The 253107-nt window shown below is 38.4% G+C and overlaps 8 protein-coding genes and 1 pseudogene across 14 annotated transcripts; 4 read left to right on the forward strand and 5 right to left on the reverse strand.

Moving 5' to 3' along the window:
• Positions 1-248: 248 nt before the first annotated feature.
• Positions 249-7935, forward strand: rab4a (RAB4a, member RAS oncogene family). Its single transcript, XM_052090212.1, has 8 exons — positions 249-396; positions 955-1035; positions 1111-1225; positions 2340-2402; positions 2600-2754; positions 4816-4911; positions 5001-5145; positions 7265-7935. The coding sequence occupies exons 1-7, from the start codon at positions 381-383 to the stop codon at positions 5114-5116; spliced, it is 642 nt and encodes a 213-aa protein (XP_051946172.1). The 5' UTR covers positions 249-380; the 3' UTR covers positions 5117-5145; positions 7265-7935.
• Positions 7936-8161: 226 nt separating this feature from the next.
• On the reverse strand, positions 8162-24153 carry ccsapb (centriole, cilia and spindle-associated protein b). Of its 3 annotated transcripts, none has more exons than XM_052090209.1 (4): positions 24079-24153; positions 22812-23116; positions 20223-20518; positions 8162-10635 (listed from the first exon to the last, which is right to left on the reverse strand). In XM_052090209.1, the coding sequence occupies exons 2-4, from the start codon at positions 23104-23106 to the stop codon at positions 10459-10461; spliced, it is 768 nt and encodes a 255-aa protein (XP_051946169.1). In that variant the 5' UTR covers positions 23107-23116; positions 24079-24153; the 3' UTR covers positions 8162-10458. The 3 variants fall into 3 exon arrangements, with proteins under 3 accessions (XP_051946169.1, XP_051946170.1, XP_051946171.1); XM_052090210.1 differs by lacking the exon at positions 8162-10635 and adding an exon at positions 18368-18751; XM_052090211.1 differs by lacking the exon at positions 8162-10635 and adding an exon at positions 18369-18603.
• A 1051-nt stretch (positions 24154-25204) lies between these two features.
• LOC127617549 (actin, alpha skeletal muscle-like) lies at positions 25205-28457 on the reverse strand. Its single transcript, XM_052089513.1, has 7 exons — positions 28303-28457; positions 27362-27501; positions 26936-27260; positions 26581-26742; positions 25960-26151; positions 25693-25874; positions 25205-25584 (listed from the first exon to the last, which is right to left on the reverse strand). The coding sequence occupies exons 2-7, from the start codon at positions 27488-27490 to the stop codon at positions 25441-25443; spliced, it is 1134 nt and encodes a 377-aa protein (XP_051945473.1). The 5' UTR covers positions 27491-27501; positions 28303-28457; the 3' UTR covers positions 25205-25440.
• A 3937-nt stretch (positions 28458-32394) lies between these two features.
• On the reverse strand, positions 32395-41736 carry abcb10 (ATP-binding cassette, sub-family B (MDR/TAP), member 10). Of its 5 annotated transcripts, none has more exons than XM_052090580.1 (14): positions 41532-41736; positions 40471-40658; positions 38548-38748; positions 38140-38342; positions 37691-37825; positions 37368-37514; positions 37108-37243; positions 36327-36422; positions 36002-36211; positions 35787-35866; positions 35519-35699; positions 35338-35381; positions 35205-35239; positions 32395-32650 (listed from the first exon to the last, which is right to left on the reverse strand). In XM_052090580.1, the coding sequence occupies exons 2-14, from the start codon at positions 40505-40507 to the stop codon at positions 32395-32397; spliced, it is 1761 nt and encodes a 586-aa protein (XP_051946540.1). In that variant the 5' UTR covers positions 40508-40658; positions 41532-41736. The 5 variants fall into 5 exon arrangements, with proteins under 5 accessions (XP_051946540.1, XP_051946539.1, XP_051946538.1 ...); XM_052090579.1 differs by having other exon boundaries at positions 40471-41205; XM_052090578.1 differs by having other exon boundaries at positions 40471-41205; positions 41503-41736.
• Positions 41737-45006: 3270 nt separating this feature from the next.
• Positions 45007-55685, forward strand: urb2 (URB2 ribosome biogenesis homolog). The gene is given in 15 exon segments (XM_052089485.1): positions 45007-45023; positions 45177-45292; positions 45295-45360; positions 46437-46795; positions 46798-47266; positions 47269-47351; positions 47662-47838; positions 47840-48146; positions 48282-48291; positions 48293-48422; positions 48621-48731; positions 54612-54648; positions 54651-54737; positions 54740-54852; positions 55584-55685. Coding segments are annotated over 15 exon segments (2184 nt in total).
• A 3622-nt stretch (positions 55686-59307) lies between these two features.
• On the forward strand, positions 59308-185750 carry galnt2 (UDP-N-acetyl-alpha-D-galactosamine:polypeptide N-acetylgalactosaminyltransferase 2). The gene is made up of 16 exons (XM_052090287.1): positions 59308-59532; positions 111764-111851; positions 132590-132743; positions 160164-160262; positions 162052-162119; positions 162973-163038; positions 163903-164024; positions 169142-169229; positions 171472-171559; positions 173761-173864; positions 174794-174920; positions 177493-177585; positions 178081-178164; positions 178455-178581; positions 181736-181855; positions 182326-185750. Exons 1-16 carry the CDS (start codon positions 59437-59439, stop codon positions 182476-182478), a joined length of 1677 nt encoding a protein of 558 aa, XP_051946247.1. The 5' UTR covers positions 59308-59436; the 3' UTR covers positions 182479-185750.
• A 2988-nt stretch (positions 185751-188738) lies between these two features.
• Positions 188739-227837, reverse strand: LOC127617964 (piggyBac transposable element-derived protein 5-like). Its single transcript, XM_052090155.1, has 7 exons — positions 227141-227837; positions 206990-207420; positions 203449-203583; positions 197065-197245; positions 194712-194909; positions 193548-193653; positions 188739-190977 (listed from the first exon to the last, which is right to left on the reverse strand). Exons 1-7 carry the CDS (start codon positions 227445-227447, stop codon positions 190782-190784), a joined length of 1554 nt encoding a protein of 517 aa, XP_051946115.1. The 5' UTR covers positions 227448-227837; the 3' UTR covers positions 188739-190781.
• Positions 227838-228171: 334 nt separating this feature from the next.
• Positions 228172-238364, forward strand: cog2 (component of oligomeric golgi complex 2). Its single transcript, XM_052090072.1, has 18 exons — positions 228172-228353; positions 230378-230539; positions 230671-230736; positions 230826-230906; positions 231037-231137; positions 231346-231454; positions 231741-231920; positions 232127-232251; positions 232350-232476; positions 234417-234556; positions 235396-235457; positions 235607-235758; positions 236145-236327; positions 236416-236488; positions 236588-236730; positions 236965-237104; positions 237202-237382; positions 237656-238364. Exons 1-18 carry the CDS (start codon positions 228294-228296, stop codon positions 237761-237763), a joined length of 2193 nt encoding a protein of 730 aa, XP_051946032.1. The 5' UTR covers positions 228172-228293; the 3' UTR covers positions 237764-238364.
• Positions 238365-241265: 2901 nt separating this feature from the next.
• On the reverse strand, positions 241266-249609 carry LOC127617525 (angiotensinogen-like; annotated as a pseudogene).
• Positions 249610-253107: the final 3498 nt, after the last annotated feature.

A 253107-nucleotide genomic window follows, 5' to 3' on the forward strand; every position in this document is an offset into this window, starting at 1 on the left:
GTAGCGGGCAGACACTATGGAGTCACTCCACTCAAAGCAGTAACACTCAAAACAATATAATACAAACATCACAACCCGCATCAAAGTAAGTAATAACCTCTATCCATATATGCAATGTGAATACATTCATTTTTGGCCACAGTCATTTAATATTGCAGAACCTCTGACCTTCATTACATACTGAACTCAATTATACATCTTTGGGGGGAAACTCCCTAACTTTTATTTTGAAATTTTCAACCGGAAAAGTCTGATCCACAAATGTCCGACAGGGATGCGCGTACCCTCTGAAGGATTTCCCTTTATTTGTTATCCTTGTTGATTGCTTTGACAGCGAAAACCCCCCACAGTAATAACAGACAAGAATCGCATTGCCAGCCATGTCAGAGACATACGGTAGGGTAACTAATTTCCTTTATTCCTCGCCACAGTTCTTGTAAACAGCATAGCATCAATTTTAGCTGTTGTCTCGAGCTCATTCATCACAATATTTGTTTACGAGCTCTCTTCAGTACCAGCTAGAGAGCAGCTATCTGCCTGCAATCTGTTTCAGCTGTCGACGCTATTTCAAAGTGTTTATTTATTTTTTTGTTACTCAATAAAAGTAGTTTTGACAAAAATAATTAATATATACAGTAGAAAGACCGTTATTTGCTTGGATTTTGCTTGTGTTTATGACAAATCTCTTCATCCTATCTTGCATATACTGTATATAAATGTCAGTCGGATTGTTATGACTCGGATTGATGCAGGGAGTGGGCATCACAATATATCTGCACAGCCCACACCCCAGTGCACTTCGAAGTAAAGCTTAAATGATATTCTAACATTCTTACACTGCTGGGTTGGGTGGTTGATCTACACATTGCACAGACTATTCCACAGATTATAAAGCATTTTTGAGAAACAGTATTTGTCTGCCATGTCTTAATGTTTTTTGTTTCCCCCCTCTAGATTTTCTGTTTAAGTTTCTTGTGATTGGGAATGCAGGAACTGGAAAATCATGTCTTCTGCATCAGTTTATAGAAAAAAGATGTATGTATGTCATCTGATTTCAAACCTATTCAGTGTCACTGTTCTGTTGCTAATGTGTTTTCCCCGTTCTTCTAGTCAAAGATGACTCGAATCACACTATTGGGGTTGAATTTGGCTCAAAGATTATCAGTGTGATCAACAAGTTTGTCAAGCTCCAAATCTGGGATACAGCAGGACAGGAGCGTTTCAGGTGTGTTCACATGTTTGTGTCATGTCTGCAAAAGTATTTGCCTCTCAGGTTGGGCATGTTCGTAATGACCAGAGAGAGACATGGTGATAATATCCAGATTTCTTCTTATGTGTTCTCGGTCACATGGTTTGGAGAGGGAGTGCTTCAACACCAGATTGCATGTAGGAGTTTAAAGTACTTTTCACAGATTCATTTCTTTGTGCGATCAACATGGACATAAGTTGCATTGAATATGTGCCATCATCTTCCTGTTAGAGCCAGAATAGCCGGAAAATATGAAATATGCTAATTTCAAACAAAGAGTCTTTTGTGGATTTAGCCCCACCCCCCCCCCTCCACTTATTTAAAAAAAAAATTACCCTTGAGACTGATTAAAATCAACAGTGATTTTTTATTGTTCTTTGATAGGAAAAAACACTGGAAGCCATTTCTTTCATTTGTAAAGTAGAAACAGTTTATTGTTCAATACAGTCAAATAATAACAATCAAATCATACATTTTAAACACAACACAAGATTGCTTAAAGCAAAACATTATTGCTATTTTTCTCTTCAACAAACAGCATTTAGAAAAGCTTTTGGCACTGGAGGTTATGCTTGTATTTTGTTTGTAGCTGCAAGCCATTTTATTATGCATTAAAGTGCCCCTTTGATTAATTAAATTTGGGCTGTCTTTGCAGTAAAATATTGTCCTACATGTTCATTTCAGAATTACGAGACCTAATATCTCAAAGATAACATGATCATTTCAGTAACAAATTCAACAGAATAGGAAAGTGTAAATCTGGCTGATGTTGATGGATGTCTGAACTATGGTATTAGTAACTGTTATGGTTATTATTTGCCAAACAATCCAGCTATTGTGAGCATATGTGATTTGACTTGTGGTCAAAAGATATAGATTTGTAAATGGCTTGTAGTAATTGTTGATGTAATGCCAAATACTGATAACTGATAATAATTGAAATGCAGCTAATTTTCAAATCATCCAATATTATCTGCAATTAATTGGCTTGTTTAATATATTGGTCTAGCACTAAATTTGACAATCTGTTGTTATAAACTGTTGCAGATGCTCTAAAGGTTTTAATGTTAGAAATTATTTTTCTCCTCAGGTCTGTTACACGCAGTTACTACAGGGGAGCAGCAGGGGCTCTTCTGGTGTATGACATCACTAGGTAAAATTATAATTGCATATTTAGTCCCATAAATACAATTTATTATGTATATTGATCTCTTTTCTTTCTTTTTATTTAATCAATTATGTCTGGAAGTTTGTCTAGACTTAAATACATTTGGATTCTGGAGTGCCTCCAGATGTTTAGACTGTATCGATTTATCACACTCTCTAACTCTGTCTCTGTCTGGATGTTAGTCGAGAAACGTACAATGCTCTGACCAACTGGCTGACAGATGCCAGGATGCTGGCCAGCCAGAACATCGTGATCATATTGTGTGGCAACAAGAAGGATCTGGATGCTGATCGTGAAGTCACCTTCCTGGAAGCCTCACGCTTCGCTCAAGAGAATGGTTCGTATGTCAGGCCAGCAGTTACCTGTTGTTTTAATCTACCATTGTAGATAAATGAAGACATGTTTATAGATCAAAACAGTCTGCTTTTAATCGAGCTGAATGCATATTGTGACCAGGGTTCCCATGGTCATGGAAAACCTGGAAATATCAGGGAATTTTAAAACTGTGATTTCCAGGCCTGGAAAAGTCATGTAAATTAATAAAATCTTCAAAGTCATTGAAGGAATTTTTTAAAGTAAGACTGTAAATCCATCTCTGTCTTTGCATTTTTCTCTCATCTCTCCATGCAACGTAGACACTGTTTAACGTGCACACACTCTCAAACGGGAGAGAGTATTGTTCCCACAGTAACCAAAAAGCGCAGATTCTCTCATTTCGCGTTTAGAGATGAAGCGCTGAATAAAACATAATAATCTTTGTTAAACACTGGTTATACATGTAGCTGGAAATCTGAGCTGCTCAGTATCCAAAATGCAAGTAGGCCTATACATTTAGTGATGTTTTTCAAAATGTAAACATTAATTCGACATGCTAATGGCCTTTGATCACTATGGTATCACTATGGTTTTTATTTATTTATTTTCAGAGCTGTTCAGCTTCAGGTCTTTTCTCATTTCTGGATTGTACAGATACTTTCTTTCTGTGCTTTGTGTATCAGTCAGTGTTGGTCTTGTTTGGGTTGTCTAATTTTAAATTTATATCCATACTCTCAATTTATAGATTAAGCTACTTACTGTATATACTGTACACATCACAACCGATTTAGTAGCATGGTCTACTCATTCAGGGATTCATATGTTTATATTATTCAGCCAATAATCACATTTTTAACTCGGTGACTAAATCTTTGGTCCTGCTTGTGAAAACTACACAGTTTAAAAGTTGTCAGCAAGACTAAACGGGTGATGGAAAACCCATAATTTGCTCCACAGAATTCTTCACTTAAAAACATACTGGATGATGGCTGGATGGCTGAGGTTAATATGATGAATTTATGAATTGATATATGTAAAGCGCTGATATGGGTTTACATAAGGCATAAATCATATATTGCAAATTATAAATATGATACAATTTTGGGGGAAATCGTAAATTAATTTCTTGCTTCAGACACATTTTTATAAGCCATGATGATAAAAACAGCTATTTTTCATTTTTGTGTTAGGGCCTGTGAAAATTTGGATGGGCAAGTAAAAATCCGATCCACTGGCCTAACAGGGCCAGTAGAAACAATCCTTAGCGTTGAGCCCTGCGTGACCATTTAGAGATGCAATATGTTTGTATGGATTACATTTCAAACTTGTATCAAACAATGTTGTGGCTTTATTTATATCTTACTAAATTACGTTTGTGATTTTGGTGCCATTTTCAGAATGAAATGCTAAATGTTTGGGCATGGAAATTAGCTTTCAAATCATGGAAAAGTCATGGAAAAGTCATGGAAATTCATTGGTTGAAAAGTGTGGAAACCCTGTTTGACTGTGCCACAAGAGGTCACTGTGGGATAGCATTACTAACAGCAGCATGAAGACTGGTCATCAGTGAGACAGTACAGACTCAGAACTGGCTCCATTGAGATCTAAACCATGATGAGTTATTTTTGCACTGGACTGTTTATGGGATCTTTATCAATGAAAGCAGTATCTTTAAAGCAGAATCATGTCATTTCTGCACCACTTGCGTCACCAAACAGAATTACAAAAATAATGATTGTTTTCAAACAGGTGTCCCGAATGCTTCCACCTTTTTTCCATTGGCCGGCCAAACAGATAGTCCCGGCCACAGATTAGCACCATTGGCTGAGCAAATTTTTGATGTATCAGGCTGGTCAGGATGCTCAAATAAACAAAGCAATGTTCACACTGCTGTAGGGCTGCTATCTTTGCCCTTTTTAGCAACCTACAAATGGCTTACTATATATTTGTCTCTGCATTTTAAGCTGGTAAATTTAAAGCTGGAAGTATTTAATTAATGAACAAATTACGCACTTCAGCTTGAAGTCGTTTATAGAAAGTTATTAATATCACAAAATTAAGGAACAGTATCTCTACTTTCCAGAGCTCATGTTTTTGGAGACAAGTGCACTAACAGGGGAGAATGTGGAGGAAGCCTTTGTCCAATGTGCTCGGAAAATCCTAAACAAAATAGAGTCAGGTACAAAACTAACAGGTCATTTTATTAATATTATAAGCTTCTTAAAAACAATTCACTCAAGCTACTGTGCTTGTCATTTTGTTTTGTAGGAGAACTGGACCCAGAGCGGATGGGTTCTGGAATCCAGTATGGAGATGCAGCGTTGCGGCAGCTGCGTTCTCCCAGACGGGCTCAGGCAGAGAGCGTGCAGGAGTGTGGCTGTTAGCACAGATCTCCAGACAGCTGACCAACCAGGTGAATGATCAGAGGGTTTACTGCATATTTCTGCTTCCTAATTTAGTCAACCAAAAAACAGGCATTATTTTTTTTAGAACTGAGGTTTGAAGTTTGTCACAATCCAAACTCTATCCTGAGGGGATTATATATACCCTTTACATTGGTATGTGCAATACTTATGTTGTAACTATTTATGTTGTGTTTTTTGTTATTACCGGTATTTATCTACATGTTGCAATATGAAATACTTGATGGTGATGTCATATAGAAAGAGTTCTCAATTGAATGAGTTGACTGACAAGTGAACACCCCCCACATTTTGAATGTTTGTGCATGGAACCGCAATCTCTTTTTTGCTTGCCCTCTGTAACACTCACAAATGGCAACATACACTAAAAATAGCAGAGCTGCATTCAGATTTAATCAGATACAGTTATTCACTTTACCCAAGACATCATTCCCTGCATAATAGATGTATGTCACTTGTTCAGTGTAGTTAGTGGTTGCTTTCTTTTCACAGTGTTCTTGTCCTTATTCAATTATTTAATAACATTTTAAACTTTCAGTCTTTATTGTGGACTTTGATTTTAATGAATTAATACAGCTGGAAAAGAGAGTTGAGAAAAGGTTACTTGTCTTAAAATATCAACAATGCAAGATACATACTACTGTATCTAATATGATAGAGGACTGAAAAATAAGTACTCCAAGGGCATAAGTTTTAGCATATGTGGTCAGTTATATTCAATTTATTAGTATAGCGCTTTTCACAATTCATTTTGTTCCAAAGCAACATTACAAAAAAACTTACTTTAAAGTCTAAAAGTTAAAGCACGAGTTGTGCAGTAGTGCCATGTTTTTTAGACAGCATGTCAAGTTAAAAAGTGCATCTAGAGACACCTGTATTCTGTTTTGTTGTACTACATCTAGCTTTTTTTAGCACAAGAAAGCATTCGATCTGAATGGCCCCTTACAACCCGAGCCATCTCATAAAATAGTGCCTTTCCTTTTACTGTTGTCTGTAAAAGGAGCTTGGTTGGAGCTCCACAGCATCTGTACTGTATTTGGCATGCCTTAGTGGGGAGGAGCTCTCTTCAAGACGACGTGCTATTTTTGTCATTCACACCCCCCAAACTCTCCTCAAGTTTACTTCTGCATGCCTTACTTATTACTGAAGATGACACAGCACCCGTGATCAACACACACACACACACACACACACACAGTTCACCTTCTTGAATCTACCCCCTCTGGGAGACAAACAAGTGTTCCAAGTCCCTTCACCCTCTGCTAAGGCTGATCAGTCAAATGCCACACACCCACATGAGAAACAGGGTAATGGATATATTTAACTCCACATACTCCTCGTCCCTCCCAGAGTCTTAGTATGTCAGGTTTCTGAGGGCCCTTATTTGGTTTCCCTAGAATGCAAGCTAGAAATAGAGTTTCAAGGTGTCTGTGCAAGATTCACTGAAGTTTCCCATTTAGACCATCTATATAATTACCTGATCTTGGGCCTGCTGACTTTTAAGTCAATGTTGTTCCTTCGGCATATTGCACAATCAGTATGCTATATCCTACATCGCTTAAAGGAATAGCTCAATCAACATAAAACTTAAAACAAAATGAAAAATGTTCATATCATTTTCTCACCCTTATGCCATCTCAGATGTGTATGAATTTCTCTCTTCTGCTGAACACAGATGAATATTTTTAGAAGAATATCTCCATACAATGCAAGTGAATGGTGATCAGACATTTGTAGCTCCAAAAATAACATAAAGGAAGCATAAAAGTAATCCTTATAACTCCAGTGGTTAAATCAATATCTTCAAAAGTGATATGATAGATGTGGGTGAGAAACAGAACAATATTTGAGTCCTTTTTTTTTTACTATTCTAAAAATCTTTGTTTGTGTTCTGCTGAAGAAAGAAATTCATACACATCAGTGATGGCATGGGGGGTGATGAGACTTCTGTTCAAGTAAAACTAGCGATATGATGCATTTGAATGGCATACCCAAAGTTTGCTTATTTCATTACCTGTTTACTGGAATTTAGCTTGTTTGACTGCATACCTCCAAACACATGTTCTACATGGCTCAAAGAACCCTTTATCTGTGTTTTGTCCAACGCAGGTTTTGTGAATACAAGGACTTAAGACTCATCATGGTGGAGTGACTTTTCCCTCACCTTACTTTCTGTTCAGACATGTCAGGGGTCTCCCTGCACTCCAGAAGACTCCGGAAAATGTTTACTGTCCCTTCGGGCCCAGGCAAAGAAAACTTAAGAGGGTAGTTAAGAGACTTGGCCCTTGAACCTGAGAATACTGCACTGAGCCCCTGCCCCCATCTTTCCCTCTTATGTACAGTAGATCTTGTGTAGAGAAGAGATTATATTATCACCATGGAGCATGTTTCATGTTTGCAGTACTATATCATTATCATGAATTACTATATACAGCACACATATAGCTTGGGCATACTGCAATACTGCTCTTTACCTGTATATATAATCAATTAAATTGATCGTGCATTGGCAACACATAATGTGCTTTTAAAATATATATAGTTAAGGGTATTTTATTTTGTTTCTCTCTGTCCTTTTTTAATGTTAGTATGGTTTGTAGGAAAACATACTAGAACATATGTTTTATAAAAGTGGCTTTTGACGAACATGTTTTATTAAACGTTTGACATCTGTTAAGTTTCACACTCAATCATTTACATTCAAAATATTTTGTAAATAGCCACAACGAACTTACCTACATATCATGCTGTAATAAAGTGTCAGTATGATCAGCTTCAAAGACACAGTGTTACATATATTTATTGTAAAGCAATTTTAGTGCTACTTTCCAAATTATGAGATATTTGTTGGAATGATACCAGTGTGTTTAAAGCAATTCATTGTTTTCAAAACAACATTGTATTGTCCTTTTTTTGTTTTGGAGATTATATATTGAATTCTCTATTATCCCTTATCTAATCTTACAGGTTTTAAATATTTCAAACAACAGTGCATCAAAAGGTCTATGCCATTATATCAAGCATTGTTGTTGTAAGAATTTGAGATGGGACAGATTCCAAATAGTTGTGTTTTACACTGGATTGAATGGCATTTGATTCCTTCCAAGTTCATCTTTAATCCAACAATCTCCACTTTACATTGACCACCACAAACAAATTTGAATTGGGCTAATTCTGTGTAGTAGTGATCACAGGAAGTGTTTACTTAGAATCAAGATGAAAAAGAGACTCACAATTGGAGCAAAGGCTTCTTTATTATGAAAGATGTTTTTAATGAACGGTATGGAAAAACATTTTGTGGTAACAGAAAGTTTCATTTAGTCAGAAAAGAACACAAACCTGGCTTCTAAATGTTAAATAATTGAGTAATCAGGTGTAATGCACTTGACAGTTTGTGAACCAATGACAAACTTCCAAGCTTATGCTGGACAGTCAAAAGTATTTTTTATGAAAATGAAACATAGTTTTTAAAATCTGTTCCATGTGGGCTAATAAGGGAGGTATTGCCAGACCTTCACATTTCTCCTAGTTTGTTAAAACAGAAGATTCACCCCTGGCTCTAACACATGGTTTAGGCTTGCCAGTTTCCACCAACTTTTTCCAGTAATGTAATGGAAATAACCTTGGCAGGCTTGGAGAATTTTGATGTCCAGGAACAGAATACTGTAATGAGTTAATAGATATTGCTTGAATTCACCTTGTGTTGATATGTATTTGTGAGCTTTATACTTATATTAATGGTATGCCCTTTTAAAAATGTAAAGAACTACAATCAATCCTTGAATGCAAGGATAAACATATGCAAACATAAGTATTTCCAGACATAATTTGGCTCTAAATTTTGTTATACTTTATTATATATTTTTTTTAAGCCAAGCCAGTTCACAACTATTAAACCAACCAATAATATCTCCCTTTATACAGTAAAATCTGTTAAATATATTAGGACATAACACTATGAAACATTTAGAAACTACCAAATTGCCTCTTTAAAGGGGTTTCTCATCACACTAATCCCATTAGTGTAGTGGACGTGTAACACCAGTCTACTGTTAATGTTACACATTCAAACATACCTCAAGTTTAACAGGCAGACTAAGCACTTAAACCATTTCTAAACACCCTTCAAACTAGCTTCCACGTATCATAAATCAGACAGTGGAATTGATATTTATTATCTTAATGTATGAGTGTTTAATAAACATTATGGCTTCATTACTCTTGCAGTATAAAGAACACCATTCACATAATACATTGCTATATGGAAATATGCTAAATTTCCATTGACATTGGAAAAGCTGTGGAAAATATAACCTGTACAAAATCTGTAATTTGTTTATATAACACATGCATTGTTCAATTAAAGATACTGAACCAAATATAATAATACCTTACATCAATTTTCAAATGAGTTCAATACCGTAGTATAAATAATTGTCATCTTTGCATCATTCCAGAATAAAATACCTGAGTGCCACTAAATACTAAATGACATCACACTGAATGAAAGTTATGCTTGATGATGAAAACGTTATAAGACTGAACTACTGGAATTTTGTTTTCCTTGTGTATGTAAAACGTTTTTAGAGATGATATCCTTAAACATGATTACATCATGTACATTACATGCTACAGAAAACATTGACAGCTTCTACATTGTAATGATATTAACTACTGTTCAGCTTGAACACCCTGTGAAATGCACCATGATTGTACACAGACAACAAACCAAATCTAATATATCTCAGGAAGTAAATATTCGTTTTACTGTTGGACTGCCAGTGTGAGGCAGCCAGTTTAAAAAAAAATGTGACTTGATTTACACAGGAAAGTACAAAACAGTTTTCCTTACACTGACCCTAAATATTAATCAGTATAACACAAATAATTTAGTTAATTTATAATTCACATTACAACATTTGCTAGTAACGGTCTAACAATTACTCAACACTTAAATAATCGTTCATAATTTACTTCAACAGTATGGCTAAGAGTGTAAAGACAATAAATCTCATGGCCTGTACATCCATGTAACTTATTAATACAAAATCAAGCAACAAGGCCTGCGATTGTTTGACAATTTGCCCTGCAGCATCAATGGATTGTGATATCATGTTTTATGCAATAAATGTAACCTGTCCATTGTTGTAAATAAACCCTTCAAAACCCCAGTGTCGAATTCATTGTGACTAATTTTGGAGACGGCAAGTTAGCTGTCATCACCAGGAATGTTTCAGGGTTTTAAGCCTGAGTGGTTTAGATAGTCACAGACATTTTCTTCCAAAGTATTAATGAAATCTATTCTACCGAGACCTAGCAGAGAAACAGCGCATGTACTCTGTCATCCAGGGGTTGTATTCAGGGACAACCTTGCTTCTGTTAATTTCTATGTCAGCAGATATTGCTCTCTGTTTGTCAACGCTGTTTATCTGCTTTTCCACCTCCCGTCTGGTTTTTGCTCGCAAAGCTGATTCATGGATCTAGACAGAATAAAAGTTAGATGAAACAAGAAGTACTTAAAGGGTTAGTTAAACCAGAAATGCTTTAATCACCCTCATGTTGTTCCAAATCTGAATACATTTTCTATAGAAAACAAAAGGTGAATTTTGAAGAATTTTCTTGCTGCCCTTTTTTTCCTTATGAGAGTGAATGGGGACTGGGTATGTCAAGCTACAAAATAACAAAAAATAAAGCACCATTTAAGAATAAAAAAATTGGTCCATGTGACTTGTGTGCTATATTCCATGTCTTCTAGACAAGCCATACTATTGATTTTTAGAGGAACAGACTGACATTCACCCCTCAGTTACTGTTCGGGTCATTTTTGAGACCATTTGTTTTTTACCATAAATAAATACCAATAAATGTTAAATATTTCCCTGCATTTTAAAATGACAGGAACATTATATTAAAATTACAAGAATAAACGGTGCATAGAAATGAGTCACCTGATTTAACAAAATATTTCTTCAACAGCTTTTAAATGACAATTTTAACAAAACTAACTGTAAAAATATACAAAAATATACTTTATACTTTAAAAAATAACTTTTGTTATGCCGATATATGACTGTCAAATACATAAAAAATACTGTTAATAACACATTTCAAAAAGTATAACTACAAGAAAATATATGACAAGACATATTGTCATTTTGCATAACTTAACTTTATGTACAGTGCATCCGGAAAGTATTCAGCCTTATTCCAAAATGTAATAAATTATTTATTTTCCTCAAAATTCTACAAACAATACCCCATAATGATAATGTGAAAGAAGTTTGTTTTAAATCTTTGTACACAAATATTCATAGCCTTTGCTCAATACTTTGTTGAAGCACCTTTGGCACCAATTACAGCCTCCAGTCTTTTTGTGTATGATGCGACAAGCTTGGCACACCTATTTTTGGGCAGTTTCTCCCATTCTTCTTTGCAGGACCTCTCAAGCTCCATCAGGTTGGATGGGGAGCGTCGGTGCACAGCCATTTTCAGATCTCTCCAGAGATGTTCAATCAGGTTCAAGTCTGGGCTCTGGCTGGTTGTCCCATAGCCACTCCTTTGTTATCTTGGCTGTGTGCTTAGGGTCGTTGTCCTGTTGGAAGATGAACCTTCAACCAATCTTTCCCTTGATCCTGACTAGTCTCCCAGTTCCTGCTGCTGAAAAACATCCCCACAGCATGATGCTGCCACCACCATGCTTCACTGTAGGGTTGTATTGGCCAGGTAATGAGCGGTGCCTGGTTTCCTCCAGACATACCGCTTACCACTCAGGCCAAAGAGATCAATCTTTGTTTCATCAAACCAGAGAATTTTGTTTCTCATGGTCTGGGAGTCCTTCAGGTGCCTTTTGGCAAACTCCAGGTGGGCTGTCATGAGGACTGGCTTCCGTGTGGCCACTCTAGCATACAGGCCTGATTGATGAATGCAGCAGAGATGGTTGTTCTTCTGGAAGGTTCTCCTCTCTCCACAGAGAAACGCTGGAGCTCTGTCAGAGTGACCATGAGGTTCTTGGTCAACTCCCTGACTAAGGCCCTTCTCCCCCGATCGCTCAGTTTGGCCAGGCGGCCAGCTCTAGGAAGAGTCCTGGTGGTTCCAAACTTCTTCCATTTACGGATGATGGAAATGTTTCTGTACCCTTCCCCAGATCTGTGCCGACATAATCCTGTCTCAGAGGTCTACAGACAATTCCTTGGACTTCATGGCTTGGTTTGTGCTCTGACATGCAGTTAACTGTGAGACATTATATAGACAGGTGTGTGCCTTTCCAAATCAAGTCCAATCAACTGAATTTACCACAGGTCGACTCCAATCAAGTTGTAGAAACATCAAGGATGATCAGTGGAAACAGGATGCACCTGAGCTCAATTGTGAGTGTCATGGCAAAGGCTGTGAATACTTATGCACATGTGATTTTTTTTTAATGAACTTATAAAGATTTCAAAACAAACTCTTACACGTTGTCATCATGGGGTATTGTTAATAGAATTTTGAGGAAAATAATTAATTTAATACATTTTGGAATAAGGCTGTAATATACAAAATGTGGAAAAAGTGAAGCGCTGTGAATACTTTCCGGATGTACTGTACATTAACTGAAAAAACACAGGTATTGACTATCCTATGAGACATCATATTTTGACTTTCACTTTCTCACTACATTTGTATTAATTTAAAGATTTTATTGTTAAATAAGTGCATTTCATGTTATAAAAACCTGTGTAAAACCTTTTTTTAACAATTAAAAAAAGTTAATAATTGTGTTTTATGCTTCCTTACATTTATATGACATGTAAATCAAGCATAAACTACCCATCACAACTTTCCCCTATCACAATCATTCCAAAATACAATGTATAACGCCAATAAAAACGATTTCGCCTGAATTAACTAAATTAACTTACTGTGTGTTTAAAGAATCAATTAACATTTATGTGATGTGCAAAGCAAATACATTACAAACGTAAAAATATTGAGCTGGAAAAGACACCTTTTATTGTTGTGCATATTAATTTGGACATATTATCTACTTTCGTACCATATGCAAAAAAATGGGTTTAAGGTTTAAATGCATGCAGCTTCTAATTAGAGGCATTTTCATTTGGAGAAGAAAAATACTTCTGTTCAAACACATGCTGTCTCGGAGCGCTCTTTTCCTCCATCAAGATGTTTGCTGCTGTCCGAGTGGTCATTTCAAGTTCATAAATTCTGTTATTATTTTTGTAATATGGGAACTACACAAATATTAAATTGAGATTTACATAAATATCCCAAACAGTCCTTAATGTTGGAAGGAGACATACAGCAAGTTGCTGGTTTAGGTAACTGAAGTAACCTCTTAGGTTAACTTCAGTTAAATGAAGATATTTTAGGATATGTAGAATACAAAACGAACAGAAACGGTTATCAAAAGAGCATTTTGTCCATCTACAGGATAGTATTTTAAACAATGCAGCGTGTGCTTAACTAAAGCTCCTCGGTGGATTGACAGAGGTACAATTTCTACATTTTACAAACATTTTAACATTGAGGAATTTTTGTTTAGTGGAGTTAGCCTGTGATTCTTTAGATTCAGATGTTTTTTTAAGGTTACTGTTGTGTAATTTAACTAATAGTCATATATGCAATTCGTTTTCTTCCCATTCTAAAGAATATTGAGAGCTTAAAGGACTTGTTTGGACTAGTTTCACATCCTAGTTTGAACAAGGTGGATGTATTTTGTTGTTCGCATGGTACATGTTTCCGAGGTAAGTAACAAGTGTGTGTGTGTGTGTGTGTGTGTGTGTGTGTGTGTGTGTGTGTGTGTGTGTGTGTTTACTGTAAAATAGCCATATTTATGGACAAACTTGTACATGCACAAGTTTGAAAATTTGTATGGATGTCTTTCAATCCATTGTGAATTGCATTTCTTATCTCTGTTTCAGGTGTTTGCCGAGTAGCGCTTTACAAACCAGAATCTACCAAACACTCATGACTTCAAATCTCATCAGAAGACATTGGAGTCGGAAAAGACTTCTGGTGAAATTGATTTGTTACTTAAAAGGTATTATGGTCTTAGTTGTTTATTATTGTTCTGTGGTTCAACAGATCTTGATTTTACACAGAATAATTTGAGCCTGTAACAAACATAAAGGGATAGTCCACTCAAAAATAAAACCTTTAATTTACTGACCCTCATGTCATCCCAGATGTGTATGACTTTTTTCTCCTGAACACAAGATTTTTAGAAGAATATTTCACCTCTGTTGATCCATTCAAATCAAGTGAATGATAGTTGATAAAAGTAATCCATTCGACTCGAGTGGTTTAATCAATGCCTTCTGAGGTGATCCAGTTGGTTTTGGGTGAGAACAGACCAAAATAAAAACCCCTTTTCACTGTACATCTTGCCATTGCAATCTCTAGGCACAATGATTTGAAGCTCAATTACACATCCTGGTTCTTAAGGCATTTGTACAGCACTAGATAGCACTATAGGAAGTGAAATCAAGCTTGAAACCATGATCACCAAGGAGATTTATAGTGAAAAATTCATTATATTTTGGTCTGTTCTCACCTACAATATAACCAACTGGATTCCTTCAAAAGATATAGATTTAACTACTGGAGTTGTATGTATTACCTATTATGTTGCCTTACTGTGCTTTTTGGAGCTTAGGTTTTGGTCCCCATTCACTTGCATTGAATTAGCCTACAGAGCTGAAATATTCTTCAAATAATCTTTGATTGTGCTCAGCAGAAGTCATACACATCAATGATGAGAGAATTTTAATTTTTGGGTGAACTATCCCTTTAATGGTGAGTGTACTGAAAAGTTGTTTTCACATGTTATGTTAGAATATGTTTAAGTTATAAGCCCAGACAAAATCTGTGCATGCAGAAAACATTTCTAATTTCTAAAATGTTCTACAAATTCCCCATCACTTGCATGGGGTTTGTGAAATAGTTTGGCTAATTGTGTGATGCTTACTCTTAGGTTCATTTAACACATTTTACCATCTTTATCCTTTTAAAGATTATGATTTATAAAAAAAAACATAAAAACAAAGCTTTTGTGTTCCATGGAAGAAATAAGTCATACAGGTCTGAAACAAGCGAGTAAATAATGACAGAATTTGAGTGAACTATTATTTTATAGAAGTGTGTATTTTGAAATATATAATATAAATTAAATATAAATTGTTCTTTAATTTTGCCACTTTTTTCTATTTCTGCATTTCAGGGCTGAAGATTCACCAGTCGCCCTGTTAACAGCGGTCAGAGAACTCATAGATGCTGCAATACACTACAGTCTGGTCAGAAGTTTAATTGTTCTTGAAAGTAAAGTCATCACACACCTGCCCAGGCTTTTCAGATTTATTTTACATTTGGACTGATTTATGCATCAGGTCTGATTTACCCAAGAGAGTTTTAAAGACAGGCTTTATAAGGATTTAACACTGAAGGATATTCAACACTAATGCAGCTGTAGACAATTTACCCTGTCAAATGTGGGGTTTTCTTCCAGTGTTGTGCCTCATGTTTTGTCTATAATTGTACCTTGTCTTTTTATATTAAATATGTTTACTACATGCAGTTTATTTATATTTTTATGTTTAAGTTGAAAACTGTTCACATTTAAGTTAAGGAAACTTAAATTGCAGTTGCAAAACATTTTTACGTAATACTACAACCACATTTTAAGTCACCTAAAATTATATTGTTTAATTATTAAGTTAACAATTAATGATAATAGTTAACATGGCTTAAAAAATAAGGTAATACAAAGCATATTCATGATTTCAAAAACATGTGTTTTTCAAGTTGTATAAATAAATATAGTAAAATGCAGAACTTTACATTTTGAGTTGTGGTTAATTAAAATAAACATCAGTAATTGCATATTTTGATTGGGCCAAAATCATTTCTTTTAATTTATAGTTTCTAAGAAAAACAAGTTATGCTTACTTGAGACTTAAGTTTTGATACTTGTAAATGTAAAGGCAATAAGTTGCCTCAAAATATTTTAGTAGAACATATACAGGTTTACAGTGTTTTAAACCCTCCAAAAATTGTCCACATTTACTTCCATTGTAAGTGCCTTACTTAAAGTAAAGCAAGGATGAGTCAAAATAGTTTTGTGGTAATCAACACTGAAACAAATGCTTTCGATTGAGTTTAACTTGTATTGAGCCTGTATTCCCTTATGCTTTGAATGTGGTATGTATAACAGACTTCAGAACTTATTTTTCATTAAATGGATTAGTTTCATACCGTGTGTTGCCTCTGTAGTCTCATTTGACAGTCACTGAAGAATGACAAATTAGAATTGACATTTATAACTGGTATTACACATATTTCTAGTAACGTGACATAATCATTCTAGTAACTTGACATAATCAACAAGACAAGAAGGCTTACATGTAGGAGAACAGAACTGATTCAAGTTAAATGAAAACCACTCATTCATATTACATGAACACCATTCATTCAAGTTAGTTTTACATGGTCCCTTTTATTGGGTATAAATGTATTCAGTTTTGTTAAGAGAACTTGTTTCAATCATGTGGATCCACTACGTGTATGTGTGTGTTTGATTGTTTTATTTCATATTATGTTTAGGCAAAAAGGCCATAGTATTTTTGTTCAGGGTCTGAAAATAAAAACTGTTGTTCCCACAGCAAAAACATTTTAGAGATTGGTTTGTCAGCTTTAAAAAATTATGAACCAGTGAAAAATATGTTTAAGCATTTAAAGCCGTTGCAACCTAGTTATCGTAATATGCCGAACAATAGAACTTATATGTTGTTTTTGCAAATAAAAATAAAATAAAACTATTCAATGAGTGGTATATTTTTTAATTAGTATTGTGAACAATTTTCCAAAATGTTGCTACAGGCATAAAGTTTTAATTCTATAGCACAACCTTTATGTAAGAATTTTTATTTTTTTGGGCAACTACTGCAAAACTGTCAATATTTCAGTGATTTTAAAGTATTATGCGGACAGATCATATCCTGCTTCAATAACAATTCATTTTTTGCTGTTTAAATTTTTTTAAATGAAGAATGACACAATTAAAAAGTACAGTTAACCTAGAGAAAGAAAATGCATTTATTTTGACAGTTTATTAATGTATTTGAATAATAATAATAATAAAACATAAATAAATGGACAGATTTATTTTGCAACACCTTGGAAAAAACCTGGACTTTTGCAAAGTAAAATTATATGTTTTGTATGTGATTTATATATAAACGGTCTTAGATTTACAGTATTTTTTGTAATAACAATAGTAATTATCAGTACTAAAGGTTTTCTTTATCATTCTTTTAAAAGATTATTATTCTGTGATTAGAGGTGTATGACTCTATTCTAACAATTAATATATGTTAACAGTAAAAGATTTCAAGGAATTATAGGGAGATTCATTGTAGAATTACAGTAATAGATGTTAATTATGATAAAGCTAATTACGTTTTTTTTTTTTTTTTTTTTTACAGTTTATATGTTTTTAATCTGACAGTACTTTTCTGACTGCCAGAAAATTCATTCTTTTTTTTTTTCACAGTGTAAATGGTTTCCTTCATCGGAGCAGTACAAGGCTTGGTGACTTTTCCTCCACTTGCCATATGAACACACACATACAAAAACTAGACTTGATTTGATGACTTTAAGTGGTCTAAAAATATATTTTTTTAAAAGGGAGACTCTTAATGTTCCCAGTCAAATTTGACCCGCCATAGGAAATGAATGGGTGACACTTTTTTATTATATTTTATATATTTGTTATTTTATAAAACAATTTTTTTACACACCAACACAGAAATTATGGGGTGAAATGATCCAATTGCTTTCCAATACGCATCCATGAGGGGACCCATTTCATGCTGTGCTGGCATGTTCAAATTAAAGCAAAACCAATAAAGCTTGTGAACAGCATTCTCTTGTAAACAAACGAGCTTAAGAACTGTGTCCCCTCATAGCCACACAATGGAGAGCAACCAAACTATGGAATAGTCTCACTAACAGTGTTCGGGATGCAGACACACTCTTTCAGTTTAGGTCTAGACTAAAGACTCATCTATTTAGCTTAAAATGTAATGGCATTTAAGCTAATGTTATTCTATTTGTTTACATGTCTCAACCCCAGAGGTTACCAGAGCCAGCCAGATCCAGCTCCGTTCCTGCTTGGTGTCGGACTCCACTGCTACATGTCACTGAGTGATGGCGACAAACTACAGCCGATGCTAGCCAGACTTAAATTTTTTTTTTTCCTTCAGAGGATGAATTGATGACAACTCCAACTGTAAGACATCGGATACTTCATATGTCACAGCCTGAACCTTGGACTTAGTATGGACCTCACTTCGTTGAACTGCGATGCACCTCATCATATATCTCTGCCTGCATCACCTTTGTCTATTGATGGAGTGGTGGTGGTGTAGTGGTCTAAGCACATAACTGGTAATCTGGTAATCAGAAGTACACTGGTTCAAACCCCACAGCATTGTGTCCTTGAGCAAGGCACTTAACTCCAGGTTGCTCCGGGGGGGATTGTCCCCATTCTCCCAATGCTATTTTTCTCCCATTACCAACTTGATCTTGCTCACTGGGGTTCTAAATACAATTAATATTTAATTATTTAATTTCTATACACAATTTACAAATCACATTTAATCAAACTACACAATGATCACTGTAAGACATAATAGATATTAAGATTTTGTTTGTTGTTTTGTTTATGCATGATTTCCTGTAAAGCTGCTTTGAAACTATGTGTTGTGAAAAGCGCTATACAAATAAAAATTACTTGAAAAACAACTATAGTGAAAAGTAGTTTCTTGTTTGTTTCTCCCCCAAAATGATCGTATCACTTTAGAAGACATTAATTTAACACTGGAATCATATGGATTACTACAAATGTCTGTGCTTTTTGGAGCTTTTAAGTGCTGATCACTATCCACTTGCACTGTATGGACCTACAGAGCTGAAATATTCTTCTAAAAATCTTGGTTTGTGTTCTGCATAAAAAAGAAAGTCATACACATCTGGGATGGCATGAGGGTGAGTAAATGATGAGAGAATCTTCATTTTTGGGTGTACTATCCCTTTAAACTGCTTTGGAATAATAATTACTGTAAATTACTGTGTGTGTATATATATATATATATATATATTAGTATAATATACTATACTAAAAAATTTATAATAATTGTCTAATATTGTAATATTGGGTAGAAAGTAATATTTGGAAAAAAACAACATTTTCTACATGACAATTTTAATAATGTTTTGGCTTCAGTTTTTATTTTTTCAAAAATAAAAACTACTTATTTAATTACAGAAACAACACTGTCTTTATATCACTATCACCCTCAGAGAGTATAAATGGGTCGTTTACATAAAAATCTATACTGTAGCTGCAGTATATATATTAGGAAAGGAGTCCCTCACATGGGAAATATATTTGGGGGTTGTGGCATAAAGTTTGAAAACCCCTGATACAGACAACAAATATGATATTGCATATTGATGCCATTTGACTGGCCAGTTATGGTGAACAATGTTGATTCTCACGTCTCTAATGCCTTCATATTTGATTTGAGAGCTACAGTTGTGGGTAAAAATTTACTTTAATGTTGGTATAAATTTACTTTAATGTTGGTATTTTCGGTCACTTGGCCAGTTTTATGGTGTTTTATTTTTTTTTAGAATAACAAGCCCAGTCTCCTTTCACTTTTATTGTATTAGTTAATATACTGTATAATGGCCACTGGATAGAACATTCTTCAAAAATTCCCTTTTTGTGTTCCACCAAAGAAATAAAGTCACATTGCTTTGGAATGACATGAGGGTAAGTAAAAGGTGACAGAGTTTTCGTTATTGTGTGAGTGTTCTATTAAAGTCACAACAATCATCTGCTTGGTAAAGCCAATTGTTTCTTTTAAACTTAAAAATACAATATAGAATGTATAAACCAAACCATAAAATCTTTATACTAGCAACAATTTTTTTCAGTTGTTTTCTGACTATTCAAGAGCCTCTTATGATTTACATACAGTAAAATGCTCCGTGAAAGGATACTCACCTCTGAGGTTGATGCTGCTGGACCAACGTTATGGGTTTTCTTGGAGGCCATATCTGTATGCCTCTCACCTGAGCCATATAAGGCAAAAGGGTGACGATTTTCTTTGTCAGTGTCTTTGGTGGCATGAGGCTTGACCTTTGTACTTGTGCACTTGTGTGAGGAGCGTTGTTTGCTCTTTGGTTTGTTCAGTGTATGTGTATCAATTTCTAGGTCTGGGTTGAGAGCAGGAGAGCATTCTCTGTTTTTCTCTTCCCCCTTGCCTTGAGGACTCTGCTCAGTATCTCGGGTAACTAGCTCTGTTGATAAAAGACGGAGAGTTTGAATCTATTTTGTACAGTTATTTTAGAAAGGTTCCATATACCCTGGCAGCCAAAAGTTGTGAATAATGTACAGATTTTGCGGTTTCGGAAGGAAATTGGTACTTAATTCACCAGTGGCATTCAACTGATCACAAAGTATAGTCTGCACATTACTGATGTAAAAAACAGCACCATCACTATTTGAAAAAAGTCATTTTTGATCAAATCTAGACAGGCCCCATATCCAGCAACCATCACTACAACAGCTTATCCTTGAGTAATCATGCTAAATTGCTAATTTAGTACTTGAAAATCACTTGACATTATAATCACACACAGTTGAAAGCTATTTGGTTCGTTAAATGAAGCTTAACAATGTCTTTGTTTTTGAGTTGCCACAGTATGCAATAGACTGACATATCTTAAGGTCAATATTAGGTCAAAAATTGCAAAAAAGAGGTAAATCATTGTTTTGAGGAATGAAGGCTATACATTGCTTGAAATTGCCAAAAGAAAACTGAAGATTTCATACAAAGGTGTACACTATAGTTTTCAAAGATAAAGGACAAACTGACTCAAACAAGGACAGAAAGAGATGTGGAAGGCCCAGATATACAACTAAACGAGGATAAGTACATCAGAGTCACTAGTTTGAGAAATAGATGCCTCACATGTCCTCAGCTGGAAGCTTCATTGAATTTTACCCACTCAACACCAGTTTCATGTACAACAATAAAGAGAAGAGCAGGTGTGCAGGCCTTATGGTATGAATTGCAAAGAAAAAGTCACTTTTGAAACAAAAAGAAAATGTTAGAGTGGGCGAAGAAACATAGACATTGGACAGCAGATAATTGGAAAAGAGTGTTATAAATCTTAATCCTATTGAGCGTTTGTGGGATCAGCTAGACTGTAAGGTGTTTGAGAGGTGCCCGACAAGACAGCCACATCTATGGCAAGTGCTACAGGAAGTGTGGGGTAAAATGTCACCGGAGTATCTGGACAAACTGACAGCTAGAATGCCAAGAACCTGCAAAGCTGTCATCGCTGCAAATGGATGATTTTTTATGAGAACTCGAAGTAGTTTAAAAAGTTCTGAATTTGTTCAAATTTTTATAGTAATTTTTCACGTTATTAATGTCCTGACTATACATTATGGTCAGCTGAATGCCACTTTGGTGAATAAAAGTACCAATTTCTTTCCATAAGAGCAAAATCTGTACATTATTCCAAACGTTTGGCTGCCAGTGTTTACCGGTAATTGTTAATTTATATGATGATTTCAGAAATGGTCTGCGTGGCCAGTTTTTGACTACTTCGACAAAACAACTTCAGCAATTTGTAACTATGTATAATTTGTTCAAAAATAAAACTTAACATCTATTTACATAGTGCATATTATTGTTGCACATCTTTACCTTTGCGTCCAGTTTCTTAAATGGTTAGTTCGCCCAAAAAAATCAAATTATATCACCATTGGGGCCTGGGTAGCTCAGCAAGGTAGGACGCTGACAACCACACCTGGAGTTGCAAGTTCGAATCCTGGGCATGATGAATGACTCCAGTCAGGCTTCCTAAGCAACTAATTGACTCGGTTGCTAGTGTGGGTAGAGTCACGTTGGGTTAACCTCCTCGTGGTCACTATAATGTGGCTCTCGCTCTCGGTGGGGTGCGTGGCGAGTTGTGCGTGGATGCCGCTGAGAATAGTGTGAGCCTCCACACACGCTAGGTCTCCGCGGTAACGCGCTCAACAAGCCATGTGATAAGATGCATGTATTGACACTCAGACATGGAGGCAACTGATATTCGTCCTCCTCATCAGGATTGAGGCGAGTCACTACACCACCACGAGGACTTAGAGCATTGGGAATTGGGAATGCCAAAATTGGGTAGAAAAGGGGAGAAAATCAACAATTTTCTCACCCTCATGTTGTCCCAAACACTTTTGACTTTCTTCCTTGGTACCAAAAGGATCATGTCTCGGTCATCGTTCACGTTCATTGCATCTATTTTTCCTATACATTGAAAGTGATTGATGACTGAAGCTGCCACTCTGTGTAACATTTCCTTTTGTTCCACAGAGGAAATAAGGTCATAAAGGTCTGGAACCTGATGGCAAGTTCATGATGGCAGAATTTTCATTTTTGGATGAACTATCACTTTAAGTAAACAATAGTAGCACTTCAGGTACACATTAGAACAGTATACATGAATTAGATGCATTATTTAAGATAAATCTTTATATTACTTTGGAATGTGACTCTTTTGAACATTTCTATAGCTTAAGACTCACTGGTTTCAACAGTTTTTCTGTCTTGTACTTCTTGTGGTTCTGGTTCAGCTGCTGGCTCTGCTGTCTCATCATGGGTCTTCAGAGGTTCGACTTTATTCCGACAAAGAGGAGTAGATTTACCACTGGACGCTGTGTCACTTCCCCATTCTCCCCAAAACCAGGGGTTGTGTGCTTGCTCCAACAGTCGTCTTGACAATCTGTACTTCAGCAAATCCTCATAACATTTTGCGTACGTTTCCCATTTAGGGTCCTTAAATTTCTTCATGTATTCAGACCTTATTCGCTTAATCACCATATTTCACTGGCTGCACAGGAATATAAAATATGTTACGTTGTAGCAAAGTCTGGTTGACAGAGTTTTGCAAATGCATTATGGAATTCTGACTCGTTTTGACCAACTCTCGCGCCAGATATTTAAACCAAATCACAAAGGAAACAGAATTCTAGGGCGCAAGAGTAAACCAATCGCTGGAGAGCTGTACGCCCCCTTACTGTACACGTCTACTTAAACTATGGCGTCATCTCGGAGCTCTCTAAACCTCTTGGCCTAATTAGCGTTTATTGGGTAACGATACATTTATCTGCTGATTTCAATCATAAAATACTTATTTTACTATCAACGACAGATAAAGAAAAACAAAACATTGTTTCGTAAAGTATCATACGTATCACATATTATGTATTGCCATCGAAAGTAAGGGGCAGTTCACATCGAACGAGTCATTTTGTTAAAAAGCCTAGATGCAGCCAAGATGCAGCGCAAAGAATGGAACAGAACGCAGGTGTATCGAGAAGTGCTTTTTAATTTGACACGGCGTCTAAAAAACGCGGCACTCCTGCGCGAGACGCTTAAAACATGTGACGTCCGTCGTGTCTAGCACATGTTTACCTACAAAAATATATATATATATAATAATTAAAAAATAACGCATTCGGTGTTAACATCTCCTAAAACTGAAAAGAGAGACGAAACGTAAGAGCTTATATTTACATGCTGAAAATTGGGATGTCTTGTTAAATATCATTGGTTAACTGAAATACTATGTAAATGCACTAACGCGACAGCTCTGGGGGCGTCATCAAATGCATGTTAGTTCTTTGTTGATTAGAAGAACGTCGCCTTCTACTAGTATTTATAAGCAAGTGTTCATGTGACTCAACAGTCATTGGATCTGATAGCAGTCTGAAATTATGATTTACATATTGTAACATAAGCTGACACTAACCTGAGACGTCTTTTGATATGGTAGGGGACATATTTACTTACAATTTCTGGTTAAGACGCGAAGGTAAACAGATGGCTCAGACGTCAACCTTGTAAAACAGAATGCTTCGCTTTAGCTCCGCCCTGTGGTAAAGGCGTTCGAAATCACTCGAATGGATCAACAGGCGTTGACTACGTTTAAAACTTGAATTGCATATTTACAATAGAACGCTACATTTTGTTTAAACATTATTTAACTTATAAGCATCATATACATTTGTAAAAATAGTAATAGGTCTATATATATATATATATATATATATATATCTCCGGACACAATTGGGATAACTTATGTGTATAAATATTTTTGATATATATATATATATATATATATATATATATATATATATATATATATATATATATATATATATATATATATATATATATATACTTAATTATATTTGTTGCCTAATTTATTGGGATATGAATAGTAATCTTAAACAAAATGTTTAAGGTATTTTTTTAAATTCCTGAAACAATAATAATAGTTAAGTATGTATAAATTAATTGGTATGTGTGAGGTATGGTGTTTTATCATTCCAAAGTCTACCCACCCCACCCCACCTATTTCTAGTCTTTGCTGGTGATCAAATGTCAGAAACCCAACCGGGTTCTTGAGAATGCAAACGTAGCACAATCCATTGGGGTCACACTGAGTTCAGCCTTCACTTTTCTCAAGGACATGGGAAGTGATAAAAGACCATTTTGCCCAAAAAGAACAAGGACATTTAATTAGCCAAAACCATTTAAATAGGATTTTTGATAGGATGGATGGTGTACTATATTGCCTTGATCTTCTTATTAAGCTGATTGCATATCTTATCATATTTTATCTTATGGACTATTAGAAGTTCAATAGCAAACTGCACTGTGGATTTTACTTAAATAATTTATAGAGCTGGTGTCAATTTACTTATCATTTGGCCTACTAGTAGTTCAATAGCAAACTAGTTGCTAGTACTGAGGACTTTCCTAAAATTAACTATGTATAGGAAAAACTTCTGAAAAACTGCTTCTAGAACATACCTTGTCCTCCTAAAATATGCTGCTTATTTTATTCGAGATAAGCTATAGTTTTCAGTTTCCAGTGAAATAATTTATTAACAAATAAGTCTCACAAACCAAATACCAAATAATGTACTTTAATAAATTAATGACTTTTTATGTACATATTACAGTTTCATGTTAGATAACATGGTATAATGGTCTTCTGGGTCTTGATTGTGTTTGCTTATCCTTGCCGCATGTTCATCGAGTAACACATGGGTACAAAATACATTTGTACCAGCGCTGTCCCGCCATGATAAATTACATTATTGCGGGATCCACAGCAGACAGATGCAGATGAAGGCGATGGAGGATTTAGAAGCACTTGCGGTGGACAATGCTGGGACCTGCCTCATCGTATTCCTGCTTGGTGATCCACATCTGCTGGAAGGTGGATAGGGAAGCCAAGATGGAGCCACCAATCCATACAGAGTACTTACGCTCAGGTGGGGCAATGATCTGTCAAAATGAGAAGAAAGATCTTTGAGCTGGGTAGGTTATGGAAATAATTGTTTTTATATTAATGGGAAATGGGAACATGTGTGAGGATAGCCATTGCTGCATTACCTTGATTTTCATTGTGCTGGGAGCCAGGGCGGTGATCTCCTTCTGCATACGGTCAGCAATACCTGGGTACATAGTGGTACCACCTGAGAGGACATTGTTGGCATACAGGTCCTTCCTGATGTCAATGTCGCATTTCATGATGCTGTTGTAGGCGGTCTCATGGATTCCAGCAGACTCCATACCTGTTCAGAAACAGATCCATTGTTATTAGACTAAAAGCTGTATGGATAAATACAATCATTTTGAACAGTGTTTGTCTGTACGCACCAATGAAGGAAGGCTGGAAGAGGGTCTCTGGGCAACGGAAACGCTCGTTACCAATGGTGATGACTTGGCCGTCGGGCAACTCGTAGCTTTTCTCCAGGGAAGAGGAGGAGGCAGCGGTGGCCATCTCATTCTCAAAGTCCAGAGCCACATAGCACAGCTTCTCCTTGATGTCACGGACAATCTCACGCTCAGCTATAAAGAGATTATTGAGTGAGTCATTGTTTGTAACATAACAACATTAACAACCAAACCAATTGCAAATTGCAAACAAATACAGTGGGGTCAAAAAGTCAGAGATCACCAGTGAAAATGCTTCAATTTTTAATTCTTGCAGTGGTTGACGCCATTATCTATTTTTTTAAATTTTTTATTATATCATCAGTACGGCATGCAGTGGAGCTGGTACGTACTCCATAAATCTTTTCAAAACCTGCTAATCCATGTTATCCCAATACAGATTTGTATGATCTAGAAATACAGAATTCCAAATATTAAATGTGATCTTAGACTTTTGCATCCCACGCTGTGAAGACCAGACTTGAGTTGAAGGGCACATCGGAAGAGAATTTTATCTGTTATAAACAGGAAAACAAAAGAGTAATGACTGGCAAGTAAAATTACCAGTTGTGACGAAGGAATAGCCACGCTCAGTAAGGATCTTCATGAGGTAGTCGGTCAGATCACGACCAGCCAGATCCAAACGCATGATGGCATGGGGCAGAGCGTAACCCTCATATACAGGGACATTGTGGGAGACACCATCACCAGAGTCCAGCACAATACCTTAAATATAGAACAACTTGTTAGAAAGGGCCTCCATATGTTGGCATGTATTGTGTGGATATGCGCATGTGAAAAACTAGTGATATTCCATAAAATTATTACAAAATACATATTTTGAATTAAAAAATAATTATATATATATATATATATATATATATATATATATATATATAAAGCAAGCTCCATGTCTCACCGGTGGTACGGCCAGAAGCGTACAGGGACAGCACAGCCTGAATTGCCACATACATGGCTGGGACGTTGAAGGTCTCAAACATGATTTGGGTCATCTTCTCACGGTTAGCCTTGGGGTTAAGGGGAGCCTCAGTGAGCAGAGTTGGGTGTTCCTCAGGGGCAACGCGGAGCTCATTGTAGAAGGTGTGGTGCCAGATCTTCTCCATATCGTCCCAGTTGGTAATGATGCCGTGCTCAATAGGGTACTTCAGAGTGAGGATACCCCTCTTGCTCTGAGCTTCATCTCCTACATAGGAGTCCTTCTGACCCATACCCACCATGACACCCTGAAAAAGAAAAATGGCAGTTTAAAAACGTTGCAATGGTTATAGATTGTGCATGTGATTGCTATTAACAAAAGTGAAACATAAAATGCTGTTGGGCATACCTGGTGACGGGGGCGACCAACGATGGAGGGGAAGACAGCTCTGGGGGCGTCATCACCGGCAAAGCCAGCCTTGACCAGGCCTGAACCATTGTCACACACAAGGGCGGTAACCTCTTCGTCGTCACACATCTTGGTGGGTTCTAATGAGGAACATGATGAGAAATATTGGATTACGCGCCAGATAATGCATGCACTGATCGAGACTTAAAGTGAACTGAATGAAGTAGATCTACAACAGTGTGCTAATTTGCATAAAAAACATCAATAATTTTATCTAAAGTTGTGGATATGCTTACATTAATGAGTAAATAAAAAAATAATAATAATTTTGATGAATGAGTGCGTCAAAAGTATTATTCTGAGTAAACCATGACCATCTGTTATAAATACATATATAACTTTTAAAGATGTGATATTTGTAAAAAAAAAAAACATATTTTTGCCTATTTTTAAGATTTACGCTTTTCAGTTTCATAACAAAATTCTGTCTGATTAAATTGTGTAATTTTCAACTAAATTAAATTAATAAAACTTAAAATATTCAATTTTAATTAAAAAAAATGTGGTGGTGTTAAAGATTACTCAATTAAATTTGATGGAATTTTGTTATGAAATTGCAAATCTTAAAATATTTCTTCTAAACGTTCTAATATTTTGTTAGGTGTGTTTTGTAATTACTAAATCCTGTCTCGCATGATGTACGTATAGGCTCATATGTGTCACATGTATGTAAGTATGTAAGTATAATCAATAACATTCTCATTCACAACTTAAACGTATACAAATAATGCATTTTGAAGTAATTAAAACAAAATTAAGAAAAGACGAAAGTCTTTTGAGCTGATCACTTAATGCTAGCCCTGTATCCAGTTGGCATCACTTTTAAACTTTAATACTACAAGCTACATTTGCAGCATATGGCTTTGTTGCAGTTTGCTTACCGTTATCTGATGAAGCTCAGAAGTGTAGGAGACAACCACGGCTTAATCCAGCTACGGACTGACTGAAACCCGAATGCCTTATATACTCTTCGCATTCGCATTCTCACCATTGAGGATATCTGTACGTTCATTTTCCCCCCAAACTTCAACCATATTAGGCTGTCGCGGGGTAAGCGAGGGGTGACTTCGTAGTGAAGCCGCGTGTCTCCCCACTATCCCCAAGTTCGAAGTGTGCAGGACTGTCCTTATATGGCTTGAAAGTCATCATTCCCTGCACGCTACTCGAGGCGAACATGGGCTGGGGGCGGTATGGATTTGTTACCAGCCACTTCCCACATGGGGCATAGTATATTTCTGTAAATTGTAAGACAGCACGTTGAGAGATTTGTGTACCGTGAATTTTTGACCTCATTATTCTTATATAGACCTACTTTGCGCAGTGTAAGGGAAGTAGATTCGGAATTAAATCTGGACCAAAGAGACTTGTTATAGGACACAAAAAATTTGTCATTTTAAAATGTCTATTTTCGTAATGTCTTTTCAGGTAAGACGTTTTCATTGTGAAACTCTCATTATGACACTTTGTATGGAAATAATACACCATCCTGTTTTTCCCTTAACTGTTCAATAGCTAGATATGATAAAACATATATTTACACAAGTGTTCAAAATTATTAGTAGTATTATTATTATTAAACGCTTTACACCAAAGTTTTATTCGTTTACATTAGTTAATGCATTTGATATCATGAACTAACAATGAACAATATATTTTACAGCATTTGTTAATCTATGTTCATGTTAATTTATAATGACAAAATTGTTCATTTTTAGTTCATGTTACTTCATATAGCATCAACTAATGTTAAAGTATACAACTTTTAATGTATTAAATGTACTGATTAATTATTATAATTTTTTCAAACATATTTTACTAATAATTAGTAATAACAATAATTATTAAATTATCTATTAGAAATGAACATAAACCAAGATTAATAAGTGTTCAAAATGTATTGTTCGTTGCCAACTTATATTAAATATTGACAACAACCTTAAAAAGTAAAGCGTTATTATTATTGATGAATACTGTTTATTGATGGCACCCTGAATCATCTGATCACCTAATGATCAAGTGATTAATTGCTTGTCTTAAATGTTTGTACATTAAAAAAGCATCTTCCCCACCAAACAACCACTCACACACATTTGCAATAACAGCAAACCAAATCATAAAGATGAATTGTAAGTGTAGTGTGTCCTTTTAAGGACTTGCATCTTCTATTTTAGACACTTGAGAGCATTTGGACCATCTGTTCACAACTCTGCAGGAAATTTTCTAAGCAAATGGACTGGAGGGTGTTTAAGACAGCCTACTGAATATTTACCTGTATTTGATCACTAATAAGCTGATTATCAGACTGTACTGTTTCTTACTTGCACTGTTGTGAGATTTTGAGGTTGTATAAGATTCAAGTTAATGTAATGTGAAATTTGTGTAAATCACTGCAATGGTATATTTCTATTGTTTGTATTAAGATTTGTATTTAAGTATTTAATAAGTTGTAATGACTAAGCAACTACAATGTATTAGTATAATTACTGTGAATAAGATACAGAGCTACAATATTACAGGTTACAAGTTTTTCCACTGCTCTTGTTCTTGCATATGCTTTACTCAAAATGTGGCCAGTCTCTGTGAGCTTATGTTGAGCTGAATGAATCAATGAGCTCTGAGTTCAGTGAGTCAAGTCAGTCACCGGTCAAGGGGTATGCAGCTTATTGCTGCTTGGCCAAATCAAACAAGTCTAAGCTAGAGCTTTAATTGAACAGAATCTGCCTGCTTGGACTTGGACTTAATAGTTCACCCAAAAAGGTACATTTTCATGAGAATCATTATTTACTCACCATCGTGCCAACCCAGATGTGTTTGACTTTCTTTCTTCAGCAGAACACAAACAAAGATTTTTAGAAGACATTTTCAGCTCTGTTGGCCAATACAATGCAACTGAATGGAGATCAGACCTTTGTTGCTCTAAAAATTACATAAAGGAAACATAAAAGAAATCTAAGATTACAATGTTTAAATCTGTATCTTCAGACGTGATATAATAGGTGTGTGTGTGAGATAAACAAATAAAAATGTTAGTACTTTTTTTACTCTAAGTCTCAATATTCACTTACATCTGAAAGTCACATGCGTTTTCACTAGAGTATAAGAGTATTAGAGTAAAAAAGTATTAAATATTGTTCTGTTTCTCAGCCACACCTATTATATTGCTTCTGAAGATACAGATTTAAACACTGTTTTATAGATTACTTTTATGATTCCTTTATGTGATTTTTGGAGCTACAAAGGTCTGATCTCCATTCAGATGCATTGTATTGGCCAACAGAGCTGAGATTTTCTTCTAAAAATCTTTGTTTGTATTCTGCTGAAGAAAGAAAGTCATACACATCTGGATGGCATGTAAGATCATTTTTAATTTTTGGTTGAGCTAACCCTTTAATCAGACTTGGTGGCTTGGTTTCCGTGATCAGTTAATAAAATCACATTATTGCCGAGGTGTACATGAGTTCTCACTAATGTAGTAGCCAAAACTAATTAGTTTCATCTCCTTCCTTTAACCCTTTCCCCTCTATCTGTCCCTCTTTATCTGATTTCTAAACATATTGTAACTGGTTATGAATTGTGCCATTGTTAACTACTGTTTAAAATAGTCAACAGCGCCCTCTTTTGGCGCTTCATTATGCTCTCAAAAACAGGCTTTTAGACAGGTCAGGATTGTTCATTAAATAATCAATGTTCAAAGCTATTTATTGAGTGCAGATAGAACAATGGAAAATAAACAAACAACAGACAATTTTTTTTTCACATACTGAAATCTAACAAGTTAGCACACTAAACATTCAAATTTCCTACAATTCTGAATAAATGTTATGTTTCACAATGGCTGTGAGTAAAAGTTACATTAAAATATCTGTTGTTTAGTGTTTGTTCTCAAAAACAACTGCAACTATAATTCATCCTTTTTTACAATGCTCGATACATATGCTCCTCCAAAAACATTATCTGGCAAAAGATAGTGGCACAGTAGTTGGGTTAGAATTGGAGTTGGTTTACTTCCTAGTAAAAGCTTTGTGGTTTATGATCTAGGCACAATACATTCACATCAGTGTCATTATCAAAGGTGATAAAGAGATTATTAAAACACATGTTGCTGTAATCTGAGAAAAACTATGCTTCATTAGAAAAAAACTTAATTTAGTTTTAATCTTCTATGGACAGGTGTATTTCAAGAGAGGTGATATTTAGAATAACAGCACTGGGATACGTCACTATTGTTAGTTCTTTACTTTGTTTGGAACCATGTCCATTAGCAGAACAAAAACAGGCAAGCTAACTGGCCATACATGTGTCTAAAATGTAAGTTACACAGTATTAACTCCTTGTTAATAAAAGTGTTGTATAAAATCGTGCTGACGTACACTCTTGCTTAGGTAAAACTGCTTAATTATCCATTTGTTCATTATGAACACTGATGTATAACAATAAATTAATTATCATCCGTTTCTTCATCTGAACCTGCATAATTTGCACACATTAAGTAAACCGACTACTTGGTTGTGCTAATTCATCTTTTAAATCTACCTCATATCACTGTCAAGTCTAATCATTCAATGGTATTTATATGGTATTTATGTATTTTTAACTATCAAAGCATTAAAAAAAAAAAAAAAATTAATGTTCAGTGGCAAGGTTTGTTACATCTCTGCAGACATGTGATTTATGTCTGCCGAGAGTGTAAAATCATGTCCACAGCCGCAATGATTGCCATTTATGCTGTGACTGTCTACCATTTAATAAAAATAACAGCACAGCTGCACCTTGTAATTAACAATGATCAGAATACAACTGGTTTCCAGTTACTTGGCAGTTTGTGATACTGCAAATGCTGAATAGCTACATTTCAGTCTTCAGTCATGTAGGAGTGCTCAAAGACACAGTAAAACCTCATATGAGCAGCATTTTAAATATGTTTGTATCTATCAAAGTGTGCACTTTTTTCTCTTTAAGTTACTAGGTTTCTCCTATTTGAAGAGAGCCTGTTTCTGCTCAGCCTGCAGGAAGGCCTGCTTCTCCATCAGTTTACGGAAGAGCCCCTGGTTGTTGGCAAGGAGCTGAGCATGGCTGCCGATCTCCACTACATGGTGCTGATCCAGCACAGCCACAGCATCAGCGCTTTGGATGGTGGAGAGACGGTGAGCGATGATCATCACAGTGCGACCATGCATCAGCCGCTCCAACGCCTCCTGTACCAGGAACTCATTCTCGGCATCCAGGGCACTGAAAAAGGGACCGGGGGAAATCATAGTTACACATGACTGAAATGCCATTTAGGAATTTGGAATGATATTTCAGAAGAATATTTATTTATGTATACTGTGTAATGTATGTTTTGAATACATTTTGAAATTATTGCCACTGGCCGACAACTGTGCTTATTAACAGAAGTGGTCATTACACCTAGGGTCAAAATGGATAAAGCACATTTTCTGTGTCTAAATATTTTTTTTAAATGTTTGTTAATTTTGTGTAAAATAGGTGTTAATTTCAATAAAAAACCTATTTGCAATTATTAAAGGAATAGTTCACCTAAAAATGAAGATTCTGTCATTATTTTGTACGCTGCTGCTGCATCAAAATCAGCATCACAACATTTGGGAACACTTTCTATGAAGCCCATTTTTATAATGCATTGTAAAGGCATTATACATGCATTCTACTGCATCCATAATGTCTCAGAATATTTTGTTTTATAAGTTATTACTTATTATCTACAGTTATAATACATTATAAGACTTCCCCTGTCTTAAGTTGTACTTAAAGGTGGGGTATGTGATTTGCAAAACGGCCGGCAGATTTTGAAAATACACAACTCATAAGGTCCTACCTTCTCTCCTCCAACACTGGCCCTGACTCCACCCATTCGAAAAACATGGACGCGCAATCATGCACGAGCGAAAACTCAGATGCGCGAGAGCGAGCCAGGCTAGCATAGGTTGGAGTTTCTGCATGACGTCACCATTTACCTGCTAAAACCGTCAACATGGCACAACATTCAGCGGTAAGTTGCACCAGCTATTATTAACATTCAACAGTCACATAAATCATTAGTATTGTTAGAAAATTGATGTTTTTGAAATGTAAATATATATTGTATAAATATAAAATATATAAAAATATATTGGACGTCCTGGTTGTCACCGAAGTTTATGGCTAAATATAGGGCTGACCGATATAACGTTATCAGATGAGATTGTTATGCGCATCTCGTCAGTAAAGCACATAACATAAAGTGCATTCATTGATTAGTAAATCGCCATCAGCTGCTTTCAGATGGAGCGGCGTATACTACACAGAGCCGTAGTTCACTAACAAGCTGGGCCGTGATAATGAAGGGTAAATTGCCCAGCTTGTCAGTGATGAACTACAGCTCTGTGTAGTAAATGCCGCTCCATCTGAAAGCAGCTGATGACGAACGGGACACGCGCGCCAGGGTGGTCGGGGGAGGGGGGCATGGTACGACCGTTTGATTGACACATTTTCTGTCCAATGATTCTAGATGGTCTTGAAAATGATCGGCTGGAATTTTTCGAGTCCTGCCCGTTCCACAGATGATTAAATTGCTTAATTTTCATTTCAGTGCTTCTAATTTACAGCCAGTAAGTGGGTTAGGAATAGGATTTCAAGTTATTTTGAAAAAATGGTCAAAAAAGAAAATCACATACCCCACCTTTAAGAATATAATGCATTATAACACAAGCAACATGCAATTTTAACACAGCAGAATCTAATAAAGTTAATCTTATATGCGCTTTCATGCAAAAGCAGCATAGTGTAAACAGTCAAAAGTCTTTGACATGATCATATTATAAGTGGTATTTGCCTGCTTTAAGTTATAAAGCTATATCTTCTTATAAACAGCCATAACATAAACTTGTAACATACAATGCAGCACAAGTCAAACTTATACAATGGAAGTTATTCATAAAATAAATCTCCAAAGAAGATTCACAAACATTGAATTCAGAGTCCAGAATGGAATCAGTTTTTTTTAATTCTTGGATGTGTTTATACCCAAGAAGATTGGCTACATGTGTGACCAACATACATATTGTTTTCTCTTTCTCTTATTTGAGAGAGAGTGTGTTTCGGATATGTTTTAACCTTGTAGCTTTACAAGTGTTTTTCCTAATATCTCAAAATTCACATTGAATGAGTGTTAATTTGTATTTTGTGCATTTGTAATGTATATAAATTCCAGCATGAGTTTTAATGTCATATAACCACACATATCTCATGGATGTTTATAAGACATTGCTTTTGTCACTTTACTTAAAGCATACCTATAATATATATTACAAATATACTCTATATAATACATAAAATTGGATGTTGCTGGTGTTATAATGCATTATACTCTAAGGTATAACTATGAATAGGTAAGTATTATAATATATTATAATTGTGGTTACAATTATTAATGAAAAGTTAAAACATATTATAAGTTTTATGAAACATTACTATTGCATTATAATGACTTAACAATGCATTATAAATATGGGCTTCATAGAAAGTGTTACCCAACATTCTTTAAAAATACATCCTTTTGTGTTCTGCAGAGGAAAGAAAGTCATATAGGTTTGGAATGTCATGAGGGTGGGTGAATAATTACTTTTTGGGGTGCACTTTTTTTCTTTTTTTTTTGTATTACATGTATCAACATTATATCAGCCACTCTGATATATTCAACAGATCGGTCGTTGAAATAAATCTGAACACATTGGTCAACCACTAATAACAACAGGTTGATTTTCAAGTATTCAAACACTCTCACCTTGTGGCTTCATCCAATAAAAGTATCTTGGGATTCTATGAAAATGAGAACATGGATATGAGATAAATTGAATATTCCATTGGCAAGCAACACATAATTAAAATTCAACAGGATGATGAAGAGGAAAGATCACCTTTAGCAGGGCTCGTGCTATAGCAACTCTTTGTTTTTGTCCACCTGTTTATGCAACAAATTGAATGCAATTCAGGTGAATTACACACCCACACAATACAGCCTCGAATAATAATTTTGTCGCATGCAAACACCAGATTGGCCGTTTAAATGGGGAGTATCAGATGTGTATTTCATCATACCTGACAGCAGTACACCCTTTTCTCCTACCACTGTATCATAGCCCTTAGGGAAGCCCTGGATGAAGTCATGAGCATTGGCGTTCTGTGCTGCTCTGTAGATGTCTTGTGCTGTGACTTGACTTGAGTCTGTTGCTCCGTAAGCAATGTTCTCAGCAATGGAACAGGAGAAAAGAACCGGCTCCTATAAACAAACAAATGTAAACAGGCGAATGAGTAAAGTGGGGCCAGGAGATTGTTCGGTTCTGTTATTGCAAGAGGCTTTCCTTACCTGGCTTACTATACCAATATGACTCCTCAGCCAATAAGGATTCAAGTCTCGTACATCACGGCCATCAACTGTGACCATACCTGTATGTGAATCAACCCAAGTATTACATTGATTAAATAGGCATTTATCACTACACATTTAGCAATGTCTTATTTTTAATTATTAATGTACAAAGAATCCAAATTTTCCAAGATATTCGCACTCTCTGTCCTCACCAGAGTCAGGGTCGTACAGGCGGACTAAAAGTGACACCAGAGTGGATTTGCCCGAGCCACTGGGTCCCACAACTGCCATTATTGACCCTGCTGGTATAGACAGACTTAGATCCTGAAAGATGGGTGAATCCTTCCTCGTTGGGTAAGCAAACGTCACATTACGAAACTCCAGTTCTCCTTTTAACTGCTCTGGTCTTAACACAAGCCCTTCTGAAAGAGAAGATGGAGAAAGAAAAGAGTTGCATTAGATAAAAACCATAAAGCATAGTTTATTCTTGTGTGTATTTTAGGCTAATCTAGGCAAAAAGAGGGAATTAATACATACCATTGAGGGGAAATTCAGGCTTTCTGTCCATGAGTTCCCACAGACGAGTCCCAGCACCAAGCCCCTTCATCAGCTCTGAGTAGAATGAGCTGAAACCTTGAAAAATTATTAAGAAGTTTTATTTTAATGACATTATCTTTTCATCTTTCATGGTAGCAAAGTGCAATTACAGCAAAACAGTTTACACAAACCGGTTTCTATCTATAATAAAAACTGTGTGCAAGATGTCCAACTCTCACAAGAGTGGTTTTGTTGCGAAATTTCACTGTTAAGGAGTGAAATGTCTTTAGAAAGAAACCTATTGTTTGTCTACTCTAATGTTGCACTGTAGCTACAAAAGTATAAATGCCCATCTTGAGACCTGATGACATTAAGTGAATTCCATGTAAACCAGCCAATGAGAAAGCTGACAAATCACACACCAGATCTTTTATTGAATCTATTTTATGACATTAAATATTTGGACACTTAAATATGTATGAATCTCTTTGCATTAGATAACAAAATATCAAATCAAGTGGCATTTATATTAAAGAAATATAGCACAAAGAGACTTTTCAGGCATAACATTTCTCAAAAAGCTATTTGTGGGATTTATAATTATATCAATAGATATAATGTTCAAATATAAGACTTTCTGATTCTCAAACCTTGTGGAACTTTTGTGACTACAATTAATGTAGTGAACTACATATTCTGCTAGGACACCTGTGTAATCTTGAGGGGAACCAACTTCCACTAAACAATTAAGTTAGATGTTACTCTGAGTCTATGTCCTAACCTGCAATGCTGATGCCCACCCAGAAGGAATACATAAGGAAAGAGGAGAGCTGCCCAACACTCATGGCTTCACTGGCCATCAGCAGACCGCCCTTATACAACACACTCAGAATGATGACGTTGCCACTCAGTCCCGTCTGCATAAAGACACAAAGTTGAATCACGAGACTGGAATTTGAGACTGAGGCATCAAAGCAGCATACAGTACATCAACACAACTTAAAAATGTTTACAAGTTTTTAGAATCAACATTTATCTCACCACTCCATAAAATCCAGCGGAAAGCACAGCCTCTTTCTTTGCTAGTTCAAAAACATGGTCGACCTTTTCTGCATACTTCTGCACCTCAGTCAGCTCTTTTCCAAATGCTCGAACTGTCCGCATGTTGCTAATCCTCTCTTCTGCCAACTAGGAGATGCAGAGCAGCTACAGAGTAAAAGGATGCCTTGGCCACTTGGCTTCATTAAACTTACAGTAGAACAATGCAAACAAGTCAATGGCTTATTTTCCAATAAGCAATAAAACATGCAATAAAGCATAATCATATCCCCATTGAAAAAGAAAATCTGCAGAAAACAAATTACCTGTGTGGCCTCAGCTAATGCATCCTGTGTGCGTCTGGATATGGCACGCAGGTATCTACCAAAAATTACAGCCAGGCAGGCAATGGGAGGAACAACCATCAGCACAAATGCTGCCAGACTGGGTGAAACATATAACTTGAAAAAGAGAAAGTTCAAGAGTTGATTTGAAGGCAGAAGCATTCATGAGATCAAACAGACATCATGCAAACATCTTGCATCAATGAGGAACCAAAAAACAAAGTGCATTCATGCAATGAGAACAGAATCACTGAAGTTTAATTAGACATTTTCCATGAAATGAGGAAGTAATGCCTAGAGTCAGATGTTTGTACATATAGAATCAAAAAGGTGTTTCTAAACAAATTGTGATATGTGATGATGGCTTTAAGAGGTCAATGAAATTAGCTGCTAAAATGTCTAACTATCACAAGACTTAACATCTGGCTCACCATCATGCCTACTCCAGCCCCTGCCTGGGCAAAAGACCGAAGCCCATCAGACAGGTTGTCAGTGAGGCAGCGTCCAACGATGGCCGTGTCTGCCGAAAGCCGGTTAATGAGCTCACCAGTTCTGGTCTTATCAAAGAATCCCACCTCCTGCTTCAAAATTGAGGAGAAAAGGGATTCACGCATGTTTCGCACAATCTGCTGCCCTGTGAAAGTTGTGAAATACTTATTAGAGAGAGAGCACAGTAATGCATGCTGTTCAACTCAATTAATCAGTTAGAATGGTTCTAATCAATAGATCTAGACATAAGCATTCAAAATGAATACATTTGAACTACGAAGTAAGCCACTACTCCATACTGGACTATGAAGCATCTTGATTGTTTACTGTGACCTGGGTTGAGACTTCACCTGAGATTTGCATGAGGTAGACACGAGCAGCATTTGCAGCCCCTCCGCAGAGGAAGACCCCCGCAAGCATGATACAGAGGGAGGTAAGGGAGGCAGTGAAGTCTTCTGTGGAGCTGGTGTAAATAGTGTCAATCACTTTTCCCAGAAAAAATGGTGCAGACATGGTGACAGTGCTGGCGACCACCAGAAAGCCCAAGCCAGCTATGAGGAGAGCAATACAGAGACACATATTATAAACACGTGTATGTGTTTAATAAACCTTTAAAAGAGGTCTAGTTCACCCAAAAATGAAAAATCTCTCATCATTTACTCACCCTCATGCCATCCTTGATGCGTATGACTTTCTTTCTTCTGCAGAACACAAGCAGAGATTTTTAGAAGAATATTTCAGCTCTGTAGGTCCTCACAATGCAAATAAATGGAGATCAGAACTCATAAAGACAGCATAAAAGTAATTCATACAACTCCAATGACTTAATAAATGTCTTCTGAAATGATCTAATTGGATTTGGGTGAGAACAAACCAAAATATAATTCCCTTTTCACTATAAATCTTGACATCAGCAGTCTTAGCGATCCTGATTTCAAGCTTGATTACACATTCTATAGTGCCATCTAATGCTCCGCACATGCGTCAGGCACTAGGAAGTGTAATCGAGCTTGAAATCATGATCATGTCAAGAGTGGCAAGATGTACAGTGAAAAAGGAGTTAAATTTTGGTCTGTTCTCATCCAAAACCAACTGGATTGCTTCAGAAGACCACTGGATTAAACCACTGGAGTCATATGGATTACTGTTGATGCTTTTATGTGCATTTGGACTTTCAAAGTGTTAGTCACCATTCACTTGCATTGTATGGACCTACAGAGCTGAAATATTAATCTAAAAGTCTTCTTTGTGTTCTGCAGAAGAAAGAATGTCATACACATCTGGGATGGCATGAGGGAGAGTAAATGTGAGAATTTTTTTTTTTTTGTTGAACTATCCCTTTAATTTATTTTTGATGACAGTAGTGGCTAATGCAATGTGACTAATTTTATTGTAGTATTAATAACCATGCTAAATGTGGTATTTGATTAGAAACTATATTAACAAAAAAGAAAAATATCAGTATCACCATGTTTTTAGGACATGGTACCATGGTATTACCAAAACATTATTTGAAGTACTTTGGAGCACCATGTAAAATACCATGGACTGTGAATAAAGTAAACATTAAGTATCATGGTATACAACATACCACGGTATTTATTACCATCTAATAACCACATAGTGCCATGGTACATCAACAATTTTTGTTCTCAAAAAACCTGTCAAGAAAATGTCCTGGTCTTGTTTTACTCCAAAATCAAAAGAAATAAGAAATGTTATTTTGCTAAAGAAAATTAAGCTTTTTATCGGGTCATTAAGATTTTAATATATTTTTTTTATGAAAAACATTATTTTCATGTTACGCACATTTTACCCCAATTTTCATTACCGCAAAGTGAAAAAATTGTCATTATGATTATTCTTTTATATTATAAATTATACAATTTACACATCACAGTAGTTCTCCCTTGGTGCTGCTGTTCATTTTCTCTGATTTTTATTATAATAAATAAAAAAAACTGTACATTACAAACAGCATCTTATTTTTTTACTCTACTAGTAAAAGTAAATGTCCAAATGTGTTACAAATAATGTCACAAGGCCAAAAACCCTAATTGTCCTAAGTGTTGGCTTAATTTTCTATATGCAAATGCAAATGTTTTTGTTTGTTTTTGTATTAATTTGGGGTTAAATATGACCTGGACATTTTCTTGAAAGGTTAAGTGAGATGTTTCACCACATATGTCTTAAAGTCAAACAACATGATGTTAATACCAATCAAGTGTCTTCAACTAACACTAAATGCAGAAGATCCGAGAGGTTTGACTTGCCTGTCAGTCTCCATCGCTGAGGATAAGCCAGTTGCATCAACTTCTTGACATCTTCTGAGAGTAGCCATAATGAGTTTTCTGAGGGCTTAACTTTACTCTCCTGATTTCCCACAGGCTTTGAGGATTGTTTGGAGTCAGTAGATGTGCTATAGAGAGCAATCGAGAGTCTGGAGTGTGTCCACACACACCTGGGTAAAAACAACCCTCCAGTTCTGACACAAGAAAGCTGAGACATATTCCTTCCATACACAGGCAACTTAAGGACATCAATTGCTCCATTCTTACACACTTGCCCTGTCCATAGTATTCTTGATGTCCTATCAGGCAAATGGTAAAAACGTTCTGAACGAGAGCACTGCAGCAGTTTACTTATAGTAAATCTTGTCATTCGCAACATTGTCCCATATATTAGGAGAGCAAGACGACCAAAAAAAAAAAAAAAAAGGTTACGAGCCTCGTCCTTATCTAATTTTCATCAGTTGAAAATTACACTTTAAAGCCAGATTTCATGAGTTCATGTAAGAGTTTAGCAGTTAACCAAAAGGGTTGCAAAAAACAGGAGTATGTGGACACTCCTTAGACTGCATGACACTGAAACACGTGATCTCTTCAGTGAAAATGGCCTATTGTAGAGCAGGAACGACGGTTACTGAGCATTATCTGTTCATGACAGTTTTCATATCCAGCTCTTGTTTATCTTCATAAACACGCCCAGTGCATTCACCCGGCAGCGCCCTGTCAATAAAACCTGTCAGACAGCATATGTCATTCTTTACTGAGCACAACGACAATTACTGATGCGATAACAGAAAATTAAAGTGATAAATGGATTGTTTTAAAAAAATGAGTGAATTAAAAAGGTGACCCCGTCTTCCTTGACGTTCGAGGAAGCGAAGCTCAAATACACCTTTCAAAGACTGTGATGACGCGTTTCCGCCTTATTTAGTTGTATAAGTCTTGCAATTTCTTTATATTATAATTTTTTTAAATAATTAGTGTAAATTTATAACATTAAACTTTGTGTTATATTACCTTGGAATTAGTTGTAAAAAATGAATTACCAGAGCTGCGAAGGGGTTTTCTGCTGGGAGAGTGACAGTAAATTTGCCACCTTCTATTTTTTACCTCTTCTGAAAGTCATTCAAACGTAATAATGTATTTTTAATTAACTCTTGGAGCAAATGGGTAAGTGAAAATAATATTTGCTGTGGACTCCCATTAACCGCGGTCGATGTTTACCCTGCAAACATTTACTTCCGTGTTCCAAAACCCGTAGTGTGAAAAAGGTCTATGGAGGCTTTCTGCAACACATGTTCAGACATGATCAGTCAAACACTTTGAATTGATTGAAGAGCAACTGATCTTTAAAAAATGCCGCTTGTATATACAAATGTGTATATATATATATAGGGAAATTACCAGAAAAATACAAAAAGGAAAGAAAGAAAAAGAAAATACATTAAATGAAAATTTTAAGCATAGTAAGCATTTGTATATTTCGTATTGCTTTCAAATTTCTACTTTTGGAGATAGTTTCCAGATATTTTTCTATGTAAATTTTAAATTGTTCAAATACAGGTATTTTTTTCAATCAATTTGTCTATATGTATATAATAACGAGCCATAATTATTATTAAATCACATATCACAAGAATTTTTAACACTTTAACATCACATTACTTTCTTCAAAATTAACAACAATATTAGCTTCTTTTCAGAAATAATTTTCTACCTCCCTCCAAAATACTTGTACCTTAGGACACTCCCAAAATAAATGATTATTAGTCTCAGGGGGCACTTTTACAAAATGTACAATTATCTTCCACTCGTCTTGCGTTTTAACACAAGTGTCTTGACTGGGTATACTCGATGTAAAATTGTATATGAAACCTCCTTTACTTTGTTTGTAATACAATACTTGTGAGGAGTCAACCATATTGTACTCCAATCAAATTGTTTTTTAAACAGAAAGTTTAATTTAGCTGTAGCAGCAAGGATATCTTTTGTCTGAAAAAGGGAACGTATAAGAAAAAACTATTACACCCAAAACTTAAATAATCCTTGCCGTGCATAATGCAGGAAGTAAACTCTTAAATTGATTCTAACAAACGACTATTGTCATTCCCTAAAAGTCTCAAAATTTATCTGGGAATTGCATACAATACCTTTAAGTACTGGGTAGGTTCAACTGGGAAGATATACATATTGATAAATTCGGTATAACTATATAATATACCCTCATTTTTAATCAGTTGCTTAACCCAAATAATTCCCTTTTCAAACCAATTATCCAAAAAAAAAAAAAGGAAAAAAAGAACAGGTGTTTTGTTTCTCACTTATATATCTATTATTCCAATTTGTGCATTTGTGGGGAAATTAATTATGATTGTACATTAGCGTCCAAAAAAGTAAAACCTGTTTATGGAAACTTGCAAGTTTTATGGGAATCTTATTAATATCAAAATCACATTTCAATAAAAACTCTATACTACCTACTTTGTGAAATAATCTGTTTAACCTAATATTTAGTAGAGAGGGGTCACTTCTATTTAAATGAATAGGAGAACTTGGAACGTCCAACCAAGAAGCTCTCGCGCCCATCAATCAACGAATATAGAAAATAAGTCACGCCTTACATGTAAAAGAGCCAATAACCTTTCAGATACAGACATCGCCTGTCAATCAACTCGCTAACGCGCATGCGCATAAGCTATACAACCCGGGAAAAGTGCTTGTTTTAGCGTAATATGAGGTCAACAAGCGCAATTTAAGATTCCATTATTATCCAATTTTATTGCTGATTTGACATATGTTCTTTGATCGTAATATTGACCAACCGTTTTTGAGATTTAGGTGTCCCGCCATTCAAGTCTATTGGCGCTGCACTAGCATGACTGGAAATAGCCTCCTGTGAGCGTTCCAAAGATGGCCGATAGTGGACAGACTTGCTAGAAAGACTTTGGTCTATTAATTGGAAACTCGATATAGATATAAAATTGGGTGGGACAGATACAATGATATATGTAAATGACTGTGGGATAGAAAAGGATAAAGCATATATCATTCAATTTCTAGTTTTATTGGGGAAGTTTCATATACATAAAATGAAGTGGTCTGGTGATAAACCAAATTCTTTTTTTTTTTTTTTCATTTTATAAATTATTTTAAACTATACAGTAATATTTTGTATAAGTGTAAAAATAAAAAACTTCCAGAGCTTGTAATATTGTTTGAAAATTCAAAATTGTTAGATAAATCATCGTATCCCTTTTTTATTTATTTATTTGTTTTATAATACTCTGGCATTATTATTTTTATTTGTTTCATTTTTATATATCTTATTATTTGAATAACTGAATCCTTTGTACCTGAGATGGAAATTACTTAATGTTGATTATGTGGAATTGTCTCTTGCTGTTATGTATGTTAATATGCAGTTTAAAACAAAAGAAGAAGAAAAAGAAAGACTTTGGTTTAAACACAGAAATGTAAAGCATTTAATTCTGTAAAATCACTTGCGTTAATTTTTCTGTTAAAACGTGTGTATTATTTGAACTGTTAATTTGTTTAAATAGTCATTTTTTACGGTCGTTTTAGGATTTGTTGACGTTACATCGTATTGGTATAACTTTACACAGAAAAGGTTAGTAAGTGATCACACTAAAATCATGTTTACACGCATATCCTTTATATCTTGAGTATTTTAACGTTCAAAAATTGGCCACATTCTCTTCCAAAATTGTAAGTGCCACACTGTAACCTCGATTTTATGTTTGTTTTTAAGAAAAGAGGGGACGAGTCTAAATTATTTTTATGGTAATCAACATTATGCCATAATGCTGTCGATTGAGCGTATTGAACCCGAAATGTTCCTTTAAGGACATCTTGAAATGTATGGCTATCTTTCTCCTATATTAATTTATATCTGCACGATAGTAAACCAACTTTCTCGATACTATGTAAAACTGTTCTTAACGCAATGTTGTGCAATGTCAATTTCAGATCCTTCTTCCTCAAGCGTTTGAGCTCTTCTTGATTATTGCTGTCTGGGGTTAAAGTGTAGAGGTTATAGGTCTTTCTGCCTCCGTAACGAAAACACATGTGTGATGCGATTGTTAGTATTTTCAAAGTTGTACTTAAATATAAACAGTTGCTGATTATTATTCTATTAAACTATAGTCCATTGCTTTCTTGAGCTTGTTTTGCTATGCGATTAGATTGGGGCTGACAGGCTGGCAGGCAAACTTGCTTGTTAAAATAATTACACAGCCTACAGAATGAGTTCAGTCTCTGGAATTTAGTTAGTGTTGCGTTGAACCTGGATTTGCAATTTAACTGCAATTGTTGTCACATTATCCTGCAGTGTTACACAGTACCTTTTTTAAAATGGCAGTTTAAGTCGTGCCTGTTAATTTAATTATTGCCTTCATAATGTTTTTGAAGCACAAAACTCTATCTGCCTAAGAACTAATAATGATTTGCTTCTGCTTTATACTTTCTAGTTGGCTAGAATCACACTAGCTTAGTGTGACTTTAATGTCACTTGTGGCATGGTAAAGAATAAAATGGATAAACACAGTTCCTTCTTCCTATAAAGAGCAGGTCAATTAAATCTTCTATATGAAAATATAGATTCAAGACCGTATTTTAACTGGAGATATCTAGCAAATGTTTTGTTATATTTTTTTGTCTCCTTTATTTGTGAGCAAATTATTTTTTGTTTTCTCATCGTGGGTTCTTTTTGACTGGACAAGTCATGCTCTCACTGGTTTTTACAAAAACAAAGCAGAGGTGGAGGAGGGTTTATGGACCTACCTAGATGATATCTTCACAGCAGGAAGCTTCATAATGTGTTAAGTCAGGGAAAGACCATCAGCCTTCATCTCACAGGTAAATTTAATAGCACAGGTAAATTCAATTTTACATTCAAATTACAATTACATTTGTAAACAATCTCAACTAACATGTCCCTTTGTGGTTGAATGAATTTTCAACCTTTACCCGAAAAACGGAATTCATGACATGAGAAATAAAATTTTTCTTTGTCTTTTAACATCTAAGAGGTCATTGTACTATAAAACGTATAGTATGTTTCAGAACTCAAAACGTCCTCCTCACTGCAAAATGAGCATTTGTTGAAACCAAGCTGCCAAAATGACACATTCTCGACTTCCTCTACATTGTGGCGGTGGTCAGATGCAAGTGTATACCACAAAGGGACATCAGTCACATTGTGGTATACACTTGCATCTGACCACCACCTCAGCAACACATCAACACCTACTTTACCTTATTACTTCCGTAGCCCTGCCCAGTAGTGGTGAGCAGTGAGATGGCAAGGAAAGAGCAGGTCAGTGAAGAGCAGAGAACCAATCATAACTGTGGCCATTTACAGTCAAGTCTTAAAAGGAGAAGCAGCACCAAAGCCGACCATTTCTGACAGAGGGTCAGAATGAGGGTGTAAAATGATATTAAATAAAGGAACCTATTAAAATAATTAAAAAGGCATGTCATGAAACCTTTGAAACAATGAAAGACACACCTCTTCCAAGTGCACTTGATTAACACGGCTGATTTATTTCACATATAAATTGGCAAAGATGATAAAAACATGATTAAAAAAACAAAACCTTCCCACTGTTCTTTCTCCACTTCTACTTAATCATTCTACTCTATTGAATTTATATTTGGTATGGCAGCAGTTCTTGTATTGTTTTTTTCACCTTGGATTTATCACTTCTGTTTGTATTATTCTCTTTTGTTTCCTCTTTAAATTAAATAGTAACAAACTGCAATGATACAGAAAGCATTGTTATAAAGTCATTGAACTAAAATAGGGGTATTCATCCAAAAGTCCAAACTTATTTATTTTATTATCTCATAAACACAACCATACCAAATTTACTGCAATTTACAGGTATTGAAAAATGTTAAACACCATTGCATTTATTTTATTCATTTAATTTTATCTCAGATTATCAATGAAAGAATTTTGAAATGTACTTCAGGGCTGAACTCTGTGACTCTCCACACTGTTCTGAGTTGTTGCCATGGCATCTTGACCTCTCCAGTCCTCCCTGTGACCTACACTGCTAAGTATTAATTGTTGGTGGAGCTCTTAGCTCAACTCTCTAACCTGGCCAGCACTCAGCTCAGGGAACAAATATCTGATGAGCCTCTCTCACTCTATGTCTTTGAGGTTCTCCTCCTTGATCTCAGCACTTACCTTACTAAACAGCAGGCCAACTCCAACTGAGCGTTTTCCCAGGTAATGGCAAACGTTCTTCAGCCTCTGTTCCTGCTTAAGACACCTACCGAACATGAGCGATTTGGACTGAGAAGGAAGATGTTAAGATTAGACAGAATCTGAACAAGGAAATCCGAAGCAAAGTAGATGGAAGAAAGGAAGAAGTTTTGCCATCAGAAGATGAATCTTGTGTCAAAAAGAGCCATACGGGCAAGTCATCAAAACTTTGTGTCCCAAGAGATAATGATGAGGAGGCAGCATTATTTTATGGTGTTAAAATGAACTCTGTTGCTGTGTTCTTTACATTTTCCCTTGATTCATTTTGCAATAGGGGAGAGAACACGCAAGTGGAACTCCATCTCATGACTAAGCTCATTATCGCTTTAGGCTTCACAGTTGAGCTTGATATCAAGGAGGCGTTCAGTGCATCCAACTGGCGTCTCGCTTTACTCACTCTGGAGAATCTTCTGAACTCCTGTTTGGCTGGCAATATCTATAATGTGGCTATAGACAGAATACAACATGGAGAAGTGCAGTTCAATTTCTACAGGATCTGACTCTGCTTTTATTTAACAGTACGCAGATGGGCATCCCAGCCTAGTACCATTGTCTCAGATCTGGGATCTCCAGCTTTGTAGTGTTAAGACAGAGACTTATATGGCAGCTCACTGGTTTCTTATAACCTCCAACCTTCCAATAATCATCCCTTATCTTGAACAGAACAACATATCTGATTTAGCAGACTTCATATTGAAGTTTTTGCTTCAGAGCTTGCATACTTTAATGTCTCCTCAATATCCAGACATCTACTTGAGACTCCAGTTCTTTTCAAGCTCCCTGAAATGTTCTCAGCAATGGTAAAGTGTATCAATCTCAATCTCAAACTCAGTCTGGACAAGTTTACCTCTTTCATGGTTACCGGAGTCACAGTGGGGTAATCTAAGGGGGATCTCTGCTGATTACAAATCCATCTGGTAACTTTGAGCACACTTTGCAATGAAATGATCGCAACCCTGGGGAAGAACAAACAGTTGGATGAAACTATGACTTATTTGATAGAAGAGGCCACTTCTGTGATGGAGCCATCCATCCAGGCTGTGCTTATTGGCAAAGGAAGTGTATGGTCTTCTCAGGCGGTCCTTCTCTATTGAAATGATGACAGTCATGATCAGGAGTGTGCTAGCAAGAGTTTCCCACCTGTTTCAGAGTGGTTCTGAGGACCACGGGAAGGAGAGAATATCCCGCATGTCATTCTACCGGAGCTTTTGCCAGCAGATCTTAAAGGAACTGTATCCATCACCTCACCCAATGTACTTCCTTATTTCCTCAATCTGCTATCTCTCTGTATTCTATATGACTGCTGAAAGGACCAAAGCAGCTGATCTGAGAGATTTGATGAGATTTTGCAGTGTCCGTGCTCTGCTATCAGGTACGATCACTTTGGACTTTAAAACTTCAATTTAACATTTGTTTAACATTTAATAAATTGATGGCAGATTAGCTAGCAATTTTGTGAATCCTCTGCTTACTTGTTCTGAAAACAGTCTGTCAATCATTTCTTCAGGGATTTGGATGTCTGTCAGAGGTGAAGAAGCTTGAGGGGCCAGTAAAGAAGCTTCTTGATCAGCTGGTAGCCAACTGTTCTCAAGAGCAGTTCCATCTATTACTGCTGATGCTCAGAGAGGGGCTTTTGGCATTGAAGGTGGTCACCACACTGTAATATTCCCTATCTTATACATTAATAAATCTGTAGATTGTTTTGATTTTTTTTCATAGATTGTTAGATTTGTGGTCAACAATATTGTTTTCCATTTTCACTTTCTATTATGCTGCTGTTTCTCTTAGCATATTGTATTGTGCACTGATGACATCTTGTTTTTGTTTAACCTCTTGTTCTTCACAGGAGGTTCTGTTAGCTGTGACTGTAACAAAGCTTCTCACCTGCTGTCAGTTTCCAGAGCATTGCTCAAAAGCATTTTGGCTCATCGCTCCGCAATTCATATCTACTCTCATTGTATTTCAATACCTGCTTTCAGTTTGAATTAATTTATTTCATGCTTGCTTTTCTGTTGTGCTAGTTTTTTTTTTATTGCATTTTGCTTTTCAATCTTAAAGTGGATGGAATATCATAATATCCTATTTTGTCATGAGCATCTGCATTAGCATTGTTATTTCGGTGTCTCAGAGCACAGGACTTCAACTGGAATAATTCGAATAGGATGCTTGACAGCTAATACCTCCTTCAATTTGTCTCCACAAGAACTTTCAATGATCTAGGTCAGGGCTGCCCACACTTTTTTGCATGATGTTCTACTTTTAAATGGCCAACTCAATAAGATCTACTTACTAAAAAAAAAATCACAGTTTAATTTTTTTTTTAAATGCTTGTTGGGACTACTGCATGTATCCCTACATGGAATTAATCTTGTAATTAATAAAAAAAATATATATATATATGTAATAATGTTCAATGTTGATATCATTCTAACACTAAACCCAAAAACACCTACAGCACAATAGATTACAATAGCCAGGGCATTTACCTTGTTCTGATAATTTGCACTGAATGGAATCAGACAGTTTTGCATAATCCGGGCAGTAGCTGCTGGTAGCTAGTCTCAAACACTGCTAGCTTCGCAATTTCACGCTCTGTTCTCAGAAGCCCTGAACCTAGTTGTCATGGCAACTGAATAAACAAAAATCTCGCCTGGTCAAAATGTACTCGTCAAGTGCATGTCAGACAGAAACTAAAAGAAGGAAAGACATTATATATTTATTTATTTTAATTAAAATTTAACGAAAGCACATTTAAATTTCGTGCGATCTACCAGCATTGCCTTTGCGGTCGACTGGTAGATCGCGATCGACGTATTGGTGTTATGATGAGCTGGAAGGCAGACGAGGGGCGAGGATCTAGTTGCAGGTTCTTTATTGAAAGAAACAAAAACACGGAAAAACATACGAAGGTTTAACAGACAGGATAAACATCAAAGGGCACGGAAACAAGCATCCAAAAACATCGACGATCGACAAGGGACTGGAGAACAAACAGGGTTTATATACACTGGAGACATGATGAAGACAAACTACAATCAGGTGAGCACAATGACACAGGGCTGGCAGTGATGAGGGCCGAGGATCATGGGAAGTGTAGTTCCTGACAAAGACAAGTGAGACCCAGGCAGACAACAAGGGAATCGTTACATAACCCCCCCTCAAAGGAGTGGCTAAAGAGGAGACAAGGGGCAAACAGACAGACCAAGGAAGCACAAGGGGCAAACAGACAGACCAAGGGAGCACAAGGGGCAAACAGACAGACCAAGGGAGCACAAGGGGCAAACAGACAGACCAAAGTGGCACAAGACAGGCAGTCCAAGGGGGCACAGAGAGCAGACAGGCCGTCCAAGGAGACACAGAGAGCAGACAGGCAGTCCAAGGAGACACAGAGAGCAGACAGGCAGTCCAAGGAGTTACGGGGGGCAGACAGGCAGTCCAAGGAGGCACGGGGGGCAGACAGGCAGTCCAAGGAGGCACGGGGGGTAGGTTCAGGAGGCCTGGGAGGCGGCCACAGGATGGGGACAGGTTCAGGAGGCCTGGGAGGCGACCACAGGACAGGGACAGGAAGCCTGGGAGGTGGCCCTAGGACAGGGACAGGTTCAGGAGGCCTGGGAGCTGGCCACAGGGCAAGGACAGGTTCAGGAGGCCTGGAAGGTGGCCACAGGGCAAGGACAGGGTCAGGAGGACGAACCGTGGGAGGTGGAGCCGTTGCAGGCGGAGGCGTGGAAGTAGGCGCCGTAGGAGGCTCTAGAGGCAGAGACCTGGAAGGCTCTGGAAGCGGAGTCGATGGAGGTGGCACCGTAGGAGGCTCTAGAGGCGGAGCCGATGGAGGTGGCGCCGTAGGAGGCTCTAGAGGCAGAGACCTGGAAGGCTCTGGAAGCGGAGTCGATGGAGGTGGCACCGTAGGAGGCTCTAGAGGCGGAGCCGATGGAGGTGGCGCCGTAGGAGGCTCTAGAGGCGGAGGTCTGGAAGGCTCTGGAGGCGGAGCTGATGGAGGTGGCACCGTGGGATGCTCTAGAGGCAGAGGTCTGGAAGGTTCTGGAGGTGGAGCCGAGGGAGGTGGCGCCGTAGGACGCTCCAGAAGCGAAGCCCTGGAAGGCTCGAGAGGCGGAGCCCTGGAAGGCTCGAGAGGCTTGCGAGGCGGAGCCAAGGGAGGCTCAGGGGGCGGAGCCGCAGGAGGCTCTGGGGGTAGAGCTCTGGAAAGCTCGGGAGGCGGAGCTCTGGAAAGCTCGGGAGGCGGAGCTCTGGGAAGATCGGGAGGCGGAGCTCTGGGAAGCTCGGGAGGCGGAGCTCTGGGAAGCTCGGGAGGTACTGGCTGTTGGACGGTCGAGGCCACAGGCGCTGGCTTAGGGACGGTCGAGGCCACAGGCGCTGGCTCAGGGACGGTCGAGGCCACAGGCGCTGGCTCAGGGACGGTCGAGGCCACAGGCGCTGGCTCAGGGACGGTCGAGGCCACAGGCGCTGGCTCAGGGACGGTCGAGGCCACAGGCGCTGGCTCAGGGACGGTCGAGGCCACAGGCGCTGGCTCAGGGACATCGGAGGCTACAGGTGCTGGCTCAGGGACATCGGAGGCTACAGGTGCTGGCTCAGGGACATCGGAGGCTACAGGCATTGGCTCACTGACATCGGAGGCTACAGGCATTGGCTGGTTGGCCGTGGTTAGCGGAGGCTGGAGAGCAGAGGCCTTTCTTCTCCTCCTCCTCCTCCGGGCGGATAAAGTTAGCAGCGCTGGTTCATTGACCACGGCAGGCGTGGGGGTTGGCTCACTCACCGTGGTTGGCGAGGAAAGCCCTGAGGCGGGAGCTGGGATCTGGAGAGGTGGTTCCCCGGCAGCGAACTCCTCCAAGATGAGTCCCATGTACTCCCGCCAGGTGCAGTCTCCGGTCTCCGGAAGTTCCCACCATCGGTGTTTGGGTACACCGAACCGGTACACCACCTTTAAAGTGTGGTCATCCCAGCCGGTGTAACTGGCCACGCTGGTGAAAAAGTGTGAGAACTCCCGGACAGACAGGTCCGCCTGTGTCAGCTCCGTGAGGAACCCTGCTAGATCCATTGTTGGTCGATCGTTCTGTTATGATGAGCTGGAAGGCAGACGAGGGGCGAGGATCTAGTTGCAGGTTCTTTATTGAAAGAAACAAAAACACGGAAAAACATACGAAGGTTTAACAGACAGGATAAACATCAAAGGGCACGGAAACAAGCATCCAAAAACATCGACGATCGACAAGGGAATGGAGAACAAACAGGGTTTATATACACTGGAGACATGATGAAGACAAACTACAATCAGGTGAGCACAATGACACAGGGCTGGCAGTGATGAGGGCCGAGGATCATGGGAAGTGTAGTTCCTGACAAAGACAAGTGAGACCCAGGGCAGACAACAAGGGAATCGTGACAATTGGGCACCCCTGATCTAGGTTCATTGTGAGTTAAACATTATGTGTATTAAAGGAATAGTTCACCCAAAAATGAATATTCATTCTTTCTTCTGCTGTACACAAGCAAAGATTTATAGAAGAATATTTCAGCTCTGTAGGTCCATACAATGCAAGTAAATGTGACCAAAATTTTTGATAGGTATGGTTTAGAAACGGGTACATTTTTAAGTCCTTCTTTACTATCAATCTCTACTTTCACTTTCACATTCTTCTTTTGTTTTCGTGATTCACACATATCACCACCTACTGGGCAAGGAGGATAATGTATAGTAAAAAAGGGCTTAAAATATATCTGATTCTCACCCACACCTATCATATCACTTCTGAAGATATAGATTTAACCACTGGAGTCTTATGGATTACTTTTATGCTGTCTTTATGTGCTTTATATAAATTTTGGTACCCATTCACTTGCATTTTGGGGACCTACTGAGTTGTGTTCAACAGAAGAAAGAAATTCATACATATCTGGGATGGAATTTGGGTGAGTAAATGATTAATTTAAAATTTTGGGTGAACTATACCTTTAATATGAGACTAGTGTGATAGTATCGCTCACTTAACCTTGTGTGTGTAAAGATATACCCAATAGTACTCCTGTCATGACAATGTAAATTTGGTTAACTTTCTAACTTTTGCATAGTGTGCGTAAGGATGCAATAAAAGGATGTTTTACACAGTAGAAAAAAATCCAAACACTTGAATAATTGTGAAGAATATTTACAAGATCCTAGAACAGTATTCCCAATGCTAAAATGTTCCTTTAAACAATTTACAGCTCAAATGATACACCTTTTTAATTAACATTTTAGGCGGTCTTTATTTAAATGCTATCTCTCCTTAAAACATTTAGACACTCATTTTGGTGTTAATATATCACACTTGTGTTACCACGTTGAGATCTGGTGGAAAAAATGTAAATGCTGTTAAAAGATACGCAAGTTGTGACTGATTTAATTGACTTGATCATATCACTTATGTCAGGTAAAAATATTGTTGGGCAGACTATTATTCTTGCAACTTTTAAATTTACCAGCCAAAGATTAATCTTGCGCTCTAATTTTAGACAAAAAAAAATAAAAAATAGCAAAAATAATAATAATTAAAAATAAATAAATAAATAAATATATATATATATATTCACACTCACAAAATGATTAAAAAAATGTTTTGGCTCTGGCCACTCACCCCCCAAACTCTTTGACAACTAGCCTTGTAAAGCATGTACCTCGCTGAATGGTCTGACACTCTTGTCTTCTATTAAATTCATCTTTCTGGAAAAGCCAAGTTACTGAGTCTTGTTTATGTTTGTCACTGAGTTCAGTCAGTAAAGGACTTTGTGTGTTCCTGTCAGGTTACACTTATCATTGCACCTTTTTTCTCTTTGTCAGAACTTGACATAAAAGAGCTTACCACCAGCGCTGTTCAAAAAGGCGACTAAAAGATTGTTTGCCTGATGCTGCTAACACCAATACACACCTAAACTGTCTTTAGTACACAAATAACACAAGCTCTGTAATCTTCACTTTTGTCATTAATATTTTGTCAGTGGTCTCAAGGTTTGATGTGCAGTTTGTAAGAGATGTGCAATGCATATTTAAACCTTTAAAGGTGTACTAAATAGTACTTTTTCCACTTAAAGGGATAGTTCACCTAAAACTGTATATGCTGTCATCATTTACTCAACCTCATGTTGTTCCAAACCTGTATGACTGACTTTTTTCTGTAGAACACAAAAGATGTTTAGTAGAATGTCAGAAACAGACAGCCTTAGTCAAATTTCACTTTCATTGTGTGTTTGTGTTTTTTTCCCCATGCAATGAAAGTGAATGGTGATTGAGGCTGTCAGTCCTTTTATTTAATGCATAATGTGACTTTACATATTGGAAAGCTGTGTTTGCACCAAAGTGTACCATTGTGTGCAGCAACTGCAGGTTTTGAACTATTGGCCAACATTTGGCCTAACATGTCCTTGTGTGTTCCATGAAAGTAAGTGAAACCTGTTTGGAACAATATGAGGGTCAGTAAATGACAACATAATTAAATGTTTTTGCTGAGCTAATGCTTTAAAAAGATTTTTACATCTAATGAAATTAATACTACTTTATTTTGGTAAACCACTTGAAATCAGACACTCACTTGTGTACATGGTATTTCTACAATGACATAGGTAACTAAAGACTTGCTTTTGTGTGATTTTTTTAGCCATGTCCCTAGGTGGCTGTATAAAGTCCAAGATCACTCATTGTCATCCTTTTTTTCATATTTTATGTTTTTAAATGATATGTTACTAGCCAAAATGCAAGCAGGTAGATATGAGTTGGCAGTTTCGATTTGATAGTCATTAAAAAAGAGAAAGTCAGAAAATTACCCTTGAATTTCAAACTCATTTTCAGTTTTCAATAAAGCAGTCCAGCAAGATGCGTTCCCTGACCTGTGTTTGACTGTACCAACCCCCAAAGCTCTGATTTTCCTGCTCCGACAGAGTGAAACATACCGCTCAAATCCACACCATGTCATTATGCTTTACATACTCTACAGTTTGTGCCTCTTGACAGTTATTCTCTGGAGGACTACCATGCTGCTTTTGAGGCCATCCATGAAGCTCTGTTTGCAATTATCTTGTGCTACCCTCAGGTGAGTATAGTGGGATTGGGATAAATAATTGTTTAAAGCTGATAATACTTATGCATTTGATGTGTTACACTTTTCTCAAGTTGAATTATATCTTCATCTTAAATTTATTTTACAAATCACGCAAGGGTTGTGGAATTAGAAACAATTCCAGATGTTATCAGATTTTTCAATGGGGGCCTGACATTTGTTTATCTGCAGTTGCTTTGGAAAAATGTTTTATTAATGTGGCTTTGAGTGTATTGTTTCACGAACACACCCAGCATACCATGACTAGTGAAAGCAAAATTAATCTTGTTGCCTAGATCAAGAAAATAATATATCCTTAATTGAACAATATGAACACACAATGACTGAAATCTTGTAAAGATTTAAATAAAAATCATTATGTAATCAGAGTGACTATTTTCCATAACAAATGTAAAAATGTTATTCTTTTTTTTTTGGCCTCATTTTGCACCATTATCATGTTCGAAGTCATGGTGAAAGAGTAACACTCAGTTACTGCTCTGTGATGCTTTTATTAATGCTCATGTTAATAGGAATATATTTATAGGTTTATGCATATAGGTGTGCGTTAAAGGGTAATCCAGTTCTCTAATGTATTTTATGAGATAACATGAAAGTGCCCTGGAGAGGTGTTTAATTTGTGCTTAATAAGAGTGAAAATGTACTGTATATGGAAAGTTGCTTTGGTACTTTCTATTAAATCCATGATAACATTGGCTGTCCAGGTAGTGGTTAGTTCCTACCAAAAGTGGTCCAAGGAAGGACAACCGGTGAACTGGCGACAGAGTCATGGGCGCTTAAGGCTCATTGATCCACGTGGGGAGTGAAGGCTAGCCCGTCTGGTCCGATCCCACAGAAGAACTACTATAGCACAAATTGTTGAAAAACGTAATGCTGGCCATGATAGAAATGTGTCAGAACACGGTCAGAGTGCCCATGTTGACCCCCGTCCACTGCTGAAAGTGCCTACAATGGGCATGTGAGTGTCAGAACTGGACAATGGAGCAATGGAAGAAGGTGGCCTGGTCTGATGCATCACATTTTCTTTTAGAATATGTGTACAGCCGGGTGTGTGTGTGTGTGTGTGTGTGTGTGTGTGTGTGTTGTTAACCTGGGGAAAAGATGGCAGCAGGATACACTATGAGAAGGCAGGCCAGCGGAGGCAATGTGATACTCTGGCTAATGTTCTGCTTTGAAAACTTGGGTCCTGGCATTCATGTGGATGTTAATTTGACATGTACCACCTATCTAATGATTTTTGCAGACCACGTACACCCCTTCATGGCAATATAATTCCCTGATGGCAGTGACCTCTTTCAACAGGATAATGCACCCCGCCACACTGCAAAAATTGTTTAGGAATGGTTTTAAGAACATGACAAAGAGTTCAAGGAGTTGACTTGTCTTCCAAATTCTCCAGATCTCAATCCGATTGAGCATCTATGGGATTTGCTGGGCCAACAAATCTGATCCATGGAGGCCCCACCTCGCAACTTACATGATTTAAAGGATCTGCTGATAACGTCTTGGTGCCAGATACCACAGATGTCATGTGGAGTCCATGCCTCAATGGGTCAGAGCTGTTTTGGCAGCACGAGGGGGGCCTACACAGGGCAGGTGGTTTTAATGTTGTGTCTGATCGGTATATATGCACTCACACATACAACGATAAATTGCTATCCAATGAATCTAGATAATAATACATTGGCCAAAAGGACAAATTGTACTAACACTATTGACACATTATTGTGGTTGGTTCTCTGTTTTAGTAGTATGTTAATTTATACTGACAGGTCATAAGTATCACTAATATAAGCTGGAACCAGTCCTATTTCCCTTCATAGCACAAGGCTTGCTGTCTGATTTTTTTGGTTATCAATGACAATAATAGTTATAAAGTTATAATAACATTTGTCAATGTGTATTCATTATAGACACCACATTGGAAGGATGTGATATTCTAGCACAGTTCATGCTGTTAAAGTAAGCACTTTTCTGGCTCCCATCCCACTCATTGCTTCAATGGCAGTCATCATCACTACAACCAGAATTAAAACAATTACCTTCTCCCCAAATGGCTGAATGTCCACTGGGTGTTTATGCTCAGAAGCTCAACAATAATGTTTGAATGAGCCCTCATCTAGCTTTGTGACATAAGTGAATGAACATATTTTAGTCAATGAAATTAAAAAACAAAACAAAAGGCAGGCCATTGAAGAATTTACTCATGTTCCCTGCTAAAATACGTCAGTTGAGTGAGCAGAGCTAAAAGTGCAGATGCTATTTAACCCTTCTTTCTTGATCCCCCCAGGTGCACAGTCTCATGGGATCATGACTTTCGAGGAAGGCCTTTCAATTATATGTTAGGAGGAGATGGTAGGATGGGGGAACAATACAGCATAACAGACTGTATGCACACAATAAGGAAATTACATGCATTCTCCAATAGTACTGTAGACTGAGCCACATTGTAAACCAAATGTTCCCATAGTAAAGAGGTTTCCAATTCCAAGTTTATGAGCAGGAAATGCAGAATTACTGTTACAGAATAGTAATGTGAAGCTGGATGACATGCTTGAGGCTTCTTGTGTTATCTATTTGACAGCACAAGACTGCAATGTAAAACCATTCAATGTAGTCTTTAAATCCAGCTTTCTTTTTTAAGCAGGTATTTAAAGGCATTGCAATGAATTTATGGTGTTTATAATAATGAAATGAGGTAAACCCTACACATTCACTATTTGCAGATGATGCAGTCCATTGGCATTCATAGATGACTTTTGCTAACCTTTAAAGATTTCACCTTCTGCCACCAAAAATGTTATTTCACATGTATGTATTTGGGTATATTTGGCACTTTGAATTAAAGAGTTGTTATGGGGCAACTTCACAAAACCAATATGGTGCTTGAAAAAGACAAAATTATGGTGAAACGTAAAAACCAGCAACACTTGTTGAACAGAGAAAAAATAATACATATATATAAAAAACAATCTTTCAGATATCAAGTTTAGATCACTGAATTTTTAAAAGTCATTACCTATATGTTCCATTTGAGGGGTCTGAATCATGGCACATGTCATGGCACATGTCATGATTGTATCATTTGGCTATTTGTTATACTGCAGGTTATAAAAGAAACCCAGAGGACCCATTTTGATAAATATGTTAATGTCACTATCAAAATGACTGTCTGAATTCAGTCCTCAGACAGCTATTGCAGTGACCATTGTAGCTCATCCTGAAATCTCCAAAGGTCTCTTTCAAACCTCCTCAAGATTCCAGCAGCCATCAAACATCAGCGTGTAAAACTGCTTGCATTCCAATGAGAAAAGAACATATGCACTTTTAACTGCAGAAACCTCTCTGCATAAACTGCTTTTATTACACTTGATCTGAGCAATGGCCATGTACATTACTGGCACATACATTAGAATTAGTGCATCTTATGAAAGATGATCTTCGCACATATGAAACAAATTAAGGCATACTGGAAAATCATGTTTTGTTGTTTCAAAAGTATAGCCACAAGATGTAAGATGTATAGAGCTTTATTTTCATGACAACAATGTTGTAATATGGGATATAACTTTACACAGATAAGGTCAGATTTTTTCACACTAAAATGAAATAATGTTCACATGAATATTGTTTACATCTTGTGGCTATCCCTTGGAAATAATGTGTATTTGAATGTTTTTGAACTAGCCCCATTCACTTCCATTATAAGTGGCTTACTGTAACTGCAAATTTTGGATTTTAATTTTTTATAAAATGCCACCAATGTGGTGACACTTTACAATGTTAACAAATTAAACTTGATTGTAAAGTGTTACCACAAATGCTGTTAATTGAGTTTAACTTTTGATTGAACCATCGCAAAACTTTAATTTAATTTCATCTGATATGTTTTTAGTTGCATAGCAATTATGATTACCTTTAAGGTAGATATCTATTTGCAAATTATGAAGTCATTAGTATGCAAATTCAAACAAAAGTTACATTGCACAGGGAACAGTGGTTGAATATCTTGTTACATAAATGTGTGCATTAGCTGAAAATGATAGAGAGGCTGCACCTATTTCATATTTCTATAGTGAGATGTGTGCAAAACTAACAATTAATGTACAGATTTCTCATCTTTTGAGAGGCTTTCATCCACGGATACAAATAAACGCAGATTTTTTTGGGGTGCACACGAAATGTTTACGTCAGCATTTGATTTAAGTTATCTAACATGCGCTCCAGCATGAGGATTAATATTTTTCTTCAACATGTAGAGTAAACCAAACAATGATTACTCTGTGCATCTTGGGGTACAAGCTAACGTGCCCACCCCTCCTCCGTCCCAGTCTCTGCGGAGCGTGATTGGATTAAAGTCGGTTACCCTTTCCCCTCTAACCCGGTGATGCTGGCTGTTTCCTGCTTCTTCTTCTGTCCAACCACTGCTGCTGCTGGTGCATTCGCTCGCTAGTAGAGCGCTGTAGCCTCGGCGAGACGCTGAAAGTGGACGTCCGTGCCTTTTCACGGCACAAATCCCAAGCCAGCCGCTGTATTATCCCATGCAAAATCACAGCAATGCGCCGGAAATCTAGGATATTACTATGTTTCGCTGTGCTCTGGGTCCTAGGCATAGCATATTATTTCTACTCGGGGACAACGCTGAGTCGAAAGGTAGGTTCTTCTGGTCGCTGGTTTGTTCATGTTGAAAAATCGAAGTTGGTTTGAGGGCTGTCGCTTTGAAATTGTCCTTTTTTCGGGTGAATGTGAACAGCCGAATAGAGGACGACGAGAGAAACCCTGCCGTTTAACCAGCATTTATATTTGGCATTTGTATTTGGACTCACAAATATTGTATTATCGGTCTGAGACTCTTTGCTGTGAATTTACTGAGACACTGTTAAATAGCCACATTTGTTTTCACCTACGACAGTGTTCCCCAATTGGTTTTCACCAAGGGCCAAATTCTGTCAACAATACAAATTCAAGGGCCACTGCCATCGATGTTATATTTATTTTTTTTTTTGTGGCTGCTGCTATTATTATTATTGTTGTTGTTGTTGTTGTTGTTGTTGTTGTTGTTGTTTTTATTATTAGAGTCACACATACATATTCAGATTTTTTTTCTCAGTATTAGTAAGTTGCCTATTTTATTTATTCAAACAATTTTTGTTTGAACATTTTGTTGTATACAGATACACAAAACTAAACCGCTTTGCCTGCTGAAAAAAAAAAAAAAAAAAAAACTTTAACAATCTGGATCTCCATGTCCCCCATGCGAGTCAAATATTCCTGCTCATCTCCACATGGGATCTACTCCCTGCAATTTCACTAACAGCAGATTAAATTATTAGACATATCATTAATATTGTTATTGTTCTTAAGAACAATATAACACTGTATTGCAATAATTTCAATAAAGAAAAGACCGTGAACTAATGTTTTCTTATAAATTATTTATCATAAATCATATTTTTTTCTGTGCAATGTTATTATTAATGTGCACTATTCCACGTGTATTTGTACCACAGTACCTTGTGTTATATCATCCAGGCATTAAGCCGGGCATTATAAAAAAAATATTTGGCTTTGTGAGTCTGATTGGAATATACACAAAAAATACATGTGCAAATATAAATAGGACGTATATTTATGAACATTTACACATCTCAATCACATAAAACACAGATAATATACTCCTCAGAATTTATCAACACCATGGAAAAACATAATGAAACAGTTATGCCTTATTAGGTAAATGAATGATTTAACAGCGTTCAGTATATTAATCTCTAACAGCTGATGGTGCGGGCATGAGACTGGTATAAATGTTTATAGAACAGCAACGCGCCTGTACTTTTCTCCCCAATTTGGCATGCCCAATTCCCAATGCACTCTAGGTCCTCATGGTGGCGTAGTGACTCGCCTCAATCTGGGTTGTGGAGGACGAATCTCAGTTGCCTCTGTGTCTGAGACCATCAATACACGCATCTAATCACGTGGCTTGATGAGCACGTTACAGTGAAGACCTAGCCCATGTAGAGGCTTCGTGCTATTTTCCTTTACTGATTGTACAGCATAAAAAAAGTTTTACCAGTGTTTTTAATTCCCAATCGAACGAGACTTGAGCCGGCTCTTTTCACAGCACAAAATATGGTGCTTCCGGTATAGTCCGATCTCGAAAGAACCATTCTAATGAGTTGGTTTTTTTGAATCTCCAGCATGAAACTTACAGCGCTTCCAGTATACAAGTAATTTTATACCGATGTGCAAGTTATGAATGTCCAACTCGAAATTAAATAAGAACTGTTGAAGTTCAACATAAGGCTACAAAACACCTGTGTCTCTATTAAATCAAGCAGTGCATTTACTGACTGTTTGTTCATATGACAATGTATAATTAAAGATACACAAGTTTTGTTGTAATAAGTGGAATTTTATAACATAATAAATGAATTGATGAAATATGCCATCACATTTTGTGTTGGATTAGATTTCTTTATTTAAAATAGAGTAAGGATATATATTTGGATTGTATTTATGTCTCAAAATCTGCAAACCCACCTTTTACAAGAACTGTATTCAATTTATTTCTGCTTTGTTATATCTGCTTTGTACAAATCTGAAATGATCTCATTATTTGGTAACAGACAGCAGAGGGTAGTAAATGCAAAAATTATTGCATTTCTCATTTCTAAACAATTCTTAAAAAAAACAAAAAAAAAAACTAAAAGTATTACTGGAATCGTCAAGAGGATTCTGAATCGGAAAATTCCTTACGATTCCCAACCCTATTCCTTATTCACTCATTCCTCTGCCAAATAAAGAGCATTTAAACTGGGCTTATTAGGGCAATCAAAATGCATTTTAAGCATATCAATTTAATCACTACTTAAACAAGTATAAACTGAATTGACAATGGAATATTGAAAAGGTTCAAAATCCATGCAACATCGATAAAGGTTCTTTTCCTATAAAGATCCAATGTTAAGTGCATAAAGTGTATTGAGTCAGACAAAGGCTGGAGTGAGTAGTTTGATGAATAACAACGTTTGTCTGTATTGTGTTTGAACTTTTGTTCGCTGTGACCTGGATGTCTAAATTCCATTAATTATCACTTGACAGTGTGTAAACATTGCACTGTCAGTTTTGAGAGAAGGGTGGTGCAGAGGTGGTGTAACATGCAACCACATGTTTTAGTGAGACACCATTTGTCTAGAAATGTTTGCAGAAATTCCTTTGCTCTCAGGCAAATGCTTCACTTATGTTTATCTTTACTTCCCTTTATGTTAAGTGACAGAATGTCTTGAGGTTTTGGTTTGTTTCATACATTGTTTCCATGGCTGTCCATCCGCCCCAGTCCACCAACTCATTTTCTATTGTGTGTGCATTTGATATTCTGATTAAGGCACAAGGAGGTAAATGGACTGCTTCACATTTGAGATTTGCTCCATTGTGGCATTGTGAATTTAGGCTGAGAGTTTAAAGATGCCCTCCAATGAAAATCAAGTTTTTAACCTTGTTTACATGTCCATGTGGTGTTTTTTATATGCTAGAAGACATACCATGAGTGAAATCAGCAGTCAACGCCATGGCTGAGCATTTTCGCCTTGGAACTGCAGTGTACCAAAGACAGTGTCAAAAATAAGGATTCAGATAGCCAGGGATTCATTCGTCACAAACCTAAGGAACCAATCCCGTCAACTTTTGGCTGGGGCTTTCCATATCAATAGCATACATTACTGAAAGTCAGGTGTAGCTACGTATCAGTATTTTGCAAGACACGTTCTGTTTTTGGATGCAAAGTTGCAAAAGGACAAATTGTGGGCCTTCAAGTATTACCAAAGGATCTGAAAATCCGAGATAAATGGGTGCAGTTTATTTGGAAAAATCGTAATGCCCCAGCAAAACTTTCAGAGAAAACTCGGGTTTGCAGTAGTAATTTTCCAAATAACTGTTTTGAAATTTTTCCAAAAAAACAGATGGGTTTTTTCACTAAACTTATATTGAAACCCAATGCGGTTCCATCAATTTATCCTGGGGGCACAGCAGTACGAGCCAACATGTTGGTCAACCGGTAAGACTCTTTTTCTTGTGTTTTATCTGTTGACCGTGTCCAACAAATCTGCAGTGTGCTAGATAAATTTAGACAACATTAGCATGCCAAGTTGCATGTTGATTCATGTCACATTTTGACAGGTTAGCTGATTGGGTAGGATGATGAAGAAATGCATGGCCAACTTTACTCAAAACATATACATTGTTTTTACGATGTTAGTTATGATGAACTGAATGCCTTTCTCCAGAGACTTTCTATGCTGCAGGGTTTAGTGGAGATGGAGGTGGGGACTAATTTGCATGTTCATAATCCAGGCATACTAAATGAGGCAAAGGTGTAGAGTTATTTCCAAGCCATTTTAAGGCATGAATGATTCATTTTCATGGATTTTTTTTTTAATAAAAATGTAATTTCGATTTACAAAGATGAATTTTTAGGGGCTAAACCAGTGACTGGAGAGGGACTAAGGTATTTACACTTGATTACCTTATGCGTTTTTTCTGATCGGATTGCTAGTATTAATGCCCTCCAAGACCGATACAAGATGGATATAAATCAGATCTGGAGGTGATTTGAGATGCATTCCATTTGTAACTTGGTCAAGTTACAAATGGCATATGACTGTTCAAGCCACATATGTAAACTTTACTCAACCCAAAAATCTATACGTTGGCGTAGAGAAAATGCTAAATATAACGGATGTAACTGAGTATTTGCATAGGGCTAGCATCGAGCAATAAATAGTAACAAATGAATACATGAATGCACGCTATTGTGGGAGAGACTAATTGAAACTAAACAGTGACCATGAGCGAAGCTGACACAAATGATGCATCTTATGTATGAGAACCCCAAGGGCAAAACTAGGAATCAAATATTAAATCAGAGCCTTTTTAAAATATTAAAACGGAGCTTTTTTAAATCACTGCCTGGCATTAGCGTAATCCCGGGAAGTGAAATTTGTTTTATTTGCATATAGTGCGGGAATTAAAGATTGGATTTTATATCCGTTTGATGGAGACGCATTGATGTGGCCAAGTGTAAATGGCATGAGCTTATTCAATCTGATAGGAATCCGATCAGTAAAAATGCACGAAGAGACCAAGTGTAAATACCACTAAAACTTTGGCTTTGAGAAGCTTGCAGACTTTGGTGCGTAGTCCTAGACCACCAATTTCTTTGCTGGCAGTAGGTTACAGCTTCTTTTATCATTGAACTATTGTAACGTATCAAGACTGCTGCTCGTGCATCTATTGGAGAAACTTCACCATGTGCTGTAGCATAGGCACGAGGCTAAACAGCTGGCCAGCACTCCTTCATTTGGCTTAGGGCAATTTACACTGAATCCCTCTCTTTGAACAGAACATTGATGCTGCTGATTGGTGCAGCTTGTGTTCCTTAACAGCTTTGGGGAGAAAGTAGTTTATCCTCAAAATTACACTGCATTGTTTATTGAAGAACTTAAATAGATGTTACCTGTGCATTTGTCTTTTTGCATTTTATTTCTGCAGGAACAGTGTTAGTTACACAATAGATTTTAAACAGATGTTAAAGATTGTGTTTCAGTCAGGAAATTAGTTCAAAACATGCTCAGCGAGGTTGGACGAAAGCCTCGGGAGAGCGGTAGGGATGCATGGATGCTCATCACTGATTCTAGTACCTCAGTTATGCAAGGGTCAGACTATGAATATTTTCCCCATCTGCGATGAAAGTATCAGATTGGTTTTGGAGCCACAGCTGCCCTTGGATGCAGGCAGGATGGGGAAATGGGCAGCTTTTATCTCCACCGAGAAATGGGTTTGATCTGATATTCGCTCCACAACACAATTATTGACATGCTGATTGTTCTGCCCCTGTTGGAAGGATTATAGTGTAGCGGTGCTGCTTGTTCAAATCAAAGCTTGTTAACATCACGATGAACCAGACTGCATGACTGATTTGCCCATCTCTCACAAAGCCGTATGTGTTGCCCTTTGATAACAGAGAGCAAATGAAGTAATCTCTGTCTTATGACTGTCATACAGCAATGAATTAGCAAGGGCCCTAAATTTATGATTCCTGGAAATGGAATTTCTCCTTTTTTGATATTGGGAAGATACTTAGCTAAATGCCACTGTGCAGTGAATTTTGAGGAAGACTAATCTTTAATACTAGTGAATGCCAAAGAGCTCAAATGCAGCATCTTTGCATGCCTTTATATATTTTCTGGAATTAATTTTACATTTTACTTGCTAGAGAGTAAACTGAACTTTAAATTTGAAAGGGCAGAATTTGCAGGGTTCTTATGCCTGTTATCTCTTCCCCAAGATGGTGTCCGCTAAAACTCGTCCCAACCTTGGAAATATAAAGCTTGTGTCGCTCTTTGCCATGAGATGTTTTTCTTCCTCATGTCTAACAGCTGAGCTTCAAAAGACCTTGATATTTTTCGGCTGTGTGAAGTTGGCAACTGGAATAATCAAGATTATGTTTTCTCATCTTGTTGAATCAGCAGTTTAATTCCAGAGATTGAATCAATGCTTCTTTTTTTTTTTTTTTAAACAGTGCTAAGTTTGAAACTTAATAGTTACACTGTACAAAAGTTCTCCCACAATTCTCCCTCCTTTTTTCCTTTGATAAAAACAGGCATTTATATAGGAAGCACAACGCTTTTTTACAACCTGACCTTTGACTGGAGAGTGATTATATATGTATCCATAAAGGGTTTTAAAGACATGTTGACTGAAAAGAAACCCCTCTGTCCTGTGTTATAACTTAGGAACCAATGGATAACTGAGTGACCTGAGTGAGCAAAGTTCACTGAGCAGGGTTTGTGAGCATGGAGTTCCTCTTTCTCGGGCCTCCATTTTTACCAGAAGGAAATAAGTTGAAATAGCAAGTATACGCACAAGACTTAAGACAAGAATTTTTGTCGTTTGCAAACTAGCAGGGAAAGTTTGATCTTTTCCCAATAAGGAAAGGTGAGATGAGTTTTTAGAGTTGGGGTACCCAAGTTAGGACTCAGACTCCGGTCCGTCACCAAACGAAAATGGTGCATTTTGTACAAAGATACAAAAATATGTTTTCAAACTGGTTTCTTGAACAACTTTCCCCATCTGCACTGAAAACCTTAAGATGACTTTACTGAGTTGATTGAGTATGCTCGTTCTGAATTGAGAAATAGCATCTCCAAAACTTGTGTAATTAAATTCCCTTAACTTGGTCTTCATATAGAATTAATTTGACTATTTAAGTTAAGGGAACTAGATGCAAGTACACGTTACTCAGATTTGCTGTATAAACATTGTTGTTTCTACTTAATTTCACTTAAATTGACTCAAATTTAGGCCATACAATAACTACTTAAATAAAGATTATAACTGATTCTAAGTCAATCATTTAAAAAACATAATTATTTACAGAATAATTACTGTACTTCCAGTACAACTTGACCAAAGAGGACACCGATCACCCTAATGGTGACATCCACAACTATTTGCAACAAAATATTACTGCAAAAAAGCTAAAACCACTATCAGTTCTTAAAACTATTTAAATGCCCCCATATGTTCCCTTTGACCAAGGAAAAATAATTATAATAATTCAAGGACAAGGCATCTTAATTTTGTACTTTAAGGTTCTATTTGTAATATTTTTACTGTACTAAATCATAAAATGACCATAATATGCCATTAGAGATATAGGAAACATGCTAAGCTGAACTACTGGCTTCCCCGATAACAATGCTGCAGCCAGTATATTTTACTTTGAAGATTCTATTCTGGGCCAGAATTTCTTTTTATGTTTTGGCCAGTGTGATCCCGCACACTGCCCACTCACTAATAGTATTTCGACACTGCTAGATTGCTAGATTTGAACAAGTTTGCAGACAAACACTGCTTGCTGAAGGCAGCAAACGAACTGGATCAGAGATGGCAGATTCCACCAACCTAATATGCATCGCCATCCATCTAAAACCACCATGACCAGAGGCGTAGTAAAACAAGGATAAATATTGGCGATGCCTTTGGAAGATGGAGACAGCTTAAAGCCTGGAAATCCTATAAAACGGATGCTGAGTTGGCTAATTTGCATGTCAATATTCTTGCAACCCACATGAGCTTCGAGTCTGGGGCAGGGCAGACAACTCTCCAATATTTAGAATTTGGACTGCAATACTCATTTCAAACACTTGTTATCAATCTTACATAGCACCTTGATAGCCTCGATTGAGTTATTAACACTTACAATCTTAATTCTATGGATTTTTAAGAAAACTAAGTTCAAGAAACAAAGATATTTGAGTAATGAGCCCCAAAATTTATACTTTAGGAAATGTTGATTTTAAGAATACTGGAGAAATCAAGTTATGACAACATTAGGTCTAGGGTTTGTAGTTTGCCCAAAAAGAAAAACAAATCACTTTATAGAACGCATGAATGGCATATTTTCTTTTATTATGCTTGTTACACTGATTTCTTTTGACATGCTGTAATTTTATTTTTGAAATATTGTCGTACAAACATTCAACATTTTTAGGTATTTTGCAAAAGAGATGAATGTTCTGTATTTGGTAAGATAAAGGTCAATGTGGATTTGCAGATATCCTCTCCAGTGCTCCCATAACTCCCTGCCTGTTCAGTTAGGGAGTGATATTTGATAAAATGTTTAATACATCCCTGCTTAAGACTTCAGCTATGTTATCAGAGACAATTTCTCTGAATCCATTCATTAGTTATAGACTAAACTTGAAGTGGTTTCTAATGTTACTGTGCAGTTTTTCAATAAAGATCTATTTACTGTGTGTTTTGGAAGAACAATGTGATTGAATCTGTCTCTGTGAACAGTGGTAAAGTAAGACCCATTTGGGTTGCATTGTTAACTCAAATGCTTGTCAACACATTGGCTGCAAGCCAGGAGGCAATGGCATGTGGACGTGAAACTTGAATGGCAAAATGCAGAAGAATAGCATTGCAAAATGCAGATTTGCTCATACTATAGTGGCTGAATAAGATGTCTGATTCAAATTTTTTTTCATGATTTGCTCAAGCTTTCACTTGTATTCGTCCCCTCTCATCAAATGCCTGATTTGAAATGCACTTGCAGGAGGATATTTACCAGAGAGACTTTAAAGTAATAGTTCACCCAAAATGTACTCAACCTCATGATATCCCAGGTTTGTATGACTTTATTTCATCACCTAAGCACATTTGAAGAAAAGTATCTTAGCTCAGTAGTTAAATTTAAGTGAATGGAGATTTTTGAAGCTCCAAAAATCACAGACAGTCAGCATAAATGTCATTGATATGACTCCAGCAGTTAAACTAATGTGTTCTAAAACGACACAATATCTTCTTTGAATATAATCAAATGCTTCTGGTAAGCTTCGTGAGAGGGTGGAGTCCAAGTGGTCTCATGTGACGTATTCGCGTTGCAATGATACCAACGTAATCTCACGCTCTCCACTTGGTTGAGACATCCTGGATAAGCACACAAATCACCATTGTGAGTAAAGAAACAGATCAATACAGATCTAAACCAAAACCAAAAGCTTCTGTGTGGTGTTACTCACTTGTAAACAGCGCTGCTCTTCCTGCTGTGACTCGCATGTGTCAGTTCTAGCGTGTTTCAAATGCAGTGCGATTGTCACATACGCATTACACTCCTGACTGGATGCATGATTTAGAGTTTAGAAAAAGTACTTCAACCGGTTTCCTGCAGATCCTGAAGTCTTAAAATTTCTTAAATTCAGTTTTCAAAAATGTAAGGTCATAAAAAGTCTTAAATATATTGGATGATACAACAAAAGTCTTAATTTTTTATTTAAACATGTCTTACATTTTGGGGCGGAAAGACAAGAATTATGATATGACCTAATGTGATGATCAAACTTCAAAAGAATATGATTTAATTAAATAAATGATGCATCCTTCAAAGTGAAAACGCAGCACTGTGGGGGCTTGTGAGTGTTTCCAGCTGTTGCAGAGCAGTTCTGAAACATTAAGCCATATCGGAAATGTACTGTTGATGATGATGATATAGTGTTGATGAAATATGAAAATGTACTTTTAATTGTGTTTTACACAATTAAAATACGTTTTAGATTGTTGTTGGAGCACACATTGTAATTCTCTTATGTTTGAATGAGCAGCTGGAAGCAGTGAAGTGCAACCATTTCAAAATAAGAGTCTCTGTGTATTTCAAAATTAAAGTGCCTTTAAAGTTAAAAGTGCCTCTGGAATTTAATTAAATTTGGACAGATATACATTCTCATGTAGCCTCTGTCTGGCCCTCCCCATCGGAGGAAGAAAAGACTAAGAACTTTTATTATAGACTACAAATTTAAAATAAACTGCAGATTAATTGCCTTTCAACAAATTATTGAATCAGCACAGTCCAATATCGGTTGACCTTTAATTTGTATTTATTTATTTAATGGTACATAAACTCATTTTAATATGATATACATGTATAAAACATGTCTTATGTATTTTAAACTTGCATATAGCCTACCCTGTTTTACTGATAAGCATTGTTAAGAACATGTTGAATGTGTGCCCCTGGCTGTTTAAGTAAGGAGTTGGTTTGTTTGGTATGGGGATACAGTAATTGTATATGTTCAGGTCTTGAAATGGGTCTTAAGTCTTAAATTCTACCTTTTTTTTTATGCTGATTTTTGGAGCTTCTAAAGAGAAATCTCCATTCACTTGTATTTTACGAGCCTACTGAGCTAAAATATTTTTCTTCAAACAAGTTCTGGTGAAGAAAGAAAGTCATACTCGTCTGGGATATCATGAGAATTTTCATTTTTGAGTGAACTATGCCTTTAAATATTACATGTAGAGGTAGAGAGCAGCCTGCATGTTTATTCAAAGGACCAATATCTTGGGAAATGTATCTTCTGCTGAATTTGTTATTTCACATAATCTATTAACCTTTGCTTTGTAGTCATCTTTTTGAATTTTTCACATTTCTCAAGCATTTAGATCAGTCTCAGATCTCTCTATGATGTATGTTTTAGCTAATGCAAAGCGTATATTAGTGTAATGCAAAGCGATTTCCTCTGCAGCTCAGTTAATTGTAGATTCTTGAGAAGAAATTAGCTTTTGATGTTAAGGGTCATTCCGTTTTCAATAGAGTTTAGGCTGTGAGATCTCTATGACATCACCCTGTGATGAATATTTGCTTTGTCTGGTTTTTTAATCATCAACACAGTTAACCAATTTATTAGTTCATAGAGAGGCATGGATGAAAAAGACTGTCATCAATATTTTTTTGGGCTGGAACATAGCCGAGTTTTTTTTCTAAAGCGATAGCACAGGCTCATATAAAAATATGCTATAATAATTATAAATACTTATATGGATTATTAATTTACAAATACATTTGTGTTTTGCATTTTTTTGGTAAATCAGTGATGTCTATATCATAATTGATTGCTCTATCATTTGACTTCAATGTAATTATTTAATATCATTTTCAAAAGACCCCATAAAAATCAAAGTGAGAATTTTGTGGCATTGCTTAAGAGGTCATCTACTGAATATGTTTGTGTACTACTAAACACTGACCAAATTCTCTTCTGGGAAAATGAACCAAAAATATTATTGACTCTTGCAGTACTTCACAGATTTTTGTCCAATCAAATGCTCTCTAAAACGAGATCCTGGGACAGACCAACCAGCCCAGTAGCAAATCATAGTTCATGGCGGTGACTAACTAAAGACTGTAGTCTTTAAAAAAAAAAAGAAGGATCCTTCAATATGTCCTACCCAAACCTCCTGTGTTATTTGGGCTTGCGTCAACACATGACAGAAGTGCATTATCAAAATATTTCATGAAGACTAACTTGAATCTTCATCTGCTGTATCATAGCTTGATCACTTCTTCTCCATCGACAAAACAAAACAGTGTGTTTGTTTTTGATAAGCTCCAACTTGCTTGCACTCTTCATGATGATTGGCCAGAGTAGTTCAGACTTGTTTATAAACCTGGACTCATGAACATTACATGACTGTTGCATAATGTTTTCAAAATTAAATTATGTGCTTTTTATTATAGCGCTGGACTGGTAATCTGACATACCGGACATTTTCCCGGTGGGCCAATGCACTTTGGGGCCGATCAGGGGCGTAATGTCTATCTGGAGCCCTGAGCTATCTGTCAATGCTTGTGTCTGATTCACTGTTTGTTCAGAGGCGTGCAGCGCAAGCCTGTCTCGTGGAACAAGCGCATGTAAAGTTTTCACTTTGTTTTTTTTCCCCTCTTTTATTTGTCTGAAAACTGTTTGCAAGAATAATGTTGTCAATGAGAATGCTGCAAATTATACACCCATTTGGAAGCATTATTTTAGGAACACAAGGGAATCCATTAAGCTTGTTCATTTTGATTATTATTGCCTTTACATTTATAATTGCCTTTTAGTTCTTAATCTATAGGCTGTTAGTAATTTTCCACCTGGTGTCATTGACACTGATACTGGCATGATAGCAAAAAATGTGTTGTTGTTTTTCTTGTTTCAATAAATGAATACATTTTTTAAATCAAATCCAATAAAGCCCCCCTCCCATATCTGGAGATAAAGTCAGCCACAACCATCTGCGCCCCAGTCTGTGGATCACCTCGAATTTAAAGGGCTGATGAGCCAGATACCAACGGGTGAGGAGACAGTCCTGGTGCCTGCTGGACACTCTGGGACATACTCAAGCCTTCTTCACTGCAGTTGAATCTCTCTGCTTGAAGTTCTTGATGATCCGGTAAATGATTCTTTCAGGTGCAATATTCTTTGCAGCGATTTCCTTGGATGCAAGGCTATTTTGATGCAAAGCGATGATGGATGCACATCTTTTTTTAGAGGTAACCATTGCTAACAAGAACACAATGATTGGAAGCACTTCTTCCCTCCTTTTATAGCAAACAGTCTACTCTTATAATCCAATCAGAATGACAGAGCGATTTCACCTGACTAGTACTCATTCACACTTCCCCAGGTGCTGCTGATATGATTAGTGAAAGGATGTTAGCTGGTCATTTTGTGCCAGGGCCAAAAAAGAGTGAAATTTGGGTTTTTGTGATCAAGTAAATTTTTTTGGCCAATGAAGCTTTTTGCAATTATTTAAAATGCATCTGATCCCTCTGCACAATAATCTAGAAACAATGTGAATCAACACCACAAAAACTGAAGCAGAAAACTTTGTGAAACACAAAATTTATGGCACTGCCAATACTTTTGGCCATGGCTGTAGGTGACATGAATGTTGTGCCTTGATCAGTGAGGATTTCCTTTGGAATCCCCACTCGGGAGATAGTTTTAAAGAGTGCCTACGCAACACTACATGCCGAGATGTTGCGCAGGGGGAATGCTTCCGGATATCGTGTTGCATAGTCCACCAGCACAAGTGGGAGTAGGTGGGACAGACAAGCGGAGGGGTCCCCTTGTCTGGGGTTGTGGGCGGGGCTCCTCCCCACTTCCGGTGAGCCGGAACTGGGTGGGACTGGGATGGATGATGTGGGGCATGAGACACAGGGTGGAGAGAGCAAAGTGAGAGTAGGAGAAGAAAACGCTGCTTTGTTGCCTCCTGCAAACGCCACAATGTCCTGTTCTGACGCTCTGGCGTGCCGTATTAGGTCTCCCTCCGCCATCACTATAATGAGAGACAGGTGTTAGAGTAATTGGAGCCCAGGTGATGAGCCTAAACTGCTTTCCCTCTTCCGCAGACAGACACATGATCAATAGTGTTCTAAAATCAAATGAGGGGCACATTTGCTGAAGCATCCACATCATCTTGTGACACTTTTATGACACTGTCATCACATGTCAACTTGCACACTTGAATGGTCTTGAACCACTTACTTCAATGTCGAAAGTTCAACACTTTGTCAGGTGAGCTATCGTGGAAGCTAATCACATTGGAATAAGTGTGTAAATGTAGTTGAGTTTGCAATACAATCGTTAAAATGAATTTTTCAAATTAGGCGTTCTAGTAAGTGTTTCTATATCATAACATAGCAGTGTGTAAGTAGTGTGAACATGAAGTGTTTATAAAGCCATAATCCACCATTGCAGTTGTGATTTGGATGAAAGTGAATAAAACACACAGTTGTTGTTTCCTCCTCCTTTTATTGTTAATTTCACCAGGAAACCGCAAATAATGTAGAATTCGGCACGTAAAAGTCACTTTGCAGAAATGCGGTTATAGTAACGTTCATTCTATGAGGTCGTTTATAAACCCAGTTTAACTTGACAGTTAAAAGTGATGGGCACAGTTTTGTTATCTCAAATTATCTTTCTGCTTTTGTAGACATAATGAATGTACAGTAACAGCCTAACCTGGGGATCGATTTTAAAATCTGGGTAAAATTACCTGGCTATTTAGAAGATTTTGTTTCAAGGCAGGCATAATCCTTATCCATTGAAATTTAGATGAACATCGAATGCAGTCAAGTGTGTCTCATTTTTCCCTTTGTTAAAGACTAGAGGCAACTCTCCCATGGCAACAACGTGAAGACTTCTAAAGGACACATGCAAAAATATTCAAAAGTCAGTTAATTATTAGTATCAGGGAAAAGAATGTTCCCTTATTTCATTGCTTTTCTTCAAATGGCACTGTGAATGTATATCTGTCTAAAATTTGTAAATCAACATCTGTAATCTGTGCCCCAAAATTTTTGCCCAACATCTTGCCAACATCTTCTAAAATCTTTGCCATTTGCAAAATTATCAATGACAATCCTAAATCATAACAATTAACTATTTTCAAATACAAGTCCTTTTCATGGAAACCAGTTGTGCATTAGTATTAACATTTGCTTTTTTTGTCTATGGCAGATGTCTGATCTTTCAGCCTGTGTTTGAAATATTTTATGTGAGCGAAGACACATGGATTAAACTAAGATCCTTGTACTGTATAAGAGCCGAGCAGTCAGAGTTGTTTCGCAGATATGCAATAGGCCCAGTTCTTCATGTATCCAGACATCTACACTAATGGGAAAACACCGCCTGAGGCCATGAACGAGTTTAAGATGTAGTTTTCTTAGCTAAATGCTTCTAGGTTGTTTGCTGCCTCAGCCACTCGAAGACCAACCGACCAATGAAGTTATAGCCATATAATTTTAATGAGCTCCATTTTTGAATAGCCTCCAGTGGTGTATCATCATATCAGCAAAATACTTTACAATGCTGCTGATCAAAAGCTACTTTTGTGCCATGAAAAACTACAGGGGAAATGTATCACACCTTGCACTCAAAAAGCACTTTGCTACATAGCCGTAGAGTGAAAACCTCTATATTTCTCCTTACAAAAATGGATACTGTCATAATAATTTTGATGTTCAGCTGCGCTTTTACACATAACTTTCAGACACCAAAGCAGCGCGTACACAAAGCTGCAAGTAACTACTGCGTAACTACAACAGCTGACTTGCTATGGTCTTTTACACTGGAAGCATTTTTACTTTGTAGCCTGACAGCTGCGGCTTCAAATAGAAAATGGTGATTTATGTCAGAAATAAGGTTTGTGTAATATATGGTGTTTATAATAGTGTATAATTTATTTTTGTTTGTTTAACCCTATTACTTGTTTAAACTTATAGCCATAGTATAGTGTAGCTTTTAAATGCTAAAACCATATTTCCAAAACTTTTGCTCACACTGCTTCTGCTTGCTTTTCAGCTGTGAATACTGTACCATGGGTGCTGGAATAAATGTGCTGCTACGGTTGTGAATGAAAATGACCTTGTAGTATTATTGCGCTTATTGGTACTTATTAGTTAATTGCCATTCATAGGATGATTTCCCCCAAATTATTTTTAGATGTCGCTTGTTGATGCAGATATTACACACTTCAGCTTTATATGCTGTAGCAATCAAGTAAAGATTGAGGATGTCTCATGATATAAAAAAAAAACAAAAACTCAGCCAGTGGAAAAATGTAATAAAACTTGCAATGCCAAGTACGTGACTGCTGAGCTGGTATAGTTCATTCTTACCAGCTGTTTTGTCTATTTAACAATGTAACTGCTAGCCTTATAAGAGTGTTCACTTCATTTATTTGCTCCACCGCTTCAGTTTGGCCTCAAGGGCATTTAGTAGAAGACAATGAGAGGAGTTAATGTCCAAGACACCATAAACAAGATTGAGCCACAGGAAGGCCTTGATTGTCACTATAACTCTGACTGACATAAACCGTTTGCAAAGGTGCTGTGTCCAGACTTGATGCTGTGAAGCAGAGCTATAAAAGGCTTGCAAGAATTTTTGTCCGGTTGTACATGAATCTGAAACAGCCTTGCTTCCTTCACGAATTGAAAGCGTTTATCAGAATTGCTATCCATTTTCAGAGCACTCCCTCAATTTATTTAGCATGAAATTGAGAAATTGCCTTTACTAAAGTCAGAATGTGTAATTTAACCCATGCAATTTAGACTAAGATTTGTCTCAACCAGATTTGAAACTAAATCAAGAATGCTCCAGTGTAATCATTCTTGTGGCTTTGTAAATCTCAGAAACATCAATTACATCAGGGGTGGGGAACGTTAAGCCTCAGGGCCATATAAGGCCCATGAGACATTACCTGACCCGTGAGGCTATTTGAGAAATAATTTGAATAGCAAAAAATGGCCATGATTCAATTAACCTGAAAAAAAATTAGACAGACCTTTTAGTGTTTTTGGTTTGTGAACACGTAACTGAATGCGTACATTAATTTCAACCCACAATCAGAAATTGCAAGCAATTGTATGGTCCGCGAAGAATGTCATAAATACTCAAATGGCCCTTAATGGAAAAAAGGTTCCCCACACCTGAATTACATGCTAATCAGAAGTGGGTAGAGTAGGCAAAAACTGTACTCAATTAAAAGTACAATTACTTAAAAAGAAATTCTGAAGTAACAGTGCTAACATAAATAATTACTTAAAGAGTAAGAAATTATCCAATTAAAAGAGTCCAACAAGTAGTTTTATTATTATTATTAATGGAAATTCTGTCGTCATTCATCATGTTGTTCCAAACCTGTATTTACATTTATGCATTTGGCAGACGCTTTTATCCAAAGCGACTTAGAGCACTTATTACAGGGATAATCCCCCGGAGCAACCTGGAGTTAAGTGCCTTGCTCAAGGACATAATGGTGGTGGCCGTGGGGATCGAACCAGTGACCTTCTGATTAACATTTATGTGCTTTAGCCCACTATGCCACCATCACATCACTGTATGATGTTCTTTTTTCCATGCAATACAATAAGGAGATTTTAGTCTGAATTTTGAGGCCAAACATACTTCATGCAAGTACGTGAACGCAGACGCACTTTGCTATGCAAGCTCGATTCCACGTGTCGTTGAATAGTGAAATGCAGTGCTCAATTCATAACCCAACTCATATGTGCTCATTTTGGACTTGTTGCGATGGCTTTTTGACTTCCTAAAACACCAAACCACAGAGTTAGGTTTTTGGCGCTTAAAAAAACTAAATCTATTGCCCCCTTTTGGTGTGAGGTTTGTAACCGCCAGAGCAACCCAAGAGCGCACCTAAAGTATGTAAAACGGGGCCATGCATGAAGTATGTTTTGGTCTTTAGCCTTGGTCACCATTTACATTCAGTGAATTTTTTATTTTTTTCTCTATATTTTGAAAGTGAATGGTGACCGAGACTGTCAGTCTCTAACATTCTGTCTAACATATTTTGTGTTCCACAGAATACAAAAGGTCAGAAGGGTTTGGAACAACATGAGTGTAGGGTAATGATGACGTAATATTAAATTATGGGTGAGCTATCACTTTAAATGGATATGTCACCCAAAAATGAAAATTCTCTCATCATTTACTCACCCTCATGCCATCCCAGATATGTATGACTTTCTTTCTTCTGTAGAATGCAAATTGTGATTTTTATAAGAATATTTAAGGTCTGTAGGTCAGTACAATGCAAGTGAATGGATGCCAAAATTGTGATGCTCCAGAAAGCACATAAAGGAAACATAAAAGTAATCCATACGACTCCAGCAGTTAAATCCATATCTTCAGAAGTTATATGACAGGTGTTGTTGAGAAACAGATAATTAAGTTATTTTTTGCTAGAATTTCTTCTCCCAGCCCAGCAGGGGGCGATATGCAGAGAAGAATGTGAATCACCAAAAACAAAATTGGATCACATGGAAAAAAAAAATTCTTAAACTGAGAAATTCTTAAAATCTTAAAGTCGTACACATCTGGCATGAGGGCAAGTGATTTTTTTCACTGTGCGGAAGGAAGAAAGTGTTTCACTTAGTAAGAAGTGTATGATGCTGCAGCAGTTATAGAGTTGGCTTGAGTGACTGTGACAGCACGCGCAGCTGTGTGAACTTCTGCTGGTGTAAAAGTCCCATTCAATAATCTCTCAATAAATTGCGCATTAATTAAAATTAAACCCTGTAATGTAACGACAGGAATGCCGCCCATTTTAACGAAGGAGAATTTTTTTTTCATTAGAAATTTACTTGAGTGGGAGTAAAAAGTTCTCCCCAATTTGGCATGCCCGATTCCCAATGCGCTCTAGGTCCTCATAGTGCATAGTGACTCTCCTCAATAGGGGTGGTGGAGAATGAATCTCCATGTTGTGTCTGAGACCGTCAATCCGTGCATCTTATCACGTGGCATGTTGAGCGTGTTACCGCGGAGATCTAGTGCATGTGGAGGCTTCACGCTAAACTCACCACGCCCCCACCGAGAGTGAGAACCACATTATAGCAACTAGGAGGAGGTCAACCCAATGTGACTCTACCCACGCTAACAACCAGGCCAATTGGTTGCTTAGAAAGCCTGACTGGAGTCAATCAGCACACCCTGGATTCAAACTTGCGACCCCAGGTGTGGTAGTCAGCATCTTTTCTTGCTGAGCTACCCAGGCCCCCTGAAAGTACCCACATTTTAAACATCGAGTACATTTTCCCCCCAAAAGTTACTCAATTAAATGTAACTGAGTAAATGCAGCTTGTTACCACCCACCTCTGATGCTAATTAACATGCATTGTAGGGCAGACAGTGCTCAAGAACTTCTGACTGCAGTGCCTTATCTTTCGGCCTAATGTTACCTTTCATGCTTATGCAATCAGAGACTCCTAAGAGAATATTACCCCTGTCATTTCAAAGAGTGAAGACACTTTGGAGCAGATTGTTTTCTGTATTATCCATTACAATTATCCAAGGTAATTTAAAGGTGTTTTTTCTAACTTCTGCACCAAACGGAATTGTGAAAATGACAAGCTGATAAAAATGACACAGATCATCTTTAATTGGAATTCTTTATTGTAACCTCAATAGTCCTTTAACTGTTAAATCCTCATATGCACACTTTGACTTTGCACTAAGGGTTTGTAACTACAGACTAACTTTGGTAGACCTATTTGCATACACCTCTAATCATTTTAATGGCCAACCTTTTATTTAGATTTAGCTAACACTTTCCAGGCCACACCAACTTTGCTATTAGGAGTTGTTGTGTCTGCCAGAGGTTCACTGCTTATCTAATTCTTTGCAGGTACAGTAAGATCCTGTGCCAGGTCTGTGGCCTCCATAAATGCTGTGCATCATCATTGTCATTTCAGACAAACTGCTAATCAGTTTGGCTTTGTCTGTCTGGTCATTCCTACTCTGTTTGTTTTACCTCCACTATGCCTGAGGTTTCTGCTTGTCCTTCGCACCTTTTCTGTTAAGCCAGTTTACATACCTCACATTGAAATTTGAGCATGGTAAGGTGAGTCATCAGATCCAGAGCGCAGTTTTCCTTATACCGTTTAAGGAATTAAAAAGGTGTTTAACACACAGCTGGGTTTCTTTTGAAGAACACTGTTTATGTGGTGGCTATGTAAATGCACAAGCGGCATTCTTACAGGTTTTTGAAGAGTGTGCGTGAACAGACGGGATAACAAGTGTAAACTGCCCCTTGTGTTAGTGTATGTTCACTAGTACATTGGGGAAGTTTTACAAAGGAGGAAAACCCCACTATTGCAGAGCTATTCTGTTGCAAGTTGCAAAAGAATGTTAAGGAAACAAACACAACAACAACTCTGGAATATCTGGAAATAATGTGAAGCAGTGGAGAATAAAACAGCAAAGTCTTCCTCGGATGCAGTGTTTGTTCATTACTCAAACATGCAGGGAAATTCTCTTGCTGTGAAGTTCTGACCGAGCCGCATATTTACAGGAGTAAAGAGTATGCCACTTTCTCTCAATAAGCTGCTTTCAAGTGTCCATGTAAACATAGTCACTTTAAAAGAAAAGCTAGGTCATTGTTGTTTGCCAGGCACTGAATTTAAAGGCCCTGATGCATTATAGAAGTTTGTTTCTGTTAAATTATCACCAAACTGACACTACTTTTGCTGTCATGATTTAGTGCAGTGCTACAAAGTTTAGATTTTTACTTGCCCTGCCGAAATGTTTTACTGACCAAAAAATTCATAAATGCTCTTTTGGCAGAAAATTATGGCATGTGTGCCAAACATTACTGATAGGTTGATTATTTTCAATCCGTGCTAACTGATGCTTCCAAAACAATCACAAGGTATTTGATCGCAATTTTGAGAAAAAATAAACAATATCTTAATTATAAATCTTCAGTAGATCACAGAAACCAAATGTTTACGTTTTCAAGACCGTTCGATAGGGCAATTGACCGTTTCGTAAGCCAAGCAGGCCTAATTATTGTCAAGACCTAATGCATCATAGTGGAGGCAGTTTCAAGGATTTTGCAGAGTGATTCATACCATAAGCAAAACCAGTGGAATGAGTGGATAAAACTTATGATAGCTGATTTGTTTTGTAAAAGGTCATTGTGTAACCGCTGAAGCATACTCCCTCTGTCAATGTTGTAACTGATCTTTAATAACTCCTCAGCTGTTGCTAATGAAACCCTAGCATAGGACATGATGGGGACTCGCACAGATGGGTGAAGGACAACGCGAGATGGCAAACTGATCTCAGTGGCCTCTAGATTGACATGCTGGGTCTGCAGGGCAGCTAATTTGCACTTGTCTCCATATAAAAAGTGACTGCATCTGGATGGCCAATGCAAATTCACAGTCGACATCTTCTCACCTTTGCTGAAGCAGTTCTCTGACATGTCAGTAAGAGCTAGTCTGATTCTCTAATGGGATGGCTGATTTTGTTTGGCATAATGTTACTCTTTGCATAACACATAACACACTTTATATAAGGGCCACTGCTAAAAAAATAATTGCGCTAGTTCCATTTGAAAGTGAGCAGCGCTATGCTCTACTCATTCTGAAGGGTAGACCACTTGAAGTGAGTACTTTGAGGGGAGCATGGTGGGGCTCAACAGTAAGGTTTTTTTTTTATGTGCCACAAAAATATTAATATTTTTATTTAAATGTTAAGTTTGTCACAATAAAATGACTAGGTTTTTAGAAATAATAGCTGTGAAATTATAGCCATTTCACTGTTTTCACATAATGTAACTCCAAGTTTTGCTGAAAAAAGATGCAAGTAACATCTATAAAACATGACTTATTGGTTAATAATAAATATTTATACATTTACTTGCTTTAATTTGGTTGCTTTCATTTGGAACTATCCTACAAGTTGTACCCCTCTCCCGCAGGGTGTAAACATTTAATTTAGAATTTGCTCAGTTTTGGTTGTGTTACTCTAACCGAGCATTTGGCAACAGCTGTGCATTTGTCACTATTTATTAAAGGAATTAAAGAAAATCTATCATCATTTACTCACCCTTATGCCTTCTCAAACATGTTTGACTTTCTTTCTTCTATGGATCACAAACTAAGATATTTTGATGGTGAAAAAAATATAAATATTCAATAAGTCAATGAGGTCCAACGCTTTTAAGAAGTTCCAAAAAGGACATAAAGCCAGCATAAAGGTAATCCATACAATTTGAGTGGGTTAATCCTTGTCTTCTAAAGCAATACGTTTGGTTTTGTGTGAGAACAGACCAACATTTTTTTTTGTTTCTTTTTCACTAAATCTTGCTATCTGCAGTCTCCTTGGCATAATCATGATTCAAAGCTTGATTACTTTGTTTGATGCATGTACAAAGCAAGTGTACTTAAGGGTGAGTGGATGATGGGAGAATTATCATTTTTATGATATATATACTGTATTTTGGGCCAAGGCTGTTGCAACAAAGACTATGTATTCTTGTGACCTTTTTTCACTTTATTCATGTGATATTGGCCTGCAAGTCCGCTTCATTCATTCTCTAGATGTGAGTTTCAAGCTAATTAAGTGAAACATTATATTTAGGCAGATAATCAGGCCTCTATGTAAAGGTTTGTTTGTATTTCAGTTGTTTTTCTCAATAGTTCCACATGCAATCATTGGGTATTGTACTGTGCCACACTGCTGCCGTACTTTTAATGCCAGATTTGGTTCTCTCCTAAGCTTTAGATGCACACTGTTCTATAAAATTACCCCCAATATTTCCAAGCACTTTACAGAACTGTCCGTAAAATGCATTGATAAAATCATTCAGCATCTGCCATACAGATGTATTTTTAATTTTGTTATAAAATTGAACTGCTGTGGTACATTTAAGCCATTTATTTGCTGCCAACATTGATGCGCAGCACCACCTGTCCATGCACAAAACTCTCCACATTCCTCCTCATGTTTCAGCTTGTTGTAAAGATTTTGCTCCCTTAAGACATAGATTTTTAAAAGTCTACCAGAAATAGTACATTTTGAAGTAGACTTGATGCTTTTATCACAGATAAGGGAGGTGTGGGTTTTGGGCTTTGCATGAGATCTGCTTGCTTGCTTATTTTTATTACATTATCACAACAAGATTCAGGGCCTGTTTGCAATAGGAAACCAAAGGAAGTGTTTAGCAGTTGAAGTGTTGTTTTTTTGTTCCAAAAACTAAGAAACTTGGCACAGAACCCTTTTAAACGTTTTTCCATGTATGGGAAGAATGTATTTTTAGCCTTCAGTTTCCCCATCCTGAAGGCTTGGAGTAGGTGCCCCACTCCTGGGGAATGAGGTAATCATCCTTTAATCTAACAAGTGAGTTTACAAGAATGAGACACAGGCAAGCAACTTGTTTTATCCTTCTCTGGTGCCACTGCTTTCCAACATCCCTTTTTCTCAACCCTAATGGCAAGAGGATATTCCGATATATATATATATATATATATATATATATATATATATATATATATATATATATATATAAAACTCAAAAAGGAGAGATGATTTTATTTTTTTAGTGCAATATGCCCTTGATCTCAAGAATTATTATGCAGTAACACAAAATTTTTATCAGATGGGACAACACCATGCCCACGCCATGACAGAGGTTTTTTTTTATATTCACCCGGCTGCCCTCCCTTGCTGGAAAGGCATTGTTTACCTTGCCAAGCCTCTGACAAGTGTTTCAGTGTTTTGCTGTGCTTTTTTTTTACAATTCTCCAGATTCCGGTCACATTAAAATTTTGTCTTCATTGCAATTAAGGGGCTTTACCAAAACCGTTAATAATATCAGGTCATTTTTAGTTTGCTTTTCACAACACGTATAATTTCACAGCAGCTTTACAGAAACCATACTGGAACAGAAAATTAAACTAATATCTATCAAGTCTTAGTCATCATTTTGTATAAAAAATAAATAATTAAATGGTTAAATAATAATTGTATTTAGAGCCCCAGTGAGCAAACCAAAGGTGACTGTGGCAAGGAAAATAAAACTCCGTAAAATGTTGGTTAATGGAGAAAAATTACTTTGGGAGAATCCAGACTCACTGTGGGGGCCAGTTCCCCTCTGAATAAACAGCGTGAATATAATGCCAATCTTAGTTATTTGTGTACAGTGCAAGTCATGTAAACTGAGTGTTAAGGGCCAGTGTCATGTAAACTGAATGTTAAGGGTCAGTGTTTAAACAAGGATTTTGTATGAACTGTAAGATTAATGACTAATGTCTTTTGAAGTCCATCCTGGATTAACTGCAGATGTTCACATAGATGCATTGTCAGTGAGGTTGAAGTAAAGGTTTTGGTGCTACTCAAGGACAGGATATATGTTTAAATCTTTTGAACGAATACTGCTTAATGTGACACTGTCAGATATAAATCATCTGTCATCTTTTGCCCTTGTTACAGTGTATAGATCACCTGGGCCGAACTCTGTTTTCCTTGGTGAATTTGCTTATTAATTATTAGATCTAGTAGTTAATGTAGATAGAGCTTTAATTGTTGGTGACTTCAATATTCACATAGATAATGAAAATGACACATTTGGGATTAGTATTTATTGATATTCTCAACTATCTTGTGTCAGACAAAATGTGACTGGACCAACATATCTCCATAATCATATGCTAGATTTCATTCTGTAATATGGAGTTGATGTTGATGGTATAGAAATTCTACCGCAGAGCGATGACATCTAAGATCATCACCTTGTCTCTTGTTTGCTGCGATCAGCTAATGTCACTCAATCTACACCATGCTATTGTTCAGGTTTAACAATTTTTTCGACCACTAAAGATGTCTTCACTGTAATCTTCCAGAATTGTCTCACATACTCAGTAGCCAAAAAACATCTAGAAGAACTTGATGTAATAAGAAATATAAATACAGTCTTCTTTAGCACTCTTGATAGTAGAGCAGCTTGGAAAATGGAGCGTAAGTGTAAGAATACAAAATTAGAGGTATTTCGTGGTGCATGGGAAGGATAGTGTCTGTAGCTACAGACAGTCACTAAAAGCTGCCAGGTCAGCGTACTGATATAAAATAACCACATCAATCCTAGGTGTTTATTCAGTACTGTGGCTAAATTCTAAATTGTGGCTAAAAACTAATTCTGTCAGGATTTATGGCCCAACACAGTACAGAGACTGCACTTTTCAGATGTTTATCATGCGATACATATTTCGGACCCGTTTCAGGTACTAATGCAGTACCAACTCTCCTCCCTAAACAATGGTGGCCAGAGTAAATTGCACACAAGCAGCGTTACTAACCTTGTCCATGCGGCTGGGATAAATAGAGAAATTTCCCGCCTTTTCTATTTGGACCATACCATTCATTTAAATAAAATTAACCCTCACCCCTCCAGTTTTCAGTACAATATGGAATAAAGACATAAGACCAAGAGATAAATGAGAGTTTAAAAACAAATAAATACAGTAAGTAGGACAGATAAAACATTTGCACAACAAACCCATTACATTTCAAAATGGTGAGTAAAATAATAAATAAGTCTTTGGAACACATTCAAATCCTGTGATGGAGGCTGATTCACTCGATAGGCAGACTCCGGTCCGTATTTGGACTGATGGACAATTCAGTCCAGATCGAGATCAAAATCTTTATATATTTGTGCTAGTTATCTGACACGTGGCTAAGTGATTGTGTAAGCATATGTGTATATGCGTGCAAAGCGGGAATTATGCCTAGAGCTAAATATTTCGCTCTAGAGCGGGAATAAAGGATGTACAACATTACTCGCTTTATTCCTGCTCCATGCGCGTTGGCTCTCTAACCGCTAGAGACATGAGGCGCCACATAAATCCTGAATTTTACTGTACGTAGCGTTGTTGGCGCGGTTATTTTAACAACAGTAGCAGCAGAAACCAAAACCAAAAATATAGCTAAGTGAAATACCTTCATCTGTCTGATGAGTGATTAAGACTGTTCAGCTAAGCCAGGTTTGTGTTGGTGACAGGACAAGTTAACGTGCCGCCTTCAGATCATACGTTTTTTTTTTTTCGTCTAAATTTAGCTTTATTAATCAGCATGTTATGAGCTTTCATAATAAACTGATTTTTTTTTTAAGTTTGTGAGAATTAATCAAAGATATCATCATGGCATGTATGGCAAGGAAAGCGTATTTATACTTAAATTAAGCAAATTTAAGATATTTAATGCTTCACTGGTGTTATGTAAATTGTTTGCTTTGTTGTTATGTTATGAATTACATTTCAATAGAATTGATTCAAAAACTTGATAACTAATGAAAAAATAACTTATAATTGAATGAGTGAAAGTGACTTAAATTTGTAATATGTGGATTTTTGTTTTCTTCTAACATATACTTCATTTAATTGTATATTCCAGGCTATAGTTTATTCCCAACTCTGCTTTAAAAATGTAAATTTTTTGTTGCTTTATGAGTCAACCATCAAGACTCATCCCTACTTCAGGCAACTATTCAATTAAAACTTGTATCAGGGTTGTTTTGACTCTTCAGAATCAATTAATGAGAATTAAGATGGGACAAACGCATTGATCCACATTCTTCTCAGAATCACCATTTTAGGTTTAATATACTTAGGTTCTTACTCTCCCGCAACAGCTCTCTCTCTTCCCTTTGCTCTCTCAATCTGTGTACTGTTTCATCATCTCTGCTCTGAGAGAGGTATGTTGTCACATGTTGTTTACAGCTCTGATGTTTCTGGTCCGACCTTTCCAATGTTCCTAAAAGGAGTCTTTTGGTCAGACCCATCATGCTTATGTTTACTGACGGGGGGCTTTGGTTCACAGATGTTTCTGAGAGAAATGAAGACTGCAGCCATTAATGCTATTCTTGTGACTGAACAATAATGCTTAGTGAATCATTGATTGATCTGTCCACTCCTCCTGCATTTGGTTGCACAATGAGCTCAATGATCTCCCTCAACTAAAGCTGAAGTGTGAAATTTCAAATGAATTTGACACAGATCTCCCAGTTAAATGTTTTCAAGGTTAATGAAGTTATGGTTTGTGAAATGCTTCTGTCACCAGTTTGTGGTTTCTAAAATAATATAGCTGAAAGAAAATAATAAAGGTATTATACAGTAAGTGAAAACTTGAAAGTTCATGGTGCTGCCAGTAGTGTCATGCCAAACTCACAAGCACTGTGAGAACTTCGCAGGAGGCAATTTGTGGCCTGGCCAGTCTGTCATTACACGTCCTTGGGTTTCCTCTGAAGAATTGTTAATTATGATCAGCTGGCCTCTGAGGTTTCAGTCAGCATACAAGGTTTGAGTTGCAGCCTGGTTTCATGAGTGCTGTTTTAACTAGACCCTGATTTTCTCTAAATTCTCTCTGGGATGAGAGATGGCTGCATGTAATGTTTGCCATGTGTGCCCAGTATGAATACAAAATGATCAACTTTCTGGTGTTGGGATGAGAGAAAGCAGTTAGGGTGTTTTGGAACCAGGGCTGTAATTTAATCGACAAAATAAAGCCTGAATAAACTGCATGCGTTTTTATGGCCAAAAGAGTCTTTGGTTTAAGGGAAAACTGACCCATAAATGAAAATTCTGTAATTATTTACTCATCTTCATGTCATTACAAACCAGTATGTGGTAGATCTTTTCCATACAGTTCATAATGACAACGGTCTGTCAAGCTCCAAAAAGAATAAAAGTACCATAATAGTAGTTCACATGATTCTTGTGCTATATTCCAAATCTTGTGAAGTCCTATGATAGCTTTGTGCGTAATAATAAACTGTACATTTTAGTAATTATTCACTGGTAATTTTCACCTCTGCAGCAGCTCTATAATAAAAATAAAGAAATAACAAGGAAGATTTGAACAACATGCGGAATACATAACAATAGAACTTACATGTCTGGGCTAACTGTTCTTTTTAATGGACAATCAATAGGATACCTTATGATATTTTTAATGATTTTAGTATCTGCAAATTGGATAAATTCATAAACTGCATAAAATATAGCATTAAAACATGAAATAGTGTACTGTATTTTAAGATCCGACACAATGGTGCCTGTTATTAGAATAACTTGCATACTGTATGGAGTATCACTTTAAGCCTATATCCAAGTATTATTCAATCCAGGATGTTTTGTTTTAACTCTGCCTGTGACCTGATTGTGGCAGCTTGAAGCAGAGCATGTCAGACCTCCAGTTCCTTTCACACCTCAGAGACCTTGACAGTGGACAAACACAGAGGAGGCTAAAGGCTAAACAATTGTCTCATTGAATGTCCTTTGCTCTGCTTGCACACCACCGTGACTTCTCACAGTTTGTTCTGTGCAAATTTTACCCTCAGCCTGACAGTGTAGACCACTGCTAATCGATTCAATTCAGTTCAGGGCAAGATCCCATGAAACTTAAGAGCAGCGCTCCTAATTACAGTAATTGTAATTATACTTACTAATTATAGTCATCCATCCATCCATCCATCCATCGTCAACCGCTTATCCTGTGTACAGGGTCGCGGGGGGCTGGAGCCTATCCCAGCTAACATTGGGCGAAAGGCGGGGGACACCCTGGACAGGTCGCCAGTCACTAATTATAGTCATTCTTTTATATTAATAAGGTGACCAATATCATGGTGTGAGTAACTTTTGTTATTTCATATATTAAATAACCATGTAGTAATTCATATTATTTTAGATATGGCAAATTAAATGATTAACAAATTAATGGTAGTCTCTCATTTTATTTACACTGGACGTCGCACTGTGTCAACTAAATTCCTCCCTTTTGTAATAAATAAAATTGTCTTCACTCTAATCACTCATCTATGACCGTTTTTAGAGTTGACCATAGTTTTCTGTTTTATATCAGATTTTTAAAAGAATAGTTCACCCAAAAGATAATTCTGTCATTTACTCACCCTTATGCTGTCTCAAACTCATATGACTTTCTTCTGTGGAACACAAACAAACATTTTTTTATGAAGATTTGATGTTAATAATTTCATTCAATGCAATTCAATGGGGGCCAAACTTTGAAGCTTCAAAATGGACATAAAGGCAGCATAAAGTTAGTCCGTATTTTCTGAAGCGATACGATACATTTTGGGTGAGAACAGACCAAAATGTAACACTATTTTTTTTTTATATCACAAAGTCTTGACATCTGCATTATATCCACCGCTATACCACTGTTCCCTGCTCCTTTTTACATGGCAAGATAATATATTTGTGAAAAAGGCAGTTATCACAACAATGACATTACACAGGCTACAAAAAAATTTGTTAATGCACAATGAGTTGTGCTTTTTCCAGTCTGTGCTATGCGAAGGAAGCGCCCAAACCGACAACTGCTTGGTTCTATTTGCCAGTTTTAGCCTGTTCTCCCCCTTGAATTCTACAACTCAAAACAGACCGTGAGAGGATTAAAAATGGGACTTTAGAACATTTGTATTCTCAGGCTCTTGTCAAATCTACAGTGGCATCTGATAGCCACAGCTGCAGTGTAGAACAAAAGCTTTCTTTCACAGCCGAAGCTCGCTCATTTATACAAGCCCAATGTAAAAACATTCTGCTAAAGGTTTTATCCACTGTTATTTGACAATGCCGATATTTTGCACACAATGTCGCAGCATATTTGTGGAGGATGACCTACTGAAGTGCAGTGGTGAGTGTTAGGAAAAAAATGACGGGGTTGGTTGTATTAACTATTTCTTTCATAAAAATATGCCCATGCTCCACTGAAGCCATTAAACGAAATGCTTGCTTATAATAATTTGTGTACCTTGAACTTACAACGACATTGTCATCTTTAATTTTGGGTTGAGAAATACCTGGCCTGCTAGGACTTCTATGTGTTGCTTGTGGTCATTATGTCTGCTCACATTGACCCTAACAGGCTCACGGTATAATTTAGACATACGTTGATGTCTCTGTTTGTACTTTGGGTTGGCCAACCTGCAAACATGAATTCATTCATGATGTATTTTTTAATACTTTGTGTAACCATTTGTTGACGCTATGGTGGTTTAGTCATGTGCAGAAAAAAGTGATGAACACAAAAGGCATGGAAATACAAAGAACCTAGTCCTTTTCATCCTGTAACTAACATCGAGCAAATCAAATATGATAAAATACACCAGTGTTTGACAATAAAAATACACCTTTTGGAAATGTATACTAATTGTAGTACAGTGCACTTTTTGGTAATGTATAAATGGATATTATGATTTCTGATGAGAATGTGCTGTGATTGATGTGGTGTTGCTATACAGTCTGTAAGCTCTCTGGGGTCCTTAAAGGGTAACTAAACCCTAAACCAACTTTTTTTAGTTAATGATCTGTAAGCATGGGGCTTTATTAGTACTGGTCATTGATTCAAGTAATTTTTTTGACATTTGTGTATAAAGTGTTTTAATTCTACAATATATGGTGTAAAAACGTCTGAGTGCTGCCCTCTTCAGGTTGAACGGTGGCTACTGCAGTTGCATTTTCCTATTGGCTGTTGCGGTACTTCGTGACGTAAGCGGTGACAGCTGACGTAAGCAGGTTCCAGCTCACCACGCCAGATTCATGTACATGTCGTCTTGCGACCGTGTGAGGAATAATAATAACATAGAGTCTGACAGCAGCTGTCAATTAATCCGTCACTACGAGTCTCAGGTGCCCCCGCTCAGCCCCACACTGGGTTCATTCCCTCTAGCCCCGCCGGGGTCTGCCCACTTTTCCTGCATTTTCAAATATTTCTAGTGGGTGGAGTCAGACTCTGAGCAGGTGTTTAGTTACCCTTTAAGGCAAATGGAATGTTCTAGTTACTGTACCTTGCAAACTGTTTCTTTACCATATTTAGCAGCCCAGCTAGACTGCTTTATGCAGTAATATGCTTGTAATTTGTATGGACCAAACCTCGTTATATGAATAATCACATCAATATATTTATTCTAAGGTTTTCCAGTTGCCAGATCTTGTATGAAATGCATCCTACTCACACAATTGACACATACAAATTTCAACCCATTTGTGACCTCAACCTGGCAACCTACAACCCAGTTGCGCTGTTGATATCTGTGCAGGTAGTAGACGTGGGAAGTTTCAGACCGCTCAGAGGTCTCCCGCATTTTGGTACCCAAATGTTGACGGGTATGGTATTGAATGGATTGTATGATGTCTTAAATTGCTGCATCCATCAGCTCACTAGGTTTTGGAACAGACCAATAGCTTTCCTTTCAGTCTCTTAATGATTTAAGTCATCACTTGGAATATGTGGGAAGTTTAACAAGGCCAGTTTTCCCCTTCCATAATTAGAGAACATTATAACTGCAAAATAAGCTTCCAACTGCATTATACTCCCATATAAAAGTGCGGAACACGAGACACAATCGTCTTGGGGAAAAATTGCATTCAATCATATTAAAGTGTTTTCCAAGTATTTGATCATGCTAATTTGAGCATCTCATGAGTAAGGCCATAGGCACAAGTCTAATAATAGCATGAGCAACATTTTGGCTCTTGTCTGCGTGAGTCTGATTCAAGTGGTTAATCTTCACTTAAAATGATTTTTTAGAAGAGTAGAGTTGCTCATTACTAGGGCTGCAACTTACGATTATTTTTATAATAGACTAATCGAACGATTATTAGAATGATTATTCGGGAAATTATTGCAACGATTAATCATTAGCTCTTAACTGACTATTCAGCTTGTGCCCCGACTTAAAAGGTTGTATTTAATGTGCTTACTAACAATAAAGAGGACAAAATCATCTTTTACAAATGACATTCACTGAATTAAAGGGGAAAAACTACTTGGATTTTTGTTTAATAAAACATTTCACTGCAAAAAATCTTATTTTTATTAAGTGTATTTAAACACTTTTCCATTTAAAATTGTCTAAAAATCCTTAAAACAAGATAAATTTACTTGAGAAGCAACATATAAGATATTTAGACTTGCTTTTAGAGAATGTATCTTAAATATAAGTGTATTTTTATGTATATTTTCACATGTTCATACTTCTGTCAGTGCAGTAAATAAGAACAATTCTCATATTCAAGATATTTGCTCTAAAAGCAAGTCTAAATATCTTATGTTGCTTCTCAGGTAAATGTATCTTGTTTTTTCGATATATTAAAATAAATGAAATATTATATTCAAAATTATCCAATAACAATTTTTCTTCTGCAGTATAGCAGCTAAAGTAAATGTAAATAAGTAGTTTAAGATATTTATATTGGAAAACAAACCAAAAAACTCAAATAAAAAAAAAATAATTGTTTTATGGGGTAAGACTACACCCTCTCACCTTTATGTTCACTTGATTTCGATCCATATTTAACTCACAAAAAAGAAACTATTTCTTCTTTATAGAGCGGTGTATCGCTGATTTCCTTCATAAGATACACACTCGTATTATATTTCACTATGTCTCGAGCAATCACGATAAAGTAAATCTAAAACCTAATTCAGCAAGCTTGCGCCAGTGATGAGCGTCTCTGCGCGAGACAGTGTATCAGCCGGGAGAAGTTTGAAACTCTCTTGCGCTGTTTTTCACGCGACTCATATAAGCGGCTCTGAACGCACAGACAAAAGCCAGTTTCGTAGTTTGTGCTTATTTATACAGCCCACTTCCTTATTATTTGAACTTGAATAAAGGATGCATTAAATGCTAATGGCACAGTGTTTCCTTTAGATGCTCTGACAGGCAAGTTTTGCTCGAGCAGAACACCAGGTACGGCTCCGCTTTATTTCACAAAGACACGGCTTCTGTATTTACTTATTTAGCATTTTTGAGATATTAGAATACTCTTCGATCTACATCACCTTAATCTGTTTAGAAAGTTTGTAGTGCGTCTGGAATGTGACCTGTTCTTTCTTCCTCTCCTCAATCAAGTGCGAGCTGAAGTGCATGTCTCCCGCATCATCATTAGCATGTCAAAAGATCTCATGTTGTGTTAAATGAAATCAGATGACTATTCGACAACGAAATGTTTAGTCAACAATTATTTATTGCTAATCGTTTCAGCCCTACTCATTACTTGCCATCAGTTGTCCAACTTGCTATAACTTGCTCCTCTGACAAATCAAGAGGAATTAAAAATAATAATTATTATATTGATGTTTTGATCCAGGCTTTTGCTTGTTGATTTGTTGGTTGTGGATGTGGTCTATATGTAATATAAAACTACTTAATGGTAACAATGCACACAGCACTGTATCTTTATGTATATTTTGGCTAACGTTTTGATTGCATGGCTGCTCTTAAAAGAGCAGTTAAACCAACACTCCAAATGAGCAGGTGTTGCTACTCAGCAGATACAGTAGACTAATTGCTTGGACAGCCAACATTCAGAAACTTGAAGTTAACAGCTCACTTTGAGCTCTTAGCTTCTACTGAAATCACAATCATGCACTTGAGTTAGCACTATACTTTTTGTTTAGCCAGAAAGTTTTTTGTTACTGGCTAGATCTGTATTCATTGGCTTGCACCAGCATGCATGTAACATTGAATAATTCGGTGTTGAGAGTCTGGTAGAATTCAGTCTGGAATCAGTAGAGGTTCTGTAAAGGCACTTCCCACCGTAAAGACAATTTTCTCTTTCAGTAATATGTTCATGCCCTCCCTGATCAACACTTCGAACTGACTTCAGTCTTCAAGCAGAGTGGCTTCTCCAGTCCTTTTTAATAGGATATAGTTCTCTTGATGCCCCATAAACTTCAAGACTCTTTGAAATTGTAAATTATGTTTGTCTTGTGTTGACATATTTCCAATAGAAAGAGGAGGTTTGGACACAGCGTGTTTAAAATAGGGGTGTAACGGTTCAAATTTCTCACGGTTTGCTTTGAATCACGGTTTTAGGGTCACTGTTTTGAATCGGTATTTTCAATGATCAGAATTGTTTTTTATTGCCAAATCTAAAGTAATAATACACTATGTGGCAAAAACTTTACAAAACCTTACAAAAATCAAGGTTTTACTACAGTAACAATAGTTCAATTGTGGTATTTGGAGTTAAATAATTTTAACCGCAAAACCAACATGGTTACAGTCATGGTTACTTTATGGAAACTACAGTATTACTGTTGTAAAACCATGGTTAATTTGATTAAAACCATGATATCTGCATAAACATAACTTAACTTGGGACCTTAAAAAAACTCTTCTCTCATTATTAAATCAACATTTTAACATAATACCTGCACTATTGTGCTACATGCATCAACATAAAGTGCATTTGAAACTCAATTCAAAATGTATTCAACATTCAGTTGACAAGTTGTTTATCACTATAGAAGGAATAACCTTGCTATTCAAATGGATAGCAAGAAGGGCTGTCGTAATGGGCCTCGAGTGTTTTAATCATATGCAAAAATCCCACATCCTTATCACTGGAGTAGGGCAAAATAACTGGCAATGAACACCCCAAGCCCTTAAGTTATTGTTTCATGTCCGAATTAGCACTGAGTGTCTGCTTAACAACAAAAGGGAGTGTGTGCAGTTTCTGGCTCACCTGCAGCTCAGATCTTTCCCTGGGTGATGTCGGTGTAAATGATTAATCCTATATCAATATATTACCAGTATACGACACTTGCCTCGAGCAATGTCTGCATACAGTGCTGTTTTGTAAACGTTCTTTGACCATCGCTGTTGTAATTGAATACAAAAAGAAAACATTCCAGACAGGAGATTTGAATAACCCATGGGGCTTTATCAGTGGCTTCTCTGCTTGCCATTTTCAACTACACAACAACGAGTGCAGAACTGTGATGTCATCAAGTTGACCCACCTGAAATACAGGCAGAGCATATCCATTCAGCTGCATTAACAGAGGTTGGAACTGTGTGTGTCTATTGGGCACTTGGTTTTCTTCACCAAACCTTGTGCACCAAATCCAGATGCATCATTAAACTTGAGGTGAACCATGGTGCCAATGCGTACTGAACTGTAGGTGGCGAACTGTACGTTTTTTCTTTTTTTTAACGAGAACCATTACACTCCTAGTTTAAAAGGCATATACAGGTGAAACTCTAAAAATTAGAATATCGTGCAAAAGTTCATTAATTTCAGTAATTCAACTTAAAGGTGAAACTAATATATTATATAGACTCATTACAAGCAAAGTAAGATATTTCAAGCCTTTATTTGATATAATTTTGATGATTATGGCTTACAGCTTATGAAAACCCCAAATTCAGAATCTCAGAAAATTAGAATATTACATGAAATCAATAAAAAAAAAGGATTTTAAATACAGAAATGTCGGCCCTCTGAAAAGTATAATCATGCATATGTACTCAGTATTTGGTTTGAGCCCCTTTTGCATTAATTACTGCCTCAATGCGGCGTGGCATGGATGCTATCAGCCTGTGGCACTGCTGAGGTGTTATGGAAGACCAAGATGCTTCAATAGCGGCCTTTAGCTCTTCTGCATTGTTTGGTCTCATGTCTCTCATCTTTCTCTTGGCAATGCCCCATAGATTCTCTATGGGGTTCAGGTCAGGCGAGTTTGCTGGCCAATCAAGCACAGTAATACCATGGTCATTGAACCAGGTTTTGGTACTTTTGGCAGTGTGGGCAGGTGCCAAGTCCTGCTGGAAAATGAAGTCAGCATCTCCATAAAGCTTGTCTGCTGAAGGAAGCATGAAGTGCTCTAAAATGTCCCGGTAGACGGCTGCGTTGACTCTGGACTTAATAAAGCACAGTGGACCAACACCAGCCGATGACATGGCTCCCCAAACCAACACAGACTGTGGAAACTTCACACTGGACTTCAAGCATCTTGGATTGTGTGCCTCTCCATTCTTCCTCCAGACTCTGGGACCTTGGTTTCCAAATGAGATGCAAAATTTGCTCTCATCAGAAAAGAGGACTTTGGACCACTGAGCAACAGACCAGTTCTTTTTTTCTTTAGCCCAGGTAAGACGTTTGACATTTGAAGCCCATGTCCAGGACCCGTCTGTGTGTGGTGGCTCTTGATGCAGTAACTCCAGCCTCAGTCCACTCCTTGTGAAGCTCCCCACACATTTGAATGGCCTTTTCCTGACAATCCTCTCCAGGCTACGGTCATCCCTGCTGCTTGTGCACCTTTTTCTTCCACACTTTTCCCTTCCACTTAACTTTCTATTAATGTGCTTTGATACAGCACTTTGAGAACATCCAACTTCTTTTGCAATTACCTTTTGAGGCTTTCCCTCCTTGTGGAGGGTGTCAATGATGGTTTTCTGCACAACTGTCAGGTCAGCAGACTTCCCCATGATTGTGAATTCAACTGAACCAGACTGAGAGACCATTTAAAGGCTCAGGAACCTTTAAACACCCTTTGCAGGTGTTTAGCTGATTAGAGTGTGACACTTTGAATCTACAATACTGAACCTTTTCACAATATTCTAATTTTCTGAGATTCTGAATTTGGGGTTTTCATAAGCTGTAAGCCATAATCATCAAAATTATATCAAATAAAAGCTTGAAATATCTTACTTTGCTTGTATTGAGTCTATATAATATATTAGTTTCACCTTTTAAGTTGAATTACTGAAATTAATGAACTTTTGCAAGATATTCTAATTTTTCGAGTTTCACCTGTATGTGCTAAATTGTATAAACTTTTAGTTGTACTCATGCATATACTCTGTAGATGTTTTCAAAGTTAATGGGCACGTACATTTTTATATTATTACATTTTTAAGCAAGCGGAGTTGTCTGGATTTCTCTGGTCAGAAGTTTATGTACTCCATCTCTGGCACTTATTTTTAGGCTTTGTGTGAGGAACAATTTGTGCTCATTCAGCTGTACTAACCTGACAGGAACTGTATTGGTCAAATCGACTGTCAGGTCTTGAGCAGCTCTCCTGCAGTGGGGTGGTGGAAATGAGGCTATGGCCATGAGCTGTCAGTGCACGCAGGGTTCCATGCTTGATCTCTTGGCAGGTAATTGCAGTAATTCTATGATGCTGGGCTTGATTAGCAAGCAGTCTGTGGGTGGGGGAATGGAGCTTTTGGCTCTTCAAAGCCTCTGTGCTCTGGCCAGGTGCTCTTCATGTGTTATACAAGCCCTGGGCAACATGCTAATGGTTTTTTCTCATTCCATCAATGTACAAAGCAAGAAAGCAAGGTCATTTAGCTCTGTTTGACTTGTGCTGCTGCAACGTGAGCTGTAGCTTATTTATCCTGTTATTCCGGTAGAGCATAGGGCAAACAACAACAAGGTCAAGGGTCCAATTCCCAGCTGCACACAATTGTAACACAAACTGTCAAAAATGTGCCACTTAAGATACTTAAAGTATTGTTCACCCCAAAATGAAAACTGTCATCATTTACTCACCCACTTGTTTTCCAAAGCTGTATGACTTCCCATGGAACACAAAAAGATATGCAGAATTACATGTCTCAAGTCACCATATTGTATGGAAAAAAAGATACAACAAGTGAATGGTGACTGAGGTTGCATTCTTTCTAATGTATATTCTTTGTATTTTATGGGAATTCATACGGTTTTGGAAGAACAGGAAGGGTGTGGACATTTTGACAGATTTTTCATTTTTGGTTCAACTACCTTTAAGCATCTATGAAAGGCGGGCATTTAAATGTAAATAACTGCCTACATGTAAATATAAATATTGTAACTTTCTTTATTAGCTCGGTAAGTTGGGTTAAGCTTTCAGCACACATTTGACTGTTTTGAATCCCTTCTTTCAAGCTTTATCTCAACTATAATGTCTAATTGCATATTTGTAAGCATATGCTGGAGAAGTAATCTTTAATCTTTTAGTAATCTTTAGGTCCACCACACCTAAGCTAATGTTGTAAATTCAGTACAATGTAGTCATTAGACCTCACATCCAACTTCTCAGCCAGTGTGCAAAGGGTTGGATTGGCTTCAAAAACATGAGGCCATGACTTGTGCCAAGGATGCAAATTTTGTAAGTTAAAGTTTCAAAATGTAATCCATTGACTTCAACATACAGATGGTAAAAGATTTACAGACTGCTCAGATGAAGCAGCCAGGGCTTTATTATCTGACAAGGAGAGTAGAGAAGTCTGTTTTTACTTTATGAAACACCTCCATCATATCCTAATCACTGCTGTATGACAGTGCCAGTCTTGGCCATAAACATAATGTAATGAAATGGAAGTGACATGACTAAACTTGTTGAGCCTTATTTATCAATAGACATATGTTTAACTTTAACTATCTTGGGCTATATTCATATTATCCAGAATGCTGTGTCAAAATTACAATATTTTTGTGTTCTGTGCCGGATTTAAGATAAAAAATTAAACTCTAAGGCGGTAGTATGTAAAACTCGAGTCTAAGTAGTGCTCTGTAGAATGCACCAAATAGAAGACCAATGCCCTCACTCATAACATGAAAAATTGTATAATGTATTGCACCATAAACACAGTTTGTTTATAAAACGGATAATTTCAACCCTAAACTCTGATTGAATGAAGTTTGTTTGAAGCTGTTGAAAAACACAGACCAGGACCAACAGTTTTTCTTTAAGAACTGAAACGGTATAGTTTTGCTTATGTCTATTGTTATATTTGATTTATGATTCACTAATGGTCAGCGCTAAATACAGGTGTAAACAAGGTCTAAAACATTTTGTGATTGCATCACATTAACCATGTATGGTGGTAGACAAAAATGCATGTGACCACATCGCATTTGTGGTGTAAACGCTCTGTCTTGAATGTGTACCGGGCAGCAGTGAAGCACCACCCCTCACATGTCAATCAACCGCTGCACTAAAAGAAACAGTTCAAATCCAGGGTGTGCTGAAATGCACTATGTTGATGCATGTAGTACAATAGTGCAGGTATTAAGGAGCCAGGTCTCCTAAGCAACAAATTGGCCACGGAACTAATTCAAGGCAATGTGCAGGGACATAGATGAGAAGCACAAACTTCTGAAGCTCTTTTAAAAGGTTGATCCACTACGTTCTGCTAGAAATTTTGTGTTTGTGTTTCAGTTCAATTTCAGATGCATCTGGGAGAAAGAGTGTGCCGTTTTTTGCACTCTTTGTCTTTTCTGAATTTGTTGCGCTTTAATGTCATTCAGTAACACACTGACAGTGATTTGATGGATGCCATTGTGAAATCAGAGACACTTCCCTCAAAATCTGAACACAAGTAATCATAGGAGACACATTTAGGGTGTGTTCACACTTGGCAGGTTTGGTTAGATTAAAACAAACTCTAGTGCGATTGCTCTGTTAGTGCGGCCATTCGAACCTTGGTGCGCACCAAACAAGTGGACCGAGACCGTCTGAATAGTGGGTCTCGGTCTGCTTCCAAATGAACTCCTGGTGCAGTTCAATTGATATATGAATGCAACATGGACCAAAAACAGGAAGTAATTTGCCTAAACTGACCTCAAGCATACCTGGTTCTTCTCATTATAGGAACTTTGTTGACCATTATAGTTCGGTACAGGTGTCGGAACCCCTGTCAGCTTTCCTTGCAGCAAATCTTTGTTTGTGTGCAACGGAGGAAGAGTTTTGACTCCTTTACACATTTTATTAGCTCATTGTTTTTTCTCAGCTGGTAAAAATACAACCATATATACATATATAAATCCAACGAGCGCATTTCTCCCAGCAGCCAGCATTGTGTTGGATGTTCGGCAAAATATACGTCATAAAAGCTGTCCAATCAGGTTGTGACTTTTTCTTGATGCCTTTTGTTTTTCGTATCTTTAGGTTCAGTGTTAAAACTGCCAGTGTGAACGCTAAGCGAACCAGGACTAAATGTATCATTTTCTTTTTTGGTCCAGACCAAGGGAACCGAACGACAAGTGTGAGCACACCCTTAATCTACCAGCTGTAAACTGCTATGTCTTGTCTGACTGTGTGAACGTATCACCCAAGACGCATTTTTAAATCAGGTGTAAATGGGGTCCATAAGTCATCAAAGAATCACAAAACACTTCCTCAGCTGTTATTTTTAATCGATCCGATACAAGAATTGATCTGGTTTCAGTGGCTTGGAGATAATCTAGATATTATTAAAATGTTTTAAAATAAATTCCCTTCATATTCCAATTCTTGGTGACTGATTCCCATTAAATCAAATTGAATCTTTAATTAAGCTCTGTTATATCTGCTTTAAGTAAGAGACGAGCTTGTGACTCATTTCAGTGCCCAGTTCACAGCAGGACTGCGGATTTCTGTGTGACTGAGTTGAATAATAGTCCCTACAGACAGGTGAGACTGAGCCCTCTCTAGATTTTTCCATCTGTGGGGAGTTGAGTGCCATGCCATGTCAGGTGGTAACTGGCAGTTTGAACACACACTCAGAGACATGATGGAATCCTTTGCCACAATAACCACCAGTGTTGGGCAAGTTACTTCCAAAATGTAATACATTATAGATTACTAGTTACTGTCATTTGAGAGTAATTAGTTATATTACAATATTACTGTATCTGAATTGTCATGCTTTACTCTACTTTTGCGTTACTTTTTAGTTACTTTCACCAAAATAACCATGGAAGTATGACTTGGCATTCTAAAATGCCAAAATTGAGTTTATTGAAGCTCATTATAAATCAAGTGGAGGGCAATGTGGCATAGCATAATGACTGTAGGCTCCTAAGGTTTCTAACAACTTAATATTATGTGAAGTGAGGTCTGATGGCGCAATTCAATAAGTAACGATCACTGTCAGAATCACAAAAGCAGACAAAGGATCAAAGTCTGGTAAATTATTATAGAGAAATTGTAAATATTTATAGTCTAGGCCTATTCATATGAAACACAACAGAGCTAGAACCCACTATTATGTAACATATCACCTAATGACATGACAAGATGCACAATCTTTTTTTTTTTTTCATTTCAATTATTTTATTCTCTTTTAATTCAAGTTCAAAGCACAAAGTTGGCATGCATTGGACGGACATAGCTTATCCTTTATCAAGAATCAAAAAGTGCTCATGGAGAATTAGGCCTCCAGGAATATGACTCATTTCAGTCCAACTTCACATTTAACATGTAGGCTAAACAGCCTACAACTGCTATGAAAAAAAAAAATGCAGGCCAAACAGTGGAACCCTGCTATTTGCAAAAACAAATTACTAAAACATAGGCTAAGGCTACCAAATAAAGGTTGGTGAAATGTAATCACTTCTAGCTAGACCTATAGCTAATGGCTCTGTGAGGCTAGCCACATTTTGCAAGAATACAAAAAAATAAAGTAAATGTGCTTGGGCCTATTACACTCATAAGAAATACAACTCAGTTATATTTAAGTCCAACTTCATGAAAAAATGTAATCTTGGCTAAACACCGGAAATTTTAAAATAAAAAGATAAAGTCTAAACAGGAAACCTGTTACTGCCAAATATACAGCAGAGGTAGCATGCAGCCAAACAAGGCAGGTACAATAAATATAACTACGAAGGCACTTATGGCCTAGACCTATATAGCCTACTTATGGTTCTATGCTGGTGGGACTAGCCTATTCCACAACCCACTTGACAGAAATATCTGTTGAAGCGCACCAGGACAAGACGCTGAAAGCGTCCGTCACCAACAGTTGCGTTTTGGGGTGAGCACAAGACTCCCGAGACTGAAAAGTCTTTCTACTGGTGCACTGAATGGAGTTGAGGCGTTATAGCGGAGTGCGAATTTTTAAAAAAATTTTTATTTTTTTTTATTTTTTTATTCTTGGAAACTGGTGCAGGCTTTCCATCACAGGGGCAGAACTGAAATAAGACATTACCTCCGTTTCCACTGACATGGGCGCATCAGCTGTGGCACTGGGCAGTGCTTCAAAGGAAAAAAAGTCATCCTCGCTTGAGGCGACAGCAGCAGGTTGAGGGGTCATCAGGCATCAGGGCTGCAGGGTCTTCTGTTGTTAGGGAGCGGCACTCCGTCGTGAGGAGGAAATTGATGTGGTCTCTTCTGGCTTCTTCCTTTACCCAGCGCAGCTTGAACTTGGGCAGTGAGACGGCGGCCAATAGCGCAATTGACGGCGAGTCAATTGTTGCGGCAAATCGAGTTTTAATTGCTCCCACAATAACCTCAGGCAGCCCAGTGGTCATTTGCGATAGACCATTTTTCGTTGCTAAGGTTTTGGCCGTTAGAACTACTAGCGTTGGTGGAAGCATTCCATAAAAACAAGTGTCCTCACCCTGTAGGATGTCCAGTGCAACTCTGAAAGGCTTCATAATGGAACGTATTCCTTGAGAAACAGGTACTATCGTTCATAATCTGAAGTTGTGTGTCATCATCTCAAACATCATATTACGGCAACAGGAAATAACGTTACTCTTTTACTCACTGATTTTTTTCTCTGGTGCCGAAATGTTTCACGATGTTGGTGAAAACAAAACACCACTTAATATCAAGTTAAAATACGTTGTAACACGCGTTACTGAGATTGTAACGGGTATAATATTACCAAAATTGTATTAGTAATGCGTTATATTACTGCGTTACTGCAAAAAGCAATACATTATTGTAATTGCGTTACTTTTGTAACGCGTTACTCCCAACACTGATAACCACCATGTAAGTTTGGAGCTCAGACTTGTTGGATGGCTCAAGCAGTCAATGTGTTTGGATTTTTCAGTCTTACCATTACAAGTATTTACATCCTGTCATTACATTTGTCCTTTTACAGAGCTTGCTTTAAAAGGGAAAATAATCTCCTCTCATCTGATCTATGTGAATGTAGCTGTATTTAGCACTAAAACAGGACTGACAACAGTGTTCTGCTGCTAGGTGAACATGGCCAATAGGTTACTCACTCAATAGTCAGTAGCTTATGCAGTGCACTGTTTTGTTTCCCTTGCTAAATATATTATATTTTGATGTAAATGAAAGATACCTGTTAATTACTTCACTCTGTTCCCTTCTTGACAGCACAGAGTTGACTTAATGAGATAATTTTTTTTAGAAGTGTCAAGCAGCATTTATGGCCAAAGCAGTTTTTACCACATTGAATATTCAGCCCCCACATACGAGTTAGTCAACACACATGACATTGAGCATTGAGCTCTGATGAAAAATGGTTTTGATTTGTTTTGACACCCAACCATGGATTGCGATTGTGTGTCACGCTTCTGTAGTAACAGTCCTAGAAACTAATTTGTTCCACCCTGTAGCACACTGTAATGAAGGGATAAATAGTCCTTTCATTTTGTGCTGAGGTGAATTACATCTCCAACCCATTCCTGGCAACTGGTTATGACATTGGAGGCTATGGTGCCTCCTGTTCTTTGATTTCAAAAACTTGATATACTCCATCAAAATGAACCTGTCATCATGCCACATTGTAAAGAATGCATTTCTGGATTGCACACTCTTGACATGTTCCTTTGCATTTTTACAACCTTGCTCCGATTTTGGGGTAACCGCCGAATACAGCGAAAAGTCACACGAGAGGAGACATTGTCTCTGAATAGTGCTGATTTGTTCAATATGCTGTCAACAACTACCTGACACCGACAACCGCACTTTTGGTCTTGAAGTCTGAAATGGTATTTGATTGACATGCTTTTTAATGAGCACTCACTCTTAAAGGTACAGATCTGTGTCATCACGAATTTTGTGTTTTCCAAGGAGTAGATGATGGATAATTAAAAAATAAGATGATTATAAAAATAATAGTCGAACAGATGCAATATACATGAAATATGCTTGTTGCTGTATTCTTGTAGGTATTGTTTTTGAGGCAATGAAAAAATTATAATTAGAAAACAATTCATAGACTTAAGTCTTTGATTTTATTTATTAAATCAATGTGTTAATATCAACTTACAACAATAAGAATTTCATGCTTATTTACGTCGTAAGTTAAAAGGTATTTCATATGCCTTCCTGTACAGAAATCTTATGGTAATTAACACACAATATGATTTACAAAACCGGGACAATTAAAATCTCTCTCTCTCTCACCACCATCCGCAGTCGGCCTTTATCCCTCTCGGAGGCTTGATTAGCCTGATATCGGGCCGGGTGTATAGAATCACGACCTGGCCCCGCCCTATGCCCAGTCACATTCTCATAATTTACATGCATGTACTTACACCAATGATGCCTAAGCCCAAAACGTGTAAGGTCAAGTAAGCCTTAAACTGAAACGGGTTTCTATTATCTGGTTAGGGTCATAAACTGTTTAATCCTAACCCAAATTGCACAGATTTGCTCTGATTTCCAGTTGCTTAAAAACCTTTACTTTCGTTCTTACCAACTTATTTATTGTGCCCCTGTTGTGTTGTGCGCATTACTCTATTGACGTCAAAAGCATAGAATAGCTCAAAAAATGACCGGATATTTTTTTTAAATAAGATGCTTGTTGGTCTTTATCAGGATATTGGTGTGCGTGTAAACATACTTAATGGCATGTCAATTGTGATAGTACTTTGCAGGGTTATGGAAGTTGCCAACTTTATATTGATTTTACAAGGTCACTGTCAGTATGGTTACAGCTGTTTCACAACTACCGTGTGAATAGAAAAGGGGCTTGTCTTTGGTTATTAGTTCATACAGACAGCATTTAGGCTGCTCCTGTAAGCTGTTGTTTGAACAGTAGTCAGGAATATTGGAGAGTCACACCGGTTTGTAAATATGCTTGTCTATACCAAATAATAACTGTGGGAACGGAGCCCTTGTTTATCTAAGGGGCTTTTGAATCCTGAACCAAAGCCTCAGTGATGACATTTATTTGCAGCAGTACCCTTTGAGAAGGAAAGTAAAATATATGTTTAAGTTAGTGCTAAGAGTGTATAAAATGGTCAGAATTGATTATGGAACCTTTGAGGTTGTGATCATCAAAGGCATGTTTTCCTAGTCTCTGGGACTCTCTGGGAGAGTGCTTTGGAAGTGGCTTTCAAGCATATTCTGCCCTGCCGGTCCAGACTGCACATTTATTTACTACTAGTCTTGGCAAAGGGTCAGCTGTAAATTATTACTAGCTCTGTGTTTTGTTGTGTACTTTTCTAGTGATTGTTTTGAACTCTTGGGCTTGGCCTTGACGCGACTGTCAGAATACCCAGATCTTCCGATCTTTGTTATCAAGGGAGGTAAAATGAAGAAACTGCTGTTTTGCTGATGTTCAAAGCCTCCTGTAGATTGGGTAATCTTTACCAGCTTTCTGGTAGCTTGAGGCCTTGGTATGCCCTGGTTCTGTGAGAATAGTGTCTGATCAAGTTTTCTTGTATTAGAGTAATTTCACAATAACTAAAGTGCAGTCATCGACATTCTACACCAGGGGTTTTCAATTAATGTTCCAAGTGGTCCGGTCTCTAGATTTCCTTCCCTGCAAAGGTCTGGACAATAACTTGGACAGTGTTAGTCAGTATACATTACCGGTCAAAAGTTTTGAAACACTTACTCAATCTTTATTAGAATTTTATTTAGATTAATAGTAAAGTTATCAAAACTATGGAATAACATAAATTGAACTATGGGAATTATGTTGTGACTAAACAAAATCCCAAATAAATCAAATCATTGTTATTTTTTAGCATCTTTAAAGTAGTCACCCATTACCTAGAATATGCTCTTGACATTTTCTCAACCAACTTCTTGAGGTATCACCCTGGGATGATGTTTAAACTGTATTGAAGGAGTTCCCATCTATGTTGGGCACTTATCGGCTGCTTTTCTTTATTATTTGGTCATCAATTTCAAAAACATTTTTTTAATTAAACTTTAGTTTTATAATGAAATTAATTATTATGGTAGCACAGTTATTTTTGTGTCTACAAAATTAATTTCAATCATTTAAGTATATACCTTCAGATCAAAGATTTTTAAGATAATGAGAAACATTCCAGTCAAGTGTTTCTAAAGTTTTGACTAGTAGTGTAGCTATGAAATTACATAAGGAATACTACTTTTTTAAAATAGTAAGCCTAATTGTACTTTTCCAAGTTGGCAGTAATAGTACTTTGTAAAAACCCTATCAAAGTCAAAACAGCCTCTTTAAAACTGGGCAAGGATTAGGACATTGGGGCTCCAGAGACCAAGTCAAAATAGTGGGGTTTGGGGGATCTTCTGCCAAAAGATTAAAATATTTCAATGAGTTCATCAATCTAAAGCACTTTTTTTTTTTATAAATAAGATCTTTTTGAAGTTGAATGATAACAGTCCAGTATTTGTGTTTTGAATATTTTTAGATACTCAAGGGGCATAGGAGGCCTTGATACTATTGAGGAAATATATTGTTTGGGGGTTCAGGGGTATACTTCATTTTGAAGTTGAATGATAACAGTCCAGTATTTGTGTTTGAATATTTTTAGATACTCAAGGGGCATAGGAGTCCTTGATACTATTAAGGAAATATATTGTTTGGGGGTTCAGGGGTATCGCCTGAAGAGACAATTTTGAAAATGTAAAGCCTGAATGGACATTTTTATATTTTCCACTTAAATGAAAATCTGCTAACAACAAATAATGTACAGCACAAAAGTGAAGCTTTAAAAATATTGTTAGCTAAAGTTAAGTAGGCCTATAAATGGTAAATAATGAAAATGATCTCATGAGAACTCCACTGTGCTACTAGTAAAATCATATTTTTGGTTGTTTATCCTTGCCATTTATGAGAGCGATAATCTTTGATTAAATTTCACAAAAATAATCTGTTTGTGAAAGGCTCTAAACTTGCAGAGTAATAAACAAAATTTTTGATGGAAAAAAAAGTTCTAGTTTAAAGGTGCTCTAGAAGCACATTGTCCTGTCACAAATCTGATTTAGCTGAACGGTCAGATTAATTTCAGACACATGATGTTGAATATACTTTGTTCATTCTCATTTTCTGCAGTGTGTTTTACAAAAGATGCCAGTATCCATCTGTATTGCTGCTCACTGTATTTTGCCTCTATAGTCTACTGTCATTAAAATAACTGCGTCTGCATAAATGAAGCGTGCTCTGTACAAGAGAAAAGTATTCAAGGAGACATTGCTGAAATATCAGTGCTATCTGTACCCAAGCGCTTGCGCTGTACACAACTCCTTTGTTTTGTCGTGCTGATCACTTAAAGTATAGAAACGGTGAGATGGGGCAGCAAATGTCAAGACGTCTCATCCGGATGGTACCAAGCCAAGGTCTAGACCTGGACTGTGGTCTGCTAATTGGTGACCGCTGTTCTACACCAATACCAGTGAAATTGGATGATTCTTGTCACCAAATTAGATATCTCAGCAAAAACTAAAATGCTAAAAGACACTAATTTATTTTAAAACTTCTGTATTAATATAAACATATTTATAACAAGTTATAATTAAATACCAATTTATATGTAATTTAGTTTATTTAATATACAATGAGTTCCATAAAACAGATGGATAGATTTTTTTAATGATGGAACATCATTGAGAGTCACGTGACGCCATGCGAGGGTCAGACGTGTGAATGGCGAGTTCTGCACACTTTGCTAGTTTTTCATTCTTTTTGTGTCATAAACCGGTGAGATTTCATACACCCTGTTCCATAACTGTTCTGTGAGGTCAATATATCAAACAAATCAAAATCCTCGGGCTGTGGAGACATTAAAAGACACTTACATGCTCTAGCTGATAACCCTGACAGGGCCTCAGACCAGGGACTTGGTTTGGACGGTGCAGCGGGAGAGATTCAGCGGCAACTGTCCAGCATGTCTGTGATGCTGCCGAAGGTTGTAGCAGACTTGGAGGATCTTGCTGTAATACGCCGATCGATCACATCCATGGACACGAAATTCACTGAGATGGTTACATGAGAAACATATTGATTATCTGGAGTCATCGGAGAGAGAATTAGCTGCTAATCCGCAAGCTACCAAAGTAGATTTGGAACATGTTTGGGAAAAACTGGAAGCCCATGAGAATCGTAGCCAGAGAAACAACGTGCAAATTGCTAAAAATCCTGAGAACATGTTGGTGGTGTTAGGGAGTGGTGGTGGTGTAGCGGGCTAAAGCACATAACTGTCAATCAGAAGGTCCCTGGTTTGATCCCCACAGGCACCACCATTTTGTCCTTGAGCAAGGCACTTAACTCCAGGTTGCTCTGTAATAAGTGCACTGTAAGTCTCTTTGGATAAATGTAAATGTAAGTCAGAGATATGGTGAAATTCCTAGATGAGCTCTTCCTGAGTCTGCTTGACATAACAGTACATAAGATGGAAATAGAGCAAGCTCACAGAGTTCCAGCTCGGAGATCCGTGGCGAGAGACAGGCACGATGAATTTTGGCAAAATTTCTGAGATAATCAGATTAAGATCTTGTGTTACGCGAGGAGTAAAGGAAGGCTTTCTAGGAAGATCCGCAGCATTTTCTTGTTTCCAGACTTTGCAAAATCAACAAGAGAAATGTGATCGATTCAAGGAATTCAAGAAACTCTTACATCAATGGAAGGTCACTTTTGGACTGATGTTCCCGGCCAAATTGAGAGTAGATAATAAGGATGACCGCAAAATATTTACATGCCCACAACAAGCGATGTCTTTCATAAAATCACTCGACTGAGGAATTAATGGTGTGTTTATCACGTTGCTGTCAAGTGAGCTTGACTCACTGATCATTCACTTGACCATCTGAGGAAATTGGGTGCATGTTTTGTTTCTTTTTGTGCTGGTTCTGTTTTGCAGAGCTTTTTTGGAATAACACTCCTTCGAGAAACTTTTGCATCGACGGAGTAACTGCACTGAAGCAATCTGATGGCAAAGTTGTCACGGGGACTCTCCTATCATACTATCATACTTTATACTGTATAAAAAATCCAGCTGAAGTGCCGAATGCCACCTGATGGTCTCAGAGAATTGACCTGATTTGAAATACTGATATAAAACTATTTTGTCTTGTAAGGTGGAGTTTTGACTATTCAGGGCAAGACAGTCATACTTTGAGTCGGGGGAAAAATCAGGGACGCTTTTGGCTAGATATATAAAGCAGAGAGAGTCTTTTTTTAACCATTCCCTCAGTGAAATCTGCTGGTGGTGAAATTTTTACCTCGGCCATTTATATTAATAATGCTCTATAGTTCCACATCTTCGTCTACTGATGAAGATATTAGAAACTTTGTGGAACATATTTTCCCTGCCTACAGGCAAGGCTCCGTGGCCAGATTTTTTTTTATTTTATGCTACAGAACTGGCTCCACTTTTGTTAGAAGTTAATATGGAATCATTAAAGAATGAAAGCTTCCGCCAACCGTGACACAAGCCTGGATCAGTCTGATTCTTAAAAAGGACAAAGATCCAAGCGAGTGTAAGAGTTACCGTCCAATTCCCTGATCCCGCTAGATGTTGAAATATTGTCAAAGATTTTGGTTAAATTATTAAGTAATGTTGTGATATCTCTTATACATATAGATCAGGTGGGGTTTATTTGGAGCCACAGCTCTCTGATAACATTAGGCGTTTCATCAATATCATGTGGTCAGTGGCGAATGTTCAGACTCTGGTCACTGCCATCTCACTTGTCACCGAAAAGGCATTTGATATGGAAGAATGGGATTATCTTTTTAAGATTTTGGAAATGTATGGGTTTGGGATTACATTTACTAGATGAATTAAGTTGCTTTACAGACACCCAGTAGCAGTGGTACAAACAAATGTACTTAATTTCAAATTATTTTACTATAGATAGGGGCACCCAGCATGGTTCCCTTCTTTCCCATTATTGTTCTCTCTCGCTCTGGAAACATTAGCAGCCACGATAAGAAAGGAGGATGATTTATTTATTATTCGTCTCCAACGCTCCTAGATCTATGTCTTGCCTCCACAGGATTATTAATTTCTAAATTCTCAGAATACAAAGTAAATTGGTCTAAATCCGAAGCTTTGGCTCTGACAACGTACTTCCCAGTAATGGCTTTCCAGATGGGCGCCTTCCAGAGGCCCAAACAGGACACGACGTATTTGGGTATTTTATTCAAAGCACATTTGTGTGATTCAATTAGTTAATTTTGACCCCTTAATAAAAAGGATTTCGAGCGATGTGGGCAGGTGGGCTTAATTACATTTAGCAATGATTGGGAAGGTTAATGTTATTAAAATGATTTGTATTCCAAAATTCAACTACCTGCTACATTCTCTCCCTGTAGATTTCTCCTCTTATTTCAAACAATTTGATAGCATAGCAAAGTCTTTAATTTGGAATGGTAAGCATCCCAGATTACATTTCAGTTAGCTGCATAGGCCGATCGACAAAGGTGGGCTACCTAAGATTTTGTTTTATTATTATGTGTTCGTTCTCAGACATTTGGCTCAATGGTCGTTTCCACCTGAAAGAGCCCCTCCATGGTTTTGTGTCGAACAGGAAGTTCTTGCCCCTATTTGCCATTGCAAAGCCTTTCTATCAAAAGATAATTTACACCCCATTATCTCGCATTTGCACTCTGTATGAACAAAAGTGTCCAGAGTGTTGAATTTGGATATTTATCTAAATGTTGCCTCAAGCTTATGAATGAACGCTAAATTATGTATTAATAACTCCCCTGCTGCTGGTCGGAGTGGATTGTGAGGGGAGTTACTACACTCAGTGACTTATATGAGAGTAGTGTGTTGAGATCCTTTGAAAATTTGGTTCAACATTTTGGGATCCCCAGATCTCAGTTTTTTTAAGGTATTTACAACTGCACCACTTGCTGTGTACTATTTTTGGGAATAGCATACATCCCATGTAAGTGGCAGATACTATCTATGGGAGTGGTGATTACTGCTCATGTAATTACTGAATTACATGATGCATCAGTACATTGCTTTCTGCTAATTCAGAGTCTGGGGGATGGAGCTTCAACTTCTCTCAAGAGGTTATGGGAGAAAGATTTAAACTTGGAATTGGGGGAGGAAGAGTGGGCTAAGATTCTAAAAAACATCAAGTCTGCATCTAGAGACGCAAGGGTGTGCCTTACGCAATTCAGGATTTTACATTGGTTATATTGGACCCCCTCTAGATTGTATAGGCTTGGTCTTAAAGACGCACCCACCTGCTGGCGATGCCAATCAGAGGATGGAGATATAACCCATGTCTTTTTGGGGTTTGTTAAGATCCAGGAATTTTGGTTGAAGGTTCAGAGTTTTGCACTGAAAACACCTAAAAAATAATTTGTACAAAGGGAACCTAATGAGGGAATGGAAGGCAGGTGAGGATGGCGATGAACAGATGGAAGTGATTGGGGCAGTGAATTCTGGGAAACGTAGTGCAGAGAAAATTTCAAAATAAGAGTCCTTCAAGAAGATGAGGGAGATAGACTGTCACGGCCAGTTACGAGCAGCTTTAAAAGCAAGGTCATGCAGAAACACAGGTGAAAAACACGTAAATATAAAGCTCCTTTAAAACAGGTACTCCACTAGAATAACAGATAAATTATTCTGCTTGAAATTTAGCATTTGTGTTTGGATTCAATTTCAGCTGCATCTGGGATAAACAGTGGGCCGTTTTATTTTGTTTGTTTTTTTTTTATTTGCACTTTACCATTTGTTACTTTTTTGCCTGCTGTTATTATGGAATAACATACTGACATGGTATATGATGTGTGTCCTCATGAAATCCCCCTCCCTTCGAAATCCAAGCACAAGTGTTCACAGGAGATGCATTTAAGTGACCAGGTGTAAACAGCGGTGTGTCTCACCTGAAGTACATCTTAAAATCAGGCGTGAATTGGATCTGAGGGTTAAACAAGCTATTTGTTATTTGCTGCTAATTCATATGTGTGTGATTAAAGGCAGAATATGTGAAAGCCTATCAGAAAAAAAAAAAAAAAATATATATATATATATATATAATTATTATTATTTTTTTTTTTTTTTTGCTCTTCCTGGATATTGTCATTTTTTTTAATAGGCACACAGCAGTATTTCCATTGTTACTTTCTTGACCCTGGTTTCTGTTTTTTCCCCCATCTTTTCTACTGAAGTACCGGAACTTTTAAATGATGTAGTCATAGTAAAAAAAGAATTGTTGTGGGTATTTTTATTTATTCATTTTTATTTTGCTTATACATCAAGTCATTCATTTCATCCATATTTAACAGCTTTCCTTTGATATTTAGGCATAGTGTGTTCTTTGGAAGCAGATTATTGATGTATTTTGTTTCTTCTGCACTTCGGTTGATTTGAGATTTCTCAGATATTGTCTGCTAGAATTTCCCTTGAAAGAAAATGATTCGTTTTGCTTAAATTCATGAGGAGAGAGATACAAAAAAAACCCCACAAGTACCTGATGATGAGATCTGTGTTTACTACAGCAACTAGACTGAAACGAGGAGCCTATATTAAATTTATCTTTATATAAAAATTACACTTATTTAATTGGAGAGTAAATTAGATTTAAGTCATCTGAATCGTTAGTTGAACTTTTTTACTCTTTATAATAAAAAACTAAAAATCTCTTCCTCTCTCCTAGGAATTTCTATAAAACAAAAAAAAAGAAAGATGACAGTCAGTGGGCTATTACTCTTGTGTAATTACTTTACTATATTACTAGGGGCAGTATGCTGTTGTAGCACAGACTTACTGCAAATGCAGTAACTGTTTGCTCTATACCAGTTACCTCGACTAATGTTAGTATTTGTTGAATCATCCCTTAATGGTTCTGTAAGAGTTGTTTTTTTAAATGACACTCAAATTGTGCTTTATGGGCAGATACTTTAAGCCAATCAGATGACTTTGAGGAACTTTTTCACTGTCAATCTTTTTGCATGTTTTTAGGGCAACCCATATATGGGAAGAAGCACGCTGAGAGCATTGCTGTTAAAGCTGATCATTCAAGATAACTGTTTATTCATAAACCGTTATACATTTGTCAGTTATAAGGTTGTTGCACAAGAACTCTATTTTTCTTTGCTTTTGACAGCAACACGGAGATGTTGTGCTGCTGCTCTCTTGCTCCATATCTGATTATGTGTTTTGAAAGAGTTGGCATTTAATTCTGTGGCTAAGTCTGTCAGAAGTTCCAGAATGGCTAACATTGTTTCCAGCAACTTCTTTTAAGCTGGTTTGTGTCTAGAAGGGAACCTTCGATCCTCTCACACTCTCGTGAGAATCACATGCGACATTGTGTTTATTTGGAGTCAGAAAATCTACATCTACCCCTAATTCTACTAATAAACCTGATCCTAATACAAACCATAACCATAGTAGCAGCAAATGCAACTCTTGGTAAATTTTCCCAGATTAGCATAATAATAGCATTTCCCAGCATACCTTCTAGACACAACCTTTAAGCTGCTGTTTTTAACCTACATAATATGCCTTTATGCTCATGATTTTTCCCTCTCTTTGGCAGGATGACTGGAGTGGCATTAATTCAAACAGAATTCAATCACACAGCAATGCAGATGACAAAGCCCAAAGCCTAGAGACCCTTCCTCCAGGTAAGAGGCAACCTGACAACCCATGTGCATAATCAGCTCATGTCAGGATTAGCCTGCTCTCATAAATCACTTTTCTTTTTTCAGTCCCGGATGTATAGTGGACAGTGTCTTCATCTTGCAAAAAACAGGGTCTCAGGTTTTTCTTTATCTGATAACCTAAGGTTACGTCCTGTTTACAGGGAAAGTAGGTGTGGAAAAACTCACTCAAGAGCTTCTAAAAATGCACATGAGTGATTTGAAAGTAATTTCTGTCTTCAGGCCAATCACCCAGCTAATGTCTTTACTCTTTGTTGTACCCTTTTGGAAATGTACTCCGCTATACTGTGATCTAATTTAACTGGGCTTCTTAATACATTATGCCTTATGTCAACATACACTGTCTACTTGTAGACTTCCTGTGTTTAAAAGCAGGTTTAATCAGTAGAGTTTTTATGCATTATATATTTTGGTTGTTAGTTAGTTTGGCATGCATTATCTGTCCACAGAAATCTGTTTAATTTAAATTGATCAGAAACATAAGATTATGTTTTGGACTTGTGTCATTGCATGCCACACTGTGCATTTCCTGTCTGTTGCCAAACTCCCAGGGAATTATCAGTAGTTGCTTGTGTCCCTATGTTACTCATGTAATATAGCACTGTAAATTGTAATAAGTTGGCTTTACTTAAAAGAAGTGAGGAGGAGTCACATGACGCTATGCAAGGAGCAGACGTGTGAATGGCGATCTCTGTGCACTTTGCTTTTTATTGTGTCATAAACCGGTGAGATTCAATACACCCTGATTCTTAACTGTAGAAGACAATATGTTAATAAATTAAAAATCCTCAGGCTCTGGAGACATTAATAGACACTTTCGTGCTCAAGCTGATTCCCCGCAGCGACAGGTCGAAAGCCCCGGACTCAATTCGGACGGTGAACTGAAAGAAATCCGGCGTGAATTGATGAATGTGTCAGCAATGCTGACAAAGGTCATTGTAGACTTGGAGGATCTTGCTGTGATACATCGATTGATCACTTCCATGGAGCTGAAATTCTCTGAGTTGGTTACGAGATTGTCAGACGTCGAGAAACCGATCGATTATCCGGAGTCATCGGAGGGGGAATTAGCTGCAAATCCGCTAGCATCCAAGGATGTTTGTAACTCATTTGGGAAAAAATGGATGATTTGGAGAATCGTAATCGATGAAACAACATCCGAATTGTTGGAAATTCTGAGCACGAGGAAGGCCGAGATATGGTGAAATTCCTAGACGAGCTCTTCCCAAGTCTGCTTGACATAACAGGCCATAAGCTGGAAATCGAGTGAACTCAAAGAATCCCGGCTCGCAGATCCGTGGAAGGAGACCACTTTCTGAGATCATCCGATAAAGATCTAGTGTTAGACGAGGAGTAAAGGAAAGCTTTCTTGGAAGAACCACAACATTTTCTTCCCAGATTTTGCAAATTTGACGAGAGAAACATAAACAATTCAGGGAATGCAAGAAACTCTTACATCAACGGAAGGTCGATTTTGCTCTGTTTCCGGCCAAACTGAGAATAGATATTGAAGATGGCCGTAGAGAATTTGCATGCCCCCACAGCAAGCACTGTCCTACATAAAGACAATAGAGTAAGCCATTTGGTGAATTTCATGTTGCTGCCTAGTGGAACATTCACTCACACTCACTAAACATTCACTTGACTGTTCGAAGAAACTGCCTTTTTTCATTTCGTTTTGTACTGGTTCCGCTAGCGGCTGGAGCTTGTTTTGTGGAGGCACACCTTCGAAATGGATGAATCTACATGCTGTTTTATTTGTATTTATTCCGCTTATTGGCTGGAGTTGTTTTATAGATTATTTTCTATGTAATTCTGTTTTACAATTACACTTGAGCAAAGTTGTCGCGGGAGCTCTCGTAGGACTGTTTGAGTTTAGAGGGATGGAGGCCTGTTTGGTGCTGTCATGCGCGGGGTTAATGCACATGTTTTTCTTTTTTCTGTTTGTTTTGTTCTGGGGAAATTTGGGGGTTGATTGTTGCACCAATGTAGAATGTGGTCTTTATCATTTTTAATTTTTGACACGCAATCTATTTTTTCTCTTATGTCAAAATGTGAAATGTTAATATGAGTGGATTGTCTCTCTCCACGTGGAATGTGAATGGTTGGGCCACCCCATTAAAAAGAAGGAAGGTTATTTATTTTCTTAAACGTAAGAAATATGATATAGTGTTTCTTCAAGAAACGCATCTTTCCCCGCAGGAAGCTGAAAATTATTTGGAAGATATGGGGTGGATATGTTTTCTTTGGTGCTGGCCCAAGTAAGAGCAGGGGAGTCATTACAATGGTTATTAAACATCTACAGTTGAGATTAAAGATAAATTAGGAAGAGACATTATTGTTTTAGCAGAAATTTAGGGGCAAGGGTTGATTTTGGCTAATATTTTCGCTCTTAACACTGATGATCAGGGCTTATTTATAGATCTTAAAGGGATGTTGCAAGCCGTTGGCACCACTCATGATAGATTATAGGGAGGAGACTTTAATCTATTGATCGATTCAGTCCTTGATCATAGTGAAGCAAAAGTGTGTAAGCCCCATAGTGCAACAATGACGCTTCACAGGATGTGTAAAAATCTTGGTCTTGCAGATATTTGGAGACTTTTGAACCCATCTTGAAGGGACTATAAAACAATTTTTATCAGTCCATAAGATTTATTATAGAATAGATTAAAAAGTTGGAAGGGAATTTGAAAAGTGCCAAGGCAGAGATGAAGCACCGAATGTTGTCTGATGGCTTTAGAGAATTGACCCGATTGAAATAGATATAATAATATTTTATGGCAGAAGGTCGACATTTGGCTATTCAGGGCAAGGCAGTAATACTTTTGAGTCAGGATCAAAGTAGAGAAGCTTTTGTCTAGATACTTAAAGCAGAGAGTGTCTTTTTCTACCATTCTCTCAGTGAAATCTGCTGGTGGTGAAATATTTTTTATTTTTTTTATTTGCCATTGATATTAATAATACTTGATCTTGATCTCTATAGTTCCACATCTTCGTCTACTGATGAAGATATTAGAAACTTCGTGGAACCATTAGAACTTCCTAAACTGATGACTGAGTAAAAAATTCTCTTGATTCTGAGATAACCTTGGAGGAGCTTGGCAAGGTAGTTAAGGTCTTACCTACAGGCAAGGCTCTGGGGCCAGATGGCTTTGCTGCAGATTTTGTTAGATCTTATGCTACAGAATTGGCTCCAATTTTGTTAGAAGTATATACAGAATCATTAAAGAATGGAAAGCTTCCACGAACCGGATCAGTCTGATTCTTAATTAGGACAAAGATCCTAGCCTATGTAAAAGTTACCGTCCAATTTCCTTGATCCAGCTAGGCGTAAAGATATTGTCAAATTCTGGCTAAACGATTAAGTGAAGTTATGACATCTCTAATACATATAGATCAGGTGGGGTTTATTTGGGGCCACAGGTCTTCTGAAAATATTAGGCTTTTCATCAATATCATGTGGTCAGTGGCGAATACCATAAAGTTCTCAGGATACAGAGTCAATTGGTCTAAATCCGAAGCTTTGGCTCTGACAGCATACTGCCCAATAACGGCCTTCCAGTGGCCCAAACAGGGGATTACGTATTTGGGCATTTTATTCAAAGCAAATATGTGATTTTGTTTGTTAATTTTGACCCCTATGTAAAAAAGTTATCGAGCAATGTGAGCAGGTGGGCTTCATTACTTTTATCTATGATTGGGAAGGTTAATGTTATTAAAATGAATTGTTTTCCAAAATTCAACTACCTGCTACAGTCTCTCCCTGTAGATTTCCCCAACTCTTATTTCAAGCAGTTTGATAGCATAGCAAAGTCCTACATTTGAAATAGCATCCTAGATTACATTTTAATAAGTTACATAGGCCGATCAACAAATTTGGGCTAGGCCTACCCAAGATTTTGTTTTATTATTATGCATTCGATCTTAGACATTTGGCTCATTGGTCGCTTCCACCTGAGAGAGCCCCTCCCTCAGTTTTCCCCCCATTTTGCCATTGTAAAGGATTTATATCAAACTAATTGGAGAAGTTAATTTACACCCCGTTATCTCGCATTGAATTCTGACATTTATTTACAACCCCAACTCCAAAAAAGTTGGGACAATATGAAAAATGCTAATAAAAACAAAAATAAGTGATTTGTAAATTATTTTCACAATTTTCTATTTTGAAAGCACTACATATACAAATATGATGTTTTTCCTTGTGAATTTCATTGTATTTTGAAAATGTACAGTCATTTCAAATCAGATGATTGCAACACACTCCACAAAATGTGGGACATTTGAGTGTTTACTACTGTGAAACATCACTATTTCTTCTAATAACACTTATTAATCATTTTAGAAAGTGGAATTTTCTCCCAATCATCCATTATGCAGATCTTCATCTGCACAATTGTACAGGGGCTTAATAATGCACCACATACCTAAATTGGAGACAGGTCAGGACTGCAGACAGGCCAATCTAGCACCCGCACTCTGTGCTTACACAGTCATGCACTTGAAATCCGGGCAGTATGTGGTTTGAAGTTGTTCTGCTGGAAAATGCAGGGACGTCCCTGGAAAAGACTGTGCTGGATGGCAGTATATGCTGCTCCAAATATATGTATATATACATGTCTGCATTCATGGTGTTCTCGCAGATGTGCGAGTTACCCATGCCATGGGCACTGACACACCCCTGGCCCAAACAGACACTGGCTTTTGGATCTGATGCTGATAACATCTTGGATGGACCTTTTCCTCTTTGGCCTGGATAACACGACGGCTTTGTTTTTCAAAAACATTTTGAAATGTGGACTCTTCAGACCAAAAAAAATCACAGTTCCACTTTTCTGCTTTTCATCTAAGATGAGACCAAACCCAGAGAAGTCTTCTGGACTGTGTTGATGTATGGCTTCTGCTTTGCATAGTAAAGTCGTAACTTGCATCTGTGGATGCAGCGATGAGTGGTGTTGACTAACAAAGGTTTACTAAAGTTATCCCAAAGCCATGTTCATGATATCCATTACAGATTAATGATGTTTTTTAAGTGTAAATAATTTGGTAACCAAATTATTTGTTGTATGGAAAAGTACTTTTACATCTTTGTTGTATGGAAGAAAAAGATTCTTCGGTTTTGGAATGACATGAAAGTGAATAATTTACAGATTTATTTTTTTTGTGTGTGTGTGTGAAATCTGTCCTTTTTCAAATCATATAAAAGAGGCTTGTGGTAAAATGTTTCTGGTGGTTACAAAGGCATTAGATTGCAGTTATGTAATGGTAATTTAGGGCCATGCTTGAAAGTTTGTTCTAAGGAGTATGGGGACATCTTCTTTAATATGCAATTTGCTCTGGTTTGAAAAAGAATAATGCTATCTATTTTTTATATGATTTCAGATTTCTTTGGACTTAATTAAGTATAAGTCATCAACACAACATTAGTTTTTCTTAGCTCCAGATATGAAGGGGCCTCTGACTAATTGTTTTTCTTACAAATCATGAAGGAACATATTTAATCGGCATAATCAATTGATAGACTACTTGTTAGGTGCTGCAAGTAGGCCTGGCTACATTCCTCTAGAATTTTTAGTAGTATTACATGTATATAAAATTTTTCAACCAAGCAGGAAGTATGTGCTTGCTCTGGGTAAGAAAAAGGAATAGTTAATGTTGCCATGTAGTTTTTTGCCCTGGAAAGCGGAGATGTTCACATTCTTTCTCCTGCTGTCTGGTGTGTGTGCATGCAATGTGTCGGAAAGTACTTTGTCTAAAATCTCGCAGTCAAGCGAAATGTGGAAGTCGCAGCTGAGACGTTCCATTCTCCTTTTGAACAGCTAATTAGTTTGACAGCCCCTACGGTCCTCTTCTGTGGGACAAGCTATCGACGTCGCACAAGGAGAGCTTGTGTTTTCTGGGGTGTTGTACGTGTAATGGAGATTCCAGGCATTTATTCTTTAGCTTTCCTTGAGCTTCTATTTGACCTCAAGCACTGATATGCCAATGTAAGCATGAACAATTGAGATATATTGTGCCAGGGATGTAATAAATGTGACTGACACTTTGGTGGATTGGTGCATTTGGTGCATTGCAGCTCAGTGATGTAATTGATCTCAGCTGTATAGCGTTTAGTTTTTCAGTCCCTGAGTGCATTCCTGTCTCTGTCACACTAATGCAGTTTTTTCCAACCTTTATTGTTTTATGTACCCCAAGAGTCCCATCATTATATCTCAAGTACAACTTAATTGGCACCAAACCAGAAATATTCCTTTTAAGGAATATTTCCTATTGTACTAGATAGAATTTGATATTACAATTAATAATTATCCAAACAATTTGACAACACTTAATAACACACAAATATATATATATATATATGCCCAATTTCTCTTTTATAGGCTTTTAAGCAAACAAAGCAAGATCTAAATCTCTCCAAGTACCCCTAGTTGGAAATAACTGCTCTTGCCAAGCCAAACTTGACTGACAAAATGTGTGGTGCAGATTGAAACCTATTCTGGCCAAGAACCATCCAGTTAAAAAGGAAAAGATTGTCTGACAGACATGTAAAATAGGGATGCACCGATCGATTTGCCATCTATCTTTATTGGCCCTTCTGTCTTAAGGCCACTTGTAGATTAATGGCTGATATTTATTTTTAAATAGCAGCACTAACAAAATCACACTCGCACTGCTCAGCACTTGAAGCATGACATTGTGGCCACTGGAGGGCAAGTTATTGGGAATTCTAAGCATTCACAAATTTTTATTTTCAGACATGCAGTTACTCAAGAATATGCCGGTTTGCAGTGCGTTTTCATGCAATTGCTAAATAATTAGTGATTTGCGAAACAACAAAATGCCAATGACAGTAAATAAATTATAGGTACTAATGATTTCTCACTGGAGCAGTTTTGGAGCTTGTGATGGATATACCTATTATTTTTGAATGCATCTCTCAATCTCTGCTGTCTGTGATGCTTTTAATGTGTTTACTGGTTGCCAGTATGTCAAAATGATATTTGATAGTGACAGCAGAACTATTCATAAACTTTTTCAATATAATAAAGGTTAGCGTTTCACAATTTCTGTAAATTGATTTGAATTTTCAGTGTGGATCATTAACATGTAACTTCACCATATAACTTGTAGAATTGTGGCAAGCGGGACTTTAAAAATAAATATCAGTGTACCGCTAATTTAAAGTCACCAACCACAGATTGTTTTGTTTTTACATGTCATTTAGGGGTGAGTTTATCTTAATTGATTGAGATGTGTGTGTGTGTGTGTGTGTGTGTGTGTGTGTGTGTGTGTGTGTGTGTGTGTGTGTGTGTGTGTGTATGTATATATATATATATATATATATATATATATATATATATATATATATATATATATATACACTGTTCAGCCTAGAGGTCGACCGATTAATCGGCCGATTTTTTTTTTTTGTTTTGTTTTTTTGTGTGCATTTTTTAACATAATCGGCATCGGCCAATATCCAAGTATATCAAGCCGATTATTAAGCAGGCGCATCTGTGGGCAGCCTAGTGTTGTTGTTGAACACGTGTTCAACGCACGCTGCCCCTAGAGTCATTTTCCAGCAGAGTGAGCAGACCTCATCCAGTGCCTAAGGAAGGAGCTAAGTTCCTTGGAGAAAACGGTAAGGATTAAATTCGTATAACTCCTTTATATTTAATTAAAAACGTTTGCTATGTTACTGCCAACTTCAAGAAAAAAACGCGATAGTTGACATGACGTTCGGCTATTTTGGATATTGATAGCGTAGTTGAAGTTGCATTATCACAGCAGAAGGGTTGCTATCATGTCACAATAAATAAGCAAGAATTTTGCAATTACAGACAGTGAATCTGAGACTTTTATTTGTTCTGTTTGTGTGTCTTATATTTGAGAGGGTTGTCACTCAATGCAGATAAATAAGTAATAAAAATATACCAACGCAGTATAGGCTATTGAAGGACTGGCTTTGGTAAACTCTGACGTTATCGGTTCTGCTGTCGGTACTGGAGAAATTAAGAAAATACATTTATTATTGCTATAAAGAGAAAGTTATTTTATCTCCCCAGCCATTTCTATGTATAATAATATGAAACCATTTGTCTGTGATGCAATTTAGCTATTCGCAGTCAGAGAGGGAGAGAGATCTCTCACGCAGTGCCACAGCGAGCACAACACGAGCCCTGCTTAATGAGTGACAGAACTAAACATTCAAACATAGCCTGGTTACACTTTAGATCTGTGATCTTAGTCTGATTTTATTTTAGATTTCGCCTTCCAAAGATTATAAAAATAATATTTATACATAAGCCGCATTCTGTCTAGCACAACTTCCCTTCACAGCGGTGCACTGACATTTCTCCCTAAAACTCAAACTTAACGTCAGAATCAGCACGATCGGTGATTGTTGTAAAATGCAGTCTAGCTACTGTTGCTAAATTGCGGGACGTGTTTAATAATAAAAAGAGCAAGCGATACTGTTCCCAAGGTGGCGCGCGCTCCGAAACAGACCGCAATGAGACAAGCAAAGTATAGGCTACTTTGGGTTTCATGTGCGCGTGCGTCTAAACGATCAACTATACACAAAAATATGTCAAAACGATCTGCTTGGAGATTCACTTAAACACAGTTTATGTCTTAAATGGACGTAGTTATGGAAATAGTTGGGAGAAAATATGCTGCATCAGGAGCCTATTAGATCTGCACTCGGTCTTAAAGGGGAAGCAGTCTAATAAACATGCTGACGATTGAGCAACTACTGCGAATCAAACAACAAAAGTCAAAGAGAACATCACTTACAGCTCTTGAATGAATAACTTCTGCTTTAATAAGCATGAATCTATCTATGATAAACTATGCAGTGTTATTTTACAATTGATTACTTTATTAGATTTCTTTTTAGATCACGCCTGAACAGTAATGTTAGTAGACCTTCCTGAAATTGAATCACTGTGCCTATATAACGTTTAACCGTTAAGAATACCGTTAAAGTACTGGATCGATAAGCAGTATTGGTAAGAGTAGTAATACCATTAAAACCTTAACGATACCCATCCCTAGTTATGCCAGTGCTTCTCTTGGATGCTCTGAATATTGGATTACGTGTCTGGATTGCCCCTTAATTAAAGCTGCATTTGGATCTCAACCTTCGTGTCTCGGAGCAGTTCGTAACACCTGCTTTGTTTATTTAATATATTTGTTATACATTATTTATACAATATGTTTTTACGTTATACATTTTTAATTTAAGTGTAGAAGTGCAGATTGGTCAAGTGTTCAATAAATGTATTTGTTGAGAAATTATTATACAGGTGAAACTCGAAAAATTAGAATATCGTGCAAAAGTTCATTAATTTCAGTAATTCAACTTAAAAGGTGAAACTAATATATTATATAGACTCATTACAAGCAAAGTAAGATATTTCAAGCCTTTATTTGATATAATTTTGATGATTATGGCTTACAGCTTATGAAAACCCCAAATTCAGAATCTCAGAAAATTAGAATATTACATGAAATCAATAAAAAAAAGGATTTTAAATACAGAAATGTCAGCCCTCTGAAAAGTATAATCATGCATATGTACTCAGTACTTGGTTTGGGCCCCTTTTGCATTAATTACTGCCTCAATGCGGCGTGGCATGGATGCTATCAGTCTGTGGCACTGCTGAGGTGTTATGGAAGACCAAGATGCTTCAATAGCGGCCTTTAGCTCTTCTGCATTGTTTGGTCTCATGTCTCTCATCTTTCTCTTGGCAATGCCCCATAGATTCTGTATGGGGTTCAGGTCAGGCGAGTTTGCTGGCCAATCAAGCACAGTAATACCATGGTCATTGAACCAGGTTTTGGTACTTTTGGCAGTGTGGGCAGGTGCCAAGTCCTGCTGGAAAATGAAGTCAGCATCTCCATAAAGCTTGTCTGCTGAAGGAAGCATGAAGTGCTCTAAAATGTCCCGGTAGGCGGCTGCGTTGACTCTGGACTTAATAAAGCACAGTGGACCAACACCAGCCGATGACATGGCTCCCCAAACCAACACAGACTGTGGAAACTTCACACTGGACTTCAAGCATCTTGGATTGTGTGTCTCTCCATTCTTCCTCCAGACTCTGGGACCTTGGTTTCCAAATGAGATGCAAAATTTGCTCTCATCAGAAAAGAGGACTTTGGACCACTGAGCAACAGACCAGTTCTTTTTTTCTTTAGCCCAGGTAAGGCGTTTGACATTTGAAGCCCATGTCCAGGAAGCCCGTCTGTGTGTGGTGGCTCTTGATGCAGTAACTCCAGCCTCAGTCCACTCCTTGTGAAGCTCCCCACACATTTGAATGGCCTTTTCCTGACAATCCTCTCCAGGCTCACGGTCATCCCTGCTGCTTGTGCACCTTTTTCTTCCACACTTTTCCCTTCCACTTAACTTTCTATTAATGTGCTTTGATACAGCACTTTGAGAACATCCAACTTCTTTTGCAATTACCTTTTGAGTCTTTCCCTCCTTGTGGAGGGTGTCAATGATGGTTTTCTGCACAACTGTCAGGTCAGCAGTCTTCCCCATGATTGTGAATTCAACTGAACCAGACTGAGAGACCATTTAAAGGCTCAGGAACCCTTTGCAGGTGTTTAGCTGATTAGAGTGTGACACTTTGAGCCTACAATACTGAACCTTTTCACAATATTCTAATTTTCTGAGATTCTGAATTTGGGGTTTTCATAAGCTGTAAGCCATAATCATCAAAATTATATCAAATAAAGGCTTGAAATATCTTACTTTGCTTGTTATGAGTCTATATAATATATTAGTTTCACCTTTTAAGTTGAATTACTGAAATTAATGAACTTTTGCACGATATTCTAATTTTTCGAGTTTCACCTGTAAATTATATCTTAAGTAATTATTTGTGTTACATTTTATCTTTCAAATAAAGTAGTTATTTGTGTTACATTTTATCTTTCAAATAAAAGGTTCAAATAAGAGGTTAAAAACAAGCACACATCGGCCAAATATCGGCAAAAATAAATCGGCAGCACTAATCGGCCATCGGCCGACCCGGATTTCAAAAGATCGGCATCAGCCTGAAAAAACCCATTTCGGTCGACCTCTAGTTCAGCCACAACATTAAACGCACTGAAAGTTTAGTGAATAACATTTATCTCGTTAAAATGGCACCTGTCAAGGGGTGGGATATATTAGGCAGCAAATGAACAGTCAGTTCTTGAATATTATGTGTTGGAAGCAGGAAAAATATGCAAGCATAAGGAGCTGAGTGACTTTTACCAGGGCCTAATTGTGATGGCTAGACGACTGAGTCAGCGCATCTCCTAAATGGTGTGGGGCAGCATAGCCGCAGACTGGTCAGAGTGCCCATGCTGACCCCTGTTCACCGCCGAAAGCGGCTACAATGGGCATGTGAGCATCAAAACTGGACCATGTAACAATGGAAGACAGTGGCCTGATCTCATGAATCACATTTTCCTTTAGATAATGTGCACAGCCGGTGCATGTGCATCGTTTAACTGGGGAAGAGATGGCAACAGGATGAGAAGGTGGAAGGCCGGCGGAGGCAGTGTGATACTCTGGCCAATGTTCTGCTGGGAAACCTGGGGTCCTGGCATTCATGTGGATGTTACTTTGACACGTACCACCTACCTAAAGATTGTTGCAGACCACACACACCCCTTCATGGCAATGGTATTCCCTGATGGTAGTGGCCTCTTTCAGCAGGATAATGCACCCTGCCACACTGCAAAAATTGTTCAGGAATGGTTTGAGGAACATGACAGTGTACAAGGTGTTGACTTGGCCTCCAAATTCCCCAGATCTCAATCCGATTGAGCATCTATGGGATGTGCTGGATCCATGGAGGCTCCACCTGGCAACTTACAGGACATATCTGCTTCTAACGTCTTGGTGCCAGATACCACAGGACACCTTCAGAGGTCTTGTGGAGTCCATGCCTCGGTGGCTCAGAGCTGTTTTGGCAACACGATGGGGACCTATATGATATTAAGCATGTGGTTTTAATGTTGTGGCTGATCGGTGTATATATAAATTGATTATATTATAATAATACACTTGAAGTTGAAGATTATTCAAATTGGAATGCCACGGTATGAGTTATGACTGTTAGATTACCATCTGAGAATAAATCACTGGTAATTGGTTTAACGATTATTGGCAAATCTTATTTTGCAACAGCATTGTGGCAAAAAAAATATTGATATCACAATTTAACATGTTAGTGGACATGTCTTAGGAATTTATGGATGCTAAGTGCACATATACAATAGTAAAACTGATAAATACACAATAAATGTATAGGATATATATAATAAGAGACACACAACACCACTTTGCTGCATCCTGGGTGCAGAATGATGCACTTCAGTGTAACCAAAGTGCTTGGAGTAACTTCAAATGTGCAGAACTGTAAGATTAGTATGTGCGCGTAACATGTACTGTACTTCACAGAATACAATTATTTTTTTTTTCTTCTGCAGCAGTTTATTAAAGCAATCAGTTGTCTGTCAGACACCCTACCATAAAGAATTGGCAACAGATTCGATAATATCTTTAATCTGTCCACAACACCTCATAAATAAACCTGTGGACTGTTAACGGGATCATTGCTTACAGCAGATGATTTATAGTTCAATAATGACTAAAATTGAAAGTTACTGTTGAATGCAGTGAATTTATTACACTAGCAATAGGGGTGGACGATATGACCAAAATCTCATATCGTGATATCACTAATGTTATATGATATAATGATTATATATATATATTAGGGCTGTCAATCGATAAAAATGTTTAATCTAATTAATTACATGATGTCCCGATTAATTAATCGCAAAATATTAAAATATTTGCTGAGGAAGCCCCTCATATAACAATAATTCAATATATAATAATGAAATAATTATACATAGTTATCTTTAAATATTATATATATATATATATATATATATATATATATATATATATATGTGTGTATATGTGTGTGTGTTAATTAAAATGCATTACATTCTTGTGGCAGAAGAGTTAATCATTGATAAGATAATACAAAAAGTGGCTTTAGAATACAATGTATTGTTTACTACCATATTATTGATCATAAGTCAATCATTGGCATACAGTTCACAGCAATCCATTTCACAAGTGAATTTGTCAATCAGTTTGAGATTTATTATGAGGGCTTGTTTAAGGACACGTCACACTTGCGTCAGACATGTTTGTGTAGTGTCTCGGGTGCGTTGCATCTTAAACATAAATTTTTTGTTCACTGTGTCAAGTTAAATATCTAATACTTACAACACATCTTGAGAGCTCTTAGTCCGAATTTGCACTCCAAGTGTTTTGACCGCAAGAACGTAACGCATGTTTGTGTTGTGCTGCTGCTGGATGGTTGTTTTGTTCACTGTATAAATGGTGTGTTGCCCATATAGCTGAAGTTTCACTTACTGCCCTCTGGAGTAAACAGGTGGTACTACAAATTTGCGTTTCTCAGGAATCTTCCTTATTACGGTCCGGGGCCGTAATAACGTGTTATTTTTTTATTAAATGAATCACACAGTGATGTGTTAAATCAACAGCTCTAATAAATAAATAAATTATATATATGTAACGATCTCAGGAAAATATATAAAAAATTAAATCAATAAAATTTGGTTTATATATTAAATATCCATGATTATAATACCTTTTTTCCTTTTTAATCCAGTCATTGAATTAAATCATTTATAAATGAAAACTAATTCCTCATATAATTTTCTCTTTATTTGGAACTTGACAGTAAAAAACTAAGTGGTAGTCAATGTTACCACAATGCTAAATTTCACATTTCTGTCTGATGTTGTTGACTATTATTATTGTTATTATTAAAACTTTCCTCAAGTGACTTGACATCTTCTGAAAGCAATGCAACAAAGGAAATAATTCATGAGTAAAAAAGTAATCCTTCCTATCCTTGATAATAAACACTTCATTAAGCTCTTTTTTTTTTTTTTATGAACTGTTTTTATTGTACAGACAAAACAAAAGTGTACATTGAATCATTAAAGAGACAGGCATAAAAGAGAAAACATTGTCTGCACATTTATCTTTTATACATTCCCTAACAACATATAACTAAATAAAGAAAGGAAAAAGAAAAGGAACCACCACCCCACACCCCACCCCACCCCACCCAAGAGGATTAGAAATATCGGCAGTCTCTACATGCGATTATACTATACAATAATAAAAAAAATAATAATAATTTAAAAAAAATAATAAAAAATTTTTTTTAATCTTGTATACCCATGATATATTTAGTCAGAATCTAGTGAGGATAGAGAGTCATAAAGATTTAAAATAGGGTTCCATAATTTATAAAACTTATCAGTTGAGCCCCGGGTCGAGTATTTCAACTTTTCAAGAGAGAGAAATGACATCAGATCCTTTAACCAAGATGTAGTTGGAGGGGGGGTTGGACACTTCCAGTGTAACAAAATACACCTAGCAATAAGAGAAGCAAAAGCAATAACCTCTGCTTTCTGTCTCGTGATGGATGAAGAGTGAGACACGCCAAAAATGGCGACTAGATGGCATGGAGATAGAGAAACGTGGAGAGCTCTAGACATGAAGTCAAAAAAAGAAGCCCAATACGAGTCCAGTTTTGGGCAGCTAAAAAATGTGTGGGTGTAATCGGCAGGAGAAAAGGAGCATCTGTTACAGTAGTCCCCTGTTTCTGGAAACAATTTATGAAGTTTAGCCTTGGTAAGATGAATTACCATGCACATATAGAAGTAGAATTAACTCTAGCAAGGGCCTCAGACCATAGCTCCTCCGATAACTTGATTTGCAGCTCATTTTCCCAAGTCATCTTTAGGCAGGAGAGAGAGGACGTATTAGAAGAAAGTAACATGGAGTAAATAGAGGATATACGACTACCACCTGTAGAAGCTGACAATAATTTCTCAACCAGAGATTTTTCTGGTAATTGAGGGAAACTAGGGAAGTTCGTCTTAACAAAACCGCAGAGTTGAAAATACCTGAATAAGCCTGTAGTATGCAGGTTAAATTTGGACAAAAGATTGATGAATGAAGCAAAAGAATTATCAATAAAAAGATCTGAAAAACAGGCCATCCCCTTATCTTTCCATCTTTTAAAAGTGTGATCAATAGCTGGAGGTAAAAACAGGTGATTATTGCAAATAGGACTCTTCATTAAGCTCTTAACGATTTAAGTAATCTCTGTAGATAATATTTGAATATCTGAAAGCAAAGCTGGTTTGCTGTCTAATATCAAACATCATTCAAACTGAATTTTATTAAGGATGATGATGAAAAAATCCTCATGACAAATGACACATAATTGTTGGTGCATTACACATTGTTTTAGCGGTTTTCCTCGTCAGTGTTTGTTAGAATTTCAGGCTCTCTCGCCATTTGAGATGTATGATCTCCTCCATAGAGCTTTAAGTAAAAAAAAAAACTCATCCAAGAATTCAAATAGTTTAGCGATAGTGAGAAACCAGACTGAGTAGCGCACGTGATCACACATTCTGCCTTCTCCTGTCTGTGGAGCACAAACTGGAAGCCTGCTGGACTCCAGACAGGGCTCGTGACAATCACGTGAAACACAGCTGTATGTGTGAGACAAGAAGCATATTTAGATCATGAGAAGAATGCCATTAAATTTGCTTTGGCGGCCCAAACTTTTGCTTGGATGGCCACCGAAAAATTTCAATGCACCTGGAAAATCCCTGTTTCTTCAGTTCTCTCAGTCTCACATGAATCCTCCTTGCCATCCTTCTCCATTTCTCCGAATGGAGAATGTGTACCGCGTACATGTTACGTCAATAGAATGAGGTGCACATTTCTTGCCACATATCCCTAACTAGCAATGCTTTAAATAATGAGGATGATTTAAAATGTGACTTCTCAAAGTTTACCACACTGAATCTAACCGCACGCAAATGCACCATGCACTGTCCGCACATTTAAAAATTTCAAAAAGTTACATCTCTCAATTCATTCTTTTAAAAGCACCACAGCTAAAAATATTAAACTCACTAGTTGGTTGTTGAATGACTAGTGGAGCATCCTGTCACATTTGTAAGATGTGTACCTTATGACATCTGTGACTGTCTGTATTACATCCATCGTCTTCAGTAACTATCATTTAAATGCTCCCCAACAGCATATTTAACCCTCTGGGGTCTGAGGGTGTTTTGGGCCCTGGAGAAGTTTTGACATGCCTTAACATTTGTGCTTTTTTCAGTTGCTTAAAATCATATTTATGTCTAAACTATTCAGCACAAACTGGACTACAATAATATGTGAGCAACATGCTTGTATTTTTGAGAAAATAAAGTTTATGCGTGGTCTTTGAAAAAACTAAAATGAAGTCATTGAAATAAGGTCATATATCACATACTAAACATTTGTCCACAGGACTTTTGAGAATCTCGTAGCCTAGAGTTTTTGCTACAAAATGATGTGAAAACCATCCTGATCACTCATTCATACAAAACAATATAGTAATTTAACTTTTGTAAGACACTTTTAGTGTTAGAAAGGTCATATGCGAAGAGGTGTGGATGATCCTGAATATTGATGTGTTTCACACCTGAGGAGACAAAGACCCCTCCCCTGGGCCTATCAATGAGGAATGTGACAAAGAGAATGAATGTGAGGAGACTTAATGATCAAAATCAAGTTTAAGTTAAAAGTAATCTGACTATACATTTTCGTTACATAAAGACTTTGCTTAAAAACCTAATACCTACATTACCGTTTACAAGTTTTCTCGTTTTAAAATGTTGTGATCAAAGCTGAATTATCAGCATCATTACTGCAGTCTTCAGCGTCACATGATCCTTCAGAAATGATGCTGATATGCTGATTTGCTGCTCAAGAAACATTTATTTTTATTATTAGTATCAATGTTGAAAACACAGAGCAGTGGTACAAAAGACATTGCAAAAGAGACAATCAGGGCAAAATTGCAAACAGTGGCAGTGCAAGATGAAAGAAAAATTACCAAAGGTGGATGGTTTGTATGATCCCACTCATCCACCTATGTGTAGCTTGCTTGCTCACATAGTATCGCTCATAAGCATTGTCACATCTGATGTCAGCTCAGCTCCTGGAACCGTTACATGGTCACTACTTGTCTGTTTTGTGCTACTTTCTGTGACACACCACAGAGCTCTGCAATAAGCTGTTCCATAATTTCTTTGTGGGTCATGTTACCACCTAGCTCTTTGTGCATAATGAAAGCATTAGTGGAAGCAATGTGTAGATAGATCTTTCTTTACCACTTCATTGTTTTGTGTTGTGCAGTGTAGTACTGTAACAGCTGATCAGACAGGCTGTAAAACAAACAAACAAACAAACAACTGAGTATGTTTATTACATAAAGAACTATATTGTTAGTAGTGCTGCATGATAAATCATATCGTAATAGCAATCGCTATGTCAGCCTGTGCGATTATATGATGGCTAAATGCGCGATTATATTACATAAGTGCATGTGTGGACGTGACAGCCACTTCTCTCTGAGAGTTGTTTGCCCATTTTCTACACCGCTAATAAAAAGATGACCAGTGAGTCTCAGTTTAGGGAGTGGCACGTGTGGTCATGTCAGTTTCCGGTGTTCAGCGTGGAGATAGATGCCGTGCAGACCGACACTGAACTGGTGGCCAGAAAAAATAACACAGCTTGGCGATATATCTTTATTTCATCCTTAAATAAAGTTCATGTAATACGGGAGTGTGCCATGTAAATAAACACAAACTCCAAAACTGTCATTCTCGGTGCGATCAGAGCCGCTTCAACCAGTCGCGGAACAGACACAATCTGAGCGGTAGTCGAGACCGGGAGAGATATAAAGTTCTGCCGGGTGATGCGCACTCTAACACAGAGACGCTCGTCTCTCACCACCGTTGTCTGCAGCTCGAGTGTCTGATAGAAACACAGATCACAGCTTGGCGATATAACTTTATTTCATCCTTAATTAAAGTTCATATAATACGGGAGCGTGCCATGTAAATAAACACAAACTGCAAAACTGTCATTTTCTGTGTGGTCAGAGCCGCTTCAACCAGTCGTGGAAGATACACAATCTCGCTCTTCTTCTGAGGAAAATGTGAACTGTCCAGGACCATCTGTAGAGCTTCCTCATCTGTGAAGCGCAGGAAAGTGAATGAATCTGGTGATACATTTTATGCTTTTAAGGCACAGTCGGGGGCATTTACCATTTGCATTGATCGCCTCAGCACATTACCGTATTGAATAGTGCCCTCTGCCCGTGGTTGTGATCACATTAGGGATAATTAGCTGAGCCAGGAGAAACTGTACATCGCTTTGTTTCATAGATTACATTGCAGGAGAATATTTGTTTTAAATTTGAATTGTTTTATTTCAAATTAAACATTTGAAGCTTTCTTTTAGACATATGTTTCATGTTTGTGTGATAAGTATTAACGGTGTTTCAGTTCATTTTTGTGACGTGTTTCAGATATATGCGTGTGAATCCAGAGACTACTTTCAGCTCACCCTTTTTATTTTCTTTATTTTACAAAAGCACAAGTTTTTGTTGTTATTGTGTGTGTACACAAATAAAAGTAGACCCTTTATAGTCTCTAATGATGTCTTACACTTATCTGTATGCCCCATATTGACAGCGTAATTTAAGATGTTGCCGAAAAAATCCAGCAGGACACACCGACGCGTCCGTCGAACCCAGAGGGTTAAGTCCCTTTTTTCTTTGGATTTGTGTCTGGTAGATTTAATTCCTCTTATTATATTTTGGAAGTTTGTGTGTAGCTCCAGTTTCACGGGAATTTAAAGTTCACATTTAGTCTGCGAAACCTGGCCAAGCACTAAGAGGACACAGTCCATAACCACAGAAGTAGTAACCAGCCAGGCACAAGAGATTGTTACATTTAGGTTTACACCAAAAACTCTTATTTTATACATTTTTAAATGATTTACTTATAAAAAATGTTGCCACTTGTAATAAAACATTATTACAGACATAACTCTTCATGGAAAGTGTTTGTTGTATCAGCCCTTAATTTTTAAATATGAATTTGTTTAAGAGTGGATTGATTAAAAAGAAACCGTGTGCCCTTACTTGGGAAGTTGTATAAAGCAGACACTGGCGTAACTGGCGATTTTAGCTAGAACATTCCACTTTTCTGTGCAATATGCATCGATTGGACTGTGGGTGGTCTGACGCTGAGACTATATAGAGCACAACTGTCCACAGATCTCTTTGTATTTCATTTACCGAAGGTCTTCACCTGATTCTAGTATTTGGTGTAATGGTGAAATTGTGGTATTTTTGGTTATGGAATGTGAACTTTTTAACTTTTCCCAAATGACTTGAACAGGGCAACTCCCCCTCTATTTGAATTATATTTTTATGCTGTCTTTGCAAGTTTTAAGCAATTGTCACAAGGTGTAAGCATCAGTCCCCTTTAGTGCCTTTCAGGGACATTTATGGGTTTCATAATGTTGGTAAATGATCATCAATTACTGACACTTAAGTTTATCTGACCTTGTGGATCCTGGTTTGGAACCATCATGATGAGTAGACAGGCATCCAAATGAACATTATTAATAATGTTTATATCCCTTTTATATTTGTTTTCTGAAAGCTCTGGTATATTTACACAGTGCATTGAAATTAACATGGTAATGCCCCTCAGTGACACATTATCTTTGGCCTTTCACTTGGGTCCTGCTCGATATTTGGAACAATATCCAATGTTCATAAAAAATTCCCATTTCAGTGGTCTTGGTCTTTGAATCTATGTTAGCGTGCTGCTGGATAGCTGGCATCAATGTCAAATCATTCTCATGCAAGTTGGCCTAATAGAAATGCAGAAGACGTTTGCCGGAACCCTGCTATAATATTAACCTTGTTAATAGTGATTTGTAATGAAAGATAACGTAATTAAATTCTGCCACATATTTCTAAGGTCTGAGTATCATCCCAGCCATCTCTGCAATTTAACTAAATGACAACAGTCTGTTAGCAGTGACTTCTGCCAATTTATTGTGAGATGTCACTGACATCAAAATGGAAAATAGCTATTTTCTTTGAGAGAAAAGCTGAGCTTGTGGTTAGGAAGTCATTTAAAGCAGACTATTATGGACTGGATCCATTTGGCAAATATCCTCATATATATTATCATTTGGCAAATGTCCTCCTTGACAGATTTAACTGGGTTATAATTTACAAAAAATATCCATAGCCAGCTACTTGCATGTCGCTTTTGGCAGCTGAGATTTATGATGATGTAATGGACAGCAGTGCATTTAAGGTGTTTGTCTTGACAGCTTGGCACAGAGAGTTGCCTCTCAGAAACATGAGCAATTTTTTCAAGAACACACAGTTTGTCTTTGTTCTGTGTATTATAGTGTGGGAATTTGTCAAAGTATGTCGTCTTTAATGATATGGGTGTCTTATAAAGTTGCAAACATAGTGACTGACAAATTGATAGTTTCACAGTTGTTCAAATGGAAACAAGTCTAACCAAATGTTGCAGTTATCAATCTTCCACAATATTTGATTTGTGTGCAGAGTAAAAATAAGCTCTTTCCTCTTGAAAATAAAGCAATTTTGCAAATAAAGCAAATTTTGTTACGGGGAGCTGTGATCCAGGTGTCTTGCATACTCTTATATTCATAATTTGTTTGTCTTATTTTTCAGGGAAGGTTAGGTGGCAGGACTTTGACCAGGATCTGTACATGGGAGCGACCGTGGTGAGGCCAGGGCAGGATCCCTACGCCCGCAACAAGTTCAACCAGGTTGAGAGTGACAAACTCAGAATGGACCGCAGTGTCCCTGACACCAGACATGACCAGTAAGTCCCTGTCTTCCCTTTTGGCTCCCAGTAATTTGTGGTCCTGCAACTAATTTGTTCAAGTGCTCTCTCATATCTGAATATTGCATACAGGCCTACAAGACACAAATTTAATTTAGAGCTGTTAATTTTTGTTTCCGTAATGTATAGAGCACGACAGTGTGTAATACATTTTTGTTTTGGGAAGTGTTTTCACATTCATTTTCTTCATAGGAATAAAAAAAGAAAAATCTATTTAAAGTTGTAAAACATAAAGGGGCATTCAGTATTTCTCTAGCTAGTGTTGGCATTACTCTTCTTCACCTACTTTAAGTACCGGTGTGACAGTGGCGTTAGGCACTATACTGCCATCTTTCAACATGGATAAGCATGATCGTCTCTGCTGCCCCCTCCAGCTTTGGAATATCATTTGCATCTGGAAAATGTCAGCATTTTAAGTCAATTCTAAAGTTATTTATTACTCCTGTAATATAATTGCTTTGCCTAAAAGCAAATGTCAGAAATCGAGTGAACATGCTACGGTTAAGGATAGATTATTATTGACCCTACGTTTCATGTTATTTCTAAAGACAGTTATTACATTTAATAGAGAACTACTTAGCGTAAAATAAACCTCAATTATGTAGCGATATAGAATGTTATGATAAAGGAAAGATTAGAATTGTTTTTGATGATCAAATTTACCATGGCCATGAATATTGTATTTGAAGAACTCGTTTTATTTCCAACCAACCAACGTCACGTTTTACACAAATTCCACAACAATTGCTGTGCCAAGCTACTTTGCACTAAATGAATGAAGACATAGATGACTTACCATTACTGATGGTTTTTTGCCTTTGCCGGTGTTATGCCTAATTCCGACTGCCTGGATGGAGCCTACCCTCCTGCACGTGCACAGTAAGCTGTGTTTTCCTCTAGATAGCACATAGTCAATAGGACATATAGTGTTGCATTAACACCATGGAAATCTAGGCCCGCGGACGGGCCCTTAAATGTACAAAATAAAAGTATGCGATAAACAAAACAGCTGTGTGTTACATTGGTACACATGCCACATATCTTTGGAAAGCTACATTTCTTGATTTTCTATTGATATAAACCATTTTAAGATACAATCACAACAGCAGGTACAATCTATATCTTTGTCAGACCACCAACATATAAACAACCAATAACAAAATTTAGGCAACTCACCTATGATGCCTCATAGTTGTACACTGAGCCATAACTTCCCGACAAAAACGGTGTTGTTTCATTGTCAAATGTCCAAATGATCAAATCAAGTAAAATGTTTAGTCCAAATCACATTATTACATCAATAAATATCCACAGACTCTTGTTGCATCATTTCAAAGCACCTGGCAGCTGTGCCTAATCTTTCACATATTACCGTAATAACTTCAGTTCAGATGTAAACATTTCCTATATCCGGTATCAAAATGGAAGCACACACTCTGGCCTTTCGATTGACACCTCATTTGACCCAATAGGAGCTTCCATGTCCTGTCCACAGCCTTCAATACCCAACCACCATCTGTGTCGAGTGTAAGGGCATACCCACTTTCCTTTGTTTACTGATCAAACCAATTACATTGAAGAGTGGAAATGACTGACGCATCGTATAGCCAATGAAATTCTGAAAACAGTGATATGCGGCTTTAGTGGAACTATTAGATGACGGCTCTGTTATTCCTGTGCGTAAAGTTTCCTCGAGTTTACCCCTGCTGTACGCCTCCGTGCGTAAATGCATGCAGAGCTGCTTTGGAACTGTTTACACATTTGGCGATTTAAATATGGTGAAACGGACTTGAAAAACAGGATTTTCACCCCAGGATGTGATATAAGAAGGCATTCATTGTCAAAATTCTGAGTTTGGAGATGAAATTTCTGAAAACAATACAGATGATTCAGAGGCAGATGGAGAGATGAGACACGGCTCTGGACAAGTAAGTGTTTTCTTGTGTTTATAACATATATTACTGTATATTCCGCATAAATAAGCTTTAGTTTGAATAATGAATACACATTTTGTAATTACCCTTTGTCCTGTGTTTCCTCAGTGAGTGTTTGAACCGTTTGTGCGTGTTTTTAGTTCATTGTTTGTTTCAGATCTATTGACATGATATATAGATGTTTTGTATATTTACTGTAATATATATATATATATATATATATATATATATATATATATATATATATAGTAAATAAATCAATAAATATAAGTTGAAAATAAGAATATATGTTGTGTTTGAGAGTCTATTTGTTACAATGCGGGAGGTGGGGGAGGTGTAGGGCCATCTATTTGTTACAGTGCTGAATTCATGGGGAGGTGTAGGCCCATCTCTTTGTTCCATAGTACATTGGCAAAGTATACAGTATTTACAGTAAATATACATACAATAATACATTTTTACACACTCGAAAAGAAAAACTAATATATATATATATATATATATATATATATATATATATATATATATATATATATATATATATATATATATAGAATACAGAAAAGATGTAGAAGTTGTGTCTAGCTTTGTAAATTACATTTATTTATTCTCCCCACTCAGCAAGCGGCCACATAAAGTGGAGCAGCAGGACAGCACCTCATCAAGAGAGGAGGGCTTTCAGAGAGACCCTTGCTGAGGAGCATGGCAGAGTTGGGGTCTCAATCCACAGCCAGACCCGTATCTCCTGCTCCACGAAGAGCACATCACAGGCTGTTGCACATCACCAAATCTTGCACCGCTGGTCGTCTGAAGTGCAGGCAGTGTCATGCAAAGACACCAGTGAAGTACTCTCCTGTGTTGTGCCTATGTGCTTTGTACACAAATGTGACTGCTACAATGACTGGCATGTTGCTAGAAACATGTACAATTTTATAATGGTTTGTAAATACTTTATGTAAAAATTAATGTAAATAGTTTGTTGTGTATTTTTTATATAAACAAATTGTCCACCATAGCACTAGTTTTGACTCTTTTATATGCACAACATTTAGTTTCAAGAAGGAAAAGGCACTCTAATGTGTTTATGCATCAGTTACTCTGTGTCAGCAAAACTAATAGTGGATCTGGATATGGAATATGATAGCTCTAAGTGTCATCTTTCATTAGAGCCCACAATTATGACTGTACGTTGAAGCGTTCAAAAGTTGCAGCCTTTTTGTCCTAGGTTTCCAAAGTGACCTTTTGGAGTATCCAAAAGGCACTTTTGTAAAACGCCTGGGTGTACCCTTAGAAAAACATGTGTAAAATATTCATTTTTTATGATATTGTTATAACATTTGAACCTGGACTAGGTAAGGATTCATGCTGTGATCCCATTGTGTTCTCAAGCTAATAGCTACAAGTTATAGTCATCTGCAGGCATCTGTATGCAAAAAAAAATTTCAGGCGGAAAAGAAAATTCTATTTCATTGTGTTCAAACTTCTATTACTCAAAATCAATAGCACTTACAGTAATTCTGACTGCTGGAGAAAAAACTTCAGAGTGTCCCCTTTCAAATGTGACCAAAACCATGCATGTACTCCAAACGGTTCAAGAACAGCTTTAAATTTACTTTGGGTATGCCTTGATTAGGCGTTTTAGGCTAATTTTACAGGATTGGGAAGAGGTTAATCAATCCACCAAACTTATTTTTATGACTATTTGAGCATCCAGCCAGAAGAATGAGGGAGGTAAAAGTTAGGCAGGAAGGTTAAAATTACCCTGCCCAGATATTACCCCTTAAATAATGAGGCTATTTATGTCAAAAGTGTCAAATTCTTCATTTGACTTATAGTGTTGCCTGTATTAATACACCAAACCTATTTTTTATGACTATCTGAGCATCCAGGCAGAAGAATGAGGGAGTTAGAATCTAGAAAATTACCCTTAATCAACAGATATTTTTCTGGTATATGTTGCAAGATTGAAAGAACATTTCCGGTGACTACTGCATGTGTCAATTAGAATTAACAGGTTTATGTATTAAAATACTTCTAAAAAAAATTTATCATACATGTTAAAAACAAATGTGTGAATTTGTACAATATCGTTTCACTGCACGAGTTAGTGGCATGTAATAATGACAGAAAATGTTTTTTTGAATATGTAATTATTTCGTGAGCAGCTGACACTGTAGTGTAAAATTCTACTCATGCTGATTTTACTTTCACGTGAACCAAGAAAATGACCTCAAATGACCCATCAACTTGGTAAGTGGCATGAATTGTGTAGAAACAACAATAGAACTGTGGCCATACGCACGTTTGTCAAAGATGTTTGAAATGAGGAGGTTTGAAAGCCATGGAGTTTAATATCTGAGTTTATGGTGCCATATACAGGTAAAACGTCTCGGGTTATGACTATAACCCTTGTTCCCTGAGAAGGGAACGAGACACTGCGTCGTTGAAAACGACTCTTTGGGGAACGCTCCTTAGCGTGCGCCTCTGAATTATGAATGAAACTATTCCAATCTTGATTGGTGTTGCATCATGACGTAACATGTGACGGCATAACCGGATGCATAAAAGTGACGCCGGTACGCACACACACATTAGCCTAGCGATGAAGCAAGCCGCTCTCAGGCATTGAGGGGCGTGGCAGGACGACGCAGTGTCTCGCTCCTTCTCAGGGAACAAGGGTTATAGTCATAACCCGAGACGCTCCTTCCGAGGGAACTCGCACTGCGCCGTTGAAAACGACTCTTTGGGGAACGAATGCCCACTAGGCCACGCACCGAAAAAAGGCCTGCCCTAGAGTGAAACTGAACTCAGGCACTCAACTAGGACGAGAGCACACGTGCGCCAGGCGTACTAGGGAGGTGCAGACTATAAAACCTGATGAAAGTGTGCGGGGTAGCCCAACCGGTTGCCTCACAGATCTCCTGGAGGGGCACTCCCGATAAGAGAGCCCTAGAGGACGCCATGCCTCTAGTTGAATGAGCCCTTATGGCCAAAGGTGAAGGCAAATTGCGCACCTTGTAGGCCGAGATAATAGCCTGAACAATCCAATTACTAATGGTTTGTTTTGAGGCAGGGAGCCCCTTCTTAGGTGACCCAAAACACGCTAACAGTTGGTCTGACCTCCTTCAAGAAGAGGACCTCTCGAGGTAAATGCCCAAAGCTCTGACAGGGCAGAGCAAATGGAGCCTCTCTTCTTCTGCCGACACATGAGGTGGAGGATGAAAAGCCTGCAGGACCGTAGACCGTGCCGTGTTAGAAGGCACCTTAGGCACATAGCCAGGTCTCGGGTGCAGAATGGCTTTAACTCCGCCAGGGGCAAACTCCAAGCAAGCTGGTGTTACTGCCAGGGCTTGAAGATCTCCCACCCTCTTTAGAGAGGTAATAGCTAAGAGAAAAGCCATCTTGAACGTCAGGTCCTTGGGCTGAAGCCGACTGATGGGGTCCGAAGGGGGCCAGGGATAACCCTTCGAGAACCACCGCCAGGTCCCAGGCAGGAACCCTGGACCTGGTTGTCGGTCTCATCCTCCATGTACCACGGAGAAAACGAATGACCAGCTGGTGCCTCCCCAGAGGCCCATCACTCAGTGGTGCATGGAAAGCCGAAATGGCAGCCACGTACACCTTAAGTGTGGAAGGGAGAGACCCGCAGAGAAACGATTTTGAAGAAACTCCAGAACTGAAGCCACCGGGCAGTTAACTGGATCTAATTCATGTTCTCTACACCAAGTGGAGAACACATTCCACTTGAGGCCATATAATCTCCTAGTAGGCTGAAGCCCTAGAGCTAAGTATGGTTTCAACCACCCCGCTGATATACCAGCATTTAGGTACTGAACCCCTCAGGGGCCAGACCCACAGTTTCCACAGCTCTGGATGAGGGTGGAAAACTGTGCCCCCTGCCTGAGACAACAGATCCCTCCTCAGAGGAATCTGCCGTGGCGGAGCTATCAGGAGTGAAATTATGTCTGAGAACCATACTGGGCCGGCCACATCGGGGCAACCAGAAGTAGACTGATGCCCTCTTGGCGGACCCTTTCCAGGACTCCCGGGAGCAGAGCGATCGGGGGAAATGCGTACAGGCGAGGCCTCGGCCAGGCCTGTACCATGGCATCCAACCCCAGTTGGGCTGGATGTGAGCGGGAGAACCAAAGTGGACAGTGGTACGTCCCTCGAGACGCGGATAGATCCACTTCCGATGGTCCAAATTTGTCCCCTATCGACTTCACCACCTCTGGATGAAGTCTCCATTCCCCGGGCCTCAGCCCCTGCCTCGACAGGATGTCTGCTCCCTGATTCTGAACCCCCGGAACATACATTGCTCTGATAGACAGTATTTTCCCTTTGGACCAAAGAATTATCTGATGCGCCAGTCTGCACAGAGGGCGCGATCTGAGTCCCCCTTGTTGGTTCAGATAAGCTACCACTGATGTATTGTCCGAACGTACTAGGACATGGTAACCTTAGATGTCTGGAAGGAAGCTTCTCAGAGCCCTGAACACAGCCAACATCTCTAGACAGTTTATGTGCCAAGAATGATGATGGTCCTGCCACAGACCCCTGGCAAAGCGGCCGTCCATGACCGCGCCCCAGCCAGTGAGGGAGGCGTCTGTCGAAACGGTTTTCTGGCGACATGACGCTCCCAACACTGGCCCTAGGGACAGGAACCAAGGTTTCTTCCATATTAGCAGAGAACGAAGGCACCTGCGCGTTACTCTGATTATACGAAATGGATTCCCCTTGGGGGAAAACCCCTTGGCTTTCAACCACCACTGGAGGGGCCTCATGTGTAGAAGGCCCAAAGGTATAATGTTGGATGCCGCTGCCATGAGGCCCAGCAGTCTTTGAAACTGCTTTACAGTGATGGCCTGGCCTAGCTTTAACCCGGACACCATCGCCAGAACGGACTCGATACGTGCAGGAGACATGCGTGCCTGCATCGTAACCGAGTCCCACACAACACCCAGAAACGTTGTGCACTGGGATGGTTGTAACACACTCTTTTTTGTGTCGAGTCTCAACCCCAAACTTCGAATATGGCCAAGGACGACATCTCGATGCCGAACCGCCATTTCTTGAGACTGGGCCAGAATGAGCCAGTCATCGATATAATTCAGTATGCGGATGCCCTGAAGTCTCAGAGGAGCAGGAGCTGCATCCATACATTTGGTGAATGTGCGGGGAGAGAGTGCTAGGCCGAACGGAAGAACCCGATATTGGTAAGCTTCGCATCCCGAAAGCGAACCTCCTGTGACATGGAAGAATGGGTACATGAAAATAGGCGTCTTTTAGATCTATCATGACAAACCAGTCCTCGGATCTGATCTGACTCACGATGACAGGAATGGTAAGCATTTTGAACCTGAACCTCCTCAAAGGCCGGTTCAAAACTCTGAGATCTAAAATCGACCTCAACCCCCCATCCTTTTTTGGAACTATAAAGTACCGGCTGTAAAGACCGGACTCCCTGTCTGAATGAGGAACACGTTCTATGGCCTCCTTCAGCAGCAGAGATTGCACTTCTTGTTCCATCACCTGAGCCTGCTCCGGAACCACTGTAGTCTGCACCACCCCAGAGAATTTGGGGGGGGGGGGGGTGCCCGAACTGCAGTCTGTACCCTGATTTTATTATATGCAGGACCCATGCAGATATGTTGGGAAGATGATTCCATGCCTCTACAAAATCTACTAAGGGAACCAGCCTCTCTCGGGTGTTTTTCAAGCACTGTTCTCGACTTCCTGAAGCGAAAGACCGGCAGGATTTAGTCAATACGTTTTCTGTGACCACCATTGATGCTTGTTTTTTATTTTTTGACATGAACGGCACGGTGTGCGTTCGCTGGAAATTGATGTGGCCCGAAGCGTCAGAGACGGCGGGAACCGACGCCGATTTCCTGAGGACTCCGCTGCGAGAGCAACCGCGGTTGCTCTGCAGCGGGGGGGGGGGGACAGCCCTCCGAGGTTCTACCACCTCGGTAGGACCTCTTTCCCGAAGCTTCATCTAAGGGAACCAGCCTCTCGAGGCTGGTCTCGGGTGTTTTTCGAGCTCTGTTCCCGACTTCCTGAAGCGAGAGACCGGCAGGATTTAGTCGATACGGTTCTTGTGACCACAATTGATGCTTGTTGTTTTTTTATATATTTTTTTTTTTTTTGACACGAACGGCACGGTGTGCGTTCGCTGGAAACTGATGTGGCCCGAAGCGTCAGAGACGGCGGGAAACCAACACCGATTGTGTGCCGCCATGTAAGCCCTACTTATTAAAGCAGATGTATCTCTGCAGGGCTTATTAGGCAGCGCCGGGGTTTTAGCCCATATCCCGTGCCCCCAAAACATCGTCTGTAATCAAACACTGGAGCTGGAGATACGGGACGAATGCGGTTTACCCCACGATCTCGTTTTAGATATCTTTGTGGAGATCGGGGAAAAACGGCAAACCCCGGCGCTGAGGTTGTGATCTGTGCCGCAGGAAACGCACGTCTAATTTGCTTTCAACTTGCGTTCCCTGCTCATTTTGTGGCCAGCTGATATTCAGTCTGGCCACGGCATGCGTCACAACCTCAATCAGCTCCTCATAAGCTTGGCCAAAAACTGGCGTGCTTGGCTCACGGTCGTCCGCATCGATGCTGAGCATATCCACTTCCTCGGAAGCAGTGAGCTCAAGCATCGGGACCTGATCATGGGCAGAAGAAGCCGCGACGCGGGCTTCTGCACCACTCACAGTAGGCTCGGGATCCTCAACCGAAGAATGAGAAAGTGCCGCAGCAGTCTCATTCTCATCTGCAAAATCCCGCTGCGAACCCCGCGATCTCAATCGCCACGCTGCCTCAACAGACGCGGGACCAAAACCGTGGGGAACGCGAGCCTGACCGTGCTCATCAAAGCCCGCCAACCGGGAGCGCAGCACTCTCATGGGTAGTGCTTCACAACTTTCACAGGCAGATCCCTCGAGAGCTGCCTGTGCGTGCTGCGCTCCCAAACAGTTCACACATAAAGCGTGCGTGTCCCTACCCGTAATGAAACGAGGGCAGGGGTGCACGCACTTCTTGAACTGTTCGGTGGCCATAATATTTTTAAATCAGACAAACAACACCAAATAAGACAAACAATTTCAACATAGAGCGCTTGCTGAAGAGCGAAAGCTAATGTGTGTGTACCGGCGTCACTTTTATGCATCCGGTTATGCCGTCACATGTTACGTCATGACGCAACACCAATCAAGATTGGAATAGTTTCATTCATAATTCAGAGGCGCACGCTAAGGAGCGTTCCCCAAAGAGTCGTTTTCAACGACGCAGTGCGAGTTCCCTCGGAAGGGAACAACATGATTTGCCCACTCAACTGAAAAGGGTGATGCCTTTGAAGACTTTTTACTGCCATCTAGAAGAAACACTGCGTTAATGTGCAAGTGCACATGAAGGGGGGTTGGCTCCAGCCAGGCAGTCGGAATTACGCACAACATCGGTCTTCTTGCTTGAAGCCAGTTGCTTCAGATCCTTTTTTTTTTTTTTTTTGCTGCTTCGGCAGTACAGCTACTGGATCTCCTGTTGTCTCCGCTGCTTACCAAAACACAATTAATTTGCTAACGTGTAAAACTTTTTCAATTGGCTCCAAACTACTGAATGCACCTTTAAACCAAACTAATCAGCTCCGAGATGAGTCACACATCAAGCATGAATATTTTAATGCAAAAAAAAAAAGGTTATGAAAAAAGACAAAGGTACAAGAATGTCTACTTTACAACTTTTTTTTGAGAGAATGCACTACAACAATCACATTATCTGTTTTTGAGGGAATGTACAGTCCCAGGAATCATTTTGAAAGATGTAATAGAATAAAAAAATAAACTATGGTACAATATGCAACTATTGATTTGCAGTTTATGAGAAGGATGAAAACTATATATTACTACTTATATCAAAATCTTTTTATACATTTAAGTAGTTTGTGTGTGTAGGAAGACAGACTTGATTACATCATTTGGAGTGCCTCATGGGAGTTCTTCAATTGGTGGAGCTCTCTTCAGGATTATAGAGTTTAGTTCTTCAAAGGAATTTGGCTTCTAAACAACTTAAAAATACATTTGAACTAACACTGACTAATGACTTCTACAGAAGCATATACTGGCAGCCAAACATTTGGAATAATGTACAGATTTAGCTCTTTATAGAAAGAAATTGATACTTTTATTCACCAAAGTGGCATTCAACTGATCACAATGTATAGTTAGGACATTAATATCATAAAAAATTACTATTACAATTAAAAAAAATAAAACAAAAACATTTTAAACTACTTCAAAGAGTTCTCATCAAAAAACCCTCCACGTGCAGCAATGACAGCTTTGCTGATCCTTGGCATTCTAGCTGTCAGTTTTCCCAGATACTCGTGTGACATTTCACCGCATGCTTCCTGTAGCACTTGCCATAGATGTGGCTGTCTTGTCAGGCACTTCTCAAACACCTTAGAGTCTAGCTGATCCCACAAAAGCTCAATGGGGTTAAGATTCATAACACTCTTTTCCAATTATCTGTTGTCCAATGTCTGTGTTTCTTTGTCTACTCTAACCTTTTCATTTTGTGTTTCTGTTTCAAAAGTGGCTTTTTCTTTGCAATTCTTCCCATAAGGCCTACTCACCCGAGTCTTCTCGTTACTGTTGTATATGTAATTAGTGTTGAGCAGGTAGAATTCAATGAAGCTGTCAGCTGAGGACACGAGGCGTCTATTTCTCAAACTAGAGACTCTGATGTACTTGTCTTGTCTTTGTTTTTTCATGGTATGTCTTGTCCCTGTTCTTTCTCTTTTCTCTGTCGCCCTCTGCTGCCCTCTTTGGTCATTTCTCCTTTACCTCTTTTCTCCTCCTCCAGCTGTTCCTTATCTCCCCTGAATACTTCGCTAATTCTCTTCCCACCTGTTCCCGTTTTCCTCTGATTAGCTCTCTACTTCTTTCTCTGTTCTTGCTGCTTCCTTTGTCGGATTCTCACTAGAGTTTCTCCCGCAAAGGAATACAAGCACTGTCTCGTTTGTCGCTGTCCAAGTCCTGTCCTGTAGGCATCCGCCTGGCTTTACTATCTGTTCCCGTCTAAACTACCCATCATTTGTATTCTGTCCAGCTTGCCAGACGCAGCGAGAGGAGCTGGATACAGCTAAGTGTTTTCTCTCGACCCTAGCCCTCCCTGGGGAGACCAGCAGCCAGTCGCCGCTCACTGCTACCCCCGGCCGCTACTTTGTGACGCCTACTGAAGTTCTCTAGGAAGTCTTCTGTTTGCATCGCCCTCTCTGCGGGTTGTTTATGTTCGCTGTCATTTTCTGAAGGAGAACATTTGTGTTTTTCATTATTGCTTCCTGAACTGACATTAAAAGACTCTTTTGTTATATCGCTTTTGGGTCCTCACTTACCATTGCAACAGAAGAATCCGACCAAGATGGACCCAGTGACTCCGGATCCGTTCCACTCTGCTGTCGAGTTCCAGGGAGCGATGTTAGGCAGACACGAAGAGGAGCTGTCTGCTGCGCGACATGCCGTCGAGGCCCTGGCTGCTCAGGTCACCGACCTCACCAAGCAGATACATCTTCTTCACCTCGATTCAACGCCCGTCTCCAGGGCTCCCTGCTCATCTGAACCCAGGATCAATAATCCACCGTGCTTTGCTGGTGAGCCTACTGAATATTGTGCGTTCCTCACTCAGTGTGACGTTGTTTTCTCTCTTCAGCCCTCTACTTACTCCCAGTGCAGAGCACGCATCGCCTATGTGATTTCTCTCCTCTCCGGACGGGCTCGTGAGTGGGGAACGGCGATCTGGGAGGCGGAGGCTGAATGCACCAACCGTTATCTGGACTTCAAGGAGGAGATGATAAGGGTTTTTGACCGCTCTGTTTTCGGTGAGGAGGCTTCCCGGGTCTTGTCTTCACTTCGTCAGGGGAAGCGATCCGTCACCGATTACTCCATTGAGTTTCGCACTCTTGCTGCCTCCTGTGACTGGAACGAGCCGGCTTTACTCGCCCGTTTTCTGGAAGGACTCTGCGCGGAGGTTAGGGATGAGATTCTCTCGAGAGAGGTTCCTTCGAGTGTGGACTCCGTGATTGAGCTCGCTATTCGTATAGAGAGAAGGTTCGACCTGCTTCACCGAACTCGTGGAAGGGACTTCACGTTCACCGCTGTTTCCTCTTCCTCAGCACTACCATCTTCCTCCGTAACCGTGGATTCTGAGCCCATGCAGCTGGGGGGCATCCGCATTTCTGCTAAGGAGAAGGAGCGGAGAATCATCAATCGCCTCTGTCTCTACTGCGGTTCAGCTGTCCACTTTGTTACCTCCTGCCCGGTAAAAGCCAAAGCTCACCAGTAAGGGGAGAGCTACTGGTGAGCGCTACTACTATGGTCTCTCCTTCGAGGTCTTGCACTACCCTTTCTGTCCATCTCCGTTGGTCCGGCTCGTCCGCTAACTGCAGTGCGTTGATTGACTCTGGGGCAGAGGGCTGTTTTATGGACGAGACCTGGGCACGAGAACATGATATCCCTCTTCAGAGGTTAGATGAGCCTACGGCCTTGTTTGCCTTAGACGGTAGCTCCCTCCCCAGGGTTCAGCGTGAAACGCTACCTGTAACCCTCACTGTTTCTGGTAATCATAACGAGACTATTTATTTTTTTATTTTTCAGTCACCCTTCACTCCTATAGTCTTAGGCCATCCCTGGCTTGTTCAGCATAACCCCACTATTGATTGGTCTAAGAATACTATCCTTTCTTGGAATGTGTCTTGTAACCTTGGACCTTCGTAACGCTTACCATCTCGTACGCATTAGGGAGGGGGACGAGTGGAAGACGGCGTTTAACACTCCGTTAGGACAATTTGAATATCGGGTTCTTCCGTTCGGCCTCGTCAACGCCCCAGCTGTCTTTCAGGCACTGATTAATGACGTCCTGAGAGACATGCTGAACATTTTTGTTTTCGTTTACCTCGACGATATCCTGATTTTTTCGCCGTCACTTCAAGTTCATGTCCAGCATGTCCGTCGCGTTCTTCAGTGCCTGTTAGAGAACCGCCTTTACGTGAAGGCTGAGAAGTGCACTTTTCATGCCTCCTCTGTTATTTTTCTCGGTTCTGTCATTTCTGCAGAGGGTATTAGAATGGATTCCGCCAAGGTCCAAGCGGTTTTTAATTGGCCCGTACCCAAGTCACGCGTCGAGCTGCAGCGCTTCCTCGGTTTTGCTAATTTCTATCGACGCTTCATCCGTAATTTCAGTCAAGTGGCTTCCCCCCTGACTGCCCTTACGTCTATCAAGACGCATTTTGAATGGTCCATTTCCGCCCAGAGGGCTTTTGATCTCCTTAAGAACTGCTTTACGTCCGCGCCCGTATTCGTTACTCCCGATGTATCCAGACAGTTCATCGTCGAGGTTGACGCGTCTGAGGTAGGCGTGGGAGCCATCCTTTCTCAGCGCTTTCCCTCTGACGATAGGGTCCACCCTTGCGCGTACTTTTGTCATCGCTTGTCGCCGTCTGAACGTAACTATGATGTGGGAGACCGCGAGCTGCTCGCCATCCGCTTAGCTCTAGGCGAATGGCAACAATGGTTAGAGGGCGCTACCGTTCCGTTTGTCGTTTGGACGGACCATAGAAACCTTGAGTATATTCGTTCCGCTAAGCGTCTCAACGCGCGTCAGTCCCGTTGGGCTTTGTTTTTTACCCATTTTGAATTTATTATTTCCTATCGCCCTGGCTCCAAGAACACTAAGCCTGATGCCTTATCGCGCCTCTTTAATTCTTCAGAAGCCCCCGCGGACCCCGAGGGGATTCTCTTTGAGGGACGTGTCCTCGGATCAGCTGTCTGGGGAATTGAGAGGCAAGTTAAACAAGCGCTCGCCCACGCCCCTGCACCGCGCGCCTGCCCTAGACACCTTCTTTTCGTCCCCGTCCCTACTCGCCTGGCCGTTCTTCAGTGGGCCCACTCAGCCAAGTTGGCTGGTCACCCCGGCGTTCGGGGCACGCTTGCTTCCATCTGCCAGCGTTTTTGGTGGCCCACTCGGGAACGTGACATGCGTCGTTTCATGGCTGCTTGCTCCGTTTGTGCGCAGACTAAGTCTGGGTACTCTCCTCCTGCCAGACTTCTCAGACCTCTTCCTATCCCCTCTCGACCATGGTCACACATCGCCTTAGACTTTATCACCGGTCTTCCTTCGTCGGCGGGCAAGACCGTTATTCTCACAGTCATCGACCGGTTCTCTAAGGCGGCCCATTTTATTCCCCTCGCCAAGCTTCCCTCCGTCAAGGAGACGGCACAAATTATCGTCGAGAATGTTTTCAGAATTCATGGCCTCCCATCCAACATCGTCTCGGACAGAGGTCCGCAGTTCACGTCTCAATTTTGAAGGGAATTTTGCCGTTTGATTGGTGCTTCCGTCAGTCTCTCGTCCGGCTTCCACCCTCAGTCTAACGGTCAAGCCGAATGGGCCAATCAGACTGTCGGTCGCATCTTGCGCAGTCTTTCGTTCCGTAACCCTGCGTCCTGGGCCGAGCACCTCCCCTGGGCAGAGTACGCCCACAACTCGTTGCCTTCGTCGGCCACCGGTCTGTCTCCTTTTCAGAGTAGCCTTGGGTACCAACCCCCGCTGTTCTCGTCTCAACTCGCCGATTCCTGCGTTCCGTCCGCCCAGGCTTTTGTCCAACGTTGTGAGTGCACCTGGAGGGGCGTGCGGTCCGCTCTTTGCCGCTATAGGGACCAGACTGTGAGAGCTGCTAACAAGCGTAGAACTAAAAGCCCTAGATATTGCCGCGGCCAGAAGGTATGGCTCTCCACGCTCAGCCTCCCCCTTAAATCCGCCTCTCGTAAATTGACCCCACGCTTCATCGGTCCGTTCCGTATCTCTCAAATCATTAGCCCTGTTGCGGTGCGACTCCTTCTTCCCCGCCACCTTCGGCGTGTCCACCCGATCTTCCATGTCTCTTGTGTTAAACCCGCCGTGCGCTTTTCCACGCGTCCTGTGTCTCCCCCTATTTTGGTTGAGGGCGCTCCTATCTACAGGGTCCGCAGGATCCTGGATATGCGTTCTCGGGGTCGTGGGCATCAGTTTCTGGTAGACTGGGAGGGATATGGGCCCGAGGAGAGAAGTTGAGTTCCCTCTCGGGACGTGCTGGACCGCTCGCTCATCGATGACTTCCTCCGGAGCCACCAGGGTTCCTCCTCGGGAGCACCAGGAGGCGCTCGTTGGGGGGGGGGGAGGGTACTGTTATGTCTTGTCTTTGTTTTTTCATGGTATGTCTTGTCCCTGTTCTTTCTCTTTTCTCTGTCACCCTCTGCTGCCCTCTTTGGTCATTTCTCCTTTCCCTCTTTTCTCCTCCTCCAGCTGTTCCTTATCTCCCCTGAATACTTCGCTAATTCTCTTCCCACCTGTTCCCGTTTTCCTCTGATTAGCTCTCTACTTCTTTCTCTGTTCTTGCTGCTTCCTTTGTCGGATTCTCACTAGAGTTTCTCAAAGGAATACAAGCACTGTCTCGTTTGTCGCTGTCCAAGTCCTGTCCTGTAGGCATCCGCCTGGCTTTACTACCTGTTCCCGTCTAAACTACCCATTATTTGTATTCTGTCCAGCTCGCCAGACGCAGCGAGAGGAGCTGGATACAGCTAAGTGTTTTCTCTCGACCCTAGCCCTCCCTGGGGAGACCAGCAGCCAGTCGCCGCTCACTGCTACCCCCGGCCGCTACTTTGTGACGCCTACTGAAGTTCTCTAGGAAGTCTTCTGTTTGTATCGCCCTCTCTGCGGGTTGTTTATGTTCGCTGTCATTCTCTGAAGGAGAACATTTGTGTTTTTCATTATTGCTTCCTGAACTGACATTAAAGGACTCTTTTGTTATATCGCTTTTGGGTCCTCACTTACCATTGCAACACTTATCCTCTTTTTTATTTGTACATCTGGCCTTCCACATCTCTTTCTGTCCTTTTAAGAGCCAGTTGTCCTTTGTCTTTGAAGACTGTAGTGTACAACTTTAGTATGAAATTCAATCAGTTTTTTGGCAATTCCAAGCATTGTATTGCCTTCATTCCTCAAAACAATGGTTGACTGATGAGTTTCTAGAGAAAGCTGTTTCTTTTTTGCCATTTTTGACCTAATATTGACCTTAAGACATGCCAGTGTATTGCATACTGTGGCAACTCAAAAACAAACACAAAGACAATGTTCAGCTTCATTTAACGAACCGAATCGCTTTCAGCCGTGTTTGATATAATGGCAAGTGATTTTCTAGTACCAAATTAGCAATTTAGCATGATTACTGAAGGTGTTGGAGTGATGGCTGCTGGATATGGGGCCTGTCTAGATTTGATCAATAATGCCTTTTTTCAAATAGTGATGGTGCTGTTTTTTACATCAGTAATGTCCTGACTAAACTTTGTGATCAGTTGAATGACACTTTAGTGAATAAAAGTACCAATTTCCTTCCGAAACAGCAAAATCTATACATTATTCCAAACTTTTGGCCGCCAGTGTATATCATTGGTTAACAACCATAGAGCTCATGGTAGGTCTGTCTTGAAAGGTTTATAAGTTATTGCTTAAACTCAGTTTCTCTATGGGGAAAGTGAATGGGATTTTTTCTTGTAGCACCATTCCTACTCATTATGAACTGTGACTTTTCTTCAAGAATGAAATGCACTTTTACATGTTTTTTTTTTATTTTCTAACTTTTCCCCATTACCGACTATACATAATGTATTAAAGTGTACTTGGCCTTGATCTACAATATATAATGAATGTGAGGAATAGAGTGTTAGTGCTGCTTTATGAGAATCAGGAATTCATTGAGCACATTAATTTCAGCTGATTTTATCCCAAAGAGAGGCCTGAATTTTAATAGTTGCTGCTTACACAGCACAATGGACGCACATCCTCCCAAATCACCTTGCAAATCATTAAGTCTTTTTAGATGCTCATCTTCAAGCAACTCTCTCTTATATTGTCCTTGAATTGGCAAAGCAACAGATAGTCTTCAGGGCTTACATGATAATCAGAGTTGTCAAGCAAGGATTCACAATACTGAGTCATCAGGTTGACTTGAATGTGTATAAGTAGAGAGGCGAATGTGTAAGAGGAAAGTAAATTAGTAGTTTAAATGGACAATGGAGAATTTCCCCATAGATGCAGTAAGTGGTCATTTGTGTAAGGAATCTCATTAGCTCCACCAGTCACACTAGTTGCTTTTGGAAAATGGTTATGTAAAACTAAATTATGGATGACAAATAAAATGTGGACATCAGGGAAAAATACTCTTTTCTTTTGCATGAAGCGCAGTAGTGCTTAAACAAACATAAATTGGTCCCACAGCCTGCAGTTGTCTGAGTTAGCAGTGGTGTATGATAAATTGGTGTTCTTTTTTATGGTGTGATGTTAGACAGAGTACAGAAAAATTGCTCTGGTTGTTTTTAAAGCTGATGGTTGCTAAAATAGCAAAGAATTCAGTTCTCTAAAAATCTAGGAATTTTTCATTTTATGTCGTCACTGGCAATTTGGCTATTTTAGTTGTTCCATACCTTGCTTTGGTAAGTATAATTTACGGTTTGATCATACAGTGGTCCCAAAAAATATTTGGCTACATTTGGATACTTAATTCACACTAAAAAGAATGAATATCATTGCAATAAAATAATTTGTTTGCATGTGTTAGACCTTTTCTCAACCTTTTATAACATGACTTTTCTAAACCATTTTTCAACTACTTTTAACACAATGGTTCCAAAAGTGATATTTAGTGTATGCGCAGTATGTCAGTTCCCCTCAAGTTCACAAAAATGCCCTTGCAGAGAAACAACAGGTGTTGTTCATCACATCAAAGGGTTAGTTCACCCAAAAATGAAAATTCTCTCATCATTTACTTTTTACACTTATACCATCCCAGATGTGGATGAATTTCTTTCATCTGCTGAACACAAACAAAGAGATTAGAAGAATCTCTCAGCTCTGTAGGTCCATACAATGCAAGTGAATTGGTGCCAGAATTTTGAAGCTCCAAAGTCCACATAAGGGCATCATAGAAGTACTCCAGACGACTCTGTTTGTTTAATCCATATCTTCCAAACCCATATGATAGTTGTGGGTGAGAAACAGATCAATATTTAAGTGCTTTTTTTACCAAAAATTATCCTCCCTGCTCAATCAATCTCAACTATGATGTCACTTTCTCATTCTTCTTGTGTTTTTGGTAATACAATTTTTTTTTCACGCATATCACCCTCTGTTGGGCAGGGAGGAGATTTAATGATAAAAAAAATTACCTAAATATTGGTCTGTTTCTCACCCACAACTATCACTGATAGTGCAGGTGATTAATGAGTGAGAAAACAGTCCACAAACATTCACCACTGTAGCCATTACCTCTGTCTGTGGTCCTGTCACACTCTGTCTCACATAACCCTTACTCTAAAAGCAATCATAACGTGTTTTAAAGAGCTCAGCATGTGGAGTGAAGAAGTAGTCTATATTGGTTGGCCAGAGAGTGCTGTCTTCCACCATTGTTTCCATTGCTAGGCAGGCAGGGCTGGGCTCCCAGCACTCACTGATTTACTGTTGACATGCAGGAGCTTGGCCCTTGTTTAAAATAACAAATTTGACCAAAATAGCCGTACACAATATTTTGACCAAAAAAGAAAAACTCTTACGTGTAGTGATTTGTGGTGTCAGGAAGGAATGTTCATTGTTGGTGTGATTGTGTCGTTTACTTCTTACAGCAGTGAGCTGCTTTGACCCTTCAAAGTTCCTGACCTCAAGCCACTCATTTCCCAACTGGAGATGTGAAAGTACATTTTAAGACTTGGATATTTGCTACTATTTAAAAGAAGAAAAATATCCCACAGTGATTGATATGTTTATTCTTGCGCACCGCTTGATGTTGCTATTTCATGTCAACTGGATATCTATTTTACACACTTGGCAGGGAATGTTACTAGCATGTCACGTAAGCATTGTTGATGACCCCTATGGAGCAGTGTGTGATTTGGTTTAGGGTTCAAATGCCATTGTAAATAGTCTTATTTGGGAATATAGCATGTGACTGAACTGAGAAATCCCAAGATGTTAAGATAATTTCCTGATCATATCAAGATGGGCCCTTTTCACATATATGGGTTTGGAATGCGGAAGTAAACAATAGCAGGGTAAACAGTGCATAGAGGTGTATAGAGATTAAAAGGTTATGGGAGACTATAGCAGATACTATTGTAGACTTAATAGTGTACAGAAATACATATAAAATACTCTATAAGGTTTGGTAAAGTAATCAGAAGAGAGAAAGATGCCCAATTTGCTCTGAATCCTTCAGCAGCTTTATTTATTGAAATATATATGTAACAATTATATAATTGAAATGCATGTAACAATTAATATAGTGGAGTCCATTCTTGTAAAACTACAAAACAATTGAATGTCAACATTTGCATACTGCATGTCTCACACCCAGTTAAGACTTCAGATTCAGACTTTTAGCTAGCTAGTTAACAAATAAAAGGAAATAATCACTCACCCTTGTCATCAAAGAGATATCCTTCAATTACGAATTTGTGTCCATTTTCAACTTGTTTTTGTATTTGAAATGTAATATCAGGAATCCTTGATGGCGCTAAAACTAATTTGGGAAAGGTTGTGAAGTGTTACTGTAAGTGCCTTTGCAGCAGTGCTAACTAGTTTGCAAGATTTGTCTGATATTAATACCAGGCTAATGTATTACAAAGCATAGTGATATACTGTATAATAAGTGATGTACATTAAGAGAAAAAAAGAGTGCCACATTTTCCCTGTAACGATACACAAATTTCACATTACGATTCATAGCCTCACGATACGATACAATACAATATGAGCACCCACAAAATTTTTGCTCAAGCTTATTCAAGGATTCAACAATATAAATCATAAATGCCACAAAAGTGTCTGACATTGGCAACCAAAAGCAGACTTCAAAGTAATTTAAACAACAGAATTGCATTTATTTTGTTTGATTGTTGAAAAAAACTAATATGAATGCATGTTTTTTCTTGATAAAATAAGTTTGTGTACACAAGTAATTTTATGTTTTTTCACAAAACACATAGTTTCAAAGCAGCTTTATAGAAAATCATGCCTTAATGTCTTAAAGCCCCCAGTTATCAAGCTTGACTGTTGCAAGAAAAAACTCCTTTCAGTGTTAAGTGGTGGAAAAAACTTGAGGAACCTGGCCTCAATCGCCAAACATAATCTTTTTTTTACCTCTTCTACCCGTTTCACTTTGCATGTAAACTATACAGGTGTTATTACCGGCTAACAACATGTGTGCAAGTGTCGTTCTCAAAGCTGTTTACATTTAGAAGAAAAAGCAGATAATTATGAGTCTCGTGTAATCACGGGTTTCTTACATTGTCCGTTTTTTGAATTAGCTGTTTTTTGATAGTTATGACTTAGTCTTGCTGTGCATGTCACGCTCAGTTCGGCTGGGAGAAGTGGCTGTTATACTTACTGCTACTGTTTCTGCTTCACTAATCTACCGATTTGTGTGGTGATGTCTGCGTAAACAAAACAACATTTTTGATGTACTGTAGCACCAGGACATGACACTGTAGATTGGCAGATTCAAAAAGCTGAACTAGAGCCCAACCGATATTGGATTTGTTATACAGATTTTAGAGGGAGAAAATTCGATTGGTGGGCAATATAGTACATTTTTGAATTGGAATGAAAACAGACCTTTTCTACAGTGAGGGGAAAAGTATTTGATCCCCTGCTGATATTGTACGTTTGCCCACTGACAAACAAATGTTTTGTCTATAATTTTAATTGTAGGTTAATTTGAACGGTGAGAGACAGAAAAACAACAACAAAACTCCAGAAAAACGCATGTCAAAAATGTTATAAATTGAATTGCATTTTAATGAGGGAAATAAGTATTCGACCCCTCTGCAAAACATGACTTAGTACTTGGTGGCAAAACCCTTGTTGGCAGTCACAGAGGTCAGAAGTTTCTTGTAGTTGGCCACCAGGTTTTCACACATCTCAGGAGGGATTTAGTCCCACTCCTATTTGCAGATCTTCTCCAAGTCATTAAGGTTTCGAGGCTGACATTTGGAAACTCGAACCTTCAGCTCCCTCCACAGATTTTCTTTCGGATTAAGGTCTGGAGACTGGCTAGGCCACTCCAGGACCTTAATTTCCTTCTTCTTGAGCCACTCCTTTGTTGCCTTGGCCATGTGTTTTGGGTCATTGTCTTGCTGGAATACCCATCCACGACCCATTTTCAATGCCCTGGCTGAGGGAAGGAGGTTCTCACCCAAGATTTGATGGTACATAGTCCCGTCCATCGTCCCTTTGATGCGGTGAAGTTGTCCTGTCCCCTCAGCAAAAAAACACCCCCAAATCATAATGTTTCCACCTCCATGTTTGACGGTGGGGATGGTGTTCTTGGGGTCATAGGCAGCATTCCTCATCATCCAAACACGGCGAGTTGAGTTGATGCCAAAGAGCTCGATTTTGGTCTCATCTGACTTTCACCCTCTGAAAGTGTTGTGGTCTGAATGATTTCTCCTCTGAATCGTTCAGATGTTCATTGGCAAACTTCAGACGGGCCTGTACATGTGCTTTCTTGAGCAGGGGGACCTTGCGGGCGCTGCAGGATTTCTGTCCTTCACGGCGTAGTGTGTTACCAATTGTTTTCTCGGTGACTATGGTCCCAGCTGCCTTGATCATTGACAAGATCCTCCCGTGTAGTTCTGGGCTGATTCCTCACCGTTCTCATGATCATTGCAACTCCACTTGGTGAGATCTTGCATGGACCCCCAGACCGATGGAGATTGACAGTTCTTTTGTGTTTCTTCCATTTGCAAATAAACTCACCAACTGTTGTCACCTTCTCACCAAGCTGCTTGGCGATGGTCTTGTAGCCCATTCCAGCCTTGTGTAGATCTACAATCTTGTCCCTGACATCCTTGGACAGCTCTTTGGTCTTGGCCATGGTGGAGAGTTTGGAATCTCTTTGATTGATTGCTTATGTGAACAGGTGTCTTTTATACAGGTAACAAGCTGAAATTAGGAGCACAGCTTGTTACCTGTATAAAAGACACCTGGGAGCCAGAAATCTCTGATTGAGAGGGGGTCGAATACTTATTTCCCTCATTAAAATGCAATTCAATTTATAACATTTTTGACATGCGTTTCTGGATTTTTTTTTTTTTTTTTATTCTGTCTCTCACTGAACAAATTAACCTAACATTAAAATTATAGACTGATCATTTCTTTGTCAGTGGGCAAACGTACAAAATCAGCAGGGGATCAAATACTTTTTTCCCTCTCTGTATGTGGATTGTCGGTATAGGACTATGCAAATCAATTACAATTACCATTTAAATAAAGAATAAATAAAAATACAATTAATAACTAAATAAACATCAGTACTGTTTAGTATAATCAATTACTGACCATTTAAATAAAGAATAAATAAAAATACAATAAATTACTAAATAAACATCAGTACTGTTTAGTATTAATCAAATGCTGACTATTTTAATACTGCAGTTAGGGCATTTTGCCGAGTCAAGAGATACACAGTGGCAGCTTTTTATTCTGCTATACAAGTTCAGGGGATTACAAATTGTGTAAATGCAACGACTGGAATTGTTTGGTGAAGGGGGTACCAAACTGTGAATCCTGAACAAAACAGTTGGTGAATACATGTTTACACATTAGCTTCCACTCAGCTGACAAGCAATGAAAGTAGTTACGTGGTTAGTAGTTAGCTATAAGCTTGTTGTCACAGAGAGTAAAAGATGGACTTTATTTACTCTCCAGCATTGCATCTCACCAACTAGGCAACAACATAGTGTGAAATCAAAGGAGTGAAAACATTATAATTAAACGTGCTACCTGAAGGAAACTGCTGCATCGCCCATTTATTTGCCTAATTGCCATGAGTGACATGGTTGTCAGGGACAGGGTTGTCAGGGACAGGGTGGAAAGTGACCTCATGTGGAGGTCACTTTCTCTGAATGAAGTATAAACACTACATATACATGCAAGGCTCATCCAGATACCAGGAAAACTTTATTAGAGGTAAAAATTACATTTCTTCATTGTTTCCAAGTCTTCACTGAATTATTGTTAGATATGATGCATTAATACAGATTTGATACTGCCTGGTTTTAACTCGGAAGCAGATCTGTTAACAATATTATACTTAACTGATAATTAAGTGCAGCGGGAATGTTTATTTTTTTATTTTTTTTTTTGCTTATTTTGGTGAGGCTAGTTTTTCCAGACCAGGTTGATTGTTTCTCTTGTGGAAATCTGGCAACACTGCAATTGGTGTTTCACCCACTCCTTTGCGCAGAGAACTGTCATCTTTAAAATAACTTTATTTACCGTACTTTTATTTTGTTCTAACCGATAAACATTTGGAAAGAAGGCTTCGGAACTTCTGAACCTGAACGGAAAAATACAGTTTTTGCTCAGAATGAATCAAAATGAAAAACATTGTTTTTAGTTTCTGTTTTAAAGGTCAGAATGTTAGAGTTTGTTTTTTAGAATGCTAAAAAAAAAAAAAAATTCTCACAAAAGTGGGGAGTTAGAATTCTGCACCATTATCTTTTGTTAAATATTTACCCAGAGCTAAAAGTATGAAGCACATTTACTCTATTTTTGTCTTTGCTGTTAACAATAACCACATGCTGTTTGTTTAGTCTTGAGACTTTGCTTCTCTTTTGTTACCTCTGATGGCAGCAGGCCACGTGTCTTAATGGAAATGATTTGACGAGGATAGATGTTGTCTTGCTAAGGCCGGAGCCCATTCCTGGTGTTCAGACCACATCACTGCATGCCAATCAATTAATGAAGCGTGTCTTTCTGCATGTGTCTGTATCTGTGTTTCTCATTCAGTCTCCATTTTTTTACATTAATTATAGACTACAGTCCCTGACAAAAGTCTTGTCGCTTGTGTACAAATTGACCTGAAGTGCTGCTGAAATATATTTCTAATCAAGATTTCTTTACAAGAAATGGTTCATTTTAATCCCAACAGCTTTTGTAATAATGTTTCAGTGCAAAACGAAACTGTTAAAAAGTATTCTAAAATTCACAGCTTGGTAAAGCCCATTGAGTCAATTTTTGCAAAGACATAAGTGTTGTCGCCTTGTCATATGAGCTTCACCTGTGACTAATAATGGATCAATTAGGTCTCAGGTGTGTATAAAAACAACCCCAGTACACTAGACCTTCACATAGACCTCTGCAAACATGCCTAAGATTCACCCTGAGACTAAAGTTTTGATTATCAAGAGGCTGAAGACCAGATCCACTGCTGATGTGGCAGACACCTTCAATGTGTCTCAGCCAGGTACAGAGGATAAAAAAAAAACATCTGAAGACACTGGAGACATTTTTGACAAGCCCAGGTCAGGCAGACCCCGCAAGACAACTGCTCGAGAGGACCGTTTGTTGGCTCGAAAATCCAAGGCCAGCCCATTTTCCACTGCAGCAGAGCTCCACGAGACCTGTTCACCTGAAGTCCCTGTGTCAACCAGAACAGTTTGTCGGATTCTGTCTCGAAATGGCCTCCATGGTCGAATCAGTGCCCAGAAGCCAGCACTAAACAAAAGACAATTGAAAAACCGTGTGGCCAAGGCCCACAGCTTGCTAAAAGGATGGACACTGGAAAAGTGGAAGAAGGTGGATTTTTCAGATTAATCTTCTGTTGAATTACACCACAGTCGCCGCAAATATTGCAGGAGACCTACTGGAGCCCGCATGGATCCGAGATTCACCCAGAAAACAGTGAAGTTTGGTGGCGGAAAAATCATGGTCTGGGGTTACATCCAGTATGGGGGTGTGCGAGAGATCTGCAGGATGGAAGGCAACATCAATAGTCTAAAATACCAAGAAATCTTAGCTACCTCTTATATTCCCAACCATAAAAGAGGCCAAATTCTGCAGCCGGATGGTGCTCCATCGCATACTTCCATCTCCACATCAAAGTTCCTCAAGGCGAAGAAGATCAAGATGCTCCAGGATTGGCCAGCCCAGTCACCAGACATGAACATCATTGAGCATATGTGGGGTAGGATGAAAAAGGAAGCATGGAAGACGAAACCAAAGAATATTGATGAACTCTGGGAGGCATGCAAGACTGCTTTCTTTGCTATTCCTGATGACTTCATCAATAAATTGTATGAATCCTTGCCAAACCGCATGGATGCAGTCCTTCAAGCTCATGGAAGATATTAAATTTGGATCTCACAGCACCACTACTTAATTTGCTGACATATTTTTGTATTTGCAGTAAATTTGTTCAATTTCTGTATAGGCGACAAAACTTTTGCCTTGCCAAAATTTGACCTTTCTGTCTTGTTTAAATTATAAATATTTTTTCAGTGAAACTAATTCATTTCAGTGCATTAATCATCATTTGGGAGGGTTTTAGCTTTTCATATGAGCTATTTCTAACACCAGTTGATTAATTAAAAGTCAGGTTAATAGCAGGGGTTTCTACAAAATAGATAAGCGACAAGACTTTTGTCAGGGACTGTACTCTCTGGTCATAGTTGCAGCTACCATCTAATGATTTTAATTGGCATTAATGCACAGCAAGTATACATTTAAAATGTAATCCAAAAACAGAACATTTCTATTAGCTATTGACTTCAGCTGTGACAGTGGAAGTCTTTTCACGTTTATTTGGTGCCATGCTTGGAGGTTGGAGGCCAGTGGAGAGAATTGTGCCAATGGGATACACTCTAAAAAGCGCTTGTCTTCTAGTCAAAGCGGCCATTCTATTAATGCCCAACTGCACAGCTATTCCTCTCGAGACCTCCAGCAAACAGCTCTAGAAATTTGTGCTGGCCCCATAATGCATGACTTATAAGTCCAAGAGAGTAAAATATTATGAGTACTCACCTTTTCAATGCTTAGAATGTTAAAGACCCCATGAAATTGCTAGACGAGCACAAATTTTTGTAGTGTGCTGTCAACTATTTCCTATTCAAGTTTGGCGGGACATATCAAAGGGCTGTTCTCTTTCTCTCTTTTTTAAAATAGCCAAAAGGCTTTAGTTATGTCACAGTCATGAGCCATTATTTGCTACTTGCTAGTTGACTGCATGTGGTCTTAGGGTGAGGGATATTCTCCCTCTAGAACACATTTGATTGGATGAAAAACTGTAGTGCTGTAATTTCCAGAAAGAGATAGTCTACATTTTAAATTCGTTATACAATACATTTTAACCTGCTAAAAGTAAATTTGGTCAACTTTTTTAAATACACTAGCATATTGATGGCTTCAAATCTAAGACATGGTCTAATAATTCTAGTGGCCACAAAATCAACGGCACCAGTGCAGAGGAAGCTTTGTGCACTCTTATCCTCTGAGAGGTGCTGGAAATCCAAGGATTAGCCACACGGCCATCAAATTAAAACCTTAAGATATAAAAAGTGTGGGTAGGGGTGTGTAAAGCATAATAGTGTAAAAGAGTGTGTGTTTGGAGATGGAAGTCATGTGAGTTTAAGCATGCTTGACTTCCTGTCCATCTCAGCCTCACAGAAGCAATAAATTAATGTGGGCTGAGCTGCTTTGAGCTCCTGTGAGAGTGTGAGACTTCATTCAGGTGTAGCAGAATGTGAGAAATTACTTTATACTATGTAATGCATCCTTTAACTGAATGCTGTTCTCCATACAAATATGATTATCTATTTCAGTTCTCATTTTAATTTTATACATTTGAATAATGAGCCACAATTTGTCAGATTAGCAGTGAGTAGGGTCTAAAATTAATGGGGGCTTGGGGCAAAAATGTCACTGAAAAGTGACAAAAAATGCCCCAGAATTTCAAAATGTTAGGGCAAAAAATGCCCCCATAATGATTTCCTTTTTTGTGTTTGTATAATCTTACATATTTTCTAACTTTTTATTCTACACCTAATGCATTTTATCAGACAATATGAGTTGATACTGATTTGTATTTATAGTTAAAAGCATTTCTGAATTTATTTGAAATTTACATTAAACATTTAGTTTAAATCCCCCCATAAAAAAGTTCAAAATACCCCTAAAAATCAGATTCAGGGAACAAAGATTCCTCCATAATAAAAGTAAATTTCTTACCCTCGCAGCGTGGCTTTTTTTTTTTTGTGGGCGTATACAATTCCATTTATTTTAAGGAAACATAAGGACATAGGATTGGTTTACCATTTGAAGTCAACATGAAATACTGTTGCAACCCATTTTCCTTCCATAATCTAATGTATTTCAGAGTGAAACAAGATATTCAAGAGCCTAAGGAAATTCGTTTCAGAGACGCAGCAAATTCGAAGGTTACAAAACTTTTTTTTTCTTTGGAATAATGTGCATCAATTAATTGCTCACTTTCATCATAATTCATCCATGAATGGGTGTTAAGTAAATTAATAGGGTCAGTTTTGTTTTCATGAGTAGTTTAAGGGGTTTATATTTATAAACATCTTATATTTCTCTTTTTCAGCTGTCGTCACAAACAGTGGAGGACAGATCTTCCTGCATCCAGTGTGGTTATCACCTTCCATAACGAGGCCCGGTCTGCACTCCTGCGCACTGTGGTCAGGTGGGGTGGCCCGCGTCAAAATATTTTAGGAATTCTGATTAATTTTGTGTTTTCAATAGTAGGGCTGCACGATTTGGGGAAAATGTCCTGTTGCGATTATTAAGGCTAATATTGCGATATGCGATTGCAATATAATAAACAAATGGTATCATGAGTCAACTTGCTTGGCTATCAAGGAGAATGCACAAATAGATTACTGATAATGCTGAAATGTGTATTTCTCAACTCAAACATAAAAACTACTATAAATGCACAAATTAAATGCTTTCAAATTAAAATATTTTTACAATATTAAATAATATCTTTGCATTACTGCAAACTTGTTATTTTCTCAATATTACACCTAAATAAAATAGAACAAATAAGAACATACAAATTTTCATGAAAATAAGATTGTCCAAACAAACAGGGACATTTAAGCTGGATGTAACATGTACTATCTATAAACTCATTTGAAAAGGAAACTGGATATAAAAGTGTGGTTCACTCAATCAAACCACTAAACCGGTTGTTATTGTTTTGTATTTTTAAATGACCAACTGGCATTTCCAAATCCTCTTTCTAAAAAGTTCTACTTATCTCTGGTACCTCTTGTTCAGTGTGTGGATCATTTTCTGAAATCTCACTTTTGCTGTTTCAGGTGCTGATATAAATTTGTTGTGTTGCCACGTGATGTAGCAACTTTAATTTTGCACAGTACCTCTCTCTGCTCAGTGTCAGTTATCTTAAAGCCAAAATATCGCCATATAACCAGGGTTTTTCCTGGCTCAAAATGAGGCAGATGTGGTACCATACTGATCAAAAAAGTGACGATACAAACACGTAAATGTTGGCTTTGCATTAATACACTCCTAATGACCTGGCAACTGAATACTAGTGTTAATTCTGTCAGCTGTTTAATTTAATCTTTGTCTTCATCCTGTGTCAAATGTCCTTTTTAGTTTTTATCATATTTAGTCAACCTTATCCTAGTTCTATTTATTATTTTTAGTAGTTTTGTTTGACAAAGTCTGGGCATTTTTAATGTAGTTTTAGTCAATGAAAACTGTTGACATTTTAGTCATATTTTAGTAACATTTAGTCATATTGATATTTTAGCCATAAGAGTATTATTGATAAGAACTTGTCAATCTAGTCTATCCAAAACCAATATATATAATTGTTGTTGTAATTTTAGTGTTATTTTTCACACAAGATTGATCTTATCACGATGATCTTATGATGATGACGTTGTGAGCTGCAGACAGCGGGGGTGAGAAACGAGATTCTCCACAGTGCGCATCAGCCGGCAGAACTTTAAATTTCTCCCGGTCTCGACTCCTGCTCAGACTGGGTCTCTTCCGCGACTGGTTGAAGCAGCTCTGACCGCACAGAGAATGACAGTGTTGGAGTTTGTGTTTATTTACATGTCACGCTCCCGTATTATTTCATCCTTAATTAAGCTTCAAATAAAGACATGTCGCCATGCTGTGATCTGTGTTTCTATCAGACACTGGAGCTGCGGTGCTCCTCTCATCTCGCGTGTCATCATTATAGACTGGTCATCTTTTTATTAGCGGTGTAGAAAACGGGCAAACAGCTCTCAGAGAGAATGGGCTGTCACATTCACACATGCACTTATTTATTTAATAAAATTGCAGCATTTTGCTTTTCATATAATCGCACAGGCTGACATCGCGATTGCGATATGATTAATCGTGCAGCACTATTCAATAGTAAGAATCACTTGTTCTTTACCTAAATACAAATATATACATCCATTCAACTCTCCTTGTTTCCCTGTCCTCAGTGTGCTGAAGAAGAGCCCTACCCATCTGGTCAAAGAGATCATCTTGGTGGATGACTACAGTGACAACTGTAAGTGACCTGATCTTTAGCCCTAAAGTGCCTGTTGTTGCTCTCTTCACATCCCAATCAAACTAAATGGAACTGTGAAACTATGTAAATATTAATCTGTTTTATGTTCAGCCTTGTGTTAGGTTGAAAATAATTGGTTTCGCACAGCACATTTTCTTATTAGTTCCTTTTGTCACTATGAATCACATATCCGCATAGCATAACAAGCCAACAGTGCAACCGAAATTCAATACAAATCTGTGTAAAGTGTGTCATCCTTGGTTTCCTCATCTTATTGTCATGGTAACAGTTGTACTCCTGACTCCCCCTCACTCTGTTCTTTGGATGCAAGACTCAAGTTTCACCTCTAAGTATGTCTTAACTCTGTTTGAACCCTGGCTTCAAGGCAGAGCTTCCCTGCTTTCTAAATGTCAGACACTGGTTTTACTAATCGCACACATTCCTCTGCATTTTCTCATGTGTGGTTTGAGAATATGCTCTTTTTTTTTATTGGTATCTGAGTACTGGCTTTTCTCTTTGGCCATGATGTTCTCTCAAAACTGTCAGTGCCTTTGTCATCTTTCTTTCCACAATAAGGATATAATACTTGAATTATTAAAAGTGATGTGTATATTTTATGTTGCCATCAAAATATTGTTCTGTTTTAGACCGATATAGTAATATTTGCTCAAACAATGGTAAAATGACTGGGGTGGGAGTTTGGGGCAGGATTTTCAGTTTGTATGACAAATGAGTTGGGAGTTTTCCAGAAACTTCTAGTGGCGCAGAAATGATAAATCCCATATATCTGTATAAATTATTGGTGATACTGTCCTGAGCTTTAGCTGATGCAGTGTTGTCTCTGGACTTTCAGCTGAAGATGGTGCCTTACTTGGAAAAATCGAGAAAGTCAGAGTCCTACGGAACGATCGACGAGAGGGTGAGTGTTCATAATACATTCACAATATATAGAGGGGCCAGTGGGATCCCAGCCAATGGCAGACAAGAGAAGTGTTTGAGAACAGAAAATCGGTTTGAAAATAGTCATTATTTTTGCAAATTCCATTTGGTGGCCCTAGTAGTGCAGACAATTGGAGCATGGGATCATTAAAAAGTACTGCATACTTATAGGTGCAAAGATGGAGAAATTAGAAGCAGAGAGCAGCAAAAGTTCTGTTATGAGCTGGAGTGTATTTTTGGAAGGTGTTTTCTATTTCTGTCAAGCAAAAAAGAGTTTTGTATCCAAAACTCCTTATCGGTCTCAAGTTCTGTTCAAATTAAACAAGCTTTATGTATTTGTTTTCAGATGCTTTTTTGGGAAATATAGTGTACTTGATGGTGAAGACACTGAGCTAAAAGGCTTGTTTAAAGTTTACTTCAGCCTATGATGAAGCTCTTATTCAATTGAGGTCAGTCTTTAGGTACAAGCCAATGGTGAGCGTTATAAATGTTAATGTTATAAAGAGGCACATTCACTATTAAATTCACTAGGGTTTATTCACACAATTCCAATTTGGTTTTTAAATCGCACTGCCATTTCGCAATTGATAAAATCGTATCTGTTTGTTCAGTCAGTATACTCTATCTACTATACTTTAATTTCTCTCTTGCTACTGTGTTTTCTTTGCTATGATTTTCTCTTCAGCCTGATAAAATTTCTACTATTTAAATGCGTTGGATTTTTACAGTTCCTTGCCCTTTTGTGGATCATTAGGTAAGGATGCAGGCAGGAGCATCTCTTTTACATTGAAGATTGCATTCAAGTTATTCAATCCTCTTTGTGTTTCTGTGTATTTTATGTAAGGCTTGATGCGGTCCCGTGTCCGAGGGGCAGATGCAGCCACGGCCAGTGTACTAACCTTCCTTGACAGCCACTGTGAGTGTAACGAACACTGGTTGGAGCCCCTGCTAGAAAGGGTTGCTGAGGTCAGACTTGTTTGTCTATCTATCTGTCTCATTGTGTCTTTCTCTCAAACAAGCTCAGAAGGCAATGATCTTACAGTACACAGATTTGGCAAATTAGCCTTTGGTTTTGGAGCCTTGAATCGGGCATGCTCATTACCGCAGCAGACGTTTAGCAGCTCACTGCAATTGCAAATGTTAGGCCAAGATTATTAAATGGACACAGAGATGAAAAGTTCCAGTATTTTCTTTGGCCATCTAACTTGAAAGAAACTTTACTTTTAGTGCCCTGTCATCATACCTGTTTGTGTCCAACCCTGCCATCTATTGCCATCAGTTCTCGATAAATCTGTAAAGAAGAAAGTGACAGCCAATACAGTGGATGAACTCGCTGAACAGTTAAATGAACAGTGAATTGGGTGTTGAAATAATGTGGGAATGCATAGAAACCATGCATAGTTTATTTGAATATATTCCTGCATAGATAAAACCTCAGTGTGTGCAATGCAAGCAAACACACCCACTAATGGATGTGCAGGTGTGGTCTGGTTCAGGATTCGAAGTTCATACTTAGTTAATATTACATACAATCTTTTGGGACTTTAATGTCCCCAATAATTGTGTTGGTCCCCCTCGTGCTGTCAAAACAGCGCCAACCCACATCTCAGAATAGCATTCTAAGATTATATTCTTCTCACCTCAGTTGTACATAGCGGTTATTTTAGTTATTGTATTCTTTGTCAGTTCAAAACAGTCTGACCATTCTCTGTTGGCCTCTCTCATCAACAAGGCATTTCCGTCAACAGAACAGCCACTCACTGGATGTTTTTTTGTTTTTGGCATCATTCGGATTCAATTCTAGAGACTGTTGTGAGTGAAAATCCCAGGAGATCAGCAGTTACAGAAATACTCAAACCAGCCCATCTGGCATCAACAATCATGCCATGGTCCAAATCACTGAGATCACATTTTTTCCCCATTCTGATTGTTGATGTGAACTTATTTATTTTGATTTTATTTTCACCCCTTTTTCTCACCAATTTGGAATGCCCAATTCCCAATGCGCTCTAAGTCCTCGTGGTGGCAAAGTGACTCAATCCGGGTTGCAGATGATGAATCTCAGTTGTCTCCACGTCTGAGACCGTCAATCCATGCATCTTATCACGTGGCTTGTTTAGCGCATTACTGCGGAGACATTGCGTGTGTGGAGACTTCACGCTATTCTCCGTGGCATCCACGTACATTCACCACGCGCCCCACCAAGAGCAAACCACATTATAGCAACCCCGAGGAGGGTTACCCCATGTGACTCTACCCTCACTATCAACCGGGGCAGTTTGGTTGCTTAGGAAACCTGGCTGGAGTCACTCGGCATGCCCTGGATACTCACTGAGCTACCCAGGCCCCGCGGTTGATGTGAACATTAACAGAAGCTTCTGACATATATCTGAATGATTTTATGCACTGCAATGCTGCCACACGATTGGCTGATTAGATAATCGCATGGATGATTGTTTGCGCCAGACGGGCTGGTTGAAGTATTTATGTAACTCCTGATCTCCTGAGACATTTTCACGGACATCAATCTGTAGAATTCACTCTGAATGGTACCAAAAACAAAAAAACCATCCATTGAGCGGCAGTTTTGTGGACGGAAACACCTTGTTGATAGCTCAACAAAGAATGGCCAGACTGGTTCGAACTGATGAAGTCTAAGGTAACTCTGATAACCACTCTGTACAATTGAGGTGAGAACAATATAATCTCAGAATGCTATTCTGAGATGCGGGTTGGCGTTGTTTTGGTGGCACGAGGGGGACCTGCACAATATTAGGCAGGTGTGTGTGTGTGTGTGTGTGTGTGTGTGTGTGTGTGTGTGTGTGTGTGTGTGTGTGCAGTGCTGTGCAAAAGTTATGAAAAATGTTGTATAGTGAGGATGTCTTCAAAAATAATACCATAAATAGTTTTTATTTATCAATTAACATCATTAAAAAAAGTCCAGTAAACATAAAAAAGCTAAATCAATATTCAGTGTGACCAACGTGGCCTTTTAAACAGCCCCAATTCTCCTAGCTACACCTGGATACAGTTTTTCTTGGTTGTTGGCAGATAGGATTTTTGCCACTGTTCTTCTATCTATTTAGGCTATCTCAACTGCTTCTATCTCTTTATGTAATCTCAGACTGACACGATGTTCAGTGGGGGGCTTTGTGGGGGCCATGACATCTCTTGCAGAGCGCCCTGTTCTTATATTCTAATCTTTTGCATTTGCAAAAGTAATGTTTAGGAGTCAAATTTATTTTTCCTATTGACACTAAAGCTGAAGATATAAAATATCATCCTATGACAAATGTTTTTGTGAAAAATCTTAAGTGCCTAAAACTTTTGCACAGTACTGTGTGTGTGTGTGTGTGTGTGTGTGTGTGTATACACTCACCTAAAGGATTATTAGGAACACCTGTTCAATTTCTCATTAATGCAATTATCTAATCAACCAATCACATGGCAGTTGCTTCAATGCATTTAGGGGTGTGGTCCTGGTCAAGACAATCTCCTGAACTCCAAACTGAATGTCAGAATGGGAAAGAAAGGTGATTTAAGCAATTTTGAGCGTGGCATGGTTGTTGGTGCCAGACGGGCCGGTCTGAGTATTTCACAATCTGCTCAGTTACTGGGATTTTCACGCACAACCATTTCTAGGGTTTACAAAGAATGGTGTGAAAAGGGAAAAACATCCAGTATGCGGCAGTCCTGTGGGCTGAAAATGCCTTGTTGATGCTAGAGGTCAGAGGAGAATGGGCCGACTGATTCAAGCTGATAGAAGAGCAACTTTGCCTGAAATAACCACTCGTTACAACCGAGGTATGCAGCAAAGCATTTGTGAAGCCACAACACGCACAACCTTGAGACGGATGGGCTACAACAGCAGAAGACCCCACCGGGTACCACTCATCTCCACTACAAATAGGAAAAAGAGGCTACAATTTGCAAGAGCTCACCAAAATTGGACAGTTGAAGACTGGAAAAATGTTGCCTGGTCTGATGAGTCTCGATTTCTGTTGAGACATTCAGATGGTAGAGTCAGAATTTGGCGTAAACAGAATGAGAACATGGATCCATCATGCCTTGTTACCACTGTGCAGGCTGGTGGTGGTGGTGTAATGGGGTGGGGGATGTTTTCTTGGCACACTTTAGGCCCCTTAGTGCCAATTGGGCATCGTTTAAATGCCACGGCCTACCTGAGCATTGTTTCTGACCATGTCCATCCCTTTATGGCCACCATGTACCCATCCTCTGCTGGAAGTAGCCATCAGAGGATGGGTACATGGTGTCCATCCCTTTATGGCCACCATGTACCCATCCTCTGATGGCTACTTCCAGCAGGATAATGCACCATGTCACAAAGCTCGAATCATTTCAAATTGGTTTCTTGAACATGACAATGAGTTCACTGTACTAAAATGGCCCCCACAGTCACCAGATCTCAACCCAATAGAGCATCTTTGGGATGTGGTGGAACGGGAGCTTCATGCCCTGGATGTGCATCCCACAAATCTCCATCAACTGCAAGATGCTATCCTATCAATATGGGCCAACATTTCTAAAGAATGCTTTCAGCACCTTGTTGAATCAATGGCACGTAGAATTAAGGCAGTTCTGAAGGCGAAAGGGGGTCAAACACAGTATTAGTATGGTGTTCCTAATAATCCTTTAGGTGAGTGTACATTAGTGTATATAAGTGTAATATACTCTGATATTTCATCAAAGGATAGCCCCATACTTATCCACAGATGTGTGGGATAAACATGAATATACACTGACCCACAAGGCATCATAGAAAACAAAGAAGTTTTTCCAGAAATGTTTGTATTTTTTGATTATCAGTATGTGTTGATCAGAAATTTCAGTAATTTTAAGACTGACTGACAGTTAATTTAGTTACTTTCGAGTAGCTTTAATTGATGTCATCACCAAGCTGGTAAAAAGTTACTTTTATGTAGGAAACAATCTCTTTTTCTTTTCTTTTTTTTCTTCTTTTTTTCTAACTTTTTCTTTTTTAAGATTTAATCTTATACAACCTTTTCTCCAAAAAATCTTTATAACAAAATCCACTTGAAGTTTGATCAAGGCCATTATCAGATGCTTACTCTAGGGCATTTGAGAAATATTTCAACATTAAAAGTAGTTTTATTTGAAGAAATTACATTTTTCAAGATTCAAAGCAGTCAAAGTGCCCCTTATTAAAATAATCACCCATTTATGCTTCTACGAGGAAGTATTGAATACATTTAAAAGAGGATCTGGGCAAAAGCTGAGTCTCTCTTTAACTGCTCAGACTGACATTAGTCACTTTTCCATTTGTTGCAACCACTCACCATTAGTCATCCAGTTAAATTTTTCCAGTTTTATGCCAGTATTCCCTTTTTGCAAAAAAACACATCTATGGCACTTAATATAGCTAGAAATTTGGAAAATACATTGAATTTCCCTCAACTTTTTATTTTAAATGGTGATAAAAGCAGCTGGTATTTGGTCTACCTTAAAAATTTTCATGAGCTCACATGACATATATTGAGTCAGTGGCCATTGTGTCACCATCATGTCTTTTCCCTTCCCTTTACAGACTGGATTTATTCTCTAATGTCAATTTAGCGATGAAACCACAGTTAAGATGATTCAATTCATCAGGGTGTCCCAGAATTTGTTATAATGAAGATGAATATACAGTATATGTGTTTAGTGTTCAATTCTGCATGTAAATTCTCCACGGCTAACACATAGAGGTTAGATTTTTTGATTGCCTGCCTTTGCGTTTAAATACTCCAGTGGCGCTGCAGTAAATCTCACATGATTAATAGGATTTTTAGAGGTATTGCTTGTGGCTCTGTCCTGATTCATCATGGCAATTCTGTGGACATTCTTAATTCATTGATCAGCATATGTCAGGGCTTTCTGGGGATTTTCATTCTGTTTTCATTTAATTGTCTCTTTCAGTTACGTAACATCTTTAAAAAACAAATTGTACTAAATATTTAAGCGGTAATCTAGAGATTTTCATAGGCTTGTACTGTAACTGTCATTGTATTGGCATTGTTATTAAGCCCAGCTTTTTTCATTTACTAATTTATTCTTTTTGACAGGATAAGACTCGGGTTGTCTCGCCAATCATAGATGTCATTAACATGGACAATTTCCAGTATGTGGGGGCATCCGCAGATCTTAAAGGAGGTAAATCCCCTTTCATTAGATCCGGTTTATGATAAACCTTCCCCCATCCCCTTTTCCCTGTATTCTTTATGAAAACCCATCTGTTCTTCTTTACTAACTGTCCAGAACTGGTTTTCCTTCAGTGTGTGTGACAATTTTGGCAATTCATTGTGTGTTTATTTGGGTATATGTGTATGTGGAAAGCAGTAGATGTCAGCTGCTTGTCTTTATTCTACATGCATCTTATGTGTGAGTATATGCCTTCATAACTAGTATTCTGTGCCTAATATCAGGCTTAAGGGTCATTAAATCTTGACAATTTCAGGAAATTTTAAAATTGTGAAAGCCAGTCTTGAAAAGTCATGGAAATTTCAGTATTGAGAATACAATTTTCTAGGTGTTTTTCATAGTTTCTGTTATGCTGTTAAATATTTCATTGACTGGAATTTGCTAGATATTTATTGTCTAGATGTGCCTTTTTTCCCTCTTGTGAACAAACTATAATCATTTTAGGGTATTAATGTCAAGAATGGGCTCTTGACATAAAAATTGATAACTTCAACAGAAATCTCTAACAGAAAGACTGGAAAAGTGAATGGTATTCATCAGTCAAAATGTGTGGGAACCCTGAAATATGTCTGTGTAGTGTTTAAAATAATTTTGGTGTTTTGAGTGAGCACAGTACAGACAGAATCCATAGAGACAGAGTGACCGAGCATGATGAATCTCAAAAAGAGGAAATGTCGTTTTGTAATGGAAATCATTTGATTGATTTTTTTTCCGGCGGTTTAGGTAAAATGCCTCACTCTAAGTGGAAGATATTTTCCTGTATGCACTCTCAGATGTTTCTGGATGGTGTGGGAAGTAATATGAAAATGAATGGACAGATCTGTCCATGTTCGTATTTTATAAAGCAGCATGGAATATAAATATCTTATTTATAAAACCTTTTTTTCAGCACATACTTGTTCAATGAGTGCTCTGTTGGTTACAGTAGTTAATCAGCATTCAGTCTCTCACCTAAAACATGTCTGGCCCTATTTTAAGAGCACTAATGCCAAGTGATAAGTCATAAGTGCAAAATCAATGGGCAGGGCCATGAAGCTTTGGTACTTTCATGCAAGCATGCACTTAAGTCTAGGTGCAAATGGGTTTGGCCAAATTGCTCATGCAAAACGATAATTGGTTGGGCTTAGCGCAATTTAATTCTAAGGTTCTTCTCCAAATGCAGGATCTGAGTTTAGACTTTGCGCTGAGAATAGAAGTGCCTCTGAATCTTCAAATAAACACACACAAGCAGAATTAAGCTTTATTCCTGAAGTCTGAGGGCATAATTTGCTGGCTACACAATCACCTACAGGTTGTGCAAACACTTCAATCCACTTGCACTGGCAGTATAGCACACACTGGATATTATATACTGTCAACATTGCACTATTTTACAAAATGGTATGTGAAACCACCCAATGTGCAAGCGTAATTACTTTAAACAGTTGTTTGCTACATTGTCAAATAGTCTCATTACATTGCATGTTCAAATTGAGTTCAAATGTAATGACGTCATGATGGCGATGATTATTTTATTTTACCTTTACATACTGAATTGCGAATTGGCCCTTTTCTTACATCGGTTTATGTACTGAATTGTGATTGGCCTTATCTTCCTTGCACATACATTTACCAATTTATAGCTGCCTTTACACTGCAAAGATGGTGTCATGTTACTATACATGTTGATTTTTCCTGCACAGCTTACAAAAAGATGTGCTTAGTGTAATGACAATGGCAAGGATTAAGAATGTGGCATTTCATTCACACAACCAAAGTTTAAAATCTAAGCTTAACTAAAGCTATAACCCTATTCTTTGTCTGCCTTGTAAGCACAGATATTTTCAGCTTTAAATGCAACCTTTGATAGTCTGATCAAATAATGAGTGGAGAAAAATATTGCAATAAAAATTTAATCACAGCTGATATTGCTTTAAATTCATTTGTCACATTGTGGAAAACAGGATTTATTGCAGTATGCTTGTATACTGCACATGTTGTTAATCTAGTGGAAAATGTAGGTATTTAAACTACACGCAGTAAAATGTGCATACTGAATGAGTACCTAGGTAATATGCCATTCTGAACATATCCTCAGTCATTTCTGAAATTGCAATATCATTAACATGCTCCCTATTCTCTTACCTGACAAATGGCTAAACATCAGACTTAAAAGACTTCAACCTTAATTTAAATTTGTCCCATTTTCATCCAGGTTTTGATTGGAATCTAGTGTTTAAATGGGACTACATGACCCTGGAACAAAGACGAGCACGGCAAGGAAACCCCGTTGCGCCTATCAAGTATGAATCTTTATCTCTTCTTAAATATGTCTGTTATAAATGTTTTAATTTGAACTCTGTTATAGATTATTGAGAGCTGACTAGGAAGCAAGTCTTTCAACATACAGACTCCTTTCAAACTATATTAAATCAATTCAGTATTTGGTGTGCCATGTATTATTTTATTTTGTATCTTTTTTAGGGATTCTATTCTTAATAATTTTAGATTAAATATTATGCTGTATTGGAAAGTAATTTTGTATTTTCAGGGCAAATTGTAAATGGTATTTTTGTGCTTTTAAAGGGTACTGTAGAAATTGTACGCTACTCATTTGGCTATTCTAAATGAAAGTGAGTAAAATAATCCCTTCACGGAGGGCCCTTCTGCTTGGCTGTACTCTACATACAATGGTCACTGTAAGGAAGTAATTTTGACATTAAAGTTTATGTGATTCTAGGTGGGGAACCCTCGTGATTTATTTTAAATTAGATGTTCATTAAAGATTTTACCTGGGATTGTAAACGGGAGGTTCATACACCCAAGGACTGTCATTTTTTTAATTTTTTTACGTATTTTAATGTTTACACAAACATTTAACACTATTTTCTGTGCTGCCTTGCAATGCTGAAGTCATATCTACTGTATAAAGTGCTGAAATGTTTTTCTCTCAAACTTACTAACTTTTATGCTCTCAAAAAATGCAAAGAAAACCAAAACAAGCATCTTCCCACAGATGTTGAAACAGCTCATTAATTCAGCTTTGTCAGTGTGGGAAAACAATCTACTAAAGTTCTTGTAATAACAAAACAACAATCTTTGTCCGTGGAGCCTGCGTTTCTGTTTGTTGGTGGTTGTTTGTAAATGTTCCTGCCTCCAGGGAGTGACTGAAGTGTATAATTAACAGCTAAAGGGGAGAGAAAGAAAGGGAAGGAAATTAAAGGGAGTAAAGTAAACGAAATGGGAGATTGTATGAACGGTGCTTTGCTGTGGTGTGAAATTTCAATCACTGTGCAGCAAGTACATTAAAAGTAAATTAAGAAAATAAACAATGCAGTTTCTCTAGGCAATGCCTTCAAGGGATGTGCCATGTAGTATTCTTCATGACATCGCACTCTTCTGCCTTGTTTAATGATTCCAATGTTGTTTAATGACTTTGTTTATGAGGCTGAGATCAGGTTGCTCTCGCAACATCAGAAAGTGAAATTAATTCAAGTTTTTATAAAGTGGCGAATGGCCACTGAAACATCCGTGTGAGCATAAAAGAATATAAAAAAAAATATTTTATTTTTTTTCTGTTTTGGAGCTATTTAAAGACGCCATGAAATCAAAATGACAGATTTGTGGATTATTGTACTTGTCTGTAAGTTTTGAGGCCATCTATACTGTATGTTAATGTACTCCTAAAAGTTGATACAATTATATTTTAGCAGATATACACATTTAAAAATGTATAGTCTGTTATCTTGCAGAAAAACAGAAGAGAAAGTTGATGACACATCTTGCACTCACGAAATGCAAAATTAATAATGTCCAATAACATGTTCTCTTAAATGAGAATGTTCCCTCCCCCTAATATTATCTACATCTCACTAGCAATAGCAAATCCTAGTTCATGGTTGTGACATCATGGAAGGTTGGCTAGTTCAAAAAAGGGGCACTATAATAAGTCCCACCCCAACTTCCTGTTTTAATAGGACATACATAAAGGACAACATGGGAAAAAAACTGGATAACACTTTACAATAAGGTTCCATTTGTTACCATTATATAAAGCATTAGGTATCATGAACTAACAATGAACAATATGTTTTTACAGCATTTATTATTCTTGGTTAATGCTTGTTTATACAAATACTGTTTATTGTTCGCTCAAAATGCATTAACTAATATTAACATGTACAACTTTACATTTTAAATATGTATTATTACGTTGAACTTGTAATTAACCAAGTTTAATAAATGCTGCATAAGTATTGTTCATTGTGAGTTCCTATTAACTAGTGTTTACTAATGGAACGTTGTTGTGAAGTGTTCCTGAAAACTGTGTTTATTAAGCAATTTCATGTGTTCTTTAATGTCATTTCATAATCATAAAATGTTTTACTGCCCATTTAAGTTACAGTAGTGCAAGATTTATTTTTGATTGAGCCATTGATCTCACCTTTTAATATTTAATATTTTATTTCACATTTATTTCATATCTTGTGTGTTTGATGTGTAGTACACCCATGATTGCTGGTGGTCTTTTTGTAATGGACAAGAACTACTTTGAAGAGCTTGGGAAGTACGACATGATGATGGATGTTTGGGGGGGTGAGAATCTCGGTGAGTAGAGACATTATTTCTCTATATGCCCTGTATTTCATCTGTTGTGCTGTTTGATGCAATCCATTAAGAAGTATGTTAGTCTTTTTAAATTAAAAATTGATACTCTTTTAAAAAATAAAATTGTGCACTTTCTGGTTGACAAAATTTGTCAAACTCCAGTGTAGACAGGTTGTAAGGTAAACTGATTTGTAAATACACTAAAAACGATATTGAGACATGATGATTAAAAGTAATTGTAACAATTGCTCCGACAGTGACATTAGTTCAGAGAAAAGGTCTAGCATCACTTGCATGTGCCACTTATTTTTATATTCGAAAGTTTAGCTTAATTGTCCAAAAAATGTGTGAAGCCACTGTATGTGACTACTGAATATGAAATCCATTACATAGCCAAAACTGTGCACATCTAAGGGCCAATTCAGGTCTCAACAGTAGAACCAATGCCTTTAAACTATATTATTATCAGGGAAGAGACTTGAATAGGGTTGAAACTGCAGAGTAAGACTTTGTTTTCAGATTTGGTCATTAATGTCTGTTGCATGATGGATTCTGAGAGAAAGTCCTGACTCATTCCACAAACACAGCACTTTCCTAAGCTGTGGTGGATGTTGAAAAGGTTATAATAGTGCCAGTAAATTATGCCCTCAGACTTGAGGAATAAAGCTTGTGTGTGTTTATTTGAAGTCTACATGGACTAGGACATTTCACAGAGTTGGAACACCTTGTGGTTGTGATATGGTTGTGTTGTTGACTTTGTGAATTTTCTGTTGTCTTTTGTTTATACAGAAGTCAGGCGCATACAATTACTGAATGAGATTTGGCAATCTGAAGTATTTATTTTACGATTTTGATTTTTGTATTCAGGGACTCCTGTTTTTGGCAGATGTGAAACGGTTGTTTGTTACATGATGTGTTGTGCTCCTCAGAGATCTCATTCCGCGTGTGGCAGTGTGGAGGCAGTCTGGAGATCATTCCCTGCAGTCGAGTGGGCCATGTCTTCAGGAAACAGCATCCATACACTTTCCCAGGAGGCAGTGGCACTGTGTTTGCCAGGTATACACTATACAAAACATTCTTATGTTAGCATTAAATTTTACTATGGAGAATGTTTCTTTTTTAAGGAGCATGAAGAAATCAGAGTTTGGTAAATTGACTATTTTTAAAGCTAGCCCCTGCTGAATAAACTGCTCAAACTAAGGTCTAAGGTGGTTTGCTGCTCTTAAAAGAGTAGTCTGGATTGTAAAGTTAAAGACAATTTTACAACTACGTTGACATGATGATGTAATGTGAACAAACTGTAAAATGACTGTAAAATGACAATTTAAACAACTTCCACAGCTCAAATAATACATGAGTTTTACAGAAGAATTAATGTAAGTGCTTTTCTTAAATTATAAGAGTCACAAAATTGGTTGCACTTTATTTGACCTTACATGTACTTTCAATATACTAACCCAAGAAAGAAAGAGTAATATTAGGTAACTAAATGTACTTAATATGGGTTTAGGTTAGGGAAGACTATCTTATGCTGGTTTAAGCTATTTTTTCCAGCATGGTTGCATCTAGACATTGTTTTGATAGGGTGGAATGCAGACTATGAGGGGTGGCAACACTAAAGCAAGCGCACATGCGTAGTTCTTATGGATTAAGGTACCAAGCTTCATTGCAACAAGTTAATTAATAGGAGTTACTATGCATTTCCTCTGCATTTCCACAGGAACCACATATTAATCATTTTGATACTGATTTGCCAACATGAAATTATTTTATTTTTGTATAAAATAATTTAAGTAACAAAATATATATCTCCACAGCACCAAGACATTGTCTATTAAACACATCAACAAAATCTAATCTGGACTAAACTTCTGGAAATGCATGTATATCCCATGTTATTCTGATATTAAAGTCCTGTAGGCCTATCACCTTTGTAACAGCTGGAATAATCCATTTGAAAGATTAACACAAAGTTAAAATAAAAATAAACTGTACAGAAACTTTTACTGTGGGCGGCAGTGCTGCAAAACTCATGAATATGAATTATGCTATGCACAGTAAAAGATTTCTATATTACCTGTTTTGATCAACAGTCATACTTAATGACCGATTCAAGCACCCAAATAAATATTTCACATAATATGGTCATTTAATTTCTACATCTGCCACTATCAGTCTTGGGATTTTGTTAGTCAGTAGATGAACACAGATCAGCACTTTGATTAAAAACATGACTGATTGATCTAGTGGATACATTTTGCCTTTAGTTTTTAGAGGTTTTGCATTCTAATTTGCCCAAATATAACTTTTTATTTTAATAAAACAAGATTGCAACTCTACATCTGTGGATGGGGGTTTAAAAATAAAATGCAATAAAGCATGAGGAGACAAAAAGTAGCAGAAACACAAACACATTTATTGACTGCCAAAGTGCTGATGCTAAATGACACTGATAACAGCTGCAATGAACCAGTCTCAACCCATAACTGACAGTGATGTGTCTAATAATCATTCAGTGAATGCATTTTCTCCACGTATTTGTCCATGTGGTCATTGTTGTTGAGTAAATAAGCTCACCAACCCTTGAGAGCCCAAACACTATACACATGTAGGAAGGCAATTGGTCAATGCTGTGATTGGTTGCTGCTGTAATCAATCATGATTTGGGTCTGTTGTCATTTGTGTGTTCGTTGAGAGTTTAAGCAGTTTGACATGAATAAACCCCTACACAATGTTAAAATCAACGATAATATACTTAAATTTATATTTGATATTTTTGGATACTTATGCTGGGGTGACAGATAGGGAGGCAATGCTTTTTCTTAGGGTGGCATTTGCCACCCTGGTAGATCCACCCCTGCTTGGGTTAGAGCACACAATTAGTGAAGCAATTGGCCACCTGTGGTCATGCATCAAATTGAATTTGCCACCTATATGTAGAAACTGGTAAAATCACTGTAAAGCACTGACTCAAGTGGCTTATTGCTTTTATAAAATGGTGACAGCAAAAATATATAAAAGACATCAATGTTCTATAAATAGTCAACTTTATTTAGTTTCAGCTTTTAATTGAAACAGTTGCTATGTTGCTTGTTTGTTGTTGCAAGCAACTTGGCACATCTATATAGAATGTGCGGTCATGGGTTTGTGTTCATCAGCATTTTACAATGGCTTTAAGTATCATCCGATCAGAATTTAGAGTCAGAATTGTCCGTTTTGTAGTAATGCCTACTTGTAGTATTGTAGTCAGAATTGTAGTAATATTACCTAGAAGTTTTATTCTTGGGCATCCAGAGTGAGCAAAGGTGAAAAACACAACTGGTGTCAGTCTTTATTTTTTTGTCAGTGCTGGAGAAAAAGGGAACCTGTAGTGTAGCTCGGTTCATGTACTCCATCCGGTGGGTGAATCAAGCATTGCAACTGTAGTGAGCACACACTGAGGTAGTAGAGATTACATTTTAAATAAAAGTTGAAGTGACATTCTTTTGTAATTATCATGCACCAGTTATGTGTTGCAGAAGGTCCATTAGTATTGAAATTAGACTCATGGATAATGGAGTGGTCATTAGAAGAACATTAATTGCTCTGTATAAATTGATAGTTGACTCTCATTTGTTTCTCTCCGCAGGAACACAAGGCGAGCGGCAGAGGTCTGGATGGATGACTTCAAGAATTTCTACTATGCTGCTGTTCCCTCAGCTCGTAATGTACCCTATGGCAAGTAAGTGTGTATGTATTTGTTTATGAATAGCTTTGAATAGACTTGCTTATCACTGCATTCCTTATTTCTCCACAAGAAAAGTTTACATTATTAACATTAATTGTTAACACTTCACAATAAGTTTCTAGAATTTAGATGGTAACATTAGCGAATGCTTTAGTTATCATGAACAATGAACAATCATTTTTAGAACATTTATTAATCTTGATTAATATTTTATAAATCATATACATTGTTAGTTTTTTAGATCACAATGCATTAACACGTACAACTTAAAATCTTAAACATTATTAATATATGTAGAAATTGACATTAAACAAGATTAATAAAGGCTATAAAAATATTGTTCATTGTTAGTTCATGGTAAATATGCAATTATACTCATTAGTATTGTTTTTCCCTTTTAATATTGAAGCTCACAGTTGTGTCAGCCTTAACTTGATGCAAGAGATTTATAGTAGTAAAACATTGAAATACTTGACCATTATTTTTCAGCATTCAGAGCAGGCTGGAGATGAAGAAGAGGTTAGGCTGCAAACCATTCAAGTGGTACCTAGAAAATGTCTATCCTGAGCTAAGGTGAGTAGCTGCCTGTCCGGAGTGGAATCTAAATAGCTGTTGGATCACTTTGGCCCAGTTTAGACTTGTGATCGGTTGATGAATGTAAATACCAGGTGTACACTGAACCTTTAACCCTTTCACCTAATGTTTGAATGTGCAGCAAGATTATATCTGGAAATGACTTGATGTAATTCAACTTTTTAAACTTCATTAACCTCAAAATTCTTACTCCACTGACAGAGACAACAGTTAAAGGTAGAATAATCAGTACCTGACTTGATATTTGACATATTTTATGCCTTGTTTAGGGTTCCGGATAATCAGGACATTGCCTTTGGAGCACTACAGCAGGGGCAGAACTGTCTGGACACACTGGGACACTTTGCTGATGGTGTGGTGGGCGTGTATGAATGCCACAACGCAGGGGGCAATCAGGTACCATTACGAGCTCAGGTACTGAATAGTGTTATATGTAATGTGACAGCAGAGCACTGGGTGATGGACACACCTGGTAGTGAGTTTGGGATAGTTTAGAGGAACAATGCACTTTGGAGGGTGAGTCATGTATAGATGAGGGCTAAATGGTACATTCTGAATCACTTTACCTGCTTTAATCATCACATGGTCTATTTTTTTTATCTTTATTTAAATAGTCCTGCGGTGGCAATTTTAAAAGCTCAAATGTTCCTCTTAAATGTCTTTCAATTAAAAAATATTATTAATAAACTTAAGCTCAATGGACTGCATTTGTAGCATAATGTTAATTTACCACAACATATTCATTTTTAAACCCTGTACTCTTTAAAAAAAATTAAAAATAAATAATAAATCTAGGTTGCAGTGAGGCATATACAATGTAAGTGAATGGGGCCAATTTTTGAAATGTTTAAAATAGAAATGTGAAGCTAATAATCTGATTAAAGCTCTTATATTACTTGTTATGTCAAAACTTGTGTGTTATATGAGATAAAATGTTGTTTAAATCATAATTTTTATGGAAGTTTAAGGGTTAAGTGTGTTATGTTGTCATGGCTATGAAGTTATAAAATATGATATCACTTTGCACAGAAAAGGTTAGTAAGCAATATTTTCTAATTTAAATCATGTTAACATGCATATTGTTTATGTTTTGTGGTTGTACTTTTGAAACTGTGTTTTTGGATTGGCCTCACATCCATTATAAGTGTCTCGCTGTAACTAAAAATGTATATATTTGTAATGGTGGGAAATGTCAAAAATTTTTGTGGTGGTAATCAACATTATGCCACAAATGCTGTTGATTGAACCTAAAGGGATAGTTCACCAAAATTCTTCATCATTTACTCACACTCATGCCATCCCAGATGCGTATGGCTTTCTTTCTTCAGCAGAAAAAAGACTTTTAAAATAATATCTTAGGTCCTTAAAATTTTGATCCATGTGTTCAGACAAGATATTGTGTGTGTGTGTGTGTGTGTGTGTGTGTGTGTGTGTGTGTGTGTGTGTGTGTGTGTGTGTGTGTGTGTGTGTGTGTGTGGCGGTTAGCGCGCTGCGCTACAAACCTGGCGACCCGAGTTCAATTCCCGCTCATGGCCAACACCAGTGACCGGTCCCGGGCCTCCCCTAGGTTGACTCAGCCTAAAATGATTACTGCTGGATTCACATGAGTACCTGGTGCGGTGTATAAACATCGCCACTTGGGAGACAAAGGTGGTCGGGCGTGGTGCTGGCCACTCACCCCCTCGTGTACCGTTCCGGCCTTCATAGGTGCTCGCTAACAGCACTTGCCCCTACAGCAGTGGTGGACGAAGTACACATACCATGTACTTGAGTTAAAGTAAAGATACTCAAGGTAAAATATTACTCAAGTAAAAGTAGAAGTGCTGCCTTTAAACATTCACTTGAGTAAAAGTACAAAAGTATTTGCCTTCAAATGTACTTAAGTATCCAATTACTATGATTTTTTTATTCCTATTATAATTTGTCACAAGACTCTTGCTTAACTCAGTCTACATGAAGACTAATGTCACTCTTGGCACACCAATCTATTAATAAAATGACATTAATTAGTCAGATGTGTATATAATATATATATTTGAATTGAATGCATTTTTTGTGTGTTTAATTTTGGAGGGAAGGGGGGATAGTCCTCAGACATGTCATCTGAGGACTATCTCATATTTTTCTCAGTTATTTGCTTTATTTCCAGATTCAATCATAGGCTCGTTCTTACGCACTAGAGCACGTTTACACATGCGCACTCTTCAAAAATGGTGCTTTAAATCTATTGACAAACTAAAAGACATAAAGGACATTTGTATGTCTTCTAAATAAAAGATACTGATTGTACTGAATGTCATCTTGCTTATTTGGCTCAAGATAATAATTTATTAAGCCCACATGTTATAATAACAAGAAACTCTGCTTCTAACCACAGGTCGAGAGCTGTCGTTCCAACCACACAACTCTGCGATACTGTTTGCGAATGTTCGTTGGAACGATGGTTTCGGGAAACACCGACTCGTTGAACTATGATGATAACGACGGAACTTGCGACCATAGTTGTCTAACGATGCTTTTGGGAAACGCACCCCTGGTTCGCGCTTAGTAGATGCCGCCAAGGCAAGTTCAAAACAAAGCGCAGCTGTACTGTGATTGGTGGCTCGTTTGACCAGTTACATTTTTATCCACTCATAAATAAAAAGGAACGACTGATTTTGAAAATGTAGTAGAGTAAAAAGTAAGATATTTGACTTTGAAATGTAGTGGTGTTAAAGTAAAAGTCTCCCCAAATTGAAATACTTCAGTAAAGTACAGATACGCAAAAAAGCTACTTAAGTACAGTAACGAATTACATTTACTTCGTTACTGTCCACCACTGCCCTACAGTCTGTTAAGGCTAAAATGGGGGATCTTTGTCTTTTTTTGTGTGTGGGTGAAACAGATAAAAATGTATGTCATTTTTTGTCATAAGTTCTCCTCCCTGTCCATTAGGGGGAGATATGCACAAAGAATTTGAATTGCCAAAAACAGATGGAGAATGGTAAAGTGAAGATTGACTGAGCAGGGAGGAGGATTTATAGTAAAAAAGTACTTAAATATTGATCTGTTTCTCACCCACTTCTATCAATTTGCTTCAGAATATATGGATTTAACCACCTTGGAGTAATTTTATTTTGCTCTTATGTGGATTTTGGAGCTTCAAAATTTGGCACCCATTCACTTACATTGTATGGACCTAAGAAATTCTGAGAAATTCTTCTAAAAATCTTAATTTAAGTTCAGCAGAAAAAAAAAGTCATACATCTGGGATGGCATAAGGGTATATGATAGATGAGAATATTCATTTTTGGTTGAACTATCCCTTTAACTTGTTGTGAACCTGGAATATTCCTTAAATCTGTGGTCATAAAATCTGCATGCATACAAATGATAAATAATAAAATATTTAAAGCAGTTTTAGATGCAGTGTGTCACATGAAGTTCTTCAGCAAGTTGATATGCCCTGCAGTCCTACTTAAATACATTTGAGCAAATGGAAGCATCTCATTTAGCAGCTATTCATTTAAGTTTCTGTGTGGTATATGCTTACCATCTCTCTCCTGTACAGGAATGGGCCCTGACTAAAGACAAATCAGTGAAACACATGGATCTGTGTCTGACGGTGGTGGATCGCACTGCTGGATCGCAGATCAAACTGCAGGGCTGCAGGGAAAATGACAGCAGACAGGTGAGCATGCTGTGCACAAAGCAGGGGTTGGAGGTGGCTACTACACAACGCTAGGTGTTAAACCTAGCATTTGGGATCTCTGAAAAGCCCAGGATGTCCTCTTAAAATACTTCAAGATTTACTACTGTGGCATGTATGGACTTAGAGAAACTTAAATAGCAAAGTGCAGTAATGAATAGCTTTGTCTCAGGAGGAAAATGACCTTTAAAGCCTAATGTATCAAATGTGATACAAATAATCGTTTAAAAAAACAGCCCAATTAAAAAAAAAATTATAATAATAATTTTCATCTATTTCATATGTCAGGCTTTATTGGGTTAAACATATAAAAATTTAAAAATGGGATGCAGCTTTAATAACTTGTCTAACTCAACTAGTTGTTAGACGACTGGTCGATTTAGTGAACCATTCTGACCCTTCCCTAGCTGTTGTCCAGATAACTACGATTTTGAACATTGTTTCTGTTGCAGAAATGGGAGCAAATCGACAACTCCAAACTGCGGCACATAGGCAGCAATCTGTGCCTGGACAGCCGTAGCGCACGAAACGGTGGCCTGACGGTGGAGATCTGCAGCCCCTCGCTCACACAGCAATGGAAGTTCACTCTCAACCTGCAGCCGTAGCTCAACACCGCCAGTCCCAGCCCTCCCCTTCTGGCCCCCGGAAAGCCCGCGCTGGGCACGCACTCGCCCCTCTGAGATATCGCTGCCCAGATACAGACTCGGGGGCCGCCACAGCGTGGTCACTCTGGTCCTCAAGGGCCATGGGGCCACGAAAACAGACAAAACAAACAAGATGATGATGACAATTTCCATCTAACTATATACCTCACTTTCATCTTTTGTCCATCTCTTGGAAAGTGAATCTAAGTGTCTACACTTAATTGAAAACATTTTGGGGTTTTTTGTCCTGTTTCCGATGCGAACAAAAAGAATCTGCTTTCTCTCATCTTTTTTCTTGTCTTATTTTGCACCATTTTTGTCTTATTTTCTGAAATGAATTTCTGCAATTTTTTTTATGATGGAGTTGATGTCCATTGTTCTTTTCTTTTTCTAATCACGTTGCCAATATTGTTGAATGTAAATGACATGTTAAATGGAGGCTCCCTGCCTGCGCTGTGATCGGACTGGATTTTGAATGAAGGCAGTTTTAGTTTGGTTTGAGTTGGGCTGATGGGAATGGAGGGGACTCATTTGTTGTGTGCACTCTCACAGACACACTTTGACTGTGGAGGACATCGGCAGCCTCATATTTTTCAACTCATACAAAAAGAACAGGGCAAAATCTGAGACTATTTTTTTTTTTAGTTTCTATTGAATTGTCAACCTGTTTATTCTGTTAAAGGTGCAATGTGTAAAGATTCAGCCTACTTCCTCTGGAGGCCCCTGTTCTGTTCTGAAGGAGAACAAAGGCATTGTACAGAACATTACTGCTGGATTCACATACCGTAGCGCTGGCTGCTAACAATTCAGTGTCTGTACTTGTCTTCAAACACAAACATGTGCTTCTCAGTTGCATTTTTATCAATAATCATGTTATTTCGTTGTTCTATGTAGCCTTTATCTATTTCTTTGCAAACTGTGTAATGTAAAATAAACAACTTTGGTAACCTGGTAACTCCCAAGTAGATATAATGCTGATCTGAAACCTTGCTCCTGTTCTTGGGTTTTGAGCAAAGCTGTATGTGTAATACTCATCGTCTTAACCCTTTGTCCATTACTTTGATGTGTAACAAACTGTTCTGGTTTCATGCAGAATGTATCCTGATAGTTCAATGGGTAACGTGGGAGTTGCTTCTCTCCTGGTTGTTTCAATACCAAGATTAACCATGATTTTTCTCAGCAACTGTGGCCAAATGTGGCATATACCTTTACTTGAGCATCCTTATCCTTTTGATTTGTTAAACGTTACTGCCTTTGTTATCCATGATACTGTGTAAATGTGAAAACGTGTGGTGTTTTTTGCTTTCTTTTTTGTGTCGCTAAGCAGCTTTCAGAGTTTGCTTATTTACCACTGAACTGGACTCACAAATGAGAAAACTAACTTGTGTGTGTGTGTGTGTGTGTACTCGCAAGACTCACTCATTCATTTCATCTTTTCATTTATTCATTGCCCCTTGGATATTTCATATTTCCACATAAAACGTATGTTGTATTATTGTGGTACTTCAGTTGTCACTGGTTAAACTTAACAGAACTAGTGTTACTGTAAATCCAATAGACAAAGAATCCTTTGATATGTGAAATCAAGTTATTTAATCCATTTACCCGTCTTTCATGTATACCTGAGCTGAATGGCGAAGCATTCTGACTAACTTATTGTAGGGTAGGAAATCCAGACTAAATGAGTCCCTGACTACCTTTTGGTCAGCTCTCCTCATGTATTGCAGTAAATGTTATGTTAATCTTTGACTTGTATGCGTTTGATTCGTCTACACAACCCTGTGCTGTCCCAGATATTACAGTTCTCCATCATCGAGTTAGATGGCAAGAAAAACATTTGGAAGATGTCTTTTTTTTTAAAATTTCTTTCTTTTTTTTGGGGGGGGGAGTTGCATTGAGATTTTTAAAGAGAGTTCACCATAAATTAAAACCGTTATCATTTACTCACCCTTGTGTTGTTCCAAACCTGTTCCTGACAAACCTGATTTTCTTTTTTGTGTAGAACACAAAAGGAGATGTTGAGCTAAATGACAGCATCAGTCACCATACACTTTTATCATTTTTTTCCCCAATAGAATGAAAATGAATGGTAACTGTTTTTTTTTTTATGCTCCACAGACGAATGAAAATCATATAGGCTTGGACCAACATTTACTGAATTTTGGAGTGAACTTTTCCTTTAAGTGAAACTGGGCAGAGATTGTGGCCTTTAGAACAAATGTGTCCATCTACCTGTATTTTAAGGTTTGTGTTTGGTATTGTTATCAGGTTTCCAGTAGTCAAATGAGTTTGCTGCCCCTAGTGGATAACAACATGAATGGAGGCAGCAGGGAAAGAGCAGAGTAAAATGTGAAATGCACTTTTGCCATAATGAATCATGACACCTTTCTCCACTTTAAAAGAAGAAACGCCAATGAAATGGGTTTGCCATGTCAACATGTTGGCAATATTAATGCAGTGAAAAGTTAAAGGAATAGTTCAGCGCAAAATTCTGTCATTATTTACTCGCCTTCATGTTGTTCCAAACCTGTATGACTTTCTTTCTTCTGTGGAACACATAAGATGTTAGGCAGTACTCATTCTGCTTATCTTTTTAGTTCCATGGAATAAAGTAAGTCATATGGAATTTAAGCAACACGAGGGTGAGTAAATAATGTCCCTTTAAAAAAATCCCTTTAATATTTTAGGAGGGGAAAGTTAATGACTTTTATGGAAACCACAAGTCAAATTAGGAGCAATATGTGATGGCTAATCTTTGAATTGGATTAAATGTTTACATAGCAGTGTGCCAAAGTCATTTACTGTTTGACTGAAACCATTTTATTCTTTATTTTTTCTTGAATAACAGTTTTAGGAAGTTCTTGATGTTGCATTACACAGCAAAGATAGAGGGGTCAGCAGCTGTAATAGTGTATATGTGTGTATATACACATGCATGTACATTTACACTCATTCTGTTGCAGTTATAGTGATTTGGTCAATTGTACAGCACTTGTATTTGTTCATTGTTTTATAGATATTGCAAAGGTCTGAATGGCAAAAAATAATGAACTTAAATAAAGAAATTTATACATATAATTACAGGTGTCCAGTGTCTTCACAGATCAGGGATGGTACAGTGCATTTGTTCCTTGCTGAAGTGTTGTGGTTGATGTTATGAGTACCTGTAAGTCTTTGATTACTGTTTTGTTAGACAAATTGATGCAAGCATTAAAACCATTTACTTCTGTAATTAGGCATGATTTTATAGGGAAAGGTTTGCTGAAATATGTGATGTTGAATGTATGAGTACACAAGAGCTCTAGTTTCCAGGTAAATGTCACCAGATTGATGCTTAAAGCTAAATTAATTTTTAGTTTTAAGTGATTTTAATAGTCAACACAAATGCATTTTCTATTAACCCCACTCCCTAACCCAAACCCCAATCCTAAAACGAATCGTCACAGCAGTAAAAATAGAGCGACAATGCAACCTCTGAATCACACTCTCCATTGTTTATGTGAACGTAATAACTTCCTGGCTTCCATGTGACCAGAACCCGTGTCTCTGAAGCTGCTCACAAAATGCAGCATCAGTTTTCCCAGAGGGAAAGAAAAACAATTGAATTAATGCAAAAATGTTTGATCGGAGGTGGTGCTTGTCACTAACTCAGAATGGTTTGTTACATGAACATTCAGAAGCAACATGTTGATTTCCTGTGTGATCATGTTGTTCTAAATGTCTTTTGGTGAATTTGGGTGGTTTTGTACTCTTGGCAGCCAAGTCAGTGCACAATAAAATTTGTGGCAGACACATATTTTTAATTGTTTCAAGTGAAACTATTTAATTTAGTCTGGGTTGTATTTTATTTTACCTTGTCTAGTTTTATTTTATGGTTTATAAGTATACAGCACATGTCGCACAACATATCCGGCCTGTTAATAATAATACATAGAAAATCCAAGGAGGATGATCCTTTCACTCTTAAACTATGGAATAGTCTTCCTAGCAGTGTACGGGACTCAGACACACACTCTCAGTTTAAGTCTAAATTAAAGACTCATCTCTTCATCCAGGCATACACCTAAATTGTCCCTCAACTCATAGTTATGTTGTATTTGTTAAATCTGCTGGAACCGGAAACATTTCTATATTCTATAATCCTGCTTTAAATTGAATGGCATCTATGCTAATATTATTCTATTTCTTTCCCTGTCGCATCCTCTGTATACACATCCCAAGGTTACCAGAGCCTGCCAGATACTGCTCCAGTCCTGCCTGATGTCCTACTTCCACCTCTATGTGTCGCTGATTGATGACTGCTAACTGCAGCCTATGCCAACCAGACATCACTTTTGTCTACGATGATGGACTTCACATAGGATAAACTGCTGCCAACTCCAACCATAAAACATGGGATACTTCACTAGTTACTGCCTGAACCTTTGGACTTGGGATGGACTAAACGGGAAATGAACTGCCACTAGCTTCCAGCTGGACTGGTATGCCCCCCGACAAACCTCTGCCTGCATCATGGGATCAAAGGATTACACTCTCTTAAAATAGAATACCTAGAAAATAAATTTAATGCCAACTAAAGCCTTCTTCGGCCAAATAGCAAAGGACATTGCATCTATGTGCACTTCCACAGTCAATTTGGATGGAAGACTTCTAGTCATTTATCTTACAGTTCATATGCAATCCTTTAGTTTAAACAGTGCCCACCAACATCTACTTTACTAATTTAAAACATGACTTGAATTACACATAGATAATATTGGCTTTACATTCATGCTGTTTAGCCAGAGAGGAACTTTTCCCCCTTAATTTTCTGTTAAGCTGCTTTGAAAAAATGTGATGTGAAAACGCTGTACAAATAAAAATGACTTGACTTGAATTGCCACGTCCATGTTGGGGGTCCATCTAATTTGGCTAAATAGTTAGTAAAAAAAAAGTGACTGAATTTGTGCCAGTCATTGAGTTTTATTGGATGAAGTTTTACAGAAAGTAATTTCTCCTACATTTTAAAAATAAATAAAGCCTATTTCTTTTGCTATATTAAAGCTGAAGTGTGTAATTTCTGTGCCACTTGCTCCACCCAACAGAATTGCAAACATAAACATTCTTCTGAGGCACCCCCAGTCTGCTATTGATCCAACAAACATATAGTTCTGCCCCCAACTCACCCCATTGGTTGAATCAATTTTGTTGTGTCAGCTGGATGGGCTGCTCAAAACAAACATGAATTTTTATAGCACCACAGACCGTGCTTACAGTATTTTTGAAAATTAACCTCTGAATAGCTTACTTACAGTTGTCTCTGTTTATACACACCTGGTCCCTTATCAGGCTAATCAAGCCTCTGAGAGGGATAAAGGCCGATTGCGGATGGTGGTGTGACGAGAGAGAGATCATTTACGGACATGTCCGTCATGTATTTGTGTCTTTTGTTTAAGTTTATCATAAAAATGTATGTAGCAAAATATACAGTGGTATACACCTCAGAGGCACACATCCATGATTTGCATCCTGAATACTGCAAAATCAAGTTGTTTAGAAAAAAAAAATGTACTGTTTACAGTATATAAACATTTATTTGTGTGCAAATCAGTGTAAACAAAAGGCTGGGAGATGAAGCACAGGTCAGATTGGTGAGGGTGAACATTACAGATAACATATTACACACTGACTGATAGACAGATACTATCCCACTCAGCTTATTTTCAACATTCACAGTGAAAAGACAAGTGAAGGTACACCAAGCATTATACAGCTAGACACAGCACATGAACAACATTCGTACATGAAAATACATACATGTACAGCACTGGGTTGTTTAATTGACCAGTTATTGAGGAATTTTGGTCCAGTAAATGAGTTATTCACAGGCTTTATAGTTGTCATAACTGTTCTCTGTTGCTAAAATGTCAGTTTTAATTTTCTGCTATGATGCCATACGAAGCTGGCCCTAAAGTATAGTGAGAAATGTTAGCGGCCTGTGCAAAAGCAGAAACTTTGCTTGTTGGAAGGGTTTTTTCCTAACACACAGCATCGGAACTTTCATGGCTTACAGAGTACTGCATGTTCTTGGCAGGTGAGATGTATATAGCACCCAAACCAGTATCCTACTATATATATATATATATATATATATATATATATATATATATATATATATATATATATATATCAGAACTTGTCTATTGCACTACAAGAGATCTTTGTAGTTACAAAACCCTGAGGTCACCCAAGATAAGGCCCTCGCGAGGACATGAGGGTCAAACAGTTTAAACCAGATACCACCTGTCTCACTTTATTAGTTCACTGTCTGCCTAGCTCTAAATTCACACCTGATTTAAAAGTATTCCCACTGGAGAGCAGATAGAGATGGAGCGTGGAACAAATCCAAAAACAGGTGCTCTGGAAAACACGGATATACAATCTCAATGAGCTCTCTCAAAAAAGTGCCTGGACAGATGAAACAAAGCTTTTGTCTCACTTAAAGACCAATGATACAGGACTAAAAGTGTGGCATTTCTCCACATACCCACTCAGAGTACAAAGGAAAACAGCAGGTGAAGACACAAAGTTAACAGTAAACAATAAATGAAAGCTGGGGAAATTATATTTGGTATGTCTGGCAGCTGACACAAATTCATTCACCATTGTTCATGAGTCCCTTACAGAGGTCATTATCCAGTATGAATACAGCACAGTGATACAGAGGGGAGACGCTTGACTAAATTATTACCTGAGGGAAATAACCAAATATGCCTCAGTGAAGGGACAAATTATGCCATGGATAAATAGCAGTGATTGTAACATGCCATTACTAGTTACAATATAGCAACAAGGAAAATTGATAATTTGATAAAGCCTGACTAACTGAAGATCTAGCAAAATAATAGACCACATAAAATGAACCCTGTTAAGGGTAAAGATAAATTCTGGTTAATTTAAGTGTTTCATAATTTCATCTTTTTTTTTTTTTCCAAATCACGCTCATGTATAACAACTCCTATTTTAACCGGATAGCCTACTTTAATTACACAAAATATAAAAGATTTAAATTAATTATTATACATTATATTTACTTTTTCGGTATAATATGTTGGGCTCTTTCAAAGAAATACATAACATTTACTATTATATTAAGGATATTTGAATTGACAAAAATATAGGGACAACGAAAGGCAGACAAAAGGGTTTATGCAATGTCATGGAAATGTAATTTGGGATCAATGCAATTTTTGTGAACAATTACTTTCAAATCTGCCATTCCTGGTCTTAGTTTGTTTCTACTTTGTTACTAGTTAAGTGCATAAAGGATTGGGAAAGCTAGTAGTTTTGCGACATTTTCATCTCAGATGCAATATCAGTATCAGTGTGGCATTATACTGTACATCATCTGCTGTGTTTAAACCACAACAATCTTGTTGTTGCTGTGTTTTAAAAATAAGAGTAAAAGATAATAAATACTAAGTCATATAAAATAGAAAAACACCCAGATATTTGGGAGCACATCTAGGATCTCCCTTCTTACATTAAGTGTGATATAAATTAAATGAATTGCATTACATTCTCATTTTGCTGATAAAAGACCTCAGTCGATAAATATATGCAGTATATTTATCAGTGCTGAATGTTGGATATGCTGCTCACATACAGAGCTAATTCACAAAACATTGTACCTTAGTGTTCAAAACCATGTCAACACTATTACTGGAACTCTATCGATAAAAATAATTGCACAAAGGGCACGTTTTCTTGTTTCTCATGCAGCAAGTGTTACAGAGACTGTTGAATGACTTATATACAATGTTCCTGTGGTATACAGACTTTTCATGTGGAAATGGCCAAATTAAGTCTTAAAGGGGTAGTTCACCAAAAAAATGAAAATTCTCTAATTATTTACTCACCCTCATGCCATCCCAGATGTGTATGACTTTCTTTCTTCTGCAGAACACAAAGATTTTGATCACCATTCACTTGCATTGTATGGACCTACAGAGCTGAGATATATTTCTAAAAATCTTCTTTTGTGATTTGTGAGGGTGAGTAAATGATGAAAGAATTTTCATGTTTGGGTGGACTATCCCTTTAAATGTGAATTTAGATCTCAAACATTTCTTTTTTAACCAGACTTGGCACAATTTTAATTTGTTACATATTGTGTTCCAACTACATTTAACAAGACCCTGAAGTTCAGAATGTTAATACAAGTGAGTATAATATGTTTGTGTTTGTAGTTTTTGTGTGTGGGTTTGAGACAGCATGCGGTTCCTTCACTGAGTAGGTGAGAAGTCATCCAGACTCAGCAGGTCTTTGACCAGCCTCTCGCCGAACTGTGCTCGGCTGTAGCGTTTGGCATGGTAGGCATCTGACATCTTGTATAGAATATAGGCGTTGTTGATGGCAATGCTGATGGTCAGCCAAAACACCTGCTGCCATGTCTTATTGGGCTTGTGGAAAATGAAGTACCTATTTGGAAAAAGAAGATGATGGGGAGGATTTCTTGACATTTTAGTGACCAAAGTTTTGTTCTTACTTTTGGTGGGAAAAAATGTTTCTATTGAAACATCTGTGAACAAGATAAGCAGCAATAACCTTGATTAAGTACACTTTTTTATAGGTCTAGTTCACTAACCATGCATACGCAGATATTTCTGTGCAAAACCTGTAAGTGAACTTTTTTATGATAAATTGATTTATTCATCAATATTAATCGTTAAGAAAAATAAGAAAAAATATCACAAGTACAGTGAGGCACTTACAATGGAAGAGAATGGGGGACATTTTTGGAGGGTTAAAGAAAGAAATGTGAAGTATTATAAAAAATATTATTACAAATATAAAATATAAATGTAATATTATAAAAACACTTACAAACATTATTTTGCTAAAATGCCATTTTCTAGCAATAAAGTTGTTTAAATCGTAATTTTTAAGGTGGTTTTATGGATTTAGGGTTGATGGCTACGTTGTCATGGCAACAAAGTTGTAAAATTGGATATAACATTACACAGAAAATGTTTGCAAGCTATTTTTACATGGATTTGTGCACACAAAATTACAGTTGATTCATAAGTATACATACACTTAGGTTGAAGTCTTAAAAACCACTCCACAGATTTCATATTAGCAAACTACAGTTTTGGCAAGTAATTTAGAACATCTACTTTGTGCAAGAAATTAGTAATTTTTCCAATAGTTGTTTATAGACAGATTGTTTCACTTTTAATTGACTATATTATCATTCCAGTGGGTCAGCAGTTTACATGCATCAAGTTAACTGTGCCTTTAAACAGCTTGGAAAATTCCAGAAAATGATGTCAAGCCTTTAGGCAATTTGCAAATTAGCTTCTGATAGGCTAATTGCCTAATTGGAGGTGTACCTGTGGATGTATTTTAAGGCCTACCTTTAAACTCAGTGCCTCTTTGCTTAACATCATCGGAAAATCAAAAGAAATCAGCCAAGAGCTCAGAAAAAAACATTGTGGGCCTCCACAAGTCTGGTTCATCCTTGGGTGCAATTTCAAAATGCCTGAAAGCTCAGGAAGGAGATGCATTCTTTCTCCTAGAGATGAATGTAATTTGGTGCAAAAAGTTCAAATCAATCCCAGAACAACAGTAAAGGAGCATGTGAAAATGCTGGAGAACAGCTAGACAAGTATCTATATCCACAGTAAAACGAGTCCTATATCAACATAACCTGAAACTCTGCTCAGCAAGGAAGAAGCCAATGCTCCAAAACCATCATAAAAAAGCCTGACAAAGATCTTTATGTCTGTCCTCTGGTCTGATGAAACAAAAATTTAACTGTTTGGCCATAATGACCATTGTTATGTTTGGAGGAAAAAGGGTGAGGCTTACAAGCCAAAGATGACCATCCAAACCTTGAAGCATGGGGGTGGCAGCATCATGTTGTGTGGGTGCATTGCTGCAGGAGGGTTCAATTCACAAAATAGATGGCATATGACGAAGGAAAATTATGTGGATATATTGAAGCAACGTCTCAAAACATCAGCCAGGAAGTTAAAGCTCGGTCACAAAATGGACAATGACCCCAATCATACCTCCAAAGTTGTGGCAAAATGGCTTAAGGATAAGAAAGTTAAGGTATTGTAGTGGCCATCACAAAGCCCTGACATCAATCCGATTTGTGAGCAGAACTGAAAAAGCGTGCGCGAGCAAGGAGGCCTATAAACTGACTCAGTTACACCAGTTCTGTCTGGAGGAATGGGCCAAAATTCCAGCAACTTATTGTGAGAAGCTTGTGGAAGGCTACCCAAAATGTCTGACCCAAGTACAAACAATTTAAAGGCAATGCTACCAAATACTTACAAAGTGTATGTAAACCTCTGACCCACTGAGAATGTGATGAAAGAAATAAAAGCTCAAATAAATCCTTCTCTCTACTATTATTCTGACATTTCACATTCTTAAAATAAAGTAGTGATCCTACTGACCTAAGACCGACCTTAGACCTTTTATGTCAGGAATTGTGAAAAACTGGGTTGAAATTTATTTGGCTATGGAGTATGTAAAGCTCTGACTTAAACGGTATGTGCATTATTGCTTGATCTGGGATAGGTTTTCCATAAAAATCCAGCCAATCTAATGCAATCTATGCCTATATAACCGGTGTTTATTGCGTTTAAACTAGCTTTTGGAATGATTCATCTAGATTCATCAACATTAGAACAAGAGCAAGAACAAATGTTATATATGCATGCACCTGTTATGAATCCATCAGAAATTGTGCGTGTCAAGCTTTCCTTTGCACATGAGAACATATACTAACTTACTAGTATTTATACTAGGGAATGAGACAAAATATGTACAAACTCGCTTATTCACACAAATTATACAAATATTGCCAATGATACTAAACGTAAAACTAAAACTGACATGAACTGAAATCCACAAGTGCAATATAAAACATATGTACAGTAGAGTACATGGCACTTACAAGATCATTATCACAGCTTCTGAGAGTGATCTGTGTCATAAGGGCTCATTATAAAACATACTTTATTAGTCAAACTCACTTGCTGTACTTGTCATCATATTTGCAGATATAACTCAGGTGTGCAGCAAAGGCCTCCACAGCAAGCGGACATGGGATGTCTCCACTCTTCCTCTTAATGATCACACCTAGAGCATCCAGAGCACAATTGTCACTCTCAGTCAGCATACTGTACATCAGGATATAACTTCTGACACACTTTATTAAATGTTTTAGTTCAGGTTTTGTCAGTGCTTTAGAACAGCAGTCTAATTGTATAGCCTCCATTAATTAAAAGCAATATCTGCTCTCAAAGACAAATCTGTAAGGGTAGAGGAGGCATTTATTACATAAACAGATTATTTCAGATTACAAGGAATCTCTCTGTCTCTATTAATATGTATTTATTACACGGCTCTCTGGAATACTCAATTGTGCCATCTAGTGGTCAGATATTACTCTGTAACAACCGCACATCTGGGGATTAAGACATATCAGACCAGCTCATCCGGGTTCTGCGAGCTGTCTCTCCTGCTTCTCAGATCAATGTGCAATCGCTACAAGCTAATAAAATAATTTAAACTCAAATCAATGTTTCATGTGCATTTATTTGGCAAGTAGTCTTGTAATAGACTGAATAATGAGGAGTCAGACGGTCATTTTTACAAAGAAAAACTTCAACAGAATTCCTGACACAAACCGGAGGTAAATTCCAGCTGGTCAATTTAAAAAAAATTAGTAATATATGTTGAAATTTATATTAACCATGATTAATTTATGCTGTAAAAATATTGTTCATTGTTAATGTTAATTAATGTAGTTAATTAATGTTAACAAATTGAACCTTATTGTAAAGTATTACCATAAACATGCAATTTAGAATACGATTTTAGGATGATTTTTTAAAGAATGTGAAAGAAATGTTTTAGGTAAGTGGCCACCATTTCTCTAAAGTTTTTCACTGCATCACCTTTTTGCCTTCACTAGCTGAATGGCCTGAAAAGCTGCATGCATAATCATGATAAAAGAATGAGCAAAGTACTGTTTCATCACAGTTTACCATTTGGAAACTAAGTTGTGTGCTTTTAACCTAAACCTTCAGGCATATTTCTGCTTTTTTTTTATAATAATAATAACAATAATAATGAAGAGATAAATAAAAAGAGGGAGCACATAAACTGATGTTTCATGAATGGCTTCTCTTTACCTTCTTTGGTGGGAGAGTAGGCATTGGTGAGGAATCTGAAGTTGCCCTTGTTGTACCAGTTGATTATGGACATATTGCCTCTCATCATAATGCGAGACTGCCCACGTTGTTGTGAGGCCTCTGTATTGATCAGCATAGACTGAGGAAGTCCAGTGCAATCACTCTTCCTGGTGCTCAGCAGCCCACAGCAGTAGATCCCTGCAGGAGGGAGAAAGAAAATCTGATGATAAAATTATCCAGTGAAATAAGAACTCCATCTCTATTGGAGACTGAGAATGAAAAGGCAAAGGCAGTGTTCACATTTGCAACACTGCACCAAAAGCTTGTCTCACGGTAGGAGATTCTACTGCAGCATGAAGATTTTGGACAGTATACTGCAAAACGTAATTTTCTTAATCAGTATTTTGTCTTGTTTTTGAGTAAAATATCTAAACACCCTTAAAAGAAGAAAAATTAGCTTGAGATGCAATATTGCATTAGATATAGTTAGGTTTCTGCTTAAACAAGAAAAAACAACATGCCAATTGGATAAGAAATTAATTCAATAAATATTCTCTGAAAACATGCGTTATTATCTTACACAATTTTTGTAAATAAAAATACATTTGTAAATATATTTATATATTGGACCTTTTGATATTTTTCCTGTACAAGACAAAAAAGCTGATTCATTTTTATAATATAATATAATACAAATCAAATAGATTAATTAATCATACATATATATATATATATATATATATATATATATATATATATATATATATATATATATATATATATATATATAATATACAAATATAGTTAAAATAATTTAATTAAATAATATAAAATAATCATTGATTTATGATTACCACTTTTTACAGTGTACCATACGAAGCAATTATTGACAGTGTTAAACATACAAAGTAATACACAGTGTTAAACAGTGATAACATGAATAGAGGTCATCTCAATAAATCCTAGGTGGGACTGCATGTTTGATTTGTAAAGCTGTGTGCAGAGGTGTTCTCCACAGCTCTCCCAGATGCAACAGCTCTGTGAATACAGCCTGACTGAGATATGATAGTCACTCATATTCATCACCCAAGCAGGGGAAGGTGACAGTTGTGTAACTAATCTTTAATTTCTATATGCTTAAAGAACCCAAGAATTTACTTGATGAGTGCAGTTTTCTTTCGTGTGTTAATGTATTTCCTATTTTGTAGGACACCACTGAAAGGCCCATCCCTTTATCATCAACCACAATTTTCTACTTTCTAGTCTAGTTGCAAGTATTAGGGAAATGGGCAATTTCTTTATAGAAAGCATATACTTGAGCATATATTTAAGAAATATCACACATCTGTGATGGTTTGTTGTGTAGCAATTTTCTTCACAAAAACAAGTCCAATGTTGCATTTTGAATTGTGGTGTGAGGATCTATATAAAAGTACTATATATATATATACAGATTTTATAGGTATCCTATATGTTAGCATGCAGAGATGCTTCTGTTAAAAAAGAACCCTGCCCCTTACATAATAATTTTTTTCTGTGAAATTATAGATTTTTGACCATTTATGACAATTGACATGACTAAAAATGACTTACTGTTGCTTTTTGACCATGCCTTTTGAGCTACAGTTGCTGAAACCAATAGTCATAGATGGTTTTATTTATAGTAATTACTTTTATGTAAAGACATACATTTTTTTAATTTGTGTGATTTCTGATGACTTTTGTTGGTGATGTCTTTTAAATAGTAGTTGCTGTCCTCAAATCATCAGTCTCACAGAATTGTATTTGAAAACAAAAAAACAGGTGTCACATCAGTGAGCAGCCTACCAAAAAAAAAAAGTTTCGGTACTTATACTTGGTCTCCAAGTATACCAAAAGTGATACCAGGACATCCCTATATATGTGAAAATGGAAAGGGACAATATTAGACTCAACTGAACAGAGAGAGAGAGAGAGAGAGAGAGAGAGAGAGAGAAAGAGAGAGAGAGAGAGAGAGAGAGCAAAAGGGTTAAAGTGTCCCTTGGCCTACTCTAATCCACTCTTGCTGTGTCAACTGTGCTTTCACTTCTTCCTGCCCAGCTGGATGCATTCATACAATCTATGAGCATGACACATGCTTTCTAGTGAGAATTCAAGGTCAAATTCTTCTCACTCTCTCCATTTATTGCTTGCCAAAGTATGCTGTCACTGTGCAATTAAAAACTGCAGGGGATGAGGAGCATCCGATGGGGAGTAGATTAGATGGAAAAATATTCTAGGCAGAATTCACTCAGAGAATAAGAGCCAATAAGAATGCAAGGAACTATTATCTGAAGTACAACACCTCATTTTGAAAGTGAGTTCCAGTACCTACCTTGTTTCTCAAATTCCTGAAACAAGTTTAGACTCGTGATGCTTGGTCCAGTGAAAATGATAGTGTTATGGCCAGACAGGTTCTGACAGAGGTGTTTGGCAACCAGACTGTGAAGCTGAGGTTTATTCTTCAGGGTGTCCAAACCATCAGGCCCAGGACCCTCCTTTAGATGGACACTGATCTGGTGTGGTGGAAAGACAGAGAGTTTAAAGATTAAAGAAATAGTTTACCCAAAACTACAATTTAAATGTAAAAAATGTCAACTTAAATTTCAGAGCTTCAGCAGAGGGGAAGATTTTGCAGTGAATAACTGCATAAATTTCATTCAGTTCATCACACAACGCTATCATAGAGATCCAGAAGGCTTCGAAAACAATTTACAAGTCATATGGACTACATTTGTTGAGCATTTATGGTGTATGTTGCGCTTTGTCCATTTTGTAGCTTAACAGACATGGTCACCATTCACTGTCATGTATGGAAATCAGTTGCGTAAAGACTCTTTTAGTATTGAATGGGAAAAAAATACATCAAATGAATTTGGAACAACTCTTAATGCTAAATAAATTTTCGGAACAAAAACGCTTAGCTTTGACTTTTTTTTAATAATGTGACATGCAATTTAAAACCTATACAAGCCTCTTAGCAAAGCTTTGATAAAACATATCTAAGACATTAAATATCCAACTACTGCGTTTCAGCAGCTCACAATGTAGCCTCTGATTATTAATCATTAATAATTAATTGGTATCCTTAATTTAAAGGTGATGTAGTTTGAGATGCTGAACTTGATGTTTATATCTTTCCATTTTGGAAACAAAGAGGACCACAATGGAAATAAGCCTTTGGCTTTTTTGTGTATATTATTGTGAGGGTTCTTGTCAAGGAAGACACGGGAAACAGCGTTGGCTTCAAAGGTAAGATTCTTTTAATTCTTTTCTGACAGTTTAAATGTGGGTATCTCTTTCTGTGTTGGCGACGGGTTCTCTCTCCCTCTCCTCTGTGGCTGCTGGCATTTTTAACCGCTCTCCTCACTCTACTGCAATTAGAGACAGGTGTTAGACATAATTTAGCCCAGGTGTGAGCGCCTTACCGCTTTCTCTCCCGGACGGGCGCTTGACCACGCCCCGCTGCCACATACCCCCACCGCCCGACTCAGGCCGGGCGTCATCCGGCCTGCCTACCACTCCCCCATTTCTGGAGAGGAAGTCGGCGGCAGCCATCTGCACCCCCGGTCTGTGGACCACCTTGAACTTAAAAGGCTGGAGGGCCAGATACCAACGGGTGATCCGGGCGTTAGTATCCTTCATGCGGTGGAGCCACTGGAGTGGGGCATGGTCCGAACAGAGGGTGAAGGCCCGCCCCAGCAGGTAGTATCGGAGGGTGAGGACCGCCCACTTGATGGCCAGACACTCCTTCTCCACGGTGCTGTACTTAGTCTCCCTTAAGGAGAGCTTCCGGCTAATGTACAGCACCGGGCGCTCCTCCCCCTCCACCAGCTGCGAGAGTACGGCCCCCAGCCCTCTGTCTGAAGCGTCCGTCTGCAATACAAAGGGGAGAGAGAAGTCAGGTGCATGCAAAAGCGGCCCCCCACAAAGTGCAGCTTTAATCTGCGTAAACGCCTGTTGGCACTGCTCCGACCATTGGACCGGATCTGGAGCCCCCTTTTTAGTGAGGTCAGTCAGCGGGCTGGTGACGTCCGAATAATTAGGTACAAATCTTCTGTAATAGCCAGCCAGCCCCAGGAACTGCCTCACCCCCTTTTTGGTCTTGGGTCTAGGGCAAGTCGCAATCGCCGCGGTCTTATCAATTTGGGGACGCACCTGGCCATGACCCAAGTGGAACCCCAGATACCGTACCTCCACGCGCCCAACCGCGCACTTCTTAGGGTTTGCTGTGAGCCCCGCTCGCCGCAGCGATCTCAGGACGGCCCTCAGATGTTGCATGTGCCGCTGCCAATCATTGCTATAAATGATGATGTCATCTAAATAGGCAGCGGCGTACGCGGTGTGCGGTCTGAGGATCCGATCCATGAGTCGCTGAAACGTGGCTGGTGCCCCAAACAAACCGAAAGGAAGTGTTACAAATTGGTGTAATCCAAACGGCGTGGTGAAGGCTGTTTTCTCGCGGGACATTGGTGTCAAGGGGATCTGCCAATAACCCTTTGTTAAATCCAGGGTCGAGTAAAATCGAGCAGTACCTAACCGATCGAGCAGTTCATCAACACGGGGCATTGGGTACGCGTCAAATTTAGAGACCGCGTTGACTTTTCTGTAATCCACACAGAACCGAACAGACCCATCACTCTTGGGAACAAGAACAACCGGGCTGGACCAATCACTGTGGGATTCCTCTATTACGCCCATATCAAGCATTGCATCTAATTCTTCCCGAACGATTTTCTTTCTATGTTCGGGTAAGCGATAGGGGCGGCAACGCACCACCGCGCCCGGCTCGGTCTCGATGTGGTGCTGTATGAGGTTTGTACGGCCCGGGAGAGGGGAAAACACGTCCGCAAATTCTTTTTGTAACTCAGAAACCTCTGTGAGCTGCCGCGGTGAGAGTTGGTCTCCACAAGTGACCGGAGTGTTGAGATTGTAGTCTTTGTTTATCTCCGGTCCGAGCTCCGCCCTCTCCGGCACTACCGTGGCCAACGTCACAGAGGCCGCCTCCTCCCTCCATAATTTCAGGAGGTTGAGGTGATAAATTTGATCGCGCCCCTCTATCGGTACGTACAACCTCATAATCGAGATCCCCACTGCGTCGTGTGACCTCAAAGGGTCCTTGCCACTTGGCGAGTAATTTAGAGCTTCGATGTTGGGAGTAATACTGAGTACCTTGTCTCCCGGTACAAATTCCCATAGCCGAGCACCCCTGTCATACAGCCGGCATTGGCGTTCTTGAGCTTGGAGCAAATTCTCCTGTGTTAGTCGCCCCAGTGTGTGGAGTTTTGCTCTAAGATCAAGAACGAATTGAATTTCATTTTTACTGTTAGAAGGTCCCTCCTCCCATGCTTCGCGGATGACGTCAAGGACACCGCGGGGGCGTCGCCCGTACAGCAGCTCAAACGGGGAGAACCCGGTGGAGGCTTGCGGGACCTCTCGTACCGCAAACAACAGGGGGTCTAGCCACTTATCCCAATTTCTAGCGTCATCGTGTATGCAATTTACGAATCATGTTCTTGAGCGTTCTATTAAACCGTTCCACTAGGCCATCTGTCTGAGGATGGTAAGCGCTAGTGCTGAATCGATTTGATGCCCAAGAGCTCGTAAAGTTCGCGAAGTGTTCGTGACATAAAAGTTGTGCCTTGATCGGTGAGGATTTCTTTCGGAATCCCCACCCGGGAGATTATCTTGAAGAGTGCCCCTGCAACACTGCGTCGCGGAGATGTTGCTCAGAGGCACTGCTTCCGGATATCGCGTCGCGTAATCCACTAGGACTAACACGAGCGATGTCCGCGTGCTGACCGTTCTAATGGCCCGGCGAGGTCCATCCCAATTCTTTCGAAGGGGACCTCGATTAATGGTAGAGGGCGCAATGGCGCTTTTGGGGTGGCCGGTGGGTTTACCAGCTGACATTCACGGCACGCCGCACACCACCTGCGGACGTCACCGCCAATGCCCGGCCAATAGAAACGGGCTATTAGACGGAGAAATGTTTTCCGTTCCCCTAGGTGACCGGCCATAGGATTATAGTGAGCCGCCTGGAAAACCATTTCCGGCGGCTCCGTGGAATCAATAATTGCGTTACTTCCTCCTTTGTTTGGGCGTCCTGCGTCACCCTGTATAAGCGATCTTTAATAAGCGAAAAATACGGATATGAAACGGCGACACCGGCCGGAGTTGTTGACCATCGATTACTCTCACTTGGTCAAAAGCATGCTTAAGGGTTTCATCTCGTGACTGCTCCAAGGGAAGTCCCCTCCGAGAATTCCGGAGAGGAGGAGCGTCCACCTCGCCCCTTCCCACGTCATTCGAGCAGCCGAGGATGGCCCGGCTCCGCCTCCGCCGCCAAAGCATCGCACATCACACACCCCTTCACTTCCATGCAGGACCCATCCGCACAAACCCCTCCAATAATTTTCTAAAATTCGGCCAATCCGTACCCAAAATTAGCGGATGGGTGAGGCGAGGACTAACCGCTGCCTCTACACTATGTTTTTCTCCCCTGAATTTGATCGCCAGAGTCACCACGGGATATTTGTGAACATCCCGTGCACACACCTTACCCTCACCAGTTTAGCTGAGCCCAAAGCCCGGGTTGAACCAAGCGTTGGTGGATGGTGGTCTGGTTACAGCCGGTATCCAACAAAGCTTGGTATGTACCCCCTGGATTCTTACCGAATCCGGTACGCTCCAGCCCGATCGGGGCAGCCTGCGGAACATCGGAGACCCGCACCACTGCCCCTATTTCCATCAGCGGACACTGATCCCGGAAGTGGTCCGGGTCTCCGCACCTCCAGCAGACCGGCCCAGGCGCTGCGGCCGCACCCGTGCTGGCGGGTGCCCCCACCTGAGGAGGAGAGCGGCTGAAGGATGGGGAAGGGCTTGGCGGGTGTTCCCAAGGCCGGGGAGCTGGGCGCGCAAACACTCAGCGCCTGCGGGGGCAGGAACGGACCCTGGGGAGAGAGCAGAGCGAGAGGGAAGAGGGGAGGGAAAAAAACAGGGGAAGACACAGGGGAAGGGGAGACAGACAGAGAGGGCTCATCCGCCCTGGGAATCGCCGCCATGTGGTCCTCCGCGAGTTGGACGGCTTCCTCCAGCGACGCCGGGCGGTGGCACTGGACCCACTCGGCCGTCTTCCGGGGCAGACGCTGAACAAACTGCTCCAGTACCACCTGGTCGATTAGTTCCTCGACGCCGCGGTCCCGCGAGAGCAGCCACCTCCGACAGGCATCACGGAGCCGCTGAGCGAACGCAAACGGGCGGTCGGACTTTTCGAGCTTCAGGGCCCGGAAGAGCTGGCGACTTTCCTCCGGGCTCCGACCAACCCGTTGCAGGATGGCTTTCCTCAGGTCGGTGGTAGGCCAGGAGGCTTGTTGCCGGCAGTTGTTGGGCCGCGAGTTGTGCTTCCCGGACAGAAGAGGGACTAGGCGGGCCGCCCATTGGTCTTGGGGCCACCCCCAAATTTCTGCTGTCCGCTCGAAGAGGTCGACGAACGCCTCAGGGTCATCTGCCGGCCCCATCTTCTGCAGCGCGGGTGGGGGCAACGTGGCGCGGGTGTCCGGGGTCGCGGCTGCGGCTGGAGCGGCCTCCTGGCTGAGTAGGCTCCGGATGGCGTGTCGGTCCTCTGCTTGAGCCCGCATGATTTCGAAGAACCGACGATCCTGGTCTTGCCGGAGCTCAAGCAGGGATTGTTGGTGGCTCTGATGGAGTGTCGCGAGGGACTGGAGGACTTCCGCCAGCTGGGAGGACTCTATGGGGCGACTCTGGTCCATAACGGGTAGACGGTCTAATTTTCCCGGGTTTCGGCACCAGTGTGAGGGTTCTTGTCAAGGAAGACACGGGAAACAGCGTTGGCTTCAAAGGTAAGATTCTTTTAATTCTTTTCTGACAGTTTAAATGTGGGTATCTCTTTCTGTGTTGGCGACGGGTTCTCTCTCCCTCTCCTCTGTGGCTGCTGGCATTTTTAACCGCTCTCCTCACTCTACTGCAATTAGAGACAGGTGTTAGACATAATTTAGCCCAGGTGTGAGCGCCCTTACCGCTTTTCTCTCCCGGACGGGCGCTTGACCACGCCCCCGCTGCCACAATTATCCTCGACTGTTTTGAAATGTTGTATGATTTATCCTTATGCTATTTTTTTTATATCTTGTCTAATAAAGCAAACAAACAAAATCAAGCCATAAAATCCTTGATTACATTTACCAAATCACCAAATGGGATAGGACAATAACTTCTACTTACTGATTTGCTCACTCCACAGGCACACAAAAGCAGTTATTTTCTTTAAAAGGCACAGACCAAGAGAGTGCAATTATATTAAGTGGTCTGGGCTTTCCTTTCTTTGTTGGCTCCATAAATGATATTTTATTGATTCCACCCAGTTATGTGGCTCTCTTTAATCCTTTATTTATTTAAACAGATGAATTTCAAAATGATGCAACCATGAAGGCATCTGAGAACATTGTGCTGAGAATGGTTGACAAGCAGGGTTGCTTTCTTTGTGTCGGATCATTGATGAAAGGTTTACGATAAATTAAAAACAAGCTCAGGATCACCAACAATCAATGATCTAACAGCACCAAACTCCAGTTTTAGCATCACTCTTTGGTGACATTCTCAAAAGTAAACGTGACAGTTGTAAGGGCAGTTGATAAGTGTATTGTGAGATATTAGCAAACATCCACCTGAGCCGTCTCTGAATGAGTGAGTGTGCATTCACCTGACAGATGAACCCAGTGGAGCTGCACTGTCGCACCCACAGGCTGAACTTCCTCTTCTTCCTCTTACGCAGCTCTCTCTCTGTACATGTGGTAATGAACACAGGGTCTTCATCAATCAAGGGTTCATGGAGGACCTGAGGGAAAGCAACATGTCTCACTTGAAAATGTCACCCATGATAGCACCTGCAAATACATCATTGCGAATATGCAAATATGTTTTTAAAACTCTTATGTTGCCTTCAGGAGATGTATACTGGAATCTTGGTGAAGACCTTGAGAAAAGATATTAGGTAGCCTCTAAAGATAATAAAGATATTTTTTTTAGTGGTTCTTGCTAAGGCAAGCATCACTATAACTATTGTTCATATTATGGTTAAGGATTTTTCTAAACAACTACCTCTAATTAATAAACCTGTCTGCATAATCCTGTGATGTACAAAAATGAATGATACTTCAAATTGTGTGGCTTGTTGATGAGATGAGCATCCACCCAGGATACCCAAGCAACCCTTTGGCAGTGAGCTTTCACTCAACAGTTTTCATCCACCACATTTTGTAAGAATATATACACTCACCTAAAGGATTATTAGGAACACCATACTAATACTGTGTTTGACCCCCTTTCGCCTTCAGAACTGCCTTAATTCTACGTGGCATTGATTCAACAAGGTGCTGAAAGCATTCTTTAGAAATGTTGGCCCATATTGATAGGATAGCATCTTGCAGTTGATGGAGATTTGTGGGATGCACATCCAGGGCACGAAGCTCCTGTTCCACCACATCCCAAAGATGCTCTATTGGGTTGAGATCTGGTGACTGTGGGGGCCATTTTAGTACAGTGAACTCATTGTCATGTTCAAGAAACCAATTTGAAATGATTCGAGCTTTGTGACATGGTGCATTATCCTGCTGGAAGTAGCCATCAGAGGATGGGTACATGGTGGCCATAAAGGGATGGACATGGTCAGAAACAATGCTCAGGTAGGCCGTGGCATTTAAACGATGCCCAATTGGCACTAAGGGGCCTAAAGTGTGCCAAGAAAACATCCCCCACACCATTACACCACCACCAGCCTGCACAGTGGTAACAAGGCATGATGGATCCATGTTCTCATTCTGTTTACGCCAAATTCTGACTCTACCATCTGAATGTCTCAACAGAAATCGAGACTCATCAGACCAGGCAACATTTTTCCAGTCTTCAACTGTCCAATTTTGGTGAGCTCTTGCAAATTGTAGCCTCTTTTTCCTATTTGTAGTGGAGATGAGTGGTACCCGGTGGGGTCTTCTGCTGTTGTAGCCCATCCGCCTCAAGGTTGTGCGTGTTGTGGCTTCACAAATGCTTTGCTGCATACCTCGGTTGTAACGAGTGGTTATTTCAGGCAAAGTTGCTCTTCTATCAGCTTGAATCAGTCGGCCCATTCTCCTCTGACCTCTAGCATCAACAAGGCATTTTCGCCCACAGGACTGCCGCATACTGGATGTTTTTCCCTTTTCACACCATTCTTTGTAAACCCTAGAAATGGTTGTGCGTGAAAATCCCAGTAACTGAGCAGATTGTGAAATACTCAGACCGGCCCGTCTGGCACCAACAACGATGCCACGCTCAAAATTGCTTAAATCACCTTTCTCTCCCATTCTGACATTCAGTTTGGAGTTCAGGAGATTGTCTTGACCAGGACCACACCCCTAAATGCATTGAAGCAACTGCCATGTGATTGGTTGATTAGATAATTGCATTAATGAGAAATTGAACAGGTGTTCCTAATAATCCTTTAGGTGAGTCTATATACTGTATATATATATATATATATATATATATATATATATATATATATACATATACACACACACATACACATATGGTGTTCACTCTCAATCCAATATTCTCTTTACAACTTGACTTTATCTCTGGCAGTAAACTAATTTTCATAAAAAAGAAAGAAAGAAAGATAAACAGAGAAGACAGAAAAAAAGCATGTTGGCAGACTTGGCACAGCTCTGCTTGCTTGTTATGTGCTCTTTTCATTTAAACAGTAAAGTTTTTGATTGATATTTTACACAACATGATGAGTGCATGATTATTGTAATCTTATAAAAGAGAAGACTATGCTTGATATGAGAATTGGGAGAATTGCTTTATGGATCAGTCCAAGAGGTCTTTTACATGTACACGTTTTCAGTACAGGATTGTGTAACAGAAATTATATTTTATTCATACTGGATACAAATATTTTCTTTCTTAAAGAGATAGTTCACCTTTAATTGAAAATTCTCTCATCATTTACTCACTGTCATGCCATCTTAGATGTGTATGACTTTCTTTCTTCTACAGAACACAAATTAAGATTTTTAGAAGAATATCTCACCTCAGTAGGTCCATACAATGCAAGTAAATGTTGACCAAAACTTTGAAGGTCCAAAAATGACATAAACGTAATCGTTTGTCTTCGGAAGCAATTTGATAGGTATGGGTAAGAAACAGATCAATATTTACTGGAGTGGTGGTGGCGTAGTGGACTAAAGCACATAACTGTTAATCAGAAGGTTGCTGGTTTGATCCCCACAGCCACCACCATTGTGTCCTTGAGTAAGGCACTTAACTCCAGGTTGCTCTGGGGGGATTGTCCCTGTAATAAGTGCACTGTAAGTCGCTTTGGATAAAAGCATCTGCCAAATGCATAAATGTAAATATATTTATTCATTTTTTGTGATCAATCTCCACCTTTGACCAGCCCTGACCAGTAGGTGGCAGGAAGTGAAAGTGTAGATTTACAGTTAAAAAAATGACTTAAATAATGATCTGTTTCAGATCATTACACACTGCTTTGTGTTCTTTCACCTGTGCTTTAAGATATGTAGATTTAAATTCTGGAGTCATATGAATGACTTTTATGAGCTTTTTGGAGCTTCAAAGTCCTGGCCACCATTCACTTGTATTGAATGGCCCTACAGAGCTGAGATATTCTTTTATCTTCTTAAGAAAGTCATACACATCAGGGATGGCCTGAGGGTGAGTAAATAATGGGAGAATTTTCATTTTGGGGTGAACTATACCTTTAAGGAAACAGCATCCCCAAACATCATATAAGTCTTTAGATATACCAAGCTGTGCCTGTGGGGTTGTCAAATGACTTAATTTTGTTTAAGCCTATTCTTTCATAACTGATAGACATCTGTAGATGTGAAGATTCTAGATTATTAACCAAAGTTTAAAGAACTGTTTTAAATAATTTGTATTGCAGTCTAAATGGCTGTAAATTAGGTAACGCAGTCCTTTAATTTGTATAGTAATTTAACATGGTGACATTTGCTGGCTGTTAATGATTGCTGCATTGCATTTTTCTGAAATGTAACATTTCCACATCCCCACTGAGCCATTGTATATTCATGTCTGTTGCGTAAAAACAAAATCTGCTACAAGACAACACTCCCTCTGTAGCACACCCTCTAATATGAACTGGCAGTTTTTCTTGTGTATATATGGAGTTTGTAAATTGATCATGTTATTAATTATCTGTTGTGTGTTTAGCTCTTTACCTGTGTCTGTGAGGGTCGGAAGGTAGAGCCGAAGCTCTGCTGCAGTGAGTCCAGGAAGGGTTGGATCTTATAGAGGCCCTGACTGCCTCCTTGACTTGAACGAAAGGCTACGATGTGGAAGTACTTGAGGATCTTTTCAAAGCGTGCCTGGCTCATCTTAAGTGCGATGCTGCGGTTACTGAAGAATCCACTGCTCCAGATACTTAGCACTGACTCACAGCGGTTCACACTGGTAGAGGAAACGTAGCCCAGGAAGGTCTTCATCTCAGCAAGTGTCACATTGGTCCATCCTTCATCACTTCCAAAGCGCCCCTGGAACTTCTTAGCATACATGTTAGTTTGGGTCACCATGTTCTGGATGACGTTATCAGGGACAAAGAGCTGGAAGAAGTCCATGGCAGAGGCAGTGGCCGGCATTTTCTGTGTCGGACCTATGGTAAAAGCAGAATATTACAGATTAACATTGTTAGAGTAGTTTTACAGATGCGCATATAAGTAGAGACCATAACAGTATCTTCTAAAACAAAATTCAACAACTCTTTTTAGAGACCTCTATTTTAAGTGTCCTATATAAAATCAACAATGTTTTAATTATTTCTCTTATTTACCCAAGAGGGTTTTCTAGGCTGTTTTTCTATATTGTGTGGATGACTACATGACTGATGCACAAAATTGCAGAAAATAATGCAAGACCTCTTGCATAATTTTATAATTCATAGTCAATTATTTCAATCTCAATAACAGAGGTTGAAAACCCCAATGTAACAACAACTACTGAACAATGGAAATACTGTTCTGTAAGTAATAGGTGCTATTTGGATTATTAATGTTTAGAACAACAAAATAGGTAAGACAGTAAACAAAACAAAAAAGTATGTAACTGTTTCAATGTAAATATTTTTTCTTCATATGCAGAGACAACTATAAGGAAGCCATTTATAGGATGATTCCCCCCAAAAATGTGAACACTGTGGCTGTTTTTCTTCTGCTCTCAAAACATTGCTCTGTTTTATTTATTTATTTAAATTTAGTTTTTAGTATCCCAAACAGCCCAACATGTCTCAAACTATAATGTGACTTTGGGGTGGCCCTATCTGATTTTCAAGCAATGAAAGACGATGGGAGGATTTTGGAGGAAACCTGTTTGAAAACACATTATTTTTGTAATTTCGTTGGTGACGATAGTGACACATTAATCAGACATTTCATCTTCAATATATATAAAGGGATTAATGGAAAGGAGGAGGTGAGAACCGGCTTGACAATATAAATAATATTTGAATATAAAACTGAACCAAAAAGACAAACACACAGGTGACGGACAGCTGTAAATCTCTCTCTCCCTCCCACTGCCGTCTTCGGTCAGCCTCTATCCCTCTCGAGGGCTAATTAGCCTGATTAGTGATTCAAATATCTATAGGCTGAATGAAAATGTATTATCCTATAAAATGTTTTGGTAACACTTTACAAGGTTCCATTTGTTTACATTAGATAATGCATTAGGTATCATAAAGTGACACTGAACAGTACATATTACAGCATTTATTAAACTTGGCTAATGTTAGTTTAAAAAAATACAACTGTTCTTGCTACTTTGTGTTAGTTCATAATGCATTAACTAATGTTAGCAAATACTTATTTATTAACTAATATTAACCTTTGATTTAAACAATTTATTAGTACATGTTGAAGTTAACATTAACCAAGATTAATGTATTCTGTAAAATTATCTCTTTCATTCACTCACACGCTCACTATCTCTTTCACTCACTCACTCACTCACTCACTATCTCTTTCATTCACTCACTCACACGCTCACTATCTCTTTCACTCACTCACTCACTCACACGCTCAATATCTCTTTCACTCACTCACTCACTCACTCACACGCTCACTATCTCTTTCACTCACTCACTCAAACGCTCACTATCTCTTTCACTCACTCACTCACACGCTCACTATCTCTTTCACTCACTCACTCGCACTCACTGTCTCGTCATCACTGACTCACTATCTCTTCATCACTCACTCATGGACATCATCTACGAATCATCATCTGAACTGAATCGAATGACATGGAATCGAATGAATGAATGGACATGAACGAATGGAATGGAATGGAATGGAATGAATGGATCGAATGGAATGAATGGAATGGAATGAATGAATGGAATGGAATGGAATGGAATGAATGGAATGAATGGAATGGAATGAATGGAATGGAATGGAATGGAATGAATGAATGGAATGAATGAATGAATGGAATGAATGGATGAATGGAATGAATGGAATGAATGAATGGAATGGAATGAATGACGAATGGAATGAATGGATGAATGAATGGAATGAATGGAATGAATGAATGAATGAATGGAATGAATGGAATGAATGGAATGGAATGAATGAATGGAATGGAATGAATGAATGAATGAATGGAATGGAATGAATGAATGGAATGAATGAATGAATGGAATGGAATGGAATGAATGAATGGAATGAATGGAATGAATGGAATGAATGAATGAATGAATGGAATGAATGAATGGAATGAATGAATGAATGAATGAATGGAATGGAATGAATGGAATGAATGAATGAATGAATGAATGAATGGAATGGAATGAATGAATGGAATGAATGAATGAATGAATGGAATGAATGAATGGAATGAATGGAATGAATGGAATGAATGAATGAATGAATGAATGGATGAATGGAATGAATGGATGAATGGAATGGAATGAATGAATGGAATGAATGGATGAATGAATGAATGGAATGAATGGAATGAATGGAATGGAATGAATGAATGGAATGAATGAATGGAATGGAATGAATGAATGAATGAATGAATGGATGAATGAATGAATGGATGAATGAATGGAATGGAATGAATGAATGGATGAATGGAATGAATGAATGAATGAATGAATGAATGGATGAATGGAATGAATGAATGAATGGAATGAATGAATGAATGAATGGAATGAATGAATGAATGAATGGAATGAATGGAATGGATGAATGAATGAATGGAATGGATGGAATGAATGAATGGAATGAATGAATGAATGAATGGAATGAATGAATGAATGGAATGAATGGAATGAATGGAATGAATGGAATGAATGGATGAATGAATGAATGAATGGAATGAATGAATGAATGAATGAATGAATGGAATGAATGGAATGAATGAATGAATGAATGAATGAATGGAATGAATGGAATGAATGAATGGAATGAATGAATGAATGAATGGAATGAATGAATGAATGGAATGAATGAATGAATGGAATGGATGAATGGAATGAATGAATGAATGAATGAATGGAATGAATGAATGAATGGATGAATGAATGAATGGAATGAATGAATGAATGAATGAATGGAATGAATGAATGAATGGATGAATGGAATGAATGAATGAATGAATGAATGGATGAATGAATGAATGGATGAATAGATGAATGAATGAATGGATAGATGAATGAATGAATGAATGAATGGAATGAATGAATGAATGAATGGATGAATGGAATGAATGAATGAATGAATGAATGGAATGAATGAATGAATGGATGAATGAATGGAATGAATGAATGGAATGAATGAATGGAATGAATGAATGAATGGAATGGAATGAATGAATGAATGAATGAATGAATGAATGGAATGAATGAATGAATGGAATGAATGGAATGAATGAATGGAATGAATGGAATGGATGAATGAATGAATGAATGGAATGAATGAATGAATGAATGAATGGAATGAATGAATGGAATGAATGGAATGGAATGAATGAATGAATGAATGGAATGAATGAATGAATGAATGGAATGAATGGAATGGAATGAATGAATGAATGGAATGAATGAATGGATGAATGAATGAATGAATGGAATGAATGGAATGAATGAATGAATGAATGAATGGATGAATGAATGAATGAATGGAATGAATGGATGAATGAATGAATGGAATGAATGGAATGAATGAATGAATGAATGAATGGAATGAATGGAATGGAATGAATGGATGAATGAATGAATGGAATGAATGGATGAATGAATGGATGAATGAATGAATGAATGGAATGAATGAATGGATGAATGAATGAATGGAATGAATGAATGAATGAATGAATGGAATGAATGGATGAATGAATGAATGAATGAATGAGATGAATGGAATGAATGAATGAATGAATGAATGAATGAATGGAATGGATGAATGGAATGAATGAATGAATGGAATGAATGGATAGATGAATGGAATGAATGAATGAATGGATGAATGAATGGATGAATGAATGGAATGGATGAATGAATGAATGAATAGAATGGATGAATGAATGAATGGAATGAATGAATGAATGGATGAATGAATGAATGAATGAATGGATGAATGAATGAATGAATGGATGGATGAATGAATGAATGAATGAATGAATGAATGGAATGAATGGAATGAATGAATGAATGGATGAATGGATGAGATGGAATGAATGGATGAATGAATGAATGAATGAATGAATGGAATGAATGAATGAATGAATGAATGGAATGAATGAATGAATGGAATGAATGGAATGAGATGATGAATGAATGGAATGAACGAATCGAATGAATGAATGAATGAATGGAATGAATGGAATGAATCGAATGGAATGAATGAATGAATGGAATGGAACGAATCGAATGGAATGAATGGAATGAATGGAATGGAATGAATGAACAGAATGGAATGGAATGAATGGAATGAATGGAATGGAATGAATGGAATGGAATGAATGGAATGAATGGAATGGAATGGAATGGAATGGAATGGAATGAATGAATGGAATGGATGAATGAATGGAATGAATGAATGGAATGGAATGGAATGAATGGAATGAATGAATGGAATGAATGGACGAATGGAATGGAATGGAATGAACGAATGGAATGGAAATGAACGAATCGAATGAATGAATGAATGGAATGACGAATGGAATGAATGACGAATGAACGAATGGAATAGTCATATGATCATCGAATGAATGAATGACATGGAATGACTATCACTCACTGAATCGAATCAGAATCAATATCGCTTCACTCACTCACGACATCACTATCTCTTTCACTCACTCACACGCTCACTATCTCTTTCACTCACACGCTCACTATCTCTTTCACTCACTCACTCACACACTCACTATCTCTTTCACTCACACGCTCACTATCTCTTTCACTCACTCACTCACACACTCACTATCTCTTTCACTCACACGCTCACTATCTCTTTCACTCACTCACTCACACACACACACACACACACTATCTAATTCAGTCACTCACTCACTCACTCACTCTTTGTGTTTAATGAATAATGTTACATTTTATAACATTTGCAGATAGATCTGTCTCATCAGGGCTCCATTAAGCGCTGCTGAGAGACAATGGTGATGCCATGCACGTCGGGATGCTGATCCTGAGAGTAGGCAAAAATATCTAGAGAGAGAGCGTCAGAGATGGAGACGGGATGTAGAGCAAGGAAAAAAGAAGATTAGTGATTTAAGTGAGCGAGGGATGCGTCAGCTGCGTAAAAAGTGGAGGAAGCAGAACAAGAAGAGAAAAGAGAAAGCAGTGGCTAGGAAGCACAGTCTGGACACCTTTCCTCTGAGTCCAGGTCCTGTCCAACAGTTCAAGCAGCAGTTAGGATCTTCAAGGTCAGGGTAGTGTGCAGTTAGGATTATAAATAAATGGACACAGGTAGAGAATAAGAAGCAGGCCATTGATGAGTAATTGTTTTTACATATGGTGTACATCACTTAAACCCCTAAGTTACCAGTAGATTTTTGTTTTGTTTCAGGCAACAAAGAAGGAAAGCAAATTTCCAGGAAGAACAGGAATACACTACGCAAAGAAATCGCTAGAGAAGGAAAGAAAACACGCTGACAAATACAGAAAAAGATATAAGTGCTTAAATAAGAATGACTCTCCTCGTTCAAAAATAAATGAATTAACTAAGACAGGCAGAGTAAGCCTTGATTGTGAAGCCTTGATTGAAGACATAAAGAATAAGTACTGTAAAGCAAGAAAAGAAAAAGAAAAACAACTAATAGCAAAGGTAACAGCGGGGAGGATTGTGAAGAAGTACATGCTACGAGGATTTGCCAAAAATGCCCTCAGATTTTCAAAGAAGCGTTGCAGTATTCAGAGTGAAGATCTCTGTTCCAACAACAGAAATCCCACAAACAGGTTCACTGCTGCTTTCAAGTCCAAAGTCAAAACCTTCTTCATCCGAGATGACAACAGTCAGATAACGACTGGACGAAAACAAACAATTACCAGGAACAAGGTGAAGAACCAGAAAAGGTTTCTGGTTGACACAATGAAAAATCTTCACAAAAAAATTCTCACTGAAAACAACATATCATACATATCAAGATCCATGAAAGTCTCAGATTTGTCATTGAGAAGTTGCATATTTTGAGGCTCATAGATACTTCAGATCTCGAGAGTTTGACTAAAATGATAACCTGTGACACCTCCAGGAAAATGTGCATGTATCATGAGTGCGAGGAATACAAAGACAAGACTGTTCAGCTCTCCAGATTTGATGGCTCAGCAAAGGTTGCATTCACTCAATGGGCCACAGCAGAGAAAGCAAGGGAAGATCCGAGGGAGGGTCCTACCACTGTTAAGATCACAGTGAAGAAAACAATGGAGGACACACAAGAAAATCTTGTGGAGTTATTCCATACTCTTCTTCATAAATTCAAAAGACACACATTCAACATACATCAACAGTACTCCTCCTGCAGAGAGTTGAAAAAGAACATATCAAAAGAGGAGACAGTGATCCACATTGACTTATCTGAAAATTACACATGCAAATACAGTTCAGAAATTCAAGCTGACCACTTTGGTTCCTCGTACCAACAAGCTACTCTGCACACTGGTGTTTTGTACATTAAGTGAATTCGTTTTTTCAGTATAAACAATGAGGCCACTGAAATGTTGAATTCATATTTCAAGATTAAATATCTAAGAATAATTTTTTTTATTAAATTACAGACTTTCTATTGATGGTTTCCAAAAAAGGGACATTTTACTATTAGGAAAACATTAGATTTTAATAATATATTTCATGTTTTACTACTCTAATGTCGTACATATTGTCCATAATGGGGTGGTACAAGAAAGGCTCCCTTGCCTGAATAAAAAGGATAATATTAATCAGGATTTTGTGTCTGAGGTGGGAAAATGTGATTTTTTTTTGGAGGATTAACATATCTATACATATCTGTAGATTAATTGATAAAAAAATAATCATTAGGTGCAGCCCTAGCTTTGATATAAACGAATTCACAAACAACAAAGTAGAACCGTTAGGTAAATTAAAATCTGACATTGATGTTACAAACATTTTGTCACGATCCCTTGTCACCTGCCCCGTGTTTCGTGTTACTATCCCTTGTCGTCTGCACCGTGTTTCATGTTTCGATCCCTTGTTGTCTGCCCCGGTTTTTCCGTTTCACCCGTCACCGATCACGTTCCATGTCACGTTTTCCCTGTTGTCCGCCCTGAGTCTCACTGTCCTTGTGTAAACTACACTTCCCGTCTTTCCCGGCCCTTCTCTGCGTTATTGTCCGCACCTGTCTGTTGTTTTGTCATTACCGTGTCTCTTTATTTAAACCCCGCTGCTTCCTCTTCCCTTTGTCGTTCGTTGACGTTGCATGTTCGTCCTTACTTTACTAAAGCTCTCATGTGTTCTCCGTTCTTGTTCCCTGCAGTTCGCTGGTCCGCTCGAGGATAACCCTGGTTCGTTCGGGATGACCCTGCTGTCTATGTTTGCCTGTTGTCTGTTCGTTCGAGGTTATCCCCGCCCTTCGTGGATGTTCGCTCCCTGTTCACCCTTGTATGTCACCTCATGTTTTAGTTTCTTTTTCCCATCGTGGACCCCTTTCTTTTGTTCCTGAGTTTGTTTACCTTGTGTAGTCCCAAATAAAACTGCGTGTGGATCCTAAACACCCGTCTGCCTTCTCCTGCTTCACTCAAATCGTAACAGAACGAACGACCCACAATGGATCCAGCAGTTTTAAGGGCAAACTACCAGCTGCTCTGTTTGCGACAGGGGGACCGTCCCATAAAAGACCACATCCAAGACTTCCTTGCTCTGGCAAGCCTCTCCGATTTCCCGGACTCTGCCTTGGTGGTTTTCTTCTGGGATAACCTGAACCCTTCGCTGAAGGAGCGGTTGCCTCAGGCGACGCGCGGCTGGACCCTCCGCGACCTCCTGGAGGCGACCCTACTGTTGTGCGGCTCTCCGTTTACTGTGGGCGTTTCCAAGGAGGACCCTACCTCACCACCCACAGCGGAGACTCTCCAGCCGTCCCTGGCGCTCCCTGCCACGCCAGCCCCACCTGTCAGCGAGCAAACCCCCGCGCCAGTCGCCTTCCAAGAACCCACGCGGACCACTTCATCGGCCCGCCGGAGGAAGAGAAGACGGGCATCCGCCTCAGAGCCCACACCTGCCCCGGTCTGCGAGCCAGAGCCCACGCCTGCCCCGGTCTGCGAGCCTGAGCCCACGCCTGCCCCGGTCAGCGAGCCTAAGCCCTCGTCAGCCACGGTCAACGAGCCTGAGCCCTCGTCAGCCCCGGTCAACCAGCCAGAGCCATTAGCCCCCGATGTCTGTGAGCCAGCGCCTGTCACCTCAGCCGTCAGTGAGACAGCGCTTGTCGCCACCGTCAGCAGTGAGCCAGCGCCTGTAGCCTGGACCGTCCCTGAGCCAGCGCCTGTAGCCTCGACCGTCCCTGAGCCAGCGCCTGTAGCCTCGGCAGGCCCAGAGCCAGCACCAGTAGCCATGACCGTCCCAGAGCCAGCACCAGTAGCCATGACCGTCCAAGAGCCAGCGCCAGTAGTCATGACCGTCCAAGAGCCAGCACCCCTCGAGCCTTCCAAGGCTCCGCCTCTCGAACCTCCCGAGCCTCCCAGGGCCCCGCCTCTCAAGTCTCTCGAGCCTCCCAGGGCTCCTCCCCCCGAGCCTCCCAGGGCTCCGCCACTCGATCCTTCCAGGGCTCCACCTTTCGAGCCTTCCAGGGCTCCGCCTCTCGAGCCTTCCAGGGCTCCACCTCTCGAGCCTCCCAGGGCTCCGCTCCTCAAGTCACTCGAGCCTTCCAGAGCTCCGCCCCTCAAGCCTCTCGAGCCTCCCAGGGCTCCGCCCCTCAATTCACTCGAGTCTTCTACGGCTCCACCTCTCGAGCCTCCTTCGGCTCCGTCTCCAGAGCCTCCTACGGCCGTGCTCCCAGAGACTCCCGAGCCTCCTTCGGCTCCACCTCCCGAGCCTCCTTCGGCTCTGCTCCCAGAGACTCCCGAGCCTCCTTCGGCTCCACCTCCCGAGCCTCCTTCGGCTCTGCTCCCAGAGACTCCCGAGCCTCCTACGGCTTTTCTCCCCGAGCCTCCTCCGGCTCCCCCTCCTGAGCCTTCCTCAGCTCTGCCTCCCGAGCCTCCTACGGCTCCGCCTCTAGAGTATCCTACGGCGCCACCTCCCTCGGCTCCACCTCCTGAGCCTTCCCGGCCTCCAGAGCCGCCCACGGCGCCATCTCCCTCGGCTCCGCCTCCTGAGCCTCCCTCGGCCCTGCCTACAGAACCTTCTACGGTTCCGCCAACCACGACTCAACCTCCGAAGCCTCCTTCGGCACCGCCTCCAGAACTTCCCTTGGCTCCGCCTTCGGAGCCTTCTTCGCCCTTGCCTCCTTCGGCCCCGCCTCCTGAGCTTCCAGAGCCTCCCTCAGCTCCGCCTCCTGAGCCTCCCTCAGCTTCGTCTCCAGAGCCCCTCTCAGCTCCACCTCCGGGACCTGTCCCTGTCCTGAGGCCGCCTCCCAGGCCTCCGGGACCTGTCCCTGTCCTGAGGCCGCCTCCTAGACCTGTCCCTGTCTTGTGGCCGCCTCCCAGGCCTCCTAGACCTGTCCCTGTCTTGTGGCCGCCTCCCAGGCCTCCTAAACCTGTCCCTGTCCTGTGGCCACCTCCCAGGCCTCCTGGACCTGTCCCTGCCCCTTGGACTGCCCTCTTGCCCTCTGTGCCCCCCGGACTTCCTGTCTGCCCTGTGTGCTCCCCTTGGACTGCCTCCTTGCCCATGTGCCGCCTTGGTTTGTCTCTGTGTCCCTTGTGCCTCCTTAGTCTGTCTTTGTGTCCCTTGTTTCCCCCTTGGTCTGTTTGTTTCCCCCCGGGTCTACCCCCTCACTCCTTGGTCCTTTGTTTGTTTTTGTTATTTTTGTCGTTCTGTTTAGGACCGTCTGGAATCCGGTCCTTTTGAGGGGGGGTTATGTCACAATCCCTTGTCACCTGCCCCGTGTTTCGTGTTACTATCCCTTGTCGTCTGCACCGTGTTTCATGTTTCCATCCCTTGTTGTCTGCCCTGGGTCTCACTGTCCTTGTGTAATCTACACTTCCCGTCTTTCCTGGCCCTTCTCTGCATTATTGTCCGCACCTGTCTGTTGTTTTGTCATTACCGTGTCTCTTTATTTAAACCCCGCTGCTTCCTCTTCCCTTTGTCGTTCGTTGACGTTGCATGTTTGTCCTTACTTTACTAAAGCTCTCATGTGTTCTCCGTTCTTGTTCCCTGCAGTTCGCTGGTCCGCTCGAGGATAACCCTGCTGTCTATGTTTGCCTGTTGTCTGTTCGTTCGAGGTTATCCCCGCCCTTCGTGGATGTTCGCTCCCTGTTCACCCTTGTATGTCACCTCATGTTTTAGTTTCTTTTTCCATCGTGGACCCCTTTCTTTTGTTCCTGAGTTTGTTTACCTTGTGTAGTCCCAAATAAAACCGCGTGTGGATCCTAAACACCCGTCTGCCTTCTCCTGCTTCACTCAAATCGTAACACATTTATATCTAATGATATAGTGATTAATACAACATCAGATTTACAACATCAAAATGTAATTTAGCTCTCTACACAGTTATACTGCAAGAATGTATAAAAGATATTTAAGTCATTATCTTGCTTTCAGAAGTTTGTAAAGAGGAGGGTACAAAACATGAATTTGATAAAGCAAACCGACTTGTGCTTGTACCTGGCTTAAAATCTGTTATGGCATAGAATCAAAGTGTTATATAGTACATGTCTCTGTACCAAAATCCAGATTATGGCCATGCCTTCCACTTCTAATATGCATGATTTAAACGTACCAATGCTTCGCAATACTACACATTTAAAAGAAAAAAGTAGCTTATGCTTAAAGTCAAAATATTGCTTTTCATTTATATTGCTAAATGTCAAGATATGCGGTGGTATTTCAAAATCACGTTTAGCTGTGTTTGAAGGTGTATTCACCCAGAGATGTTTTAGAACATCAAAATGTATTTCTTTCTCTGTCTTTATAGTCAGTCTTTCTGGAGAGCAGCTTCTTATGTGCTACAAATTTTCCAATATTATTTATTGAGAAGGAGACTCCAACAACATCCTCCTTTGCTTATTTGAATAAGCTGGTATAAATTGATCTTTTCCCTTTTAAATCTCACAGTTGGAGTTGAATTATACCATATGGCCTTCATCTCAAAAAAGATAATCAAAGTTATGCATCTCAGTTTAATAATAAATAATTGTTGCTGAGTCACGTGATGCCATGCAAGGTTTGGACATGTGAACGGCGAGCTCTGCGCACTTTGCTAGTTTTACACTAATCGATACTATGGAAGCAATTCCATGCCACATATATTTGCAAAAATATAAAGTATTGCAAAATAAAATAAAGTATCGAGAGAAAAAAAGAAAGTTTTGCAAACAAAAATAAAGAATTGCAAATTATAAATAAAATATAGCAAAAACCAAGATATAATTAATTGCAAAAATCAATGACTGTTGTAAAAGAAACTAAAGAACTTTAATCCTTTTTTATCTCTGCAACAGATTTTTAGGCAGCAATGATTTTGCCACACATCTTTTTCTTTGCAATGCCTACTAATTATTTTGCAATGCTCCTTTTAATCTGCATTTCCATCACGTGTGAGCTCGTGATACCGTTTTGCCTTTGCGCTTCACTTTTCTGTGCGTTTCACTTTATGGCACTGTTTTGACGTGGGGGTGGAGTCAGGGGATTGGGGCGTGTACAAGGGGCTCAGTGATGCCTCCCTGGAAGTTACCTCATTAGCTTGAGACACGGATCAAACATCATGGCTGAGCACAGGCATGCAGGTGGATCTCAGGTATATAAAGTTGATTGTTTCCTTTTATTTAATTAGCATTAAATGTGCTTTAACAGCGTTTGTTCAGATAAAAAAGTTAGAGATCAGTTAAAGCGGTGGATTTATTAGCCATACTCGCTAACATAGCCAGCATCTGCAGTTTTTTCTCTCTCAATTCATTGGACTATTGATTGATTCTTATGTTTACTTAGATTATAATTGTCTATACCATAGTATGTTGTCTTCTAAAAAAAATTTAACTCCATATTTAAAAACATATAAATAAATAGATGTTACATTATCACTGTTAAAGGAGACAATAAATAGATTACGAATAAAAAGTTAAACGATCGTAACAAATAAGCATCCCAGCAAACGATTTTTTTACTCAATACTTTTTTCTTTTGCAAAACTTTATTTTCTTTTGCAATAATTTATATTTTTGCAAATATATGTGGCATGGAATTGCTTCCATACGATACAATCTGTTCCATAACTGTTCAAGGAGGACAATATGTAAAAGAATTAAAAATCCTCAGGCTCAGGAGACAATAAAGGACACTAACGTGCTCAAGCTGATACCCTGAGAAGGCACCAAGACCGGGAGCCGATTTGGTCAAAGAAATGAGGGAAATTCGGCGAGAAATGTTGAACATGTCAGCAATGTTGAGGAAGGTCATTGCTGACTTGAAGGATCTAGCTGTAATACATTGATCGATCGCTGCCATGGAGACAAAGTCCTCTGAGGTGGTTACAAGAGTGGGGGATATCGAGAAACAGATCGATTATCTGGAGTCATCAGAGAGGAAATTTGCTGCTAATCCGCTAGCGACAAAGGTGGATTTGGAGCACGTCATGGTTGGCGGAAGCTTTCCATTCTGTAATGATTCCGTATAAACTTCTAGCAAAAGTGGAGCCAATTCTGTAGCATAAGATCTAAAAAAAACTCAGTAGCTAGCCCTGGTGCCTTGCCTGTAGGAGTGGATTGTGAGGGAGGTTAATACACTCGGTGACCTATATGAGAATGGAGTGTTGAGATCCTTTGAAAATTTGGTTCAACATTTTGGGATTCCCAGATATCAGTTCTTTAGGTATTTACAGCTGCGCCACCTGATCTGTACTAGTTTTGGGAGTAGCATAGACCTCTCTAAAGCGGCAGATACACTGGGACTGGTGATTGCTGCTTTTGGAAAAGGTCTGGAGGATGGAGCTTTAACTTCTATCAAGAGATTATGGGAGAAAGGTTTAAACTTGGTATTGGAGGAGGGAGTGTGGGGTAGGATTCTAAAAAACACCAAATCTGTATCTAGAGATGCAAATGTGTGCCTTCTATTTCTATTGGACCCCCTCTAGATTGTATAGGCTTGGTCTTATAGACACACCCACCTGCTGTCAATGCCAATCGAAAGATGGAGACACAACCCATGTTTTTTGGTGGTGTGTTAAGATCCAAGAATTTTGGTTGAATATTCAGTTTTATGTGTGACATATTGGGTACTCTAATTTCATTTTGCCCCAGACTCGATGGTCGGTCATCAATATAGGGGATATACATCTAAAAAATTTGGTCCTAACTAGTATTATGATTGGCAGAAAAATTGTTTTAAGGGGATGGAAGTCAGCTGGAGTTCCCTCATTTGAAGAGTGGTGTACGGAGATGGGGAGGGTGGCGAGGAAGTGTCATGTAGAAGGCTGGGGATCTGGAATTAATTTGATAGGAAATGGGGTAGCTATTTTATTTCATATATATATATATATATATATATATATATATATATATATATATATATATATATATACAGTGAGGAAAATAAGTATTTGAACACCCTGCTATTTTGCAAGTTCTCCCACTTGGAAATCATGGAGGGGTCTGAAATTGTCATCGTAGGTGCATGTCCACTGTGAGAGACATAATCTAAAAAAAAATCCAGAAATCACAATGTATGATTTTTTAACTATTTATTTGTATGATACAGCTGCAAATAAGTATTTGAACACCTGTCTATCAGCTAGAATTCTGACCCTCAAAGACCTGTTAGTCTGCCTTTAAAATGTCCACCTCCACTCCATTTATTATCCTAAATTAGATGCACCTGTTTGAGGTCGTTAGCTGCATAAAGACACCTGTCCACCCCATACAATCAGTAAGAATCCAACTACTAACATGGCCAAGACCAAAGAGCTGTCCAAAGACACTAGAGACAAAATTGTACACCTCCACAAGGCTGGAAAGGGCTACGGGAAATTGCCAAGCAGCTTGGTGAAAAAAGGTCCACTGTTGGAGCAATCATTAGAAAATGGAAGAAGCTAAACATGACTGTCAATCTCCCTCGGACTGGGGCTCCATGCAAGATCTCACCTCGTGGGGTCTCAATGATCCTAAGAAAGGTGAGAAATCAGCCCAGAACTACACGGGAGGAGCTGGTCAATGACCTGAAAAGAGCTGGGACCACCGTTTCCAAGGTTACTGTTGGTAATACACTAAGACGTCATGGTTTGAAATCATGCATGGCACGGAAGGTTCCCCTGCTTAAACCAGCACATGTCAAGGCCCGTCTTAAGTTTGCCAATGACCATTTGGATGATCCAGAGGAGTCATGGGAGAAAGTCATGTGGTCAGATGAGACCAAAATATAACTTTTTGGTCATAATTCCACTAACCGTGTTTGAAGGAAGAAGAATGATGAGTACCATCCCAAGAACACCATCCCTACTGTGAAGCATGGGGGTGGTAGCATCATGCTTTGGGGGTGTTTTTCTGCACATGGGACAGGGCTGACTGCACTGTATTAAGGAGAGGATGACCGGGGCCATGTATTGTGAGATTTTGGGGAACAACCTCCTTCCCTCAGTTAGAGCATTGAAGATGGGTCGAGGCTGGGTCTTCCAACATGACAATGACCCGAAGCACACAGCCAGGATAACCAAGGAGTGGCTCTGTAAGAAGCATATCAAGGTTCTGGCGTGGCCTAGCCAGTCTCCAGACCTAAACCCAATACAGAATCTTTGGAGGGAGCTCAAACTCCGTGTTTCTCAGCGACAGCCCAGAAACCTGACTGATCTAGAGAAGATCTGTGTGGAGGAGTGGGCCAAAATCCCTCCTGCAGTGTGTGCAAACCTGGTGAAAAACTACAGGAAACGTTTGACCTCTGTAATTGCAAACAAAGGCTACTGTACCAAATATTAACATTGATTTTCTCAGGTGTTCAAATACTTATTTGCAGCTGTATCATACAAATAAATAGTTAAAAAATCATACATTGTGATTTCTGGATTTAGTTTTTTAGATTATGTCTCTCACAGTGGACATGCACGACATGCATGTACGATGACAATTTCAGACCCCTCCATGTTTTCCAAGTGGGAGAACTTGCAAAAGAGCAGGGTGTTCAAATACTTATTTTCCTCACTGTATATATATATATATATATATATATATATATATATATATATAAACATTATGCACTGCTCATGCTATTATCTATGACCTAAACGAATGAATTTGGTGGACAGACTTTGTGTACTACCTTTCGAGCATCACATTCTGTTCGTGCCCAAACAAAGCCAGTAACCAGATGGCTCTGGTTATTGCTGATCTATTTGGAGGACCAGCATAGACATGCTATTCACCAACCAAACTTATTTTTTTTATTTTTTTATTTAACCTTTATTTAACCAGAAGAACTCTCTGAGATTAAAAATCTCTTTCACAGGAGTGTCCTGGCCAAAATTTGCAGCAGTACAATCAGTTCCATTACAGATAAACATCACACAGACAGACTAAAAACACTTAAAAGCAATTGCATAATGTTAGATCAGCTTCTATTCGCCGGATAACTGATTTAAAACGGTCTAGAGTCAGCAGATTTTCTAATTTTAATTTAGATTGGAAAAGATTCCAATCAAATGGCGCTGCGTACATAAAAGACTTCTTACCTAACTCAGTTCGAGTAAAAGGAACAGAAAGAGTATAGAAGTTTTGCGAACGAAGAGAATAATTCTTGATAATTTTCTGCTGCATAAAACAACAGAGATAGGAAGGCAACAACCCCAAGATAGCTTTGTAAATAATTAAGTACCAGTGCATTTTTCTTCTGGTAGACAGAGAAGGCTTAAATAGCGTGGCTGGTAGAACAACTTTCTTGTGAAGCTGATCAAGCTAGTTAAGAAGCCTGATGGAAAAACAAGCTCACCAGCATCCCATTCTGAAGAACCAGCACCAAAAACACAACATAAGATGGTGACCAGCTGTGCTGGTCTTGTCAGCATGGTAGATTTTCAATATCATTGTAGGCTGAAATCTTTGCACATGGCTTTCCCAAACCTAACTCATTCTCTTTCTCTCTCCATTGCTTTTACTACTGGAGTACACATTCAGGGTATTTCCCATTCATCTTTTTTTGACAATACAAAAACTCTTCTCAAAAACATCCTGGTTAGAACCATTTTCTAGTGAGATGATCTTTTGGTTGCCCAGTAAAACCCTTCACAGAATGCTTTGTAAGACAACAACATCATGAAATATTACAACTAATCAACCCTGGCATCACATTACATTTTGCATTTGAGCAGGTGTGATTGTTATAATTTCAAGTTAGGGTAACCTTGTGTCATGCTCAGGCACTTTGGAAACTGAAAACAGTGGAATAGATAAGTAAATTAAACAGCTAAGCGAACCCTATCTGTGTTATACCGTATTTCATTACAATTTCTAATCTGATTTTGTTTTGATTGTTTTATTTTATTATTATTAATTTTATTAATTTATTATTTATTTTCTATTACTATTATTATTGATTTTTCACCCTTTTTCGGCATACCATGAACAATGATTTGCATTGCTAGGGAGGCAATGGCACCACAAGTGTTTGACTTGCAAGTGCATTGATAAGTCATGCAAAATACTGGTCAATTTAGTTCATACAAGCTTGACTTCATGACTGAGGGCTTATCTTCAATGTGTTCTGTAATAGAGCCGTTCAGTAAGGCATAAAAAGTCTAGATAATGTCTAGATAAACCCACATGAGACTTAAAGGCATCAGACATATCAGCTCTCTAAATGAGATTAATCCACCTACAATGAAGGTCTATTTTAATTCTAAGTCAAACCGGTGACTGAAGGATGTGGATATTAAGCTAGTGGTTCAGACTATCAACCAAATTGTTGGATTTGTACTACTGATATTTGTGACCGTCTGAAACCAAAGAAATTGCTTGAAATTATAGCATTAGTATGTTCCTAATTGCTACTTGCCTGACATGTTCAATCCATTGCGCATAATTTGTTAATTTAATCTTCCAGGTTTACAAGTTAAGCTAAATCGACACCATTTGAAACAAAGTTGATTACCACAAAAAATAATTTCAACTCATCCTTTCTTTTCTTTAAAATTAAGCATAAATCGAGGTAACAGTGACGCACGAACAATGGAAGTGAATGTGGCCAATTTTTGGAGGGTTTAAAGGCAGATATTTGAAGCTTATAATTTTATAAAAGAGCTTTTAATTCTTCTGATAAAACTTGTGTATTATTTGAGTTGTAAAGTTGTTATAAATCATAATTTTTACATTTGTTTGAGGGTTTACAGCATTATGTTGTCTTGTCAAAGTAGTAAAATTGGATAGAACTTTACACATAAAAGGCTAGTAAATGATATTATCACTGAAATCATGTTAACGTGCATTATGTTTACATCTTGTGGCTTTACCTTTTAAGCAAAAAGATACTCACTATTTGAGTGTTTATACTGATTGGCCCCATTCACTTCCATTGTAAGTGCCTCACCCTAACCCAGCTTTTTGCTTCAGAAAATTAGGGACATGTCAAAATAAATGTTGTGGTAATTTACATTATGACACAAATGCAGTCGATTAAGCTTAACTTGTATTGAACCCTGAATATGCCTTTAAGAAAGCAAACCAAAAAATCTGCTGAGAGGCTACGAGTAAATCTCTAAAAGCTGTAATAGAAACTTGCGGTCACCTAACCAATTCAGTGTGCGAATTCCTAAGAAATAAGTGTGGCTCAATTCATCCACCCATGAAAATTACCTTTCTACACTAAATATTACAGCTGCTATGAGTTTGGAATACTGATAAGACCTTGCAAGCATAATCAGCTGGACCGAGAACCTAAAACTTGTCCTATTATTTCATTTCCCATGTTTCTCTTCCCTTGACTATGTGCAGGTTTTCATAGGGCCGATCATAGTTCGAATTACAGGGGGTACTGGGGGGTACTATACCCCCCAATGAAGACCCAGTACCCCCCAAAGGGACAGAAATATCAGTATTGGGGGGGTCAGATAATTTTTCTGATATTGTGAAAAAATATATTTACGGTTACAATATAAGTCAACTCCTATTTTCACTGTAGGAACATTTTAATGTAAAGCGATTTCAGACACCCCTATAGTGGACCGTACCATTTTTAACCACCGTGGCGGCTAGAAGCATTGGAGATAGAGAACGGTTTGCTGCTGACGTGCATGGATAATTATAAGTTGCTAGCTGACGTCTAGCTTGTTGATTTTACAACCTTCATTTATTAACGTGTTTTGTTCTTTCATAGCTCATGTCACGTCTTCATACATTGAATTACCGGCTACTTACCTGTAGGGATGGGACGATTACCGGTTTCACTATAAACCACTATAAAATGTATTGACTACATATGGTTACACGTTGGCCTTGTTGACATGCCCTGCTTTTAACCTTTAGTGACACATCTTACTGGAAACAACAACAGTTTACTTTGCTCACCCAACAACAAAACGAGTCATCGCCCATATTTCTGCTTGCATCATCTGATTGTGGAGAACTATGTTGTGGTTTTCTCTCTTCAGGTATGTTTCCACTCAAAAAAATTTCTCTTGACCTTTTTATGCTCAAAGCGCACATAACAAAACAGTTGGAATGTAAGGGCTGGCATATTGAGGTAAACTCATAACAATGTTACCATGAATAAGACCCTCGGTCATTGTCCATATTAAAACAGAACATGTAAAGAATAACCTCCATGTGTTGACTGAGCAAATATAAATGTCCTTAAAGGAATAGTTCACCCAAAAATTACAATTCTCACATCATTTACTCACTCACTTTGAAGGAAAATCTTCATTTGAGCTCAACAGAAGAAAGTCATGTACATGCACAGCTCTGTAGGTCCATACAATGCAAATGAATTGGTACCAAAAAGTTGAAGCTCAATAAAGCAAAAAAGGTAGCATAATAGTAATCCATACGATATGAAAGGTGTACGTGAGAAACAGATCAATATTGCAGTTGCTTTTTACTATAAATATCCTCCCTGGCCAGTAGGTGGCATTATGCATGAAGAATTTGAATCGGCAAAAACAAAAGAAGAAAAAAGTGAAAGTGGAGATTTATAGTAAAAAAGGACTTAAATGTTGATCTGTCTCTCACCCACACCTATTATATAACTTTTTTTTATCCCTTTTTCTACCAATTTGGAATACCCAGTTCCCACTACTTAGTAGGTCCTCGTGGTGGCGAGGCTACTCACCTCAATCCGTGAGGCGCATGACACCACGGAGACTCACAGCATGTGGAGGCTCATGCTATTCTCCGCGATCCATGCACAATTTACCACTCGCCCCAAAAGAGTGAGAACCACTAATCGTGACCACGAGGAGATTACCCCATGTGGCTGTACCCTCCCTAGCAACCGGACCAATTTGGTTGCTTAAGAAACCTGGCTGGAAGGAGCAGTACCCCCCAATTATGGTGGGGTAATTCGCACTCTGGGGCCGATATCTGTGAGATCAAAGTAAACCAATGTTGCCATCAAAGTGTCCCATATGTCAGCTTAATTACTAAACAAGCATGCAGTACAATCCACAGTGTGTCACACACGGCCTCTCAATGCTGATCAATCCACGGCGTTCCGCTCAGCTCGAATGCACCATTTGAGCTTTTAATAATGCTGATATAATGTTTTTTACACTAAACTCACCGTGCGTGTCCTGATACTGGGGCACGCTGATGTCCTGTAGAGCATCGCCCCATCCTTCCTCCTGCGCTTGGCCATTGGAGACAGACCCAGGAGAACCACAGCTACTTCTATTTTCACCTGCCCTGACATTGTCTGGATTTGTCTCCGTGCAGCTGTCTGAATTCGAGTCGCCCGTGGTACTGTAAAAGGGGTTTTCACTGCTGTCGTCCCCAGACTCCCCAAATACATCATCGGAAATCTGCAAGCTCTCGTAGCGAGAACGCGCTTCCTCGAGGGGCGACAGTCCTTTCCGCGCACACTCCGCCATCGTTCGTCAGTCCCAGTGCACAGCTACTACACCGGACGAGATTCGGCATGCAAATGACCTCCTTAAAAGCGAAGAATCCGGCATGCAGTCTGTTCTCCTCAGTCCTTCTTGTTGTTAATGATTCTGCACGAGGATATCACCGTCCACCAGCAGCGATGATAAAGCAGCTGTGATGGAGATCTCAGTAGTACCGAGAAAACGTGATTCCACCGGGAGCTGTCCCTCCGCCGTGGTGCTGAAATACCTCCAATCCTGCTATCTGAACCCCCTAAAACTGACCGCTCCACAAATTATCTGAGCATCCGGGTTGGGCGTGCTCCCCTCTTGGTGGACGACTGAATGAATCTCCGGCTTCCTTGGAAATCACCTGACTGTCTCAGTCTCCCTGCACTGTCCAATGGGATTAACCACTGAACGAATACAAAATGATAGAGAGATTGATTGTATTTTCTCTGCCACTAATAAAGGACAGTGATACAATCCGTCGTATTAAGATTTTCCAGTTGGAATGTACAATAGCATCATAGCATCGAATGATGTCTGTTAAAACATTTTATTTTTCAAATTTAAAACAAAAGAACGTATGCATAAATAAAGAACCGTTAAATTAAATAATTTGTGAGGAGAGTTTGGTCATTTTAGTCGGGTTCACTACCACTGAGAGCCACTTGGAGCGCTATTCACAAAATATCTCTCTTTCAGCGGTTGTGGGGTTTGTGTTTTCTACGTTCTCGTTGGCGTGGGACATGTTTGCGGAAGTTAATTCGATTACTCTGTCATTTTAACGAAATGTAACAGTGTTTTATAAATACATTTGTAGTTATTTTCTAGCCCGTCGAACAAACAATGATGACCTTGCCAAAGGGACCGGACTCTTTGTGCTTCGACAAAGACGAATTTATGAAGGTAAGGAATGGAGTTTGTATTATCAACTGAATAGACCACTGCATTCAGGAGATAATACTTGACTTTATAAAATTACTTAACGTACTTTTGTATTTTTAAGTGCTGAGCGAAGATCTTATGGAATAAATACTTTCTAAATTCCTTAATTTTGTCCCGAATATGTTGTTTTTTATATTCACAATACAAAGATGTCTTCCAATCTCTTACCACAGATTCCCAATGTCTTGAAAACCTGGAAATATCAGGGAATAAAAATCAATACTTAAAAGTGATTACCAGGCCTGGAAAAGGCATGGAAATTATTAAAATCTTAAAAGTCAAGAATAAGTATGGGAATGTATACAATGAGTACAGCACGTGTTTCCAGTAATGCTCATTTTTATACACACACACACACACACACACACACACACACACACACACACACACACACAGGACAAAAGTTTGGAATAATGAACAGGTTTTGCTGTTTCGGAAGAAACTTTGTACCTTAATTCACCAAAGTGGCATTCAGCTGATCACAAAGTACAGTTAGGACAAACAGCACCATCCCTTTTTGAAAAAAGTCATTTTTGATCAAATCTAGACAGGCCCAATTTCCAGCAGCCATCACTCCAACACCTTATCCTTGAGTAATCATGCTAAATTGCTAATTTGATACTAGAAAATCACTTGACATTATATCAAACACAGTTGAAAGCTATTCGGTTCATTAAATGAATCTGAACATTGTCTTTGTGTTTTGTTTTTGAGTTGCCACAGTATGCAATACACTGGCATGTCTTAAGGTCAATATTAGGTCAAAAATGGCTAAAAAAAGAAACCGATTTCTCTAGAAACTCCTCAGTCAATCATTGTTTTGAGGAATGAAGGCAATACAATGCTTGAAATTGCCAAAAAAAAAAACTGAAGATGTCATACAAAGGTGTACCAAGGACAACTGGCTCTAAAAAGGACAGACAGAGATGTGGAAGGCCAGATGTACAACTAAACAAGAGGATAAGTACATCAGAGTCACTAGTTTGAGAAATAGATGACTTACATGTCCTCGGCTGACAGCTTTATTGAATTCTATCTGCTCAACACCAGTTTCATGTACAACAGTAAAGAGAAGGGCCTTATGGGAAGAATTGGGAAGAAAAAGACACTTTTGATACAGAAAAAGTTAGAGTGGACAAAGAAACACAGACATTGGACAACAGATAATTGGAAAAGAGTGTTATGGATCTTAACACCATTGAGCTTTTGTGGGATCAGCTAGACTGTAAGGTGTTTGAGAAGTGCCCGACAAGACAGCCACATCTATGGCAAGTGCTACAGGAAGCATGCAGTGAAATGTCACATGAGTATCTGGGAAAACTGACAGCTAGAATGCCAAGGATCTGCAAAGCTGTTATTGCTGACGTGGAGGATTTTTTGATGAGAAATCTTTGAAGTAGTTTAAGAATTTATTTATTTTTCAAATTGTAATAGTAATTTTTCACGTTATTAATGTCCTGACTATACATTGTGATAAGTTGAATGCCACTTTGGTGAATAAAAGTACCAATTTCTTTACATAAGATGAAAACCTGTACATTATTCCAAACTTTTGGCCTCCATTTTGTGTGTGTGTGTGTGTTTGTGTGTGTGTTTCCCCTTGACTATTTATTGCTCTTAATGAGTGATTTTGCATATTAAATCTTGCTAACAAGAAATCTAATATGACAACAAAAGTCTGGCCTTTGAGGACTGCCCATGTGATTTCATTGTTCAGCAGATGTTAAAGCTAATGGCTTTCAAATGAGGCACGATGTGGTCATTAAGCTTTCCATTATCAGGATTTGTATCTGGCATCAAATGGAAATTCACCACAGAAATCTCTATAAAATAAACATCCTTAACCATCAATTACAAACAACTGGAAACATCATAGAAAGTCATTGGTTACAGTATGTGGGAACCCTGTTACTGTGTTTGACTTAACATCTTTTTGCCGATTGAGAGAATTTCAATGTAACTTTTTTTCTGTGTTTATAATGCAGGATGACTTTGACGTGGACACGTTTGTGGCTGATTGCAGAAAGCGTGTCCAGCTGGAGGAGATGCGTGAAGATCTGGAGCAATATTACAGACTCCTCAAAACAGCCATGGTGGAGCTAATCAATAAAGACTATGCAGATTTCGTTAACCTGTCCACCAACCTTGTGAGTCTTTGCTTTGTATTCACATGTGATGTAGCGTTTTCAGCAGAATTAGTGGGTTTCATGTCAGTGTGTGTGCGTTGTCTTATTTTAGCACTAGAACATCATTATTTTGCCTCTTACTGTGATTTCAGGTTGGAATGGATAAAGCCCTCAATCAGCTGTCTGTACCTCTTGGCCAGTTACGTGAAGAAGTGCTGGTAAGTGCGTGCGTACCACATCTTTCCATCCGTGCATACGTTTGGATTGGGCAAATTTCATGAAATCATCAAGTCTTTTCCTCTCATAGAGTCTGAAATCCTCTGTGAATGAAGCTATTGAAGCTATAGATGCACGGTTATCCAAGCAAGATGACATTCAAAAAAAGAAGGTAAGCCATGGTGATGAAACTAGTGATGTTTTATAAAATACCATGTTTTCTGTATGTTTTTTCACATTGTTGGCAAATTATGCAGTCCAATATCTCTACAAGATGCCAATATACTGTATGTCTTGTGAAGATATGTGTTATAAGACTCATCCAAGTTGTGAGATCAGTGGAGAAGATTGAGAAAATTCTTCACCAAAACACTAAAGATACAACATCACTTGAGACCAGCAGGTATGTTCAGTATTCAGTCATCACAGCTGCCAAATTGAAAGAGAAAATTGCAACAAAATAGTTTCTTTATATATGACAGAGACAGGTCCTGTTTTTGTTATGTGTTTGCACTATATTTGCTTTTTAATACCTTTGTAATACCTATGACTACTGTCACTCCACACTGTACTTTGCATTGCAAATTAACAGCTCGCTGTTTGTTTTTCAGCCCTCTTTTGGCAGGTCAGATTCTAGAGCGAATTGCCACTGAGTTCAACCAGTTACAGTTTCATGCTGTCCAAAGCAAAGGAATGCCATTGCTTGATAAAGTGCGCCCGGTGAGTCCCACGTTTTAAGTTAGCCCATACTGTCTGAAACCTAATACCAGGGATTTTTATATTTGTTTGTTCATTTTGTATTAATTCACTCTGAAGATCTCAAATTCTGACAATTGAAACATTCAGTTAGACAAACTTAATGAGTGTATGTTGGGCTTAAAGTGTAAAAAAAAGTCTATGAACTGCAGTCAATTAGTCACTTGTGCTAATGCTTCTTAGACCTGCTGTATATACTGATGTTTGCATTCTGACTTAGTGTGACTTTATTTTTATTCCTGTGTTATAGAGAATAGCTGGTATCACAGCTATGCTTCAGCAGTCCCTAGAAGGCTTATTGATCCAAGGCCTGCAGATGTCAAATGTAGATATTGTGCGCCATTGTCTCAGAACATATGCTACCATCGATAAAACCAGGGATGCAGAGGCACTGGTTGGACAAGTCTTAGTCAAACCATATATGGATGAGGTAAATTTACATGTCACTTGATGAGAGCAAAGCAGGCAAATATAATTTGTGTAACTATCAACATTAGGATAGTTAAAACAAATATTTAGTGAGCCTTGCCAATTAAACTTGAGCTTACAGGTATGCTTAAAAGCAGATTTCCTATGAATGTAATTTATATTGCTCGCCTGTCCTGTCTCAACTGCACCTGTTGTTTTTTTTGCCAGGTAATAGTTGAACAGTTCCTTAAGTCCCACCCTAATGGTCTTAAGATGATGTACGTAAAGTTGTTGGAGTTTGTGCCTCACCATTGTAGACTGCTACGAGAGGTGACTGGTGTGGCTATCTCTAGGTATGGCTGCCATTTAGAGTGGACATTGACTACTTTTTGCCATTGTTGTCATATCATACACAATATGTTTTAATGAAAGCTCCTTTTTGTTTGCCCAGTGATAAAGCCGACATTGTCCCAGGATACGACTTTCTGGTGAACTCGGTCTGGCCTGAAATCATTAGAGGTGTTGAGGAAAGGGTCCCTTCCCTTTTCAATCCAGGAAACCCAGAGGCTTTTTATGAGGTAAACATGGGGTAAAATATTACTTCACTCATACTTCAATCGATGCAAATTCTGAAGGATATCTGAACACTGGTCTATTCGTGTCTTCTGCACATGTGTATTCGCCCAGTTTGGACATTAGCCCAGGACTTTTTTAACTTTTTAATGGCAAGGACCTCCAAATATGATGACTCCCTTCCTTAAATATAAAGAAAGTTATGGTATAGATTTTTATGTAAACCAACTGAGTTATACTCTAGGAGGAAATATTGTGATATTAAGACAATGTTGTTTACAAAATGTGCTTTTATTGTTCTGAAGCCAAAACAGATTATTCAAATATATATCTATATATATATTACAAAGTATAAGTTTGTTTTCTACCCAATATTAGACCAATATTAGTGATTCTTTAAGTGTTGATATTTGCAGTAATTATTTTTCTAAAGCAGATTTACAGAAAAAAGAGCCGTTCAATCAGTGGGCAAGCTAAGACCAACAGTGGCAATGAAAAAAAAAAAAGCCCTAGAAAGCTCATTCAATAGGTACAATACATATGTACTGAATTTGTTCATACTTGCAGTATTAACGAACATATATGTGTTGCAAGGCAGAAGAAATAAACGTGTATATATATATATATATATATATATATATATATATATATATATATATATATATATATGTGTACACACACGTTGGTGGCCAAAAGTTTGGAATAATGTACAGATTTTGCTGTTTCGGAAATAAAATTTTACTTTTAATTCACCAAAGTGGCATTCAGCTGATCACAAATTATAGTCAGGACATTACTGATGTAAAAAAAAACCCAGCACCATCACTATTTGGAAAAAAAGTTATTTTTGATCAAATCTAGTCAGGCCCAATTTCCAGCAGCCATCACCTTATCCTTGAGTAATGATACTAATTTGGTTCTTGAAAATCCCTTGCCATTATATCACACACAGTTGAAAGCTATGTGGTTCATTAAATGAAGCTTAATATTGTCTTTGTGTTTTGTTTTTGAGTTGCCACAGTATGCAATAGACTGACATGTCTTAAGGTCAAAAATTGCGAAAAAGAAACTGCTTTCTCTAGAAACTCGTCAGTCAGTTATTGCTTTGAGGAATGAAGGCTATACATTGCTTGAAATTAATGCCATCTATTTTGTGAAGTGCACCAGACCCTCCTGCAGCAAAGCACCCCACAACATGATGCTGCCACCAACATGCATCACGGTTGGGATGGTGTTCTTTGGCTTACAAGCCTCACCCTTGTTCCTCCAAACATAACGATGGTTATTATGGCCAAACAGTTACATTTTTGTTTCATCAGACCAGAAGACATTTCTCCCAAAAGTAAGATCTTTGTTCCCATGTGCACTTGCAAACTGTAGTCTGGCTTTACATGATGGTTTTGGACCATTGGTGTCTTCCTTGCTGAGCAGCCTTTCAGGTTAAGTCGATATAGGACTTGTTTTACTGTAGATATAGATAATTGTCTACCCGTTTCTTCAAGCATCTTCACATGGTCCTTTACAGTTGTTCTGTGATTGATTTGCACTTTTCGCACCAAACTACATTCATCTCTAGGAGACGGAATGTGTCTCCTTCCTGAGCAGTATGAATGCTGCGGGGTCCCATGGTGTTTATAATTGTGTACTATTGTTTGTACAGTTGAACATGGGACCTTCAGGCATTTGTAAATTGCTCCCAAGGATGAACCAGACTTGTGGAGGTCAACATTGTTTTTGTTTTTTTCTGAGGTCTTGGCTGATTTCTTTTGATTTTCCCATGATGTCAAGCAAAGGGGGGGGGGGGGCCCCCTGCATTAGGCCTTATGCTTTTGCATAGAGTAAGAGGAGTAACAGAGGTAAACAAAAACTGATATCATGGTTTCTTTATCTGAGGTTAACACACATTTTCTTCTAAAAATGTGCTTCTCCTTGTACTTTTGTGCAGAGATACACTGTCAGCATGGATTTTGTGCACAAATTTGAGAGGCAATGTGGTTCCCAGGCCAGTGTAAAGAGACTGCGAGCACATTCATACTACCAGAGCTTTCACAACAAATGGAACCTGCCAGTGTACTTCCAGCTGAGGTAAGCATGGTAAACACAACTTGTACTGTGTGTAAGGCTGTGACAGTCTTTGCTCTGATGCTTGATCACCATTCGTTGTGTATAAAGTCCACTGTTTAGTCTAAGCCAGTTATGCCTGTATATTGTTTGCTTTTCTTGGAATTAAGCTCTTATTAGTACACTTCAAAAGGATTGAACAGTAGTTGCTCTTGTGTTGTATATTTTTTTTTATTTAATTTTTTTTTATTTTTTTTTTTAACATTTTGGATTTTAAAAGAGAATATTATTTTTTTAGTTTTCAAAGCATTAAGACAATGCTCAAAAGCTGAAACTTTTGTAAACAAACTTAAGATTATAATTATATTTTTAATAAAATTTTAACTTCTAATATATTCAGTAGGTATTAAAATCAGCATTTGTTTTTCATAGCAAGTGTTTTTTTCCCTCCATCGTATTTAGCAAATGTCAATATTGTCAAAGTCTTTGCCAAGGCTGCATTTATTTTATTCCCCCATACTTCCTGTGTATCAGCACATACTGTCACACACATCCCACGCATAATACCATTTACCGATGTTGTTATGAACTCGCTTACCAGCTGACCTTTTAGATTACAAATCAGTTGTTTAATGTTTTCCTTTATACAAACTATTTATGTCATTACCTAGACAATGGAAAATCTTTGTATATGTTGTACTCTTATATTCTCAAACATTTCTAAAGTTATAAATCATTGCTCTTTTGACATTGAAATTAAAATTAAATTAAAATTGTATGTCCATTGCAGCCACATTTGTTAATGGCTTGACAAATCTACATGGCTATCTTTTGACATGTGTTTTGTTGGATGTGTTTTTTAGGTTCAAGGAGATTGCTGGAAGTCTAGAAAATGCCATTGCAGATGGACTAGAAGCAGCTCCAGGTGAGTCGATATGTTTTGGTTAATGCAAGATAATGCACCCTGAACTACTGTGCTTGACACCCGCTAATTATTTTCGTTAGATTCAATAATTGCAAGATAGCAGTAACTGATAACCACTGACAGATTATGTTTGTTTTTGTTGAACCTAGCTGGAAATAGCTACCACTTGCAGGTTACTGAGGTATTGTGGAGATGTGTGTGCAAGTGCTGGGCTGACCAGGTGTACCTGCCACCACTTGCTCATCGATTTTGGAAGCTAACGTTGCAGCTGCTCTCCAGATATGCCACTTTCCTTACAGAGGTAAATTATTATGGCAGAAAGAATAAGAATAACTAGATTAGCATTTCCTGAAGGAATTACCAGTTTTTGCAAGGCAGCAAAGAATACTTTGAAAATATAAAGTACGTTTAGATCATCAGAGCTGCTTTGCCATTGTCAAGAGACACGCGCGCACATCTTCTGCTGGCTTCACCCAAGAATCACAATGCAACACTGTCTTTGCATCTTTACATTTTTAATGCTGAATATTTTATTAATGTGAGTGAGTTGAATTAGAGTCTTAATGTTAAGTGGTTCAAACTGAAGTAATTGCAGAAGTTTAAACCTTGATCAGAATGCTTGTTGAATATCAGTAGTGTTGCCTTGCAAGTGCTGTAATAAATGGGCTATTACTTTTTGTCTTACAGGTCTTAACAAAAACTTCACCTCCAGAGACTAGCAAAGATTCAGTAAGACCACTCCCAAGCTCTGCCTCCTCTACATCTAGTCGTACATCACAGGATGCAGACAGCGAGAACAGTCGACCCACCGCACTGTCTACCAAGCAACTTGTCTTCATTTCAGCTGACGTTGATAAATTACAAGGGCAGGTAATGTGCACATGGTCTAATTCATTCTAATTTTGAGAATCTGTGTCTCAATTTCATCAAGTGAGGAATGTTCTCATTCTGTTTCTAGATTCCAGATATCTCTGAGATGATCAGGGCAAAACTGGAGGGTATTGGATTCAATAACTTTACTGCTGTTTCAGGTTTGTGTTATGGAGTTAGAAGCCATTCTTGATGTTAATGAACATGGGTGCTCCATGTGAAAGTGTGATTTTGTTGTTGTTTCCTGTTTTGTGCTCCAGAAGCCTTGCAGGACTCCAGGGCATCACTGTCTAGGTGTGTTCCCACACTGAACAACAGAATGACTCAGCATTTAACAGAGAGGAGCATCCGCTTCTTGAAAAATGCTTCTGAAGTTCCACGACTTTATCGAAGGACAAACAAGGTCAAGTGCATTTTAGATGCTCAGATAATACTGAAATGTATTGCAGACAGTAGTCTTTTATACAAGGGATGGCTGGAATTGAAATGGAAAACAATCTGTTTGCAATACATATTGCAATACAATACAATTATTTGTTTTTAAATAAACTAATTAAAAAAATGTCTCAAACAGAATACTCCATTGGAAGAAAGGAAGAACTCAGGTCTGAACTTTTGGTTGCTCTCTAATTAATAGGAAGTGCCCACCGGAGCCTCTGCATATATAGACAATGCACTTTGTCCACTCCATCAGCTGGTCACTGACTCCAAAAATGTGGTGAAAGACTCCATCATCCAGGAGTGGCTCCGTGTCACACTCTCTGACTGCACCCATAGGTACTGCAGTTAAGCTAAGCCAGAATTACCTTCAACTTTATATTGAAATGTACTATTTTAGTACTTTTTGTTGCTTAAAAACACCTCTGTTCAATAGATATTTTGAGACTATATCAGACGTGCTGAGCTCAGTAAGGAAGATGGAGGAAAGTCTGAAGAGACTGAAACAGGCCAGGAAAACAGCCACCACCAGCACAGTAGGTGTCAATGCAGGGCCATCAGATGACAGTAAGATCCGTCTACAGCTGGCACTGGATGTTGAATACCTTGGAGAGCAGGTATTATGGATAGTCAAATATATTTCAAATACCTTTTAATCAAAGTAAGATATTCTTATGATATTTAATGTTATGAAATTGTGTTTATATTTGAGATTGTGCAGCTAGTTCTCACTCTTAAAAGTATTCATTAGATAAATGGTTGTGGTATGTTATGGGATCAAGATGTAGAATATTTCTCCACAATCAATTGGTTTTAGCTTTGCTTCAACTACTTTTTTGTACATATTTTAGATTTGCTTTACAAACTATGTCATACTAATTTTCTTCAAGATTCTGAAGATGGGTCTCCAGCCAAGCGACATCACCATGTTCTCTTCACTGCTGGAACTGGTACAGGAGGCAAGAGATCTTGCCTCAGCTGAGCAGACCGGGTCATAAACCAGGATGGCCCTGGATGGGCCAGATGAAAAGTTGGGGTCAAACTGTGTGTTTTGGAGATTCAAAACACCTTCAACATGCATATGCTCAGAAAGTTGAAGAACAGATGAATGCTTCACTCAGTATCTGCTCCATGGACCGACAGTCCTGTTGTTGAGGTTCTTTCATTTCTGATTCAAATCTCACAACTGTTTTAATAGTAGCAACCTTTACGTGTTTGGGGAAAAAAGGGAACACTAAAAGAATGTGAGATTCACACTTTGAAAATTAACTATATGGTATGTTAAGGCTGGAAAAGTCAGATATTGCAAGGTTTAATATTTTTGGAGAAGAGCACTGTATAAACCAGTTACACTGTAAACACTGACAGATAAAATGCTATAAGCTGTTTTGTTTTGTATTATGTGTTTACATGAAATAATGTCAGTTGACAACCTGAGTTGTGTCTCTGAAATTTCTTTTCTATGGCTTAGTTTAACACTGTCAAATAAAATGAACTAAAGGTTCAATGCTTATTTTATTTTTTTTACAGATATCAAAATGGGTGTTGGAGTTTATTTGTTTCAGTGGGTAAGAGTGGGATTACAAAAATTTTAAATGTGGCTTTAACAATAAAAAGTTTGAATATGAAACAGTTGTGTGTTCATTTATTACCAAAATGTCCTTGCATAACATTTAGGAGAGGTCAGTGACTACCCAAATGGAAACAAATATTCCATGTTAAATACAAATATAAATATATGTTATGCTTGTCCCTCCTTTTCTTTAAAAAAATAAACAAGCATTGAGGTTTCAGTGGAAGTAAATGGGTCCAATTTTTGGAGGGTTTGTAAGGCAGAAATGTGAATCTTATAATTTTAGAAAAGTACTTCAATAAATATTTATTATTCTGTTAAAACTCATGTAATATCTGAGCTGTAAAGTTGTTTAAATGGTTGTTTACCAGGATTATGGTTTATTACATTGTTATGGCAACAACGTTGTAAAATTGGATGAACATTACACAGAAAAGGTTAGGAATTTTATCATACTAAAATAATTGTAACAGTCATATTGTTTACAACCCCAATTCTGAAAAAGTTAGGATATTAGGGACATTTTTAATAAAAACAAAAAGGAGTGATTTGTAAATTATATTCACCCTGTGCTATATCGAAAGCACAACAACACATTTTTTGATGTTTCACCGTGTGAAACATATATATATATTCCAGAGATGGGACCAAGTCACACATGTGCATGTCTCAAGTAAGTCCCAAGTATTTTTTTCTTGGGCAAGTCAAGTCAAGTCACAGGCTATGTCAAGTCAAGTCCAAGTCAAGTCACCTTATTATTGTAATTTTACCTGCAGAATCTGATCATAATAAAGTGAAAAGACAAGAGATAAGTAACTGTCAGTAAATTACAATACTCATGTTCAGTAAAATACATCATGGAATCAAACAAAATTGTAACTTCATAAAATTTTTTATTTTTCACTTCTGCCAACAGTGTTTGAAATGTTTTAAATTTTCAACATTGAGTCCATAAAACAAATAACAGCTTAACATCCAACAGACTCCTCTCTGAACACCTCCCTCTCTCTCTCACTCAAACACAGTTACATACATTAAACTTTGTTACATTTCTCCTCTCTATCTCACACACACTAACTCACTCTCACACACTCACTCTCACACACTCTCTCTCTCTCACTCTCGCGCTCACACACACACACACTCACTCTCGCGCTCTCACACTCCCACACCCACACTCACTCACTCACTCACTCACTCTCGCGCTCACACACACTCAGAGTATATCCATTAGTCATTACCTCTTTTACAAGGTATTGCACCTTGAGGTACCAGCGCGCGTGAACGTCATGGCAACGTACAAAACAAAGTACCTCGCGCGGGAAACACTTAACGTAAATGCGCGTAACTACGTAAATCAAGCAGGCTAGTATGCAGCATAAGCCACGAAGTGTTGGCGAAATAAAAAAATTAATGGACAGATTTTTTTTTTTTTCCAGAACACTTCTTGCACAAAATAAATTCAAGCACTTTCAAGGACCTGTATCTATGTATGTTTATTTTCAAGAACTTTCCAGGGCCTTGAATTGTATTTTTCAGATTCACAAACTTTCAAGGATTTCAAGGACCCGTGGGAACCCTGCTATTATTACATTAGCTAACTACCAACTAACCAGATAAAATTAACAAATTGACAAGCACTTACTGGGCAGAATGGCTCTTCAAATGGCGGACGAAATTGGAGGTTGTCGTCTGGCTGTCTGCGATCTTAACGTTGCATGTCTTGCAAAGCGCTGTTCGTCTTTTGCCATCTTGATAATAATTTTTGAAGCCGAAAGCGATGACCCTCGGTAACGTTACCGCGGCTGACATGTTGATGTGTTATCTGATCTAAGTGGGCGTGGTGTGCGTAAGGTACGAGAGGGCATGGCTGATGATAGCCTATAGTGTCGTGATCCAGTAATGACAAAACTATTCTCAGCCTGCGCTCCAGCTGGATCAATTTTATTTTTTTTAAATAATGTACATATTTTATATTCAAACTGAAAACATGATGTGATTAACACTCAAGTCATTCAAGTCTTCGTGTCTCAAGTCAAGTCAAGTCCCGAGTCTTTAACTTCCAAGTCCGAGTCAAGTCTCAAGTATTTTATTTTTTGTCAAGTCAAGACACAAGTCATAAAAATAGCGACTCGAGTCCAAGTCACCCAAGTCACAAGTCCCCATGTCTGATATATTCATACATAAACTACATTTGAAATCAGATGATTGTAACAAGCTCCAAAAAATTTGGGTCAGTCGAGTGTTTACCACTGTGTTTGTGCACTAAAGGCACACATTTTTTAAATTTAGCAAGCAGAATGTTGCCCTGTTCATCCATTATGCAGGTCGATCTTCAGCTGAGCATTTGTCTGGGGCCTTCTTTGCCTTATTGTGCACTTCTGCCCCACTCAATTGGAGACACGTCCGAACTGTATCCTGCCCAGCTAGCTGACAAGCTGCGCGTCACGCGTGCGCGTGCTGTTGGAGGCATTGTATTGAAAGCTTTATATCACGCTTGAGGCGGACGTGTTTAATTTATTAAATAAAAGCGACATACAGGAGTTTGAATCGCCGTTTCCCTCTTCCTCATTTCATTGAACCATTGCAGTGCTTTAAACATTACATGAATTAAATAATCATGAAATCTAACAGCAATGACAGTGAATGGCCAATTCAAAACATGCTACATTGTGGAGACAGAATGAAGTTTGAATTCACATTGGAGAAGCATCCACCTATTGTAAAATTAAAGTCCAGTAGCCAATGAAGGAACTCGACCTGGCATCTAAGTGTATAGTTTCTTTTCCGTCATTAATTGTATTTTCCGGAATTATGATTCTGATTCTCAGGCCCCATCTGTGATTCATCTTTAAAATAATTTTGTTTACCATCATCAATGCACACTTTTCATCAGGAGACTAAGATGTAAATATATCATGTATTACTCACTTCTCTTTAACATGTTTATGCCATGTAGAAATGACTTGTGTTAAGTGTTGATTCTCAAAGTCCTGCAGGCTTACTCCTTCATAAGTCAGCACTAGCAGCATATAGGTCCTCTTACTGAGGCCAAGTTTGACTATGGAGCACTTCCTGCCAGCATCATTGAAGTACGTATAGTCAACAGCATGCAACATCAAGGGTACTTTGACACTGGATTTCTCATAAACCCTGAACTCCTGCTCAGTGGTTGCATCAGGCTGGAATGCAGTTTTCCAGTTACCATGAAAAATTTCAAACCAGATAATTCAATAACACAATACAATTCACTGGAAGATTCTTAATGAAGTTTATATATTTATAATAAACTTGAAATTGAATGCAACAGCACAGATAAGGCAGGAAAAGTCAGAATTTTTTAATACATGAAAATATTGGTTTGCGTTCAGACATTGCATTTTGCCTCTAATATTACATTTATACTCCATTGACAGTTAAGTTTAGGGTTGGGGTAGGGGCATTAATAAAATATGCATTCCTGTTGACTGTATTGCACCATTTACACTAAATGAACAACTCGCCCATTTACTAAAAAAAAACACTTCCAGCTTTGGCCACTGGGAGACTTAAATTTAAGTTACAGCAGCAGAACTTTCGACCTACTGTCGCAGAATTCACTGTGAGCACTCACCTTTGAAATGCATTGAAGTAGCAAACAGCAGGTTAGTCTTCGAAGTGACACCCTTAAACAGGTTCTTAACCTTGCTGTCTGACGTTTTCTGGATGAAGGCTGTTTACCTGGACCTCAGCCTCCTTGTGTTGTGAGAAGTCCACAGCACGAACAAAAGATTCGTCGGAAAATTCTTGTGTGCCGCTTAGAAAATCTTTGGAAAGGTCAGCATCGCTATTAATGAAAGTCCACACAAGAGTCCTGAGCACATTTCGTGATTTATCCACATGTGAACTGATCCCCTGGAGTGTACGCAATACTGCGTGTCCATCCATAAAATATGCACAGTCTGGCTGTTCAGACTCCAAGCTGAGTCCTAAAAGCTGTTGGTAGGAAATGGCAGTCTTTTTGGATGCTCCCAGGTAAAGTGTCACCAATGCACCAAAGGCGTTTAAAGGTGATAGTAGTGTGTTAGCATGCTTCTGCGTACAACTTAGTGCCTGGTATATGTGTTACCCAAGAGAGTTTTGTAGTTCTGCTATCACAGCAGTGCGTTGGGTGAGGTTTCTCAGGTTCTCTGCGGTGCTGTCAGGTCGTGGGTCTGGTTCAATGCTGTCTTGAAGAGGAGTCAGTGGATGGACCATTTCCAATGGCTTGTGGTCCTCATTCTGGATAACCACACAGCTGATGTTGTCTGTGCTAAAGAGGTTAAAGGTGTGGACGTACACACGATTAGCCACTCCCATTGCAAAGCTGGAGACCATTAAGAGAGTGAGCTCTTCAGTTATAGGGAAAATCTCAAGGTGGACCTCTAGGATATAGATAACATTTGATTAAGAGATTTTTTTTTGTCTGGTCTTCCACCATAATTTTTCATATAATTAATTGACCAGTTTCTGCCTTATTGCATGAGGTCTCTGCTGAGATGCATTTGAGTGCAATAACCCAACTGAACCAGAGTGCAGAGAACTTGTAACTCAGATAAAGAAGCAAAGAGTGAAATAATTATTTTCCAGTACTTTGTCATGCAAAACAATATTCAAACATAATATAATTAAAAAGAGCAAATTAATTAATATAGGCATATATATATATATATATATATATATATATATATATATATATATATATATATATATACACACTCACCTAAAGGACTATTAGGAACACCATACTAATACTGTGTTTGACCCCCTTTCGCCTTCAGAACTGCCTTAATTCTACGTGGCATTGATTCAACAAGGTGCTGAAAGCATTCTTTAGAAATGTTGGCCCATATTGTGGGATGCACATCCAGGGCACGAAGCTCCTGTTCCACCACATCCCAAAGATGCTCTATTGGGTTGAGATCTGGTGACTGTGGGGGCCATTTTAGTACAGTGAACTCATTGTCATGTTCAAGAAACCAATCTGAAATTATTCGAGCTTTGTGACATGGTGCATTATCCTGCTGGAAGTATCCATCAGAGGATGGGTACATGGTGGCCATAAAGGGATGGACATGGTCAGAAACAATGCTCAGGTAGGCCGTGGCATTTAAACGATGCCCAATTGGCACTAAGGGGCCTAAAGTGTGCCAAGAAAACATCCCCCACACCATTACACCACCACCACCAGCCTGCACAGTGGTAACAAGGCATGATGGATCCATGTTCTCATTCTGTTTACGCCAAATTCTGACTCTACCATCTGAATGTCTCAACAGAAATCGAGACTTATCAGACCAGGCAACATTTTTCCAGTTTTCAACTGTCCAATTTTGGTGAGCTCTTGCAAATTGTAGCCTCTTTCCTATTTGTAGTAGAGATGAGTGGTACCCGGTGGGGTCTTCTGCTGTTGTAGCCATCCGCCTCAAGGTTGTGCGTGTTGTGGCTTCACAAATGCTTTGCTGCATACCTCGGTTGTAACGAGTGGTTATTTCAGGCAAAGTTGCTCTTCTATCAGCTTGAATCAGTCGGCCCATTCTCCTCTGACCTCTAGCATCAACAAGGCATTTTCAGCCCACAGGACTGCCGCATACTGGATGTTTTTCCTTTTCACACCATTCTTTGTAAACCCTAGAAATGGTTGTGCGTGAAAATCCCAGTAACTGAGCAGATTGTGAAATACTCAGACCGGCCCGTCTGGCACCAACAACCATGCCACGCTCAAAATTGCTTAAATCACCTTTCTTTCCCATTCTGACATTCAGTTTGGAGTTCAGGAGATTGTCTTGACCAGGACCACACCCCTAAATGCATTGAAGCAACTGCCATGTGATTGGTTGATTAGATAATTGCATTAATGAGAAATTGAACAGGTGTTCCTAATAATCCTTTAGGTGAGTGTATATATATACATACACATTTAAAATCTAATCTGTTTCCCAGCTTTAATTAAATACGGATTGATTATGGAATTTCTACTTAATAAATGTAAACAAGTGAGTAAAAAAATAAAAAAATAACAACTCATTAACAATTAGCAATAACAGAAAATTTTGATGGATATTAGGCTTTTCAGCTAAATTAAAAATGTAAAACAACCATGATGCACAAACAACAGAATGAAAAATGTAATGTTCAAAAATATCAAAACATTGTGTTGGTTAACAAATTATATTGTAATTACGAAATTGTATACAGTTACGGCATTTAAAACATGTGACAACCTGTCTGATAAAAAGTGACAATATGCCCCAACCTGACTCTCATGAAAAGTGCTTTTGAACTGTTGTAAGAACACATTTAATCCTTTTGGTAAAAATCTACCTTTATAATGTAGCTGACCCTTGCCTGAATGCGTGCCAGTGTGGTTTGATTATGTTCACGTGTTTACCAAAGCACTATAAAAAAATATGATGATAGAACCTTTGAAAAAGAACTTTTTCTTATCATTACTGAGCTATAGCCATTTTGACAGCTTCCCCTTGTGACAACTAGCACCAGTCTCCCCTATATGTCTTCCACTGTCAAGCATAATTCAACTAAGTGGCATCCACAAGTATATAAGCTAAACATATTAACAGAACCATATAATGATAATTCTTTAAACGTAGATAACTATTCATACAGTGTGGATTAGATAAAGAGACAAAGCTCCTGTTTATTTTCAGATGCTTTGATGATTCTAGAGCTGGACAGAGGAAGATTGGTTTCCCCCATTTATTAATGTATAGCATGATGACTAGTTGTCTTTGGTTACACATTAACACTCACATTTCCCCAATATTCTGATTCAAAAGGGCTTATGTGCTTGCGTATTGATAAACAGCTCAGTCAGAGGAGACCACACTAACATATTAACCTCAAACATGATGTAAGACTGGACACTGGGAAGAGAACACATGATATGAAGATGAAAACTGGGTGTCATATCCTTTGAACTTCTTACTCAAGTAACCAAAAAGGCATCTCTATTCAGTTTCAGTTTATAAGTATTGTGTTTAGCCTATTAAGTAAACTTAGAATTCAACCGACAGTAAAAAAAAAAAATAAATAAATAAAAAAAAATACTTGAGGCACCACTAGGGTTCCTTCAGTAAGCCCATAAGGGAAAGTTTGCAGGAACTTGATGTATATATAATATATCTGCCTAATTCTCCAGAGAGCTCCATTATTATGGCGTCTGAGGTACAAATGGTACATCAAGAATCTTTGAATTTTTAGAGTGGTTAGATTAGTTGTTTCGAGCAGAACATGGTATATAAACCATATTAAAATAGAACCAGAATGTTCTAGCAGGCTCTGTGTACACATAAAAGAACATACATTTATTTAATAAAATTTTGCCTAAATGTATTTATTATACACAATTCAATATGATTAAAAAAAATGTTCAAATCTTTTAAACTCTCGGAGGAAAATCAGCAACCACAGGGCTGAATATAACATTTTTGATTATAAGCTAAATCTGTTTAACAATAAAAAAGGACATTTGTTTGGTTGTGTCATAAAAAGCATCTTTCAAAATAGGCTAAATGTATTTAAACTGACCGTATCAAGCACTGCCCAGAATTGAAGCAAGCTATTTTTGGCTATTTATTCGTTTTAAATGGAGAAGAAGAAGTAGTAGAAGAGGGAGGAGAAAAAAAGAAGAAGAAGAACAAGAAGAAGAAGATATGTAGGCTATATACAATTTTAGGAAATCATTAATGAGCTATCACACACAATTACCTGACGTCTAAATAAGTAAACAACAAGAAAACCCCACTCACAAATGCCAGAGGAAAGGGAATTACACATCATTTGGGGTATCACTAAAACATTTCTTAAGCCTATGATGTAAAAAACCGGTCACATTTTTTCACATTTAACAAAATGTCTGGGAGAAATTACGAAAGGTCGCTGACAGACGTTTATAATAATATAATTTCCGTTTCGTAGCGCCACCCACAGGGATGCTCCAGAAGTGCAACTGTGTGACCTCAGTCTTCCTCTGGATATAAAGAGCTGTAGATTATTATCTTTTTGATGGAGGTGTTTCCGTTTTCTTGGTGTAAGTGCAAAGGATTATTTGCAAAGGAAAGTCCCGCGCAAGCTCTCATGATACACAAAGAGAAGTAGTCGACTTGATTTTTTTTTTTTTAAAGTTGAATTCTTTGAAACAGGTAAACAAGAGAGTTTGTTGACGAGTTGAACTCCTCAAACTAAACATTATTTAACAGTACTGAACCCAGTTTACAGTGCACTAAATCCAATTAACCTTTTCTCTAGCTAGAATACACATAAAGCACACAAAGATGACGAAGGAAGAAGACAATTTTCGATATCTAAGGATATTTCCACATGTGTTTCCTGTGTTTAGAGTTCGTTCTCAAAGTGACACTTCTGGATTCAAATCCAGAATAATGACCAGACTCCGCTCAGCATGTTCAGGTATGATGGTTTTTATTAGCATTATATTGGCTGGAGAGTAAATACTAATGGATATTTTGTTTCTGAAGTGATGCAATTCCTTCTCAGTGATGTTTGGGTAACTTCTTTTATTCACACCTTTTTTCAGAGGGGATATTTTCAATCAAAGCAGTTTGATAAGGGTATTTTAAAAACTATTGTTGTTTTTATATACATTGGTATTATATACATCTTTCTTGCGCAAGCATTAGGTCTGATGAACATCCCAAATGGCAAACATAGTATCCCTTTGATTGAAGCTTGAAAAATGCATATTTGAACCTTTGAAATGTATACATTTAAAATGCTAAGCAGAAATGACATCTTGTTGGCCCTTGTGCAATGTATTGTCCAAGCACAGGCTCAATTTAAAACCTTGCACCTAAACCCAGACAGGATATTGACAAACAATTATTGTGGGCTGCTGGTTTTCTACAGCAGCAAAAGATAAAATGCACAAATTATTTGAAAAGAATCTGTCCTAAACTCGTGTGGGTATTATAGGACTAACTATATGAAATGGAACTGATATCAAATCTAAATACTGTAGTGCAGCTGCTAAAAACAAGTTTAAGTATGATGTCACTTCACTTCTAGGTTAAGAGTAGCTGTTAGCTGTGTCTAATAATAAAGGCTTAACCTACCCCACTATAAATGGCAAGAATTATCAGCCTTTTTTATCCACTTTTAATATACTCTCATTATATGTTTCTTTTGCTTTATCCAATACATGTTTGGTGTCTTTTGATAACTCCATATTTTACACTTAGAATTACAATAGAATACTATCTATTCACCATGTATTCTGTGTCCTATCAAAATCAAATCTGTGTATATTGCTCATACACTGTTTTTTACTATAAGTTGTAAAAAGTGTTTGTTGTAAGCATTCATGTAAAGTCTTGTCCTGCTATGCAGGAGACAAATGACAATTTCTAAGCCGACTGTAATTAGTAAACACAGTCAGAGAAATTCCGGTATAAATGTTATCACCCACATAGTTCTGTAACCTTTAAACCTAGTTAAACCCAGTTGTCTGACACATTCTTAAACCACAGTTATCTGCAAATATGCCAAAATGAAAGTTGTCATTATTACAGAATACAGACAGTTGAAAAGATTTAAATGTTGTTGAGATTTACACAAAGTTTAAATGGCCATTGACTCGAGTGAAAGAAGTTATTTGATTTGAAAGAGAAAAAGCAAAGATTAAAGGGCTGCATATTAGTAAATAATTTATGTTCAGATGTGGTTGTTAGAATTGTTGCATTCTTGGAGTTCCAGTATGTGTAAATGACAGGAATGTGGAAAGCTTGCATTTGAAAGGATCAGTCATACTGTATATACAGAGTTGTACAATTAAAAAGAACTTCCCCATGCAGGTCTATTTTTAAATAGTCTTCTGTGCACAATCCTAAACTCATAATCTAGCTGTTAATGATACTGTTTTTGTCATACTTAAAAAAATATCATCACTTTGTATGACACGAGGCACATCTTTGTCATGTAACTGAGTGAGTGAGATATCTTCAGAAATGGCCGTTTATAACCACTTCCTGACAGATTACTGTTCACTTTACCACATGTCAACTTTCTTGTTCTATCAATGTCATTTTAATTGAGTCTGTTTTTATTTTGTGTACCCTGTATGTGGGCTCCATCTTTTCAAATTAATACTGTTAAAAATGAAATAGCCTAAAGAAATGTTTTATATGCCAGATTAATTTAAAGCACATAATATCATCGATCTGTGAAGAGTTAAGTATTTCATGATTTTTATTTCACACATTGGCCTTACAAATTCCACAATATCACTAGTTGTTGTCTGTTGTGCTGTGTGTTTAGGCTTCTGTGCAAGAATTCTGTATATTTTTTTGTGCATTGCAGTTTCATTGTGTGTCCACAAGGAGGTGTGTGTAAAAAGATTTTCAACATCAGTCCTTGTTAGTATATAGCTGAATCCTGATCCTGTGCTAAAATGTTTTTAAGACTTGCATTTAATCCACATGATTGTTTTTCTCAAAGCCCCACGTCAATAATTCATCTTGTCATACTGCTGGGCAGGTATGTGTTCCAGCAATCACTTAATGCTACTGAAGAGTGAACACCGCATCCTCTCACAGCCAGCCATCACTTTAAGATCTATGCATTCTATGCAAAGGTCCAGTCGTTGTGTTTTGAAAAGCATGTAGAGAAAGGGACACATTTAAACATACATCCAATTGTGGTTTGCATTCAAAGCAACCAGTTCTTTATCTTTCACTCTATGATTTGCCAAGGCAGGTTGAAAAAACAGTGAGAGACTCTAAGTTAGGCATAATTTATAGGCTTTGCCGGCATTGGTTTGAGGATGTGTGTCATACTTCTCTGCACACAATTAGTCATTAAATGAACCAGAGTTGGAAACCAGCAGAGTACTGGGAGAAGCTGCCCTTTTCCAACAATAAGCTGCAGACAGAGCTCATTAAGAACACTTTTCCCTTCTTTACACTCTTCAAAGCTTTTTCCTTTCACTTTGAATAGACTATCATGGTAGAATGTCAATACAGGTGACTGTTTTATTTGAGTAAATTTTTATGTGTTAAGAGAATATAGGATTGAGGAGCTAATTGTTGCCACAGTTGCTTTTATGGAAACAAAAACACAGACTGTGTTTACATGCACTTGAAAATGTATGTAAGTGTCATATCAATATCGTTAACCTAATTAATCCAATATTCCGGTTTTTAGAAATCAAAATATGACATCTTTTATAAAAGTAAGATGGCATTTACCTGTATTCATCTGAATTTCACAGTATGTCATGTAAACTTTATACTCATGAAAGTAATAATGAGTGATATGAGACACAGGCAGTTGCGAAATGTCAAGCTACACATTTTGGTGCGAGAGAAGACTTATTCTCCAAACACTGAAAGAATGGTACATAATTCAAAGTACAGAAACCTCATGACCTACATTTTGCAATTCATTGTGTTCTTGTGTTCTGTTGTCAAGGACATCAATGATAATTAATGGGTTGGTTAAATTACTGTGTTGAAGGCAGCATAATAAATGGCCTGAGCGAGAATCTTCATTATGTCCACAAGTGAATAGCAGGAAAAGAATGTGCATGTCTTCGGTTTATTCAGAATGGCCTGCTGAAAATAAATAAATAAACCAACCAAAGGTCTTTAGCTGTTCTCATAATCAGCTAAACACCTGCTTGGCCAGTCTAGAAGACCGGCTAAAACAGATTCGACAAACAAACCATCTCAATTCCTTACATTTATATAGCGGTTTTCTAGACATTCAAAGTGCTTAACATACCATAGTAATGTCAGAATCTCCTCAACCACCACCAGTGCACAGCCATAATGCCCACCTCACATAAGCTATCAGTTTAAATGAGAGTACAGTAGCCAATTAGAAAAGGGGTTATTTGAAAATTTGGAGCCATGTTGGAAAACGGACGTTGGGCAAATCTGGCCAGGACGTCAGGGTTTCACTCCTTATCCTGGCATTGAACCAGGATAAACACTAAAATACATAGGGTATAAAGGGGCTAAAGGCAAATTTTAAGAAAAATTTGCTTTTGTCTGGTGAAGGTGTAAGTTTATCAAGGCTTCATGGCTTTTGTTATTATTTTAATGTGTGTTCCTTGAGGTTCACTTATAATATAAAACAGTTTTTACACACACACAAAAAAACAGTCATGTATTTGTAAAAAATACTGACCTGCACTCTGCTTGAAATCTCACTGCTACTGGGCAGGGCTACGGAAGTGATGAGGTGAAGTAGGCATTGATGTGTTGTTGTGGAGGCGGTAAGTAAATTTATACCACAGTGTGTAGGATGAGCCATTTTGACCATTTGGTCCCCCCCCCCTATTTATTGATTTATTTTATTGCTAGGGTTTTAACAAAATGTACATTTGAATCACCTTCCCCAGTGGCTGTAGTGGGAAGTGTTGTTGAGGTGAAACTTTTTTATGTATACATGATTACTACATGGTTTCCATGGGACTAGAACAATTGTCTCTGAGATTGTTCGCACAAAACGTTATCAGCAGCGCCACTGGGATAAACATGTCTGAGAAGATGCAACAGATTCTGATTAGATGGCGGTTGTCAGTAATTCATCAGAATGTGGTCGATTTCAGGGTACGTAATCATTCCAACCTGGTCTCATAGAATGAACATTACTCTATAAAAGATTTTGCAAACTGACATTTTCGTGCCACTTTCTACGTTTTGTTGCAGTTTCCTGGTGAAATTCATACTAGAGGTGATACAACAACTGTGCATATAATTCATTGGCACATAAATCACGAGTACAATTGCTGAATATGACTTCATAAAACTTATTTTTCTCTCTTACTCAACCCACTATGTTATGATATCAAAACATTTAACTTTAACATATGATTTGAAAAACTATACATTTTAACACTTGTATTACAGACCTACCTACATACACTTATTCCTACTGTAAATCATTAGCTTGCTTACTAGCTCACCTGATAGTGGACTTTCTATTCAACGACCGCGGTACGAGCCCAGTCAAAGATGCACAAAAGTGAAAGTGGTAGAGAAGTGATACAAAACAACATGGTTGCTTCAGTAAACCCCCCCTCTTCATTTCAAATTTGCATTTGTCTATGTCTGTGTTTTTAAACTTTAATTTATCTTTTCGGACACTATTGGTTAGGTTTAGGGTAAAGATTTAGGTTAGGGAGGTATGTTTTACTATTTAAACCATCTAAAATTCACCTTAAGTTTTGGTGAGGATGTAATTTCAGTTTTGCTAAAACGTTGCAATGTTCACGTAAATTTCATGAGACATGCTGAAACATTCAGGAGCAGCATATCGATTTCCCGTGTGATCATATTAGCTGAGGAATATTCCAATACACATGTAGCATGTAAACTTATTTTATAGGATAAACTTGAACATAGGCCTTTTTTTTGGAAAATTATGTGCATATAAATATGGTCATTGAAATGACATAAAGGGACCTTTTAACTTTTTATGATGGATCACTGTTGGATTTTATGTAGACCTTTACCAGCTTTGATCTTTTTGCATTTCCAAGGCTCTCTCACTCTTACTCTTAACGTGCCATTCTCCATAGTGTTTAGCTTCATCTACTTAAGTAAAAAAAAACTCTGTGTCAGCAGTGTGGGCGTTCTCGGCAGACAAACAAAGAGCACTTGTAAAGATGGGCTATCATGCCTTTCATCTGTAGTTGCTATGCTCAGTTGTATTTTTAGAGCTGAGAGGATGGCATTTGCATTTATTTAACGAATAAATTTAACACATTTAATTTGTTTACCACTATATGAGCATTTGAAGCCAAGACACAATGCAAATCCCATGAGTTAAACCACTAGTAAGGCAATATCTCTTAGTTTCTGTGTATGCAATGGTTAAAAATAGTATTTTGTTGGGTGTGCTTTTCCCTGGGCTGGCTTGTGTAATAATGGAATCTGACAGTTGGTGTTATTTGCTGCCTTTTGTGGGGTGTAAATCAGTGACAGTGACGTTTTAGTGATTGAGTGACTTGAAATACTTTTCCATTCAAAGTTTCCATCACACAGTGTGCTTTTGTCTCAGCACTGGTTAACCTAAATAGCAAAATGTAACCTGCCTTGGTTAAAATGTCACAATCTTCCATCATAATATTCCAGAAGCACACTGGACTATTTCAGCATGTTGCTATAATCGTGGAACAGCAAGAGTGCTGTTTCAACAACACCAGGAGTACTAATAAATTAGTGCTCGGAAGTGCTTATTGGACTTTGACACCACCTTTTTTTTTTTTTTTTTTTAAACAAATATCACCATTGATGTCTTTTATGCATAGTTGAGATTAGCAGCATTAACTGCTACTTAGAAGTCTAAGCTATGGACCGAACGTTCAGTCTCAGCATGTGGTTACTCTGGCAAATTCAACAAGCAGCATGTTTGTATTTGTTATTACTAATAGAAAGCTTCGTTGTTTAAGAACTGCATTCTGTTTTCTCATTTTGAAAGCTCAGGAATAACTACTGGTTGTCAAGTGCTCAACTGCTCTTGTAATGTGTTTAGTGCAGCCCTGGTATGAATACAGGACTAATGACTTACAGTAGCCTTAACAGCAGTTTATTACAGTATTTTAGCTGGTAGTACAGGTAAGAGTAAGAGAGCTACAAGTTGGTTGTGATGAATGATTGATGTCATATGATTATACTATTTTAATTTTTTTTTTTTACTTTTTAAGTGTATAAACAACTTTTTAAACGTGTATTTATGTTCCAGGTTCAATAAAAGACATAATTTGTG

Source organism: Xyrauchen texanus, chromosome 24, assembly GCF_025860055.1.
Source record: "Xyrauchen texanus isolate HMW12.3.18 chromosome 24, RBS_HiC_50CHRs, whole genome shotgun sequence".
Lineage (NCBI taxonomy): Eukaryota > Metazoa > Chordata > Actinopteri > Cypriniformes > Catostomidae > Xyrauchen > Xyrauchen texanus.

Bases quoted from the DNA above. Each gene is read 5' to 3' on its own strand.
- rab4a (XM_052090212.1), top strand. The intron at 1,226-2,339 runs GTGTGTTCACAT...TTTTCTCCTCAG, and splicing joins GCAGGACAGGAGCGTTTCAG to GTCTGTTACACGCAGTTACT. The intron at 2,403-2,599 runs GTAAAATTATAA...TCTGGATGTTAG, and splicing joins CTGGTGTATGACATCACTAG to TCGAGAAACGTACAATGCTC.
- LOC127617964 (XM_052090155.1), bottom strand. From the start codon at position 227,447: ATGGCGGAGTGTGCGCGGAAAGGACTGTCGCCCCTCGAGGAAGCGCGT. The intron at 207,421-227,140 runs GTGAGTTTAGTG...CTTTTACCATAG, and splicing joins CCAGTATCAGGACACGCACG to GTCCGACACAGAAAATGCCG. The intron at 203,584-206,989 runs GTAAAGAGCTAA...GCTTTCCCTCAG, and splicing joins TCCGACCCTCACAGACACAG to GTCCTCCATGAACCCTTGAT.
- galnt2 (XM_052090287.1), top strand. From the start codon at position 59,437: ATGCGCCGGAAATCTAGGATATTACTATGTTTCGCTGTGCTCTGGGTC. The intron at 171,560-173,760 runs GTATGAATCTTT...TTTGATGTGTAG, and splicing joins AACCCCGTTGCGCCTATCAA to TACACCCATGATTGCTGGTG. The intron at 178,582-181,735 runs GTACCATTACGA...TCTCCTGTACAG, and splicing joins ACAACGCAGGGGGCAATCAG to GAATGGGCCCTGACTAAAGA.
- abcb10 (XM_052090579.1), bottom strand. From the start codon at position 40,867: ATGTTGCGAATGACAAGATTTACTATAAGTAAACTGCTGCAGTGCTCT. The intron at 36,423-37,107 runs GTTAGGACATAG...TAATTTTTCAAG, and splicing joins GGTGGGCATCAGCATTGCAG to GTTTCAGCTCATTCTACTCA. The intron at 36,212-36,326 runs GTATGTATTAAT...CTTCTCTTTCAG, and splicing joins GCCTGAATTTCCCCTCAATG to AAGGGCTTGTGTTAAGACCA.
- cog2 (XM_052090072.1), top strand. From the start codon at position 228,294: ATGATGACCTTGCCAAAGGGACCGGACTCTTTGTGCTTCGACAAAGAC. The intron at 232,477-234,416 runs GTAAACATGGGG...ACTTTTGTGCAG, and splicing joins ACCCAGAGGCTTTTTATGAG to AGATACACTGTCAGCATGGA. The intron at 237,383-237,655 runs GTATTATGGATA...ATTTTCTTCAAG, and splicing joins TTGAATACCTTGGAGAGCAG to ATTCTGAAGATGGGTCTCCA.
- ccsapb (XM_052090209.1), bottom strand. From the start codon at position 23,106: ATGGTGATTAAGCGAATAAGGTCTGAATACATGAAGAAATTTAAGGAC. The intron at 20,519-22,811 runs GTGAGTCTTAAG...TTTTATCAACAG, and splicing joins CAGAAAAACTGTTGAAACCA to AGCTAGTTACCCGAGATACT. The intron at 10,636-20,222 runs GTGAGTATCCTT...TATTCTGTCTAG, and splicing joins CAGCAGCATCAACCTCAGAG to ATCCATGAATCAGCTTTGCG.
- LOC127617549 (XM_052089513.1), bottom strand. From the start codon at position 27,490: ATGTGTGACGACGAAGAGGTTACCGCCCTTGTGTGTGACAATGGTTCA. The intron at 26,152-26,580 runs GTAATTTTACTT...ATCTCTTTATAG, and splicing joins CTATTCCTTCGTCACAACTG to CTGAGCGTGAGATTGTCCGT. The intron at 25,875-25,959 runs GTGCGTACAGAC...GTTTCTGAACAG, and splicing joins CTTCCAGCCTTCCTTCATTG to GTATGGAGTCTGCTGGAATC.